This window comes from Ciconia boyciana, chromosome 3, assembly GCF_034638445.1.
Source record: "Ciconia boyciana chromosome 3, ASM3463844v1, whole genome shotgun sequence".
Lineage (NCBI taxonomy): Eukaryota > Metazoa > Chordata > Aves > Ciconiiformes > Ciconiidae > Ciconia > Ciconia boyciana.
In genome coordinates this window covers 37,393,097-37,681,454 of record NC_132936.1, presented here as the reverse complement: position 1 = coordinate 37,681,454, position 288,358 = coordinate 37,393,097, and the positions used below count along the sequence as shown (strand labels likewise).

General features: G+C 39.4%; 5 protein-coding genes and 2 long non-coding RNA genes across 18 annotated transcripts; 5 read left to right on the top strand and 2 right to left on the bottom strand.

Annotated features, from left to right (window-relative positions):
• The first annotated feature begins 1,368 nt into the window (after window positions 1–1,368).
• LCA5 (lebercilin LCA5) lies at window positions 1,369–29,051 on the top strand. Of its 3 annotated transcripts, XM_072855337.1 has the most exons (11): window positions 1,369–1,468; window positions 1,999–2,069; window positions 10,747–10,789; window positions 13,471–13,856; window positions 16,366–16,895; window positions 18,397–18,534; window positions 19,813–19,909; window positions 21,071–21,216; window positions 23,117–23,255; window positions 25,075–25,865; window positions 28,944–29,051. In XM_072855337.1, exons 4-11 carry the CDS (start codon window positions 13,658–13,660, stop codon window positions 28,968–28,970), a joined length of 2,067 nt encoding a protein of 688 aa, XP_072711438.1. In that variant the 5' UTR covers window positions 1,369–1,468; window positions 1,999–2,069; window positions 10,747–10,789; window positions 13,471–13,657; the 3' UTR covers window positions 28,971–29,051. The 3 variants fall into 3 exon arrangements, with proteins under 3 accessions (XP_072711438.1, XP_072711437.1, XP_072711439.1); XM_072855336.1 differs by lacking the exon at window positions 10,747–10,789; XM_072855338.1 differs by lacking the exons at window positions 10,747–10,789; window positions 28,944–29,051 and having other exon boundaries at window positions 25,075–27,163.
• A 10,644-nt stretch (window positions 29,052–39,695) lies between these two features.
• On the top strand, window positions 39,696–44,746 carry LOC140648892 (uncharacterized). Its single transcript, XR_012041374.1, has 6 exons — window positions 39,696–40,951; window positions 41,338–41,478; window positions 41,683–41,921; window positions 42,826–42,941; window positions 43,218–43,325; window positions 43,961–44,746. It is a non-coding gene; the product is annotated as an uncharacterized lncRNA (long non-coding RNA).
• A 6,110-nt stretch (window positions 44,747–50,856) lies between these two features.
• Window positions 50,857–85,948, bottom strand: LOC140648893 (uncharacterized). 3 transcript variants are annotated; one of them, XR_012041377.1, is made up of 5 exons: window positions 85,620–85,948; window positions 84,669–84,790; window positions 83,206–83,289; window positions 81,108–81,478; window positions 50,857–50,918 (listed from the first exon to the last, which is right to left on the bottom strand). It is a non-coding gene; the product is annotated as an uncharacterized lncRNA (long non-coding RNA). The 3 variants fall into 3 exon arrangements; XR_012041376.1 differs by lacking the exon at window positions 50,857–50,918 and adding an exon at window positions 73,162–75,657 and having other exon boundaries at window positions 83,206–83,319; XR_012041375.1 differs by lacking the exon at window positions 50,857–50,918 and adding an exon at window positions 73,162–75,657.
• On the top strand, window positions 84,849–110,680 carry HMGN3 (high mobility group nucleosomal binding domain 3). Of its 4 annotated transcripts, none has more exons than XM_072855343.1 (6): window positions 84,849–85,390; window positions 101,087–101,137; window positions 107,060–107,089; window positions 107,714–107,761; window positions 110,068–110,178; window positions 110,295–110,678. In XM_072855343.1, exons 1-6 carry the CDS (start codon window positions 85,376–85,378, stop codon window positions 110,424–110,426), a joined length of 387 nt encoding a protein of 128 aa, XP_072711444.1. In that variant the 5' UTR covers window positions 84,849–85,375; the 3' UTR covers window positions 110,427–110,678. The 4 variants fall into 4 exon arrangements, with proteins under 4 accessions (XP_072711444.1, XP_072711443.1, XP_072711441.1 ...); XM_072855342.1 differs by having other exon boundaries at window positions 84,868–85,390; window positions 110,065–110,178; window positions 110,295–110,668; XM_072855340.1 differs by lacking the exon at window positions 84,849–85,390 and adding an exon at window positions 85,644–85,894 and having other exon boundaries at window positions 110,065–110,178; window positions 110,295–110,680.
• An 18,140-nt stretch (window positions 110,681–128,820) lies between these two features.
• PHIP (PHIP subunit of CUL4-Ring ligase complex) lies at window positions 128,821–249,663 on the top strand. 3 transcript variants are annotated; one of them, XM_072855335.1, is made up of 40 exons: window positions 128,821–129,141; window positions 129,278–129,336; window positions 129,501–129,530; window positions 129,685–129,744; window positions 140,089–140,239; window positions 140,345–140,443; window positions 151,296–151,456; window positions 162,677–162,898; window positions 163,522–163,622; window positions 170,509–170,579; window positions 171,409–171,509; window positions 171,627–171,667; window positions 172,829–172,927; window positions 175,004–175,157; window positions 176,085–176,219; window positions 191,704–191,832; window positions 196,925–197,150; window positions 200,166–200,303; window positions 201,178–201,361; window positions 202,060–202,183; window positions 212,552–212,692; window positions 213,564–213,640; window positions 214,381–214,612; window positions 217,872–217,991; window positions 221,590–221,697; window positions 222,109–222,233; window positions 222,439–222,521; window positions 227,203–227,314; window positions 227,528–227,589; window positions 228,904–229,059; window positions 231,004–231,124; window positions 232,999–233,124; window positions 235,092–235,164; window positions 235,556–235,606; window positions 235,903–236,052; window positions 237,735–237,887; window positions 240,036–240,199; window positions 240,684–240,964; window positions 241,296–241,457; window positions 243,317–249,663. In XM_072855335.1, the coding sequence occupies exons 1-40, from the start codon at window positions 129,096–129,098 to the stop codon at window positions 243,958–243,960; spliced, it is 5,472 nt and encodes a 1,823-aa protein (XP_072711436.1). In that variant the 5' UTR covers window positions 128,821–129,095; the 3' UTR covers window positions 243,961–249,663. The 3 variants fall into 3 exon arrangements, with proteins under 3 accessions (XP_072711436.1, XP_072711435.1, XP_072711434.1); XM_072855334.1 differs by having other exon boundaries at window positions 235,885–236,052; window positions 243,320–249,663; XM_072855333.1 differs by having other exon boundaries at window positions 235,885–236,052.
• Window positions 249,664–260,820: 11,157 nt separating this feature from the next.
• On the top strand, window positions 260,821–270,214 carry LOC140649138 (uncharacterized). Its single transcript, XM_072855891.1, has 6 exons — window positions 260,821–260,900; window positions 261,662–261,832; window positions 265,111–265,181; window positions 265,961–266,124; window positions 268,014–268,124; window positions 270,119–270,214. Exons 1-6 carry the CDS (start codon window positions 260,821–260,823, stop codon window positions 270,212–270,214), a joined length of 693 nt encoding a protein of 230 aa, XP_072711992.1.
• Window positions 270,215–270,843: 629 nt separating this feature from the next.
• Window positions 270,844–283,700, bottom strand: IRAK1BP1 (interleukin 1 receptor associated kinase 1 binding protein 1). Of its 3 annotated transcripts, none has more exons than XM_072855331.1 (5): window positions 283,543–283,685; window positions 283,332–283,512; window positions 276,535–276,600; window positions 272,210–272,340; window positions 270,844–271,165 (listed from the first exon to the last, which is right to left on the bottom strand). In XM_072855331.1, the coding sequence occupies exons 1-5, from the start codon at window positions 283,623–283,625 to the stop codon at window positions 270,895–270,897; spliced, it is 732 nt and encodes a 243-aa protein (XP_072711432.1). In that variant the 5' UTR covers window positions 283,626–283,685; the 3' UTR covers window positions 270,844–270,894. The 3 variants fall into 3 exon arrangements, with proteins under 3 accessions (XP_072711432.1, XP_072711433.1, XP_072711431.1); XM_072855332.1 differs by having other exon boundaries at window positions 283,549–283,684; XM_072855330.1 differs by having other exon boundaries at window positions 283,332–283,700.
• Between the last annotated feature and the right edge of the window lie 4,658 nt (window positions 283,701–288,358).

Below are 288,358 nucleotides of genomic sequence, written 5' to 3'. Positions count from 1 at the left end.
ATTTAGTGGTTACCAGGTGTTAATTTTGAACATTCGGGACTGCAGAGAGACAGTTCTGTCAAGTGCAAATCTGTCTCCCTCTCCTGAATGTCCCATTTATGCCTTTCCGTGCAGGCAGGTTATAGTAACTTTCATATGAAATGTTCTGTTTTATTCTACTCCACCCAAATTCTTATGTCACTTTCACCACTGTACTATCATAATATATTCCATCAGTGAGGTAAGCAAGATCTGCTATTTGTTTTTTTCCCTTCCTCTCTCCAGAAAGAATTTTGCTTGACTATATGAGTTATTAAAGGTTAGCATCAGAAAAAAAATTAGCAGTAACACAGAGTAACAAAAACCAAGGTTTAGAAACCCCCTTACTTCTTGTGGAACAAAACACAACAGCCTTGTTAAATTGGGCCCAATTTAACCCTTGTTAAATTGAATTCAGCTTATTTGCTAGCTTTACGCAGTACTTTTATCCTTTTGTCAGTATAATCCATTTTGCTTTAAGTCCTGGGGTATTTTATAATTTTATACTATGCCTCTCTTTTTCTTTCCCCCTGGTTTAGCGGATTTTTGCCTTTAAATAACATCACACACACAGAGTGCACATGTATGTATGTATATGTATGTACATATGCATAAAACCTGTCATATAGTGATTATACATCTAGCTTCCCATTCTATTTAAATATTAAAGCAAAGAGTATTTTTATCCCCTTTGCTATCTCCTCTGATCAGTTATTACTCCCAGATGTTGCTCTGACCAAAAGCCTCACTTTCAAACCCCAGATGATGGTAAGTGCCCGAGGCCACCCAAGGTTTCCCTCAACCCCTCTCCTTGGAGGGGTTATGAGGGGGATGGCTCATTCCCAAGCGATGGGTGCTAGCTCAAAGATGCACTGCTGCCTTCATCCCCTGCGCTCCTGGGCACCTCTCTGATCTTGCACTTGACACCTCCTTCGATTACACACACACACCCCCGTACCTACAAAACCAAGATGGCGGCGTCAGGGCAGGGCCTCGCAGCCTGCCGGCCTCGGGGCAGGGCCTCAGGGTGGCCACCCCCACCGGAGGCTCCCCGCCGGGCGGGTCACACGGCGCAAGGCCCGGCCCGGCCCCTGTCGCCACCCTGAGCCGCGGCTGGAGCATCACGGGACGGAGGCAGCGCCCGGGCGTTGAGCCCCCCTCACGTCTCCCCTGCAGCGCCTCAACCAATCGGCAGCCGGACTGTAGCCTCCCACCAATGGGGAGAGCCGCTGCCCCTCGGCCGCCGCCATCCGTCCCTACCAATCAGCCGCCGGGAGCCGCCGCGCGCCGTGGAGCTGGCAGGGCGGGTAGCCAATGGCTGACGACGAGAGCCCGCCTCTTTCTCCGCCCCGTTGCTCGGGCAGCCGCTGTCAATAGCCCCCGCGCGCCGCGGCGGCCCCTTTAAGCGTAGCGTGGCAACCGCCGGCGCGTCCGCCGGGCGGGCGGGCAGGTACCGCCGGCGGCGGGGCCGCTCGGGGGGCGCCGCGGGGCCGGGCCGGGCCGGCAGGGGCGACGGGGGAATCGCGGGGCGGAGGGAGGAGCCGAGGGGGGCTGTTCCTGGGGGCTGTAGGGGTTGGGAGCGGGCCCGGGCCTAGGCCTAGGCCTAGGCTTAGCCTCCGGGGGGCGTGCTCGGATCCGCAGCTGCGGATCTTACGTCTCGACGTGCCGTGTGGGCCGGGCTGACCGGCTCGGTCCCGGGGCAGGCAGTGGGGACAGCGGCTGGGCCCCGGGGCTCCCAGCGGTGGACTTCGGGCGGGGAGGAGAGGCTTCGTCCAGGGCACCGGCGGGTTTCAGGCAGTAGGCCTTCCGAAAAGCGGTGTACGCGGGGCCGCGAATGTTCAGTCCCTTTCCTCAGAAGTCAGTTATTGTAGGGTTAAATGATTGCACTTAAAAATGTACTCTCATGTGTAGCCGTTAGTTGTTTTAAAAAGTGTTAATTAAAAGTAATGTTCGATATGTTCTTTAAAAACTTCTCCCCAGTGAAGGAAAATTGCTTTGCTTACACTTTGGGAACTGGAGAGCTGCTTTCAGGAATGGCTAAGTTGAACTAGGTAAGTCTACACACACCGGAGGTATAGGTGGAAATATGAACGATGGCATCAGCCTCCTTGTTAGAGCATTTAGAAAGATAATCTCTTTTCCTGGTTGTAGGACTGGCCTGCGTATTACCTGTTTGGACTACTGTTTCCTTATCTCTGACCTGGGACTTAGTGCAACTTTTTTATTTTGAGATCTGCTGGTGAAAGTAGCGCTAAGTATTACTGTCACAGAGTCAGATAAATTTAACATTGGCTTTTAAAACCATATAGCATTTTAATTCCCAGAAAGTTGGTAAACCTAGAAGAAGTGCGTACAGTTAAGTTAGCAGCTGCAGAAAGCTTCCCTAATAACATATTTGCTCCTCACTAAAGCCTCATCAGTGAATATGTTTTGATGTGATACAAGTTAATTCTTTTGCTCCTCTCTTTTCTGGAAAAACTACAGTATTTAAATGTGAAAAAGATGGGTGGAGGAAGAGGAGGGAGACAAATTTTTTTGAAGTTATTCTTTGCTGTTAAATTCAGCACTTTAATAATGTGGATTGATGCTTTTGTACTTGTCTGAAGCTGGCTCTGTCCCTAGAATAGGTGGAAAAACTGAGGGAACCGTTAGAGGTCAGCATTTGTACTCAGGAAGAGTACACACATGGTGACCAGTAAAAGCATCTAACTTTTTCTGGTCTTAGAAGGTTATTAAGATTGAAAAGGACTTAAAAAGTTCTATGAGTCTTGCATTACAGAACTAAGCTCTGGGAGTACTGGGACAGAAGAATTACTGAGTCATTTTCCTTTCCCTCTATTGCTTAATACCTGTAATCCAGTAGTTCAATTTCTGTTTCTGTGATTTACTTAGGAGTGATAGAGAGACAGTATTCTGGCACCATTGCCAGACCATTCCATTGGTTTGTGTTCTCTATTTTGTCTGTCATGTCCTTTGCAGTGACCTGGAGCTTGACTGTTTTTTGTAATAATGAGCATGTTTTCAATACAAAATATGTAAATAATAGCAATAGTAGAAGTTGCTGAAGTGAAGGAGTATGAAATTCTGGAAACAAAACTGTTTCTAAAATCTGTACAAGTCCCAGATTTACTTCAGCCATTCTATACTGATCTGATCTTGATGCATTAGGCTTCTAAAAGCATGCGTGGTGCTTTTGGGGGTAGGGGGTTGGGGTTTTGGTGGTGGTGGAGCGTAGTTGACCCACTGCTAACCCACAATGTTTCACTGCTCACAAACTTATTAAATGTACCAGGGGAAAATAGATATCTTTGTGGATCTTACTCACACGAGTTGAACTTACTTTATAATCAACTCAAACTAGTTGGTAACAATTGAAAAGTCAACGAACCAAAGCATTTCTTAATTAGATGGTCCTTAGGCTAACTGAAGTAAAACTCAAATATCCTAGTGATTCATTCGTTCTCAAGATAAACTGTGCATTCTTTATGTTAGTCAAATTACATTATAAACTGGTGGAAAACTGAGTTTGGCAAGACTTGACAGACTAAGGTTTCTTGTTTTGTATGGGAAATATGATAATATTACCAATTTATAAAACTGAAAACCATTTGAAGATTCAGAAAATGTTTTTGGTGATTCCTCAAGGGAGCTTTGATTGGTTCACCTTTTTCAACTTGTTTTCAGTCCACTGCTTTTCAAAGTACTTCCAGAATGCATCCAAAATTACTGTTCATTTATGTTGCTGTATGTCAAAATGATACTTAGCAAAACATTCTCAAAAGTGGTGAATATCCAGTGCAGAAGTGATGGATAATTCTAATCCTCCAGTTCTTACAATTTGTCTGTTTTAAATACACTGAGTTATGAAAAGCATTCTTCAGAAAGATTATTGCCTCTTCAGTGAACACTTGTGGGACTATAAAATAACTGATCAGCTTTAAGTCAGTAAGTGAAAGTGAGTGTTCTTGTTTTATATATATAATTAGACATCTTGATGATTGAACTGTAGGCATTTATGTTTTCCCTAAATGCAGTCCCATTTGTTTTCATTCATACTTGTTTTCTTCTCAAGAAAAAGTCTGTGCATGATGATTTCTTTCTGTCCTTCTGTGCCCTGAAGGCAGACAAATTTTGGCTGTATCTGGGCTATATCTACACTGTTGAAGGTATTTGTCCCGTAGAGTAATCCCTGCCTCCACACAGGGCTAGATTAACACCTCTACATGTGGCGGTGCCTCTAACACTGATGTGCCCACTCCAGGAGTCCTCTGGATGCCACATGTGGCCCTGTGGCCCTGAGACAGACTTGCATCCAAGTACCAGACTAGATTGCTTGAATTTCCACCAGTTTGTTTTATTCAGCATGTTGTCATGAGCAAAACAGGGAACACATCCTAGATGCAAAGCCAATTATTGATTGTTAGTCTAATTAAAATCTTAATGGCCTAATCAAAGACTTAGTATTAGTCCAGATACTAATACAGTTCAAGTTATATACGGTTACAGTGATATAGGCACAAACTCTAGTACCAAACCCTTGCTCTGGTGTTATCTTTACCCACCCACTCTCCCTCTGGGACTTGACTTGCTTCAGCTGGGAGGGGAAAGTCTTTACAGCAAGTCATCGGCATCCCAAATCCTTCCCTGGCAGGAGGAGGATGGTGATATTTTCTTCCTCCTTGCCTTGGGTCCATTTGGGATAATTTCTATATGCTTGTTAACACACTGTGCACCTTGCTCTTTATTCTGTTGTCCTGGTTTCGGCTGGGATAGAGTTCATATTCTTTCTAGTAGCTGGTAAGGTGCTGTGTTTTGGATTTAGGATGAGAATAATGTTGATAACACACTGATGTTTTAGTTACTGCTGAGCTATGCTTACACAGAGTCAAGGCCTCTTCCTGCTTCTCACACCACCCCACCAGCGAGTAGGCTGGGGGTGCACAAGAAGTTGGGAGGGGACACAGCTGGGACAGCTGACCCCAACTGACCAAAGGGCTATTCCATACCATATGACATCATGCTCAGCATATAAACTAGGGGAAAAGCTGGCTGGTAGTCTGCCGCTCGGCAACTGTCTGGGCATTGGTCAGCGGATGGTGAGCAATTGCATTGTGCATCACTTGTTTTGTGTATTATTTTATCATTATTATTATTATTTTCCCTTTCTTTTCTGTCCTATTAAATTGTCTTTATCTCAACCTGCAAGTTTTACCTTTTTTTTCTGATTCTCTCCCCCATCCCACTGAGGGGGGAGTGAGCTAATGGCTGTGCGGTGTTTAGCTGCCTGCCGGGTTAAACCACAACCGTCTTTTTGGCACCCAACACGGGGCTCGAAGGGTTGAGATAATGACAGATCTGACCAGAGTGTGTTAAAACGAATTTGTTATAACCATTCACTATTAGTCGCTGGTTGCAATGTTGATTTATTTGCTCTCAGAGTTGTGTTATGTAACACCTTGCTTGCTGTCTGTGTTCCCTGTTGTGCTGTTTATCACCTCTGGGGGCTGGATGAAGGTTATCATTTTGCTGTACTGTGTAACACTGGCTTACGTTATGATACATTTACTGGTCAAGAGACTAATCTGGCATTTGTACTCAGCATTGCCATCATCTCCATACTTCGGGAACCATCTCTCAGAAACTATTAATAATGATACTCTTTACCTTTTCTCCTCGGAGACCCAATCTATGCGGGAGACAAAGGGGGACACTTTCCCCCACTCCTTCACCTTCCCCTTCTCCTCCAGGCTAGTTACAACAGCTCTTGAGAATTTTTAATATCCTCGGGGTGTTCAAACTAGCATGTTCCTATTGCTATGTCTCCTGAATGTGTTTCAGGTCTTGTTTAAGGTTAAACAACTAAACAACTATTTAAGAATACCACCTAGAGATCTGCCCCGAGGCTGGGTAGTTATGAGTGGCAGGGTGTGTGGAATAGTATGGGCAAGTACCTAGGACAGTGGGCACCTCCAATGTTTTGTAACATCACCCCTGAACAAATGCAGAGTCCTGAAAAACTAGTAAAATATTTGGAAATGTATGCTGTCACCCTGCCAATTCCAGAGACACAAATCACTGCAATGTGCTGGGGCCTGGCCCATGCCTACCGAGCCCTGTTCAACACTATCCAGTGCCCTCAAGGGAAAGAGCAGGTCTCTGGATCTGACGACAAAGCGACAGGCACTGCGGCTACTCCAGCTCTCGAGACAGGCACTGCGGCTACTCCAACCCCCGCAACAGGCACTGCAGCTGAACCAGAGAACCAACCTGTGCCAGTATCAGTCGCCCCTGTACACAAGAAGGAATGTTGGAAGCAAAAGTCAGCTCGTTTAGTAAGGCAATAAACTCTTCCCCTACTAAGGGAAGAAGTGGATGAGGCAAACTACTCTGAAGCAGGGCCATCACGAGACCAGGAGGAGGAAGAGGCAGAACTCATAAACGAGGCAGTAACCACCCGATCCCTGTCCCTGAGTGAGCTGTGAGACATGCGAAAAGATTTCAGCTGTCATCCAGGCGAGCACATTGTCACCTGGCTGCTCTGATGCTGGGATAATGGGGCCAGTAGCCTGGAATTGGAGGCTAGGGAAGCCAAGCAGCTGAGATCCCTTTCTAGGGAAGGGAGCATTGACAAAGCGATTGGAAAAGGGGCACAAGTCCTCAGCCTCTGGAGGCAACTCCTGTCAGGTGTGAAGGAAAGGTATCCCTTCAAGGAAGAAGTTATATGTCACCCGGGCAAGTGGACTACCATGGAAAGAGGTATCCAGTAGGTGAGGGAATTATCCATACTGGAGGTGATTTATGATCACCTGAACAACAAGCAGTTATCCAAAGATCCGGATGAAGTCCGGTGCACACGACCCATGTGGTGGAAGTTTGTACGGAGCACACCAGTGTCGTATGCCAACTCATTAGTAGTAATGACCTGGAAAGACAGAGAAGGACAAACAGTAGATGAATTGGCTGGCCAACTCTGGCAGTACAAAGAAAGTCTCTCCTCCTCCCTGTGGGCCTCTGTCTCAGCTGTGGAGAAACTGTCCCAGGAGGTCCAGCAACTTAAAAAGGATATGTCTTACCCCCTACCTGTACGGACCAGTATCTCAGCTATTAGGAGTAAGCGTTCCTCTGCTCAAGAAATAGGATATAGTGGGTACACACCACGGGCCACCCTGTGGTTTTATCTGCATGACCACAGAGAGGACATGAGGAAGTGGGATGGAAAATCTACCTCGACCCTAGAGGCACAGGTACGTGAGTTGCAAGGAAAAAACAATCACAAAAGGGGGTTGTTTCAGGAAAATTGATGCTCCAGTTTCCAGGGAGCAGTTCCCCAGATAGAGTAGAAGGGCTGATCTTACTCCTGATTTTAATAAAGGGACTTCTGATTTGTATGTACAAGAAGTGAGTAACAAATACTATGACCAGGACTAGAGGGGCCCTGCCTCCAGCCACGTGGAGGAAAGGGGCAACTGGGTTTACTGGACTGTGTGTATTTGATGGCACAATCAGACCCCCAGGAGTATAAGGCTCTAGTGGACACCGGTGCACAGTGTACCCTAATGCCATCAAGCTATACAGAGACAGAATCCATCTGTATTTCTGGAGTGTCAGGGGGATCCCAACAGCCTACTATATTGGAGGCCGAAGTGAGCCTAACTGGGAAGGAATGGCAAAAGCACCCCATTGTGACTGGCCCAGAGGCTCCGTGCATCCTTGGCATAGACTACCTCAGGAGAGGGTATTTCAAGGACCCAAAAGGATACTGGTGGGCTTTTGGTATAGCTGCCTTGGAAATGGAGGAAATTAAACAGCTGTCTACCTTGCCCGGTCTCTTGGAGGACCCTTCTGTTGTGGGGTTGTTGAGGGTCGAAGAACAACAGGTCCTGATTGCTACCACAACAGTGCACCGACGGCAATACTGCACTAACCGAGACTCTCTGATTCCCATCCATAAACTGATTCGTCGACTGGAGACCCAAGGAGTGATCAGTAAGAATCATTCACCTTTTAACAGTCCCATATGGCCAGTGCAAAAGTCTAATGGAGAGTGGAGACTAACAGTAGACTATCATGGCCTGAATGAAGTCATGCCGCCGCTGAGTGCTGCCATGCCGGACATGCTAGAACTTCAATATGAACTGAAGTCAAAGGCAGCCAAGTGGTATGCCACAACTGATATCACTAATGCGTTTTTCTCAATCCCTTTGGTAGCAGAGTGCAGGCCACAGTTTTCTTTCACTTGGAGGGGCATCCAGTAGCCCTGGAATTGACTGCCCCAGGGGTGGAAACACAGCCCGACCATTTGCTGTGGGGTGATGCAGACTGCACTGGAACAGGGTGCAGCTCCAGAACATCTGCAATATATTGATGACATCATTGTGTGGGGCAATACAGCAGAAGAAGTTTTTGAGAAAGGGAAGAAAATAGTGCAAATCCTCCTGAAAGCCGGTTTTGCCATAAAACAAAGTAAGGTCAAGGGACCTGCACAGCATGTCCAGTTTTTAGGAATAAAATGGCAAGATGGACGTCGTCAGATCCCAGTGGATGTGATTAACAAAATAACAGCCATGTCTCCACCAGCTAGTAAAAAGGAAACAGCAGCTTTCTTAGGCATTGTGGGTTTTTGGAGAATGCCTATTCCAAATTACAGTCTGATCGTAAGCCCTCTCTGTCAAGTGACCCAGAAGAAGAACGATGTCAAATGGGGCCCTGAGCAACAACAAGCCTTTGAACAAATTAAACGGGAGATGGTTCATGCAGTAGCCCTTGGGCCAGTCTGGGCAGGGCAAGATGTAAAGAACGTGCTCTACACCGCAGCCGGGGAGAATGGCCCTACCTGGAGTCTCTGGCAGAAAGGACCAGGGGAGACTCAAGGTCGACCCTTAGGGTTTTGGAGTCGGGGATACAGAGGATCTGAGGCCCGCTATGTTCCAACTGAAAAAGAGATATTGGCAGCATATGAAGGGGTTCGAGCTGCTTCGGAAGTGGTTGGTACTGAAGCACAGCTCCTCCTGGCACCCCAGCTGGCGGTGCTGGGCTGGATGTTCAAAGGGAGGGTCCCCTCTACACATCATGCAACTGATGCTACACGGAGTAAGTGGGTTGCACTGATCACACAACCCACTTCTATATTTTCAAATAGGAAACCCCAGTCGCCCAGGAATCTTGGAATTAATTATGGACTGGCCAGAAGGCAAAGATTTCAGAATATCACCAGAGGAGGAGACGCCGCGTGCTGAGGAGGCCCCGCTGTATAATAAACTACCAGAAGATGAGAAGCAATATGCCCTGTTCACTGGTGGGTCCTGTCGTATTGTAGGAAAGCATTGGAGGTGGAAAGCTGCTGTATGGAGTCCTATACGACAAGTCGCAGAAACTGTGGAAGGAGAAGGTGAATTGAGTCAGTTTGCAGAGGTGAAAGCCATCCAGTTGGCTTTGGATATTGCTGAATGAATGAGAAAAGTGGCCAGTACTTTATGCTGACTCATGGATGGTGGCAAATGCCCTGTGGGGGTGGTTACAGCAATGGAAGCAGGGCAACTGGCAGCGCAGAGGTAAACTCATCTGGGCTGCCATGTTGTGGCAAGATATTGCTGCCCGGGTAGAGAACCTCTTTGTAAAAGTACGTCATGTAGATGCTCACGTTCCCAAGGGTCAGGCCAATGAAGAACATCAAAACAACCAGCAGGTGGATCAGGCTGCTAAGATTGAAGTGGCTCAGGTGGATCTGGACTGGCAACATAAGGGTCAATTATTTATAGCTCAGTGGGCCCATGACACCTCAGGCCATCAAGGAAGAGATGCAACATATAGATGGGCTCGTGATCAAGGGGTGGAGTTGACCATGGACACTTGCATAGGTTATTCATGAATGTGAAACATGCGCTGCAATCAAGCAATCCAAGCAGTTAAAGCCTCTGTGGTATGGAAGGCGATGGCTGAAATATAACTATGGGGAGGCCTGGCAGGTCGATTGCATCACACTCCCACAAACCCGCCAAGGCAAGTACCATGTGCTCACGGTGGTGGAAGCAACCACTGGATGGCTGGGGCACATATCCCGTGTCCCATGCCACTGCCTGAAACACTATCTTGGGCCTTGAAAAGCAAGTCCTATGGGGACATGGCACCCCAGAGAGAACTGAGTCAGGCAACAGGACTCATTTCTGAAACAACCTCATAGACACCTGGGCCAAAGAGCATGGCATTGAGTGGGTATATCACACCCCTTGTCATGCACCAGCCTCCGGGAAGATCAAACAGTGCAATGGACTGTTAAAGACTACACTGAGAGCAATGGGTGCTGGGACACTCAAACATTGGGATACACATTTAGGAACAGCCACCTGGTTAGTCGGTATTAGGGGATCTGCTGATTGAGCTGGCCCTGCCCAGTCAAAACTTTTATGTACTGTAGAAGGGGATAAAGTCCTTGTACTGCACATAAAAAACATGCTGGGGAAGACAGTCTGGGTTACTCCTGCTTTGGGCAAAGGCAAACCCATCCGTGGGATTGCTTTTGCTCAAGGACCTGGGTGCACTTGGTGGGTGATGCGGAAGGATGGAGAAGTCCGATGTCTACCTCAAGGGGATTTGATTTGTTTTATTCTATTCTATACATTGATTAATAATTCCACATTACATCTGAATTTGCTACATGTGGTGTGTTTTACATATGTTGAGTATTTGTTCTTTGTTTTATATGTTGCCTATAAAACTGGTTTTACCCAGCTCCCAAGACTGCATCCCGTTGATGACCAGTAATTGAGCACAGGTGAGCTGTTACAGCTTAGGGCCCCCGTATTGTCCTGTGGTTGTGCTTTCAGGCCCCTGCAGTCACCCCATGCCTGTACTACTCTATGCTGCATTTTTGCAAGGGTTGTAGAGAGTTCACTCTGCACAGAATAACTACTTGTTATTGCTGTCTGTTATTTATAAACAAAAATGTAACGGTGCTAGACAATTGTACAAAGCTAAGCAGAAAGCTAAAACAAATTAGATAAGTTCCCTGGTTGTTAACTAATTTTGTTGCAGCTAAATAAGCTACAGCAAAGCTCCAGGCACCTGAGATGAGTTCAGACAAAGTCTGACAAGTTTTGTGGCCCATGTTGTTAGCTGGAAATGAAGCCTTTGACTTCAATGACAACACGACGCTTTGTGTGGGTTACAAACGCAACTACTGTTTTTAGTGTTTTTTTTCAGTCAGGATGACTGTAATAATATGAGGTCTGTGTTACAGACCTCCAGAGTACTATTTTTATATTTTATATTATTTTAGTATTTTAATTTATTTATATTTTATTTTGTATTTTTTGCATTCCCTGAGTTTCTGTCCTGTGGAGACAGAACTGATGCAGTCTTGCCTGTGCACCCTCTAGAGAATAGGTTGTCCCCAAAATTCTGCCTGTGTTTCAGTTTGGGCTTGGTTTGCTCTTCAAGGAGCAAAATAACATACATTCTGCACACATGTTTGTGAGGCCAGGACTTAGGAGTGGAGCTGTTTGGGAGTAGGGATGCACCCTGATGTGTTCTAATATTCTTACATGAACTTAGTTTTGTACTCATGAACATATCTGAGGGTCTTCATTACACTTAAAGACAAACAAGATAATACAATTATGGTTAGGTATATACTTTTGAAATGTCTTTAATAACTGCATTATTTCAGAAGAAAAAAGAACAGTCATTACTGATCATTTGAATGTTCACAATAACTCATACCTTCCAGCATGTGTTTAGCAATCTCTAGGACAAGTGATCTCAAGCATAGCTTATCTTCTTTCTGGGCTTTGCAGTGCAATTTTAGTTTACATCAGAATCCTCTCTGACATAAGTCTTAGGCATGTAATTTATTTGGACCACTTTGAAAATATTTAGGTGCTTAAAAAACAGTATTTTGGAAGGTTACTTCCTAAGTAAAGAAAAACACCCTCTTCCAAATAATTCAGTATTAATTTCCGAGCAGCTTCCCAGTTAAGAAATCTGTTGGGATATTTATTCCTCTAATTCTTTCTGTAGAGATTATGAGGGCAAATGGATTCCAGACACTGGAGACAGAGTTGTGCTAACAGTGAATCGGGCCAGAAAGCTTGAATTTGTAATGAAACCTGTCTTGGCAGCTGACACTTCTGTTCTCCTTGGCTATGCAATTCTGCATGTATAGACAGTGGAATAGAAGGCCGAGAAGCATGCTAAGTTTATTTTATTGGTAAATAATACAGTGGAAAATTTACAGTTCCTATACAGGTATGTTGTATGCCCTGCAGTGTAGAAGAGTTTTGATTGCAAGCTGCTCGATTTTTTTGTGTGTAGTTTGCTTTACTATTTAGAAATGGGCTAGGAGCTTATGTCATTCAACAGGCGGAACTGATGGGCTCTGATGCAAGTCCTATTTATTCACCCATTAGAGGCTTGATGTCCTGAAGTTGGATTGAAGGGAGATAGATGGTGAAATAAGCTTGAGAGCTGTGAAGAGTGGTGAGAGAGACAAAAGACATGGGAGGCTGACTGTAGTCAGTAAAATACTTCCTAAACTGATGAGAAAATTATTTTGACTGAGAAAGTGAGGAAAATTTTGGATATATTTGCTCCATTATATAGTCTCAGGAATTGTCTCCAAAAACGCAAAATAAGGTGATTTTACCTTGAGATTAGGGGATTTTTCAGTTTACATCAGAAGACAGGCTTCAGGAGCAGCCCTTCTTGTTTTATACCTGCTGCAGATATAATGTTTACCATATACCAGCAGTGTGATCTCTCTTATCAGATATAAAAAACCCAAAAGACTATATTTGCATTTTCCTATAAAGTACATGACACAAATGTGTGTGCTCCTGCCAGTTCCTGAAGGCATGAAACACGAGATGTTGTAAGGTATGAGAGTACTTTCTGGGGCCAAGACTGTGATACATAGGTACAATCTCATTAGCGGTTAGGGACAGAATGTCCTCCAGACAAATGGGACAACTGATTTTCAAGCCCATTATTTAACATTACTGGAGTGTCAGAAATTGAGATATGGAAGATTTAGTCACGTTCTACAAATATCTCAATTCTAGTCACATGAATAAGTTGTTAATTTATTTGGTTAAAAAGTTTTAAAATATATTTTAATTATTTTCCTGAATAGCATCAAGCTTTCACTTGTCTTTTGTTTTGTTTTCCAAATGCTTCTTTTCCCCTCTCTCTAACCTAGGAGTAATTTCTTATTCTAGATTTAGCTGTGTTAATTTTCTCATTTCTGTTTTGGGGATGAAGTGCCTCAAATGACTGAGTGTAATACTAGTAGCATTCCTAGAGTGATGTCTGTCATATTTAATATAAATAATAAGGCTAATGTAGCACAGCACATAGCATAAGGTTATAGGAATCCTGAATAATTTTACATGTTTTTTTACCTTTCTTTCTTAACAGCAAAAACATTCTCATTTTTTTCCTCTCTCTAAATTGTTACAGGAAAAAAATGCATTCTGAATTATAACTATTGCTTGCTGAACTGAACTGCAAAGATCTCATGCTTTGGAGATGAAGATGATAAATCCAAGGAAATAATCCAGCTGCTGCCATTGTGACAACTGAAAGGTCCTTTGTGTCAAAATGAACAGTCTTTGAGAAAAATCTGGAAAGCAGTTAAATCTGAAAAATGGGAGAAAGAGTAAGGAGCCCAGATTCTGAACACGACAGGAAATCAGATGGGGATAAAAATAGTGACTCCTATTATTCAGATGAAGATAATGCATCTCATTCATCTGGCCAGTCACCAACACTAAGCTATCCATCTACAAACCAAGAAAAAAGAGATCACAAAACACAAACTTCAAACAGCCTTGTGCACTACCAAGGTAGGTAGATAGCAGAAATTGCTGCTTTGTAACTGCTCTAAAGAGTTAATTATCTTTGAAAGCTGAAATAAAAGTGGGAAACTACTGTTAAGAGAATCTACAAATACAGTTCATGTGAATTATGCTACAGATGGCAGGTAGACTGTAACTGTTCTGTTGAAAACTGAAATTAACCTGTTCCTGCATAAGGAGGATTTTTGGTGATTTTCAGAATTATTCATATTTTTCTGAACAAGTGAACATGGCTTTTATACTAGCCTTTTGTTGATTCATGCTGATGCTCTCTTTTTGTCTTTGACAAAAAGACTCGAGGCCAAGGACTCAAGGCAAGTCCTTACTATGCAGTCAGTAAGAGAGAGACAGTTGTTAAAATTTCTCTAACAAAATACCCCTAAAGGTAATTCTCTCATGGAAGTCTAGTTGACTAAGCTTTACAGTGTAATACTGGGTACTTTCAAAAAACAAGCAAATGAAAGACCGCTAATGTGGCAAGAGAGAGAAAATGCGTTTGGTGAAAGTTAGGTGCATGTGGAAATTCGAAATAAAGTTTTTCCTCATCCTTCCTTGAAGGTAAAATATCTCCAATTTGAGATGAAGTAGCTCCAATTTGAGCTCCCTCACACACACCTCATCTACATAAGTTGCTTTCTTGGTTGAGATTGTGGGGAAGTGAACATCCTTACAAAAAGGGAGAGAATGGTTATACAGATCCTGGCCTGAACTAGGAATGTGAAGCCTGTCTGCCACACTTTGACAGCTTGTTCTAAATAATTGCACACATTTTCTGGTGAAGTCAGAGCATATCCTGCCTTTCTCAAGCAAGTGCTCTATTTCATTCATAATTTGGTGAATCATTTGGTCAACATTATGATCTAGAGTGTGCCAGAAGATCTAACCGTAAATATTGAAGTTGGCCAGGGAATGTATCTTTTCAGATCCTTGACAGCGTTGGTGTCCTGGTGCAACTGGTGTTTTGCTGAGCTTCTCTGTGTTCAGAAGTGGCATCTTCTCCATAGCAGTCATGGGTTAGCTTTCTGGGAAACAAAAACTGCTGTTCCACTGTGCTATTTAATTTGGAAGGGGCAAATGAATGACTAGTTCTTTGATTACATAGCCAGAATTGAACATAATTATTACATGAAGGTTTTGTGAATGTCATGTTGTTCTTGAAAGACACTATTCCCCAATTTAACTATATGGTCAAAAGTGCAAACTTGGTATTGGAATTTTCTGTTCTGCCCTAAATGTGGAGAAATTCTTGAAGGGGCTGGAAGTCTAGGGTTAATGGGAATTATGGGAATTCCCTTAGTTGGTGGTAGGAGTGGCATCATTCCTGCAGTGCATGTATTAGATAATCTTTTCACACTTGAATGTGACATAAATGTTCTTTGTAAAGGGGAAAAAAACCCACCTTCTTTTGTTTGCCCAAGCTGTGGAAAAAATGAGCATCAAGCAGAAAATGGATGAGTATTTGTGCAAAATGTTTAGAGGAAATTATAAGAAAATATTTTAAAGCTGTTATTTTTGCTGTAAAATATTCTCTGTAGAATAGAAACATGGTGAGCGCCAAAGGGGAGGAAGAATTTGCTGTCACACACACTCACTGTCTATGTATAGGTAACTGCACTGTTGCTGTATCCCAGCTTTCAAGCCTGAATTATAAGCTGCTGCTCAGTATGTTGCTTCCGAACACTGATGTACCTTAATGAATTATCCACTCTCTATATATGCAGTTATTTTAAGAGATATTTTTGGTGGATTATATGCTTCATTCTTTGAGTGTGGCTTGAGAAGCAAATAAGATAGAAACAAAATGTTTAGCTTTTATCTATGGGGATGATAATAAAATAATAATATCAAATAGGAAGGTGAGTGATGCATACTAGTTAGTAATCAAATAAGAATACTATGTGGAAAATAACTTGTGATACAAGAATAAATTATTCAGGGGAGAACTGAATTTTCATGGGATTTATAATTTTGCTTTGGAGGCTTTTTGCATTGAGCATTTGAAATCTGCTGTTTTGTCTGTAAGCATGGCAGCTGGATTTGAAAATACTACTGCATTTGTCTGAGAGAATTACATCTTGCATAATACATAACTAGCTAGCGCTCAGCTAATTGTTGCCATTTTAAAAGCATTTGATAATATTGTATGCATAAGAGTATAGTATTTCTAAAACATTTTAATAAACATCATCAAATATTAACAAAATATGACTGTTACTTCTGATACAATTTGCAGATGATTACTTTACAATGGTCCTATATTGATGGCTGCAAATACTACCTCTTACAGTAGATCACAAACGTAAATCTCCATTTTTTTATCTATCGAAAGGAGCATAAGTCTATCATATACATGCCTTTTATTGTCTGGTTTGAAAGCTGCAATCTCTGCTAAGTGTTGTAAAATTGTTTCGGGCAGAGCTTTATTCCAAGAAGGAAGTCTGAATAGACAAATTGCATTGTCTTATAGTAAACATGCTTTTTATTTTTCCTCTCTTAGCCACAAAGAAATTGAGTTCCAAATATGCACCAGGCAAAAGAGGGACGCAGTGGGGTTTCCGTTCTCAGAGCCTCACTAGGGATTCTCCTGCAAAAGATATAGATCTTGTTACAAAAAGAGTTCTTTCTGCTAGGCTGCTGAAAATCAATGAGCTCCGAAATGAACTGACTGAACTCCACATCAAACTAGATGAGCTGCAGAAGGAAAACAGGGCACTGAAGAGGCTTCAGCACAGGCAGGAGAAAGCCTTGAATAAGTTTGAAGATACGGAAAACGAAATCTCTCAGCTCCTTGCTCGGCACAACAATGAGATTAGAATATTAAGGGAGCGCCTACGAAAATCTCAAGAGAGAGAACGTGCAACTGAGAGACGGCTGAAAGATTCGGAAGATGAACTGTACAGAACAAAAACTGTCTTGCAGAAACTGAAAAAGCTGTCTGCAGATAAGCACCTTGCCGAAAGAGATGACCTGGCAAAGAAACTAGCCTATGCAGAGAGCAGGCTAGAGGACAGTGAAAAAAGAATTAAGGTGAGATGACTTTCTTTTGTAAGAATTTCTGGTACAGAGATTTCTTACCATAATGAGCTTCACGAATTGTATTTTTTCACAGTTGTGGTGCAAATAGAAAATAATTCTTTTTTTTTTTAATGCTAAAGTAGCATCAAGTAAATTATTTCCAAGGTGATTATATAGTTACATAATTGGTAGCTGTGCATTCAAATTTCTGTTTACAAATTAAGTATATTTTGTCAGAATATATACTGTGGACTTGTGCTTTTAACTGTTTTTATAACTAGTAATAACGTTTCAGAAATGCATGCAGCTATAATACAACTTTATGCAGTATAATTCATCCTCTTGGAGGGGAAGCATTTGTTAAAAATTTTCTGGGTATTTAGGGAACTGTATTCTAAAATTCTAAAAAACATATATATGGTAATTCTTTTTCTATGTTGTGGACTGCATTCATGCAGTGTTTGATTGTCCACTATTCTGCACATCTGAGAGCTGAGCTGAATGAAATGACCGCAATTTTTTTAATACCAAAATGAACTTTAGAACATTTTATGAGTATCCATTTCAAGACTTTTGTGCAATATATTTTAATTTTGTTCAGCAAAAATGTTTACATTTTTGTAAACATGTCTAAACATGTGTACATTGTAAACGTGTCTAAAAAACTCATCTTATTTAAAAATAATTGTGTTAACACTATTAAACTGTTGGTAGTTGTATGCAATACTATTTTTAGTTGAAATTATGTTGGTCATTAAAATGGTGTTAAAGTTTGGTGTCTATATTAGTAATTAAAACTAAATTACATTACAGAGATAATAGATCTGGAAATCCAAAGGATTAAGCTGGAAACTAAGCTTCCATAAAATAAATCCCAAAATACCAAGATATAAACTGCTGAGTTACCCAAATCACCTCACCCTGTAGTGTTACCATCTGGCATCTGTAGTTTTATGATCAGGTATTTCAGCATTTGTAGTACCGGATAATGTTAAAATGAATCATGGTCTAAAAAGTAAGGGATTTTCTTCTACTTTTTTTCCTTCTCTCATCATCGCAGGTTCACTTGAAACAGCTATTTCAAGGCGAGGGTATGTAAATGAAATCACAGTCACAAATTTGTTTGTAGTAGAAAGGTTAAAAATTATTTCTTGTCTTCTTCCTTCTAATCCTGCACTTTCAGGGAGGTATTCTGTTTCTTAACCATCAGTTTGAGATTTGTCTTAAGAGATCTGGAGGTCCACTGTGTCAAGAGCCTTGCAGAAAGTAATGTGTGTTCCCATTATGTCCTCAAATCACCTCTCAATACTCCAGAAGGATGAGCTGCAGCATCTGCAGGTGCTTTGTCTGCCCCCTCAAAGTTAGGATTAAGGGTTTAAATGTATGCAGTGTTACAGCAATGGAGCTGATATCTGAATCCAAGATGCTGGTTTACTGTAATTTTACTTAAGTAATTTGACTGTAAAAAAAGTACTTCAGTTATTAAAAAAATATTATTTTGTTTTAATTGAAGGATCTGGAAAAAAATCTTGAATTAAGTGGTAGCAGTTTTCAACGAGAGTTACATTCAAAGAAAAAAAAGATGTATGAGGCTCAAGAAGAAAACAGAGTTCTCCAAGAAGAGCTTCATCAACTAAATCAGAAGCTGAAGGTAAAATGTGAAGCAATACAAGTTGCTAACCATGTTCTGGCATTTTATCTTTGGAAGCATCTGTAATCAGGTTTGAATAGTTTACCAGTGACTGCACTCTCTGATGTGTATTTAATTATATACCACATGTGAGTTCTTTTCCTGCTTTAAATTGAAATGTTCTGTGCTCTGACCCTACAGTGTTTATAACAGGAATGTCTCTACGTTAATCATTATTGTTAGCACTAGTTAAGAAAAGCAAGATCAAGTACATAGCCAAGCATTGCGATTAAACCACAAGTACTACTGGAAAATTAGGTTTTGAAGGCTTGATTTTTAAAATTAAATCTGCAGATATATACAGTACTTTATGTTACTAATGTACTTGCATTACAGTACATTTGTGTAAAAATTAATGTCATGTATTTGTGATATCCACATGTGTTGCTAAATTTGTGCAAAGGTTTATTTGCATTCCCCTACCCTGTCGTTGCCCAAATTCTAAATTCAAGGACTGAAAATATTGTTATGTTCTACCTAGTCAGTTTATCTTTAGAAAAAAAAAATGAAATAAGACTTGAGCTAAAGTACTTAGTTTCTAGGAGAATTTCCTTGAAACCCCAAGTCTCAAACATACTTTTATAATGGAGATGCACCAGTTTACCACCTTACTAGCTATCAAGCAAGTAGCAGTAGCGTTAGTAACTCAAAAACTTACTTGTTTAGAGCAAGTGTTTTAAGCCTGATTTGTTAGTGGAGAGTTTAATATTTTGAAAATATTTTCATTATCAGATGATTTCTGATAACTCACTGTTCATTTCTGTATTTTATTCAATAAATGTCATGAAAGAAGAATATGTCTCTACCTCTATGATGCAGTGGGCCTCTGCTCCATGGTACTGACATGCCCTGTGACAAGTAACGTTGCTAGCACTGAAATGTTTAACTCTTTACAATACTGAAAATTCAGTTGTGCAATCTATACATACATTGTAAGTCTTATTCAAGTTTATGGAAGCATTGGCATTTAGTTCAATTTTCACTGCAGAGATGCTTTTTTGGGGGGGGTTCAGAATATTTTGCTAATGAGTTTTTTTGGAGGAAAGTTCTATCTGCTTTCTTATAGCATAAGCAAAGTTAGAAATGTGGTTGTTCTCCTTAAAACATTGGATGTAACTATTGATTACTTTACTTTGTTTCTATTTACAACATGTATTTTAAATTTAATTTGCAGCTTTGCTAATAACTAGTAAATGAAACATTAGTAACTCATTTTATACCTACCTCTTTCATTCACAGGAAAAAGAAAGAGAACTTGAAGCAAAAAATATATATGCTAATCGTATGTTGAAGCTATCACCAAGAAAAGACATGGATATTATACAAAGAAAAAGAGGTAACATACAAAGCAATAAAGGCAGAAAAATTAATAGCGACACTTTTAAGTTACTATGCTAGGTTATATCATTCATGCCATTCAGTGCTGACCCTACCACTGCTTGTTCAAGAACGTTTACTTTTTCCACTGCTTTCAACACAGCACTGGTTACAAAGAAGGGCACACTGTTTGTTTGAATATTCTGTAACTACAGCAGAACCAAAACCCAGAACTTCATCAAACAGTGTTCTTAACTCCTTTTATACCAGGTGTTCCTGGGTGAAGGAGGAGGGAAAGATTATTTAGTAAATTCTCTGATAGATCATAGATAACGTCTACATGACGATTAATTACAGAGGCTTTAAAAATATATAAGTTCACTTCTATGAATATTTTGGTGATTTTTTTTTTTTATTTATTTTTTACTAATTCAAATTTACTGTCTGTCAGATGAGCTGCAGTCTTTTTTTTCCTCAAAGAATACGTATGTCCCAGACCATAATCTTTGAAAAGTGGTAGTGCAGTGGTTTCTTCTGGTGTGACAAGGCAGACTCAAGCCTTATACTACCCACATAAATATGTGTGTATATATGTGTGTCTGTGTATGCACTTAGACTATTTTCACTGGATCAGTAGAATCTACTTGTCAGAAGAAGCAGGAATTTATGGGACTGTTTTAAATATTTAATGCCAGCATTGCAAACAGTTTGTCTGCTGCTCATTTTATTGTAGATACTCTACTATTATTCCATTTTAGGTTCCAATTTTTAAAAATGTCATTCCATAGAGATAAGTGTATGTGTTTCAAAGATGCGAATAAGTGAATTTTATGAGTTTGCTTCTCTACATGTAGCTTCTGTGACAAGCAGTAAGATGAGTGAGATATTTTGTGGAGGTTTTTTAACAAATATTCAGTATAGTGTAATGACTTTATAAGTAGCTTTAAGGTGTTCGGGGGTTTTTTATTTTTTTCAGTAGAAGTTTTGCATGCAATTTTTTTTAATTAGCTTTTTTTACAGATACTGAAAACAACTATGTGAAATTTGTCAATACTTCCCACTTCCATTGGCTCTGATACAGTCTTTTATGTTTACTGCAAATCATTAAAAATGAGAGATAAGTATATAGTGGGATATTTGCAAGTGAAAAAGTGATTTAATTAGTTTGTCTTCTATACAGCCAACAACCAAAATATTAAAAAAGGAGTGCAGCTCACAAAAGGTGTACAGACCAGTGGATACTTCTCACCAGTAGAATTTCTTCCAGAATCAGAACTTGTCTGTGGTGACACAGTAAACAAGAAAGAAGGGATTCTTCCTAAAATAGTGAGTTCCATTAAAAATTTGAGACTCGCTCCAGGTAACTTGCCTATCAGCCTAAATGTTTAATGCAGAGCTTGTATTTTAGAAAATATGTGTAAATATACAAATACAAATATGTAGAAAATATAATTTAGAAAATATTTTGATCTTTAAGAGAAACTCCACCCTTCCAGAAATATCATACTCCATTTTTGTGACACTTAGTTAATCATATTCTATGTCTTACTGATAACTATTAGCTCAATCTGTTTCTTTTTCTGCCACTGTCATTTCTTTGAAGTTTTTAAGACTTCATTTTGGTTTTCTCCCCTTTTCTTTATTTCTAATGCTCATTTGAGCAATCTGTTGTAACAGTGCTGGCTGCCTTGTCTCTCTTTTTGCTTTGGTCTTAATTATGGTTTCTTTTACTTTCCAGATTTATTTCACAATGCATAAATCTAACACTTCCTCTTATTGTCATAATGCTGGTATTTCTGTCGTTCTTCCAGCTTTGTGAATATGGTTTGATTTTTTTTTTGTTTTTGTTTTTCCATTTCCCTTTTTATTATAAAATAGTGCCATTAGAAGTATTGCTAATACTTTTGTGACCTCAGGCTAAAATCAGAGAGATGTGTAAGGTATTACAAATCAGAATGACACAGATTCTGGTACAAATTTTACAAATTTTGATTACATAAGGCGAGGACTATTTGTCAGAAATAATGCTCTGATGATGGTCTTGACTGGCTTCCTGGTAGGACTGAAGCTTTTTCATGGCTGTCTCATTCATACGTTCTCTCTTCCAAAATCCTTTTGTAAGTATGGATGTAGTTTAATGTATGCATTTTTCAGCATATACTTTGGTGTGTGAGTTACAGAACCGCACAGCTGGTACAAGTGCAGCTCATGGAGTCCAAGTATATGTCATCTTATAAACCTCTCTAGTTTGTGTATGGCTATTGCCTTAAGTAACATAAATTAGATTTGGGTAGCCTGTGCTTTCATCAGTTTTCTAAGTCAAGCATTTTAAATACTTGGCTGCCATCTCTTTATGAAGTTTATTTTTTTTTTTTAATAGAATAATGATAATCTTGTACAGGAAGGGAAAATATTTGGAAGTTGTTTTGCCTAATAGTCATATTTTCTTTGTTCATTAAGTAGTAACTTTCTCTTATTTCTCTTAGAAGTGTATTTTAATCTAGAAGCTTATTTTACTCTAAAATAAGCAAAAGCTACAAAGTTAGCATCCACATGTTGGATTATGCTGGCTTTCTCTTCACTTCATTGCCCCTACTTTTCTGTGTTAGTGATTTTTACTGCTGACATGAATATCTTTTCTGCAGGTTCTTTCCTTTTAAATGTGTATGTATGCTCACTAGCTGAATTTTTCAGCCAAGATTAAACCTTTCTCTTTTACTGTTTGTAACTAAACACTCCATAACTTTAAGTACTGCTGCAAAATTGAATCTACAAGCCACTCACTTGAGTAAAAAGATCAGATTGTAGAAATAAAGGGTAACTAATTGCTTGCTTGTTAAAAGAATAAGGTGGTGGTGTCTGGCCTTCTATTAAAGTCCCTGAAAAAGACAACGTCTGACTTCAAAAGAGAACTACCCTAACATGGTGATAATTTTGCTTTACGACATTGCAGCTGCAACTTTCTAGAAATGTGTAATACAGAATAGAGTTGATTGTCTATTCATTTTGTTTCAGGCGCATAAAACTATGTTAGAGGTGATAAGATTTTAGGGCCAAACACCTGGGTTGTCAAAGCTGGTTTGGTTTAGATGACTTGCTCGTTTTTATGTTTAGCAGTAAGAATGTGATTTCAGAATGACATAGAAGTTCATATGATTTTGCTTGTTTGTTTGTTTTATTGATTATTTTTCCCCATCAGTTTCAGTTTTGTATTAATTTATTTCAGGAAAAAGAAACTCAAGACAAAGGATGGAAAGAGCAAGCAGACCTCCTAAGACAAGACCAAGACAGGGAAAAGGAAGAGAAACTGAAACGTTTTCAGGAGATACAGGCTTTAGAGGAGAGGGTTCAAAAACTACATGATGGTAAGGAAACGGGCAGCTGACGGCTGGAAAATACACCATAGAATACTAATCAAGTGAGGCTGTTAGTTTCTTGCTAGAAGAGCAAAATTATTTTGCAGAGATCACTACAGTGGAAAATTATTTTCAGTTATATTATGCAAAGAGAATCAGAAAGAAATACAGGATATAGAATAATCTGTGCCCTCTACTCAGCTCTGATTAAGTATGCAGCAGTAAAAAATGCTGTGCATGAGAAAGTATTAAAGCCTAGGAGATTTTGCTCTACAAAACAAGGATGACATAGCAGGTAAATGCTGATGTTATCTCTGACTTGCTAGATGTTATTGAGGTCGGCAGTAGATTTTTACTGTTGTAGAACAAATCTGCTTTCCTTAATATGGCCTATTTTTTCAGTACAAATCTACTTCACTTGTATCATTTGAAATTGTAGTTTCTCTTTTCACTTGTGGTTATCTGAATAATTTGGTGTGGCTATTTGAGAAATGACAGGTTCTATTGTTATATTTTAATATTGCTTTTTTATTCATTTGGTTTTCACATCATCTTCATTACTTACATTCATAAGTCTCTTAATCTAAAGTATTTTAGATGGACTGTATCCTGTCATGTTAAAATAGTCTTTCAGTGATTATAGTTAATGAACAGTAACACTTATTCTAGGCAACAAGGAAGAATTCTAAAAATCTATAGCTGCTTTCAGAGGTCAATTCTGTGTAAAATCTTCTACCTCCACTGGCATCAGTGCACAACTTACATAAGCCAAGAATCTGCTCTGTTATGTCTCTTGAGTAAGATGATTTGACCACCTTACCCATCTTACAGTATAAGCTGTTATTTTCCCCACCTTACATACAGAAAGGTAGCTCCTTACTTAACTTGGTATAATGATGCGCTATTGAAAAAATATATATATTAAATATATTAACTGAACTGTTGCAGCTTGACCTGAAGTACAATAGATAACATGGAACTTTGTGAAAACATCAGTCAGAAGTTTGAATAAAGTGTTCGAAGGGGAATGCCAGTATGTTGAAGGGGCCAAGTAGTTATATTCAACTTTTGGCCAAACACACGTCTGTTGTCTTGATAGAAAAGTATTTTGAAGAGAGAAATATTTGAGAAGCTTCCTTTTCCTTGTACACATAAGTATTTGCAGGTTCTATCTAGAAGTTTATTACTGTTTTGCACCTTTGGTGTCCCTTTATAGCTGTGCAAACTGACATTTAGTATTTGCACAGACACTCTCATTGAGTTCACGTGGTGGTGCACCGAACACTCGTGTAAGGGTGTTTTCTGTATGCAGCAGTTGCAGTATATTTTCAGTCATTCACTACTTGAAACCGGTAATGACTCCTATGACTTTGTGGTCTGATAGGTTCACAGGAGTAGTTCCCTTTATGGAAAAAAACCCCAAACATATATCCCAGAACCATCCTAATGTCAGTGGTGCTGACAAAGAAAAATAAAGTACTGTGCAAGTCAGAACTATTAAAATCAGTGATGTTGTATTCATTTTCATTCAAACCCAGGAAATGGGAAGGCAATTGGCAGAAATGAAATTCCTCTGAAAATTCTAAAACGTGGATAATGTCCTAATCCCATTGGAAGATGACAGTAAACTTTTATGTCTTAGCAGAGAACCTGGTGTGAATTTAGTTGTAACTTCTGAAGAATTTATTTTTGCAGTAGGAAAACCACGTTACGCATAGAAGAGCATATTAAAAACTCAATGGCTTTTGCTTGCATTATTTTCAAAATATTATTTTAAAGGCATTTTAAAACTAAACCATTTTAAATAATGTTTAAACATTTCCTGCAGAGTGGGAAAGGGAAGAATATGACAAAATGAAAAAAGAAAGCAGCTTTTTATTGGATAAAGAAGAGAAAGCAAAGATGGAGACAGAAATCCACAAACCTGAAGTAGAGAGAGAAAGCAGTGAAATGCTGGAAGAGCGGCGAAAAAGAGAGTTCCTGCTTGCTAAAATGCAAGAAATTGATAGAGAAACTCAAAATGTCACAAACATGAAACCTGCTTCCCAAGCACCACTCACAAATACAGCAAGAAAATCTGATTCCCTGGAGAAAAAAGAAAAAACTAATCAATTCTTTGAGATTCCCGGGAAGGTTACTAATGGATTTCCTGTAGATGACAGCCAGGATGATGCCACAAGAGCACAAGGTCAGAAGCAACGAAATCTAAGGACTGTAGATTTAAGTAGTGAGTTAGCATTTGGTAGTTATGTACCTTCCTTTGGAAAAACATCGGGGAGACCGAGTTGGCTTACTCAAAAAAGTGACAATTTAGAAGAAAATGTTAAGGAAAATGCAGATTTCAATAGTAACAAAGAAAAGAAGTCCAGTTTAATGGAACAACTCTTTGGAAGCAGTGCTAGTACCATCCTTCTTTCTAAAAATAATGATACAACACCTTTTGACATAGATTGGGACTCTAGTAATATTCTTCTTGTCGATAAAAACAGTAAAGTCAAAGTGAAAGAAGACAATGAGCTTTTTGGTGAAGGAAGAAACCTAAACAGACACCGTTTGCAACACACTACAAGCAAGCCAGGAGTTAAGACCCTTGGTTCTTTAGAAGATGAAATCGAAGAAGTAATCTTACAATGATCATATTTTTATATGTTTCATATATAAATACTGAAAAAATATTTTCATGTAATATTTATTAGATACAGATTTGAAACATTTCAGATATATTGTAAAGCCTTGTGAATGAATAATCCACATAAATGGGTATATGTATAGAGGAAAGATGCACTTTGATAGAACAGCCTAACCTATATGCAGGAAATTCCTTCTGAAATGTAATATCTAAATACAGACCTTGGATATCTGGCAGTGACTCTTGGCAGAAAGACAGGGAAGGTGTCCTGAGGGACTTTGACAGATGAGACAGGCGCTGGCTGGCCGCTTCAGTCAATCAGAGAAGACGCTTTTGCCCCAGCTTGGGCCCCAGACCGACTGTCACTGTTGCCATGTGCCACCATCTGACTTGTGCAGCTGTGGCTCGGGGTCCAAGAGGCTCCGTAGTGCAGAGCTGGTAGGGATGCCATAGGAATGGAAGGACTTGCAGAGGCTTACGCTCACTTGCGCCCTTTGCTCACACTCTCTCACACACCCTTTATGCTCCCTCTTGCGCGCTTGCTCTCTCCCCTCCTCATCCTTCTCTCTCTCTCAGTCTTTCCCTTTGCTTGCTCTCACCCTCTCTCTCTTGCCATCGGTCTCTAAATTTTTGAGACTTACTGATGTGTAATAGTATGTCGAGTGAAGTTATACTTCTCACAAGGGAGCATTATAATTTATTGCAGAATGAGTTGGCTAAGAAGGCAACAAGCTTTTATGTGGCAGCCCTGGCATTCAGTGCAGCTACTAGATGTGCATCCCTGGCTAGCCACCATAGGAAGTGTTGGGTTTTTTTTACCTGTAGGCTGCTCACAGTACACTGCTTTTCATTTGGACTATTTCTTTTAGGCCTCAGATATTTTCTTTCTCAGGCATTTGGAGAGCCTCTTAACTGTGTCAAGAGAAGGCATGTGTAACATCAGTGTCATGAAATGGATAGAAGAGATGTACCTAGCACAAAGGCTCAGGTAGAAAAAGAATATTCTACACTGCAATCATGTTATCTCAGAAGAAATCAACAGAAACACAATTAACTCAGGAACAGATGATCTTTCTTCTGCATAGGTATTCTGTAGACCTTACTACCAAATTTGTTTAACTCCTCGCATATATTCAGGTTATATTTATTATATAATGCCATTTTTTGTAATTTCTGAATTTTCTATGTAAAATTCCAATCACTACTAAGTTGTTTTTTAACAAAATGGTTTTGTCAAATGAATTGAGTAAAATTTTTGTGTGTAGATCATCTTTAACACAAAGTTCTGACTTCTTATATCATGTTATTGATACTGGTGGGGGGGGGAGGGTTGGTAGCAACATTGCTAGTGATGTTACTCACTGCATGGTGCCATGTACACAAATTAAAAAGGTAGGCAATAAGGATTTAGCAGAGGCATTCGAGAAAATAAGCTGAACGTCATTCCTTACTAGAACAACAGATTTTGAAATGCCTCTCTGATATGCTCCCTATGAGCCTGATTCAAAACCTACTAAAATACAGAGAAGAATTCTCATGATTTCAAGATGCTTTGAGTCAAGATTTCTCTGAACACAATGGCTCTTCTGAAAAGAAAGGCTGGTGCCTGCATCATGCAATAACTTTGTTTGCTCCCCCATTCAGAAAGAAAATTAATCACAGATCCAGACCCAGTGTGTGGGACCGTTCTCACTAGGCACCCTGTAGTGAAGAGCAACTCATGTTCACCTGCTTGCTTACAGTCCCAATTATGTTGATTATAGTATTACAGAATTTAGCTGGTTCACTTTGCTTGCAAATGGCCAGAATATCAGGACAATTCTGACCAGTAACAGTGACTTTAACTGTGTTACTCTTCCACAATGACTTCTTCGGGAGAATACTGTGTTGTAAGAGGTAGGAGAAGTCTGCAGGTAAACACTGTGGCTGTTTGTGAGTGGATGGTTATTTATCTTAACTTTCTTGTCCTAATTGTGGATGACAGCTGCCCTTCTAGAAGTCGGCCCTTTGCTCCTGAAGATACTGCTGGGGGAGTGGGTTGTTTATTTTTCTTTCCTGTGGTTGAGGATTCTAAGGCATAAAACAATGATGTAGCTGCTGCGGTTATTAAGGATCATGTAGTGTATGGAGGGTTGTTTTTTGTTTCTTTGCAAGTCAACCCATTAACGTCTGGCAAATTCTAACTGTCGTGCTGAACTGATGTGCCCTGCTGTTTGAATTACAAATTTATAGTTTCTAAGCTGTTTCATATTATCAGCCCCTTCTTAAGTTCACAAATGTCCACATCCTGTTACCAGACTCTTCTGGAAGCAAATACTGCGGTGACTGGCACAAAAAAAAGGTGTATCTGCATTAGGAAGTTGAAAATAAATTAATCTCCTGGTAACACTATCACAGGTATAGTTTCCCTTTTCCCCTGGTTGCTCTCTATCTCTACAGCTTATTCTCTTTGCTTGCTACACTTTGCAGTTTGAGTTACTTGTATGCAAATACCATTACAGTTAAAATGTATAAAGCCAGCGCTTTGACAGGGAGTCTTCTGTTTGTGGGGGGACAGCTTAAGGTCCTTCTAACGTCTGTAAGCAGTGTTTCTGCTGTTGAGTAACAGTTTTCTACTGACTGGAAGCAGTCTTTGCAAGGTCTTAAAAGGGTCTACGGACCTTACAGTTGGGCACATTGATCCCCTGTAGTCCTCTTGACCCCTGGTCTCAACTACTGTATCCAGATAGTCTGCATGTTGATTTTAGTGGTGGCAGTGTTTAATAGCACTTGATTGACTGCAAAAGAATCCATCTTTTGCAGTAAAAAGTAGGTCACAAATGCTTTGATGATAATTTGTGTATGATTTGTTGTTTATGTCCAGTTGTGGATTGTTTGTTAGGTGTTCAGATCATGTGGCTGTTACATCTGTTGTGTTTTGCTTTCCTTCTGAACCACCACAGGTGATGGGAGAAATTCCTCCATTCTGACAAGAAATTATCATTAATTCTTGAGTAACTGTTTTAGTGGAATATTCAGGGAGATGGTTAGTGCCCCAGTCAAACTGGTCTTCTCGTTCTGATCCCCAGGAGTGGTCATCAAACAAAAGTATTTGAGGAGCATCTGATGAAGTTGGTCAGGTGTCAGGGCTCACCTGGCAGAGAAAACAGGAAGTTTAAGAAGAATAAAGATTTTTCTCTTTGAGAGAAGAGATGAACGGGGGGGGAGGGGAGGAGCGCATAGTAGATCTTCTGTAATCGAGGAGAAGATATGTAAGCTGTAGGAGGAGAACTTGGGATGCCCTTCACAACTCTGAACTGAAGCGTGAAGAACACTACAGTGGTAAGAAAAGTAAACTGGGAAATACTTAAACGTATTGAATATTTTTCTCAGATCTGTGGGTATCTTTGGGCTAGCTAAAGAGTAAAAAAAAAAAAAAAGTTATTTTTCAGAACCCTAATAAATCCTGTATTTCTGATTTTGCTTCATCTACTGCATACACACCTAAAAAGGTGAATTGCAAATCTATAATGCTTTCAAAATGGGGACACCTGGAGAGGATGTGCTTAGGCTACTTGGTAGCCTCAGGTTCACTGTTGGTCCTGAGACAGAAGGTCTAATCCAGCTAGCCCAGAGCCTATTTGCACTGGAGATGTGAAAGAATATCTGATCTGGCATGTTAGGAGTAGGAATTTGTTCAGGGAAACATCTTGGGGCAAACGGCTGTAAGAGCATGAGCAGGACTTTTGCTGATACTTGTGCTCTAGAGAGTGCTTCGGGTGAGCCTTTGCTATTCAAGAAAATGGTAATAAATTCTGCATAGCGCTCTAAAGCGGAGACCAGCAAAAATCTACACGGCAGAAGCAAGCGCCTTCAGGAGAATCGTGCTGCCAATTGCAGGAAGGGAGGTTTTGTTCCCAGAGTTGCATGGCTTTGCTAAGCCTGACCTACTCTTGTTCTGAGATGACAACTTTAAGCATAAGAAATGCCCCGGGTGACATTGCTCATTTATAAAATTCCCTTTTGTTGGATCAAATTTAACGTGGTCTCCTATTTCGAATTATCTCTTTGATTAGCTGCAAAGTTTTGATGTCTGCAGGAGGAGAACAATTGCATCAGTGTGCACTGTCAGCCGGGACTTGCGGCTGCTGGGGAGTTGCTAGGATACCTCTCTAAAAGGTACGATTCACTTGATTAACCGCCAACCCGGTTTGCATGGGAAATATTTTTCCTATCTTTGTTTTGTGCTGGTATCAACTGTGCATCAGATGTGCATGTGTGTTTAGAGCAAGCTACAGGTTGATTGTCATGTGTGTCTTCTGCCTGCTTTTGATATGCAAAAAACCTCTGCTCAATAGCAAAGAATCCAGAGCAATTATAGTAGCAATTCCAGTAATCTGTAAAATGAGCATTGCTTTCAGAGGGGAACATCAACCATAGAGAACCAAGGGAAAGTTTGACTTTGGATATGCATTTCTGGCGTGTAGCTAAGGCTTCACTTTCTATCTGTGAAGATGCAAGGGAATTTTTCATCTCCTATGTGTTATTTTCTTTCCCTGCTCTGAGCAGGGGGTTGGACCAGATGACCCACCAAGGTCCCAACCGAAGCTATTCTATGATTCTGTCATCCTTGTCATGTCCCACTGGCATTAATGCTCCCTTCCAGCGGAAATCCTTTGCACAGAGCTCCTTCATGCTACTTGCACAAAGTTGTCTCAGACACCTCCTGTGTGTCCATCTGTTCTTGAATATGACAGCATTGTATTCAGGACACAAATCTTCACTCAGATCTCTCTCTCCACAATAGCTGCTTCGTGCGTGCACATCCTTCCAATACCCTTTTTTCTCCATCCTCCTGTTTCCTGAAACATTTTGTTCAAATTTTGTCTTCAGGACCTTTTGCTGTCATTTCTGTGAATCTTCCCTTGTCCCACAACCCTCTTTCTTCTCTTTCCCTCTAGCTTTCATAAACTCCTCTTACTGCTTCCACTGTGTCTTTCCTCTTGATGGACCATCATTCATTCATTCTGTCTGAACAGTCTTCTGCTTTTCATCACCTAAGGACCACAGTTATCTTCTCCCTAAGTTCCCTTTAGCTCCTTTCCTCTCCTCTCCCAGTTTCTTTCCTCACTCTGGAGCTCCTTACCAGCCATATTGTGCTATGTTTCTTCTCACCTTTGGGTGGAAGTAATGTTGCAAGAGGGTAGGAAAGGCCTCGCAGGAAGGGGAGGTGATCTTATTTTGAAACTGATTTTGCTTGTACTCACCCACCCACATATGAGCACTAAGATGCGTGTACTTAAGAGGTCTGTTCAGTGACCTGGCAGCAAGACACTTGTACCCAGTTGGCCTGGTCAAGAGTCCTTATGGTGACCCAGAGAACAAGGCTTGCCTGCTCTGAAGTCCTCCTCACGTCTCCTGGTCACTGCTTTGGCTAGAGAGGGTGGCTGGCTTGGGAAGTGCCCTTTGTGCCCTTTAGGAGCTGCCCATGATTTTTGTATCCATCCTGTCCCACCTCTGCGAGTCATTAGGATTTCCTCACTGTCCTTTCTCACCACCTCTGAGCTGCCAAGGGCTCCAGCCTGTTCTTTATCTTCCCATCATTGCCCCTCAATGGCTTAAGTCTTTATTTTAGTCTGGATATAGGCCACCCCTTCTATTCCAAGTAACCTGAAAAGCTGCACGGTTGCTGTGCTAGGATCTTGATGACCTGCTAATCTGGGTGCCTCTTACAGCCCTTCTGCCAATCCTCCTGCTGCTCCCACATCCCAGACCTTTCCAGTCATTCTCCCTTTATACCAGTCGTCTTGTTTCTATTGCTGTTCTCTACGCTACAGTGTATTGGGAGTGTGTGGGACTCAGGCTATGTGCTGCTGTGTTTTGCAAAGCTTCTAACGAGCTGTTAGCTTCACAGTTTGCTGCTTAATAATTCTCATGGTAGCAAGGATGGATAACCCAGGTGCTGTAATTCACTAGAGATCAGTTAATTACTAGTACTCAGCATGAAGAAATCATGTTTGGATTGGCAAAGGGCACAAACTGAACTCCCATACCTGACCTTCCTCTTGCTGTAAAGCTAACTCTGGCTTTGAATTTTCAGTCGAAACAAGCACAAAACTAAACCTTAAACTGCCTGTGTGAACCAAGCACCCAAGCCCTGGGGAATCATTCTTATTTAACTAGGAAGCATTCATTTGCTTGGTGCGTGGTTTTCCTTGTCTCATAACCCATCATATAGAATAACAGCAACAGCATTCCGGTTTCAGAGACATTTTTGTCTCAACGTGCTCTCTAAACCTATTGGCCTCATGCCACCTTTGTGGAAACGCTGAGGAAATGAGAGGTACAAAAGGCCTTCTCTAAGTCACGCAGGTCGGCGATGGAAGTTAGACTAGAAATTCCCACATTCTCACACATTATAAGGCACTGCCCCTATTTTCGTGTGTGTATAGACATCCTCTATCCAAATCTCAGGTATTCTAATGAAAAAGGCATTCAACCAATCTTCAGTCCTGGAATGAGCTGCAGTGTGTAATTTCTTCTATTGAAGAAATGCATAAATCTAGGATGAAAATGTTCCCAAGAATATTCTAATGTCTTCTAAAAATCACATCTCTCTGATTTTGTTTTTTTGTTTCTAGTGAATACACCACATATGCTGGCACATGGATGTAACTTTTGTAAGCAAAGGATGTAACTTTGCTTTAACTGATAAATCATAGTATCATCATGATACTATATGCAATCCAGACAAAGAAGCACAGTTAAAGCATGAGCAACATTTACAACATTCACTAGAAATATTTAATTCTAAGCAATATTAATATTTTTGTGTTCTTCTCAGTTATAAATTACACTCTGAGAACTAGAGTTCCTCCACAACCTAATCAAGTAAATCCTCATTTTAATGAGTGGCAATCACAAAACCTGGGAATAATTGTACTTACTTTCTGAGCAGCAAAGCATTGCAGTGCCTGTTGAATTCAAAGCAAGATTAGTCTTCCTGGGCAGCAGACTGTTGTCCTGAAATAATGTATACCCATGTATAAGATCTGCACATCAGTACATTGGAGATCAATAGCTCTTTTCCTGATTTGGCCAAATGATGTTCTTTGGCTGGTACAATCAGCCAGAGCTCAACTGGAAGTTTGAAACAAAGCATGTGTTATTGTTCAAGGTACTTCATAATTCTTGCAAGAGAATATGTTGAATTTTATAAGTGAACTGCAGAGTAATTGCAGACTCCTGTTGGCTAAGGCTGAGACAAAACTGCTTACAGAGCTCTAGTTCCTCTCCGGTGCTTGTTTATTCACACACTTCATTCCTGAGTAGCTCTTGTAATTGCTCTCTATGTACCTGCTGCTGTTTTGTGTTATTTAGCTCAGGATAAAAGTTTTATGCAATATATCATGGCCTACTTTCACTTGTGCCTACTGTCCCGCTAGTTCGATGTAGCTTTCTTTTCTGAGCCATGATCTGAGGTCTTGCTCCCAACAACATTTACATATGTTTTGGGACAAGGATGCCTTCTTACCCTAGACAATAAATGTTTGGAAAAAACCTGAACTTTGCGCAGGCTGTCTTTCCCAAATTCAGAAGGGATATTAAGGACTCCATATTTCGTCAACTTATTGATTATTTAAATTATTGCTCAGAAATAGTTCATGCATCATTCAGTGGCTACATGGGCAGCAGGTACAACAGCTGTCAAGAGCTCCTGTGTATCACATGAGTTCCCTTTAGAGGGCACCATTGACTTCCTTGAAGTCTACATAAATGTCTGTACTTGCTGTTAATGAGGCTTGTTATCCACATCTGGACACCTGAGGTCCATTTGAGTATTTTTTGCTCTAAATATTTGGGATGCTGTGGGCTAGTGCACATTATTTACTGTACACAAATATTTGACATAAAATACACCTTTCAAGAGACTTCTCAGGCCTTGGCTATGATGATTTTCTTAGTCACCAAGCAAAATGCTGGAAGGAACATACACTCCAGGATGCTGAACTGTGTCTTCTAATAAAGGGTTTAAGAGGACTGGAAGGCTCAGCTTCAAGCCATAGAGGCCAGCATACAAGTCAGCCTTCACTTCCACTGTGTGGTCTCAGAGATGCAGGTTCTCCCACCCTGTGTGACTAGTCACTGGATCTACAGAGATATTATGGTTTCTCCTTCCCTATGACTTTACCTGTTTTCCAGCAGAAGTGGTGTTTCTGCAGCCATGTGTATCACTCCATCTCTCTCTCTCTCTCTCTTACTCTCACTTTCTTTTTTTGTATGCTGTACCCAAGCTGGGCAGGATGCGGCTGTGTGGTCATCTTGCTTGATAAAGTGATGCCAAAAGGGTACAGCTTTACAAGGTTGATGGGTGACATGAGTTACTTTCTAGAATGAAGAAAGTTGCTTTTAGATTTCTTAATCTATTTTTCTGCTTCTTATTTTTTAATGAAGAAGCACAGAGATCAGGGAAGTATAGAAAGTGCCTAATAGTCTCCTAGCTTGAGGCAGTGCACAGTTCAAGGGAAGTCCACAGTGATGTAAGCAGGATAATTGTGTAAATAAATGTCTGCTCCACAACAAAAAATGAGCTTAATTTTAGAATTGAACCCTCAAAAGGATGTATCTCATTTGTCCAGGTAATTATTGTAATTTCATGGAGATGAAGGAACATCCAACAAAATGGTCATTCAGATGCTTACCTTCTCTCTCACTCCTTCTTATGATTGCTTATACACTCTTCTGTGCAATTGCATCAACATGGTCCTGATAATGTGGATTTATATTTTATACTTCTGCAGTTAATTAACTGCAGAGCTGCAGCAAGCCCATCTCTAACATTGCCGATGACTGGGGACTGTTCAGCGCATTTGCAGCCTCTGAACCAAATCTTTGATCATGCTCATAACGTTGTCTTCTTCATTGGCTTAAAAGGTACCTATAGCCTACGGCGGGAGCAGGCTGACTGACACAGGCAGAGTGTGAGGACTGGAAGGAAGAAGAAAAGCTCAGATGAGGGTGGAAAAGCCATCCTTTGATGGCTTGCAAAGGGTTTTTGCAAACACTATGAAGCACTCATAGGGCAGCAGCAATAGCTGGAAGGCAGCCCAGCAGACGTCCCTAGGTATGTAATCCTATGAATCTCACCAACCCATCACTTACCGCTTCTTCCATCCCTGCCACAGGTGATTTTCATAACACCCAGCAGATTAAACCTCCTGGATGGACCTGATATTCAGGAAACTCGACATAAACTTATCTTGTGTTAGTAGGTCTCACTGTTATGCCTCAATCCCCAAAAGCTTTGCAACCTCACTCTTGCAATACATTGAAAACATGTAATCTCTTCTAGGATGTTATAAAATGCCTTTTTTTTTCCTAGTTAAATCAGCAGAACCAAGTTGGAAGAAAATTTAGTTCTACCAACTTCTAGTTTATTTGGGTAGTCCTCTATGGCAGGCATGTTTACATCTCTGTGATCCTAAACCTCAGGGAACTGCATTTCATTTTAGGGCTGCTGAGTCTCTGCAAATCCCATGGGATTTTTAGCTTTGATTTTAAAAAAAGAGGGTGTGTTTTTCCTATGGTTGTGGAGAAAACCTTGAAAGATAGAAGCTAGAGTCCTCAAAGAAAAAGAAAGTACATCTAAGACATAAAAATACATGATAAAATAATAAAAGTTCCAAATGCATATTTCATCTTGCACTTTTTGTTTTTTAATATCTTCATTTTCATGACAGAATGCGACAATTCATGATTTTGGATTTCCTCGGAAAAACGGTTCTTCAAGTCTCCATTAAGATGACCATGAGTTTCAGGCTGGTTTGTGCTATTACACTGAATGCTGTATTCTTCCTAAATAAGAGAGGAATGATCCAATTAAATCCAATCCAATTAAATAAGTATATATTATCAGTGTCTCCACCTTACAGGAGGAGAACGAGTATACAGAACCTGACTCTTCCAGTGCTGAGAACGTCTGGCTCCCAGGTACCTTAAGGGACTCAGTAACTATACCTGCTTGGTCCAGTTTCAAACTTGGAGTGCTGTGGTTTAATTTCAGTTCATATGGGAGCGAGTGGGGCCAGTGACAATCTCTCTGTAATCACAAGTTCTTTGTACCTTTGTTCCTCCCTCTTCTAAAAGGTGAGAACAGTAATGTGTCTCAGAGGGGTACTAGTTAACTTACAAGTATTTGTAACCCTTTCTGAGATCTTCTTCCTCTTGTGGTTCAAGGGTCTGAGACACCTCAGAGCTGAGATAATTCCAGTGAAATACAACCCAAATTTGAAGGAAATCAGTTACCTGTTGATCTAAGATGTTTTCACCTCCTCTGTTTCAAAACCATTTATAAAACACTTCGCTCTTAAACCAAGTTCAAGAGCACTCAGGCACCTGATCTGCAGGGAAAGCAGTGGACAGTAGGTCCTGAAATACTTCTGAGCATCCAGGCCACAAGTCTGGAGTACCTCCGAGTGCGATGAGCCTGGCAGGCTGCAGCAGTGTATGGGTGGACCAGGGATGCTGTATGTGGTATCTCGAGTTTGTCTCACTAGCTTGCTGCTCGTAATGATTCTTCATGAGATGAGCGGGCTCCCAGCTGTCAAAAAGTAAAACTAGCAAAGGACAAGGTGGTCACAGACACAAACTAAACCTAAGCCTGGAGTCTGTTCTTGTGCTGACTCACTGCTCATGGCATAAGACATCTTCCCCTTTCAGTGCAGCTCCCTGCTGCAGGCTCAGCTATAGCGTAAAAAAGGGAAAGCACTTAGGACCCCAGATACCTCGTAGGCTCCAAATTCACCTTTCTACTGCAAAGCAGCATAGACAGTTCTAGTCCTGAAGAGAGGTCACATCACAGTTGTGAGAGAGGCTTTCAGCAGCAGAGGAGGTTACTTCTCTTCTTACAAGTACACTTGGCTCTCCTCTTTCTGGAGGCTTGTACCAAATACAGCAGCACTTCACCTGCTTCAGCCTAAGAGAGGTTTTCTCCAAAAGGCGTGCGCTCCTGATCTTCCTCTTTTGAAGACCAGTTCCTGTCAATTCTGCCACTGGATGGTCTGCAGTCATTGATGCAAAATTATGAAATTGTTCCTCTGTCACTATGTCCATAATGGGTTCTGCTTGAATTTTTAAGCTAGACTTGCCTTTCCAAAACGCTGTCAGTTTCCTCCCTGGAAAGTCAGAATTCAACTATATTTTCTTTATTTAAAGGGAGACTGTAGTTAATACAGCAATAGACTTGCATCTTATGTCAAAGACAATTTAATCCTTGTACTCTGAATGTTGAACCACAACTGCTCTGTTGGTCAGAAGCTCTCAGTGAAGAGACAGCAGCCAGTTGATGAGATTCTTCAGCATGGGGAAGAATAAAAACGTCTGGGATGGAGCGGGGGTACCACAGGAGTTATAAAACAATCAATGACGTGATGGGTGCTGACAGCATTACCAGAACTGAGACAATGACGTTAAAGCAACATATTTAAATCAAATGAAAGGAAGTGCTTTTTTTGTGCAATGCTTAATTAAATTCTAGAATTGTTGCTAAAGGATGTTGGGTAAGCCAGAGGTATAAATGTAGTTATAGCAGGACTAAATATATCCAAGGAGGATTGGTCCATGCGAGTTATCAGAAAGGCCCTCAAATGTAAAATGTTTGGCATGAGGTGCCATAGGAAAGATCATACCGTGGACACAAAGCTCATCCTGTTCCTCATAGCCTTTTCTGAAGGGTTTGGACAGTGATCAATCCTGGCTACTGCTCTCAGTCACTGCTGTCACTATGGTACTCGGTTTCAGCTCATGTTAGCACTTGTTTGGCTGGGCTCAGTACCAGGGCTTGCTGGGGTTTTTTGCATGCCCATAGTTTGTGTGGAGCCACCGGTGCGATTTTTTTTTTTAATATACATAATGTAAAATAATCTAATTTCTGAAAACTCAAGCTGACTTCTCATTTTCCTCTACACTACCAGTAAGATCCTGTGTACCTGATATATGGTTTCTTCCCCTCCCCCTGTTTCCAATGGCACGCCATCCATCAAACCCCCTGGTTGCTCAGACCACTAGCTATCCCAGTGATTGTCAAAGTGATGGTCAAGAGATTTCTGTTGCAGCCACCCCCAGTTACTCGGAAAGATTTAGCTATCGCCTGAATGGAAACATTGGACAATATTCTGTACACTGTTCTGAGGGTTCAACTTCCTTCAGACATTGTTGTATTGTTAGGGTGACTTCTGACTTTTATAATGGAAAATGAATGGCTGGTTGGTATGGCTGTGCCTTCAGGAATTCCATTGCTTTAAAGCAGTGCCAGTGTCGTATCTTTTTTTAATCTTTTCAAGCCTTCCGTTTCTCTCTCTTTCTCATTATAGATGTTCTCCAATTCACCTCGATCCTGACACCGTGCCCCACTGCAGCCATGCAAACGCCATAGCACTCCAACCTCCTAACTGCTTTCACTTTTTTCCAAAGATTTTATTTTTATTCCATTTTATGACCTTCATATAACTTTCCTACAAAGTTCGGATGCACCCACTTCTAGCCCATGGCCTCTATGTCAGTGTAACAGCAGAGAAGCAGAAGGGACCTCTTCATCATGAAACCCAGTCCTGCACTCAGACAGGAAAACATGTCATACAATCCTTGACTTAAGCTGATTTAGCTCAGTCTTAACATAAGTTGGCTTTTGTGCCCCATGCTTCCTTCTAGAAAGCTATTCTCACTGCTTTAGTGACAAGAAAGCCTCTGATTTTCAAAGTTACCCCGATGGTACTTTTCTGGTTCTCCACTGGCTCTAAGGTGTTTCTGAAAGGAGCTTTGGTTTGTGATGCTTTGTTGCTTTGGTTTGTGATGCTAAACAAGTCAGGCTCCCCTTATTTCCTCTGGAAACATAGGCTCTGTAGCCCCTTTACTGTCCTTATACCCTCCAAGTTTGTATGGAGCCCTCTCCTTGGGAGCTTGTCAGGCAGAGGTAAATTGGTGCAGGTGTCTGCTAGAATCATTATTAGATATTAAGTTGAAAATGATACATGGATGTCAGCAGCTTCAAAGCTAAGGGAGCTAGGACCCAGGCATATGAGCTGTGCCTCATCTCTTAATAATTAATAATTATTATTTATTATTGATTATAGTAGTTTGCTCAAAACACTAATGAAAATGTGGCTGCAGCTCCGAAAAGCTGATAGCTCGATTAGGAGCTATATTAAAATTTTATGCCAGTTACTCAAATATATCATAATGAAATTTGTCATCCAATGTATTGCTGATAACTGATGGGACCTATAGATAAAAGTATACATCCAACATACAGCCACAGTCCCTGATATTTTTCAGCTTCACAGGCTAACTGCCTTTCACGCTGAGCTAACATGAGGACAAAGGACTGATATGATGAGGGACGATTTCCCATTGTTTCTGTTGAGGCCAGAAATGTTATTTTTCAAGTAACCTATGTTAAATACAGAGCTCATAGAAGTCCCTGCCCTTACTTAAGTGTGCCATCCCTTACGCATTTAAAGACCATGTTAATCCTTTAAGCCATCACCTTGCACTGAAGCTTCATGATTAGCTCACCATCTACTGTGACTCCTCAACTTCTTTTCTTTTCCTCAGGCGTAATCTCTGCTCCCATAAGCACAAATGTTCTTTTTCCAAGTATGTATCTATTTGGCTTCACTGTAAATGAATTCTGTTTGCTTGTTTGTGCTCAGTTTATTGCATCTGCTGGAGGGAAGACCAGTCCTTTTTGTTAACAATCCTCCCATTTTTGCTTCATGTGGAAACTTTATCAGCAGTATTATATTTCCTTCCAGTTCACTGATAAAAGTTAAATAATGTGAAGAGACATGGCAACACACTAAAAATGCGCTTCCTTAGTGAGGATTCCCTAGGTATGCTTATGTTTGAGATTGGTCAGTTAACTGTTTTTATCATCCACTGTTTTAGTGATGACTCAGCAGAAATATAATCTATAATAATTGAAATTTCCTGTATATACGTATATTTCATATATTGGATTGGCATTTATGCATTTATCAACCAAACCTGTGACATGACCAAAAAGGCATTCCAAAGGCATGAGTTGCTTTGGAAAAAATCTGTTTTTCTTATTTTCTTATTGATACTGATTGTATGTCTCTGCTTCCATTTGTTTAATAATGAAGTCCTGTATCTGCTCTTTTGTTATATTTACTAGAGCTGATATTAGGTTGACAGAAGAATGATTAATTTTGTAATCCTTTTAATGCCTTTTACATTCTTGTACGTAGCTACGTTTTTGTTTCTTCCAGCTTCTCTTATTAAACACACTTTCAAATGCCAAAAAATGTATGTCAAAAGATAGTTGCCGTTAGCATAAACCAGAGTATTGCCTTCTTCTCAGTTTGTGACAGGATGAGACTACCAAAGTGTTTTTCTGTAATCAGACACAAAAATGTGAGAGGAGTCTCCAGAACAGAGAGAGTGATATATATTTGTATACTGAGTCCATCTATTTCCAGGGAGCATCCTTTAGTGATGAGAGAATTAATTCCCTTTGCTTCTCTTCATCTTGTGGGTATGGTCACTGCTGCTCTGCTTTCACACTGATGCTTCTCCACCTTGACATGCTCTTCTTTCTTCATTAATTTTAGGTGACTGCTGCTCTTGTCTCTGTTTTCGGCATCCTTTGTTGCTATTTACAGAGTAGGAAGGTCGGTTTGCTCTCTTGAGACTTACTTTGTTAATCCTGGCAAGACCTCATTTGTTTATCTGAGAAAACAGTTGGGATCTCATTACTTTTCTCATCAACCCATAGTGAGGTTTTCCTTTCACATATAAATGTCTCAGACACCTGTTAAGACTGGAGCTAGAGATGAGTAGGAAACAGTTTCCCCTTGCTGCAAAATTATTTCAGATTTCAAAAGCTCTCTTATCATACTCTGGGACAAACCCAAGACTTTTCCAGGTATTTTATCTTCACACACAGGGCGAGAGAGCTGGAGGTGGTTGAGCATATGGGACATGCATTGAGACTCTACAGCCCCCATCCAGGATGGAAATTTGGTCAGTCCTCTGCAATGCCCACGTGGCAGCTCTATGGAGAAGGAGCAGGAGACAGGTACAGATTAAGAAACCTGAATTTAGGTATCTGGCTGTAGGTTATAAAAGCACATCAGATGTCTGAGCTTCTTCAGTTGATGAGTATCAGTGGAGCCAGTTCAACTCACTCTGAAGTAGGCTCCTCATGCCAAGTCAGCTGAACTGTGTTATCAGGTGCTTGATACAGTCACCTACATACGGGGCTTTGAAATGCCATATGTTGCCTGCCTGGCTGCCCAGCTTTACAAGGGTGCACATCTCTCTTACCTCCTGTGTCATGTCTACTAGCCCTTTGTAACCCTTGCATTAAATAAACAGCCCCAAATGGCATTGGGCTGGGACTTTGACCTGAATTCATTACCTCCCAAGTCAAGTAAAGAACAGGTTTCTTTCTCTGGTTGCTAGATACGTCATTTATACAATGTGGAACAGCCTGGACAGCTGAGGAGAATTTGTTAGAGAGTGGCAGAAGAAGGATCAGAGTGAGCAACTCCTGCATCCCAGAAGCTGTTCAATATTGCCAGCGGAGGCATTGCTGATATTTTGGTAAGAGCTTAATGACAAAATTGTTATTAAAACTAGAATATTTCTGAAAAACAAACCACCAAATCTTTGGTAGCTGACACCTTCCAACAAAACCCATGGAACATTAATGACCCAAAATTCATAGCCCTAATGTTCTTAACACACTTGGAGCACAGTTCATGCTCAGAGCAGTGCTGAGAGTCTTGTTTCCTTGTTTCCTTTCAGCCACCCAGCTGTTTTCACGGCACATGAGGTTGATGAGTTGGGCTTACATTTATCCACCTCCCTGGGCTGCAGCTCTCCCTTTGGGGGAATTGCTGAGCCACGTCCCTTCCTGACTCTTGCCCCTGCAGCTGGCCCAGAGGCAGGGAGGTCTGAGCTCTACCACAGAGGTGTCCCACCGGGCAGGCAGCACTTAACCTCTCCAAGGAAAGAGCACGTACAGCCAGTGGAGCATAAATGAGGTGAGTCTGCCGCGGCACACAGGCATGCTGCCAAGGGGCTAAGGAAGACTCCCTTTGAAAGATGGCGTTGAACTGCTCACCCCGCGGCGCTTACAGACCCTTTGCAGAGGCCATCTGAAGCCTCTCTGTTTTCTGTCTCCACTTTACTACTTAAGATGGAGTTTTGGAGACAAGTCTGTACTTCCAAAATCCCGCTTTATGTATTATCATCCTTAGAACTGGTGGCTTTTTTTTCTGGCTTAATTCCACTATGAAATAAACAAAACCACTTCTCCTGACATCACTTCTTACCCAAGCCTTTTTTTTAATGGGCGAGGAGGGAATGCAAACCCTTTGTTTGGATTGACAGAGTGGTCAAGTGATCTCAGATTTCCTCCGTGGCAATGTCCTAACTTAGCTGTTGTGATTCTCTATTAATTAAGCAATGATTTCTGTGTGATTCCTCAAGTTCAGCATGATTCTTCATCCCCTATTGAAACTACTCTGCTTTTGAGGTTCCTGTGTCCAAAATGGCCTTGCTGCTGCCAGTTAGGATACACCTTTTTTCTTTTTTTTTTTTCCTTTTTTTTTTCTGTCCCCTTCCTTGGTGTCTGGGATGACAAGCTTTGGATAAAAATGTCTAAGAAGTTATCAGCCCAAATATACAGCTATTATATATCCACCTACCCCAGTGCAAGTCCTTCCAGTGTTACTACTTGGCTACAGTTCTCTGTTAACCATCAGGACAGCTTCGTTTTCCTGTTTTTGAGTGTTGAATAAACTCATCATCTTCCTACATCCATACCCCAGCAAATCTGGAGTTTCCACTTTCAGAAATACTTCTGAGAGGTCTCAGCTCAGAAAACTGCTTAATTTCTGATCCTATTAACAGGGAACATTTACAGAATTCCACATTTTTTCTGAGGTCCTTCATTCAGGTTCTTCTTCAGTATTGGGGCTTGGAAGATTGTGTGTGCTCCAGGTCACTCAGTGTTCAGAGTAATTGACATCCTTTGGAAATTAGAAATTTAGGAGTCGTTGGTGAGTGTTTCTAACAAAAGTATGAGCATCTTTTTGTGTACATACAGTGCTTGTTAAAATGACTCCAAGGAGGTATTCTCTTTCGGGTTGTGGGTGGCTGACAGCAAGGTACTATGGTTTTGGCAACTGTTTTCTGCACACCTTTTTTTTCTCTCATTTAAGAAGTGTGCTGTCTATATATAGCTTAAGGGCATAGCCTCTGTACTGAAATAAGTTGAATTTTTTCCCACTGTTTTGTTCTTCCCTGACCGCATTCCATATATGCTTTGTCCTAAGGGCAATTACCATCTGGAATGTGCTCTGCTGGCGGAAGCAGTCCATAAAGACAAAGACAAACCACCACCCCTCCAGATCCACCGAGAAAAGGGAGAGTCGGATACTCAGGTCAGGCACAAATACCTGGAAGCTGGTTTAGCAGCTGCAGCACCCAAATGAGACAACTCTCATTGCAGAACAAATACTTCCTTCTACAGAGAGATACCTTCTCCTTCTCCCCCAGCTTCCAGACCTCTTCCTTCCTCCTTCTCCTTCTATTTCTCAAAAACCTTAACATGATTTTCAGGCCATCCTCCTCACCCACTTCTCTTTCTGGGGTGCTCCAAAGGAGCTCCACTCTCTCTTCTTTTCTCTCCATGTGTAGCTGCTGGCTGATCCCATATACAGCAAATATCTCTATGCAGGTGATAGAGCTGGTTTAACTTTCTTCTGGACCTCTTTCCTCTGTTCAATCCAGGCCTGTCTTTCCTGACATTTTGGGTGTCAGGATAATTGGATAATTATCAGGTCCCAGAATGACTGACACAGATCTCAGCCAAGCCTTCTTCTGGCCTCCTTTCTTTGTGGGGGAAGATTGTGCTGGCCACCACATGCTGCCAGCAGTCAGGGCCCTAGAACTGGGGATATGCCTCAAGTCATGCCTCTCATCTTCAGACTCTTCCTGTAACTTGCATAAATATAGATATAGACATGTCAAACATCATATATATCAAATATATTTATTTGTGGCTTATCTCTTCTAGGAGATGCCGTTTCACTGTCCACCACTTATCCAGAACTGCTGCCCAGGCTCACACTGACCCCTGCAGCATCCTTTTATCTGGCCTCAAATTAGCTGTGCCCTAGCAATGCTACTTGGAGGGTGGCTTTTGCATTAATCTTGCCTCCTAGCATCCACTTCGGACCACAGAGGGCCAGTAGTGTCCTTTTGTCCCAGCAAAGCCACCTGATGCGAGTGGAAGGGCTCTCAGACCCTCCACGGCGAAGCCGGGAGAGAAGTCACAAACAGGTGCCAAATGCAACTGCCCTTTGTTCCTGAAGCCATTACATACAACAAGATATCCATCCTCTTCTTACCACTTAAAGAAAATCTTGGTACCAGTTCTGTGTGAGGAAGTGGCGTGGACCAGGCAGGGCTGGGAGATACTCATTGCTCTTCAGGACTGGGGAGGCTGTGGGAGTCTGGGCAGAGGAGCACCACGGGACTGACAGTGCTGTGAGTAACGGGATTGCCTCAGCCTGAGGATTTCCTTGGGGGTCAGCTGAGTGAGGAGGGCTGCTCGGACAGCACTGATTCCTAACAGATGTTGCGAGGGCAGTTGGAACACTTATCGGACAACCCAATTGACTTGTCAGATAGCATTGCCCAGGTTTTGGAAAGGTGAAAATTCAAATTCAGGCTCTTAAGCCAAGCAATGCCACTAACGACCTCAGATCTGTAACAATTAAGGAAGTAATGGCCTTTTTGTTCTGGCTTTGTGCATCATGCAATGAGGTCTTGATCCATGACTACAACTCCTAAGCAATAAAGTAACACAAATAATTAATAATAATAATGAGTTGGGTTTCATTACATGTATTGCACTGCATAAAATCCCCTGTGAGCAGTTACCGCCTGTGAGAATATTTAATGTCTTGCTGCAATTTGAAAACGTAGTGCAAATGACAGTGTAATAAACCGGAGAACTTCATCAACTTCTAATTGAAATTAATGAGAACTGAACTACTGCATTGTGCATAAAAGAAGAGACTTCTTCCCCAGCCTTAAAAGCGGTTGGCTCCAGGGGTGGCATGGCTCAGTTCAAATTATCTTCTTTTTCTACCTCAAACACTGTTTTTATTGCAGAAAACCAGTCTTATTTCAGACAGCCAGCAAATATCACATGGAGTAAAAAGTTAGGCTTTTCTCTCGATTCCTGCAGAAGTGTTTTCCCTATATATGTATCAGATCTGTAAGAAATGATGGCCATCTGTATTTTGGAAGACTAGGAGCTAAAAATACATTCCTTACCTACAAGACCATTTTCTATGATACTACTGCAGAAATCTATGCATAGACCAAATCTTAACAAAAAAGGCTCTGTTTCAAGGTCATTTTATACCTCTGCGACAGAGGTATGAAGGTTAGAAACAGCATCAGGCAAAAGCGCAGTGCACTGAGGCATGCCAGTGTGTTTGTCAAAATGGCTGTGGAAGCCCTTTTCCCATCCCCTGGCAGCAGAAGTGAATAACAGAGATGGTTGGTACTGGTCATTGCATTTTATTACCATGCCATAACACAGGCAAATATGATTCTCCATGCTAACATTTGGCACCAGTACAATTTCACGGACCCCCTAACGATTGCAGTGGGGCACAGCTCAAGCTACTCAGCTCCAGGTAACTGAAGTATTCCTTGTCTTCAGTTACATGTAATATTTACTTTTCTAATAACTTTTTGCTATAAAACCTGCTAAAATAAGAATTAATCTTTTTTTACTTTTTATTTACTAGTTTGCACAGCTTTGCAGAGCTTTAAGAATGTCTAACTTGCTGTAAGCTTTAGCACAGCCAGTTAGATCATTCCACATTACTATACTGCAGCTGTTGGCGTTACATCTTCTGGGTCACTTGTGAAAAGAAGAGTTGTTATGATGTATTGTACTTGCCGACAGCAGGCACAAATCAGGAGAACTGTACTTGGAGGCATATCATTAAATTTCAACAAACAGGTTTACTGGAGAAGTCATTCTTCCTATGAGATCACTAAAGCTGCCATTGTCCATAATCTATTTAAAAGGCCTGAATAAAGGGCTACTTAAGGTCTTCAGCTGATAAGGCTTAATGCTGTGTTTTCCTGTTCCTTTGTTTCTTATTCTCCTACTTAACAGTTATTTTTTTCTCAGTGTGGAAAAATTTCTGCTCATGGACACCTGCTTGCAGGAGTGTTGGAGAAACAGGGTATTTAAATACTAGCTCCATCTAATACCTACAGAGAGACCTAAAGGTCTCTTAAGTTTTTTGATGGCTGCAACATAAATGGATAGTTAGCTTGTGAGAAGAGCATGCCAGACGAGCCTCTAAGAAGCTGAGTTCAAGTGAGTGTCAGCCTTTACTTCAGATACTGTTGTTTTATTTCTTTTCATAGCAGTTATGTATACTGCTTCTAAAAATAATTCTTTTTTGTATACCATCAGCCTGCACCCTGGGTCTAATTCAAAGACTGTGAAGTCAATGGAGATTATTCTAAGCAAAGATAAAAAAGAATCTCTAGAAATAGGATAGAACTTGTGATATTTTGTTCTATTTTACTTTATCCAAATGCAAAGACATAAAAACTACAACTTCTGTTTTCTGAAAATGTGATTAGTCTTCACCTTCCAGAGACTTAGAAAGCAGTGCCCAGAGTCCGCATACTCTTCTCCAAAATGTTTACCTTCTTGGAACTAGAAACACCTTGTCAAAATCCCATCTTTCGTAATGGAATTTACTACTTCTTGGTGGAGAAGGATGCTTTCTGCAGCAGTATTATGCACTAACAAGGCATGAATCAATTTACATTTTAATCATAGGGGAGCCAATACCATCAATTGGTGAGAGTGCTTTTACTTTACCTGAACTCACAGTCATTGGACTGATCCCAGCAGATTTGCCTTTATGGCGACACTTGCTTTTACCATTACATCCCTTGAGTGCTCAGCCTCCGTAAAAATAAATAAATTCTTCTGAAATTGTGCTAAATTCATTACCAATGAATCTTCTTTCACTATATGAAATTCTAAATAAAAAAGACAGGTTTATTTTAAGCTTTTAACAGACTGTTGTAGTTAATCGTGTATATCAGGCAAGAGGCTTGGTTGCTAAGAAAATCTTTGGCATGTTTCCATGGGATTTGTGTGTTATTGACAGCAAAAGTACCAAATGATAGGAAGTGCATCTGTTAATTTGAATAGTGAAACAAAAAAAAGAATAGAAAAGTTTTCTGCCCAACTTTTGAATTAATGCAAGCCTAGGCCAAAAATAACATACTTCCCATCAATTTACAGAGTAGATGTTTAGCTTTAAAGACCTGATTAAGATTAAAAAAAAATAAATCCCCATTTCTGTGTGGATAGAACATATGGACCTCTGGTTGTCAATGGTTGCCCTTACTGCTTCACAGGAATTACTGCTTCACAGAAATTCCTAGGATGAGCTCAAAGCTAAAATACTTTAGTTATTTGCAGAAACACCCAGTGTGCTTGTTACTTCAGAAGAAATCTCAGTTGCATTTACATTTAATGTTCTCCAGTGTGCAGTTGTCTGCCATGTGATCAGGCAGAGCCTTCTCCATAGTTTTTCCAGCTGTCCCAATTGCCATGGTCCAGAAGAGGGGGAGAAAAGATGGCCTGAGATGGGGAGAGAAGACAGAGTGGGACCTCCTTTAAAAAGCCCTGATACTGCTTGCCTCAGGAACAGACACAGCAGTAGGCATCCAGGGCTTTAGCTCAATTAAGTCTGCCTAGAGGAACAGATGCCTAGTGCTGGGTCATAGCCTGGAGCTTGAAATGCTGCCAGGGAAGTTCTGCCAGGCACAAGGTGGATGTAGCCAGTGGCAGAGACAACCAGGATCCTGGCATGGACATACAGCCCTGCACAGGCCAAGGTTTACAGACTGGCTGACCGTGAAAACCATACTTAGTCCACTTGGAAACTTTTATTTTTTGTATTTAAATATAGACTGGAGTCACCTGGCAATCAAGAATCAAGCCATGGGATTAGATCCTATGATATGTTCTCAGAGAAATTTTAATTGCTCTCTATTTAGACCCTTGGCTACGCTCCATAATCAGTACATGATCCCATAACTTATGATTTTGGAAAAGGAATGAGTCCCACGCGTCTACAGGCCAAATAAAACAGTGGATATATTGTGGGACGACATATTATTTAGCAGGATAGCAGAGTTCAATAAAGTAGAGTGGTGGCCAAGGAGCCTATTCAGAGAATAAAGTTTCCAGGCACACTGAGAACATTGATCTACAGTGCAAGGTTCAGAAAATCCTGTGGAAAGTGAGTTATTCTGTGAGATTATAATTCTATTTTGACTTTTTAAATTAATGTTGGGTTTAGGTATCATTTTTTATGCCTGGACAAGGAAAATCAACCCTACAGCTGAAGCCTACAGCCATATATGGCACGTGTTGCTCAGTAATTGCCTCCTATAGTGTTTATTTTCCTGGTGAGAGAAATCTTGATTTTTGGTTCTCTCTCTCTCATTTAAATGATTCTTTCTTATTTCAATTTAAACAGGAGGATTTTATAGGCCAAGGAACACATTCCTGCCTCTGATTACCGTTGAGCTAATTAAGCAGCAAAACATTACTGGACAATAAGGGAATCCTATTGGAGGTAAGGAAATGGAGAATGTAAGACTCTCTGTTATAATTCAATAATAGCACTGGAGAGAATTATTCATTTGCTGTGGGAGATAAGCAGTCCGTTTTTCTCTGTTTTCTTGCTGCTTCTATTATTTTACCCACTTGGTGACTTTGGGCAAGTCCTCCTAACTTCTTGGTCCCTCAGTCTTCCCTTTCTGCAAAACAACAAATCAAACCACCTTGCTGGAATGCTGGAGGAATGGATGTAGTGCTTTATAAAAACGTAACGAGCTCTATTTTTTGCTAGGAGGCAGAGTAGACTAATATTTATATATTTATATATTTAACATTTGCCAGCGTTCTTGGTATTTTTTCAAGACATGGCAATAAGAGAATAAACTTAAACGCTACTATGACATATCTCATTGAGTGTCAGAGGTTTGTATCAAATATTTGATTCAGGGTTCTCTATGAGTCTGCTTTTAAAGCAACACTGAGGCAAGGCACGTTTGCTTAGCCTGCATATCCCTTGAAAGAAACCAGATATACATTTTTTAAAACATCTTCATTTACTTATGAGAAGAATATCTATCTGCAATGCTTCATGTATAAAATGTTTCGTGCCTGCATAACATATGCACAGAGCATATGTTTTAATTTTAGTTCAGTACAATATTTCAAATTTAAACAAATTAGCCCAAGGCATAAAGTACTATCAACCATTTTTTTCTGGTTTTTAATACATGCCAGATTGTAGAGAAGCATTACTAATGAAAAGGGCAATCACATATCTGAGCGTATTTTATTTACTCCTCATTAAGGACACAATATACCTGTCTTTTTTATTTACGATTTCATATAGTGAAAGAAAATTAATTGGTAAAGATCTCTCTTGTTATTTCTTCACAGATTTTTGTAATCATTGTTTTAAGGGCTTTTTGAGTTGAAGGTGCCATTCAAGCTTTGTTATTCAGGGCTATTCTCCTTAAACTTGTGCAGTTTCCATGCTCCGTAACCAGGGAACATGGACACCATGGTCTCTGAGCTGCAAAGATAGCTGCTAAAGATAACTAGAAAAAGCAAGTCAGAAGGCTTAAATTTACTGTTCAGAAGTCCACATTTTTAATCCTTTGAAATGGTATCTATTCTGTATATTGAATATGTACTCCAGTAAACCCTCTTTCTCCCACGGGAGGCTTAGCTTAACATGGGATGCTGTTTTCTCCAGTTATAAATATTCTATGGCAATGCAACCACCAAAGGTGATTGCATCGCTAGTTATATAAAATTTTATGATGAAGCCCCTTTAACTTAATTCAGAAGTCAGAAGTCTTCTCCTGAGAATCCTCTCACTGAAGGGAAATTCAACAGTTAATATTAGTCCATGTTATTGAATACTCAGCTATTGCAAACAATTGTGTAAGTCATTTGAATAGAAATAACGAACAGACTGCTTTTTTTTCTGTACAGCAAAATGACCATTGCTAGAAGAACATTAAAGATGAGCCCAGGTTTAATGCCCATGTGAAGCAATACCTTTAAGTTTCCTACCAAAATTTATTTGGATGTTCCTTCCTCTGTCCACAAGGACTCTTTCATCACCAGCAGGGCTGCCTACGGGGCCTTCATGCCTTAAATCTTCCGTCTATCTATCTGACCTGTTCATATGAACCCTCCTCAGTTTGTCTTAAGTGCAATTATCTGGGATGGATTGAGCAGAATTAATTTAGGTCTTTGCCAACTTGACTCCTGTTGTCAGGAATGGCTTATAAGCAGCTCAGCTGGGAGGCTAAGGAGGATGGAAAGCTCTGGTGCAAAGAAGTAGGGAAAGGGAGAGAAAGGGAGGTGTGTCTGTATTGAGAGGGCATGCAAAGGGGAGTGAGGGTGGAAGAAGCCAGCTGGGGAGTGAAACCTCTCCAGTTGGCTCAGCTGGAACTGGAGGCAGATGTGTCCATGGCAAGGTGGCTCAGAAAGGGATCCAAAGGATGAACTTGGTGGAACTTCCTCTCAGGCACTTACCTAAAGTTGTCACATCCAGTGCAGCACCAGGTAGCACTAACATATAGGAGATGATGAGTACAGCATGTGTGGCTGCAATCCCACCTTTTCTCTGGTTCCCATGCCTCATGCAGCGATGCAGGCACCCACAGCTCACCCTCTGCAGGCAGGCTCCTACACTCCTTTCACTCAAAAAACATCTCTCTCTCTCTCTCCCTGTTTCTGAACCGAAGAGGAGAAGGCCATGGGACTCACCTTTTACAATCGTCTAACAGTGAGAAACCTAAACCAAGTGCTAGTTCCAGATCTCTCTCCAGCTTGAGACAATTTCAACGCCAATCACTCCTCTCAGGAGCTTCCAGCCCTGTATGGATAAAGAAATATTTGAATTTGATGTACCGTTTTCTGGAAATCTTCTATTTCTTTCTCTATAGCAGCATCTGAGTACCCTCCTGCAGGGTTTCTGTTTCGATAGTGAGCACAGCGGGGTTCTGTAGGGAGCCCAGTCTTGTCAGCACGCCTTCAGTATGTGCTGACAATGCCTGCCAGACAAACCCCCACCTCAGGGACAAACGCTGCCTCTTCCCTGGACGGTCTTGTAGTTGGGCAGACACATACTGCTCAGCCTTGTTCAAAGTAGGGCCGCTTTCAAAATAAACAGGAGTGTGTCTTAGGCATATAAGGAACTGAACAGCATAACAGGATTGAGGCACTCCCAGGATTAGACAGAACAGATTTAGATCCTAAATTCTCTATGAATCTTGTTTTAATGTCCCTTTTTTCACTTTTTGAGATATGGTCCTAAAAGTCTTGCCTGGCATCACATAAAGATGCTGCAATGGAGCAAAGAACTGGAATTCTGTGTCCAGCTCTCAGACTACTGGACTGCCTAATTTCTGTTTCAGAACAACTGCAAGTCCTTATTTTTTTATTGAGAGATGCATCAGTACAGCAAAATAAACTTTTCATGTGGGCTCCCACAGACCTATTGTTGATTTATGGCGTTATACTAGAAGCTGAGTCAAGCTAATATTGTTCATCAGATATCTAGGGAACAAATGGTAAGTGCTCTGTTGAAGTGCTTTTCTATTTTGAATTTTATGTGAAAACCAACAGAGTCTATTTCTACTTTTTCCAGCGCAGATCAGAAGATAGTCTACTGCAACTATGGTAGATCAAAAGCAGCCTGCGTTTTAAACAGTCATTTGTTAACATGCTAGTCACTTCCTCATTGCTCGCTATTTCTGGCTTATAATTAATCTTAAAAAGAAGAATGGTTTAAAATGTAAATGAACTATAAAATCTATAAAAATATAAAACGAAGTCTCCAAAACCAGGCACTTGACAATTACATTTATTACTGCACACTGACTGAACAAGATGCTGCGTTAGATACAGAAGGACAATTGACATCAAACAGGCACTCTACATAAAGTGCAACAATACGTATTAGAGAGGAGAGACATTTGGGGAGCATTTGATTAATGTACTTTTAATTGGACTTTCCTGCCTCATTGGTTTTATTCTCTCAATTTAGCTCAAGCTGCTCAAATACGTAAATAGCCAAAGCACCTACTATAATTAACAAAATACACTGTTTGCAAATTACCAGATTTGTCAGATTGTGTATAAACAAATACTATATTATGCAAATGTTGTTGAACTCCTACAGAAATATAAACAGGCAAAGAAAGTCCAATATTCACTTAAAAAAACATGAAAAAACAACACCCTCCTCTTTGAAAGCTATTTGGGACACTTGATCTTTGTGGTTTGTTTTCAACTGCAATTTTACCTTTAGTTCTATATTTTATTAAAAATTTGTAGGATGCTCTGCCAATGCCATTCAAGCTGCAATTTGAATGTACTAAGTTATGTCCCCCCCATGTGATGCTCTCTGGTCATATAAAGAATGTGTTAGACCATATTTGTATCACAAAATTCAAGCAACTAAACTAAAAAACAAACATATATTGAATGAAGAATGCCTACAGCAAAGAAACCCAACAGAAAATGTTAGCTTCTATTGCTATTTATAACTTTGAAAAGATTCTAGGATTTTTAAGAATCCCATGGTATGTGCTATAACTCTAGGATGTAATTCAAAAAGAATATTTAAAGTGCACAATTGCTAATAAAACAGATTAAACACTTCACAACTGAGAAAACCATATAGGTAATTTGGATTTGATACTTATATTCTCAGCAAATGTGAATGACATCTGGGCAATAAAGCGCATGGACAGAAATTCCATAGTCAGGGTATAAGTTGAGTGAACAATTTGTTGCGTGAATATTTGGAAGAAAAAGAACAGACTGAAAAATGCACATCTTCCATGTTTGTTTGAGTGGTCATGTAGTTGCACAGATTTTAAAATCAGTTAGTATAATATCTAATATCTTTTTAGAGATTTCGCACTTCAAATACTCTTCAGTTACCATATTAAAAACCCCAAGGAGCTCTCCTTCCTCAGTAAACCCTCTTTAATTTGCATTTTAGACTATGTACATTTCTACCCTGGGAGCACCACCTACTGTTGAACATGTACAGTGTGCAGGGGGAACTCCTACCAAGTTGATGGTTCTTTCCAAATTTAGATTAGAAAAATACACAGCTTTTCATTTAAAACAAACATGGAAAATTAGAGACACATTCCACAAGTCACCTATGTATTATATGAGCCAAGAGGGAAAGATGTGATTCTTTTCCTCCCACAAATTCAGTAAACATTATTCAGGAGGAATCAAATATTGGATTTATTACACATTTACTACTCTCCACGCCATCTTCACTACACTTTACCACAGAAAAGTGTCAAATGATTACTTGATTTTTTTTTATAGTGCTTTTCCATTTCACCTGACAAATTCAGTCAAATAGGCTTGAATAATTATTAAAATGAATATAGTTTCCCTCACTCAGCACTCACAAATTCTTTTACAGACATTATTGGGGTCCTCGCGTTTTCTTTAGTTCACAGTTACACAAAGCTAACAGTATCTAAGATGTTACCATTTTCTCATTGGGAAGGAGGATTTTTGAACTGATACTCGGTTTGTGATGCTGATATTTCTGGGGAATACCTGGGTGACTTGCAGACTGACTGGGCACTGGGTGCTCATTATTGCCCCAAAGCAAAAGGTTCTATAACATACATGCTTAGCTAAAGAATTAATTGTATAGGGGAAGGAATTTAAATTGAATCTCCCTCGCTATCTTGCTGAGGAAAACAGTAGTAAAGCAAAGTAAATGTCCATTAGGAGGTAATAGCTGGAGTGTGCTCCACCACCACTGTTTCTGCACTGATTATGTAAAACAGCTGCCAGTCAGGAAATTCCTTTGGGAAAACTGCTCTTCCTTCTTTCCAAATTAATTACATTAAATGTGGTGAATTACAGTAAGGAATGGGAGCACGGAGGAATGGCTGTAGGAAGTTTACTTCCATGCTACCAAGAAGTTTCAGTCAGCTGTTTTCATGGAGGTGCACAGCATAACTGAATTTCCCACACTAGTTTCTTCTCCAGCTGGGATAAATATGGAAAAGACTTGGAGTTTTTATTTTAAATGCATGCAATGTTGCTTTATTTTGAAGAAAAAATCCTTACCTGCTTCCTTCTCATGAGCTATGAAGTGACACATACCCCCAAATGATTGCTGGCAATATGCTTTCAATACACATATGAGCATTGACGTTCCTCATATTTATATTTATAACCTCTTCAGACTCGCATTGCCTTTGTAAGTATAACATACATGTTACTCAATGGTCCAACATCCTTTAAGCTGAGCATAGGACCACAAACTGATACAACAATTTACAAAATATTTAAAAATGTAAATGCTGCTGCATGGCCTGTTATCTCTACATCTAGCTGTCTCCTTTAGCAGAAAAAAAACCCCAAAACCTGTTCTTTAGTATTCCCTGTCCTCTTCAGTTCCATGTCTTGTGTCCAAGGAAGATGGTATAGGCTAGTTTTACTTGTGCCTACAAAATTTTCCAAACAGATTCTGAAGGTCTTCTGAAAGACACATCATTCTGCTTGCTGAGATTTGGGGTTTTTTTCAGTGTACATGGGGTTTTTTTAATTCAGATTGCCATAGCTATTTCCTATTACCAATAATCACTTTTATCACTAAACCCTCCCATTAATTTACTCCCTGCTTCACTTTGTGGTACAAGTAGTTCAATACGCTGAATAACTCTGATTGTATATATTTTTTTAAGTTAGCCATTACTTTTCTGATCCCTGAATGGCAGGAGGCTGGACCTAAAGACATCATTGAAATGTATGTCACTGTAGTTATTTAACATGTAGCAATATCATTGTAGCATAGTCTCTACGTGGAGGCTGAATTAACTCAGTCAAATTGGAGGCCAAAATGAGTAGAACTTCACAATATTTATCACTATATGTATGTTAAGGTTTGCCATTTTACCAGCCAGTCATTCCAAGCAATGGATGTCCTAAAGTTATGGCATTAATCTTATGGTATGAATTTTTCTTCTGAAGTTAATGAATATTCAGGAGAAAGGAATGGAATTAAATATTTCAAATATCCTCTCAGTACATTTGGAACTGTCTGAAATAAGACTATTCCTGCTAAAAGAGTTTTAAAAGTGTTCTAACACAGTTTTATTGACAACCCTGAGCAAGCTCTATAAATATTCCCTTGTGAGAGATCTCCATTTTCTCTACACATAGGTGCCACCCTGCAAGTACAGGCAAGTATTACTACTGTGTTCTGTGTAATTATTCGAAGTTCATAAAACTCAGAAAGAGTAGAGAGAGGAGATGAAAATCCACCTTCACTGAAGATAATGTGTTGACTTCACTGAGACAGGATTTCACTCAAAGTGCAAGAAAGATTTTTTTTTACTATATGGTCTATGGATCTGCAATATACCTGAGGAAAAAGAATACTCTAACCATAGAGCTCATTTGTGTCATCCGAAATATTTAAAGAAAATTGCTGTTTCAGTTAGTGAATTGTAATAACTATACCCAGCTGTTAAAATCGCTTATGATGCACCAAAACCAAACTCACAAAGCATCTGTGATGGGAGATCAATCATTTCCTGGTATTTAACCAAGACGTAGTCACTTAGAACAATAAACAGATCGCACAGATCGCACAGATTTTCGCATTGTATCAGCAATTCATCTTTTACGATACATAGCTTTGATTATAACCAGCATTTGTTTCGCTGAATTCTGTCTAAAAGTTCTCTCAGCTTCTCAATTCAAAACACCTTTAATGCATTTCTAAAAATGTTCTAATTTACCTGTTTCTGCTGCTGAACTCACTCGAGCCCTTGAAAATAATTTGCAGCATATTAGCTTCTGTAACACATTATCTTTGCCCTTCATGTCATATGGCGGGTGCTTGTGGTACAAAGTATATTAATTTCAATATTGTAAGTTCTTTTGGTGTGAAGGATCATAGACAGCTCCAGGGAACACAGACAACCACTTCAAACCATTTTAACGAGTATTGTAATTTTATCTTGACTAGAAAGAAAGCTTAATCAACTTCAGTGCCAGATAGTCTGATCACCATTCACACTCAAAAGGCTTTGTGGTCTCTAAGTATGTCTAAAATTCCAGCTATCAGGCAGGATTAATTTTATTCAATTTTAGCTCTCTAAAACGAAGGGGCTTAGTCTAAGACAGTTTCTAGATTTCACCTTCTCTCAGTGAAGGGAGACGGGCTCCTCCAGAAGGCGTTTCATCCTGTCTGTCCTAGAAACTTGTGCTGTGTTTCTCCAGAAAGAGTCCAGCACTGATGAGGCTGCTAAGGGTAAAAGAGCTATACCCCTCAGAGAGTGAGCAGATGAGAGCACGTTATAGAAAAGCTATTTCTACAGAAGCGAAATAAAGAAATCAAGAAGGGGAGACTAAGCAGTGCAGCAATGCTACTCGAGCTTTCTCAGCAGCTTGCACCACGTGTTACGACCGGCCACAGTCAGACTTCATAGTCACATCTTTGCAACTCCGATCCACCACTTCGTTTCACAGTCACTGCCCAACAGGACAGATTCCCCCATTCTCAAGCGTTGCCTATATGTTTTGTCCCACAGATGTACAATTTCCCTCAGACTGTCCTGAAGCGCATGTTCAACACACTTGAAGAGCAATCCACGCTGCTGTCTGCCTTAGCCTCTTTGTTACTTATTGCTTTCACACCCTCTTGTGTGATCTTCAAACACCATTAGCATCAGAATTTTGTTGCAAGTCCGGGCCCCCCAGCTGAACCCTGTGGCACCTGTAAGAAGCACCAGGTCACTGGTGATTCCAAATTTATGACTACATTTGGACACTGTCAGTTAAACAGTTTATCCTTCTTCTATTACATATCATGTACCTATCAGTACACCTTAGATGTGTACGATTTCTCAAAGTGTTGCGACATACCAGGTCATGTATTTTTTATTTATTCTATTACCTTTATAGATTAAACATGAAATCTCATTTTTTTAAAAAATCAACATAGTAGGATTCAATCTATTTTCAGTAAACCCCTGTTAGCTGGTATTAATTATACTCCCCTCTTTTAATTCTTGAGGAATCAAGCCCTGTATCAGTCATTCCATTAATTTGCCCAGGATTGATATCAGGCTGTCAGAACTATAATTAGCTGGGTCATCCTGTTTGGCTTTAGTGTAAAAACTGGTCACACTCTTCTAAAGTTGTTATAACTAGATTATGCTCATTCTCTTCAATTAAAAAAAAAATTCATTAGCTGTGTTATTACTTGCTGTAAATCAGAATTGCTTCAAAGCAATCTTACAAAGCGGAGCTGTATAATATTAAAGTATCACATTAACTCACAGTTTTCTTGCGGCCAAGGGAAGCATTCAGGAAGGATGTTCTCCATGCTTAGACTGACAAGGACTTGGCTGTAGCTTCCCTTCACAGCCTTTGTAAACATAATCATTTGTGGCTGTTAAGGCAACCTCATCAAGCACAGAGACTTGTCTCCTCGGTCTAATGAGAGTAAGGCCAGTCCCCACAGGCACATTTCCAAACTGCAATCCAGCTGCTGCCACAGCTGTGCTTGGCTGCCGAGCAGAAATAAGAAGTTATCTCAGACTCCTGGTCTTGAATGGACAATGCTTACAATACCAAAGAATCACAGAATCGTTTAGGTTGGAAAAGACCTTTAAGATCATCAAGTCCAACCATTAACCTATCACTGCCAAGTCCACCACTAAATCATGTCCCTAAGCACCACATGTACAGGTCTTTTAAATACCTCCAGGGATGGTGACTCAACCACTTCCCTGGGCAGCCTGTTCCAATGCTTGGACAACCCTTTTGGTGAATAAATTTTCCCTATTATCCAATCTAAACCCCTCGCACAACTTGAGGCCATTTCCTCTTGTCCTATGGCTTGTTACTTGGGAGAAGAGACCAACACCCACCTCATTACAACCTCCTTTCAGGTAGCTGTAGAGAGCGGTAAGGTCACCCCTCAGCCTCCTTTTCTCCAGACTAAACAACCCCAGTTCCCTCAGCCGCTCCCCATAAGACCTGTGCTCCAGACCCTTCACCAGCTTCGTTGCCCTTCTCTGGACACGCTCCAGCACCTCAATGTCTTTCTTGTAGTGAGGGACCCAAAACTGAACACAGTAGTCGAGGTGCGGCCTCACCAGTGCCGAGTACAGGGGGATGATCACTTCCCTAGTCCTGCTGGCCACTCTATTTCTCATACAAGCCAGGACATTATTGGCCTTCTTGGCCACCTGGCCACACTGGCTGGCTCATATTCAGCTGGCTGTCGACCAAGACTCCCAGGTCCTTTTCTGCCTGGCAGCTTTCCAGGCACTCTTCCCCAAGCCTGTAGCGTTGCATGGGGTTGCTGTGACCCAAGTGCAGGCCTGGCACTTAGCCTTGTTGAATCTCAACAATATGGTGTGAGATGTTGTGCTGGTTTTGGCTGGGATAGAGTTAATTTTTTCCACACTAGCTAGTATGGGGCTATGTTTTGGATTGGTGCTGAAAACAGTGTTGATAATACAGAGATGTTTTCATTACTGCTGAGCTATGCTTACACAGAGTCAAGGCCTTTTCTGCTTCTCACCCCACCCCACCAGCAAGTAGGCTGGGGGTGCACAAGAAGCTGGGAGGGGACACAGCTGGGACAGCTGACCCCAACTGACCAAAGGGCTATTCCACACCATATGGCGTCATGCTCAGCATAGAAAGCTGCGGGAAGAAGGAAGGGGGGACATTTGGAGTGATGGCGTTTGTCTTCCCAAGTAACTGTTAGGCATGATGGAGCCCTGCTTTCCTGGAGATGGCTGAACACCTGCCTGCCCATGGGAAGGAGTGAATGAATTCCTTGCTTTGCTTTGCTTGCGTGCGCGGCTTTTGCTTTCCCTATTAAACTGTCTTTACCCCAACCCACGAGTTTTCTCACTTTTACCCTTCCGATTTTCTCCCCCATCCCACTGGGGGGGGAGCAAGTGAGAGGCTGTGTGGGGCTTAGTTGCCGGCTGGGGTTAAACCACGACAGATGGATTCTGAAAACTGTATCTCATACCAGTACTTTGCAAGCGTGGGACATGGCTTTCAGGTTCCTCCATTGCTAGTGTCCTCCTCAGTATGAACGTAAGAAATAGATCACACCAGTGGTCACCTAGCCCTGTACTCTGTCGCTGAGCGCAGCAGTAGGAGAGGCTGTTTAGAGAGTGCACGGGAGCCTTGCCACCTTCCGAGTTAATTCCCTCACACATCACCATAAGCCACAACTCATTGTATCACATGGTACATCCCTGCTCATTTTCTATAGTATCTGGCTATCAACCCATTGGCCATGAATTTGTCCAGCCCCTTTTGAAGCTGCTGATACCATCTGCCCCCACAGCCCCCTGTGGCAACAAATTACAGAAGCTCACTATCTACTGTGTAAAGATGTACTTTCCTATATGTGCTTTAAAATGCTCTATCACTCATTTCAGTGAATTTCCCTAGTTCCAGTATTGCAGGTTTCAGTGAGTAACAGTTCGGTTTGACTACGATCTACATGATTTTCTTAAATCCCCCTTAGCTTTCTCCTCTCCAGACTGAAGAGTCCTGTATTTTTGCCGTATCTCTAGCCTCTGGAAAGGGAAGAACCGAAGGTTTTAAGCCTGTCATCCTCTGTTTCATCCTGTTTCCCACTCCAGAATGGCCATCCTTTCCTCTCATTCCACGCGTGATGGAAACACAGATAGCGTGGATGCTACTGGAGGGGAGTGGGAGGCAAGGGTTGATAAAGAGGTTTGACTTTGCCTGTGGTTGTGGGACAGCCCTGTTGTTGATAAGTCTCTTGCATATATCCCAAGCTCTGTGCCTAAGCCCTGCAAACAGCTATCCCCACAGGACTGCTATTCTCACAGGATTTGTGACAAGACAGTTCATTAAACCCATAATGTTGACACACGTATGAGTGAAGGGCTCAGCGCACTTTTTCCCCATCCACACTGACTACTGCGGCTGGAAGCTACTCATGATGGTGCTGGTGTAAAGCAGTTTCTTCACGGGTGACACTGAGTGCTAGTGAGACTCCTCAGCAATAGATCATCTTTTGAAAGTCCATCGGTTGAAGATGGATGTGCCTCTTTGTCTTTACAATTTTTTAAACTGCTAGTGCTTAACACTGTCTAACATGTGCTTAGTAATATATATTTGGCCAATTTTCTGCTTGTCAGTCTGGAAAATCAGCGTAGAGTCATCTTTCAGTATTGAGCTTTGTAGACAGCTAAAGTTAAGGGAAAACACAGGACTGTTAACAAAGACAAAAAGCATGAGCTGATATTATTTCCTTCAAGCTTCATTCAGCAGGAATGCCCTGTCAAGTGGAGCACATTATTCCCAAAAGCATTTTGAAAATGAGTGGGTGAATATCCTTTATCATTCTGTAATACTTGTTAAATATCAACAATGCTGCTGGGAGGGATGTAAAGCATCGAGGGTGTGGCTAGAGGACTGACACTTGTGAGCAAAGGGCAATACACCACTTGTAATTTTTTAGTTAGTTCTTTGTAAAATAAATAAAGAACAGTTTAAGTGAGTGAAAAGCTGGATGGAGCCTGGCCCAAGTTTACAGCTGAAACGTAAGTACATGAAAAATAGAGGAAAGAGCCCTCTCCAAGCAAAATAATCTGCCTGTATTTGTCAATGGATCTGTAGTACATCATTTACAAAAGCAAGAGTCTTACAAATGTTTCCTTAATGGTTTCCTTAATTATTCTAATTAATGAGCGTCTAGTAGGTTGCTTCAGTCATTGGTGAATTCAAGTGCTGTGTTTCTATTCCTGCCTTGTCTTCAGGAATCCTGTAAGACAAGAAGTCAAGAATACAAAACAGTGATGAGGAAGCAGCCAGTGACTGGAACTTGAAGGAAAATAATGAATAAAAGAATTATCATGATTTAAAATGTAGGTACAGTGCTGGAAAAAGATGCTGCTCCCAAGAACAGAGGGAAGACAGTTTACTGTCTTACTGCCTGGCATGATTAGTTGTGTTGTGGATTTCTTCCTTTTTTTGCTGGTCCTAGTGACAAGAGAACATCCACTTGATAGAGCCTTTTCATTCAGTATATTTTGAGCTGTAACCTCACATTTTGAAAACAGCAGAGAATAATGTATTACTAGGCAATCTAATAACAAATTATGAGCAAACAAACAATTCAGGAATAAATTAAAGTCCCACTGAACCCAAATTGCTGCTTAAGCTGAACAAGCTATGAAAATATAATTATGTTTTGTGAGCTCATCTTGTCTTTCTGAATAACTCTAAATATTTATTTCACGAATCTGTTCATAGGTTGTTTTTTTTAAACTTTCCTAAGTCACTTAATGCAATATAACATGAGAGTATGCACAGTGTAACTGTGCCGTAACACTAGAGATGTAAGTTCATGTTTCTTTTGTTAATGCGGCTCTAGAAAGAATACTCTAGCATGTTATAGACTACTAGGGCATCACTGCTTTGCAATGAAATCCTAGTTGTCTGAATCAATTAGGCAACATCAAGGATTTGCAGCCAATTGCAAATCAGTACAAAAGTGGAGAATAATGGTGGAAGAAGTAGCTTGTTAGAGGGAGAAGTCTGGCTCACAGGTTTTCAAATACTGGGGTTCTATTGTGTCATTAATCTTTCTCTTCCCAATGTAAAGCAGGTATCTGCTGTCAAATAATACTATCAATTTTTTCTTTAGAAAGAAAAGTATTCATGGTGGGAGTCAAAAGAAGCAGAAAAGTCATTAGGAGATGCTAGCAAGGTGATTCAACGGGCTTTATTCAGAACATGCCAGCAGAGTTCTTTTTGCTTGAAAAGAGAAATGCTTTTTTCCTACTGGCAATGTCTGAGTCCCTAAAAATCATAGACCCTAACTGTACAATCTGATCCATATCAACAGAGTGTTATATGCATGAAAAATGCTCCTGAAATCCATGCTGCTGACAGGGGTCCCTTACATTGATCACCTTAGAGAACCTGCCCACCAAGGTTCATTTCTAGTCGATTAGCTTAGGCATGGAAGAGAGACATGATTGTATCTGCAGTCAGCCCAAAAACATTAGCAGCACTGATGCTGTTAGTTCAAAAAGAAATTATTTGTAAACAAAAGTAGAGTCTCTATGATCTGATCACTAATGTCAAGAGAACACAGTAAGCATAGTCGCAATTTTAGAGCAGGCAATAGCACTCTACAGCTCACTAGCTGAATTATTTTCCTTTTAATGTCAAACCGAATGTGCTGCTAGAGGATGTTCAGCACAGCAACACAGAGCATTGCATTAACTCTTTGCTTAGCAAAGGTTGAGCTTCCCAAGAAAGGAAGGTAGCAATAGCCAAGAGCTAGAAATCCATCCCACTGAACTCGTTCTGTCTGTATCTCTCCACTTCAGCAAGAGCTTTTGAATCTTAATCTCATGGTCTCCATTTCACATGCTTTTTTTCAGACTACAGAATTAATGCAGGAAAGGTAGTATTTTTTTCCTCATAGTCTGTCTAATGATGGGCTGCACGTGGTTCATTCTGGACCCCAAATATAATACATGGTCTTAGAGACCCATGTCAGTTTTCATTTCTCTCTTTTCCTTTCATAATTACCAGTGAAAATATAAAGCGATCCTAGGATTGAACAGAATAAACCAATTCATTTCTGCAAGAGGACAGGAGGAAACACTCAGCAATCTTTTCTCCTCTTCTCAGGTTTATGTGTACAGCATTGCCAAAGCTGGAGACTTTCTGTGAGGCATCAGCTTCTAGAACTGAACTGAGATGTCACAGTTGTCCTTTTTTCCTTTTTTGGTAAGGTACATTTCTTATACTCATGTTTGTACAAACAAGTTTTGAAAGCAAGACCTGAATGCATCCAGCAGTCTTAGAAGCCATAATTTTTTAAAAAAAAATTATCTCTGAATCCCACAACCATGGGGTCTAGTGTTAAAGCTCACTCCCTGGCCCTGTGTGTTTACCAGAGTAGAGGTACCCAGTGTGTCTATGAAACACTGACCATAGATGAGTGTAGAAAAGGAGAGAGATTTTTTTTTTTACATGTTGATCTTAGCACCAGCAGATTAAGCAGTTTCTTTTTGTTTCTATAAACTTTTGCAATTGTGACATCTGCTTTACATTTGGAATTAATATTTTATCTCTTTCTTTTGACTTAAGTATGATATCAAGGTAACTGGGTAAGAGGCATTGGTCCCACATCTCTCTTATTTAGCAAGATTCCTTAGATTGGCAAAGGGCCAACGAATCATTAAATTGGGATTTTAGCAACTGTCCAGCTTTCCTAGGATAGCCAAAGGAAAAAGGCTCCCCCATGTATCCCCATGGTAGCCGCAAGAGCTGTTTCTAGAGTTTGGATCAAAGATCAGGAAAGGAATTAGTGTGTTCCAGTGACAGCCAGAAAAGCTGTCTAGACTGTAGCAAGGTAGTAGATGCTGGTCCTGAATGTCCACAGGCAGTTTTGTGTCCATGCCGGTGTCTGCAGGCATCCTCCCAGATGACCTTCAGACGCAGTGGTGCACAGCATCCACACTGTCCAAAATGAAACCTCCACAAGCACAGACGGCTCATGTACACACTGCACAGTACTTGACTTGGCTCTCCCTGGGGACAGCGCAGGGACCCTGTGGGTCTAAAACATAATAATAATAACAACAACTCCTCTGTGTGTGTGTGTGTGTGTGTGTGTATGTGGCGGGATGAGGTTTCAGTTCAAAGTGAATGTAAGGACTGCGCTGGATGGAGCCCACCAGCGTGCTGGTTTTATAGCATGATGGTGAAAGTATGTATTGCTTACTCTGGGGCCTGGCATCACCCCAGTGGAATTTAAGGGTGTCTTAAGCCTTCTGGGCTAGCGTTGGAGGAATGTGAAGGCCCAAGGAAGCAAAACCTGGCAACTAGAAGCCATCTCTGTCTGCAGGGAGCAATCCCTGGGACAAATGATCACCAGAACTGCACCAGAGAATGGTGGTCCATCCAAAAGAGAGTCCAGGGACAGCTTTCCATATGGTACTGAGACTTCCTGACACGTCCTGGAATCACATTTGCCTCTTTCACGGTCACATCATCTTGGCACCACATAGTTCTCCTGTGGTCATCTGATGACAACCTATACAACAGCAGAGATTCCCATTCTTTGTTCCTAAGTCTATTGCTTTGCACTTGGCATTGTTAAATGCTATTCCATCCTAAAACTCTTCTCCAATCCTCTTTTATACCCTCTGATTCTGCTTTATACCCTCCATATTCAAGTCCTTTTCTATGTTAATGTTGCTTCTCAATTTTACATCATCATCAGATTTCATTAGGATACGCACATTTTCCCATGACAATATATACTACATGAAAATATTAAATTAGAGATCAAGACAGACCAAAACTGCTCCTGGAGGAATTTTGCTACATACTTCCCTCTAGTATTATGACTGTGTTTTCGGCACAAACTCCTGTCATCTGTGTTCTAACTATCCTCTTTTCAGTTCTTATATATATCCTCTTCTTCATAAACTGATGATTCTCTGTGTGGAATAGAAAGTGAGTAAGCAACATCCAAGCTGATTAAAGCTATTGCATTTCAAGGGAAAGATAACACAGAGAAAATATCTTTGTCTTAAAAAAAAATGGTGTTGTTATCATATAATCTACTTTTGGTGAACACAAAACAGATTTTGTTCCATTTATCCAAGACATACTGGCAAAAAAGCAAGTAAGTTCAGCTTTGCTACATAAGATGCCCCTTCTTCTTTTCTGGTTCTCTTTTTGTTTATACAGCTAAAATTAAAATCTACTATTTTAATTGCCTTTACAAGATCTAATTCATCTTAACTTTCAGCAATTCTTAATTTAGCTCTACACTTTTTGCACTCCAGGAAACTGTTTGGTCTCTTTTTGTATTTCACTAAGGGTGTCTACTTATTTCTAATATCCTTTTGAGGTGGTTAATTGTGTGGCTTGATTCTGAACCTTTTCATACCAGTTTCTGGATAAAAATTCCATACTATTTTTTGCAATTTTGACTTCAGAAGAATCCAGTTCAAGCATTAGCTTCCCTAAGCACTTCAGTCCAGTCTGCTTATAGTTTTCCCAGCTTATCAAAGTTTGCCCATTTAAAATCCTCACTGTAGGTACAGATCTCTTTTGTTAATCCTTCCATTTCATCACCATTCTTCACCAGAGAACAAGCAGCTCCTTGGTGAATTCTCTTAGTCTAAAAAATTATGAGCTCTGTTAGTTTTGGCTATAGTTTACATGTCCAGATGAATGAGTTTGAATGAAGTTGTTTTACCTGAGGCATCTCCCTTGCATTTGTTTGCAGAGAAGATGAATGCAGTGCCCCTGGCTTTCCCGTCCTACCTGCATGTATAAACATTTGAGTGTTTTAAAACATAAGGTCCTGTGGAGGGAGTCATGTAAATGTTTATGTCTGAGACAGTCACTGCAGGTTGCTCTTACAGTCCCTGAAGAGAAGCAGACATTTTAAGGTTGCAAATCAGAAATGAATAATTCTAGTCCTTCCAGTGACTAATTTTGGATAGGGAGGCTAGACAGTTAGCTCAGCTGTAGGCATCTACACTGCAGATAACTGCTGTTAAGGGAGATGAATCAAACTCCTGCTGCGCTTTAACCAGTTGTTTCTGATACAAACTATTGCACCCATTTCAGTGCTAAGGAGGTTGCGGATGCTCTCTGCTACCTATTACCACTGCTGGAGACAGGACACCGGGTTACTGGGACCTTTGATATGATAGTGTGACATGTTCTTATTGCAGACATTTTTGAGGATAATTATGTAATTTTGATTTTAGTTCACTGATAATTAATAGTAGTGAGATTCACTTGCTAGATAATAACTAGTATTATCCTTCAATAGTCTTGTGTATATTAAGTACAAAAGACAATGCTTGCTCAAAATGAAGTGCTGGTCTGAATATCTGCCTTAAATTATACATTAGGTTTTGTACAGAATACGATAGTTTCTGGAGACCTCTACATTAGGTAGTGCATATAAGCTGGTGTATGTTCATACAAGGTTATCTACTAGAGATAATTACTCATTTGTCACACACTGCAAAAATGATGTGCTAATAAACATACAGATATTTGCCTAAAACCATATAGTTCACTTAAATTTGCATGGCCATTAAAAAAAAGCACACAATTGCTTTCTTCACACTGAGTCATCCTGATTAACCTTGTCTTCCTATATTCTTAGTTAAGCAGTCAATAAAAGATTAGAAATTTAACACGTCTTCCTTCAAGCCAGGAATGCTTTTTCCTCTGATTGTCCATACAAAAATTTACGACTGAAAATATTATTCTAACAGCAAATAATGCAATTAGGTATTTGCTTTTGTTTGGTTATTTAATTGTTAGGTCCAACATACCTTTTCTGTAAGTGTATGTCCTGGTTTGTTATTATATTAATCAGATATGTAAATTAATAAATGATTTCTGAAGAAATTCGTCAACTTTTAGTGTAAGGCTAAGGAGAGCAGAGCAAACTGCACTGACTATTATATAATAATGAAATACCTTGACATCTAGACCACTTTATGATACTATTATATCTTCAGGCTGACATATAAAAGAACAATAATACCGATATTAAGCCGTATAAAAATATCTAGTACTACTGACATTTTGACATAAGAAAGCTTAAGGTGATATAGAGATACTCAGTGCCAAAAGATTACCTGATTTCCACAAGCTCAGCTGAGGCAATAGTCTGGTGAGGTGGAGGTGAATTTCCCCTAGAAGGTGGTGTGCAGTGATGGAAGGAAAGAGTACCACTTCCATTTCAGGAATAGCAAGTTCTGCATCAGGAAAGTTGCTCATGGACTATTGAGCTGTACAGTCATGGCATCTTCCAAGTAATCACATTTCACCAATTTAAGCCCTTCTTGTCCTTGTGAATATTTCAGCAACATTCATGACAGTATTTAGGTTTGTAATATTTGCAGAGGTTATTTATTTTAAAATGCTTACTGATTTTTTTTTGCATCAAAATTGTGTCTGGGTTTTTCCACAATATTATAAGCTCAGCTGTTCTCTGGTTTTCACTTGTGATGGGTAACTCTTCACATCTTTTCTACTTATTGATCAGACAGCAAGTTTTAAAAACAGTTAGGTATTAAACAGTGGATAGCAAACACTATTTGTGGAAAAACAGACTTCCTTTCTATAAACACACAGTTACATCAATGAGGAATAATCTAATGATTGTGGTGAGCATTTAAAACACATTACATAAAAAAGACAGTTGGGGTACAAGCATAGTTGTACAAGGCAGTTCTTTGGAATTTGAAAGATATATGCCCCTTACTGCAGTTTTTCATGTAAAACTGGCACAAATTTGAATATTACATGGGATGGAGGTGGTCAAAACAGATTAGATTTTATATTTGGTTATACCGAAAGAGTCTAGCCTGAATTACCTGGTATTAACAAGCAAAACCCAGAAGCTATTTAACATATACGTGCAGCAATTCTATTACAGACATTACATGTATTTGCCAGTAACTGATCTTTGAACATTAGCAGCTAGGGAACTTAACAATCAGATGCATTAAATTCAGCTGTCAAGTGATATAGTGACTCACAAGAACTTAGAAGGAATTTAGGAGGAAAAAACCCCAAGTAATTCCGGTTCAGTACTTGTGTGAGAAAGAGCAGAGTCCTGCCCATTGTGGCTATGATCTCAAGAACTAGTCTGAAAACCAAGTTAAAGTACTTCACAAAGCTCCTGGTTAGGAACACAGGAGGCTGAGAGGAAGGAAAAATAAATTATCTTATGATTTTTTTCCTCTTTCTTTGGTTTTCCTTTGGCTTAAAATATAGCAGAAGTGCTTCAGGGCTCTGAGCACCCTGTCAATTATCTTGAAACTTAACTAAACCAAACTTAGTACAATCAGTTCATGCTGTACTAGCAGGTAGCTGTATGCATGCTCCCCTATTCATCTGTCTGCGTGTTACTCCTCCAACCACTCTTCAAAGAGCAGCTAACACAAATAGGTGCTGGACAGGAGGAAGGAGGCAGCATCCCAGAGTCCTCATAGAGAATATATTCCCGACCCACCTCTTTCAATTCTGTTGCTCTGGATCTAGCAACAGCATGTCTGCAGATTGCAACCTAGGCTCTCTTAGATAGTGCATGTAAAGATATCCTAGGACATACGTGGCTCATGCTACTTTTAATTTATCTTACTATGCTAGTTCAGGAGAGCTTTACTGAAGCAGGCTCATGTGGATTTACCCCCAGCTGTTTGAGGATAGAAAATAATAATGGAATTCGTAATTAGACAAATGCCAGTTTCATTAATCCTGACCTCCATATCGCAGTTCAAGATAAAAGAACAACTGCTCCATAATCCTAGATGAAAAACCATTTAGATCAAGGCTCGGCAAGGAGCCTTGGACAAACCTGATATACCTATTTAGAGCCATAACAGAGAAGAGCAATTTATCAACATCAGTAAATCCTGATGAATGCCAAGACACACAAGCCTCCTAAATCAAGTAAAGGCCTCAACCAGGTTTTGTCTAATAACTGCTTGCTGAAAGCTGAATGCGAGCTAGGACATAATTAATTGGATTCTCCCTCCTCATAGCATAGCATAGCCCTAGAGTGCAGGCTGTGAAGGTTTAGGATGTCGAGCAGGAACAGGAAATTAACTTGCAGAAGATATAGGAATGGAATTCTCACCTTCTCCAGCAGGTAAGATCATGTGGGACTTGATGGTTTTTTTGACTGACCTCTCCAAGCCCCAAAACCTGTTTTGAAAGTGAGGAGCTCTGCACTCCATCTGCTATCCCTGACTGTCCCATTTAGTCCAAATACTGTGAAGTTTCTGTACATACTTGGCAGATATGAGAAATCTGTATTTGTTTTACGTACTATACGATGTTAATTCCACCATAACAAGGTACTGATCTAGAGATGAAAGGGTTAAGGCACTATTTTGGGCTTGTTAAACAAATTCATGCACTATTTTGGCTTGTGAAACAAATCAAGCCTTGCTCTGCCAGGGAACAAATGTGATTTTGCGTGACCATGGATATATGTAATGTTGGGCAAGCCATTTACACTTTCTTTCTCTGTTCCCTTTTTTTACATGTGTTAGTCTGCCTGCGATGGATTTATGGAAGATATACATGTTAAAGCTTATGACTATGCTGTAATAGTGGAGCTATGTAAGTATCTTCCAACTAGAACAGTGACGCCAATATTCCTCCCACATTTAACCAAGGTATAGAGCATGTGGATGAACCTGCAGGACCTGTGGCATCCAGCAGGTAGCAGGAATAAGTGACAGAGGGAGAGCCATATTTATCTAGCTTCCCGATGTTTCCTTGAGATGTAGATAATATGAGAAAAGAACATGCTAGGGTCTGCACCTGATGTGTTTGGGTTTTGCCACTGGGATAAAAATATCACACACAGACACACACACACATATACATAGAGGAAGAATTCACAGGAATAAGCGAGCTTCCTTTCTTTTATATCAGTTTCTCCTGTGCAGGGGGAAATAGGATCCTGAGAAACTCCATTTCCTTTAATTTGCCAGAAGACAGCTTTCCCTGAGAAACAAGCTTTCAAGCTAGAAGGCAGACCAGCTCTAATATTCACCCATCAGTAATCTCCTGTAAGGATTATACATTTTAAAAAGAAAAAGGGATGTGTTCTGTGATGATCCTTTTACTTCTCAGCATTTTTCATAGTTGTTCTGTCAAAAAGTACTGCTTCTTTGAGAACGCACTCCTCGTGCAAGTGTGTAGGTGACTAAGATTGTTAATGTTTTTCAAAACCTACTGGTAAAAATCCCCAAATCTGAGAAAAACTAAATCCCAGGCATCAAGGCAATGGTAGCCAAGATGCAACTTATGTAGCTTTGCTGTCCAACATGGAGGGCTTCCGGTTGTAAAATTAAGTTAAGTGTTAGTCTCATTCTTGTAAGTGATCATCTTAGGAAAAAATAAAAAAAGGACAGAGGAGATACACAGGAAATACAGCCTAACCTTAATGAATGTTGAATTTCCACTGACTTGTGCCAGCATGCTGCTTGTGCCAGAAAAATGGCAGATAATGTACAACATAATGAGCACCTAGCTGGTGGAAGAGAAGGTAGAATAAAAGCAAATATAGGGAAAGAGTAACCTATTTCTTATCCTGTGTATGAGAAAACCCCATGGAACCTGGATCTTGTAGCCACATGAGCAGTCACTCAAAATTCATGTCATCGGCTGCCACTGTCAACAACAAAGCAGGGCTGCTATTGACATTTCTGCAGCCAGAGTCTGTGCTGTGAGTTGCAGGGCACTGACATCCTGCCGTAGTGGATTTAGTGCAACTCATGGTGAGTCTGTCCCCTCTGAACAGGGAACTCCCCAAAAAGTGTTTGGAGCTCAGCGTAGTGGCTTCCCCCTGCCATGATCTATAGTAACCTTTTCTGGGTTCAGTGAGCTGTAGTAGGCAAAAATGAACTCTTCTAAGGTTGAGTAAAACCTTGTTGAAATAGATGACTCTAACAACTGCTCTTTGTTCAAGTTCATTGTAAGGAACTGTGCAAGGGGCCTCATACCAAAACACAGCCACTTGTTACCACTCTAAACAAATGTGTGCCCTGTGAGATCCCACTCAGGAATTTGAACTATCTGGGTGGAGGGCTTAGATAGGTGGAGTTTCTGTGAGTGCTCTTGTGGATGTGTGTGGGTGGGACAGAGAGAAAGAAAAAGGGAGAGGGAAAGAGAAAGGCAGGGGGAGGAAGCAGGAAAAGAACAGAGAAGATATGTTTACACTTTTTTTTTTTTTTTTAAAGCAGATGTGAGCTTGCTTTGGTTGTGCTCCAGGCAGACACAACTTGTGCCCACGCTATCAGCAACGGCTTAGTAGCTCAGGCTTACTAACCATGGCTACACTGTTTATGGTTTGGAGCTGACTCATGCCCAACCAGAGTAAAGGCTCACAACTGTGCAGTTAAAACCAGAAGAGACCAGAAAAACAATTCCAGGCACCGGCAGAATAAGCAAGTTGTGTCTCCTCTGAAAAGTATCTAGGTCTTAGACTTGCAGCAGGACACTGTCCATAAAAGTCTAAATTAATATTAGCACTGAGCCATGGAAATTCATCTTGCAGTTCTTGTTCCCCAATCTAGCAATTCAGCACTGGGCTACACATACTTTCCAGCAAACTTCTGTTCTTGGTTTTGAAACTGGAGGACATACTCAGTTACCTGCTCCGTAAGTGAGCTAATCTTCATTATTATTTTGCTGACGTCAGCTTTCAGCTGTGAGATTGTGTTTGTCTCATTTTTCTGTTCTCTGCCATCTCGTCCATATTGTGTGATGTTGGCAAAACGCAGTTGATATCCATCAAATCAAATACTGATATGCACATTAAAAAAAAAAAACAACAACAACAAAAAAAAACCAGCAATGATTTCAGGCTCCAAACCTGGAGCCTGAATGAGAGTTCAAAATGACAATCTGAAAACCTCGGCTCATTCTGAACATATCTCCACAAATCTCTCAGCTCTCTTCCGCAGGTGCATGTGAAGCATCTCAGCAACTATGTCGCACCTGCAGCAGCTGAGGTACCAAAACCAAGATGTTCCTCTATCTCCCCGAGAAGAAAGAGGAAATATAGTCAGGAAGACTGGTTGGCCTTAGAGAAACATCTGGGATCTGAGTTCTGCTTTGACAATTTCTGCATTTTATAAGAAACAGTCAGTGAAGAAAATTCATGAACAGTTCTTGGAGCAAAAACTAAAAAATTAGATCTCTCCCCTCCTGGGTAAAGGCCCTAAGGCTGAGAAGCCTAGGATCACATCCTCTTTTCCACTGGGTAGAACTCAAAGACTTTTTTCATTCTTCTGGTGCTGATAAATTATTGGCAGTTGCAGCTCCAACAGGCTGCAGATGTCCAGAAATCCTAGCCAAAAGACCACTGATTTCAAGTTTGTAGATCTGCTCCTATTCTTAAAAAGACATTGCTGCCACATGGCCTGAGGAGAGGAGAGATCCCTCTTATAATGTTGAATGCCTCAGTCCCAGAGCAGAGCTGGAACTACAGTCAGCATTGGCTAGGTATAGGCAAGCCAAAACCTTAGGAGTGTGCTGACCGTAAATGCTCTCTCAGTGCTACCTTCCTCTGACCATGCACAGTGTAGGGACCTGAGCTGACTCTGTACAGAAATTGCATAAATCCTGCATGGGATCAAAGGGATTACAACTTTCAACATTGTGATGTTAACTTTTAGACACAGATGCAAGCTCCCAAGAAAGACACTGATTTCTCAGCTATGGTGGTTGTATTGTGTTTATCTTCACATGTATCATTTCAAGGGCAACCACTCTAGGTCTTTTCATGTCTTGATATGTCCTATGAATGTGTCTGAACTCCACACTGCAACCGTCTTCTCCAAGGACAATAGGATGATAATTTCATATCTTGTGTTTTGAAATTTTGACCCTAAATAATTCAAGGAAAGGTTTTGGGTGTTTTTTCCCTTAGTTACAGTAAGGATAAGATTTCATTCTTCATACACATCTTTTCTGTGTCTCACAGTGTGATGGCCAAACCTGGAAATGTTTTCAGTCAGTGGTGGAAAGCATGTCCATAATACATAATGAAGGATGTTACAGAGGGCTACCAACCAGAGCTGACTGAAGCTGGTTGCTTCACGCTGAAGCATGAAGTACATGCTGTGTGTTACAGCACCATTCAGGCACACTGGTTCCACAGCAGAGATATTACATCTGCATTACAAGGTAACAGTAATTCTAGCAAATTTCTTTCTCATAATCTAGCTGCATACATAGTTCTAGATAAGGTATTTAAAGGGAAAGAAAGAAGCAGATGAACAGCAGATGTATGAAGCTGCAGAGGTGGGCTTGAGGCTGTGACCCCATTCATTTCCTCTCTAAGGACAAAGACAAACTTCCAGTGAAGAAGCCAGAGAAATCTTAAATCAACAAAGTAACTTTTTAATGTGTATCTTATTCTCTATATAAAGTATAACATGTCATATGTAACATATATTACAGTAATATATTACAATATATAATAGATGAGGAAATGTGTATTGCCTTATATTTTCTATGACATGTTATATTCCGTGCCTATTTATACATTTTATGTATGTGTGTGTGTATATAATTATACGTATAAATATAAAACTGAGTTTACTTCTTAATTTAAGGAAAGATTTTAACATAAATTGCACCCAATATAGCAGAATAACCACACTTCTCCTTCCCTTCAAAGACATGTCTCTCTATGTCTCTGGCATATAGAGATACTGTAGCAAAACACTGAGGCAGTTTAACTTCACGAACTACAACGTAGAAGTGCCTTCAGAGTACATTAGCATACTGTGTTTCAGCAGCTTTGATTTCTTCTCACAGGAGTTAAGAAGAAATTCACTTAATCAGTACATCTAGGCTCAGCTTACCAACTTCTTTTAATACTTTAATGTCTTTATTGGAGATAGTACTGTGAACCCTCAAAAAACAATCATCACAACTTCTGCTGGCAATTAGGATGAAGAAAATTAAACCCAGGAGACACACTAGTTGTATATACAAAGCTGATACCCATGGAGTGATTGCCTCACCTACTAGAGCATGCCAGAAACATCTCTTAAGGCTGTGACATCATCACCATACTGGAAAAAAAATTACTCTATAAAGTGGCAGTATGTTTGATATATGTTGTAGACCTCTGAAGTTTTCAGTTAGAATGGTCTGACTTCGGCATTGCTACATCAGTAAAGACCATACCAGGTACATAGCCTCAGCTATGGATACCTGTTTGTTAAACAAAAAACAAACAAAAAGCAATCTTCAGTCAACTTCAGCTAACCCTCTTCTCACTAAAGCTCTCCACTGTTTAAATTCCAAATGCCTAAATTAGCAACTATGGGATCCCTCCAGCTCCCCACTGAAAACACTTGTTACTGTATTTGCTCACTTCCACTGTTCACCCAGCTGAACAGGTTCCCCTAAGATAGCAATGCACACAATAGCTAATTGTTTATCATTTGGGGATTAGAAGCATCAATATGAATTTTCAGGAAGATTGGTTTGTTTTTAGCTCAGTTTGTGATAGGGCATTTACAGAGTTAGCCATACAGGCTTATAAACATTTTAAGTATAATACATATTTTCAAATGTTTTTTGTCTTTGCAGTTGACAGGGAAAGGATTTGTCAAAGCGCTCAGCTTTGGCCTAACTTTGCTTCTGTCAAAGACAATGGTTTCATTGTTTTCAGCGGCAGCAGATAGCTGACAGCAAACCTTTGGGAAATCCCACCAATGATCATGTCTCCTCGGTTTGAAGAGGATGCATGATGTAAAGTTTTGTGGGCTTGGGGGTGGTGGTACTTGTTTTACTTTTGTTTGGTTTTACTTATTTTAGGGTGTTAGGAGCCAACTTGTAGCAGAAATGGGTGGACTAGTCATATTCTCATATCTGTTTTTACTAGAGGGGATAATTATAAGATTAATTCAGGGGAAAAAATGGTCTGCATGTAATGAAAAAAATATGAATGGGTGCAAGTATGCTGTAAAGAAAAAAAGGGGTTTGTAAATACAGCCATATCTAACACACCAAAATTTTTAAAAAGGTATCTTATTAGAATATACCATAAACATCCTGCCTGCATGCATATACAGGTTTTGGAGTTTTTTTAAAATAGTGACAAAATTTCCCCAACAAATGCTTTTTCCGTACAATGACTATATACTGTTTACTGAACAGAACCAAGCACTCTTCCAATAACAGTTCTATCATGCATTCCTGAACTTTAAGCATTCTTTGAGCATTAATGCCTCTAAATCTCCCAAGTGGTTAGGTCTAATTGAGAACAAAACATATTTTTCAACGATGATTCTAAAGCAGCACTCTGGAAAGGTTTATTTAAAGAAGTGTTTAGAAGCCGTAATTTATAAAGTCCATAAAATTATATACTATCTTTATTTCCTGAGTTTCATTAACTGTTCCTCATGCCTTTGTTGACTGCTATGACTAGACTTTGATATATCAACAAACATAATTTATTACTTTGTGGCTGGTTAATATGTTTACTTGCTGATTAATATGTTTACTTACTACATTATCTAGCAGTTGATTTAGGATTTCCCATTTAAATGACACTGGCTATTTAAAGGCCTTATTTGACAAGGTTTCCATTGCATTGTCTTTTTCTTCCTGTCAGCTCAATCAATTATTTATTGACATATTTACCATGAAATATACACAAAAAGGGACAAGCACAGTTAGCCCAGGAAAACATATGCAAGGAAGATTGAAAAGACTTAATTAATATACATTTACAGTACTTCCTTGCTACAAAATAGCTAATAAACTAACCTCTACATCCCTAGTGCAAACTTACAGAAGACTGATTCATATTTAACATCTAACAGCAGACTCTTACCCAGTAGCGGATGCAGCCTCAGTGTAAAGGAGAGACGAGAGCAATCTCATTGCTGTAATCTCAGGAACTCTGTGCCAGACCACTGCAGCTACAGTTTGTGTTCTCTTGTATGCTTCCTACCTTTCCAGTTTGAGCAAGATTAACTGATTGCAGAGAAACTCTAAGCAAAGATTGAAAAGAGCTAGTAATAGGGGATGCAGAAGAAGTCCTTGTTTTGTTTAGCTGGTCCAGAATTTCAACAAAATATTAAGAGCATTGGCTTGAGCTGTTCAAAGTGTCATTAAATGACAAGCTCAGAAACATTATTGTTTCTGTGTTGTAGCAGCATTTTGTCATTAGTCAAGATGGACTCATCACATCTTCAACTAAGGTGAACTTTATACAGTGTCTACACCAAAAAACCCACTTACCTTTTACTGAAGTAAATAAATGTATACTCAGCACATTTAGAGAATTTTTTAAACAACTATTACATTTTAGCTGATCCAATTAGTCCCTTTATAATATTCCCTACAGATAAATTCTTACTGATTATTGACAGCAGGGCTTAATGCTGTGGAACAGAAATAAGTCAGTAGTTTTAGGTGTTTTTTCATATTTTTCTCACTGTATGTTAACAGAGGATCCGTCACTTACCTAAACTTGCCTTAAAATTAAACTTGATTTTAAAGTTTAGAAGAAACTCTTCCCTGTTTTTGTCAATCAGCTGTAGTATTTCAGAGAAAGGTGATAATGATGGAAACACTACTCTATATTATCAGGAAAATATTAATGTAGATTTATGAATCTCCTCCCAATATTTATGTGGTTTTTGCAATTTCAAAGGGTGATTCAGAATCTTAGCAGGATTAAGTACCTCTTATAGCTGCCCAGCTCTCTCCATCAATTAAAGAGGGTGCTCAGGGCAGTTGGTTTTCTGCGTTCACACAACTAGTTCTGGCTTCACTCAGCTATGCTGAGTGAAGAAGACTTGGGGCACCCCCAGCTGCTCATTAACACCCCCACCATAGATTTCCACGTCCCAGGTTCTGCCAGTGTAACTTGTCTGATTGCTCCCCAACCTGTGTTGAAATGAGCCAGGCCCACTCACTTTCAATGACAGGTCTTTGCAGGTCCATTTTGGTTTGCCCAAACTGAAATAGAGAGTGACTGTTTGAAACACTGGGCCAGCAGAATTGAGGGCAGCAGCTTTCAGAGGATTTTTATGGGCAAGGGGGTAGAGGGATCCTTTGACCTAGCAAAGCTGCAACTGAAATGGGGCATCACCACAGTTAACTGTCTGAAGGCTAGAAGGCAGGACAAATGCTGCAGTACAACTGCAGTCAGGCTGTTCCAGCAGCAGCTAAATAAAGTCTATTGCCGCCAGCTACAGATTACTGCCCTGCCTCATTAACTGGAGGTTAGCATTTGCCCAAACTGTATCTGTGAGTGCTCTCAGACTTGGGTCTATTAAATGGTTTGATTAATTAAATATGTCTAAATACTTGTGTTTCTAACCCAACCACTTTGATAAGCAGTGAACTACGGTGTGGCCACATAAGTTGGTATATCAATAGATCTGAGAGGAATCTCTAGCTTCACCTGGTTCAGTGGTAGGTGGAGCAACATGTAAGACCTTTGTTAAAGCCCTCTGAAAAGGAGTCAGGTCTACTTTTGCCTGCTTGATGTATACCACAATGTGGAAAGCACTTCAGGGTGTTTCTCTATTCTCATTTATTAGCTACTTCATTCTAGAAGGGCTTAGGTGTGCGAAGAATAAATGTGGAAATAAACAGTGGAAAGGAGTGTATTCAAGGTAAGTCTTCTGCATTCAGAAAACAAATATTAACATTGCACTAGAAGTATGAGTGTATATTTATAGGTATGTGTTTGTGGGTGCTTTTGGAAAAGGCTAGCATAGAATTAAAGACAGAGTTCTGAAGACAGGGCTACTGCAAGTACAATGACTCAGGAGAAGGTTTAAGGTGATAGAATCACTTATCTGGAATTCTTGTCTAATCGGGATCAGAAAGGCTCTTCCCCTGGCCATGCAGATTAATTTAAGATTTACTACTTTTAATACTACTTTATCTCAAAAGGTGGTAGCTTTCTTGGTCCAGCTTTTGTAAGCAAGGAGATTAGAAGGTAAGAAACTGAGACAAGGGAGAGAGAAAATATTGTAAGAATATTGTTAGCTATGGCAATTGTCTGTTAGTATTTAGAAGGTATCATGGCTGGAGGTGTTGCTGAACCTGAGACAGATAAAGGCCTTTGTTCTTGCTTCAGCAAGTCATGCAAAACAATGAGCTTGTACAAATAAGTCATAAGTTGCCTCATGGATTTATGTAATAGAGTAAGAAAGTTAGCATGGCAGGCAGTTGCCTTACTTTGACAATGGGCTGGATAACTGTGTGGCGTGCTTCTCATTTAACTACAACATGCAGTTGCCTCTCCCGGGTGAGTGTTTCTACTGCACTACTGCATCGAGGCTTAAAAGACGTTAGTCATGGAACCCTGATTGACCTCAGCTTTTTATAATTTATTTTCCTGCAGTCGTTTTTTTTTTTTTATAAGTCAGAGTGAATGTTGGAGATATCTAACCGATAAGACTTTTCTCACAGCAATCTCTGATATCTAAAAAGAGTTGTTTTACTTGCTCAACAAGCCCTCAAGAACTACCTTCTTAAAGGCTTCTTTTTTTTTCCTATTATTATTTCATTTGTTCTTGATTCTCTGGAACCAAAGTGGTTCCAGAAGATTCCAAAGAAGTTTCCAAACAGACTTGCTTTGCTTGGATATTTTGAGAACTCACAGGACTGGGGTGCTGCTGTGGATGGATACAGGCTGTTCAGGAGGGGCAGGCCAGGATGGCAAGGTGTGGGAGTTGCCCTTTATGTGAGGGAGTGGTGGAAACGTATGGAGCTCTGCCTGGGGACAGGTGATGAGACAGCTGAGAGCTCATGGGTGAGGGTTTAAGGGCACACCAACGTAGGTGGTGTTGGGGCAGGTGTCTGCTACAGGCTGCCTGTACTGGGTCTGTCTGGGATGGAGTTAACTTTCTTCATAGCAGCTCATATGCTGCTGTGTTTTAGATTTGTGACCAAAACAATGCTGATTGATAACACACTAATGTTTTAGCTATTGCTGAACAGCATTTGTAGAGAGTCAAGACCACCTGTTTCTCACTCTGCTTTTCCCCCCTGTCCCCCTCCCCCAATAGATTGGGAGGGGACGGAACCAGGCAGATGACCCAAACTAACCAAACAGCTATTCCATGCCATATAATGTCATGCTCAGCAATAAAAAGGGAGAGGCGTAGGTTTAGGGAGGTTAGCCATCTTTTGCTTGGGAACTGACTAGGCATCGGCCTGCCTGTGGGAAGTGGTAAATGATTGCCTCTGCATCACATATTTTGTTTTCTTTCTTTCTTCTTCCACTTCTCTTTTGCTTATTAAACAATTTGCATCTCAACCCACAAGCTTTCTTGCTTTCACTCTTCCTTTCCTCTTCCCCTGTCCCACTGGGGTTGAGGGGAGAGTGATCAAGCTGCTGTGTGACGCTTAGCTGCCTACTGGGGTTAACCCACAACACTTACAAACAGTGAAGAACTGTTTGTGGATGTGAAGGTCAGAGGCAGTCTTGACTGCAGTGACCATGAGGTGATGGAGCTCCTGGGAAGAAGGAACAAGGCAAGAAGCAGGATCACAACCCTGGACTTCAGAGGAGCAGACTTTGACCTGTCTGGGGGCCTGCTTGGAAGAATCTTGTGGCATATGGTCTGGGGGAGAGAGGAGGGGTCCAGGAGAGCTGGCTGGTTTTTAAGGATCACCTCTTCCAAACTGAACAACGGTCCATCCCAATGTGCAGGAAGGCAAGCAAAGGTGGCAGGAGGCCTGCACGGATGACCAAGGAGCTCCTGAGAAAACTCAAACACAAAAAGGAAGGGTGCGAGAGGTGGAAGCAGGGACAGATGACTTGGAAGAAATGGAGGGCAACTCTCTGAAAGTTCAGCGATGGGGTTAGGAAAGCTGAAGGCAGCCTAGAGTTGAATCTGGCAAGGGATGTGAAGAGCAACAGGAATGGCTTCTTCAAGTATATCAGCAGCAACGGGAAGACTGTGGAAAAGGTGGGCCTGCTGATGAATGGGGCAGGAGACCCAGTGACCGAGGACACAGAAAAAGCCGAGATACTCGGTGTCATCTTTACATCTTGCCTCAGTCTTTAGTGGCAAGACTTGTCTTGAGGAATTCCAAGTTCTTGAGACCAGAGGGAAAGTCTGGAGCAAGGAAGACTTCTCCTTGGTGGAGGAGGATCAGGGTAGGGAATGTTTAAATGAACTGGCCATACACAAATCCATGGGACCTGATGGGAGACACCGGCAAGTGCTGAGGGTGCTGGCCAATGTCATTGTGAGGCCATTCTTGATTATCTTTGAAAGGCCATGATGATCAGGAGAGGTTCCTGAGGACTGGAAGAGAGCAAATGGCACTTGTGTCTTCAAGAAGGAGGAATTACAGGCTGGTCAGCCTTGACTTGATCCCTGGGAATGTGATGGAGGAAATAATCCTGGAAATGTTTCCAAATGTATTAAGGATAAGAAGGTGATTTGGAATAGTCAGCATGAATTTATGAAAGGGAAATAATTCCTGTCCAACTTGATAGTCTTCTATGATGAGATAACTGGTGGGGAGAGTGGTGAATGTTGTTTATCCTGACTTTAGCAAGGCTTTTGATGCTCTCCCATGACAGCCTTATTGACAAACTGATGAAGTATAGGCCAGATCAGTCCATCTTACTGTCCACTTAAAACTGGCTGAACTGCCAGGCCAAAGCCTGGCAATGTGTGATCACAGGGATGTGATTAGTGGCATGAAGTCCTCTGGAGGTTAGTCACTACTGATGTACCCCAGGGGTCAATACTGGAGCAACTAATGTTTAACATCTTCATTTATGGCCTAGATGATATAAGGGAGTATTCTTTCAGAAGGTTTGCAGAAGATACAAAACTGGGATCAGTGGCTGATATACCAGATGGGTGCGCTGCCAGCTCTGAAGGATGATCTCGACAGCTGAAGAAATGAGCAGACAGAAATTCCACAAAGGGAAATGCCAAGTCCTGCCCCTGGGGAGGAATAACTCTGTGCACCAGTAGACACTGGGGGCTGATGGACTGGAAAGCAGCCTGGCAGAAAAAGTCCTTGGAGTCCTGTTGTTCAACTACACAAGCAGCATTGTGTCCTTGTGGCCAATGGTGTCCAGGGCTGCATTAGGAAGAGTGTTGCCAACAGGTCAAGGGAGGTGATTTCTCTACTCAGCCCTGGTGCCATGCCCAGTTCTGGGCTACCCAGTACAAGAGAGACACGGACATACCATAGAGTCCAGCAAAGGTCCTTGCAGATGATGAAGGGATTGGAGCACCTGATGTACAAGGCGAGGCCAAGGGAGCTGGGACTGTTCAGTCCAGAGAAGATATGGCTCAGGGGGATCTTATCCACATGTACAAATACCTGATGGGAGGCAGTAAAGAAGCTGGACCCACGGTCTTTACAGTGATATTCAGTAGCAGGACAAGAGACAATGGGCACAAACTGAACTACATGAAATTCCATCAGAATGTGAGAAAACACTTACTGTGAGGGTGGTCAGACACTGGAACAGGTTGCCCAGGGAGGTTGTGGAGTCTCCATCCTCAAAGATATCCAAAACCCAATCGGACGCAGCTCTAAGCAACCTGCTTGCTGTACCTAACCCTGCTTTGAGCAGAGGGTTGGACTAGATGATCTGCAGATGCCCCTTCCCACTTCAATCATTCTGTGATCTTAAATGTTCTGTGATTCTGTGATCTTAAATGTTAACAACTCATAGGCTGATCATAGGACGGGAGTGTCCAAAATAGTCCAAGTTCTCTGGGGTATATGGTGTTAGCCAAATTCTGCTCCAAACTTCATTGGAGTGGTTCCTGTTGACTTCTGTGGAAACTGTGTATACCAGCTGCTCTATTTCTGCAAATAATCAGGAGAAATTTATGGCAAAAAAATGAGAATTATTAGACTTCCAAATTCAACTGCTTTTCTAATATGTGTGTGAAACTGATTGCACTTTTATCGATTAGTATGGTAGAAAAGTTGTCATTGCTTTCTGTTTTGTAGTAGCTAGCTAGTAAATGTCTCTGTTTTCTGCTATTCCTCACGGTATTTGTGCACATCACTTTTGAACAGAAGTTGCCTTCCTTATAGTACAGGAGAGGTTTAGTGTGGTTGTAGTGGTTCAAGGTGGTAGAGATGTCCCTGAATCAATGGTAGAAGGAGCTTTGCTGAGAACTGTGACATGTTCCAAAAGCTTGATAGCTTGGAAACTATCATCATAGTAGTGTGGTGAATGCGGAGTGCTTGAACTTTTTTTCTTATTCAGAGATAAACCATAAGGGTGTTCTGAAACTAATTTTAAATGCTTTATGGGAATTCCTTCATAACAATTGAACTGCTTGACAGGTTTCTTTTCAAAGGTAACTGTCATAGATTATTTTTGCTTATAAGTAACAATTGTGAAGTAACAGAAATGTCTAAATAGCACCAGATATTAATAATTATAATAAAAGAAAATAATTACCAGACTTCAGAGTGCCTACATTTGAAAGAGTGGAACTAAATAGAAGTGTGTTGATTGATTGCTTAGTTTATATATCCCTAACCCCTTACCTCCACCATTTTGAATAATTGGCCTACAGCCACATATTCATTTATAAGGAACTGATCACAATAAAGTCTCTTTTGACAGTTCCAAGGCTATCTGTCTGGGTGGCTCCGTATTGCAAGTGTCATCCCTTGGACACGAAAGGTGATGTAGGGCTACATTACTTTGACCTGTGTAATTCCTAAATATTAGTATAGAAAAGTGGTACTGTGTTACAGTTGCATTCCCTGTTTACTTATAAATAGAAACAGTTGTGAAGTTAAACTAAGCTATAAACTAATTTCTGTGACAACCAAAAATATGGTCAAAATATGGCTTTTCTGGCATGGCTTACATCTGTGGTACAGAAGTTTTCATCACATATTGGAAGAGAGCATTTTTGCATTTTCCCTACAGATCAGCATTTTTCTTGTTGTTAGTTGCAGGGGTTTTCAAATAAGGCATCTTTTAACACTAGCAGGTCAGGTACACTCAAAAAAGACAACAGCTGCAGAAAGAAGAAACTACTAGACAATTCCCATGCCTTTTAACTGAAGGCTGCAGCAGCAGGCCAGCCAGTCTGAACATAAATTCTGTCACAGAGGGAGTGTAACACAGACACAAGAGGGCTTAGTATATGGGTAGTAGAAGAACAGCTTGCTGCTGTTCTCATGTCTCAGCGCATTTCCCCTACAACCTGCCACTGTCCAGAGACCTGATAGGACTTGCAGTGACAGAAAGGGACTAGAAACAATTCTGTACTGACCCAGAAAATACTGAGGGAGTGAAGCAAGAGACTAACTGGACTGTTCTACAGAGCAGCAACTTTCCTGAGTGATTTCATCCTGAGGTGCAATGTTTCCATTGACCCTGAATTTGGTTCAATGGAGGAAAAAAAGCATCTGCAAGTAACTTATCAGCTCCACCAGTTCTTTCTCTCACTATCTTGCTGCTCAAATTTTGCTTTTCCTTCACACAGCTCATTAGTTTTAGCTAATTATAAATGAAATTTCAACAGGATTGCTTCTCCCCGTCCCATAAAGCCAGGAAAAATTACCTCTTCGAGTCTACTGGACTTTCTCTCTGCCTGTTCCCAGGCTCCTGCTGCTCTCATAGAACTGTTGTTGTCATCTTCTTGTAGCTGAAAGTTTAAAGAAACTGGACTAAGCGACTGTGGAAAGAAGTTGAGGACAGTTTTAGAATTGAACTTATGTATCAGCAGGGAAAGAACTGAACAGTTAGCACAGGGTGCCCAGAGAGATCATGGAATCTCTGTTTGTGGAGATATTCTGAACTTGACAAGGCCCTCAGCTGCCTGCTCTGAGCAGAGGGTTGTATTTGGTCACCTCCTGAGGTCCCTCTCAACCTGAATTATCCTACGAGTCTAAAAGTAAAGTGACAAGATGAAATGGGAATATAATAGAATGAGGAGAAAGGTAGTCATAGAGCTAATTAGAACTTTTAATATGTCCCCCCCCAAGTTATTTTGGTTTGGAATTAGATGTGGGCTTAATCCAAATTTTTGGGTGGCATAGGAAGAAATACTATGGTTATGCTCATCACTGTGGTTGTGTGCAGTTCCCCTCTCAATAGTATTCATCTGTATTAATGGAGGCCTAGCTCCGGTTTCTCTTTCTGAACGCACAGTCTGCAGTGAAGCTGTAGGGGTTGCTCCCATCATCTGTACATAATTAAGGACACATGGGAAAAATGCTGGAGAACAGGTAAAAAAAGGAATAGGGAAAGGTTAAGCTATAGAGTCATTCCAACTTGTTTCTTTCCTGTGTTAATCAATATCTAGGCATTACACTATGTAAGGCAAGACTAAATCTTCGATTAGCACAGGCCTCTCCTGCTGAAGTGTGTGTTTCTCAGTCTTTCCGTGTGGAACTATACCACTTTGTATAAACTACTTAAATGTACAGAACTAGCATGCAAACAAGTGGGTGTTACTCCCTAGTTTGGTAGTTTACATACTTAATTGGGAGCAAACCCAGCTGGGGTTCCTGCCCTGGTGAATTTTTAGTACAAATGAATTAATATAAATTCAACAAAGCTGTTGAAACAGTATCAACAGGAGAATCTAAGCTCTCCTACTCCAGAGATGTTGTAGTTTGTTGTCAAAATAATGTTATGGGAGAACAAGAGGTAGGAGTTCAAATCCCCTCAGGTAAAGAGGAAAATCAGGCCTGTGGCTGCCACATCCTTGTGTGCAGGAGCCAACTGCTTAGCTCTTGGCCAAAAGGCAGGTGGCCAACCCCCTGGCAAACCTCTGTTTTCAGTCCTGCTTCTTCTGCAGGTGCTTGAGAGGGATCATTCAGTTTCAAGCTGATAGCAAGGCAATGACTTTTATTTTTCTCATTAAAATTTTTTAAAAAGCTATTTGCTGGCATTTGTACTTAATTGAAGAATTGATTACACCACCTTATAAGGGAGCATTTCTCTCAGCAGCACTGTTTTGTCTTGCTAGTGATTTAACGGGGCACGTTAAGAGGAGACTTGAAAAAACAGCTTCCTTACATTTGAAGGACCGGAGGATGAATGGATTTACACGGCAAAATGAACCCCCGGGTTTAAGAAGGGAGAACGGCCACGATGGGGAAAGACTGCAGCAGATTTCAGTCGAGGAGGAGAAACCGGAACTAGTGGGAGGAGAAAGTGAAGGGAAATTTAAACAGGTTGAAGTAATTCAGCCGTACAACGAGCACTGCAGGGGTTTTGAGCGGATGCCGTTCGCTGCTCGCAACTTGCCCGATGCGCCCAGACCCCCGCTTCGCCTTCCCAGCCGCTAATGACGAACCGCGGCACCGGGCGTGCCGCCTCCAGGCCGCAGGCGGGCTCCCCCCGAGGCGCTCGGCGGCCGGCCCTGCTGCGCTCCCCACCGGGCCCGGGGCCGCGGCCGGCCCCAACGGTCCCCGCGCGGCCGGCCTCTGACCCGCGCGGGCTGCCCCTGATTAGCCCGCTCCCGCCGGCGAGGGGGGCGCGACGCAATTGGGGAGCCAATCAGAAGCCGGGGCTGCCCCGCTCTGCCCGCCCCGTCGGCGAGGCGGGCGCTGGCGGTGGGGGCTGCCGGGGGCGCCGGGGGCGGCGCGGCGGGCACCGGGCGCGGGCAGAGCTGCCGGTACCAGCGACGCCGGTGTCGCCGCCGCCGCCACCGCCGGGCGGATCCGCGCTTCTGCCGGAGCTTCTTTCGTCGCTTTACTTTCGCGGCCCGGAGCAGGGACATTATGCCGAAGAGAAAGGTAAGGCGCCCCGGGCGTGCGGCGGGTCCTGCCTCCGCGCCTTCCCCGGGCAGGGGTGGGGGGGCTGAGCGGGGGCCGGTGGGTGAAACGCGCGATAGGGGTGGCGGGCGCCTGCTGCTCTCCCGCCGCCGTTCCGTTCCGGAGCCCGCGGATTGCTCCCGAGCCCAGGTATTTTGCTGCCTGTTGCAAGCCCCCTCCACCCCTCCCCGCGCCGCCGCCCCCTGTTTACTTTCCCGGTGCCGCGCGGGGCGGCGTCGCCCTCGTCCCCGGGGGGTGAAGTCGCTATCACAACTCCGGCCCCCCCCGCCCCCCTCCGCCGCCGCCGGGGAGAAGCGCTGCAGCAGCTGCGGCTTCGCCCCTGGCCCCCGGCGGGAGGAGTTTCCTGCTTGCAAACTCCGGCGCCGCCGCCGCGGGGGGAGCGGCGGGGAGGGGTCAGCCCCCACCCGGGGCGGCCGGATGGGATCCCGCCGCCACCTCCCGCCGTGCCCGGGTGATGGCTCCGAGGTAAAAGGAGGAGGGGAGAGGCAAGCCATGTTTAAAACAAACTACACCCTTCTCCTCGCCTCCCGCGGCAGACCCGTATGTACCAACTCCGGCGCCCATCCGGGCAGGGCCCCCGGGGGCGGGGGGCGGCCGCCGCCGGGGCGGGGAGGGGAGGCGCCTGGCCTCCTGAGGGAGCGCGCGGCCCCCGCCGGGCCGGGGCAGCCATGGCGGGGGCGGGGGGCACGGCCGGCCCCCGCCGCGGTCCGTTTTTTGCTCTCGGGAGGGAGCCGCCGGCGGGGGCCGCTTGTGAGACCGCGTTCCCCAAGGGAGGGAAACTCAGGCGGCCCTTCAGCCGCCGGGCTCGGTGTTGTGGGGTTTTTTCTGTCCCTCTCCTGCCTGCTTGAACGCGGAGCCTTCGCTGCGCGGCGTCCTGGTCGCGGGGAGCTCTTGCGGTGCTGGCAGAAGGCAGGCTGAGTGCGGACGGGGGCAGCCGGCCCCCTCCCCTGCAAGGTGCGGGGCGGAGGAGGCGCCCGCCCGGCCCCCGGGGGTGGGCGACCGAGGGAGGGCCTGCTGGAGGAGATCCTCGTCGAGAACTTACTGCCTGCCTTCTGCCCGTGCTGACTGGGTGTAGTAAGAGACTTGACACTAATACACACGATGACAAAAAAATAATAGCTGCAGTCCCTTAATTTTAACTAGGTCAACCAAGGCAAAGCAATTTTGTGGTTTTGGGGATTTCCCAAATGTCACCTGTGGCCTCCTAATACACCGTATCTGGGCTGGGGCTCAAATCTGTTTTAATGAAGTTACAGGTAAATGATGACTTCCAGGTTGCTCAGTGTTCGGTTCTTGTCCTTTCCCTATTCCTTATGGGAGGTAGCAAAATGTCAAATTGTCAAGTACGCTACTGAACTATTTAATTCATAGTTAAGAACCTGATTCCAGTTCTGAAAATGGATACAACCGTGGGGTTGTATCCCCTGCCTTTATTGGGATAACTGGGCTTGAAGTTACTGAATGTCGGCCGGTTTTTCCTCTTGCTCTTCTGTCGTTGCACCCTCGCGTAGGCCTCACATGCTTCTGCTCTTTTAGTGCCGTTGCTTGTCATCAGGAAAAAGTTTAAAATTAGCCTGTGCCCATAGGACTCTCCACAACTTTGGAAACCTTGCAAACTTCCTACCCTGTTTCCTTTGCCCTTCTGTGTTCTTATGTTATGGATAGTGTTTCAGGCTGTCCTTCCTAAGAGGGGATAGAGTCAAAGTCACTCATGTAGGTTTTTGTGGTCTGTTGTGAAATGTTTATTAAGAGTAACTGTCTTTGAGTAGTAAGTCCATGAGAACATGTCTTCTTTCTAGAAGATTATAAAAAAGGTAATAAAAACATTGCATATGGGATCAGAGCAATGGAGATGAATTTTAATGGCGCAGTATATTTTGATTTACTTAGTATTGTATGGGTAAACATTTAAATGTTAAGATTATATATGAAGTATGGGTTTTGGGAAGCACTGCTTCCAGGAAAAGTGTATGATTAATAGCTTTGCGTTTTGAGAAAAGTGGAATTGCCATAAGTGTTCTACAATAGTCAATTTTATTCCAGAATAACATCTATAGAGTGAGAAGTTAGTGATACAGCAGTAGCTGAATAATTACACCAGTCAGCTTCTACACGGAGACAAAACCATCACGTGCAGCTAGTAGTCAATTCTTCTGTTAAAATTTCCAACTTATAAAAAGGCTGCTAACACTGAAAGTTTTATAGGGAAATAAACATCAAAAGTCAAAATGAGAAATTTTCACAGTTATGGGCGTAAGTAAATAAATAATACTGCAGAAAGGGTATGAATCCACCTGTACCTGTTTTTGTATATGCCTTAGTTATCTTAACTGTCTGGTCCTTTTTGTTTGCTTTTCTTTTCATCTCTGATTTTTTTCATCTCTATGTAAACTGAAGTCAGTTGCTGAGTCCCTGGCCTTATGTTTATTAAGAATATTATGAACAAAAACACGTAGGCTGTCTCCCCTTCGTTAAGGGGCTGCGGCCTAAGGTATTGTGGTATCGTTAGTCATCGGTTGAGCATCACGGGGAAAAGCAAAAACTTACTGTGTGTTGAGATGGTGTTAAATACTGCGCTAAAACAAAAAGAGGTTGAACTCTGGACTCCTTCTGTCAGATTTCTGTGCCCTTTGTCTGTTGTAATAACATGTTGTGGTGTGAACATGGCCTTTCACAAGAAGAATGGCATGCCAGTGTGGGATAAACCAGAATGCTTGTTGTGGTATTGATAGCAATGAACGCCTTGAAATGGATTGAGATGTTCTGTTTTGTTGCTTGTCTTGCTGGAATTAGCTCTTGGGTCATATTGGAAAACTCCTTGACCTTGAACAGCCCCAGTAAAACGCAATGTTAGCCATAAAAGGATGAAGAACCATTCTGTACCTGATGACAAGGAGAATCCTGGTATGGTTACGTACACCCATGTGCATAAGCGTACATATGTCAGCTTTAATGTGATCATCATCAAGATGAATGCTACTTGCACCTTTATGTAGAATGTGCACCGTCTCTGAGGGATATTAATAGGTCAAGGGGTGACTTGTCCAGTATTGAATGGGTGGGGAGCCTCTGTCAGATAGCTGGGGTTGCACTCTAAAATCATGCAATTTGTTCTTTAATCTGACTCTATGCAATGCGACCTGCACCTCACATGTTGTTTTGAAAACAATTGCAGAATCAGATGTGAGGACTACTTTTTCTTAAGTCTTTTTTTTAATATAACATATTTGAATATTGCTGTTGTTTCAGAGCAAATAAAAATATCATGGTCTATTAGTAGACTCTTTGCTGCCTTCTTGTAGTCAGGAGTGTTGGTTTCTCCAGTATAGTCAATGCTGTGAAAATGTAGTAGAGAACATCTGTGGCAGGTTCCTATTCAGTTATGCAAACTCACTTTCTTTAAAGTCAGAGAGACTAGTTGGTTATATTTACTACAGAAAAACAAACCCTCTGGATGTTTTGCTTGGAATGCTGCTTCTTTAGTGGAAGTTAGAAGGTGCCATATTCCAGGGTTGTCCTATTGTAGTGCATTTAGTTACATGATCACATGATAGGGGTTTTTTGTGGGACTCCTACCTTACTAGTTGTTTTGCCAACCAGGTATCTAATCAATCTATTTTCTAATCCTTGTGGTTAAGTGCATGTTCTTACATGTACTAACCTAGAGCTGTTAAATTCTACTTAAGCTTTTTTGTCTGGACCTAAACTCACTGCTCTTTTGAAATCCTTCTGCATGTTTGAGTTTGCATTTCTGAAGTGTTGTGAATATTCAGAGAGAAATGTTGTTCCTCATCTACTGATAGGGAAATGGGGCACAGAAGTAAATGGTCAAGTTGTTGGAATGGTCCCTTCATCTTGGATTCTCAGGTTAAGATGTCTGTCCTGATTTTTTTATTCCCCCTAATAAGCACCTCCTGCACTCTGAGTGGTGCATTTGTTGTTACTTCTCCAAATTTGTTGTCTTGCTTCATGGTGTGAAACTGAGGAACTCGCAGTAGTAACCAGTTTTCTAAAATTTTGTCAGAGCAACTTGTATGTGGTCAAACACCAATTAACTAGTGAAGCTGAGGGTCCTGCAGATGACAGCTGTTTGCTGTGGCTCTGAATGATCCTGCTGTCACTGTTTGTCTGTGGAATGAGGTGTAGATCTTGTGCAAAGAGTAGCAGGTGAGTTTGTGTTCATAATGCAGCAATATGAAGCACACTCAAGTGCTGTTGAGCTCCACTTCATGTCCCTTCCCATGTTTTGATACTTCAGCTGTGTATCAGCCCATGTCAATTCAACATACCAGCATCAATGTAACATAGTGTTTTTTTCTGCTAAGGTTATCTTCATTTTGAAGCTACTTGGTAGGAAAGAAGCTGCAGTGATGTTGTGGGGACTCACACCTTGCCAACAACTTGTTTCGTCACTGGGGTTGGAAGCTCTTGGTCTGTAGCAGAGGCACTCTTCAGTTTATCCTAGAACACAACTAACAGGACACACTCTGTTAGCAGCAGGATGCAGAAATGGGGGAGGTTCTGTATTTTATTTTGTGCTCTGTAGGTGATTATAGATTAGAAGGGAAGAGGGGATCAGTACCAGATCCAAATGTCTTGGCTGCTGTCCTCTCCCCACTCCCATTCTGTCCCACTTCTCTCTCCAGAGTTTAGCTCGAAATCCCCCTGCATTTCATGCTGACTGCTTCCTCCTTTCTTCTTGTGCTACATGAGGACTAAGAGCAGAAGTCAGAGCTCTGAAAAGGTAGTTTCTCTTCCCACTTTTCCGTTAGATCAATCCTAGACCATTCAGTAACTACTGGAAAACAGGCTAGGCAACAGCAGAAGACAACCTTCTTTGCATCTGTGTCACTGAGGTACCCCTGACTTTGACAAACTCCTACCTAACATGCTAGCAGAGCCCTCAGGTGGGCTTTTACCTTGGGCATCCTTTTCAGGGACAGGTAAACCGATTGTTATGCAGAGATGCACTTAACATTCAACCAAGCCAAATGGAATAGAGGTGCCAGAGCATCTTAAAAGATTTTAGGAGTCTTCTAATACAAGGCAAAAGGATGTTTTGTCACTTACCAATTTTAGAAATTGTACCATTTGTACTAAACTTGTAACTACTGAGAATTTTAAACCTTGATGTATTTAAAGCAATTGAAAACTGCTTAGTTGGCCTATTCCACCTATCTGTTGACCAGACTGACTCAAAGGATCTCATCTTTCATAGAAAAATTAAGCAGAAAAGATTACAAATTTTTATCTGCGTATGGTACACTTAGATGTAATCCAGTGTAGCATTGTTGAGTGGCACTGAAGAAAAAACATGCTTGAGTAATGCAGCTGTGCCATGTTGCAATAAATTATGTTTACAGGGCTATTAAATACATGCAACAAATATTTGTCCACATTTTATGTTAAAGATACACTTATTAATAGCTTAGGAAGAGCTAATTATATAATTTTAGCTATGACTGTTTTTTAGAGTTATGGAGATTAAAAACTCATTGACCAAGGATTTATAGATCTAAGATGTTTCTGATCGTTTTATACAAGTCTGTAAAAATCTAATCCATTTATCAGCAATTGATAACAGTGTATATAAATTTTCTTCTTAGACCACACTGAAATACAATTGGACTTAATGAATGGGCAACCTAAAAATTCTTAGGTTTTCACTGAATTGTCAATTAAAAATCATTCTTAATGCTCCTTGGGCGCATTAAAGCGTGATTATCTGTTGAGGTGCAGCCAGTAGTGCAACCTACTTTGTAAGTCATCGCCTCTGAGTTCAAAATTAAGCAGGTGAAGGTAATCTTTTTATATACAGTAGTTCAACACACCAATGGGGGTAACATTATTTTGTATTCTAGACTATCAGTATTGTTAAGTTTAAAAAATAAGTCTTGTGTGTAAATGGAATGTAGCAGGTATATGCTATTTAGTTTAAGGCTGCTTTTCTTCTGTCTTACTTGAAAAACTTCACTTTCTCTGCTATTTTATACCCAAGCAGTAGCTGTGTATAGGCCTGGTATGTTCCAAGGTGTATCCTTGTTGTTTCAGAGAAATTGTATGTAGTTGAATTTTTCTTGACATGACTGTAATATTGTCTTTTGTGTAGAGTGTAAGTAAACCAGATCCAGAGATTTCTCTTGGAAATTAGCACTTCGTAGAATCATAATGGCCACCATCTGTTTTCTGTTCTTTAACTGCACTAAGCTAGCACAGTGATTTATCCCATGGTCCAGTAGCCAAAAAGGTGTTTTCAGGTGCTAGACTTACATTTCAGGCCATGATCCTCTTAATGCTTGTTTACTTAACAGGTTTGAACGTGCTTTGGAAAATTTTTTTTATCGTGGATCATTTTACTGGTCCAATTTAGAGATGCTGCAGAGTGGCACAATGAATGTTTGGTAACCTGTTAGAAGGGAGTAGGGCTGGGAATGAGCAATGGGCTGCATGCAGAAGTAAGATGCTCTTATACCAGTTTTATTGTTGGCAAAATTGGCAGCGTGGGACTTTACAGTTTGGACTGTAGTTCAATAGATATTTCAAGCTGGTGTGGACAGGCCAGAAGAAGCAATTCCAGATACTTATTCCTGTCCTTACTGTGGTTTAACCTGTGGTATATCAGATGTGTTTGAGAGAGTTTTTGGCCAGACCTGTCTGCTGATCAGGTTTCCCATACCTTGGCACAAAGAGTTGAGCTGGCTTATTGGCAGGAATTATTAGGTGGGGAAGGGCAGAACTCTTCTTAGCAGCAGCCAGGCCTTAATCAGACGGCAGCCTTAGACAGCTTTTCTTTGTTGTCCCTAACTTAGAGTGCATAGAGGAGTATTCTTTAATTCATTAGAATAATCAGAACAACTCAGTGGTAAAGTTGTGTCCTTGCACAATTGGGTGGGGAGCACGAGGCTTGTGTTTTGGTTTAGTTTTTTTCCCCCTTGGTATCTTTGGAAATTACCAATTTTCAATTAATTATTCCTGTAACTTGGAGATAGAGCTCCTGTCTTCCTGTAGTAAAGAGTGGGTGTACTTGGTAACAGTGAAAGCTGCAAACATAAAATGCATTGTTCCCTAAGAATGTTGGGATCTGTCTGCACAAAAAAATTGCATATGCTCCCATCAACATTGGCTTTACTGGGACTGTTGCGTATGTTTGCTCTTCCCACTTAGCTTTCTCTGTTGTCCTAATGCTGCCCAAGTTAGTAGTAGCAGACAGTGTTTCCATAGTTGGAAATCAAGTGTCTAACAATGTTTTTACTTCTGCAGTGTTTTGTTCCTCTCAAGCCGAGTTGAAGAGAGGTGTTGGTGCTCTATTTGTAGTAGGAAAACATCCTTTATCTCTGTTGCATCCTTTCTTCCTTATCCCACCTGCACCCTCTTGGAGACATTTTACTTTTTTCTTCTCTTGAAACTGCATTTAGGTTGTCTATGAAGCTCTCCATTCGGGCTGTTGTAGCAGAGCAATACTCCTGTTAACCCCAGATGGAATTATTACCGGGATATAAGAGGTCAGTGTATCTAACGCGTTATACCAGTTGTGTCTCTGGTACCTACCTCTTACTCATGGACCTGCTATCATCATCTCAGAGGTTTGGTGTTCTGTGGCACCAGTTGGTTGAAACAACAACAAAAAAGGTTCTTTCCTAGATTATTGTGGTTTTATCACAATTATGTCCTCTGGGAGGGGAGGAATTCCTCCCCTTTTTTCAGTCAGAGTACTTTTCTTTGTCAGAGGTCACTATTTTCAGGAACCGGTTGTTATTGAAAGTAGTTGTCTAAATTTAATCTCTAAGTAGATAAAATAAATTTTAATCTTTTTTCAGAAGTATTTTGTGCTAGTTTTGCTTTGTAGATCTAATCAGTTCTATTTAGATACAGATTTTGGAACCTAATCTTCAAGGATTCAAAAACTTTGGCTCTGTATGTAGACTTGCATGAGTCGATCAGCTTCATGTCACTTGCAGAACTGGCATCAGCTTTGAAAGGTCAGAAATAATATTGTTAGGGATTGGATTTCATCCATCATATTCTTTGAATCTGCCTTTTTATTTTATGGTGGCAGTAAAATGGTTAAGCAAATACTGAGACAAGAATTTACTTACTACCTAGCTGAATTCTCACGTTTGGTGTTCAAGAGAAACTGAACAATTTCAAATGCACTGTGCTCACTGCTCCCATGGCTGATCTGTATTTTTCAAAATGCAGCTGATTACTTCACTGTCTGAAAAAGGAACTGTCTGGCTAATTTTAAATTACAATGCTGTTTTTTTAAATCTGAGCCTCTAGAAACTGCTCTTCCTTCTTCACTCTGCTATAGGTAGAAGATGTCATATTCAAAAAACTGACTACAGGGAAGACAAACTTGGAAGGAAAAATAAAAGCCAAACCAGTTGGGAGACTTTTAAAATGTCCCATCAAATTTAAATGTGTTTTAAATTATATTGGTCAATCTTTGACCTCTTTGCAGTGGGAATAGCAAAACCTCAATCTACAATGAAGGAATTTCCTCTTTTGGAAAAGCATTTATTCTTACTAGTTTTAGATATCTAGAAATACCCCAGGCCTAACTTGGTTTCTGTCTCTTCTGCCTATTCTGGAAGAGCGTAATGCTCACAGAAGTTACCTGTTAAGAATTAAGGAATTTAATAAAATGCATTTTCTGAACCTACTGATTTTGTTTATAACTGGACTGTTTGTATTGTTATTTTCTCATATATTCTTTAAAAATGCAATGCATGTTAATTAGTCACTCTGTTTGGCTTGAATCTCTAAGCAAGAATGGAGACTTTGATCAGGAAATGTTTTCCCTGATTTTTTTTTCTCTAATTGCTTATTAATACCGGGGGATATTAATGGTGGTCTTTATATTTAAACTTTTAAGTACCATTTGTCTTTTCAGAACTTTATGATCTTGACATTCTTCCCCAAAGAAGTAGAAAATTAAATATTCTGCTTTTAATAGATGTAAGATGGAGGGATTTAAATTCTAAAAATGACATATTGTATAATATTTTATTGTAATACTTCTTAACAGAAAAGATTAAAATATTATGTACTTAATAAATATTTAAGCAGGTTTTTTTGTTGTGGTAGTTCTTTTTATGGTGAAGAATATCTGTACATATATACAGTACATTAAAAAAAAAACACCAAACCCTTGGATTTTTTGGCATGCCTTTTTTTTTTTTCCCCTTTCCAGGATCAGGCTCTTGGTAGAAAAAAGAAATGAAGGGGTGTAGTAGGAAGAACCTAATTTCTTAAAGCACTTATTAGGAAGAATTAATTTTACTTGCAAAGTTCATTCACATTGGCTTGGCAGTAAGCACTGTTCTATCCGCTGAAAACATCAAAGAACTAGCTATAAACAAAGGTTAATGATAAGATGCTGGAGGAGCTAAATGAGGAAACAGTGGTTAGAAGGGTGTTGCAGGAGTTGGTTGGTGTTAAATTAGTTGACACATCGTCTTCATTAATCTAAAACAAGAAATAAACAGCATTTTAATTACATTATGAACTGGCACAAAATTCAGAGCTGCTCTGAAGACAAATAATTAGATGATGTAGCATGTATGGGGAAACAATTCATTGAATTAGATTTAGTCTAATGCAGAGTTCTACTCACACGGAAATAAGAGGAGGAAAAATTTTAGGAAAACCCTCAAAAAGGCTTAGGACTCGATACGTCTTCTTTTCTTGCACTGTGGTTTTGTTGCAAGCTTTTATCATGTTTTGGTTGGTGAAAAAAGTTGTTGGAGGAATGACCAAAGCATTACATCATGGAAATTGCAGCTAGAACAACGAGCCAGGAAAGTGTCTACAGGCAAATCCCATTGCAGGCAGTGTATTGAGATGTGGCTGAACAAAACAGCTTGCAAAGAAGGGAGGAAACGCTATAGAGAATACTCAAGTGCTAGGATGGTTAAGGCTTTCCACCTTTCTAACTTCTTAATGTGGTAGTTTGAATGAAATTGGCATCTGCTTTTTCGTGGTGTGTTGGTTTTTTGTGGGTTTTTGGTTTGGGTTTTTTTTTAACATGGGTATGAAAGGACTCATTTCTGTCCCATCAGAGCCAAGGTGTTGAGTTTCAGCTAGTAATAAGATCCTTCAGAGAATGAACTATCTATTTCATTTTATAAGCAACCTTCTGTACTGACTGTTACTTCTCACATACTTGTATTCTCATTCTTTATGCTTTTTAATGTACTCCTTTAAAATAGTACAATCTATTCATTTAAGTACAAACAAAATATTTATCCAGAAGCTGGTCACTGCAAGTTCAAACATGTACCTTTGGCTATCTCAAACAGACATCAATAACTTCACTACTTTGTGTTACTTACTTTACTCTCATTACATCCTGCTTATATTACAGGGTTTTGATTAGAAAAATTGAAGCTTTTTGTTTCTTTTGTGGTGCATCTCTCCCAGGTAACCCAGCTTAAGAACAATAAAAAAAAAGGAAAATTGCCTGTATGTTCTATTAAATGTTTCTTTAAAACAGTTATCTAGTTTTCTGTTTTCAACTTAACAGTTCTGTAATGGTGTTGGCATTGCAGATACCGCAGTATTGTCCTGGTGTGTGGAAACACTGGTTCTTAGGTATACTTCACAGCTGGTGAAATGCAAAAACAGTGTATACAAACAAGCTCAATTTTAATATTCCTTTGATTTTTTTAATGTTCTCTATAATCTATTAATATTCCTTTGTTTTGTCCAATCCTCTCAAAATAATTTTCTAGGTTGTCCTTAAAAAGCGGTGGGGGGAAAAGCAAATTAAAAAAAAAAAGCAGATTGCTGATAGATACAGGGGATCTTCCATGCAGCCTTCCAGGTTAATCTTGTGGTATAAAAGTTGTGCAGCTCTGACAGATCTTACAAAGCTTAGCTACAGCTTAATTTATAATTTTAGTGCTAATATGTAGTGCTAACTGAGGTACGACACAATGTGTGGTCATCTGAACCTAAAACTTGCTATTGGTTCAAATGTCAAATGCATATTTAGAATTAGCCAGTCAGCTTCTTTCCTTCTGTGTACCTCTGATTGGAAAAAAAAAAAATCACTATTATCCATGTCCTTATTTGCTTTTTTATTTTATGTGTCTTGTCTCTCATAGGCATCCATACAGTATCAGGCACAGCAGGCCTATAGGGACTACTTTATGAGTATAACGCAGGCATATGACGGAGTACAGCTGAAGAATTACTGAGGTTGGAGTACTGCCCTTGTCAAGTGATTCAGTGCTCGCATTGGTCTTTGATTTTGCTGCACAAAACTTGCAGTGTGGACAGTCCCGCTGCTGACTAGTTTACGATGTAGGGCACAGTATCCAGGGTGCATTTTAATGTGACTGGGGTGTCAAATGAAATACGGTGAGCCATAGCATTACGTTATGTGGAAAAACGTGCCAAGGGGATGGGTTACTTAGTACGTTTGGTTGCTTTGAAACCAGAGTTCCTTCAGTAGTTTGTCACTAGGACAAAGGATGGAGGAAGGGGTCCTGTGGAAGAGTTAGGGGCAAGGACTTAAAGATTTTGGTGGTATCTACATAAAAGTCCTGTGACTTCCAGATACTAGTGCAGAGACAGTCACTGTGTGTGGCATGCCAAGTTGTTTGGGAACTATGCTTGGCTCAAATCCATTAGTGTACAAATCTCTCTGGTCCCTAGGGAGAAGAGAAAGTACTGCAAAAACTAGCATGAAGATCCACATCAGCTGGGACTCACGGGAATGTCTAAGCGGGACTCACAGAGGGAAAAATAAGTTTCTGTTCCTCTTTTAGCAAATATACTGTAGCCATATCTGACATACATATTTTTTTGGTGTGTCTATCAGCTTAAAGCATCCCAGGCTGCTTGCAACTGCCCCATGCCACTTCATTCTTGTCTGTTGTACTGGCTCAATTGTTTGTGCAGCTGTGCAGTAAAATGGTTCTGCTGGAGCAGGGAAGACTATATATTTATAATTTGTATATATATTTATAATATTTATACACTTGTTTAAGCAGCATGCTGTTTTTCAGCTGGATCAATTACCTTGTTCATGACATGGCCTCCCACACAGCTCTGCCAGCATACTGGGGAGCCAAGGCCCTGGGAGGATGAGCACAGCCTCCAAACGCCTGGACTTGTAGTGACTGCAGAGAGGAGGGAGCAGGTCTGAAATGGAAATGAGAATGTGTCAGAACCCCTTGCTGCTTATTCACACCTCTGAGATTATTACTGTGCATGACCCTCCATGGAGGAAGTTATGTGGCCTTCAGAATTGCTGTTGGATTTTTTCTAACTTGAGGGAAGCTGGGCTAATTATCTAACTTAATTGAAGTTATGTTGTGTGATATATCATAGTAATATACGGTGGTTGTGGTTGCATTAAGAGTATTTTAATATATCCCATCCCCCCCCCCCCCCCCCCGCGGTTAGCTCCATGAGCAGTTTTAAAAATCTGCTGTGAAGCAATAATATTGGCATCTAAAATCAGGCTTCCCTGTCTATCAGAGATGTAGGAGACTTGTCTTTCATTAGTGCTAAAGAGAATGGGGTAAATTACTGTATGTTAACCGTGCAGTACTGCAGGGTGAGAGTTTGCTCCTGGGCAATTGCTGCAAGGCTATTGGCATATGGCAGTGCCATCTTGTGATGATTTAGCCCTGTTTCAAAGCTCTGTGGTTCCTAAAAGCGAAGCAGGGTAAAACAGCCTGATTGTGGAGTGTCAGTCAGTTTCATTTAGTTTATGGTGAGTTTTTTAGCCTGGCTTCTGAAGGAAATGAATCATGCCATCTTTCTGTCCCTACCCTTGTAAATCTTGAGCCTCTTGGCCGCTATGAGGAAAAGGTTATAAAATCTGAGAGAACTTTCATATCAATAGGTGCCCAGGACAGGAAGGATGCTCTTCGAGTTCCCTCCCAGGGAAAGGGTGCGGTGCAAGTTTGTTAGACTTGAGAAAATTCATATAGGAGAAACAGATGTTACAAATTCATGGGCTACAGAAAAGCTATACCCAGGGCTTGTACCCTATCATGAGCTGAAGAGGGAAGTTGTAGGAAACAAGACGTTGTTACTGACAGTGATCACGGAACTACTTATTTTTGTTTTCCTTATGGCTTTTGATGCTCCCAGCATCACACCATCAAGCTGTAGCAACTCTTTAGTAACCAAACTGAAAGGCTTTTAGGAATGCAAACCTGAAACAATCCTGCAGGCGGCTGGTGAGGCTGCAGTAGCGTAAGGAGCAGTCAGGCTCCATTTTGGATGTCTGACTGTTGCTATTCTGAGTTGCTCTATGCTGCGCAGTGCTGCTTAACTTCCTGCTGTTTTCTAGCTACTTAGATGATCAGTCCTCGGCTTTTTTTAAACCAGCTGCTTTTGTGGCATGCTTCCTTTCTGTCAGGACAGTGCACAGTAACAAAGCCACATTTTATTCTCTGGTGGGGGGTGTCTTTCTGTAAGTGTGTTAGAGCCCAGTGCCAGGAGAAGGCAGTGGTCAACTTCTGCAAACTAGCCCGTCTTTTTCTTTGCTCCAAGCCATAACTGTATAACTCCGAGACATTCTGTGTCAAAATCTAGGGGAAGGTTTGGGTTAGGATTGAAATGGAAAGGCAAAGGAAAAGATAACTAGCCTGCTCCTTTACTGACTGAAAAACAAAACAGCAACAAAATTGCCTTCTCTGCTGCCTGTTAAATGTCTTTTTGAAACACATGCCATTCTTATAGTTCTCCTCTAACTGCTGCTGCTCACTGTTTTTCCATTAATTGCTTGCTCCTAGGTGGAAACCCAGTCATTTGCAAAATGTGAAGTAAAACGTCTTGAGTTGTAAACAAAAGACAGAAGCTTGATTTTTTTTTCCACCTCCCCCCTACCCTCCTGCAGTTTAACTAATGTTTCTCTAGTACCTCTGGAAGACCAGCGTTAGAACGGTCAGGTTGATACTTTCTTCTTGTGAAGAAACATGTTTGTCCCTAATTTTCCTGTCAATGTCTTGGTGTTTTACTGATTTTTACTGTTCTGATGGAGGAGATGAGATGAGGGAAAGATACTGCTAAAGCTTCCAGCTGAGTGAGTGTTGTGGTTTAGCCCCAGCTGGCAACTAAGCACCATGCAGCCGCTCCCTCACTCCCCCCCAGTGGGATGGGGGAGAGAATCAGAAGAGCAAAAGTAAGAAAACTCGAGGGTTAAGATAAAGACAGTTTAAGTAAAGCAAAAGCCGTGCACGCAAGCAAAGCAAAGCAAGGAATTCCTTCACTGCTTCCCATGGGCAGGCAGGTGTTCAGCCATCTCCAGGAAAGCAGGGCTCCATCACGCGTAATGGTTACTTGGGAAGACAAACGCCATCACTCCAAACATCCCCCCTTCCTTCTTCTTCCCCAGCTTTATATACTGAGCATGACGTCATGTGGTATGGAATAGCCCTTTGGTCAGTTTGGATCAACTATCCTGGCTGTGTCCCCTCCCAGCTTCTTGTGCACCTGGCAGAGCATGGGAAGCTGAAAAGTCCTTGACTAGTGCAGCAACAACTAAAACATCTCTGTATTATCAACACTGTTTTCAGCACAAATCCAAAACATAGCCCCATACCAGCCACTATAAAGAAAATTAACTCTATCTCAGCTGAAACCAGGACAGTGAGCCTGAGGCACAAAAGGAGTAAATGAGGTAAAGAAATCACTCATTTCAGTAATGCTGTGCTTTTTTGGTTCATCTTATCACATCTCATTACTAGTTAAGTTCATGTTTGGGAAGAAATGTGTTAAATTTCTCAGGGATTTCAAAAGCCCTAGTGGAGCAAACCTCAGATTTCCAGTTCATACTGTTGTGCTACCAACTGCTGATTAGATGGAGCTCCCACTGGAACCTGTGGATGCTTTAGTTAATTGGCTAGAGGGACCACTGAGGGATGCTGTGTGATATGATATGTATTTACCTGGTGATGATCAGTCCTTGTGTTCTTGCTTGGAAAATCTAGAATAGCTTTGGTACAATGCTGCTTGTAAGTACTAATGTAAATTTGCCAGGCTTCTTTAAGGTGCTGCAAAGTACAGAAAGAAGAATCTTCACTGTAATCTTTGTCTTGCTGTTGCCTGGATGCTTCTAAGTCTGTAATAGAATAGAATCACAGAATAGTTTGGGTTGGAAGGGACCTTTTAAAGGTCATCTAGTCCAACCCCCCTGCAAGAGCAGGGACATCTTCAACTAGATCAGGTTGCTCAGAGTCCCATCCAACCTGACCTTGAATGTTTCCAGGGACGGGGCATCTACCACCTCTCTGGGCAACCTGTTCTGGTGCCTCACCACCCTCATTGTAAAAAATTTCTTCCTTGTATCTAGTCTAAATCTACCCTCTTCTAGTTTGAAACCATTACCCTTTGTCCTATCGCAACAGGCCCTGCTAAAAAGTTTGTCCCCATCTTTCTTATAAGCCCCCTTTAAGTACTGAAAGGCTGCAATAAGGTCTCCCCAGAGCCTTCTCTTCTCCAGGCTGAACAACCCCAACTCTCTCAGCCTGTCTTCATAGAGGAGCAGAATCACCTCCGTCGACCTGCTGGCCACACTGCTTTTGATGCAGCCCAGGATATGGTTGGCCTTCTGGGCTGCAAGTGCACATTGTTGGCTCATGTCCAGCTTTTCATCTGCCAATATAAAAACACTGACTTAATATTTTCTTTCAGTCTCCAGAGGGTGCTGAAGGCAAGGATGCAGCAAAAGTAACTAAACAAGAGGCAAGTATTTTTCTTTTCTTTTCTTTTTTTTTTTAATTTATTTTGGCATGTAATTATTTAACTGGAGATCCGCAGTCTTGCATATCAAGACTATGCATTGCTCTGGCACTTCTAGTGAGGTGTTGTCAGTGGGCATAATGACAGTAAACCACACTTGTAGCTTATCTGGCATAATTTGGTTTTGGTGCACTGAGGATTCATACAACTTATTAGTACACAAAATAAATTTCAGAAACACTTAGGGCTTTGATAGACAAACTGGTGGATTTTGTGGCAGCAGAGTAGGATGTTACTGCCTGGAACTGTTGCTCTGTCTCTAGCAGGTTGGCAGAAGAGGGTTAATGCACACACCTCAGCCAGTCTACTTCAAAACTATTCTTAGCTTAAGTGACTGATGGAAGGGTGTCTTGAATTAAGATACCAGGCTCTAAACTGGAGCAGCTGACGCATTTGTGTCTTTTCTTTGTCTGAATTTGTTTTAAAGGCACAGTAACTTCTGCCAGAGAAGGCAAGGAGACAGCTGGTGATACCTTGACCTCTACAGAAAAGTTTGCTAGTTTGTTTGTCACAGCCCTTAATGTGAATTTAAAAAACAGGTAGAGAATTGTGAGGATTCATTTTCTTAGGTTGTCATCTTTTGTGGCAGACAAAGTTAAATCAGGACCTTGAAAAGAATGGGTGAATACTCAAATGAATTAACAATTAATTGCTCTTCTTGTGAATCTTTGAGCATATTTGAATAGGAAAAATAGTCTAATGAAGTTTTACACTTTCTGAATTGAGAAGTTGGTTGTTGCTCAGTCTGGCAGAAAAGGATGGTACAGTAGAAATGTCAAAATATTTCAAACAATAGTAAAGTTTACAATAAGCTCCTGAAAAAAACAGGTAGAGTAAAAAAGAGGTCTGAGAGGAATAGATTTTGATACCTCAGTATCTTCCTATGGAATTTTCTAGAAGACAAATTAGTTTCTTTTTCATAAAGTATGAAAAGGCTGACTAAATCATAGTAAAAAATATAATCTCCTTTGCTCTGAATGAATGTTTTTCTCTGTCCATATTATTAAATATTATTTATTCAAAAGCCAGAAAAGTAAAAGTTCCTTCCCCTAAAAATTTGAGACCTGATTGCTAGAATAAAGAAGAAAGACCAAAAAGCTTACAGAAATACACAGGCTCTCTGGAGAGAGCCTGCCGACTCTGAAATATGAGAGCTCTTAGAGTAGTCTTCAGTCAAGGTGAGATAATAGTGGCTGTTGATGCTCCAGGTTAAAAACAAACAAACAAACAAAGATACTCTCAGTAGATACACCTGTAACTCTTAGTGTGTGAATGAGGAGAATAGTTGTAGGATTAGGTTAGAAACTGTGAGAGCTCTTGGAATAGGTAGAATTTATGTAGGAAAGGTGGCTTCAGTCTGAACCAAAACAGACCTATGTGGATGGCACTGAGGAGATCTTCTGAACTATTTTAAACATCTGAGGGGAGACTGGCAAGTTCTTGAGACCAGCTAGGGCGAAGGCAGAGCTCCCTATCAGGTGGAGAGCAGGGGCTAGCACAGAAGCCCACAAGATGCAAACAGAAGTTTGCATGTGAAAAGGTAAAGAGCAGTCTTAAGAAATAAAGCCCTGTTTAATTCATGCCAATGAAAACAGGCAGTCAAGCCAAAATGCAAAAGCTGCAAATCTAAATCTGGGCAACTTGGACCATCTGGCTTAAAATGAGGACATTGATATAATGGGCAACTCAGAAACTTGCTGGGACACTGTGACACCACGGCACAAATTATACAGGCTTGAGAGCTAAGTTGCATTAGAGTTAGAATGGCTTTCTGTTACGTGTCTTTAATATTTCTCTCGATTAATTGTATCAATAACTACAGCAGAATCCTTTATGGATTGCCAAGCCATGTGTAAATGGGGACTATATAGTGTAGAAATTGTGCCAGGTATCATCTGACCACAATAATAAAAGTGGCAATGGGATGTTAAGGGAGATCAGAGAGGCTCTGAGGACAGAAATAGTGTTGATGGAGATTTCAGTTACCCTTCAGAGATTTGGTAAAAGGCTTGGGATGGCATTACGAAGACAAAGTTAAAACTATAAATGCTTGCTTCCTGGAGGAACAAATCAAAGGACCAATAAAAGGATAATTAGCTCTTTATTTGGTCCTCAGTAGAATCTAGGAGCTAGTTAAAAAGACAGTTGTCGGAGAACTATTCTGTAATTGTGACCATAATATATTCAGGTTCATAATTCTTGCAGGAATGTAAGTGCAAATAAACTCTGCTATGGTAAGATTTGATATTGAGAAAGTGAATTTTATTAAAAATGAGAGCCTGTTAAAAGGTGCTGCTAAAAAGTTTAATGGTTTCAGGTGGCAGAGAGGCATTGTGGTATGTCATGCTAGAGGCTTGCAGAAGTGCATATTATTTTTCAAAAGCCCCACTGCCCTCCCAAAAAAACCCCCCAGAATGGCTTACTAGCAAAATAAAGGAAACTTATTATTTTTGAAAGGGTTTTTTTTTTGTATTGATGGAAAATGACGAGGAAAGGAGCAAACCCTCCAGCATGGCAAATGTGAAGCTGAAAGACGGTAATGAAACTTCTACTATGGAGAATTCTTACAGAGGTTCTCACAGTGGAGCCTTTTCTCATGGGTATAGGGTTGGAGGACATTCTTTAATTGAGTGTGAGTGAGAACTAGACAGTATTCACCAGTGATTGCCAAACTGTTACGTGCAGTATGTAATTTACTGCTTGCATTGGCCTCAGTACCAGAGTAACTGAAGGTGATGAAATGCTCCCAGGACTTTAGATAAGGGATTCTGGAAAATAAAGCCTGTGAGTCTAACTTGCAAAAGAAGTTTAAAAAAAAAAAGTATATGTGGACAAATGTATAACGGGAGAATTGACACGGATTTTGCAGAGGAAAGTCATGCTTCAGGCACTTGAGTTCTTTGTAGAAGTCAAGAGGTATAAGGTTGATAACATGCCGATTGATATAGTTTACTTGCATGTAAAGAACACTTTTTGCTAAGGCTTCCCAAGCAGGTTCTTAAAGAAGCTAAGCTAGCATGGATTAAAGGGAAGATCTTCCTAAGAGTTGGTAATAGATAAAGATATGAGAAGAGAGTAGGGAAGAAGTAGTTAATTGTCATAATGGAGGAGAATTATCAGTGGGGTATTGGAAGGATTTGTGTTTGAGCTTGTGCTGCTGAATATATTCATTTAATGATCTAGGATAAGAGGTACTGGAGAAATGACAAAGTTTGCTGAAGTTTACAAAAAATGATCAGGGTAGTCAGGAGTGAGAGAGACTGAGAAGGCTGTTACGTCACTGATAACTAGGTGATAAAATGTCAGTAGAAATTCAATATGGAGAAAATCAAATTAATACATGGGGGAGGGGAAGACACAGTGAAGGTCACCAAATCAGCTGTTAATCGGGAGAGATTGTGAAGTCCCAGTGAATAGTTACTAGAAAATGTCAGTTCTTCTAAACAAAAGGTAACTAGAATATAGGAAAAAATACTAGAGGACAGAGTGTGAAACATCAGTGTATCACAATATTAATTTGTTGTGCTCCCAGATGTGGGACTAGTAAATGAAGTTCTCTTGACTCTTCCTCAAAAAGGCCATGATAGAATGAAAAGGATACCAAGTATGGTGGGACAAACAGAGGATGCAAAGCAGCTTTAAAAAAAAAAACAACAACAAAAAAACCCCAAAAACAAACACAACCTAGAATTTCTAGGATTCTTGACTTTATATATAACAGAGGTGTGATAAAATCATCAGTAACACAGAGAAAGGCAGTTAGGGAATTATTACTCATGTAACCGGAAAACAAGAGTAATCTAGTAAAAGTAAGAGGCAAGAAGTTTAAAGGAAAGACAACAGAGGGGGAAGGTTTTGCTTTTTCTTCTCCACACAGTGCATAATCCTGTTATGGAACTCACAGGATGTTATGGAAACTGGTGTAAATGGGTTCACTAGGTTATTAGACAAATTTATGGAGAAAATGACCCTTGGGGGCTTTTAAACACATGATGTGGATATAATATCCAGGTTGGAAAGTTCGCAACTGTAGATTGCCAGAAGCTGGCACAGTAGGAAAGCGCAAAGTGTTGTTCTGTGTCTGCTCTGTTTCATAGACGCTTTCCGTAGGTGTTTGCTAGTGGGCCAGTGTCAAACAGACTATTGGGCGAGCTGCTAGTCCCTGGCTTAGTACAGCTGTTTGGAGGGGGACAAGGGTTCCAAAAGCACATTAAAATGTGACCTTTGCTGAGTTGATTGCAGTTCCCGCCTTATAATCAGATAACACAAAATAAATACAAAATCTGAATGAGAACTAAAATGACTTACCCATCAGGCATTTTTAAAGGACAGAGGGTTTACACTGACTTTCTTATGGCAATACAGGCCTTCTATGAAACCCATCATGGAACAGGAACAGTTGAGGAATATGGGAAAGAATTATAATTTCTCTAAAATGACATATTATCATTTAAAAAGTAGATGCTAACATAACATTCCAATGCCCAAATGCTGAGGGATAGAAATCATCAGTTATGAAAACAGACTTGTAAAAGAAGATGCCTTGAGCTAGGAATTCTTTGATTACCTGACCAAGTGAAATGCTTTATTTAACCTGTTGTAAAATAGTGCTAGGCTGCTTAACAAGCAGTTGATTGCCAAATTGCCAAGAAAAGAAAGGTTTACTTTTTTTGTTGTTAATGATGCATAAATATTTGATAGCTGAAAATATCTTTAGGTGGTTTTTGACAAGACTTCTATTTTGCTGGACACAGATCTGAACTATTCTCTACTGCTTTCCATTAAGAATACTTAAATGGCTCCAATGAATACAAATTACTGCATTCTTCAGATATTAACAACAGCTTTTTCCTGCTGCAAGATGTGTGGAGCCATGTTTTTTGAGCTCAACTTAAATGCTTAGTATGTAATTAAGAGGATATTTTTATTTGCTTTTTAAGCTGTGTTACATTGGATATTTGTTGCAGTTGAGTTGTCCCTTTATTTTGGCTACAAGTGTGATTCCAGTTTTATGACATAGACCAGACTTTAACTCTGATAACTGTGCTGTGTAACTGGATCATGGGTTCATCTGTTTTAATGAATACAAAAATATTATGGACAAACTAATGAGCTTACAACTGTTTCTAAGACTTAACTCATCTTCAGTAATAAATTTATGACAAAGAACAGAGTGAAATAAAATTTAATAAGGAAGGTGTGTTGAAGTGATGAAGAAAGGTGGAGGAAAGCAGAATATCTGACTTTCTTCTTCCCTTTTGAGAATTATGTTTAAATAGAAGAAATAATGTCTCCTCTCATCCTGCAGCTGTCTTTGTGCACCTGGACTCTCGGATTGAGTGTGTGGGGAACTGAGGAAGTGGAAGGACTTAGTTTCATGTTTTGAAATTTTAGCACTCTGATATCCTCTAGGGAAGGATGTTAACTTTATTCTGCTGTTAATCAGATGGTATTTTTACCCACTATTACAAGTAGCATCTGCTAGATTATAGAAACATCATTCCAAATATTTATGAGAAAGGTTCAGTGTCCTGTGCAAGTGTCAAGCTTGCTGTATTTGCAAACCTTTCATAGAGCAGCAAGGGACTTGGAAGTACTTGTAAAAGAGGGGCGTGGGGAGTATTTAACCGTATGGAGATTTAGATGTTATAATTCCTGAACAATTTTTATTACTAATTTTCACATCACTTTGTCCCTTTAAAATTTTGATCGTCCAAGATGAGGAAGATGTGAATTGTGTTCAGCAATAGAGACGTATTTTGGTAGGGGCATATTTTATGCTGTCACCATGAAATGACTGATATTACGTTGCTTTGGATACTGTTTGCTGTAAGCCTATAAAAGTTTTCTCCTTTTTTTCTGTAGCCCACAAGACGATCAGCAAGATTGTCAGCTGTAAGTATGTATAACACCTCTTGGTATATACTTTTCTAGGCACATATGGTTTCTCAGACCAAACAGGTTTGTTATATTTTGCTTGATTCAGTTTTTATTCTTGCTGAGGGATATTTAAGAACTCTAGAGCTAAAGTTATCTGTGTTTTCTTGGTTTCAGGTTTCAGGTTGTTCTGACAAAAGATGTATTTCCCCACCTCAGTGCAACACTGTCTGTTACGTGCAGTATTGACTTCGTACCGTTTTGCAGGCTGATGTTAGTTGTGGAAATGCAACTACTTCTCTGGGAAGGAGAAAGAGCTGTCCTTCAAGGACTTCATTTGATGCCACTACTAGTATTTGGTTTTAGTTCCTCTTCTCTGTTAGAATGTATCTGACTTATTTTTTTGATAGTTACTACTAATCTCCATGTTTTACTCTTAGAATGACCCTCAAATTGCTTTGACTCCTAGATGAGTGAGCTAATGAAAATGTGTGTGTACAGTGATGAGGTGCATTAAGGTTTTTCAGTCTTTTTCTAGATGCATACTAATGAGCAGAAAGTAAGGGAAGGTGTGGGGTGGAGGTGGCTGGCTGGCTTCTGGTAATATGTCTAACACATTGTGCAACTAAAAATGTTTTATAGAAACCTGCTCCACCAAAACCTGAACCCAAACCAAGGAAAACCACGAAGGTAAATACTCTTCTTTTTAGTTGCCATAATTGTAGCCAATAGTAAGCAAGTATACTCCTCCTTTGCCTTGCAAACAGGTCAATTCACAGCGTTTTTGTGAGGCATTTGCTCCCCTGCTCTCCCCGCAGCTTCTTCCCCCCCCACCCCCGGAAAAAAAACAAATTAGATCATTCTTTTCTTTCTGTTCCACCCCTTCCTGGCCTCATTACTGGCCCAAACAAAATGTCTTGCCTGTTTGATATGCAGACCATGTTAGTTTGTAGTGAATTCCTAGTTTAAGAAGAATCTTTACCTTTCCTACACCTTTCCTGAAATATACAGGTTTGGTTGAGTAACCTCTACCTGAAACCTAGCAATTTCTACAGTAGGATTTGAGATTACTCTGTGCCATCCTGTTTCCTTGTCTAGAGGGGCAGTACTTCATAGTGAAAAACTCTTATCTGTTCTTGAAGCCTGACTGTTGCTGAGAATGCACAATTAAAGGTGAAATTAAATATATTTAAATTGAATGGTTTGCATTTTCTAGGCCAGTTACAGTCAAATTAAAATCTTATTAGTGTCTGAAACACCTTTTCAGGATTTCTGCATGTAAATCATGTACTTCAGAAACTGTGGATTTATTTCTGCCCAAGGGGAACGTTAAATAAGAGCAATTGCTTTATCAGAAAAAAAACATGCTGGAAACTGAGTCTAGCACTCCTCACACTTACATTTTTCAAGTCCTTTTATTGGTATCTCAGTTGAGCAAGTATCGGTATACCAAGCCCATGTGTGAAAGTAAAATTCTATGACTTTGAATACTTCATGATTCATCTAATGAAATTGCCAGTAAAGTCTTGCTGAGTCCATCCTGCTCCCCTCTTAAAAGAAGTATTAATAAAGAAGGGAATATGGTAGCTTCTATAGCATCATGTACACATTGTGAAATGAGCTCGGTGTTACGGAGTCAGGGTAAGCTGCGTGAGAGACATTTGAAGCTCATTTCAGGTGACTCGAATCCTTTATGATGTTATGCTAAGCAACTTTTTAATACAGTAATCTGCTTTTTTCCAAAGTCTAACTGGATCACATTTTAAGGAGTATATTAATCTTGGTCTCCTAAACAGAAAACAGCAAGTGTGCTCTCTGAGCCTGCTAGTAAACAACCAAAGATGGTACAGATTTGAGATAATTTTTAGTGTTAAAAGCTTGCAAATTACAGATTTACTAAGTCAAGTCCTTAGCTCATTCTTTTGTAGGTAAAGGGTTAGGACTATACTCACAGCACCAATAAGCTTCTCAGTGTGTAACATTGAAGCTGAAGGGTGAAAGGAGTAGTTCAGGCTGCCCTGGAACTAGGATTACTGGTACTCCCTCCTTACCACCCTGCTCCTGTATGGGGATTGCTGGGGAAAGGTAGCTAATGAAGGGAGACTGACTTTAATATCCCTGTTCACAGCTACTGTTGCCATTTTGCATGGAGAATCTGGAGCAAATGATCACATGGATGATCTCCACAGTGTTTATCAGAACTACTTTAAATACTTATGTAAAATATTCAATGAAATACCATTTAAATTTTTATCCCATTGCACTTAAAATCCTTAACCTATGTCTCTACTAGCCTTAGATCACCAATATAAATATGTACATAGAGTAAGGATTAAAAAAAGTAGACTTCAACATACGAATTGTTTGTTTAAGAGCAAATCTCCAAATGAAACTGTAGCTGTTACAATAGTTCCTTTTGATAAATTCTCTGCTTTGTGTTGCTGCAGATAGAATTCTATCAGTGTTTGCCTCCCTAGTATGTTGGTTGGTTCTTTCATTGACATGGAATGAACTTCACAGATGTTACCAAACTAACAAAAGGACAGCCAACAAAAATGCTTAATTTTTAAAATCTAATTTAATATTTCATGTTAATCAAAAGTGTAGTGCTGTTACACAAGCAGTGTTGTTTGTGCTTGGCTGAATAAGCTTTCAATATACTATAATTGGATTTGTTCATACAGATATCTTGTATATACCTCTGTATATACAGCTCAGCTCTACCAAAATAATTTGAGGGGTTTTTGTATCCCTGTAAATTAGCAGAAACAATAAAGAAGCAGACATTAGGATTTTCTAGAAATTTTGAGAGTCTCAATATAACTTTTGTGGATATAAATTTTCCAGGTTGTCTTTAGCTGGTTTTCTGTTTCAGTCCAGCACATGCAGCTTGCCAAGGTTAGCTTTTTAGTTCACATGAAGGTTTTTTGACAAAGATGTAGGGTGCTGGCTACTCATACAATGTCTGTGCCCATGTTTTAATCTTCTGTCAGAAGGAACCTGGAACAAAGGCCAACAAAGGTGCTAAAGGGAAGAAGGATGAAAAGCAAGAAGCTGCAAAGGAAGGTACTACACCATCTGAAAATGGTGAAAATAAAGCTGAAGAGGTACTTTCCACACATACCTCCTGCTGATTGAATCAGTGTTTTTTAATTATTCGGCCTTTCAGACATTGATAGCATGTTCATAATGTTTCTTTTTATTGCCCATAATGTTATTGCAGATTCGCATCTCTCGCTCAACTGTTAGTGTTTCAACATCCAGAGGTGCCCCACCCAGCACACTGTCAGTAAAAGGGCAGATTGAAACAGTGAAAGTTAAGGGTACGGTAGAGCATTCAGCATGTGTGCAGTGAATAGAAACAGATAGTAGTGTGGTGCTTTTCAGTATGAACAATGGAAGCTGACAGGTAAGGCTTGTATTGCTTTTGAAAAGCTGGGACCAGTAATTTAAGAAAAGTGTGTGAGTGTACCTGTTTTGTTTGTGTAAATGTAATATGGACATAGGTTTGAAACTGAGCTGTTGCAAATAAAAAATCGAAGGAGTAAGGGTAGTTTGGGTATTTAGGTCTGTAATGGCAATTTCCTACAGTAATTAATGTCTGTCTTTCTTCTCCACAGGCTCAGAAAACTGAATCTGTAGGTGACAAGAATGAATGAAATATCATGAAAATTTTGGGTTGATTTTATGTACCTCTTGGACAACTTTTAAAAGATATTTTTATCAAGTATTTTGTAAATGCTAATTTTTTTAGGACTACGATAGTTGACATATTAAACTGTATATGAACATTTCCCTTCTCATAACAGTGCTTTTAGAAATTCCCATTGTTGCAAAGTAATATAAATATCAACTTAATATTGCAAGGTATGTGTAAAATTAGATCAGCATTCCATACACTTGCTTTAAGAAATTAAGTCTTGTGCATATGGTGATGTTTTTACTGTGCGTATTTGAATTTTTCATGCAGTTTTTCTAGAGCAATAATCAGTGGTGCTTTTGTACTTAGGGTTTATGTGATTTTAATGAAACATGGATAGATGTGGCCACCTGCTGACTATTTTGGGTTCTTTTAATGGATTAAAATAAAAGGTCTCCTTGCCTGCAAAACTACAGCCTCCTAATGTTTTCTCTAAATCTGAGGAATGCCTTAGTCATATTTTCAACTGTTACAAGGAAGACTAAATGATTTAGCAACAATTGTTTTGCATGCAGTCTGTTTGCTTTTTTGCTGATGTCTGATTAAAAAAATACCCACACAGGAGTAGCAGGCTGGGATTTTCAGTGGCCCACAACTTAAGGGACTTATAGATACATTCTTCATAGATACGTTCTTCAGATATACTGTCACAGGGTGAGTAGAGCTTCCATACTCTATCAGGATATTGTGTCTGTAATGAGCTATCAATACAGAATGAATTGCTTGATTGATAGAGACATACAGTAACTTAAAAGTAGCTTTGTTTCTCCCCCACTCTCTTTTTGTTAACTTGCATTGTACTCTGTGGAAACCTTTCTTTCTATCTGCAGCCTCAAATTTAATATAAATAGTAATTGCTGTTCTGCTTCAGCTGAGGACAGTTGTTAATACATTGAAATCGCTGTTAAACAGCGCTATATATTTGGTACCTGGTAGAAATGGAACAATGAAAGTTATTTTTGAGGTGATTGTGGTGATATGGTGGATTAGCTAATGGTTTTTTATTAGTGTCCATGTTTCAACTCTGCAGCTCATTCTTAAGCACCTTTTATAATTTTTCTCCTTCTCTTTTCTCTAGGGGCCCTGGTATTTCTATTGTTACTTCTGGGATGGGAGGGGTGAGAGAAAAGATGTTCCCTGTTCTTCAGTAGCATTGATCTGTATTGCTCAAGTGGTGGCCGTTATGTCTGAGGATACCTTTTGCTTGCTTAAGTCAATAAATAAATGACTGTTGCCTGACCTAGCGTTCTATTTATTCTTTGGGAAGAAATCTCCAGTTGCCTTTTTTTAATTAAAGGAAAAAAGAAGCCAAGCCCCTCTACACTTAAAAATTGAAGATTGATTACAAAACCCCTATATGCTAACTAGAATAGTAGTTAAGACCTGCATTGAGATAAATGCTACTGCTGCTCTAGTGATAGGCTTGCTACAGCCAAGTAAGAGGAGGCTGTTCTCTGCATCATGAACTTAGCTTTGGAAGAAAATTTAAACTTAGTCCCTGCTTTTGGTGATGGAAGGCAGAGGGCTGTAACAAAACTTGTAGCCTTTGAGAAGGAAAGTCCGTATTGTTACTCAGTGGTATGTACTTGGTAGTCCTGCACAATACTTTGCTTTCTGATGGACCCTGTTAAAAGTCTATTAATTCAGACACTACAGTCATGGGAAGTTTAACTGTCTGAACTTTTTCACTGAATCATCAAAGTGCTGTTTCTAAGCATTTGTCAATTTATGGGTTTATCATTCCTATGAGGGAGGGGGTTTGTATAGTCTGATAGTTTTGTGTGGATAACTGAGAGATTAGTTGCCTAATCCTATCTAGACAGTTGGAGTTCTTGAAATGACCCTTTTAGTTTAGGTTTAACTTGGGCATGAGCATCACAAGACACTGACACATCTCTGGACAGGCTTATTTTAGGAGAGCTCATTTTACTAAATGCCTAAAAGGTAGGCAGAAGTTGGGTCCTTAAACTAATCACACAATATCCTAACCTAGTAATTTTAGCCCAAAATTCTTCTGTCAGCTTGACCAGATTAGGAGATTCACCTCAGTGCCAGAGTTCTGTTAGAAGCATTTAATGACAGAAAATCCGCTTGGGTGAAGTTTGAAACACACTGTCCTGCTCATTCACTTAACATTTATGTTTTTTTCAAAAGTGCTTTGTAAATGTGATGCTTTCCTATCTTTTTCCTCTATGTGTCAAGTTTTTCAGATAAATTTTCAAAGCCCTGTATCAAGTTCTAGAACACATTTTTTAAAATTAGAATGATCGCACATTCAAGCATACGTAGCTAGAGTCTTTGTAGGCAGCTGGTGATCTGCAGAGCACCTTCAGGAATTATGTAAGTATTTTAGTTCTGAAGTGGCACTTGAAAGTGCCAGGTGCTGCATCTCAGCCACGAAGAAACTTGCATCATCAGTATTTAATGACTGGCTGCTTCACACTTGAACACAAGGTTTGGAGGGATCCCTGAAAGTGGTATTTGTCCTTTATGGGATGTAACAGATGGGTAGTTCAAAGTACATTAAAAAAAATTTTTTTAAATCTGGAAGGATGGACTGTTTTTAAGTTTAAAGAAGGAAGGTACATCAGAAACAAGACTTAATGAACGATGAAAAAAAAGTCACCCTTGAGTAGTTAAAGGTCCACCTTCCCTTAGCTTTATATAATTTCTCTGGGTCGTTACTTTCTGCTGCTTCTGTATCCTTGACTGACCTTGGACTAATTGCGTATGTCGGCACAAGGTTACGCTTGGTATTTTGTCTCTTCAAATGGCAAAGGCAGCTTTTTCTGAATGGAGAACTGTGCAGATGAGACACAAGCATTTAAGGGGAGTGCTAATGGAAAACTAATCCTTATGCTAAACAGCAGTGAAAATTAATGTGTTTTGCTACATTTTGCTCAACTCTCAGAAGTTTGAGAGTTATTTGGTCTGTTCATAGCTGCAAAAAGAAAAAAAAGTAGGGAAAGGGAGAAGGAATAGCAAGAAAATAAAGATCCTTTATTAGAATAAATAACATGAGTTAAATTTCTAGTGGAATGGGAAAAGTTTTGGGGTTGGTTTTTTTTGTATGCTCAGTTCTGTGATATTTTTTTTAATGTAGTCTTAGAAGGGAAAAATAAGATCACTTAAATGTTCAAGGGAGAACATGGTTTAAAATCAAACCAGCTCTACAATCCTGAGGTATACATCATGATACCAAGCCTCAACAGCCACAGTGTTGATTACATTTCTACTGAAATTATACAAAATTGATATAACCCGAAAGAGATTATACAACTGAGAAACAAGTCGCCATTCTGTATTCTATAAAGGTAAGGTGTCATCAAACGGCAAAATAATCTGAAATGTGAAGGAGTCTGTCTCTTCTGAAGAAATTGCTTTTGACCTGGCTTCCTTATTGGACCTGTACTTTTACTGGCATCATTGTATCTGGATACTGCTGGGCAGCTGACTGGTACCTGATCTAAAGCAACAATTTAGCCCACTATGTTAATTTATATTAAATAAGTTGGTAAACTTCTATATTTGAATCAAAGTGCAAAGAGATGTAGGAGACCGTCTATAAACAAGTTCAGTGGCAAGAACTCTCATCCTCCTAGCTTAAGGTTTATTATCATTCTTTTATTTGTAGGAAAACTTGAAGAACTTTTACTGCTGGCTAAATTGCTGCATACCTAATGGTCAGGAGAAGCACTAGAATGTTCAGTGCCATTATTTTTTGTAAAGGCAAGAATTTTCTACTGCTGTTCTCCATAATAAACATACTTTTTGCTTTATTCAGAAACTTTAAACTTACTGTAATGCTGTTATTTGGTTAGATATAGCCAAATTGCCTTGCCAAATTGCCACTAATTGCCTTCTATGATGTCAAATTCTGCATTTATAATAAATCAGGATGAAATAACGATGGCTTTCCTGTAGAAAATGAACAAGATGAGAAGTAAACTATTTTGATACATTACTCCCTTTGTGATGAACCATAGCATTAGCAACAAAGTAGTTCATATGTACCAAGCAGAGACTAACAAGTGTTTGACGTGTTTGGCAAAATACTCTTCTTGTAAGCACCTTCAAAGTGGCTATAAATGAGTTCTGGTGAAAAATTACTTAACTAATAGTACATTTCAGATTTGTCTATTGATGCTAATTAGTCTCTTTTTTTTTTCCAAATGTGAATGGAAAAGCATATTTGCATACCTGCTAAGATAAGGGTAAAGCTAGTAATTTAAATTCATGCTCAAAAAAAGAAACTTGAGTGCAAGAGGCCATGGTGCTTAATTTTACTACTACATTTAAGTTACAGTAATATAACTCATAGAGATTGTTTTATCGCTGTTTTGATTCTCATTCAGAAACAAATTTCAGAGTTGGAGCCTGTAAAAATTGAATTTGTATTGGATGATTTCAGGTACTAAGCTGTCTGATATGAATCTTCTAATAATGAACAATTTAATGGAAAGCAATATAATTTAAGATGACAATACAGAGACTGGAAGTAGTGATCTTGTCGAAGTCCTCAGTCCATTTCTGAAATGAATGTAAAATGTTACTGTAGTTTCTCACAAAATAAAGGTTGTAGAACAAGAACTTTTGCTTTATCCTGGGACTTCAGCTGGAAAGCCATTCTAAGCTTCCTTTAGACCAATCAGAATAAAATATCTTAAGGATCTAATTTCTTCAAACCAAACCTCTTCTGATTTCTGGTAATATTCTGTAAGGAAAGAAGGTGGAAGATGACGTGAGCTCTTAAAATTACACCAACCCTTAGACATTAAGAAACTCATGTAAATATGTCAGTTGCATCTAGAATAATTGAGAATAAGAAAGGAGGAGCAGGTCTGGAGAATTTTTGTGATGCTGTTCACAGTCATTTTAAAGATGGCTGCGTATTATTCCCAAGAGGGAGGAGTGCTTCTACTGTGGCAGCTGTGGGTTGTCCCAGGATGAGGTTGGAAGAAAGTTCTCTCGTGGCTGGATGTGGGAGAGGAGATGTGTGAATGCTCTGCAGTGATTGCAAAGCAATGTTGTTCTGTGGAAGACAAGTCAGGGTGGAATGGCAAGAGGGGAAGAAGTCTGACTCTGTAATCTGGGTGGGTGGGTGTGGAGGAAGAGATCTCGCACAACACAGAGAAACTGATTTTTCTAGGAATAGGTGCAAGTGAGAAACATAGCAAAATTCTTTGCATGTGTAAGCAAGCCTTGAGTGGCACTAGATTTCTGCCCCCCCCCCCCCCCCCCCCCCCGAGGTCTTTCATCAACAATCCAGTTACTGAGTGTACTTGATTTTTTTGTTGCCTCTGGGATACAGTTCCGGTAAATCTTGTAACTTTTTTTTTTTCTACTTCATTGAGGGCATTTTTGCACTGAAGTATCACTTTTGTGTATCAGTGCCAAATTCACACCTGTAGGATAACTATTAGTTGTGTTGGTGAACTTCTGCAGTCTTTCAGGAAGCTTTGCCTGCTTCACCTGCCAAGGGAACAAGGTATGTGAAAGTTTTAACTATAAGGTAATTGTGAGAGCATCCAGAACCTGATTATTAAAGTTTACCACATCATATTACCCAGATTTATAAATGCGTTCCACTCAATTTGAAAACAATTTTTGTGAGTCTCCAGGCCAGGTTTCAGCAAGCTCAGACCCCCTTCCAAAGCCAGCAGGACAACACCCTCCATGATATGAATGAAAGTCTACATCAGTATTTCAGCTCATCTTAAAATGAGTGTAGATGATAAAAATGTTGATGCCCTTATTTGGCATGGAGGTGGTCATACGGGATAAGCAGCCTGCCTGGCATCAAGATGCTACTGAAAAGTCTGCTATCTACGTCAGCGGCAATAGATACCAGCCTTTGAGGTGAGATGGAAGATTGCAAATGAAGAGAGAAAGCCAGGGGAAGGCCTTGTGAACTTAGCACCTCTACTACTACTTTGAGGCTCCTTTATAGAATGGCCATGCACCAGATGAGGGTTGGGTGGCCTCGGCAGCCAGAGGCGAGGTGTGGGCTGTGAATTCACAATGTGCATGTAGTGGTGGTTCAACTAAGGGAACGATGCGACTGCTGCAGATTATTCTGATACCGAGTAGCAGAGAAAGGGCACGCTTCCAAGAGGTTGCATAAGGATAGATTTGTCGTGACTTTTTTGGCGGCTGGTTCTGTTAAATGATCACAGTGAGTCAGAAAGCTGGCAATAATTATTCAAAGATAAGAGGATGTGGATAATGTTAATAGGAATTAACTACAAGAGATGGTTAGCTCTCTGGTAGTAGAGATGCCATTAGGACTATGGGAAGTGTATGAAACTGATTTTAAATGTTGAGTTGCAAATGCCAATTGCAGCAGCAGTTGAATATAGTTGCAAAGGTATCCCAAAGGCCAGTAAAAAATGAAATCGTATTTCCAAGTAGATGTCACCCTCAGTGATGAAACTGCAAGAGGGATCACTGCCACACAAGTTTTAAGTAACTGACGTTAGGACACTTTTCTTTTGGCCTTGTCAAGCCACTGTCTGATTCACACCTGCATGATCACAGGGGTGTCTAAATTTATCTTTGAAATGCTGGATCTTATAAAGTGAAAACAACAATAACGCTCCTCATCTGATGAATGCTTCAGTACTAGCATTCGGTTCACTCTTTCATGGTGGGGTGGTGCTTTAGGTCTGTAGATCCTAAAGTACATGGAGTAATTTGCAGAAAGCAGCCTGCAGCACAAATACTGTGTTCTTAGAAAATTCAATGACTGATTCAATTTATCACTAATAACAATAGCCTTGTTTTATATCAGCAAGCACAGAAGATACTGACGGTCTCCTTTATTTTATGAAGCAATTAGACGATGCATTTGGAATCATACATATCTTCACAACAATGCATCTGTCATGTTTAGCAGATTGATACCTTTTATGTTGTTGGACCATGAATGAAGGGATCTGTTACATACATATTACTTTTTTCCAAAGCTGGGTGTTCCCCCTTCCCCCTAGTAGTCCTGTTTTCACCAGAGAAGAACAAGATAGCAAGAAGCTTTATGTCCAAATCCCATTTAAGAATTCTTTTCAGTGCTTCTTATGCACTAGCATTCCTGTAAGGCATTCCTGTAAGCAACCTAGTAAGGTCTGACAAAGTCTTTGATCACCATCACATCTCCTTTGCAATATCCCTCAAACACTCTTAGATTCATTGCAAACAACTGCAACCAGCTCTTGACTACCTCTAACTATAGGTAGTTACCGGTTCAGAACACTGTAAATGTTTGAGACATACTGTAAATCTCCCTGACAGTTGTTAATTTATGTTTACCTCCATTTAATGTTACATTGTTTTCTCTCTCAACTTCTCGGTAGCTTTATACTTTCTGTTTTCCAGGTTTGTTTTCCACATCAGCTCTTCCTTCAGTGATCTTTAGTGTGTCCCTGAGAAGCTTTAAGATCATTTTAAACATTTCAGAGTTTTCTCATTATTTCCTGGACAGAATGAAGAATCAAATAATTTGGAGGCTGAGCAAAATAGACTAAGATGTATTAGGGTTTTACAAACTAGCTAGGATTTAGCTCAGCCTCTAGAACTTCCTAACAAAGGACACCCGCGTTGGACGTATTCTGTATTTTATATACTATACCTCACTAAAAAGACATCTGATTTTTTAGAAGTAAAGCACAATGGCAGTCTGTGGTTTTGTTTGGCACAAAGGCTGTGACTATGCTAGCAAATTAGAAGGTGCCAGGGTGCAGAGCTAGAGACTTGAAGCCCGTGGCTTACACTGTTAAATTGTTGTCAGCAGAGACCCTGCACTTGGTCCAGGCTAAGCAGCATTCTCCCAAGCAGCCCTTGGCATGGTTCAGGGGTTAGCTCAGCCCCAGCTGACAATGCAGATGCAGCCATCCTGTTTTGGTGGTTAAGGGACTTTAATAATATGGACATGGTCACTGGCCTCAGAAATAGCGTGGGCGCTAGTACTCTTCAGTTTACTAGTATGGGTAAAATTCAAAATTGAGGAATACACCAACAAGTACTCCTTACCTTCTGCATACTGGAATTCAAAATGTTATTGTCTGTAAATAGGCCATGACCTGCCCCCCTACAGAGAGCCCTACACTATTCGGAGCATCCAACAGTGAATGAACTGAGAGGCACACACACTGCGCTGCTGGGAGGAGGAGAAAAATCCAAGGATGCTGGCTGCTGAAAATTTTCAAATTGAAAATCAGGGTTGGGAGTATACATGAACAACACATTTCAGAGTTACACTTTATCTGATGAAATCTTGGATGCACTGAGAGTGGTGGACCATAAATCAAAAAGTCAATTTCAGTTGAGGGGTTTTCCAATTTTACTTGGATGTTAATTATTTAGTTTAGATTAAAAGACCCAAAGAGAGGGGATTTAGGGCTTCTAATTCGGGCTGGTTTTGTTAGGACTTCAAAAGAAAAGGACTTTGACTGGAAAAAGCAGAGCAGAGGTGCTACTATGTTGTTAGAATCTAAGAAGCGTGTAGTGTTTGTCTTTAAATGGGATTAGGTAGGTAAATACCTCTTCCTAATTTTTTTTTTTTTAAGAACATTTGCTACTTTGAAAATAAGTTTTAATAATAACTTAAACAGCACTGGGGCTCGGGTCTGGGCATTAGAAATCAGCTGCCTATGTTAACATCGTCAGCAACTGCTATGCAGGGTCTGAGGAAAAGGAATGTCCTGCTGGGGTTTGAGAACCTCCTGTAACGTTTTAACTCTCAGTAACCAGAAAAGTCGATACTAGAGCTTCAGTGGAAACCTCTGTGATTTTAAGTTACTGACTCTGAACTCTGGCATAAATCAATTCTTCCTTAACTTGGGCATTTACCTGAAGGATGGAAAGCTGATGTAACTTTTTTAAAAGGGACTGTCCAATTTTTTTATTTTTTCCAATTTTTAAATTGCTTTCCATCTTGTTTGGGAGTTTGCTGCAGCACAGGTGACTTACCCCTGACTTCTGCTGGTTCATCTGCTATTTTCTCACATTCCGTTTACACTCCTTGTTCATCCCTTAAAAACAGCAAAACCAAAACTAGAAAAACCTGACAACTAGCAGGCTCTGCAAGAAATATTTTTGGTAATTTATTAAGCAACTCTCTTTTCTGTTTGTACAAAACAAATTTTCCAGAATTCCCTGAAACTTAAATCTGTCTTGAAATTTAAGCTTTAATTTGAGACACAAAGATTAAGTTCTGATGAAATTGTGATCAACAGGATCCATGTGATCCTTTCTTTAAAAAGTCAGTATATTACTTTCAGTGTTACCTAGATTTCATGTGGGCAGTTCCTCTTGCAGATCAATAGAACACCCCCCTTGATTTTTATTAATTGTGTTAGACTACAAACCCTATGATTTTTATTAATTGTGTTAGACTACATGGGAGAAATTGTTTTCTATTTTTATTTCTCAAATTGTGGGAATTTGATATTTTACTTTATTGCTCAGATCTGGAAGAAAGTAAACTGTGAAAACCTCAGCTTTCATTTCTAATAAAAGTCTAACAGAGAAAACTTAAACCATTGGGCCATGTTTTAAGAACAAAAATACCTTGCATGCAAACAAAAAGAACCTTGGTATTTTTAGATAAGAATTTTGGAGGGTCTCAACTCCTCAAATGCTGACATGCAGGTTTGGCATGACATATTTTAACTAGGTGATTCTAACTTTAGTTGTATTTAGGTGGAAAGGTCAATGAATCCTACACAATAATTTCTCTTTTAAAGCACTTTCAAACATATATACAAAAAACCTGATACATGGACTAAATAACCAAAGCCTTATTATAACCAGAATAACCAACTCCAAAATCAGAACTATGTTAAAAATAAATACCTGTGTATTTCTTTAAATGCTCAGTCTAGTCTTTGTAAGACATCGTGTTTCTTTACATTAGTTGATTGAGTTTTAGTGTTATTCAGTGCTTTACTGATAAGGGCCTGCCAAGAGGCAATTAGTAGTAGTCAAACTTGACACTGAAAGATCAAGTTCAATTCCTTTTTCATTTGATCTTGGAAGTCTGAGCCTTAATAAAATGCACACGTGCCGAAACTAGCAGCGTGCTAATGCTCCAGAGCTTGCTGCAGGAACACCCATCAGTGACGAGCTGACCCAAAGATGCGTGAGAATGTGTATAACAGTCTAACTATAAAATAATCTCTAGATACCCCTATTCAAAATGTAGATACTTAATTTTCCAACAGCAAAAGCTTCTGGGTGTCTAAAAGACTTCTGAGTGTGCCCAAAGCTGCCTGTTCTGACCAGCTCAGGATCCACAAATCTTCTGCTTGTCTCGCTTGTGCACCCCATTCATGGAGCATTTCCAGAGTATGCTTACCAAACTAGGTCCCAACCAAAGTGGCAGTTGTGCCTTTCATTCAACAACTTCTTTGTTTTCATCCACTGAGGTGTGCAGGGGGATCCAACTTCTTCAAGTTCAAATTCTTCCACAGGGAAGAGGAAACAGTATTTTGTACCTCCGAAAAGAATGAGCTAGCCACCTGGGTAGATGTCCTTGAAAGAGGATTCTTCTTAGTTTCTGTTAAATAAGCTGCTCCACTTCGCATGGGAAAACTACAGATTAGTTGAGCTAGAGCGAGCACAATCTTTTATCTTGTGGTAGGTCCTCACCTGGGAAAAGGGAGGCACGTGTGCCAATCTCCATCTTATATTAGTATTAGGTTAAAAACAAGGAAGGAAACAAAAAACTTAACCAGCATCACGCATATGCAAGGGTCATTTGTGGTCTAATCACAATTCCTGTGTACTCTAAAACCTGTAAAATCAAGAGATTGATTCAATGATTTTAAATCAGTGGTTACCTCACACAATTTACATGTCAATTAGGACACTATGCCTACTTCGCACACCAGAACTCTTCTACAGTTTACCTGGGCAAAATGAAAAAATTAAAACCAATCCTTTCAAGATACCAAGTAGATGCTATAGAGGAATACAAAATACTGAGAAAGCTGGATCAGCAGCCCCATATTTTCTTAAAAGACTGAACGATAAACAGAGATCAGAATCTCAGTGATGTGTAGTTCATGGATGATTGACAAATGACGTGCTACACAAAGTAAGCACTGTCAGCCAAATGGTTCAACACGCAACAGCACTAAAATCTTTACTGTAAGTGCAAATACTGGTACTACTCACACCACATCACTGCTGTTTTGGGGAAAGCAGATATTTCAACTACAGAGAAATAAAAATACTTTGCAGCTCTAAATGAAATCAACACTAGAAGGAAACACTCAGGAAAAACTAAGGATTGTCTTAAAGCTAGCAACACAGCAAAGCTGTGTTGGATCAGACTAATGATCCTTCTAATCGTGTGTATACTGTCACTGGATGTTTCTTACCTATAGAAGTGTCAGTTCTTCTGAAGACTGCCAAAATCCTTGCTTTAGCAATTTCTGCGGCACAAGTAAAGCCAGGATGGCTATATTTTGTGATGGGGAAAAACATCATTTTTAATTTGAAATATTTCAACTATTTCAGTTCTTGAACTATGTCCTAGAGTTTACAGAAGATCCTGCTTTATCTTCTCTGAAACAGAGACATTTTGTATGCCATACTTAAATGTTACCTCCTCCAAATATTTTATTCCATTTCCTTGGTCTTTAATGTTTTTTATTGATCCTAGCTGTTTTCCTCATATATCTGTGAACTCCAGTTCTTTGGAGATAAGGTGAAAGACTCAAATGCAGTATTCCAACAGAAGATGTGTCATTGTTTTGTTTCACACTGGAGTTCTAGAAAAAAATTACCATATTCTCAATGTTGAGTATGTAATAAATAGAATGGTCTTTTTACAAGATTTACTACCAGCTATTGAATAGAGCTTTTTCTCTTATATTGGTTTAGGAACCCACAAGGAGCGTGACTGACTCATACTATTTATTCCAACAGATTATTTTGAATGTAACCATGAAATTTTACCTATGTTGTTCTGCTCATCTCTTCTCTGGGTAGATCCCTTTGATATTTCTTATGGCCTCCTCTGGTTTTAACTAAATTGCACAATAAGTATCTGTAAACACTGAAATATTTTCCCTTCGGCCTTTCCTGTAATTACATATTAACAAGTATATCAGACTATATCTCTGATAACTACGTGACAGAATCTCTCAAGTTGTTACATAGATGTAAATCTTTAATAGTCCACTGTATGAACTTCAGGGAAATTCCAGGTCTATACAAAAGCTACTTATAACCAGCCCCATTCTGAAAAGTCAGACAAGTAACCCCTCATCTGTATTTTAAAAAGTTGTATTTCTAACAGGCTACTACTGTAATTAAAAAAATCAAATCCAAACCCCTAATCACAAATGGCCCTCAAACTTGGTTAAACAGAAATCTAGATTTTCATTTAGAGAAACAGAAAGATAAATAGTCACTGAAGGACACTATTAAATTGTGTCTTAATAAACTTTATAATTTATCAATATAAATAAAATTTGTCACTTAAGACTTAAAATAAGTCTTCTTATACTTAGAACTCTAATATGAAACCAATGAAACAAATCAATGATACATTTTATGTTGAGAACCTTCTGCTCAACAAAAATTGCCTTAGCATATTGGAATACCTTACTAGAAAGTATAGTAACAGCAAACATTTTCAAACGTTTTCTAGAAGTAATAATGTAAGAAAATAATTGTCAATACACAAAGCAACATAGTAAACATTCTTTTTTTCTGTTCCTATAGTCATTATGGAGTAGCTCTCCTCTAAAATACACCCTGTATATTAATTTTTTGAAAGCTCCACTGAAAAAAACCCACATAATCCTTAGAATTCTCAGAAAACTTTGGAGACATCAAATGGGCGTGAAACTGAACATGGCAAATATCCAAGATTCTCTGTGAAGAACAGCCCAATAGCGAACAATTAAGTACAGCAGTTTAATCATTTTCTCAAAATTCTCTGGATAATTAGGGGATGTATTCAGCACAGAAAGTTGTACTGTCAAACTGATCCAGTAACTTTAATCGAAGGTCTTTTACAAAATACAGGAGCACAAATTAAACTGCTTTAAAACAAAACAAAAAAACCCAAACAAAACCCCACCATAAAACAGTGGAATTCCTTTATTCAGTAGGAATGACATAGGTGTAATTTTTAGTTTCTCTTTAGAAGGGATTTTTTTTGTATTCAAAGATGTAATAGTGAAACCGAAAGAATGTCATGGCTGGGGCAATCCATATTTATTTAGGTAACAACAGACTAAAGAGGTTTTTAGGGTCATTGCATGAATTCCAACCAGATGCATTTACTGCTCAGAATATAAATAACATCTAGATCTAGCTTCAGAAGCTCGGTAGTAGATTCACGGTTTATTATTTATTTTTACACAAAAATGAATTATGTTTTCAGAAGTGACTTGATTTTGCTTTACTCTTCTAGCTGCACATGAGAAGAACACCTAGAAAGACACTTGTCAGAGGTTAACCTATTTGCGTGCTTTTTATAAAATGTTAATTTGTCAACACTGATGGTGGTTTGAGTATTGCAGGTATCTAATTCTACGCTAATTTTCACCAACAGGGAGAAGCGAGCGAAAGGTGAAATGATGTGTTTTGGTTGGCATGGGAAGACATCTGCATTCTATGGTAATGGGTGCACTGAAAAAGGAAATAAAGGTAAAGGATACAAGCATACAGTTCACCATTTAATATCCGATACGGGCAGAATACACAGTGGTTAAGCATTCTGTAGGGAACTCCATAGCTGAAAGCTCAGGTAGGTTACCGATGCAGGGTGCAGAAGGGATATATTCCTGGCATGAAGCATGAACAAGTGAGTATTTAAAAGATTTTTTGATGTGAAACTACTTAGTTAAATTGTAGGTTATTGCTTAAAACTGCAGAAGGAATTTATTCATAGCAGTACTGTATTTTGGCACACTTCATTCCTTCTGCAGATATTTAATATACACGACAATAATAAAAAAAGTTGGCTGGCCTCATAAGTACCATCACTCACTTCTTGCCCTTGTAAGATTAATGGTTGGGTTCAAGAGTAAGAAGCAACAGTCACAAAAAGGCAAGTAACTGGTAGTGATAATTCTCATTTGAAGTGCAAAAAACCCCCACCAAAAAAAAAACCCCAAACAAAAACAACCAACCAACAAAACCTGAGGACAGCTTAGTCAATGCTTTATGTTGCTCTCAACCAACCTCCCCCCCTCCAATATCGTGCTTCAAACATTTAGCTATGTTGTTCAGCTTGACAATTTACAAACCCTAAATACTTTCCTTTGTCTATAAAGAAAAGAGCAAATTTAACAAGAAAAAGAAAGGATTTTCGTATCAAGAACTGCCACCATTAAGTTTCAAGTAATGCACTTTCTGTTTGCAAGCGATTAAACCATACTGATAACTGCTATAAACAATTGTAGGGGGAAAATATCAGTAACCCCTCCCCCCCAAACTATCAAGATACAGAAAAATCAAGAAGAAACTAAACATACTACATTCTTATCTGTCAGAAGTATCCAGTAATTCAAGAGAATTCTATTTGGATACAAATACACAAATTGTATTTGGATACTTAATAGTGCTTTAGCATGGGGGGGGGGGAGGGAAATAAGGCCAAGGTGGGGGAAATAAAAAAAACCCACAACAAACCCTTGGGATCAGTCCATAACTAAGTTTTAGGTGTCAACTTTATTAACAGCAAAATCTAATAAACTTTATTCTTGCTTTTTTGTAAAATTATTTTAGTGAACATGTGTGAATATTCACATTTGAAAGTCACGCAATAACAGGCCATAACACTTGCAAAAAGAATATGTAAAGCTATCAGATGTTAAAACAATCCAATTTCTAGATTAAAATAATCTGAGATTTTCTTTTTAACTGTAACAATCGTTATAGCTGAAAAAGGAAAATAATTCCATTACTACTACTTTTTTTTGTTTTCATGCAGACCTTTCAGAGTAGAAATATGTCCTAAAAAATATTAAATCTCACTGACAAAGCAGAACTGGTGTATTGTTACTTAAGGTTAATGGAAGGTGACAAGATCACATGAAAGAAAAGGAATTGTTTGAAAGCAAAACAATCAAGATAGTAAAAATTCAGAGATGAGGATGATTTTTCTCCACTTGCGTACATAACAAAAACATCCTCAATTTAACTGTAGCAAGGAAAAAAACCCCACTTTTAAAATATCTCTGAAAAATTAATGGAATATTTATTACTGCCACAGGAATTCTTAAAATTCATTCTAATCTAACATGGATCACCAAACAATAATAATTCCACATCTTCTCTTGTGGCCTGTGTGACTTCCCTGTTAAGCCACAAATAGACAAAAAACCTCATCAGATTTCATCTGTAAAAAGAAGTGGAATGTATGTTTGTAAAAGCTATTTATTAAATATTATTTGTAGTACTGTGGTGCTCAGGCTCAAGTCAGGGACTGGGATTCCATTTTGCTTGGTGCTCTACAAAAATGAAATAAAAGACACAATCCTTATTTTACTGTGAAAACACCAAGAACATTTTGATTCTGTGGGCTGTATTTTAAACTGCATCAGGAAAAGTTACAAGTTGCCAAAAGAACAGGGAAGTTCAAGATATTCAGGATAGTTTTCCTCTACTTTCAGACTCTTTAACTGTGAAAATTTCTCTATTCCTTGGTTTATAGTTTTAGTGATGTCATATCTAAGTATACTTTCTTTTATGTAAACATCAAGGGAAATTAAAATGTTAATCACATTATTCACGTAGCTCTTTGTTGTGAGAACCACCTATGAGAGATATTACAATACATATTTTACATTGCTAAGAAAAGACTCAAGTCACTTTATTTTTTAAATCTTTATTAGATGGTAAATACGATTTCATTGCCATTTCAATTATTTGAAGTGTGGATTTAAAATAAAGCTGAAACACAGAGTGGTTATTGTTATAAAAACTGGGAAAAGGGAGACACCCGTACATTTTTAAATATATAAAGTGAGCGTCGCTACAGTTAAAGTGATCAAATCTAGTCTGCACGATTCTACTTCTTAAAAAAAAATCTATACTACAAAATACATTTACCCTAATGATTACAGACCACATGCTAGATTACGATTGTAATGATTTTCAGGACATTTGATAATTGTGTGTCAAAATACATAGCAACTAGGCATCTGCTATATAAATCTAATTTTTATCCCTTTCTATAACATGACTTTATGGAAATATGTGACATTTTAGCTTCCTTTCTCTAACCTTTCACGGTTACGTTTGTGCAATAAAGCAGAAGGGTGGCCGCAGCAAGCTTTCTCACCGTGCCAAGCACAAAGCTCAAGCAGCAGGCTCACACACCGAGCTCGCGGGCCTTGGAAACATGCGTATAAAAATGCTCAACTCAACCTTCCCTCAGCTGCACAGAAATATGGTTTAAATTGAATTTTGTTAAAAGTTACATAGTTGAGAGCTTCAGGGTCTTTACGCACAAAATATGTCTAGTTTCTATACCATTTCAAACATACTTTTGGCTTTGCTTCAGAAGTTACATTAGTTAATAATTGGGGCAAAATAAATAGTAAAAAGGACAGCTTCCCCTGTTTACATCGATCCCTGCTAAATTAATTCTTATTGTCCACAAACACATTCGTTCTTGCAAGGCCCCAACTCGATCCGAAAAAGCATAGATGCATTTTAAACCATAAAGACTATGCTCCTTTAAACCCCTTCCTCATCGGATACGGATTTTTTTTTAAAGGTAATTATCAGTGGACGTTTGCTTTGTTTCTATTTTCTCTTCCTTTTTGACTGTAAGCAGCAAATAAACAGTTGCAGCACAAACCAGAACGTTTATTCGGTACCATCAAGCTAGCAAAGCATTAAATAAATAAATGATTTAATCGCTAATCAGGCTCCGTACAATGTTGCAGCCTTTCAGGAACCTTCGGTAGCTTATTGATCCGCTAGTGAATTACCTCCAGTTCAGCCATAGGTTGCAGGCATCACCATCCCTCGCTTGTCCTCGCGTTGACAACACTCCTCCTCTTGCATCGCTCCTAGAAGCCAGAAGATTCGTCAGTCCCGCGTGTCTGATTTGGTTGGCGGCAAGGACAATGAATAAAATCGTTATTAGCTGTTTGGTTGGTTTTTTGTTTGTTTTTTTTTTTTAAGTAAAGTTCTCAAACCGAGCACCCTGCGAGCCCTTCACCCTCCGCCCCCGTGGCGACGGCCACAAGCCGGCTCCCAGACCCAAGCAGAACAGCCTCGGCAGCCGTGCGGAACAACGAAGAAAAGTGCGTTTCTCGTTGTTTGGGGTTTGTTGAGGTCCCCCCGCCCCAAACCCAAGGCACGAACCCGGCCCCGGGCACAATGTTGCAAGAATAAGAAACAACAACGCGTGACACTGGCACTTACGCGCAGATGCCAAAGCCGCATCGCCCCGAGGCCCCTGACGGGCTCTGAGGAAGCCCGGCGCCGCCGAAGCCCCGCGCCCGGGAGGGGCCTGGCTACGGGGGATGGGGGAGCCGCGGCGAGCGGGGCGGGGGGGGGAGGGCCGGGCTTCCTCAGCCCGCCTCCCCAGCGGGGCCGCGCTCCCCGGGGGCATTTTGGCTTCGCTCGCTTCCCATTTCTGCGACACTGAAACTCGGTAACTTCCAGCCTCCCCGCCGCCGCGAATAGCCGCTGCCCCGCCGCGGCCCCTCCTCCCCGTGCGTCGTATCCCTCCGCGCTCCGGCCGTCCGCACCTCGCAGAGAAAGCGCCTTTCAGCCGCCAGCCTGCCGCCTTCCCGCCCACCCCGCCTCTGCCGCTCCGACATCTTCTGCCTGAGCCCGCCCGCCCGCTAATAAACACGTACCGCTCGCCCTCGCCCCTTCTCCCCTCAGCCGGGCAGGGCCGGGGGCCGCCGCGGGGGCGGCGGGGCGGGAGAGGGGGCAGGAGAAGCCAGCTCCCCCCTTCCCCGCCTGGCCGCCCCCGCCGCCGGGCGCCGGGGACTGAGGGGCGCGGGGGGGAGGGGCGGCGCGCGCGGCGCGGCGCGAGGGGCCGGGAGGGCTGAGGAGGGGGGCGCGGAGGGGGAGGAGGGGACTCTTTCTCCGAGCGGAGGGATCGCGCTCGCTCGCGCTGGCTGGCGACGGCGGCGGCGGCGGCGGCGTTGGCGGCGGGTTGCTGTGAGTTGTTGTTTCCTCCTCCTGCCCGTGGGTTGAATGGTGGAGCCGAGACTCTTCCTGGTGAACGAACAGTGACAGCTACCGGGCGGGCGGACGCGTTTCGCTGGGCCCCGACGCTGCCGCGGGAGCACGGCCCGACCCCCCCCCCCCCCTCCCCTCCCCGGTTTTCGCCTCGCCATGTCCGGGGACGGCGGCAGCAGGCACACGGCGGAGCTGCGAGCGGGTGAGTGCCGGGGGAGCCGCCGTGCGGGGCGGCGGGAACCGAGCGGGAGCCAGAGAGGGGCGGCGGGGAGGGGGAAGAAAGAAGCCCGCGGGGAAGGGGCGAGCTCCAGCCCTCACCGCCTCCTCTCTCCCCTCAGAGCTCTACTTCCTCATCGCTCGCTTTTTGGAGGACGGACCCTGCCAGCAAGCGGCTCAGGTAGGGGATGGATGGATGGCGGCGCCGGGCCTGGCGGGGAGGGGGCGGCCGGGCAGGGCGGCGGATCGGGCGGCGCGCTCGCAGCCTCGTCCTCTTTCTCCCTTTTTTCTTTTTTTTAAACCGGCCCCCTTTTCTTACCCCCCCCCCTTTTGTTGTTGCTGCAGGTCCTGATCCGAGAAGTGGCGGAGAAAGAGGTAAGCGGCGCCGCGCACCCGGCGCTCGCCCCGCCTGCGGCCTCCCCCCCCTTCCCTCGCTCTCTCCCGCTTCCCCCGCCCCATCCCGGGCGCTGCTGGGGGGCTCCTCGGGGAGGGGAGCCGCTCACGGGGTGTCCTCTCTGCCCTCCCCTAGCTGCTGCCCAAGCGTACGGACTGGACGGGCAAGGAGCATCCCCGGAGCTACGAGAACCTGGTAAGAGGAGCGGCCGGGGCCGACCGCGGTGCGGCGGGCAAAGTTTTTTTTTTTTCCCCTCGCTCTCCCTGAGCAGCCCAATAAAAAAATTGAATTTCCCGCAAAAAAAAAAAACAACTTAAAAAAAAAAAAACTTTGGAGATTTTTTTTTTTCCTAAACAAAACCAACAACCTCGGCCCCCTCCTCCTCCTCCTCCTCCCTCTCGGCCCTGAGGGCAGACGCGGGGCGGCGCGGGGGTCCCGCCGGGGCCGGCGGCGCGGGGTAAATAACAACAAGCGCCCTGAAGCGAGAGCCCCGGCCTCGCCGGGCTGGAAATAGAGGTACGTCATGGACGTGCTGCGGGCAGGCGGGAGCAGCGCGGGGCGGGGCCAGCGCGGGCGGGCGGCAGCGGCAGGCGGGTGCCGGAGCCGGAGCCGGCCGGGCCGCCGGCAGGCGGGGGCGCTCTCCGCCGCGCCGCCCGCGCACACAATGGCTCCGCGCCTCCGGAGCGCACCGGCCCCCGGCGGGTCCCTCCGCCCGGCCGGCCACGGTGGCCGGCTGTAGGGCAGCGGGCCAGGGTTGAGCGGGAGCTGGGGTCCCAGGTCGCCGTGCTGAGGCGGTGGTTTTCCTCGCTGGTCTGTTAACTTGGGTTGGGATCTACGTCGGGGGTGGGTTTGCTTGAGGTGTGTGCCCTCACCTGGTTCGGTGTGTGCCCGCGTATGCTGGTAAGGCGCGTTATATGGCTTTGCGTTCTTTATATACAACGTATTTGTTGCGTAGGAATAACTGGATTTGCCAGTTTCATATCACAAATTTGATTTATGTGGCTTTTTGTTTTGTGATGGTTTTTTTTAAATCTCCCAGTGTGTGCTTTGCATCTGAGGTGTAGATCAGTGATTTAAAAAAAAAAAAGTACTATTTGCAGTGCTGTAGTTCTTGCTAGCAGAGAGGGGCCTGGATGTTTGCTTCGCTAAAGATGTTGTGAACTACAGTAGTTGGGAAAACAGCAATTAAGATGTCTGAATTGTGTCTGTTAGCAACTTGTTGTTAGTATTGTTTTCATTACAGGTGCACCGTTATATAATTTGGTCTCTGAATTTCTGACTAGGATTTCAGAGGAAGGCTGAGCCCTGCTTGTAATGTTCATCAAAGTGAGATTTCCTTTCAGGCTTTCTGGTTGGTTTTAGTAGTTCTGCACTCCAGTACTTCTGAGATGTAGACACGTGGAGAACTTTTGAGCTCATGCAAAAGGAGACAGAACAGTTCGCATCTGTAATGCGTCCGATAAAGACTGCTGGCATATTAGTTACTTTGGTTATATTACAAATGTTATAGTATGAATCATAGGTGTTCATTGTAGTTGGAACCGGTTTCCTTACTGGATTGATTTTTCTCTGGAGCAAGAGGTGGATTTGCCCAGGCATTTTAATACACGTGGTGTGGAAGAATTGATAGCAGTTGACTTGTTGAAAACCTATTCATACATACCAATACTTTTCAGTTTTCCTGAAATCAAAGGTCGTAAAGAAATTAAACTGGGAATTTCAAAGTGCTGATACTTTTGCGTGATATATTATGCTATTTTTATTTATTTATTCATTTGTAGGACCATAAGGCCGTATTATCCATTTCAAGCAATGGTCAGAAGTTGGTTGGTAAAACTAACCATGAATCTTTGTCTTTTGTCCTATAAATCACACAGAATTGGAGGTGCAGTCTTAGCGTAGAATGGATTTGGGTTTCTTCTGTAGTCAGAATATAAAAGGATGTGAAAAAAGAGAAAGTGAGAAAAAAGACATTTTAAAGGTTGAAGTAAGAAGACTTGATGAGAAGTAAGTTCATTCAGACCCTTCTTTCCAAGAAACGTCTTTTGTTTGTTGGAATGCAGGTAAATACTAATTTAGTCAGAATAGGTGTGTAATGACATAAGATGGACTTCCTCAAAATTTGGACTTGATCCTGGATCCCTATATTTGGAGATGTGATGCAGACTAGGTCCATCCTCTTTTTCTAGTCTTCTGTTCCTAACAAAGTTTTCTTATATTTCCTGATAGACATTTATATGCCCTTTTCCACCTTGTCCCTACCTAGACATTGGGAGGGGGGGGGAAGTAGCTTGACTACTTTGTTCTTGATGCTTTTCTCCATCCTCTCTGTCTGCTTGTGCTTCAGCTGTCAAAGATGTGTGAACTTTGTATGACTTGACATTTTAGGCTTGTGAAAGCTGGCACGGAAGTGTGTTTGCAGGGTGACAGTTCCATTTGATACAAAAGAAGTGTTTTTCACAATGTCTTGTTTCATTAAACAAAAACTTGTTTATCTGAAACCGAAGGATCTTTAGCTTTTAAGTTAGAGGCTGATGATGAGTTAACCTTCTGTTTCTTCTTTTCTTCCCCCCCCCCCCCTCCATTTTTCTAGCTTTAAGATGCTGACTCTTATTCTGAAGAAGGCATGTTTTGTCATGTTTTGGTACCACTTCTCAGACTTGAATGCCTTGAGCTTTCACTAAACTTTGTAGAAGGGGCTGAAGGGAGAAAAGCTAAGAAATAAAAATAGCAGTAAATGTAGTGTTAGGTGTCTGACTCTTACTCTAGGAGGGAATAAAGGGTCTGTGTAACAGGGAATGCAGTTTAATCCCAGGGTTTTGTTTTGTTGTTTGCAAAATCATGCCGTTTATTACACATCTATTTAAGTAGATGTCTTTTCAAGAGATGATGATGTTCCTGGTTTTGTCCTCGTTTTGGAAGCATTTAGGAATTCTTATTAGAGTTAACTTTCTGTTATTAGACTGAAATTCACAGCCTTAGATATTTTATTTCTGTAACTTAATTTGTGCAAATAATGTTAAATCCAATGCAACTTTCATCTTGTAAATTACTTTCCTTTTTCTGTTTGGTCAGTGAAAGTAAATGTTTCATTTTCTTACAAGCTAACATCACTCTGTGCAGGCTTGTAATGCCACAGGAAAATACATGAGTTCAGAAATGCCATTATACTATGTTTTATATTCTTAAGTGATTTTTCTTGAATTCAAATGTATGTTTCTATATTATATTTTTCTACAGTCTCCATTTGTGGTATAAACCACTTGAATCTTGCTTTGAGAGTGTAGTCTCTTATTTCAGAGTGCCAATCTCGTTTTTATATCGTCAGTATTAAGATTTCTGTTTGTGCTATAACCATAGACTTTCTGAGAATTGAGTCCCTGGTAGGCCACTTTCAACCTAGGTGTACCAAGGATGGTGGGACTCTTCAGTAATAGATCTCAGGATGTTTTGTATTCTCTTGCATTAGTTGTGAAAACTTATTAATTGTAAGCCAACTATTTTTCTCTTCTTTTTGCAAGACTGAGGATTTCTCATGATGGGGGACAGAAATTCAGGAGTTTTAAGAGTGAACAGCTCACTTGAGCAGAGCAAGGCAGCCTTGTGAATTGTTTATAGATCATAGTTAAATGTGTTGTTTAAGTGTTGTGTAGTTAGGCTTTAAAACACCTTTGTTAGGGCCTTGACACATGAGCAAGCTATGGTGCATCATTTGACTCCAGGATAATTGTTTTTTTCATGTTACAGTTTCACTATGGGTGTAGCTGCTCTGATTGTACACTGTGGATGAAAGCTATGCATTTCTGCTGCATCCTTTGTGTAGGCACGAACGCTCATCCAAATGTGCGGTCAGTTGGATAAGGGAGCTGAACTGTCTGAAAAATGAACAGTACAAAAATCACTTTCAGATGGTTCAGCTCTCCTTTTGTGTTCATCTCTCACCATGAGAGAGATGATAGGAGTGCGCGTGGAGGGCTTGGGGAATGTGTTGGGCTTGCTCCTTTTGGGAGCAAAGTGGACTTCAGCTGGATGAAGCCAACTGTTAAGATTCACCACAGCTACTGTAGAGGGTGGTTGGGTTTTTGTTCTTTGGTTGGTTTTGGGGGGTGGTGGGTTTTTTGTTTGTTTGGTTTGGTTTTTTTAAGCTCTTCTAGGGTACAGACATCATCATGTACGTGATCAGAACCATTGTGTTAACTTTCTTTTTCTTATCTAAAGTATTCACGTAACTGTCATTTTCTCTGTTGAATTAGAATTTTATTCGTGGTGGTTGAGAAGGGAGAAGGCAGGGAATTCACATCAGACAGGGAGACGGTGTGATGGGTGTAGCAGGCAGCATGCCTTGTTGTTTTCAGGAACTGTTTATTACTATTTTGCTAACATTTGTCCCTTCCTCTTCCCCTGCCCACAATTATTAAATGAGATTTAAAGTGAAAAGGACAAAACTATTTTCAGGCCATCCACTGTTCGTTCTTTTTGGTTATCAAAGGCATGTGAAGTTACAAAGCGTATCTGTGGGACGGGGGACACTAAGTGCATTGACACTGTATTTCATTGTTTGTATAATACCTAACATAGTAAAGTCTTTTAGGCAGCGTTGTGGTTACTGTTTAGTAATTCTGTTTCTTAATAAGTAACCAGATAATAAGTGGTTTGTTTCTTCAGGAAATCTTGTGCTGCAAAGGTATTCAAAGAAATAGGGAGCAAAAATAAAACTTGCATTGAATCAGAGAGCTGCTGCATCATCTAGTTCGTTATTAACAGTATTTTGGGGAAAGTCTATACAGTGTTTTGGAAGGTAGTCTGAAAGACTTGGCACTGGAGGTAAGAAAACCTGTGAAATGATTGTGAGCTTTAGCAATGATTTTGGTCTCATTATCAGTGCTTCAGCTGAACATACATCAACTTAAATGATTTCCTTTTAGTTCTAAGAGACAAGCACTTCCATTCTACAGATTATTCCCATAGCTGGGAATTTAGTTATGGTGACGTTAAAGACTCTCTGTTCAAACTATTATATTTTGATGAGGAGGAACTCGTTCATTGTGCGAAGTACCACATGTTTGTTCCACAGATAATCAAGGATTGGCTAAGTCAGCTGTTTTGTGCTAGTTCTTTCAAACTGCAACTAAGAAACATTGATGAGAGATGGGCTAAAGAGGAATATCAAGTTTCTAAGGTGTACCTTTTATTTAAAAAAACAAACAAACAAAAAACCCCAAAACCAACACAAAACATTATGAATGAGTTTAAGATGGGCAAATAGGTACAGGTAATCTAACAGTAATAGATATAGTTGAACATCTTAGTCCATAAGACTGAAAATGCTACTACTGTTTGTACCTTCTCATGTGGTAAGTAGCAAGCTTGCAGCAGCCTGTTTATACTAAGGTTTGAGTTTTTTGTCTGCTCTGGCCTCATACCTATTAAAAGCATTGAATAGTTGAAAAACTAGTATGTTCTTGAGATGGCTGGTTTCATATAGGTCTATTCCATTAGAGAAAAAGTAGTCTCACATTAAAATCATAGGCATTCCTATAGGAAATAGTGGCTAAGTATCCATACGCTTTTAGCTCAAGCATAATTAGAAAGTACATGAGAAATAAACATGCTTTGGGGAAAAAAGTTAATTCTCCAATTCTCCCCTCCCTGTTGTCAGCCCCCCCCCCCCCCCCCCCGCCAAAAAAAAAAAAAAAAATTTGGAATGCTTCAGGGAAAAGTAATTGCACTTTATTGCAGTTCCTAATTTTAAAGTGATAAGGCAGTGGCTGGTGATAGAGGGTACTCAGTTAGATTGATGGTCTGATATAGTACAACAATTACTGTAATTCAATTTGGAACTTGTTTTGGGTAATATGTTACATAGCAGAATAGTTAAAGCTGAGATAGCTGCTGGTATTAGCAAGATTGAGCTCTTGCATCTTGAAATATAGGTAGCTGGCTGACTTAGATTTTGTTGTTAGATGTCCTCATGTGGAAATGTGTTTTTCTGAAAGATACTTACAGTCAAACTTGTTGTTAAGCATGTTAAGTGTTAGCATGGTGGGAGGGAAACCAAACAAATACTTTGCAGAACGTTTCAGTATGAGTAGTGCTTAAAGCAGAATGCAGAATAGGGTCATATTTTACTTCATGTCTAAAACACTGGCAGCGAATAACTGCATTATGTATTACAAATTTAACTAAAGAGTCTAGGTCAAATAATGATTCTGTTGATGCATTCATTGTGATTCTGATGCTGAATTATTCTGCAGAGTCATGCAGAATGAAAATATAAGCACTTAGGTCTATTTCAAAGGTAATAAAAGATCTGAATGTTAGTCCAAATAGCTGTGTAGCTGTATTTCGTGTGTTCCCATGCTGTTTGTTTGGAATAAGTGAAGTTGGGGGTAGTAGGTAAAGGGTGAAGTTGAGGGTAATGCTGCTTCTTATTTTCTAGAAAGTATTATTTGTGCTTAAGATCTGAAAATTTTGTACTTGCTAACAGAGTTCTGATTTTTATTACAGTAATGTTTAAGAAATGTTATTAACTTGTCTTATGTGAAAAGTCTATTCCAACAAAAAGAGAGTTCATTATTATAGTTATAAAAGCATATCTTCTGTGCATTTCTGTTGGAAGAAAAGAGCAGAATTAGATGTTGCAGAAAGCCTAATAGGAGGAGGAAAGAAACCAGCTAGAATTTCAGCTAGGTGGGACTGGCAGAGAAAAAAAAATCTGTGCTGTTTATATACTGTTTGACATCACAATTTTGACATAAAAATTTAAAATTCCTGTTTGTAGAGTCCAGTTTTCACTTTTCATTTAGAGGGGTATGAATTTTAAATACTTGTATATTTGTTATTTTTTTTCCTTTTGCTTTTACTTTCTCCTCTTGGAATCAGAGATCGATATCAAGACAAATTTCCGTAAGTTGTCATAAGCTTTTCTGTTTCTGACAAAGCTTGTAAAGTGTCCTTTTAAAAGATAATTTTATTTATTTTGTCACTTAAATCGGACTTGAAAGTACTCTTGACAGGGGTTTTTTTTGTTGTTATTTAAGAGGAGGACACAGGGTGGTAGGTATATTTTATGTTGGTTCTGGCTTCTTTTTACAGTTTGTCAGTGCAAGAATTGTATCCTGGTAGGCAGCACCTTAGAACAATTTTAGCTTTCAAGCCTCTCTGTTGTTTAATGTATTAAATAAACTTCCTTACCTTGTCCTTTCTTGAGTTGTTGCTATCACATTGTGGTTCTCTTTTCTGCCCCCTTTTTTTTTTTTCCCCCCTCCTTTTTCAAAAGGGAGGAATCAGGACTAAGGTGAATTTCTGTTACATACATTTTCATTTGTGACTTCTACTGTAATGCTAATAGTCACACATACAAATTGGTGCTGGACCAGGCTTCCTAGAGAGGTGGTCGATGCCCCAAACCTGTCAGCGTTTGAGGCATTTCGACAGTGCCCTTAATAACATGCTTTAACCTGCGGTCAGGCAGTTGGACTAGATGATCGTTGTAGGTCCCTTTCAACTGAACTATTCTGTCAATATTGTTAGAACAAGATTATTATTTTCTGATGGAGAAGAAAGTACTTCACCTGGAGAAAACTTACTTTATAGTCTGTTTTAATAGATTATTTAAGTTGCACCATTTCCTTCTTTATAGGAGAAAAAGGGAAAGAAATAAGTCCAAATAAAACCTCTAATAAAATAAGAGGGTTTTTCCCTATCAGGTTTTGCAGTAAAATGAAGCTTGCTTTTTTATTTTTAGAAGTTTATTGTGTGTGCTTTAGTCTTGTATAGGAAAATGAGAGCCAAATGTTGACTGTGTATGGTGCATGAAGTAGTTTTATAAACTTTCTGGAACTGAGAAGTGTTTAGATGGCCAGTGTCACTTTTTTTTAAGCATACAGCTCACTTAGTATTGTTGAATCAGTTTGTTAATGAGCTGGTTGCGAATGCTGTTTAGTAGCGAACAATGATTACTCAGACAAATGCTGGGCAGAAGCATCACGAAACATAAATAGCTGTTTTCACACAAATGGACTTGAGGAGAGACTGTAGTGTGGGTGTAAGGTAAGATCTTTAATAAGTATGATCAAGAATAATACAAATAGATACCCCATTTGCTTTAAAAACTGCACAGGAAATTGAGCCTACCTAGTTTCTGCTAAAATAAAAAAGTGAACACATGGCTTATGACAAATCATGAGAAGTATGACTCAAGATGTCAGCTAGCTGTAGTTTTGGAATGCGTCAAAGCCGATTTGCTTCATTTACTTTAGATTTTGTGCATTTGTGAGCATGTGTAAAACTGAAGGGTCTTCAGCAGGATAAAATGACAACAGTGTTGCATATGTAGTTCTAATATTTGTGGTTAAACCAAAAAATGAGTGATTATTAATCTTTGAGAGACAAGTTCAGATTCTGCAGACACCAAGTCTGGTTTCAGATAGAATTATACAAAGGGCAGTATTTGTTAAGTTTTTGCGCTTCTTTTCATAGCAGCAAAGGAGAACAAAAGCTAAGGAAATGGATCAGGGGTGTTGATGGCAGAAACTGTTCTTAGCTTTGTCGCTACTTGCAGCTATTCTGGTATTTTAGGGCTCTCAAGCATGTATTTTGACTGATTCCTCCTTTAGGTAGAGGAAAGCAAGTTTTATTTGCATGTTACTGATAAGAAGAATGAACCAGAATAGTAAGTTCTGAATTCAGTGGATTATTTTTTGCCACTCTTCTAACAGGGTGCCTGTCTGATGACATTAAATTTAGTAATTTTAAATTAATTGATCTGTACAATCAACTGTAACTTTATAAAAAAAAATTCTAATATTTTTTAAAGAAAAACCTTTTTTTAACTCGTGTGAATTTTGTAGGTCATTTAACTTTTAGGCAGTCAAATTCAGACAGCTTGCAAGGCCTTCTACAAATGTAATATAATTCACAGAAGGAAAGCCCCACTTTCCTGGAAACAGCTAAACATTTGCCCGCCAATGGGAAGTAGCAAATTAATTCCTTATTTTGCTTTGCTTGCCCTGCAGCTTTTGCTTTACCTATTAAACTGCCGTTATTTCGACCCACGAGTTTTTGCTCTTTCATCCTTCTGATTTTCTTCCCCATCCCACTGGGGGCGAGTGGGTGAACAGCTGTGTGGGGCTGAGCTGCTGGCCAGGGTTAAACCACGACAGGAGCAAAAGAGAAAACTTCCTCCTTCACTAGAAGGCTGCTGTGTTGTTGGTGGGAATTACTGGTGTAAGCAAGGCTTTTCCAGAGCCTCGGTTTCAGATATCAGCACTCTTTATGTTAACAAACTGCTAGAATACATGAAGCAATTACAGTGTGTCAGCAAGATAGGAGCACATTTGATGAAAATGAGGTATATTCCTGTTAATTGGGTGTAATACAGAAGCATCATTCTGCCTAAAATGTCAGTCATGGCTGTCTAGTTGCAGAATAACAAAACATCACAAGCTTTTACTGCAGTACTTTTTTTTTCTTCTGCAAAGTAAAACTGTGAAGACTTATTTCACACTGTACAAAGGATAAAACTACTACACGCCAAATCCTGTACAAGAACTGAAGAAAACTGAGTTTCTATCCTCCCTCTTAATTTTATTATTTTAAATTTTCTTTTGTTATACTCTAAGCTGACAATAGCTTACGTATTTTAAAAATGCTATTTCTTAACTGAAAGCTTTGTGTTAATAGGATTTTACTGTTGTCACACACACATTTCAAAGCTTTTTTTCCATGTTATATAAGATGATCTTCTGATCCAGAATTATAGTAGTTCAAAAGAATGAACTGGTTTTAGTCTGGGCAGTCATTAATACTGGTTCAACATTGTTATAATCAAGTGGTGAGAAGATCCGTTGCTGATAATAGGAGCTTGTTTTGGTACTGTGCAGTTGAAACCTATGAGCAGTTACAAAAACTGATCATGTTTGTAGCCTAATAGAATACCACATATACCAATTTTAAAGTTGAATTACTTAAGCCAACATTTTTGTTTAAAAGCTTTAGATGTTAAAAAAAAAAAAAATCCAGTTGTGGAGCTTCGACAAGGTCTTGTAACTTAGGTGACTTAAGGCAGAATGTTTTTGCATTGTCTTCTACAAAGCTATGTTATTTATTTGGTGTATTTGAATCTTCCAAGAATTCTGTAAATGTTGATGTCCTTACAATCTTTGTCTTTTCTTTATCTTACAGTAACTTAAATTGACCAAGACACTATTTAAATATAATATTGAATATATACTTTACATTTTTAACTTTGATTATAAAGGACCTTATTAGTCTATGACCAACTGTGCCTTAAAGTCAGAAAGCAGTAAATACCAACAGTTCTCTGTACAAAGTGACATGTGCTGAATAGAAGAATTAATTAGGACCAGCTGGAAGGAATTATTGTACTTAAAGGCCATTATTTGTTTTTATCCTTAATATACTATAATTTTCTTATGAATTTGTGTAACAATCTGGAAGAAAAAAAGATGAACGCAGTAATTCTTCAAAAATATTATGTTCTTCATCAAATGTTTTGTTTGCTCTTTCATATAATAGGTGAAATACTACAGACACTTGGCACCTGATCACTTGCTTCAAATATGCCATCGACTCGGACCGCTTCTAGAGCAAGAAATTCCCCAAAGTGTCCCTGGGGTGCAGACGTTATTAGGAGCTGGCAGACAGTCTTTGCTTCGTACAAACAAAAGTATGAGGATTTTATGAGAATTTTGAGTTCTTGATATTTCATGCCTTTTCTGCATTTTCACATGAAAAAAACGCCTACATTTTTTGTGTAATTCTTTGAAAACAGGTTGCAAACATGTTGTATGGAAGGGATCTGCTCTTGCTGCACTACATTGTGGGAGGCCTCCAGAGTCCCCTGTAAATTATGGCAGTCCACCTAGTATAGGTAAGTCAGTTTTATTATGGCGTTGCCATTGTAATACCTACCTGCCAGGGTGATTAATTATTGTGATGATGAGAGCTAAGTAGTAGTTCTGTTTATATTTGTCCTTGTTTGTGTCATATACCTTACCTTTAGTATTATTTTTATTGAGATGTTGTGTTGTCATATTTACCAGTTTGTATGTGGGGAAAAAATGGGTATTGTAAATTCATATACTGGTTCTGCTCTGAAGCTAATTTTGTCTTTGAAGTATGAAATGGAACAAAATACATTTCAATAGTGAATACATACAAATAAAACTTTTTGTTAAAGATATAATAAAGCTGTAAGTAGATAAATAATTAATACTATATAACAACTTAAAACCAGGACAGCATGGCCTGCACCCATTGTTGGGGAGAATAAGTCACGTAGATTGTGGTAATGGTTTTCTTTGGAAAGATTTGAGTGTCGTGTAGAAGTTATTCTTTCTGCTCTCTGGTCCATTCAGTAATTTTGTAGCTGTGCTTTAGTTTGCTATGCTATATCATGAAGCATGCATGTGCTGTCTGTACTGTTGAAAAACTGAGAAGCTGGAGGTCAGGGGTATTCTTCTTTTTCTTTTTTTCTTTTTTAGTTATTTTTAAGCTCTCATATGGTCACTAAAACATGTTTGTTAGCTTTCAACCTTTAACAAGATACATGGTTTTTTAATTACTAGAAGAATCAACATCTGTGATATTTTAGGAGATTATTTAAGGAGCATCCTTTTTCTTTTGTCATGGATAGGAAAATGTGCAAAATCACTTGTGTCTTTCCATCTTTCTCTGCTGATGTCCAGGGAAGGGGTAGTGGTTAAGACCAAATTATCAGTGTGGTTTATAGCAAAACAGTAGTGGTTTATACCAAAACAGTAGTTGCAGATAGACGTGCAGTGTTGGATGAGAGTAGGCAGAGAATATCCAATTGATTGGCTCCTGATCAGGTGCAGTTGCTGCAAAGACAAAGGTTTCTGCCTTGGCAAAAAGAGGAGACTGAAGATATATTGGGGGAACTAATGAGTAACAATGTACAAATACATATATAGCCAGGTGCTTTTCGGGACAGAGACATTTTTACTGTGGTAGCTTGCTATTACAATTTTTCAATCTCTAAACCCCTTTTGGAGGCTATTGGTAGCTTTTAAGTTTTCCATGAATGGGGGGGGAATGATAGATAGAGATATAATTGAGAGAGCTTAATTTGGGCTATTTATATTATTTCTAATGTTGAAAAAAATCTCAAAATCAAATCTCAAAATGCATACCATTACACTTTACCCAGAGAATTACAGTTATCTCTTAACAGCTGAAGCAGGAGCATGCTATAGCTGAGAAGCTCTTAGGTTGAGCACAGCCAGTTTTGACTTGGTCAGATGGCAAAGTATTTGATGTCCTAGTAGCTCTTCCATTTTAAAGCACAAGTTGCATGCCTTCCATGATGTTTCTGTAGATGCTTGGAATATAGGAAGAGAACATGGTTTTGCTGAGTGTTTAGTGCTAAATTTTCAGAGCCTCCTCAGCTAGTGTGTGTGTTGGTCAGAGGTGGTTCACTTAAACCCTTGTGTAGCACCTGCATCCATTCAGTAGGGTTTTGTTTAGAGCTACTATTTTGGTATTCATGTAGAGAGTTGTTTCTATGTTGTGCTCTAGATGCGGGGGAGAAAATGCTTGTGGCTGAGTAGAATAATTCCCCTCTTGAGTGGCTGTGCATTGTCTTGAAGATTGTAAACCTGGAAAATCTTGGGCTAGATTAGCAGCTATTTCTGCAAGGTGGCTGGAGGACTGAGCTTCCTAATAGCTAAGATTGCTTTAGTGATTGCCTTACCTCTTCCTTTACTTGGGAATACATTTTAAAAGGCATTGGAGAAATCTGAGTGGAAGAGGGCTGTTTTGCATTGTACTGCAGCTTGCTCCATGGTATGTAGTTTTTAAAGGGAGAAAGACCATTGTATGAAGTCCATGGCAGCTGGAGTTCAAAGAAAGTTACAGAGTTTCTGTGGTAGTGGAATTAAATGTTAAGAAAAATAACTTTCAGGCTCTTTTTAGGGAAGAACAAGTGAGGCTCTCTAAATAAATGTTATTTTTATTGAACCTTTTGCAAAGCACTGAATATTTGCAAAATTGTAGTTACTTCAACATACCACTTTTTTCATGACCAATAATTTCCTTTTCTAAACATTGAGATAAGTGCTGGTAACTGAAGTATTTTCAACTGTGGAGTGCATTTGGATTTTTTTGGATGTCTGGTTCAGAGCTGTGTGTGAAAGCATTTGTTTTTGATTTATCCTATTCTGGTCTGAGCCTCTCAATTAAATAATGAACTGGAATGACTTTTCTTTTTATAAATTGAACTAGAAATTTTATTCTGTTTCCTTAAGTAAATTCTCAATTTTCACCTAGGAAGGCTGTATTTTATGTATTTGCCCAACAAAAAAAAATTGGAACCCATAATTCTTCAGGCTGTATGTATTTCAGGTGGAGAACCCACTAATGGTTGAGAAACAGAAAAGATACTGAAGTCTTTCTATCTTGTGCAGGAAAACTTAATTTACATTTCACTGAACATATAGAAATATTCATTCCTTTCCTAGCCTGATGAACCAATGCAATTATGACGCTGATGGGATATTCTTTAGAATTGCATTTTTGTGTACGTTGTACCAGCTGCCTTGCAGGTAGCTGGTTTATATGCAATTAAATTACATCTGTACAAATATGTACTTCTCCAGAAAACTACAGGATATCTGTAGAACATAATAAAGAGAAACAAAACTTGAATATGGAATAATCTTTGCCCAGTTGCTCTCACTTGTGCAACATATCCTATAAAAAGTTGCTGAAGTGCTTAATTAAGAACAAAAAGAGCCATATCATATGTTAGTTTGTTTTGTTAAAGGTCCTGTTTTCTTCAATGCAGAAACAGAACTCCTTTTTTCAGTGATTTTCAGGAACTGCTGAAAAAGCATAGAATCAAAGCATAAAGCTTTGAGCTCAAAGCTCTTGGGGATGCTGGTCACTCAGGTGTGAAGACCTGAATGAGACTGGCTGTTCGCCCCAGACAAAGAATGTTTTTCCTGATCAATGAATATATCTGCCTTTCAAAAATAGTATTTCATGGTCTTGCTGAATAGTCCACTTCAATAAAAGTTCTGAGGCATTTTGCACTTTTCTCACAGTTTCTTTATTAAATGATGCTGCTGTTTTGGCTGTAAACAGAATGTGAGGTTCTGAAAGTGTTGTAGATGTCTGTTTTCAGAAATACAGTAAATACTTCAGGCCTAAAAGCTAATCTAAGAGTATTTTGTGTAACTATATTATTCTGTTAATTATAGTAAAAAAACTAAAAGAAAAGACCTTGTGTTAAAGGGTCTAAGTAAAAGTAACATCTTGTTACACATGTTTATTCAAGTCTAAAGTGAATTATACTGAAGTAAGTGACTTCTTGTTAAGCAAGAAGAAGTGAGCTATAGAAGTCTTATGGTACTTATACTTTGAGTAAAATACAAACTGAATAAATATATAGTGAAAGTGAGTGGGATTGCATTGAAGTCAGGGAACTGTTTGGAAATGCCTGAGATTGTATAGCTTTCATTTGTTTTTACCTTCTGCCTTTCCAAACATCTCACCTCCCACCTCTCTGAATTAGTAAGGGTTGGCAGTTACTTTCATTGAGCAAACTAGTATTATGTGTAAAGTTAGATGTATATAGAACTTTTATATTTTCAGAAATGCTCCAGTGAGGAGTCAGTATACTTCTACCTTCAGGAAATGCCCAGAGACAAGTTCTGGCTTGATCAAATTGCTAGCTTAACCACTTTACTTAGTTGACAATCGTCTGTAAGCCAGGAGACTTGGAGTACTGCATGGAGTTTAGAAGCTGAACAGAAGAATGGTAGGAAGGTCAATTCAAGCTGCTTTTTTGATCTTGGACATCTTTACAGAAGGGGGAAAAAAACCCAACAACCCAAAACTGCGTGCTTGATACATTTAGTCTTACTAGCTTGGAGAGTGAAAGGAGTCTAGCAGTCTCTTCTTTATTATTATTTTTAACAACTCTGAATGCCTTAGTATTCATTAGAGGTGTGTCTAGCCTCTCAAGTTATGAAACTTGATTCAATATGGGTAAGAGTTGTAACTGAAGTATATTCTTCAGGTGTCCTTCTGGGTTTCTTCTGAATCTGCTTCTATTTTTGTGCAAATAAAAGGGGAACGAAGGTGGATTCTGTTCTTCAGAATAGAACTTTCATTAGTTAAATACAACTCCAGAAAATGAAAGATAAGCCATAAAGTTTTTTCTGTGTATTTTTTTAAAATGTAACATACTTGGTACAAAATTAAATTGGGTTTATCACTGACTAGTGGGTAAGGCAGGTTACTATCCCCCATCTTTAAGGCATATTCACATTCCAGGATAAGGCCATGTAAATAAGGTGGTGGAATTGGTCACTTTGATAACTAAAATAAGAAAGCCAAGCAGGGGAAAAAAAAATCAGTACAGCTAATACTGCCATGTCTTTCAGAGCCCCAAATTTATCTTCATTTTACAGAGTGCTGTTTTTCTCTGAGCTGCTTGTTCTATTTTGGGCAGGGAGGAAGAGACATTCTAAAACTTTCAAGACATTCAGTTGATGCCTGTTGCATGCCTTTTGAGTGGGAGAAAAATTTATACTCTTTCTTAAGTTCCACTGAAAACTCCCACCACTTTACCTTCATCAGCTTTATATTTATGTTTGATTTTTAAATTTTTCTGAGGGAAACCAAACAAATAAGGTGATCTTGACTCTGAGATGTGTGGTTTTCAGATTAAGGGTGTTGGCAGCAATGAATTGTAACAGTAGAAGTGAGATTTTAAAAAACAAAGTTCCATATTACTAACTTGTTTTAAGAGCCCAACTCTCCATTCACAGTTTAGGTTCCTGAGTGGCCCTTATAGAAAAGGAATTTCAACTCTTACCTTTAGAGCTTAAGGTTAGAGCCTTTGGGTAAAGAATCCCATGTTTCTAACCCTACCCCACTTTCTTTTTTCTCTTTTTTTTAACTCCTAGTAAAAGCTAGTAAAAGTGAGCAACTTGTTGTATTTGACCCTGCTTTCAAAGGAGGATCAGACTAGCTGATTTTTAGAGGTCCCTTCCAATTTCAACCATACTGTGATTCTGCAGTAACAAAAGTCAAAGTTCTTCCAGCATTAAATCTGGTGAGGGACATGAAGGAACACAAGAAGGGCTTTTACAGGTCTATCAGCAGCAGAAGGAACAGTAAGGCCTGCTGCTGAATGGAGCAGAGGACCTGGTGACAAAAGACCTCCAAAACCTGGGGTATTCAATGCCCTCTTGGCCTGGGTCTTCACTGGTAATACCAGCCTTCAAAAATTTCAGGCCCTGGAGACCAGAGGGAAGGTCTGGAGCAAGGAAGACTTTCCCTTGGTGGAACAGGATCAGATTAGGGACTGTTTGAACAAACTACATAGGTAAGTCCATGGGACCTGATGGGATGCACCCCTGGGTGCTGAGGGTGCTGGCTGATGTCACTGCAAGGCCACTCTTGATTATCTTTGAAATGTTCGTGGTGGTCAGGGGAGCTTCCTGAGGACTGCAAGAGAACAAATGTCACTCATGTCTTGAAGTAGGATGAGAAGGAGACTCTGCAGAATTAAAGGTGGGTCCTCCTCACCTCAGTCCTTGGGCAAGTGATGCAGCAAATATTCCTGGAAGCAAGCCAAAGTACTAAGGACAAGAATGTGGTTGAGAGTAGTTGGCATTGATCTATGAAGGAAAAGTCATGCCTGACTAGCCTGATAGCCTTTTAAATGAGATGAGTGGCTTGGAGGATGATGGGACAGTAGTGAACGTTGTTTATCCTGACTTCAGCAGGGCTTTCCAAACTGGCTCCCATAACGTTCTCACTGACAAACTGGCAAGATATGGGCAGAAGTGCTGGGCTCAAAGGGCTGTGATCAGCAGAATGAATTCCAGTGACTGGCATGAGGGCCAGTCACTAGTGGTGTACTACAGGGGTTGATACTAGAGCCAGTATAGTTCAACATCTTCATTTATAACTTGGATGATGAAGCACCAAGTTTTGCAGATGATACAAAACTAGGAGGAGTGATTGATGGATCAAATGGTCTGTGCTGCCATTCAAGGGGACAGGCTAGAGAAATGGGTCAACAGGAATCTAATGAAGTTCCACAGAGAGAAGTGCAAAAGTCCTGCCCATGAGGAGGAGTAACCTTGTGTACCAGTGGACAATGGGAGCCGACTGGCTGGAAAGCAGCTTTGCAGAAAATGAGCTGGCTGTCCTGGTGTTGAACATGTCAGAGGTCGAGCGTGTGTGCCCTGGCACAAAAAACCCAAGTGGCATCCTGGGCTGCTGGAGGCGGTGCATTGCCATTAGTTTAAGGGTGTTCCTTCCCCTCTACCTCAGCACAGCTGAGATCACACCTGGAGTGCTGTGTCCAGCTCTGGGCTCCTCAGAACAAGAAAGACATGGACAGACTGGAGCTAGTCTAGCAAAGGACCTGGAAGGTGATGAAGGGATTGAGGTATCTGTCATACAAGGAGAAGCCAAGAGAGCTGGGATTGTTTAGCCTTGAGAAGGAAAGCATGGTGGGGTGTTATCAGTGGGTATGAATACCTGAATGGGAGGGTGTGCTGAAGATGGCGCCAGACTCTTCTCATTGATGCCTCCTGACAGGACAGAGGCAATGGACACAAACTGAAATAGAGGAAGTTCAACTTAAACATAAGAAAACACCTTTTGGGGATGATCAGAGCTGTGGCACAGGTTGCCCAGAGAGATTGTGAAGTCTCCATCGTTAGAGATACTCAAAACCTGACTGGACACAGCCCTGGGCAGCCTGCTCTAGCTGATCCTGCTTAAGCAGGGAGTTGGACTAGAAGATGTCTAGAGGTTCCTTCCTGCCTCAACCGTTCTGTGGTTCTGTGGTAGCAGACCATTTCAGTCTCTGAGGCTGGTCATGTTGTGTGAAGCTGAGCCCAGTACCTAAAAACTAGAAGCCAGTTAATTTTGTTTGGAACCAATTGGTAAACAATGGATAGCAACTTAAATGATAAAATTTGTGGCAAAGTGGTTTTTACATGTTCAAAATGTCAACAAAATACGTGGCTTTCTTGGGCATTGGTTTCTACTGATCAGTTAGCTTCATTATTAAATATGAAGAATCCTGATTTTGAAAGCAAAATGTCATTTGGAACTAAGTGGTGGATTGTCATCCTGCATTGCACAACCACTTAGTAACATCTGCTTTTTTGGTTGGTTTGTTTTAAATTTTATTTATTTATTTATTTATTTTTAAAGCAGGATCTTAGTCTGAGTAGTAGACAGGCATGTAAAGCTAAGTTAGACTTAATTTCCTTAGCTGGCCAGGTGTTGTTATGGGAGTTCTTTCTGTGCAATGTCCATAGTGCCCTTGCAGCAAGAAGCAGGCAATCTCTGTTCTGTTGTTTTCTTCTTTCTGCCTTCCAACCCTTCTTACTTCTCTTCATGTTGGTTGACTCACTGTAAGGCCCAACCAGTGCTCTCTAACCCTTCCTGGGATAAAGTCTCATCCTCTTTCCCTCCCTTATTATGTATGGTTTGTGGCTCTCACTGCAGCTGTTTAACTGCTTATACCTTATCACACTTCCTGTGATTAATACCTTCGTTCATACTGACTCGTTTGTGTGAGGCCAAGCAAAATTTAAGCAAAGACAGAAAACTGCTAATATGGCTACAACAAGAGAGATACTAGACTTGCTGTCACAGGGGTTTCTAAAATAACTTTTTTCCAAATGCAGTTAAAATCAAGCTAAAATAGATTAGAGATCACATAAGGCCTGACAAGCATTGATGGTAGACATGGATAACAATAGTTATAAAACCAAAGGCCTATAATTAGTACAAAGACATTATTATAATTAACAGTTGGTAGCCATTCTCACCTTGGCTTGCACCAGAAAAATCAATTTTAGTGTTTGGCTGCAGGAATTTATTTTTGAGACACAGCTATTTAATTTTTACCTGTACTGTGGAAGAAAAAAATAAATGCTATTGTGCTAGCAAAGTGTGCAGGTGACAGATTGGAGTCGTCAGTGTTTGGAATAAAGGGTGGGAATAGGTCAGAGAAATCAAGCTGGATCACGTGGCAAAGTCAATGAGAGTAAATATAAATGTAGTTAAATGGAAGGCCATATTGAAGAACAATGGTGGATGTGAGAATTTCATTTAAAACAACAACCAAACAAAAAAGTTTGAGAAGTCTTTTAAAAATTATGTGTTTATGGACAATGTTCAAACCTGCAGGAGATTGATTGTCCCCCTTCCCCCCACCATTTGCATGATTTTGGTAAAAAATTTTATTCCCATAGAAAGTAAGTTCATAATATTGGTTTTTTTTCATGTCAAATCACTTTTCAATTCCCTTAATTTTATTTTTAACCAGTTTTGGGATTTTTGTATGTTTTAAGTTCAGATCAAGGCCAAAGAGTGAGGTAGATCTCAGTTTTCTTGTTTCCAGTATCACAGCATTGCCTCTTATTTTTTCCAGTAGGTTGACTGTTACTGAACAAGGGGTGTTTCACCTGTTGAGTTTCCTAGGGATATGTGAACGAGTAGCAAGTTGCCCATTACCACTTCACATCAGCAAGAATATAATCAGAAATACTGGCTTGGGTTCTGTTAAACTTAATCTTCTTCAGTGTTTTTTTTAAAAAAAAAAAAAAAAAAACCACACAAACAAAAAAAAAACCCAAAACCAAAACTTGAAATTTATCTCAAGTACTTTAAAAAGTTTGTCATAAATTTAGATGTATATTAAAAATTACATGCTTAAATGAAGTCATTGGTTGTTTTATCCTAAAGAGTCTGCTTATGCTTCCAATTTATTGACAGAGCATCTCTGCAAGTTAAACTTCTAGTTAAGCTTTTTTCCCTTTTTGTGAGCTATGGTTTCATTTGAAGGCATTGCTAGAAGCTGATTTCCAACAACCATCTCCATCTTGCATTAAGAGCAAACAAAAGGTAACTTCGGAGTAGGTTGAGATTATTGTGTAAGCTCACTTTATTGTTGTGACAAAGACCTTCCTTATTTGGTTTGAGTGTGTGTGTGTTTTGTTTGGGGCTTTTCTGGGGCTTTTCTGAGTGTGTGGTTTGTGGGGTTTTTTTTTAATTATTATTTTCCTTTTTTTTTTTCTTTTTTCCTCCCCCCCCCCCCCCCCCCAGCCCCTCCCAGACTGTAGGATGATTTGTCAGAAACCAAAAGTAGATTTGTCTTGTGACTGAACTAATCTTGGTTTCCTGCTGTTCTAAAGTAGACTGTTGGCAAGGAGAAGCTTTGTCATAAAGCAAATGCAACTACATCTCTTTCTTGTATAAGGGGAGGGTGAAGAGGACATAGTAGAGCCTTAAGGCAGTAGTGGTGCATTGACTAAAAGTGCCTCGCTCCACAGCTAATGATCCTGCTTCTTCACAAAGCATCTTGAACTAGGAGAACTTCCTTGAATCCTTGGGCTACCTAGGCAGTTAACTGAAATGTTTCAGGGCTGTCTTATGGCCTGAGGCCAATGGGCTTGGCAATTGTTCATACCACTAAGTACTTTTGCTTCTTATAGAGTACCTGCAATCCAGTTTGCATATTTAATGTAGTTTGACCTGTGCTGACTCATGAACCAGTGTCTGGTTGGTCTGGGCCAAAACCGAGCAATGTGAGAGGTTTGTAGCTGTTTTCACAGTTGACGCTAGGGAGCGAATGTGATGAAGTGCCCTGACCCGTGCCCTGGTCCTGCTGCGTTCACTAGTACAGACATAGCCTTGGTCACATTTAAAAATAATGGCTAAGCAGAGTAGTAATGAAAGTATTGGCTACCTTTCTTGGCACTGAAAGATCTTGTTTTTCATGTGTGTGTAGTGCTGTGGACATTGTTGGGCATTTGTTTTTACTTTTCATGTATTCAGAAGCTGGAGATCTGTGATACCTGCTTTATCACAACACTGTGGAATATAAAATGTATCGCCATTGCCATTCTTCGGTCTAATGATCATATGGGGAGCTGTTCAACTAATGTCTATGTATCCATGCATAATAAGCATTATACTCTGTTGCTTTATCATTGCATGAATAGCAGTTTAAAATTAGTAACACTGAGCTTTATTTTCTTTGTTGAAGTCCTTGATTGAAGATTTCCATTTTGTTAAAACGAAGTAGATTCCTGCTCCTGGACCTTCTTAGCTTTTAAACTTGAAAAAAAAATCCCAAACTCTTTGAACAAGGTTCTATTAGTCAAAATCAGAATTTTCTGTAAGGTTTTTGTAAATGTGTATGTAAATTTTGGGGTTTTTTGTTAGCTGTAGTGGGTAGCAATATTAAGTTGATTGTCTTACAAGTGGTGGATAAATGTTTGATTGTGTAGACCTCAGAAAAGAGGTTGCCTTGGAGAAGAATTGAATGTTTGCTGATCTTCAGTTAATAGCTATATGGAAGCTCTTATGCTTGTTAAATTTGAGGTAGTTTACTCCTCCATGGAAGCTGCCTCAGTCCTCCTGAATTTCTCTCACTAGGTATAAAGTGAGAAGCATATATTTGGGCACTGAAAGTTGAAAGTTGTGTTGCATCTTTACATTCTGCCTTGCAGTTTGGTACTTTTTGGCACGTTTGTATCATAGGCTACTTTTGTATGTATTTTTCCCTAAGTATGGCAAAACGAGAGAATTACTGTAGTAAGCTGTTCATATGGCAGGTGGTCCAGTGTTGAGATAAACTTTCCATCCTGGAGAAGTATTTTAGTTTAGGAACCCAATATAAATGCTGTCTCTTCTTTTTTTCTTTCCCCATTTGGTAGTGGATACCCTGTTTTCAAGAAAACTAAATGGAAAATACAGACTTGAACGTCTTGTTCCAACTGCAGTCTATCAACATATGAAGATGCACAAACGAATTTTAGGACACTTATCTTCTGTATACTGTGTAACTTTTGATCGGACTGGCAGGCGAATATTTACTGTAAGTACAAAATCTTTATTTTTGTAGGGTTTTTTTTTTAAGTACAGATAGCGTGTCACCTAATTGTTTCCAAAAACGAAATGTACTGATGTTGTGTATCAAGAGCAGATAAATGCTTTATTACTGTTACTTTCATATATGCTTTTTAATAACTATGCCAGTTTGCATGTTAAGATAGTTTGGCATATGTGTCTTAAAACTAGATGTAATGGTGACTGCTGATCTGTGCAGTTCAGTCAGAAAACTTGGGTTATTTTCAGTGGAGAGGAATTCCCCTACGTAGATTCTTTCCTCTGAACTTGTTATCTCTAGCAAAAACATAAGCAAGAGAATGGACCACCACCACAGAATTTGATTTGGAAGTCAGAGAGGACAATCAATATGTAATTAAGATTATTTTGACTCTTTTCTATAACTTCTGTTAAATTTAAACCATGACTATTAAGTTTAACAGTCTGGTGACACACTTAGCTTTGGTACAGCATGTTGATGGAAACGAGAAAGCTGAAAATTCACATGGTGTGTTGTAACAAATGTTGGTTCACAAGGAATTGTCTTTATGAGATCCCAGGAACTTTTTTTTGTACCAGTGTTCTTAGTATTTTTAACTATTTTCATTTTCATTGTTGTTGGGTTTTTTTATAAAAAACATTGGACACATGTCTGAAATGAGTACTGAAATTGCAAGTTTCCCAAGGAATGGGAATTATAAAAACAGATAGGTGTGAGTGTAATTTGGATTTCTTGGTAAGTAGTCAATTTTAGGAGAGTCAAAGATCTTGTAAATACACACCTCATGCCAGTCTGGGACACTTTGGCTGCATTTATTGCCTTCCTGCAAACACTGGATGTAATTGATAACTTTGTGGATCCAGGAGCTTGATTGTGTGCCTTCTAACCTCACGGCAGACAACTCGGACAATGCAGGTGGAAGTACAGTTCAGTTCTACTGTATGTATTGCAGTCCTGACTTCTAAAATTCTTTCAAGGCAGTTGTAAATATGATTTGCCCTTTCACCCACGTACATTTTGCTTTGTTGTGTGGAGGAATGTGTGGTTGCAGGGATGGGATGCGTACAGTGTTTTGAACAGACTTCTGTTTATTTGTTCACTTGTTACTTCAGGCATAGCAGAAACTTTTTTCATATTTCTTTAGCTTTCATCGGCAAGCTAAGTCCCTCACCAGTCATAGCCATTAAATTCATATGTCCTGGAGTTTATGCGTGATTAACCTATCAGGAAAAGGGCTCTCTGTGGGTTTATTTTATATGTGACACGGCAGAATGGATTAGAGATTCTTATGAAAAATTGCCTATGCTCACCCTGTTCACCTCTAAATAAAAACTTCTGTTTGTGCTTCCTAGATGAAGTGCGTAAAAGTCCTTGTTAAGGTCTTCTGATTCTTCATTTTCCTGAAACTTTCCCATGTTCCTAAAATCTTTCCTCTTCCAGAGATATACTAAACTTCCTCTTGGCTGCATCTGCAATGATCATTCCTTGTTGCACATTCCCTTGCTTTTTGTAGTCTGATTTAAAAGTAGTTAGAATTCTCTTGACTGTAACAGCAATTTGGTTCCAAAAGAAAAGTAGAACCACCTGAAATAAAATGGGGGGAGCAATATTGCTTCTGCAACCCCAGAGCTTTGGTGGCAGTCCTTTGCTGACAGATACACTGGCGTCATGGTTTGACTGCTTGAAAAAGGTCCCAGTTTAGATCATCATTACTTCAATCTAGTGTTAAATAAAGTGTCCATAGAAATTAATTGTGGCTGGTGAATTTTCATTTTGGAGGGCCTGGGACAGAACTTCTTACCTCAGCGTTCTCAGGTAAATCCAGTGGTTTTTGTGTAGATGTTTAAGTGGTTGTTGGCAAATGGAAAACCAGTGGGTTGTATTCCACATTCCAGTAAAATCCAAGTTGCTGTAGCTGGCGTGATGTAGTCAGTGGATAAACAGTCATGAACTCTCTTGTTGTAATTGCATCTGCATAATGAAACGGTGCCAATTCTTTTCAATCTAGACGACTACAATTTCTAAAGTCCTTAGTGTAGTAAGTAGAAATAGGAATTTATAATCAAAAGTAAGGCAAACTTCATTCCAGACATGTCTGTCGCCGGCGTGTAAATTTGCATGCATCAATAGGGAATTGTTCTTGCTTTACATTTTTACTCTACAACCTCCAGCATTCATTGTGACATTAGGTAGATAAGAGGTTGTTTTAGACTTATAATTGGTTCTAGAAGGTGCATCATAATTGTTTTCTTTTCCTCCTGACCTCTGAAGTATTGAAAGCCTCTAAATTCAAGTTCTGTTTATGTTCCGCTTCAAATTAAAAGGAAAAGAAAGTGATCTCAGCACATTTTTGAGTCATACTCTTCTGGGAGATGTTATCTTTGCTAGGAAGAAGGTGCTCTTGGTTTGCCTAAAGGCAATGAAAACAGGACATGATGCAGTTTTCCTAGTAGCTAGTAGGTCATCCAGTGACTGTTTCTATTTATATTCTTTTACAGATTTCACAAGAGTTTTCTGAATATCAACCTCTTACCTGTTTTTTTTCTGAATATACAGAAGTATTCTTAATATACAGACTGTGTTGTCTTGGTAATTTAGGTTTTTTTAATTAACTGCAATTAAGGCATCCTCTTTACTGGGAAAGACACAACTAAAAGACCTATCAGCCATCAGTGAAGAAAACCTCATTATTTCTGAGACTGTGTATTCTGGATCTCTTGAAAAGCGTGACTTGCAGAACCCACGCAGGGTAATAGAAACAGGCATTGTCTTTTCTGGTTCCTGCACTACTTAACTTTCTAACTGCAAAGAAGGATGGCCATGTCCTTTTTCCCCACCTTTATCTTCGTGTCTCTTCTGAGATTATTCTTTCTAGGGAATAATAAAGAGCGTTGTATAATAGTCTGTGTAAGGTTTCCAACCCAAGATTAATTTGTATGTTTTCTTGGCAGTTTCACTTCAGCCCACAAATCTGTGTAGTGGTAGGAAAGTGAATCAGTTTCACTCCATACCTTGGCAATGCTGTCATCAGTTCTCTCTTGGTGCTGAACTTGTTCTAGGATTCACTTTTGACAAATGCATTTTAATAGGCACATAATTCGACCAGTTGTAGATATAACCTTGGAAACATGAGCTGTGGTGTAAGCCAATGCCCTTGCTAGCAGAACTGCAACTGTATTTTAAGAGTTGTGAAGTGTCCCATTCAGTTCAGGCAGAATCTCATTAATTTATTTGAACTCTAATATTGTTATCTTGCCAAAATGCTACAGAATGTACAGTTTTACCTTAGTCTTTTTTTTCTTTTTTTTCCCCTTTCCTTTTGTTTTCCTTTTTTCTTGTTGAGACTTGCTAACAGTCATTTAATTTTTCTCTGCAATGGAGATGTACAACACATGCCTCTACAGCTGTACTATAGCCAGCTGGTAGGGAGAAGGCTGGTTTTATGCTGATCTTCTTTCCTTGGTTTGCTTTTATTAAACAGACCTCTGAGGACCCTCCAGGTAGCATTAGGTCCCAGAGTTAGCTTTTATTTTTGTGCTGACCATTTTGTATCTTTAAGTTGTCTATGTGCAGGTTGCTCTCCCTTAGTTACATTCTGCAAGCAGCATTTTAGGGGTCTCATAATGCAGGGTTTGGTTTATTGGTTGTCTTTTTCTTTTTTCTTTTTTTTTTCTTTCCTGTGCTTTGAACAATCTGTTCATCCAGTAAAATTACTGCAGGTGGTAAGCGTACTGTAGAGTCAGTAGCTTATTCATAGTATTGATCTGTACAATGTGAGAATTGCAGAAGCGTGTTTTATGTAATATGTGTAGTCCTGTAGACAGAGGGGGTTTTTTGTTTTGTTTGGTGTGGGCTTGTTTTTTTTTAATTTGTGCAGCTCCAAGAAAAATGAGACCAGTAGTTTGAGATTTCTAGACTATGATGCAGTTAATATTGATGGCTTGTTTCTCTTATCATGCATGTACTGCTTTGAAAAAGAGATTAATCCATATGTGAGTGATTTCCACCCCCTATAGTGTTTTGAAAGCTTTGGGTTCCCTATTCCCTTCTTCTGCTTTCAGGTCTCTCTTTTGAGCGGTGAGGCTATTATTTGTAAGCATCAGTTTTACACACATGCATACCCTTTTTGTCTCCTATGCTTCTTGGGGCTTTTTTGGTGGTGACTGCACTTTTGAGAAGAATGGACAAGCTTCTTCATATTCTTAAGTCTCACATCATGATAACAGTAGAACAGAATGAGCTGATACTATTTTTCAGATAATCGTTGCATCAAGTAAGTGTAGAGTTTGAAACTTTTTGAAGCTTTAGATACAGATGTGCAAATTTGAATCTAGAAACACAGGAACAGTTATGGAAACTTAGTAATTGAGTAGCATGAGGGGGGGAAAAACCCCAAATCTGAGTGTTTAAGAGTGCTTGTGTGTTTGTTTTAAGGAAGCAAATGGATTAAAACTGAATCTGCTTGCAGCCTTATAAGCAGAGTTTAGAGAGAAAAAAGGGCTCCTTTTTTCTCTAAACTGCTTATAAAGCTCTAAACAGCAAGTTTGCTAGTTCTGTTGTAAACCTGTGTTAACTTGTTCGTTGGAATTGGTTTGGAAGTGTGCATTACTGAGCTTGTTTACCAACTTTTTTTTAACAAATAACACTGTCTCTTTCAAGGTATTCGATATGAGTAAGATGGAGCCTTTTCAAAAGCATTAAATGCTAACAACTACATTTAAATGCAGTTAAAAAACTAAATTTAAGAGATCCTTGAATCTTCTTTCTTCTTGTAGTTCTGGGTAGGTGAGCATCTTACTGGGAGGACCCAAGTTCTACCTATTAATTAAAACCTATTCCTGAAGGTGGTTTACTTTCTTTCTGTACAAGTATTTGAGCTGAGCTAAATGTAGCAATAGAGTAAGATGCATAGTACGGTAATTTATTAAGTCTTAGTTCAGTGGGTCTGAATAAAAAAAAATGTCAGATCTAGAAGGAAATGGTCATTTCAAGGGTTTGATACAGATTTTGAGACAAAAAGAGAAATAACAGAATTTAGAGTATTGAGAACTTAGTTTTCATATTCATACAGTCTAACATGATGGGGCAAAGAGCAAAGACTGCAAACGCTTGTTACGGTTTGTAAGGATACAATTTGAAGAAGTTCTCAGATAATTCAGAAGGACTTTTGAGGTTCATGCCAAATAATTGGATTAATATATACTTATGTTACTGTGTTGTGGTTAAAATGACTACCAAAGTCCTAGCTTAGATGAAATTAAGAGAAATTACAGAATGTGTTTTGTACATGCTGCTAGACTGCCCTGATTTTTTTTTTATGATAACGCCCTAAGGATATTGGAAAAATTAAAGATTAAGGCTCAGAAAAGAGTTGTGGCACTGTCCAAACTTTTGGAAAATGATGCCTATTAATAAGGTGCTCTAGCATGCTTGAGGTATAGAACTTCTAGTGTAAAAGCAAAGGGGTGGTTTGATAATTGTGCAGTTTTTTCTATGGGGTACTTTTTTTCTCTGGATCCTATTACAACTGCATTAACAGGGTAACTTCTCATTGGAACAACTTTATCAAGGGCTTTGGTAATTTCTAACTTGTGGAGGAGCTGAAAGTGTGCCGGGTTGAGGAAGCTTTTTGTTATGGATACTGAGGGATGTGAAAAGGAGAATAAGAAGCAAATATGGGGAAAAGCATCTTTCTCAACAGGGTGGCCAGCCTGGTGAGGAGAGTGTTAGAGTAGGAAAGATGTGGGAGGGAGACGACAAACCATAACCGTGTGAGGAGGTGGTAGACCAGGTGGTCTACCACCTGGTCTACAAGCAAAGAATGTGGGGTGATGTAGGCAGGAGAAACCCTGAAAACAACAAAAAGGGCTGAAGGGGCCCACCCCAAGTATATGCACACAGATCAAGAAGTGCATTATGGGGAAAGCTTTCACTCTTCGAGAAATGAGCCTGACTAGGTGCCCATCTGAAGTTCCTGTACACTAATGTGTGCACTGTGGAGAAAAGCAGGAGGAATTGGAATTCTGTGTGTAGTTGCTGGGCTATGATCTTGTCAGGACCAAAGAGTTGGGGTGGGGTTGGGTAGCTCACAGGACTAGGGTGCTGCTGTGGATGGAGACAGGCTGTTCAGGAGGGGCAAGCCAGGATGACAAGGTGTGGGAGTTGCCCTTTATGTGAGGGAGCAGCGGGAATGCATGGAGTTCTGCCTGGGGACAGGTGATGAGCAAGCTGAGAGCTCATGGGTGAGGGTTAAAGGGCATGCCAACATAGGTGATGTTGGGGTGGGTGTCTGCTACAGGCTGCCTGATCAGGAAGAATTAGATGAGGCCTTCTTCAGGCAACTAGAAGAAGCCTTACCTGGCTGGTCCTCCTGGCAGACTTGAACCACCCTGATATCTGCTAGAAGAGGAACACAACAGCTTGCAAGCAATCCAGGAAGTTTCTGTAGTAGTGCACTGATGACACTTTCCTGGTGCAGGTCATTGGGGAGCTGACAACAAAAGACTCTGCTGGATCTGATGGTTACGAACAGTGAAGAACTGTTTGTGAATGTGAAGGTCAGGGGCAGTCTTGACTGCAGTGACCATGAGGTGATGGAGCTCCTGGGAAGAAGGAACAAGGCAAGAAGCAGGATCACAACCCTGGACTTCAGAGGAGCAGACTTTGACCTGTCTGGGGGCCTGCTTGGAAGAATCTTGTGGCATATGGTCTGGGGGAGAGAGGAGGGGTCCAGGAGAGCTGGCTGGTTTTTAAGGATCACCTCTTCCAAACTGAACAACGGTCCATCCCAATGTGCAGGAAGGCAAGCAAAGGTGGCAGGAGGCCTGCACGGATGACCAAGGAGCTCCTGAGAAAACTCAAACACAAAAAGGAAGGGTGCGAGAGGTGGAAGCAGGGACAGATGACTTGGAAGAAATGGAGGGCAACTCTCTGAAAGTTCAGCGATGGGGTTAGGAAAGCTGAAGGCAGCCTAGAGTTGAATCTGGCAAGGGATGTGAAGAGCAACAGGAATGGCTTCTTCAAGTATATCAGCAGCAACGGGAAGACTGTGGAAAAGGTGGGCCTGCTGATGAATGGGGCAGGAGACCCAGTGACCGAGGACACAGAAAAAGCCGAGATACTCGGTGTCATCTTTACATCTTGCCTCAGTCTTTAGTGGCAAGACTTGTCTTGAGGAATTCCAAGTTCTTGAGACCAGAGGGAAAGTCTGGAGCAAGGAAGACTTCTCCTTGGTGGAGGAGGATCAGGGTAGGGAATGTTTAAATGAACTGGCCATACACAAATCCATGGGACCTGATGGGAGACACCGGCAAGTGCTGAGGGTGCTGGCCAATGTCATTGTGAGGCCATTCTTGATTATCTTTGAAAGGCCATGATGATCAGGAGAGGTTCCTGAGGACTGGAAGAGAGCAAATAGCACTTCCGTCTTCAAGAAGGTTGTTGCAGGGAACTACAGAGGGATGGAGCAAATCCTCCTGAAAGCCATTTCCAAACATATTAAAGACAAGAATGTGATGAGCATAGATCTGTGAAGGGGAAATCATTCCTGTCCAACTTGACAGCCTTCTACGCTGAAATTACTAAGCTGGATGAGGGACAGTAGTGGATATTTTTTCCTGAGTTAGTGAGGCTTTCAGTGCTGTCTCCCATAGCATCCTTACTGATAAACTGGTGAAGTACAGGCTAGATAAGTGGACAGTGAGATGGCAAATGGCCTGAACTACCAGGTTTGAAGTGTTGTGATTTGTGGCACGAAGTCCAGCTGGAGGCCAGTTACTAGGGGTGTACCACAGGGTTTGGTACTGAGGCCGGTACTTTTTAACGTTTTCTTTAAGGACCTGGGTGATGGGACAGAGAGTACCTTCAGTAAATGTGCAGAAGATAAGAAAACAGGAATGGTTGATACATCATCCTGGGCGACCTGCTCTAGCTAACCCTACTTGAGCAGGGGGTTGGACTAGACAATCTCTAGAGGTCCCTTCCCACATGAGTGATTCTGTGATTCTGTCTGTCCATTGCTGTTCAACTCTACAGGCTCTGGTTGTTTTTCCTGGGCTGGCACTGTAACTGTGTAGCAGTTACATAAGGCAAATGTGTACCACAGAATCTCAGCATGGAAGTTTTATGCATAAGTAGAAATAGTATAGGCTGTACCATTGCTCTCCTTACCCAAGAGGCAGAAAATGTAATTATTAACAAGCTTCCCTTATTATCTCCTTTGTCAAATAGACACATCCCTGCAACAATCCCTCTTGTGACAAAGTTTTTAGAAGTAGAAACTGGCTGTTGCTTGCAGTAACTAACCAAGACTGCACAAGGAAGCAGTCCTTGGTTGCGTGTTGAGGTTAAATGTTCAGAGCGCTGCTGTCCTGTAATGCTGATTGCTGCTCAGCTTCCCTGTCCTCGGAGGACCAAAGAGAAATCTGAAAGCTCAAATTGTACTTTTCCGTTTGAGGGAAGAGGGACCTTCTCTTAATAGAAGTACTTGTTTAAAATGAGTATGCAGTGACACAGAATTTGTTTGACGACCTTAATTGGAGGCTCAGAAGTTTATGCCAAAAATGACTAGGGCAGAGGTATGGGAGAAGTTTTTGCCCACATCACTGCATTCATGTGTGCACCTGTTGAAGAGTTGGGAAAAAAGAAAAGTCATGCTCACCTGAGGAAAAGTAGAAGCATGGCAGCTGGTAAATCAAAATTACCTACCAAGGCAGTTCAGAAATCAAATACACAATAAAGTTTTAAATTATCTTGATTTTTGCATGTCTAGAGTCCCCTTGCAAAACATTCTGCTGGGTTAAAATGTCACTAATGCTCCAAAGTAGCCTTTTTGCTGATGTTAAAGACCTTCTGTAGAGAAGCAACCTGTATTTGTGATCTGTAGTAAAATGTGCTCTCTCTCAATGTACCCAAGTACAATCAGCTTTCTTTTTACTGTTTCAAAAACTGGGGCTATAGTTGTCTCTTTGTGTTAAGAGATATGTGTCTTGTCTGAATTGATACAAATAAAACAGGAAGAGAGAAACTGCTGTGGATAACTGCCCGTAAGCCAGAAACAACTTCTTGTTCACTAAACAAAAAGTAAGCTTGAGGAAGTTGCCTGGTTTGCAGGGTATTGCTACAAATGAGAATGGGTGTATAATTGTTAGGTAACTGCAGGTATGCTGTTCTCTCCTTCTCCCAGGTACTAGTTTTGAATCCAACTAATGTAATGAGTAAAATTTAGCTACCTTTTCAAGTAGATAACTGAATTTTTTTAATAGTAATTACATTTAAAAAGTTAAGAAATAAGGAAATAAATTGTCTGTTCATCAGCATTAACGTAATGTAAACAGGCTAGTCAGTATTTATTAAAAAAAGGGGGGAAAAAAAGCTTTCCAGATCTTTTTATGCATTCCAATAACTGCAGGATGTATCTGGGTTCCTTTTGAAAGCGTTTCCTGGAGCATTTGCCTGGCTCTCCGGTGGGACAGCTCTACTTCACGCATAGTGGCTGTGTCGGTGAGAACTTCCCAAGTTTGGTGTTGGTGTCTTGGGATTGGGCTGTCCAGAAGAGTAGCTAAATTGAGCCATGGCAGTGTGGGATTTCTATAGTTATGTGAATGTAGACTAAAGAGTGTACTAAATAAGGAAAATATATCATTTAGCTGTTTACAAAAGCTGTAATGTTGAAAATAGTATCAGTAGCCTCTAAATATTTTTTGCAACTTTTGGTCATTAGATGCTTATGTTCACTGAATGCTTACCAGTCTTTCAAAAATCATAGAATCATTTAGGTTGGAAAAGACCTTTAAGATCATCAGGTCCAACCGTTAACCTAACACTGCCAAGTCCACCACTAAACCCTAAGTGCCATGTCTTAACGTCTTTTAATTACTTCCAGGGATGGTGACTCAAGCACTTCCCTGGGCAGCCTGTTCCAATGCTTGACAACCCTTTTGGTGAAGAAATTTTTCCCAATACCCAATCTAAACCTCCCCTGGTGCAACTTGAAGCTGTTTCCTCTTGTCCTGTTGCTTGTTACTTGGGAGAAGAGACTGACACCCACCTCTCTAGAACCTCCTTTCAGGTAGTTGTAGAGAGCGATAAGGTCTCCCGTGAGCCTCCTTTTTTCCAGGCTAAATAACCCCAGTTCCCTCAGCTGTTGGTCCCTGTACTTTGGATACCTTTTTTATAAAAGGTGGATGGTAGTATTGTCCAGCCTTCTGACTTCTTTACAAGAATAAATACTAGAGGCACTGTAAGTAAATGGAAGAGGAAAAACCCAGGTGAAATTTTATAATGATGGTGTCACATTGTAACTTGCTGCTGTACCTGTGTGTGTCCAGTAGCAGATCAGTGCTCCAGATGTTAAAACCCAACGCCCAGCTTTGTATTGCTTCTGAACCTAAGCAAATGAATGAAATGTATACAGCAAATCTCCGTCAGTGTCCCTGTGCAATGTTCAAATGTCATTGTGTTGAGCGAGGTGCAGAGATATTCAGACTTTCAAGGAGGTGCAGGAATGCAGTGAAAAGTGAAGGGCTGAGTTCTGAAATTTTTGGTAGGGCATTGAATTTGTTGTATACAGGCAAGCAGCCATTACAGTGATGTGGGAAGCCCAGCAAATTATAAGTTAAGTATGGATAAGTAGGTGAAGCCTCTGAAGTTTGTTGAGAAAGAGTGGTCATTTCAGTGTTTGTTAATGTGAATATCAAAGCAGATTTATAATACTTCAACTTAATAACGGAATAGCTGTTCATGCAGGCTCTTTACCCCACTTTTACTGTGGTAAGTATACTACTAACACTGGTAGGGCATGAAGATTAAAGTAGTAACATAAGAAACATAAGTGGGTATAATGCTAAATGACAAACATGGTACCAATTAATGATTCATTTTCACATTTAATGTAAATTTTCATTTTAATGTATTGCAACAGCTTCAGTTTGTGCTGGAGTTTTGAAAAAAGTGTCTTGCTGAAGAGTGTAAACCCAACTTGCTGTAGGATTTGCAATCTGTATTATAAATGCATCATGCTTTGTATATACTGTTGAGAATTAATGTAATCCGATGTTGTGTTTTGAATGCAGTGTGGCAAACTTAAAAGGGGGGGGGGATATTTATCTGTGTATGCCTCTAGTTCTGTTGTTCAGTTCATTGTGTTAGTTAACTGTAATGTCAAAACAGCTAATGGTATGGTTGAAACGATTTCTACCTTACTTCTAGGGATCAGATGATTGCCTTGTAAAAATCTGGGCAACAGATGATGGAAGGTTGTTGGCTACCCTGAGAGGGCATGCAGCTGAAATATCTGATATGGCAGTGAACTATGAAAACACCATGATAGCTGCTGGAAGCTGTGATAAAATGATCAGAGTTTGGTGCCTTCGAACTTGTGCACCCTTAGCAGTTCTGCAGGGCCACAGTGCATCTATAACATCATTGCAGGTAGGTTTTTGCTTTGTGAATTCACCTGAGCAATAAAAAGCATCATTTGACTGAAAAAGGAACCACCAAAGAATGTTCCATGTAATAAAAAGGCGTGCCTGGCAACTAAGCTGTGAAGTGAGAAGGAATTTCCACGGTACACATTGTGAAATAACATGTTTGTTGTCGAAATGCCTGACCCTTGAGAAATGCCAGGCATAATCTTCGTTGAAAAAAAAAAATTGCATAACGCATGGGGGCAGTGCTGTTTTGAAGTAACATTCCTTTGCAGGCTGTGATTCTGAGTGCAGGTACACTGAGTAAGAACTGCAGTCACTGCTGAATAGTTTGGTTTGTTTCTGTTTAGGCTTGCATGCTGTTGCACAGTTTGGGTTGTGGGGAGGGATAACCCAGGGTGCTTTGGCAAGTAACCCAGAAGGGTTGTTCTGAAGGAAGAGAGTGACGCTGAGAAGCATTGTGTTACTTTGGTGTTCATTGCAATTTATTGGGGTGTTTTTTTCTGTAAGTATGGTTTGATACATGAAAATTTTTTTGTGAGAAGTCAATGACTCGAGGAACTTACTAGCACATCTGGAACAGATTAACAGGAGACCTTTTCTTTTTTCTTCCCTCACTTCCCCCAGTTCTCTCCCCTGTGCAGTGGCTCAAAGAGATACTTATCTTCAACCGGGGCAGATGGAACGATATGCTTTTGGCTGTGGGATGCTGGCACCCTTAAAATAAAGTTAGTTGCTATTTTATTTGTTGCTATTTCTTTCTTTGTAATTAAGAATGTTGTACAAATGTTGGAGAAAAACTTGACTAAAACAAAACTTGTCACTGGCTGGTTCACTGTATGATTGTTGGGTGCGATCTATTTCTAGTGTAGCTATAGCTTGCTTGCTTATCTTTTAAGGACTAAGTTGATAATATTACTAACCATTGAGGATTTTGTGGAGTGAAGCAAGTAACTGTATACCCAGTTTTGCTGTATCTCTGTTAATTTAGTAAAAAATGTCTAATGATTTTTTTAATGTGATGTCAAAGTTAGCACTTTTTGGTTCCGTTCTCATAGCTTAATCCCAGATGAAATGAAAATTATGTTGATAAAATGATTGCAATTTAGACTTGAAAGTCCAAATTTATTTACGAGAAGGTAATGTCCTAGTGATAAATTAGGATGCAGTATTTTTGATGTTTGTTCTTTCCTTATTTCTATTACCTTTTCATGGTTGCTCTTTACGGTAGCATGGCAGGAGGCAGCATTGTTGGGCAGCTGTGTGGTGGTGGCTGAAGTAGAGTCTGAAGTTTCTACCTTCAAAGTGTAAAATATTAAAAATGTGTTAGGACCCTCAAATAGAAATAGGTTTTTTAAAATTAACTTGTTCAGTGGCTTTCAAATGCTTTTTGCTCCTTCTTTTCCTTTATCACAAAACACCTGTAGCTCAAAATTGGAAATAATTGTTTTAGTAGTCATTGGTAATTTAGCTTTGGGGATGGAATGTGTTCATATGGATATGTTCTCCTGATAGGTTGGTTCCATTTTCTTGCAGTTTTGGTATTTGCTGTTAGAATCTCTTGCAGCATGCCAAGGTTATGCAGAGCTTGTAGGTAGGTTTGCCACTTCTCTATTTGTCTGGACTTTAACTATTTTGATGTTCTCTGGGCATTTTGGCTCTTTTCTTGATATTGTAGATGAAGCTGCTTCTCAGACTGTTAAACCTCTGCCGCCTGGTGCATGCTGTAGTCAAAGTAACGCTCTCCTTACTGAGGAGATGGCTTACATGCTTATTTTAATATGTGAAGGGGATGAGTTGCCACCACATTGTTTTTCTTAAGGTCTCTTAAGTCTGAGCTCTTGTTGACAAGATGAAATCTTAATCTGCCTGATTTTTAAACCTTTTGAGCTCATATGCATCTCTCTTACTTTTTTCCTTTTTTTTTTTTTTTGTCCTTTTCCAAAATAAAGTTTGACTCTATGGAATTTAATTTTGAAACAAATTCTGTAATTAGAGAATAGGGGAATTCTTGAGACTTAAGTGGGTTGTACTATATGAACTGGAAGGTGAATGTTTAGAAATCATGAATATTTGGATGAATCAAGAAGTTGGATGGGATTTGTCCTGAAGTAAAACTTAGGGAGTGAGAAAGCTGGCATCAGTTATGGTAGGGGATTCTCAACTAATTCCTATCCATGGTGATATGTAAATGTAGAATATAAATTTTCAGTGAGATGCACTTGGCAAATATTAAAGAAATGAAAGATTTTTGAGTGATGCTTTCATGTGTAAGTAGTTGCAGCAGATGTGATCAGACAGCAGCATAGAGAAAACAGATTAGTTCAGCTGTCTTGTGAAGCACAGCAAGAAAGTGGTCTGGTAACCCAAGTCATGCCCGTGATTCATGTTGCTTAATGCCAGAGTGCAGAGTAAATTTTGAGACTGGAATTTGTACCAGCCTTACCTTCTGTTCTGGAAGTATTTTATACATTGTGTTTGAGAAGACGGAGGGACCCTTTAAGCTGTGTTTCTTCAGTCTGGGAAAAGATGGGTGCATGAAGATGAGACATGTACAGTCAGGAGTGTCTTGAGGAGGGCATACAATGAGTAATTGCTTGTTGGCCTTTATTGTACTAGAGGTTATCAAGTGAAGGTAGCCAATTCCAAACTGGAAGGAGGTGGTTCTTTACAAAATGTGCAGTTAATTTGCAAAACTCCTTGCCACAGGATATTACTATGCATTATATGAAGATATTAAAACCATCACTGTATGGTTTTTCTGCTGTTACGCAGTTTTGACTACTTTGGAGGCAGGATACTGGTCTTAGATCTTTGTTTGAACTTAGTAGAGCTGTTATGTATTTGAAGTAATTGATGCTTTTTGATCAAAGCTAAAACTTGATTAAAATATAGTAAAGTCTAAATAAGAAACAGGCATGTGTTTCGGGCCTGGAACATAACTGTGCGTCACTTAGGATAACAAAATAGTTGGACACCCTGAAAAGTCTTAATGTAGCTTTTTGTGAATTGAACAGTATGCTAGTTCAGGAGAATTTCTTAGTTACAGGAAGTTTTACCTAATTCACTAAACTGTAAACTTTTCTAACTGTGATTGTGTTTATTCCAGTAAATCATATTAAATGATACTGGGAAGCGAAGAATGCAGTGTAATTTTTCACAAGGAGGCTGCATTGTATGGACAGTGTGTCTCAGTAATGGGTGTAGGTTGTCATACAGTTTTTGATGAGGTGTTTGCACTTCCTTACACCTTTAGATCTGGATCGGCTTCCAGAATTGCAGAGACATGGCAGGTCCCCTCCACGTCCATTCAGTAATGTGCTGGGGGAAAATGAGTGCCAACGGTATAAGACCATCAAAGGAAAGAGAGATTCCTGTTAATTTTTTTCATAAGGCCCTTCGTGGGGTTGTTTTTTAACAAACGTGATGTGGAGGCCATCTGGAAGAGAGAATAACTGGTGGGGTGGGAATTTTGTCCTTCCTTTCGTCCCTATAGTAAAAATACAGGCTTGCTTCTGTTCAGTATCTCTAAAAAGGAGGAAAGCTGGCAGAGAAAATAAGATCTCTTACTTAGGTTCTGAGCTTGCAGCCCTGTATCTGTTCCAGTGGCCCTCCCACCCCAGGCAAGAGAAATGGGAGCTTTTGGGCAAGACCAAAAGATTCGAGTAGTACAGGTGAAGGGTGCTGTCACATGCTTAAGTCAGAACTTGGTTTCATGCTTGCCCTGAGCTTCACTGCAGCCTATCTTTCAAGAATACAATTGCTATCAGTGAAGAAAGTGTGTTACTAAATTGTCCAATACTTTAAATTGGGACTGGTGGTGAAGTCTTGAAACTTCTGCTGCTCAAAAAAAAAAAAAAAAAACCACAGCCCACCCCCTGCTTTTTATACTCAGCACTACTTGAATCATCTGGCAGTGAGTTAAGATTATGAGCTGTTGGGCAGCCTCATGATGATCATGTAGTTGATCATAGTTTCAAGATGATTTCCAGTGCCAGCAGTACTTTGCTGAACTTTTTCGTAAAATATGGGAAAGGCAGCATTTGGATACACTACTGTGTTCAGTGTGCTCTGAAATTAAAAATAATCAGTTTTGTTCTTAACTACGCTGAAAACTTTCAGTGGAACCCAGCTTGGATGGTTAAGTCTACTGGATCAACTCCCTGTCTTTAACTGAAAATTGAATGTAGTCCCTCCTGGGAAGAATTCCCCCTGAGGGCAATCTTTCTCTGTCAGCTTCTTCAGGAGATGAGGAAACTCAAAATTGTTCTTCATTCTCCACTTCTAAAATTAGATCAAAATATTATGGAGCAATTATTTTATTTCAACAGGTCATGAAGAATTGGAAAACTCACTACCTTGAAAACTGTAGTATTTGCCTTTAAAAGGGACTTTGATATCCTTTCGGCCTTCTAATGTACCCTATCCCAGTTCTGTTTTCTGTTTTGTTTTGTCTTTTTAATCTCTGCAGATGTTTGCTTCATTCTTAAATTGCAAAAATCTTTGTATTCAGCGTTGCCAGTAGCTCTGCTGCAGTATTGATAGTATCCCTGAAATTGGAGGCTTCCCATGTAGGTCTCCCAATTTTTTGATAACCTCGTTAACTGAGGCATGTTCAGTATCTAGGTCACACATATGGCCCAGACAGGAGATGCTTGGTGACAGAGCTCTGTTTTGATAAACTGCAAAAGGACACGTTACAGTAGATTTGGTGCCATAGGATGAAACACAGACATTGGCATGGCTACCACAAAATTCTCATGTTGTTCAGAGGAGAGTGATCAGCCTTGTTCACGTGCGTCTGTGACTAGTGTGGATGGGTGTTCTTCAGTATTACAGAACCTCCTCTTCTGTGCTCCTTTCAGTGAAGAGATTTCTGACCAGGCAGTTACCATGTGTGCCTAAATGCAGTAACATTCCAGGTAGATTAATTTGATTTCCAAATAGAGGAATGGTAAGGTTGATTGTTGCTGCAGGTAAGGAAGTCAAGGAATGTGGCCCAAATGGGAAAACAATTTAAAAATTATGCAATCAAGGCTTTCCCTATATTTAGTCTCCTGTTACTATTCTGGATGGTGATAGAAAACGTGAGAGTTGGATCCTGTATCAGTTGGCAGTAGGGAGAAGAGAGAAAATCAGCCTTGGGTCATCAGAAATTGAAGAATAATCTGTGTCGAGTGTAAGGGAGAATTATTAAACTGGTCAGTGCATCAAAGTTAAATTAGTTGCACTGCAAAATATTTGCATATGTATCTTCTCTGAGAAAGATGCTGAGTTTTCTTGTTACTCTTCTGCCACCTGTTTGGATCACAAGTTTCCAGTGTTAGTCTGTTACTGGCAGACCATATGAAAAAGGCAGCAGAACAGTCTCACAGATTTTGGTAGAGGAACTTACTATACTGCTTTTCTTCTTTGATATTTCCCCCCCCCGTGATTTTAAAAAGAGGAAAAAAACTTAGGAAAAACACATGTTGATGATTTTGACATTCCTGTTTTGGACAAGACGTTGATTTCTCAATTGACATCAGTGTGGTGTGGTACTTCCCATTTGCTTTCTTAAGCAGAAGGCACTTGGTGTTAAAGGGGCTGGTCTTACATCAGAATTGAGATGTGCTGAACCTTGTTTGTTAGCTTGTGAACAAAGACTTGATTTGGAGAGGTTTTATCACCTGGTTTTCTCAGAAGAAGTCTTACTGGAGCCACTACATGTCCAGAGTGAGGGTAGTCTGTGGGGCTTGGATGAGTTAACCATTCCTGCACTGTTGCTGCATTTTGAAGAAGATGAACTTGTGAGATGTTTATGTGGGTGAGTGTGTCTCTTAGTTGAGGCACATAGACCAAATTGCTTCTTTGTCTGCTGCTCTGAGTGCAGGTTATTTTTTGACTGCAGCCCCTCTTGTTTCTGGATCTGTGTTGAACTTAATACAGGTCTCGTCCAGGAGGAAAATGGTTTACCAGGGCTTTTCTGGACCTCTCTATGAAATGTTTATGAAGGTATCCTAGTGCTGTCCAGCCACTTAATAATTGGATTGAGAGTGTAAGCAAAACAATTAGCTTGGTTTCTGTATGTTGCAAGAAATTATACTTTTGTCCACTTTCCTTGCTTCCCAAAAATACTGATTGCCCAGCTCATTTTGCAAAGACCACAGTCTGCTCTAGCGTAAAATAATGCGCATTAGAGAGATGTAAGTTGGAGAATTTAACTTGGTTATCCAAACTAGAACATAAGTGCATACTTGCTCTATTTTGCAGCTGTCCTAACTCCAAAGGCAGAGTTCACAAACCACAGTGGAAGAAAACAGCAGCCTATTTATCTATTTACACTTGCTCCATATTATGTAAGCTGCATATTGAATCATCTGGTAGTTCTTTTTATGTTAGTATCTCAGTTAAGAAGGGTTTCAACTGTTTTGTAGAGTGGATCTTTGTCTTGCTTAGTGTATCTTGTCGTGAGGTTTCTTTGTCATGAGTCTGCAGGGAGTTACCTTAAAACTCCTAGAGGAAAGTTCACAGGAACAGCCTATACTGAACAGACAATTCGTAGAAAGATTTCTTAACTGGTATTCCTGGTGTTTATTACTTTGCTTTATGCATAGGCACCACTAAGGTTTAATGCTTACTACTTTCTTTGAGATAGCAATAGCTGATTAGTGGAGAAAGATCTCTTATGCACCTGCCTTCAGCTGAAATGAATTATATGGACCATTTTGCTTTTAAAAGAGAAAATTTTGGATAAGTTATGAATATGCATTTTTTTAATGTTAAAAGAAATCTTTAGTGATGACACTTGTGGGTGTAATGCTTCTGTTCTCTAGTAAGTTTATTCTTTGAGTGAAGATTGCAGATGGCATACTATGCAAGACCACCTACTGATTTGAGGTTGCTGCAGTGCATGAGCAGAATTGAAGTAATGATTGAAGAACCAGATCTGATTTGTTTTGTTTTTATACACTCTTAAAGTGCTATATCCATTGAAGCTTTAGTTCTGCTTGCACATCAAATTCTGAAATGCCTAAAAGGAAGCACAGGCCATAAAGTGAAATTCCTTACAAACTTCTAGCCGTTGTCCTGACATTCTTTGGGCACTATTTGAAACTAGCTGACAAAGAATATATGTCCTCTGAAGAAACTGGTATATTCTAACACTGTGAAGAACTCTGAATATATTTAAATTTCTTTTGTATCCTTTTCTATAAAGAGCGCCAAGCTCTCTTTCTCTCTTGTAAAAGCAGCTGTGTGCTGCAGGAGAAAACCAGAGTTCCAGTACACCCAGTGGTTTAAAACTGAACATGATGGGCAACTGGCTCAGTGTCTTCTGTTCTGCTTTGCCGGTGACTTAAGGAGAGTGTTTTGTATAGCAATATTAGAGGGGAGAGGGGAATGGGACTTAAGTTGTGATACAGTGCTCCTTGATATATGGATTACTTAGTCCATCTGGATGTCTTAGTTTCCTAAAGATCAGATCATGAAGCATAGTCACACGAGATTGTTTATAGATGGGCAGCCATCTGTTCCTTCATATTTAATTTTGTCCTTCTGTGCTTTATTTCTAAGATACTGACTTATTTTTTGAAGCCCTATTAGGAAATTATTTAACTGTTTCTTTATTTGTAGTCCAAGGCCAACAAAGTTTACAGAACGCCCTCGGCCCGGAGTCCAAATGATCTGTTCTTCTTTCAGTGCTGGTAAAAGACTTCCTTCCCCCCCCCCCCCGCTTTTTTTCTTCCCTTCCCCCCCCCCCCCCTCCATATCAATAGAAGAAGTCATTTGCAGAGTAAAATGAAGTATAATACAGTTACTGTAGCATATTTCTTGTTAATAAGATGGAATTGAGTTAAAGTAGCTGTTAAAAAAGCCCCAAATATTTAAAATAGAAATTCAGAATCTATGCATTAACTCTTGGTAATACGGAAGTTCTTGAAAACGGTTAAATATAAAATGTTGAAAGTAAGTCTTTTGTGACTGCAAGTCTTTTAAAACATGATGTATACCTTTTTCTCAGAGTGATTCTGAGAGTTGGCTTTATTATCTGAGATGGAATTTATAGGGACTGGGACAAGGTGTTGATTACCAGGTTCTCACAGTCTGAATTTCATTGATTTCAGAGTTGGAAATTGAAGAATGCAACATAAATAATTGGATAAAATATCGAAATGACAGAAACTTGTTTTCACAAAGCATATGGGAGCTCTAGTTCCATTCAGTTTTTGTTAAGATTGAGGCTTCTAAGGGCTTAGTCGCAAACAAATTACTGTAGTTAGTTAATCTTTCAGATGTGTCTGCAGATGCATATTTATCTGACAGCAAATGTGAGGTAATTCAACTCCATTTAAACTTTTGAGTTTCTAAATCTTGTTTTTACTTAAAGGTCAGTTACAGGCATAGTTGAAATGAGATACAGCTATAAATTTAAGGGACTAAATTTAGGTATTTGATGTTACAACCATTTGAAAATACTGTAATAACATTAGATTGCCCTTTTTTTCTTAAAACTTATCTGTTTGTTTTTCTCAGGTGGAATGTTTTTGGCCACTGGGAGTACAGATCACATCATTAGGGTTTATTTCTTTGGATCAGGTCAGCCAGAGAAGATATCAGAGTTGGAGTTTCATACTGTAAATACTTTTTTAAAATTACATATGTATTTGATTAAAATAATAATTTGGATAAATTAGGAATCATATTTGATTTTCTTTTTTTTTTCCCCTTCTTTTACTGTTTTTTTAATCTAGGATAAAGTTGACAGCATTCAGTTTTCTAATAGTAGTAGCAGGTAAGCACACAATTTCTTTATTCAGAGCTAGTTTTTTGACCTTGTGGACATTTTTAAATATCAGTTTCTGGAAGTAGTTATTAAAAAAAAAAAAAAGCTTTCTTTTTTTTGAGGTTCATCCAGTAAAATAATCTATAATTATTGGATTCTCACTGTTTCATTTTAATAGTACTCATTCTTCAGTTTTACAGTTGTTTTCATTGTAATGAATGATTAAAGTATTTTGAATTTGCCAAAATTAAGGAGTATAAAAATACTTGAAATATATTCTTAAGAAATGTATGTGTGTATATATTGACATACAAAATACATGCATTTTTAGATATATTTAAATATTTAAACCTTTTCTTAATTGACTGCTGGATACAGGAAAACTATCAAACTAGATCTAACAATACCTTATTTAGCTAGCCTAATGTTTTTTAATGTTTCACTTTTAAGTTCTGGATGTTGGATGTGAAAGGTACTGAAGAAGACAGTTCAGTTTATTATGAAGATTCTGACGCTTCATTTAACTGATGTTCTAACGCACACTTTTATTATGATACAAATATTTGCAAACCAAGCTTCATTGTGCTCCACCCACCTCTTTCTCTGTCTTCTACCCCTGCACCCCAAAAAGGGAGAAGAAAGGTGGGGGAGAAACTCAAGCTGGGAAACACTTACTTATATAAGTATCATAATACTTACTCAACATACAGTGCTAGCTTATTGGGAGTAGGCTTTGTTTTGTTTTAAAATCATGTCTGTACTTCTGCTTGCAGGGCTCTCCTGGCCCTTCAGCTGTTTTTACCCCTTAAATTTCTTCCTTAGCTTTACCTGGCACAACAGGGTAATTTCTTAGAATGTTCATTGGGTTATGGTGTCTCTGTGCCAGAGCAGTGTCATAACTCAGCAAGGTGCACCAAAGGTCAAAGTACAGTTAGTTTGGAAGGCGCTCAGGATAGGGAAGCAGGTTCCACTTTTTGCAGGCCTTCAATTTTTTTACCGGTACAGAAGTGTTTTTCACCTCAAACCAGTTGTACAGCATTCTGACGCTGTTTGGACTTCTTACTTATAGCTTCATTTTTTGAGTTCTAAATTCTGGAACTTCAGTTTTCAAGCGTCTTTTCTGTACAGATCTGCCTTTGATCTCTGAGTAACTTTTTTCCCCTTTGTTAGATTCGTGAGTGGAAGCCGTGATGGAACAGCACGAATCTGGCAATTTAAGCGAAGGGAATGGAAAAGCATTTTGTTAGATATGGCTACTCGCCCAGCAGGGTAAGTGATGTAAAATGTTCTGCTATCAGATAGGTACTTGAAGGCCATTGATATCATTTGCTGACTTATTTAAAAAAAAAAAAAAATATGGGGGGAGGGGAGAGAAAGGAGAAAAGGGGGGGTGAGAGAAGACCATCTTAAATTATTATTGCTTAAACGCACAGTGTGCTTGTCTAGCTCTTGAAGTCCAATGAAGACAAATATTTGACTACATATTCAGCTGTGGAAACCAGCTTGTCCTGATAATAGCTCCACTAGTATTTTGATTAGATTAAAAGAATTAAAGATACTCAAAACCCACTAAAGGTCAAATTTATATGGCTTTTTACATAGGTATTTATTTCTGGAACAAGAAAACTAGGTCAGATCTGTTATTGAGACTGCTTGCATTTTAGTAATACTTAAACATACTGTGGAAACTGCATGCCCAGAAAAGCAGTATCGGGTTCTTTCATACCACATGCCAGAGCAAACAAATCACTTGCTCTGTAACAGGTTCTTATTTGTTAAAACAATCTAAGAATTTAGAAGGCTTTGTAGGTATTGGAGACTTCTGTACACTAGAACAAGCAACAAGAGGCTTGAAGATGGGAGAATGACTTAGTAGGAATTGTGGCTTGCACCTTTTTATTTTAGCATGGAGGAGATGTTTTTCAACTGACGTACATTAGAAAGATTTATAATGGGTTTAAGGGGTAAACCTTTTTCCCCTTACCGATCGTACTGAGTGGTTTGAAGGATGATATTTAATAGAAAAAAAATTAAAATGGTTTCAGGAGTAATCCTGTGGAAAGATGTCTGAAAGACCAAGAGAGTGATGAAAGAGAAGGCTAAGTAAGCTACAGTTTAGTTAGATGTTTAGATCAGAGAGTATCTTGTCAGTTATGGGCAGATGAAACAAAACATGAACAGAAAACTGTTGGACAAGAGTGTATAAAACGCTGGTACTTTGAGAATAGACTGAGTTACTCTCTCTTGAAAATGCAGCCTGTAAAAATTCTTAGTTATAACTGATCCTGGGAAAAATAGGAATGGATTCTTCTTCATTGTGGTCACAAATGCTGAACTTCTTTGAGAAACTGAACTGCTCATTTCAGTGAAGTATGTTTAGCTGAATTCTGTTTTGTCCTTTTGACTAGAGGGATAAGTGCAGTTCCAAATTTGATCTTTTCTGCACAAGCACAATTTTATCAAAGAAAATGAAATTGCTGCACTGAAAGGAAAGAGTGAATTCAGCTTATAAAGCCTCCTGGGTTCTCCGTTGAATGTAGAGAGGAATCTGGCTATAACTACATTTTCTGTTATTGAGTTGTACAATATATACTATTGTGTAATGTATTGTAGTGCTTACTATATGGAAGATTCTATATTTTGTCTGCCTACTTGGTGGTAACATGCTATTGTTGCATTAGGTTGATGTTTTCCCAGAAATTAATGTGCTAGAGAATTCAGTGGTGGTTCATCTTTAAACCACCCTGACAAAAATGTAATTTTGGAGTATTCTGATAGATTATATTACAGATGGCTAGTGTTTGGTTTTCATAGGGATAAAAACAAAATACATGCAAGGTTAAGCGCCATTATTACTTATAGTAAAGTGATGTAAGTGTGATGGTGTAGTACTAAATACAGCCTGAGAATTTAACTCATTTAAAGGTATCAGAATACTTCTCTCCATGTTTATAACTACTTATTACAAATATTCTCCAGGAAAAATTACTGTTCACTGGTTGACTAGTCTGGATTTTCTCTCTTCAAATGTCACAACAAACACTGTAGTTATCAAATTTAATTGGGTTAGGTCATGTATCAGAGGGCACTTTCTGGAAAAACAGATCAACGTATTCTTTAAGATATTAAGAGGACCCTATAGTCATTGTTGAAGCATCTACAATTCTTTTGTAGTTGTACGTGCTACATAATGGAAAACATCTTTCATTTCTCCAGTTTCTTGAAGAAGTAATGCTTCTATTCGTAATAATAAAGCAAAATACAGAAGTATTTTCTCTTGGTAGGGACATAAAAATGTTTTGGCAAACTAAGATTGCTTTGAAACTTTTTTCTCTTTTGTTTTAGACAAAGTTTACAAGGAGTTGAAGATAAAATCACAAAGCTGAAAGTGACCATGGTGGCATGGGACCGCCATGACAACTCTGTTATAACTGCAGTAAATAACATGACTCTGAAAGTTTGGAATTCTTTCACTGGCCAACTCATTCATATTCTCATGGTAAGGTGTTCCATCTTGATTTATCAATCCTGAATGCAAGATTTATGTATACATCATCAAAATTCTTCCTTATGCATTTTTTTCTGTCTGAAAACTGTCTTAAGAAAAATGTTTTCAGATAATTGAAGTGTAATAGAGGTGTCTGTCAGCTGCTTATTAGAAAATAAAGCTTTAAAGTCTCATAACCATCGCTGTTCAAGATGTCTGAAACTAATTTGGGACTTTTTCTTCCTGAAGTGCTATCTTGAAGGAGAGAAGGAAATAGTTGTTTCTTTTGACCTTTATTTAATGTAACAAATGTTTTAAAATACCGTTAATGGATAAATTTGCCCTGTTTAAACAGAGACGCTTTTGCAACTTAATCATTCCATGAGTACAAAAAATAGTCTTCTAGTTAGGATAAATCAAACGACATTTTTATTTGTCTGATTTTTTTTTTTTTTTTAACTGAGAAAATAGGTCACTCTAGGTAACTAGTGCTCCACTAGAGATGGAAATATTTAATGCAAAGCTTTAAAATTTAGTATTAATTTTGGAGATGCTGTTCTCTAACTTTTAGATATATATTTGATTCTTTATGGTTCTAAATTAAGTTTCTAACTGCTACTCTGCCTAAACAAATTGAAATCTGTGGAGCATTAAGACCAAAAATACTGAACGTTGTGGACTCTAATCTTTTAAAATCATGATGAAAGTACTGGGACATACTTGTTGTGAAGGTGATATACTTGACATACTTCTTAGGAAGCTAAGATTACAACTGGAAGAAGAGCATAATACACTGCTACAAAAAAAATGTGTGGTCAAAGTTGTTCTTTGCTGGACGCTTTCATAGAATAATGTTGCAGTTGCTAGTTACCATATTGAATGCCTGGGTAAGTATTTGAGACAATCCTCTTGTTCAACTTGCTGTATCTTTAATTTCAGGGACATGAAGATGAAGTGTTTGTACTTGAACCTCATCCATTTGATCCAAGAGTTCTCTTCTCTGCTGGCCATGATGGAAATGTCATAGTTTGGGATTTGGCAAGAGGGGTCAAAATCCGGTCTTACTTCAACATGGTAATTATTGTGCTTTATGCAGATATGCCAAAGCAACCTTTCTAAACTTTTTGCTTTTAGTACATTCTTATGTAGGCCATCTTGAAGCATGCATTTGTGTATAGGGCAAGATCCTGCATCCAGTGAAGTCAAGAGAAATTCCTGTTCAGTTTAGCGGGGCAAAGATTAAATCCGTAAAATGTAAAAAGTTGTTTCTTTGGCTGTATTTCATAGTGTCATGTTTCTGTGTGCTTCATTCACATGAAATTGGAGTCTTATTTTACATTGTCAGAGATCATGCGTAAGAGGCAGGGTGACAGAGACCCTCCTTTAGTGCTCTGTTTCCTGCCTGGGGAACCAAGCTGGAACTTGGTTTGTTTTTGCATTACTAATTGTTAATCGAACCAAGCTGGAACTTGGTTTGTTTTTTTGCATTACTAATTGTTAATCTGGCTAAAGCTCTTCAGGAGTCACCTGATCTCATACAATGTTGTTGTATGCTGCCTTGGCCCATTGGACTGAATACTGTCAGCCTTTCTGTGTAGAGCTCCTCCACATGCAGGTTTCAAATTTGGTCTGTTCCACACTAAACTAATTCTTCTGGAAGATGGATGCAACAGGTATTTCCATCTGTTTCTTGATATCAAGTGGGTCTTTGTACATATCTTTTTCCTCAAAAAGGTAATGATGTGTTGTGCAATTCAGACTTCGTCTCCTGGAGGAAATTACAAAAGTCTTTGTACAATATGAAGAATCATTGAGAATGCTAAGAGTAGGCAATTGGGCTTCATCCAGCCTTCAGTCATGGTGGAATGGCAGTCTTGGAGACCAGCATAAAGAAGATCATCTGAAGAAGAGACCTGCCATAGATGTACTCATGAAAAAAAGGGCATTTAGAAATGAAGTCAGGCCAGGAAGGTCACTCTGAACCTAAAGAAAGATTTTGAGTTGTACAGTGTACAGTAAAGTTCATAAAATCTCTGAGGAAATTCTGCCAAGTTTAATGGGAGAGAGAGCAGCCTAAACTCCTTCAGCACTGACCTAGGTTCAGTATTGTTCCCTCTGCATTGATTTCTGTAACTGAGCTTATGAATGGTCTGAGACAGTCATCTTGGAGCTATGAGTACAGATCTTTGTTACTCAGTGCTATTCACTGTTACCAGTTGAGGTGTATGTTCTCATTGCATGGTTAGGTTGCCTTTCCACTACTACTTACAATGGATGTATGATAGTTCTCATGGAATTTAAGGTCACAAGAGGCTGAGCTCATCTGCTCTTTATAAGACAAGTCCATTTAAGAGCTATCAGAATCTAAATTACAAATGCCTGTGACGTTAGGCAATCCCCTGAAAGACCGAAATAGTTATTTCAAGGGTGCAATGCAACACAAACACCTAAAAAGGGTAAAAATCACATACATTTTAAGATCTTTGGAGTCAGAGAAATGTGTAGACAATCAGAAGATCTCAGCAGCTAGTAATCTGTGCTTCATGCTGGAAATGAATGTGAGAAAGTCTGCCTGCTGTGCGAAGTGAGGGGAATAGTAAATCTGGCAATCGGTTTGTCTCAAACCAATGAATAAGTCATATGAACCAGGTATGCAAGAGAGGCATCTCTCTACAGTCTGAATATTTCACCAGCCAGTCTTCCATGTCTGATGCTTCAAAAGACATGGGTGGAAATTAGAGGTTTTCTTAGATGATTGCAGGGGGGGAGATGCTTCTAGACCATGAGACTTGATTGCATAGTCACCTCTGCAGAGCTGCAAATGTTAAGTGTTCTGGTTTACTAAGGGAGGGCATGAACACATACAGATCTGCCAGTCGTCTTCCAGTTTCCTAACTGGCATATCAGCTGGGAACATCATCAGATTAGCCACTATTAAATTATTCCGATAACCACTGTGACCTTCATTGATGTGCTCAATATGTCATCTCATACTTCTGAAAAATAGTGTTTGTATTTGTATTCAGGGGATGGGAAATTTTTACAGATTGGGTTCTTTTGGATCAGACAGGAACATCATCTGGAGGAACCAAACCTGAGAGTTGAATGACGTGAGATCTGCTTTACCATTCAAGAACCTCTTATTATCATTGCCTGACAAACAGTGTCTGTGGTACCAGAACCAGCACTGGATGACTGTCATAACAAAAGTTCCTTAAAAAAAATTGCAGACCTTGGGGGTGTTGGTTGAAGTAGCAAAATCTTAGATGACTGTTAGCTTAATGATAGTCCAGTCAAGCATTCCCATCCTAGATAGATGACTAGGTACATCTAAAGCCTTGTGGCAAATCCCTAAACTAGAGTCAGGTATTTTTAAGTGATTCCCCTCCCTGCCCTGCCCTGAATTCCTTCATAGTCAGCATTAAAAAAAAAAAAAAAAAATCAGAATCCAACGGATGCAAGCGTTATCAATCAATTTGAAACTTAATTCCTTTTATCCAGTCAGTGAATGTGAAATTGCAAAGCCGTAGTAACCAAATACACTTTTTGTTTTGTATTTAACTTAAATGGGGGAATCAAAGTTTATTTGTGCCTCACTGGTTACAGCTAGGTGCCACTAGGAGACTCTGGTAGACCTGCAGAACATTCTCTCCCAGGTTTTTAAACTTAAGATTTGCTATTAAATCAATTTGCACAGTCACAGTTAATTTGAAGCATCTTTGGTCTGTTTGCCAGATTTTGGTCTTTATAATTAATAGTAAACTCAGTCCCATAAGTGACTGTCTACACACATGGGTTTACTCTCAGTAAGTATGTATATATTTTATATATTCCATGTTATCACCTGTAGTCTTCACTTCACTTGATCTAGTTCTGTAAGTATCGCATAACTCTGTGTCAGAGTTCATGGGCATTCAGAACTGGCTTAATTCAGTGACTTGAGTCAGCTGGACTCAGGGAATGTATTCACTACCCCAAAGAGCGAAATTTCCCCTAGAAATATCAAGAATGTGAGAGGGCTAAAGCTTTTTAGGCAATTTGGAGATACAGCAAATAAGTCCTGGGATGGTTTTAAATTGCATGTGCAAATACAGGTACTTGTTTTGTGGCCTGTGTAATATCCCTGCCAGTCCTGACTTAATACAGCTGCTAATGAAAAACGTGTTCTCAGTGTATTTTTGTCATTCATTTTTCTAAGGAATCAATGAGGTCCTGGGTTTGGTGTTGTAATATTAGGGCAGTTTCACTTGCTGTATTTCCCAGGTACAAATAAGCATTTAGCAGACTTCTGAAGAAAACAGGGTAATAAATGTTAAGTGGTTGCTGTAGCCAACTGTTTCAGAGCTTATATATTTCACAAAAATAGTGTTTTTGCTACAGAAGGACAGCACAAACCCTTGTAAATGTTTAAATTGTGGCTTATTACCCAGGGCCTAGATTCACTGAAGAACTTGACTGTTCTGGCACCTAAGTTATTGGGGACTAAGGTCCTTAGTCTCCAAGGTGGAATGCAGTATCCTACCAACTGCTCAGTTTACTGAGCAGTATGTGAGATTAGGTGTCTTAATAGATGATCCAGAACAAAAAATAGACTTTAATGGTGGGCTGTCTAGCGAGAGCCACTGCGTGATAATGTACATAGAGATAGATTTGAAATGCAGTTTCTTACTCAAAGCTTCAATGAGGCGTCTGGATCCGTTGTGTGGTAAGGCACCTTTCCAAGAACTGAGAGGGGTCCCTGCCCTCCTAAAAGGAGGGCACGGGAGCAGGCAGCACTCATCTTTTGGGATTGCCTTAACTAATGTTAAACTCTTGAACTGGGAAATGGAAGACCTAGAGTCTATTCTCTCCTCAGTGGCAAGGTGTTCAATTCAACATCTGCCACTTACCCGGGAGGGCATCTCAGCGATAAGTGTCTAGACAGGACTTTTTCCCAACTTTCTCTTGAAGTTGTGCCACTGTAGAGAGGCATGAATCTTTAGCCTGTGGGTTTAGGCACTTCTAGGCTTGTTTTCTTGAATATGGGAATCATGTTCTACGTAAATTAGAAAGTGGTAGAAATGGCCTTTGGCTTCAAGCTTCAGGCCAGCTCTTGAACTTGCAGGATTAGTGCTCTGTTAGGTCATAAATAAAAGCTGTACACCACTCAGTTGTTGTCACAGGATCTGTTTTGTTTCAGGTGTTCTCACTAAGTTACTAAACAGATCTGCCACTGTTGGTTTGTTAGGAATGCCAGGGTTGGCACTTGGATGGTATGTGCTTAGCCTTATGCTTGTAGTTCCTGTAGGCTTTAAGCAGAAGTTTCTCAATTCTGAGAATGTTATGAGGGAAAAAGAAAACTACAGGGTCTTAAGAATCTTCCAGATCAAAAAGGAGGTGTCTAGTTATGTTAGGTGGATACACGGTTTTTGTTGGGTTTGGTGATTGGGTTTTTGTTGGTGTTGCAATTTGGACATTAAGTACTGGTGTTCCTCGAGTCTGACCCCAGATAGGTTTGTGGTGTTATGGTGCTGCCCTTCATTTTTATTTTTTTTGGACTTGCGTAGTTTCCTTTAAGCAGTACCTCTCAGGGCTGAGCTCTGCTGATTCAGACTGCTTGCAAAAGGTGTTCTGTTTGGAGCCTTAGAGCGTAGGTTTCTTCTGCGGTAAAGCTGATAGTTCTTGTCCCGTGAGTGGGCTGCCCTGTAGAAGAATGTGAAAAAAGGTTTCCTAAAAGATTTCAGGATACGTACAGGCCTGTAGCTCTGTTCTTTTTCTCTTTTTCTCTCTCTCGCGCTCTTTTTTTTTTTTTTTAATTATTTGGTTTACAGCATAGCTTTATGAACAGTTGCAGGAACATATGGTGACTGCAGTTACTTAAAACTGTGTCGTTGAAAGTATGAAAACTATACTACAGTAGCAAGAATGAAAGACTAGGGGAGAGCAAGCATTTTTACAATCATTGACACTGTAGAATATTGGATTCTTGTACCGTATCTTTGAATGTAATTGCTTTGCCTGAATCTGATACCTTACTCGGCAGATTTTGTAGGTAGTCATTGCAATTATTGCACTGGGGAGCTTGTGTATTAGTTGATAAAGACTAGCCTTGCGGCGTTTAAGAAATCCTTGTGTAATGTAGAAATTAATCAAGTGGGAATACTGATGCCTTTAAATAAAAAATGGTTCTGGTCAACAGATTTTTTTAAAAAAAAACAAACCCCAAACAAAACCAAAAACCTAAAGATCTTTCATGAATAGGTGTTGCTTTTCTGTCTTGCTGGATTGACTCTCATTGCGAGTTGAATCTTTGAGAAGTCAGGCTTTGCTGTAGCCAGTAGTAGGATTTCTTACATCTGAGATGATTCGCATACCTTTGGGGGCCTCCTGTGTGCCTGAATGCCTGTTAAGGTCAGACTTTTGCTTACTTGTAATCTTAATGTGTTCCTCCTAGTGGTTGTGAAGAGTTCATTTGGACTGATTCTTGTTACATTACCTCAGTGCTAAGACGTTCTTTCTGAGTACTACCATGTATTGCAGTGTTCTTTGCAACACACTCTGGGTGGGTGGTAGTTCTGGAACCCACTTTGAACTCAGTGCAAAGGTGGCTTTAGTCCTTTCATCGTGTTCTGAAGAATGCTTTGAAATACTGATACAAAAAGAATGTTTTTACGATCTTGTATTAAATTCACAGATCCGAATCCTTCAAAATCCTCCTACCTTTGCGACTTTATCTGATTTGCTGAAAGGCTAAGCCACCTTAGCCTTTGACACTTAAAGGTCACACGATATATCTCCAGCTGTTGCAAATTTGATGATGAGTCTCTTTCTAAATGCCAAAGCACATTTCATCAGAGCATATAGAATACTGTGAGTGTATTTCAGAAATGCATTACAACTTGAGCTCTGTAAACTAGTGATTTGAAGCAACCTTCTGATTCTTTTTGAGGAGGAGGAAGGGGAAAAAAAAAAGCCTCCTGGAACCTGTTCTCCCCCTCTCCCACCTTCACGTTCCTTTGAAATGACAGCTAACTGTTACATTTGTGAAAGGAAAGCTTTAATCTCTCCCAGAAACACCATTGTTCTCCTGGGTGTTACTGAGTAAATGTTGCTTGCCCTGGAAACTAAATTGGTACTTCAAGAATAGTGGATGATTTCTTATGGCAGTGTAACTGTTACTGCTTGAATTGGTGTTTGTTGTTCTTATGCCCTCTGTCCTGCTTTTATGGAAACCATCAGAAAAAAAAGAAAAGAAAAAAAAACCACAAAAAACAAAACCACCCCTTTAGAATTGCAAAGCCTGAGGGAGGAGGCTGACCTGCCTGTTGCATCAGCGTTGGAGAAGATAATAGGGTGCAGTTGCATTTCTTGGCTGTTTTTTAAAAAGTGATCCTAGGGCTAAGACATGCTTTTTCATTGAGACCTGGAAGGACAACGACCTCTTTGATAGCGGTAGTTGCTGTAAGGTAGGATGAGGCTTCTTACAGGTTTTCAGGTGTCCTAGAAAAAAAAAAGGTTTTTGTTTTTTAAAAACTGGGGCATATTTTCATTTAGATCTCTGTACCAGAATCCTAGCTGTTTGCTTTCATTCTAGGCACTTTTCTGTTAGAAGCTCATGATGAATAGTCCCACACTTCCATGTAAAATACATTACTTACATTTTATGTAAATTGGCATTGTATCCAGAACTAGGAAGCTTGTGACTTGCATGTATTCTTTCTAATATGCTTATTAATTAGCAACACATGATGAAACTTAGACCTTAAATATGAACATTTTTTAAACAAAATAAGGACTTAAACACTTTTGCATTTATTTCACAAAATGTTAAATAGCTTATTCAAAGATTTGGCTAGTGTGATGAGCATGGCTTCTTCCATCTGTATTAAAAACCATACATTAAAACAGGTACAATGTAAGCAGCTGAACTGAAAAGTGTCAATTTCCTAAAAAGTTAGTTTTTTGCAGTTGCAATTTTAATATCAATTTAGTAAGACATTATTTTGTCCAACTTCATTTAAAATTGTCAACCCAGAAACTAATTACTTGAGATTTTAGGATAAAGGCTTTATTTAACTGCATAAACAAAGTTATATTTCCTTTTTGGTTCTTTTTTGTTCTAAAGAAAATTTGTGACAGCTAAAAGAAAAATGGGGACAAAACTTTTCGTTCTTGGAGATCAGAGATTAAAGGACATCTTACTGGAACCTTACATAAATAGTTATGGATCCTTTCAGCAAGATAAAGTTATTTTGACTTTGCATTATATCGCCACATCAAAACTTAAATGTAATCATTCCCCTTAACAGGTACATTAATGGGGAACAGCAACTCTAAAGTTCTTGGTACTGAAAGACTTCTCAAAGTACTTAAATATAAACTGTTATTGAACATATAGTATAAACAGGCATAAGCTACTTTATCAGTGGAGCTAACAAACCTGTAGGCTGATCTTTTACTTATGTTCTTTGTTGGAGTTAGGAAAGTACTGCAGAAGTTAATAATCTTTGAAAGGAAAAAAAAAAAACAACCCACCCAAAAAAGCTTGTAGCCTTGCAGCAGGGTAAAAACATTAATGAAACTGCAAACTTTCTCGCTATAGAATTGTTTGAGTTATGACTTCTTTTGCACAGCATTGGAAGACCTATACTATCTTACCAAGTTGACCAGAAGCTTGGGTTGGCTTCTCTTAATGACGTGTCAGATTTGATGGGACAGTGCTTGTTATCTGAAATACAAAAATGCAGAGCTATACTTGAGAAAGCTGGTCAAGATTTCTTAGCAAGACTTAAGACCAGCTACTTAGCATGACCAACTTAACGTTTGTTTTTTTTTAACCACAAATTACAGACAGAATATCTGAAAAGGGAAAAAAAAAACCACAGCTTGTTTATGTAGTTTTCAGGCAAACATGCATAATACCTTTCTCAGCGTTACTTATTTTTAGAGAAAGGGCTATATATTGTTACTTTAAAATTCATTATCAATTAATTTTAAATTTCAATTTAAAATTTTAATTTTCAATCTCTCTGCATCTATGTCAGGTAGATGAAGTGAGGCAATCATGTAAATAAAGCTTGACAGACTTTTTTTAAAAGCTGTGGTGGTTATCTCTGGGTATTCCTGAAGTAATAGCTGTGAAGAACAAAGTTTTACTTCACTAGAAGATCTCTGTGTCTGTACTTGAGAAGATAAGACTCCAGTATCTGTTTTTCACACTTAGAGGATTACAACATGACCATATTTCTAACAGTTACCACTAGAAAAGTTAGGTAGAAGAAAAGGTGTGTTGGAAGGATCTTGTGATGATGCAGGACTGCTCGTTAAAACCTTATTTACTTGCTGCTCTGCTGCAGTAGCTTTCATTTAGACTATGTTCTAACTTTTTATGCAGTGAAGTATGTAATGCTTTCATATGATCAAAAGAATAGAACTTGTTTGTGGATACTCACAAAGTTATTTTTAGGTCCCTTGATTTCCTGAGCAGTCTTAAAGTTTAGACCCAAGCTCTTGACGACTGTACTATAGTAAAGAAAAACAATGTGATTCTTTTTGGTCCTTAGTTTTTTCTTTTTCAGGTTGCTTCTTTCTTGAGAAGCCTTGGGCTGAGAAAACAAAAAATGGATTTGATATGCTTGTTTTGAAAGTGATCTTTGAAATTCATTTATTTAATTTGATTGTCTTTGAAAACAAATGGAGTAGTAGAATCAGCAGGCAGATACTAACCTACCTTGTAAGGCCACCCTCTTTTGGTTACGTGATGATTGTAGTGGTAGAGCTCTAAAGTGCTGCTGCTATTTCAAATGGTGTTTTAATGAAACAGGTTATGCTGCTTAGAAATGCTGGCACAAAATCAGGAAATGTAGTGATACATATTATAACAAAGAAATAGTTGCATTTAAAACGTTAAGCTTGTTTTTGAAATTGAAAATGTGTACTGTCGCATATCCAGTGAGAAAGCTTGAAGCAAGTGGATACATTTGTACTAGTTTTGCTTTACATTCACTATGTGAAGTTACCATGGTGAATATATGCCTTTTCATAGCCAGATACTAGTTAATCTGCGTAAAACTGTTAATGCAGATAAATGTTTTACATTAAAAAAAAAAACCAAAACAACCAACATGTTGGTGCTAAGGTTGAACATTCTGGCCACGTAGACATTAAGAAATAAGGACAAGACTGCTGAAACTAATGTCTGATTTTTTTGTCCCCAAGTCTGTAGCTAGCTGGTTGTCTAATTAATGTAAAGTTGTCTGGTACTATTCCTGGTTCCATGCGTTTCTTTCCAGGTGGGTCCTTAATTACTTTTATAGGATGTATGGTAGTTGCATTGCACAGTTCTTTTTCAAGCTTATACATTTTCCCAACTTTCTGACACTTAATGTATCTTTTGAAAATTTTTAATAGAAACACTTTCTTAGCTTTGTGAGCTTTTGATATATTGTAGATTCATTTGAAGCTATTAGCATAAGCAGTGACTGAAATTGTCATAGACAAAACTTGACCATAAAAAGGTCAAGTTCAAGCAGCCCATAAGAATTTTCCTGATTTCTACAATGGAAATTGTAGAGGGTGTAATTTTGACCCTACTTGAAGTTAATGGAGAGTCTGCACTATAGTTGAAGAATTAGACCATCTGGATGCAGTGATGTGTTGCTTGTCGTTCCCACCCCACCCGAAAGTCTCTCTGCCCTCTTCCCACATCTTATGTTTTTATATAAAACAGTGAGAAAAATTGGGAACCCCCATGGAGGTGATAGTAGTAATGTATTTCATAATGGCAATGATGTCTAGTTTTTGTGAATTTGGACACACACATCCCCTGTTAATGACTGTTTGAATGTTTTAGTACAGTTTAATCCTTGTTTTGCTTAGAATTTACTGTCAGTGTTACGGCATTAACTGATTCAGGTCAAAAGGGTTTATTCCTGCAAATTGTCAATCAAGCAGAGGCTACTAAGTTGCAATCAGATTTTTCTGCGTGCTCCTGCTCCTTCAGAGAGCTGATTGTTGACTCTGTCCTTTGTTTTTAGCTTTGAGTGGACACTTCATTACAGGCAATTCCTATGCTGTGCCTCCTTATGTCTGTGTATCTTAATGTTTTTCCTATCCCATCTTCTGAGGTCTGATCTTTCACTGATCTGTGTGATGCAGTTCCTTACTTTCTAATGCTACTTCTACTTTCAATGCAACCTGATAAACTCTGAAGCCCTAACAGCATTATCATATCAGTTACTACATTGTTTCCTTTTTGTTAATCAGTAAACCTGCATGGCCTACCTAGGTCTTTGTTGACAACTACTTGATTAGTTTTAGCCTAAATGGCATACCAAAAAACGGGAGTCCCTGTCAGAAGAATAACATGGAAGATCAGATTCCATCTAGGACAGCTCAGCAGAATGCTCTGTACATGGATTTGCTGCCACATGAGGTGATTTTTTTTTGGCCTAATGTCTGAAAAGGCGTACTGCTTGCTCATGTAGTATGTCCTACAATACATTGTATTGTAATGTATTGTAATCTCCTACAATGTATTGTAATCTCCAGTGTTAACTAGAGATTTAAAAATGGTTATTTCTTATGTTGTGGCCTTCATAAAGTATGAAGAGACTTCCTGTTTTGCTGGGATTATATGGAATTGTACTTTTAGATCAGGTTTTGTAGTCATCTGAAATACAGAATGACTTAGAATAAGATTATAGATGCATTATTTTTGAATCAGTCAGTGTGTAGTCCTACTGAAATGTTTTTGAAATTTTTGAGAGGTTCTACCTTTGAATAGTACGTAAGAGCACATCCTGAAGAGCAAAGTCAGCTCTCCTGGTTTTGAGCATATTGCTCTAGTAGTCCGAGTAGAAGCCAGTACTGAGTTTGCAGGATGTTTATTAAGAAAAATTTCCTTTTTTTTTTAAAAAAAAAAAGGCAGCTGTAAATACTTCTTATATAGCCTTTATATAACTTCAGGCATCCATAGGGTGGGTGATCTCTCAGATCTCTTCATTGATATGTTTATCTTTCAAGACAAATACAGCATTCCTGAATGGATAACTGACTTGGATGGTAGGAAGATAGAAACATTTTTAATAAACATTTTACTCTTAATGTAATTACGTATTGTCCTCTTCCTACCATCGTTTGTTACTCTTCTGGAAGCAGTGCAGAAGCCCTATTGATTTTGATTTTTTTTTTTTTTTTTTTAAATAGCTTAATAAAAATTAAGTGTTCTTTTCCACTCCTCCAAATCTGCAGCAACCTCTCCTAACTTTGCAGAAAGTCCGTAGATATTTTTCGGCTTATCATGGAAGCATGCTGTGGTCAGAGATTGTTCCTTAAAGCAAAGGAGAACATAACCCTGCAAAGGAACTTCAGAATACTCAGAGAGTGATTTGACTTGAGCAGCTATGATGTAGTTTCATCACTTATGAAAGAGGTTATATGTTTTAATAACAATTAGTTAACTTTGCTTTTTTGCTAGTTTTAGAAAGTTGTTCTAGCATACCATTGTTGTGATCGTTAGAATCTAACTTTCAGTTTTCAAGTTTGAATGTTGCTTGTAACTAATTTTCATTTGTTCCTGTGCATTTAAGTAGAGTAGGTCTCTTCCTGCTAAAGGTCTTTTTGTATATGCATACAAAACAGTCCTCTTTCCTTAGTGTCCTTGTGAAGAAGCTGAGCTCCTAGGTTTTCCATTATCATGACGACTGGAAACATTTCTCTGTAGCTGTTCCACTTAGAATTTACTTTTCTTGAACATGGGAAGCAAGAATTAATGTGTATTGCTTTGGAAGAGTTTGTTCTTATCGTTGTCTGCTTGTCTAGAATGTGTGCTTTTTCTCTTCTGGATATACTTCTGGTATATTTTAGGATTATATTTCTTTTTGTTGTTGCATTACATGTGATGCATTGCAATGAATACACAGTAATCTTTCTCCCTGTGTTTCGAACTAATTGCGTCAGTCTCTTAATGTTAAGGACAGGAGAGAATGTTATCTACCGCAGGCTAGTAGAGGCTTAGTTCGCTGACTTTCTAAACAGTGCTGATGACTTGGGTTGGAAGGCGTGATAGAAATACGTAGAGTTATTGTGTGTGAACTTGAGTTCCGTTATTTTTTCCAGCAGTAAGTGTGTTAGTAAGTTATTTCTAATAATCTTACTAGGTTCATGGCCTATTGCATTTTGTCCTGTTGGCTTTTAATTGCTTCAGTCTATATCATTTGTGCTGTGTCCCAAATCTCTTCTCAGTGGATGATTTCCTAATGTTCATTTCATCCACAGGCTCTTATTTTTTCTGTAGGCACTAACAGAAAAGCCTGGCCTGAGGAACTTCACTGATAACATCCTTTTAGTTCTGTATGTCTTTCCAAAACCAATAATTGTTATCCTTTTCTTAGCAAGTTTACTTACTCTGCATTTCTCCTACTAATCACAATCTGTTCCATTTGAACTAAGTTTTCAGTGCCATATTATGGCTGTGAAATCTAGCTAGGTTGAATGAATTATATTTGCTTGGTATAAAAAAAACAGTTATTTTACTGAAGAAATTTACTGCTAAGTTTGTCTGGTACTCTCTATTCTTGATAAATTTTCACTTTACTTGTTTTTGTTTTTTTTTTTTTTTTCTTTTTTTTTCTCCCATGTCTTTTACTTTTCTTAAAAACTAGGTTTTAAGTCTTTCATACTGTTGATAACAGGTCAGAAAGGCTTATTATTGAGGTGGTACTATGTTTTCATACAACAAACTATGGACCTAAGACACGTTACTTTGTACTAGTTTCACAACTCTATTCTCGCTGGTTTGGGGGAGAACAATAAGCTCTCTTCAAAACTGAGAGGAAAAGAACAACTTCCATTTTTCATTCTCTTACTTCATCAACATTCCTCCCTTTGTGACGTACCTATGTCCATCTGTTTCCTTGCTAGTGAAAATGTGGGCAAATAGCGTAATTCTTGGGGTTGAGACTAAAAGTAATCTTATCTTAGTCCTCATTCTGTAGCATCACTGGTTCTTCCCTGTTTGTGGCTGAAGAATCCTTGCTACTTGCTTTGCTACTAGCAGTATCTTAACATGTTCACTCTTGGCAACCCTTTGTTGGGACAGCTCTTAATTGACCAGTGCTTTTTCTGTTCTCATGGGCAGTCTCTTCCCTTCACCATTTATATCCTTTCATTCAGTAGGGAAAGGTTCCAAACAGAATAAACCGTTTATCTTCTTTGGAATACGGTCTTCATATAGTTCTTGCATCTTTGATTTAAAAGGCATGGAGTGGGGAAAGCAGCTTCCTTCTTGCTCAAGTCCCTTATCTAGCTTGCTGAAGTTACAGCTTCACTGGTTCCCCACAGCTTACCTTTTGCAACTTAACATCTAGTTTCTGTTCCAAGTGACTGAATCCTCTGTGTTAGCTTTATTATTGAAGAAATTCCATTGTAAAGTATCATTTATTAATACCCAAATATTTTTGTTTAAAAAAATTCTACTGAGTAGCACACTCTGGCAGGCTTTGCCCTTAATTTGTAATAGTAATTATATCTCGGAAGCTTATCCCCAACAGTAATTTTTGTTCTTATAATATTAAAGGATCTTTATTTCCAAGTAATTGTACATTAGACTTGAGGGGTTGTACTAAAAGGTCTTACTGCTGTCTTTTCCAAAAGCACTTCTTAAACCAGATTCTGGGCACGTATAGAGTAAAACTATTTGCACTGTACTAATCACTGAATAGTAGATCAGTATTCCTTTGCTTTACGTAAGAAGGGCATGTCTTCTAAGTAACACTCTAATTCCCAGGGGTCTCTGGAAAATGGTCCATCCAAACCATTTATTTCTGCGAAAGATTTAAAAAACCCATCGTCTTAATAGTTTGGTATTTTTCCTTCTATTTCTTATTTTTCCCCTCACCTTAATGAGCAAATAGTTCTTCCCATAGCATGCCTTGTTTTCCTTGTAAAACAAAACGTCTTCAAATCTTAGGCTCCAGGAGAAACCTGAAATTCTATTTCTGAAGGACTTGAATGTTAGGAGGCTTGATACTTTCATGTTTCCTTTGCTGGAGGAAGGGGAAGGGAACAGAAATCTCTATGTAAGTACTCCTTTCCCAGGTTTTTACCATACATCTGCAAAGCTTATTCTCGGTCTGAAGTTCCTTCCCCTTTCTACCTGCCTCCCCAAACTGTCTCCCTTTAATACAGTAAGCTTTCTACATACAAAAAGCAGCAAAAAGTTGTAACTTTGCCTTGGTTGTTGGATCTTGTTTAGCCTAAATTCATTCTGCATTCTTAGCTGTTGTGATGTTAGTGTCACTCGCTTGAAACACTGTTTTTATTTTCCATCTCTTTCTGTAAGATACTTCTGTTAAGAATTCGTTTCTTCTGGAATAATGGGCAAAATAGAACATAAAACTTGCATTGGTTTATCTTCCTCTTTCGCTAATCCAGAAACTCATTTGACCTTTATGGAAAGTACCTGTAGTAAGAAAGACCTTTATCAAACACCTGAAAGCATGGGTAATAGGTGTAGCAGCCTCTGCTATTGGGGGGGTGTGCAGGGCTGTGGGTGTGGATGTGTTGTAAGACCCTGGGCAAAAGACTTAGACTTCTTGCCTTTGTCTCAGCCTGTAAGATAGTGAGAACAGTACCTACCTCACAGGTTTTTTGAGGCTTGGTTTGTTAACTTTTTAAAATAATACTGATGGCCTCTGGAAGGTACTACAGAAGTGCATAGTGTTACTTCCTGCAGGCTGAATACCATTGCTTTTTCTGGCAGTATATAGGCCTGCCACAGTTAGGGAAATAATTTTGTTTGGTGTCTCTTTAAAGAAAATGCAAAAGTGCTTTGCTGGGGAGAATAGAAAGGGGCTTTCTGAAGAGGTGCTGAAGACATGAAAATTCAGAGTGGTGATTGGTCACCTCTGCTTGATTGACAGGTTGCAGGGAAAAACAAAAACCCATTTGTTCTGGCTTAATGGAACTGGAAAACAGAAAATGAGTATCAGGTAAAAATTCCTTTTTTAAAATCTTTGCAGTTCTCCTTTAAAAAGTGGAGTTTTTACACAAATCTACACCTCCCCCGCTCCAATAAATTAGGAGTAGGAATTACAGAAGCAGGCAGTTGCTAAGTTGTGTAATGTGGGTTGTCTATGTCAGTGCGTTTTCTAGCAGGCAGGTGTTCTGAAACACCGCAGCAGCCAATGTTACTGGGCTAGCTTAGCAAAAAGGCAGAGGATTGAAAGGGTGTAGTGACTAAGCCCTGAACTGGACCCAGCTCTCTGGTTAGGCTCATTAGCAGGACGTTCAAGGGGAAGCTTTTATTTTCACTTCCTATACTGTGCCTGCTTTGTGGATAAAGTCTGTCAGTTTCTACTACTATCAATTTGGCATCTTTCATGAGCATTATTACAAAATTCACTGAAAAGTGAATAGCTAAAAAGTAAACTATGCTTTAAAGTAACTTCTATCTAGCAGTATACTGTCTTACAGATTTTATAATAAATTTCAACATCAGCACCACAGTTTTGAGAATCATAATTGAAAATTATTTATTTCTGGTAACTTAATTATTTTGTATGTTGATGTATTTCAGATTGAAGGACAAGGACATGGTGCAGTTTTTGACTGCAAGTGCTCTCCTGATGGACAGCATTTTGCATGTACTGATTCTCACGGTCACCTTCTGATTTTTGGCTTTGGTTCCAGTAGCAAATATGACAAGGTACAGTGCAAGATGAAAATCAAAATGTTTTCTGTGTTGAATGCATTTGTACAAACTTTCCTTCAGAGCTTCATTTCAAGAGGGTGTATCTTAACACAATTTTGAGCCATTAGCATGGGGTGTTTCAGATTCCTGTTGTTGACATTGACCTTTCTTTCACTGTCTTTTTTTAAACTATGGAAACATGCTATTAAGCTACTGTTTACATGGGAATTTAAAAATAATTAAAAATATTTTAAAAATTACCCAGTCACTGTCTGGTCTCTTAGGTGACAAGGTTACAAGTGCCTACTAATGGATCCACATGGATAATGTGAATAAACTGCAGTGGAATTGATAATAGTTAAACATTTTGCTTTAAATATTTTTCTGGTTCCTAACTAAGACCAAAAAGGGGCGGGGGGGGAGGTCTTCTAATAGAACTAATTCCTGCTATCTGTATTTAAAAATTGCATAACCTGGGAGACAATTATTTACAATAAACGTACTATATGTTCTAGTGATACAATTTTATGTCTGCCAATGAAGTTCTGCTGTTGTGGATGCCTTGGTGCTTACACAGCAATGTTCCACTGTTACTGTGTAATTAAAATATTATATCTTTATTCTAATGTCATAGCCTACATTGTGTATCCTAAGTGTGGGTGTCTTGCCACAGACCCTCATAACTGTGAAGATATGGGGTGGTGGTTTGTTGTGGTGTGTTTTGGTGGTTTGTTTTTTTTTTTTTTTCTCTGTGGATGAACATGCGCTATGAACCATACAGGTTAGCTAGTTTGGAGTGCCCACAAAGCCCTAATTCTTCTTCTACCCAGGGGGGAGGTGAGGTGTGTCTCTTCTCCCTCTTTCTAATACTTAAGGAGTCATTTCTGCTTCTGGTAGCTGATATTTGAAGGTTGTTGGTGAAGTGCTGGCTTCTGGATCTTGTCTTCTGCTTTGGATCTTTGGGTTCAGGCTGGCCTTTTGGCAAACAGCAACGCAGAGGGGCCTGAAGGAGGAATAGCAAAAGGAATTTTAATCTTTGTCTTGTGAGCCACTGCATTTCTTTTTGTAGTCTTCCAGTAGTCTTCCAGCTCTTATTTTGATGCTAGTTGCATATTGGGGATTTCCCCCCCACACTATAATTTGAACTACTTGATACTTGGCTGCTGTTGCTATCCCTCAGCTATTACTAGCTGTGCATTTTCCCTTCCATTCCAAAGAAAACCAACAAGCAGAGACATCACAAGCAAGGAAAACCAGGATTATCAGATCATTTTCAAGGTCTTTATTCTTCAGAGTTCTTATTCTTCAGAGTTCTTATTCTTCCAAACTTCAAAGCCTAAGGTAATAGAAACATTTTTCTCGCCATGTCCATGGGTTGTTCCAGGTTTATTTTTCTTTCCAATAATTTTGGAAGCATATAGTCCACTGCTACTCAGAAATGTTGGAAATGAAATTGAAACCGTGAGCCTTTTTGTCTTTGCTGTGATGGACCAGGAGTTTACTTTACACTGCCATTTGAGAATTTACCTTGTGAGGGATTAGATCTGTTTGAAGAATGAAAACAATTGCTTTTCACTTCTTGAATTCTACAGACTCTTTGTTCTCTTGGTGTTTTCACTGCAGCCTCTGAGAAAAGATTATGTTTAAAATTTTTCACTTACTGGGTGATTTAAAATTATCCTCTCCAGCTGTTACTGTGCCAGTGGTAATCTCGGCATTCTTGACCATAGAAGAAATAGGAGCAAATAGGACTCACATCTGTTACGTCTTTAATCTCAGCCTTCACCTCTCTGAAAACTCAACTTGGAAGTTTCTGATCTCTTTCTTGTCTGGTTCCATCTCCTCTTTCATTTTTGTTTGACCTGCTTTATGCAAAAATGTAACTACAGATAGGTGTGTGCTGGAGATTAGGTGTTCTTTTTTCTGTCGTCCTACCGTCAGATACTTTTTGTGTTTTTTTCAGACATCATCTTAGAATATGCTCTGGTAGGACCTGCAGTTTTTTGGCTTTAAAGTGGTTTCCATCTGTCTTGGGGAATTAGTTTTACAAAAGGAAGGAGTGTGGTAACCTGTCCTGTATTCCTGCATTCACGAGTTGTGCTCAGAACAATGATTATAGCTGAGATAGTGTTAGCTCTGCCGAGAGAGCAAGCTCTTGGTTTTCTGCATGTATGGTTTTTCATGTTATCTTCAGATAGTATCTGTGTTTCCTAGTTGACTACAACCCCTGCCCAGGCTTTTTTTTCCCTGGTGTTATCTTGGCCATTATGAAGGCGATGCAGTGGTTTTGGTTTGTTTTCTTTTTTCTTTTTTTTCTTTTTTGATGATACATGTTTTTGTGGAGTAATTCTTTGGGGGGGGAGAATACATTTGCTGCTTGTTTGGGGCTCTTTTGTTATTTGACCCAATTAAGGGAACCTTGAGCCAATCTCAGCTGAGATTTATGAGTGTGTGAAGATCATCAGAGATGAGCTGAGTTCACTGTCAAAAGGGCCTGTGCACTTCAGAAGTTCTTGCTTAGGTGGAAACTTGTCCAGGAATGCCTAACTGTCCTAAAGCATAAGGTACCTTTCTGTTGATTTTAAATCTTAGAATGGACTAGATCTCTGACCTTTCTAAGGCTTTAGTTCCTACAGACTGCCCAAACCACGGTTCTTTTGTTGCAAGTTCACAGCTCCTGTGCAGTGGATTGGTGCAGTAGTGGGTAAAATCTCTTTGCATTTGTGTAGGTGTGCCCATTTGGAGAAGCTGAGTGTTCTGAATGTGTAGTGTAGTTATTGAAGGAGAGTCTATTTGTAGAGCTCAGACCTTGTGGAAAGCTTTCCTGCTGGGTTTGGACACCCAAGCCGGGTTTGTGAAGTCATATGTACAGAGAACTCATATGTCCTAATGATGGTGTGGTATCTTCTTTTTGTCATGAATTTGATCTCTAACGGTACATCAAGAAATAGGTCTGATTGTTAGTACTTTTAACTGGTTGCCTGCTGAACATAGACATTTAAGGTTCTCTAAAATGTCTAATTATTTTGATTTTTCTCAAATAGCTCAAATAGCTTTTCTCAAAAGACTTGGAATAGCCTGAGGATAAGATTGTTGTCCTAGGTCCCAGTAGGGACATTCCAGTATTCTACCTGAGAGTTGGTCTGAGCCTGGGTTCACTGTGAAATGCCGTTCTTATCTCGTGGAGTAAAAAATTGTTGTTTACTCTCTCTACCATACTTGATTATGGTACAGAATACACAGAATGGTAATTGCAAAGTCGTCCCTCATGATCTTGCACCAGAGGCTATTCTGGTAGAGGTCACTGAATCTAAGGAAAGATTTTCAGATCTTTCCTTTGCTTACAAAGCCTGGGGTGCAGACAACACAGCACATTAAAACTCAGTCTGTGTGATCATGCCATTGGAATCTCTTCTTTCTCAGTGTGGGAAGTACTGAATAGGAAAAAATTTACACTAGGTGAAAGTACTGGATACGCTACTATTATAATTCTAGGGAAAATTGTACGTCAGGACGAGTATCTTTATCATATTGAGCTATTTGAGCTGAAGGAACAAAGTTGTTAAGCAGGCCTTGATTCTGTCAGTCAAACACATGAAAGTACTATCTTTCTCATTCAGCTTCTGTTAACAGAGAATCTGGCAACAAGACTTCATCCAGTCAGGGCTTCTTACTGCAGTGGGATGTCACCTTGTACATACGCACTTTGTAAGGGTAACCTTTTGAATCCCTGAAGTAAATTCTTTGCCACTGCATCTTTCCATGCATCTTTCCAATTTTATTCTTGTTGTTACTTTTCTGAATTTTTCTGGGGTCTAGATCCCATGATTCCTATGATATTTTTAATTTTTTTTATCCACCTCATGTGGATGCATGTAGGCACTTTGTGATGTTGTAATTGTCAGATGTTTGTCATTATCTTTCTTTCTTGGTCTTCTCACATCCAGGACAGGAGAACTTTGCCATTGAGAGACCAGGCCTCTGAGTAGACGCTATAATCTCTGCCTTACTGATTTCTACATAACAAGTTACTGGAAACTATGTTATGGATTGGTCAAGAAAGAGCATGCTCTTCAGAAATCAGAGTATATTCTACACCAACTCAGGCATTCCTCTGTCTGTGCTCAAATACCTGTCTTTAACACCTAAGACAAGATTTTTTTGGAGATCTCTGTGCCTTGAGTCAATTGTTTAATCATTTTTTATGCTCCACTGGAAATCCAATTTGTATGAATGATGATTTTATTATTTTATTTTTACTTGTTCAAAGTTAAACTGAGTACATGAGCTTCCAAGGTCATGCTTGCCAGTAGGTAGTGTTGGGATGTGTAGTATGCACGTCAGCTTGTCTTGTGTTCTCTTTCTCTTTTCTCCTTGCGATTCAATATCTCTCTGATTGCACGATATTGAGGTGCATGTGCCAGCAAGGGATGGAGCATAAACCTTTTTACATAGTATTTGGACAAAAGAATTCCTCAGTCTTGAGTGTCTGTGGAAAGTAATCTAAAATAAATTATGAGCAGGTGGACTGAGATAATAAAGAAAACTTTGAGCCTGAAGAGTTCAACTTTAGATCAGCTTTACTTTATCTACTGAAACTTTTTCACATATCTAGCATTATAATAAGAATATATATGTTTGGCTGCTGGTGTTAAAATATTTGGCAATGACATGATGTGATAAATATCCTTTTCCTCCTCTTTCTACATCATAGCTTATAAGTCTGTAACACAGTTTTCATTATCAGAATATAAATTCAGAGTATAGAAGAAAATTTGTAACTTATTTAATATGTCCATGCTGTGTTCTGTCAAATGTCTTCAAGTAGTTAAATATTGCCCCATTCCCCTGTTCTTTAAATGCTCCCTACCCTCAAACATGTGTATTAGTCTCCTTGCACTATAATACAGAAAAGGAGTACTGGGGAAAAAAAATCATGGAGGCATTAAATTTTGCCCTTTAAACTCAGATAAACAGATCAGATTATAACCTTGTTTTTGCAAAAGTGACCATGAGTAACACTGTTAAAAATACTTTTGGCAGTTATCTTCTGTATGTTTTTTTTAATAGGTTCTTTAAAAAAATTACAAAATGACTTTGTTTACAGATAGCAGATCAGATGTTCTTTCATAGTGATTATCGGCCCCTTATCCGTGATGCCAACAACTTTGTCCTGGATGAACAGACACAGCAGGCTCCACACCTTATGCCTCCCCCATTTTTGGTTGATGTGGATGGCAACCCTCATCCTGCAAGGTATCAAAGGCTAGTTCCTGGTCGTGAGAACTGCAGAGAGGAACAGCTTATTCCTCAGATGGGAGTGACATCTTCAGGTATGGAAAATTTCACTTCAGTACACAGTAGCCTATCTAGTTACCTCCAGGTGTTCTATGCTTCCCCTTTTACTTCGTCCTTTTTCTTCATTTCTGGGCATAGTAGTTCACATAGTGCGGAAGGAAGAATTGCAATGTCCATGGCACTGATTGATTGTGAGAATTTCACTTACAGTATTGTCATCAATCAAGTCAGTACTAGTTGTTGCTACAACGCCAGTTAGCTTGGAGCTCATTTCATTATCGGAACAGTGTATGATGCTGAGTGGGCTTTCAGTTGATCTCTTTGGGGTAAGATTTCCTACTTCAGAAAACCTAGGAAATAGACTGATCTTCCAAAGATCAGTTGGAACAAGTAACGCCTACAAGAAGAGAAAAATGAGAGGACACATGAAACATGCAAAATCCTCCTCTTTAGATGAAGGCAGTCTTGAGCTTTGTTGATTTGGTTAGAGAACTCTGAAGACTTGATGGGGATACAAAATCTAGGAAGTTCCTCAAAAGTTGTATTCTCTGTGCGTACAACATGGGAGGAACATGCATATTTTGGGCCAATGGCTGGCTGTTGGAAACTGTCTAAATGTGGTCCACATGGGTGGGGATGTAAAAATGATGCCTACTTGGTATGTGTCACTCATTCGATATTAGTATGAATGAGCAAACAGTGACTGGTGAAAGTAGCTTTAAATGTTTTCAAGATGGGCATTGTTAAGTATTTGGATATTCTTGAAAATAGGGGAAAACTGTGCCTGTAAGTAGTGGCTTATATGTATACCATACTTAAGCCTGTGGTATGTCAGACGTTTCAGGAAGGTTAACTGACAATGCTGTTACCTAAAGATCTCTTTATCCTCATTTGTAGACTTGAGGATTACAAGCCACTGAATACTTAAATAATAATTTTTAAGGAGCATTTCCATATATTCTCCAAAATTATAGGAAGAAATGCTACCTGAGAAGCAGCTGTAAGAAGGAAAAAATCCTTTCTGGTGAATATTTGCCATGTTTCATCTCTAACTTTTTAGCTAGTGACTTTGAAGCTAAATTCGATTTCCAAGGACGAATGTGATTTTACTTCATTGTTACAGTAACAGCATGGATCCATGACATTCTGAAATTCTCCAAATTTGAAAATGTCCCGGGCACGTTCTCCAATATAATATCTTGAAACAAGTCAGACTCTGCACCCAACAACATTAAGTTGAATGGCATGGCTGCATGACACATGAATGCCTGTAGGAAGATTATGTCCATAGCATTTTGTTTAATAGCAGAAGCCATTAACTAGGCTGACAGAGAGCCAGAGAGATTCTGCAGAGACAGAAGACATTTTTCTACCTCTTTACAGTTTAGCAACAGTATATGCAGTCTTATGCAGAGCTAAACTGTATTCATGTATTTTATATGTCCCTTCCACTAAGGAAGCTCCATTTCTTTCTGAAACTTTATTGTGGGATTTTATGGATCTCCCTCAGAGCACTGACAATGTATTTCTTGTCAAGTTTTCTGTAGGGGCTTATAAGAGTAGAGGGAATTCAGACAGTCATGCTTGATTTACTGCTTAGATGTATGTGGAGCTCCTTTAAACCAGATGTTTCGAAAAAATCAAATATATACCAGTGTCTTTATTATTTCTTTTTTTAAAAAAACTTGCTGTTACTTGCAAAGGCAAAATCTCACAAGCTAGATACATAAAAAACATTAATTTTGTTCAGGTAGCAGTTCCCTTATTTAAGACCATTCTTGGGTTATTAGTAGTATTTCCCATTGTTTTCAGCAGACAGTATGTCTGCTCATGAGATCACCAAAGAAATCTAACTGTCTCACTACATGAGTCAGAAAACATCCAGCTGTGGTTATACCAGAGCTCATTCCATGATTACAAGCTTCTGCTGCTTTAGGGAAGTTGGCTTCCCTACCACAGCCTTGAAACCCTGAGAGCACTGTCTTAAATATTTATGTTCTTCCTGCGTGCCATCGTCTGTTAAGAGATGGCTGCTTCTGTCTAGCCACATAATCAAAGCTCTTCATTTCATAGCACAATGACTGTAATATCTTGTATTTGATCTTGCAAAGTGCAGTTTATACTATGATATCTCTTTGGAATCATGCTGGGAAAATAATTTCTGTAGCTTGTTTCTTTGAACATTGTCATCCCTCATTACAAAGTTTTGCAAGTTCTGCTTCTCTTGACCAGAGCTTCCCACCACTCCACTCCACTCCACCATCTAACTGTTCCATGTGGAGGTATCTTACTTCCTTTTCAAGTCAGTACTTTAACCCTTGCCTTTTTCTCCATACTGCTCTAATTTTTTTGTGTCCATTGTGACTATGAAAAGAGGTTTTGTGTTGTTTATGCTTAACATGCTGTAGTTTTTGCTTGCTGCACAGAAAGAGTATTATCACCTTGTAATCACTTCTGTGAGAACAATTTCCTGCCTTTCATTCAAGAGACCTACCCAAAAGGAGGTTTCCTGGCTATTCTACATACCAAAGAAAATTAGCATTACTTAACCTGTGCCATCATTATGTCTATGTGGAGCTCAATCAAGCATTTTTACTGCTTGCTGTTCTCTAGTATAGATAATTCTTTTCTAAATCAGTTAGACCTTCTTGAAGTAGTTCTTTCGTTGAAGTTTATACTGAAGTGTTTTATAATGCATTTGGGGCAGGCTAAGCACACATTTGAACAATTTACGTTGACTAAGTGGGCAAGTAAGAATTGTATCAAGCTTCTGTGACTTGCTGGCACTTGATCAAATTTAAACTTTTATTAGGAGTGGCATGTGATCATCTTGACTCTGCTTCAGAAAATATAATGCTCTCAATATTAAGAAAAAAGTTGTCCTGTTTAAAAAAAATGACTGTTACAAAAATATGCATTAGCCCATACTTACAAGTACAGTATATAATCATGTGTAAGTTTCAAAGCTAAAACTTAGATGAGCTGTTTGTAACATTTGGTTCTTCAAATCAACATTTGTGTGTTGTTGTTTTGTATATTTTACTTCACAGGATTGAATCAAGTTCTTAGTCAACAAGCAAATCAAGAAGTTAGTCCATTGGATAGCATGATTCAAAGACTTCAGCAAGAGCAGGACCAGAGACGTTCTGGGGAGGCAGGAACCAGTAGTACCAGCCGGATAAGCAGAGGTCGATTACTGGGGGATGGGTGTTGTGGCTTTTCTATTGAAACAGCTGAGAGTTAGAAAATGTAAATCATATTATTGTGCATGATTTGTGCATTTTGTTGAACTACTAGAAAGGAGGTATTGAGCCATAGAAAATAATACAGCTTTCCCATCTTTTTTTACCTTTCTGCAGAATCTCAGCATTCTTAACATTACAAATTTGTCTTTGTTAAAGTTACTCTCTACTCACTCGGGGAACTTGCAGCACCTGCATTTCCTTAGAAGTAACTACCGTACTGTTTACTCTGGAATTGGCCATCTACTTGATTGGAATCTGAATTGTCTCAAATAAGGAAATAGGGAGAAAAGAGGAAGGAGCTACTTGTTTCTCAGTACAGCTGTTCCATGTTTTAGTGTCTTGCACTAGATTACACGGTAGTTTTCAACTATTAAAAATCATGGTTGGCAATCCACCTGAGTAAGCGAGAATAACTTATGTGTGGAATGATGTGGGAAAACTTTGAAATTTTGCTGCAATGTAGGTGATTGAAGGATCTTGCATGTGTGTGTGTTTTGGTGGGGGTTTGCATAAATGTTTTCAAAAGCATTTTTAAAGAAAAGCAAACCACTGAAACATTTGCTTCACTTCAGATTGTTCATACATCTGCTCCTTTTAAATGTGAATTTTTAAACAGCACTGCAGCCTAGTAGCTGTTGAAGTGTGTGTGTTGTGGTGACCATAGAAAATGCTGAAATAATTATAGTCAGTTAATATTTGATTTCTGAAGTGATGGATTAAGTGAAATTATTTTTTTCCTTTCATTTTGAATTTTTCTTTTTAAATGCTTTCTTTAGAATTTCAGATCAGGTACAACTATCACTTTTTGACTTTTTAGGATCTGTAAGTTCTACCTCAGAAGTACATTCACCACCAAATATAGGATTAAGACGTAGTGGACAAATTGAAGGTGTTCGTCAGATGCATAGCAATGCACCAAGAAGTGAAATAGCCACTGAGCGGGACCTTGTGGCTTGGAGTCGAAGGGTTGTAGTGCCTGAACTGTCTTCTGGTGTGGCCAGGTAAACATAGGCCAAGTTTGCAGTGAATTTTAGTTTGGTGAACTTAATTAAATTGAACAGTTTTGGAATTCATGTTGTCATAGAACTATTTGTGTGGTATTTATATATTTTATGGTCTCATATTTCTTATAAAATCAGTTTCTGTTTGAAGTCAATTGTTGTTTGCATATCACTTGAAAAATCTTGGAATTATAGAAGAATTGTGAATAAAAATTGACCATTTAATAAATGACAGAGTAATTTAACTTGTATATGCAATGGGATCTAGATGCCTTGATGTTTTCTGATTTGTACCATAAGATTACAGTATGTTTTAACTCCATTTGTTTCTGCCATTATATGGCATTTTGCGGCTGGGACACTGACCTAATCCATTAGGTGCCTGAGGTGAATTTCAATTTCCAAACTGGAAATTTATTTCATTCGGTAATTAACTCTTGTGATGAATACTTATATCAGTAAGTCAAAAAGCCCTACTAAGTCACAATCAAACATAAACTGTTCTAGCTTTTTGAAATAAGATTGAAATCTTACTTTGTTCAGAAAGGATAGTTTTGAAGCCACATTCTGACTGTAAAGAGAAGAACAAGAACTACTGTTCAAAGAACGTTATAAATGTTGAACATTTATTCCTTGATTTGGAATAGATTCTCTTAGTATTTTGCTTTAAAGTTAACATCTCAATTTTCTTTTTTCAGTAGGCAGGAAGAATGGAGAACAGGAAAGGGAGAAGAAGAAGTAAGGGTGTATCGATCGGAAGAGAAAAGAAAACACGTAATGAGTCACATTCAAAGAGAAAACAAAATACCTACTTTCTCTAAGGTAAATAGTCACCTGTACCTTATCACAGTAAGAAGCATAAAATTTAACTGAACATATTAGGCCACATAAATTTACATTCCTCTTCTCAGTTTTAAATTTAAAAACCAGGGGTACAGGAATTTGTTTACCTCCCCAGAATGAGGAAGCATATGTCTACTGATATTTTGCTATGTTCTGAATAAACAATGGGGATTGCTTGTAGAACCCCCTAAGTGAGAAGCCCTGTGAATCTGGTATTAGGGACATAATTTGCTGTAGGGATTCTGTCGCTATTAATCAATACATCCCACTACTGTTGTCTACTGTTTGACATACTGTTCTGTGGAAAGGTTCGATTAAAACTGAAGTCATACTTCTTAACCTTAACACATTTAAATACATCTTCAAATACAGAACTGGGTGTTTTCTCTCATGGTACCCTAATAATCATATTGCAGTTTTGTATGGGATATTTCTAAGTCATGCTTTTTGGTAGAGCTGGAGTGCATTTTTCAGAAAAGAGGAAAACAGGATAGATGAAATAGAAGGGAATGGGTTTTTTTAATGGAATACATTAAAAATGAAATTGTCATAACTGACTTGATGTTTCATATAGCTTGCAAAAAAATTTAATCTTACGCCTTTATGTTGGTAAGAAAATGTGAAGGAGGTATAGTCTATATTTACAAAAACCATTTTATATCTTGTTTGTTAGAAATTAGTTTTATCTATGCATCTTAGAAGAGCCAAAGCCCAGCTACAACTTAATCTGGCTACTGCCGTAAAAGACAATAAAAAATGTTTCTATAAATACATTAGCAACAAAAGGAGGGCTAAGCAGACTCGGCATCCTTTACTGGATGAGGGGGGAAACAGTGACAAAGGATGAGGAAAAGGCTGATGTACTTAATGTTTCTTTGCCTCAGTCTTTAATGGTAAGGCCAGTTGTTCTCTGGGTACCCCGCTCCCTGAGCTGGAAGACAGGGATGGGGAGCAGAATGAAGTCCCCATAATCCAAGGGGAAATGGTTAGCGACCTGCTACACTACTTAGACACACACAAGTCTATGGGACCGGATGGGATCCACACAAGGGTACTGAGGGAGCTGGCGGAAGTGCTCATCAAGCCACTTTCAATCCTTTTATCAGCAGTCCTGGCTAACTGGGGAGGTCCCGGTTGACTGGAGGTTAGAGAATGTGACACCCATCTACAGGAAGGGCCAGAAGGAGGACCCGGAGAACTACAGGCTTGTCAGTCTGACCTTGGTGCTGGGGAAGGTTATGGAGCAGATCACCTTGAGTGCCATCAATGTGGCACGTACAGGACAAGCAGGTGACTGGGCCCAGTCAGCATGGGTTTATGAAAGGCAGGTCGTGCTCGACTAACCTGATCTCCTTCTATGACAAAGTGACCTGCTTAGTGGATGAGGGAAAGGCTGTGGATGTTGTCTACCAAGACTTTAGTAAAGCCTTTGACATTGTCTCCCACAGCATTCTCCTGGAGAAACTGGCTGCTCATGGCTTGGACGGGCATACTCTTTGCTGGGTGAAAAACTGGCTGGATGGCCAGGCCCAAAGAGTGGTGGTGAATGGAGTTAAATACAGTTGGTGGCTGGTCACAAGTGGTGTTCCCCAGGGCTCAGTATTGGGGCCAGTTCTGTTTACTATTTTCATCAATGATCTGGACAAGGGGATGGAGTGCACCCTCAGTAAGTTTGCAGACAACATCAAGTTGGGCAGGAGTGTTGATCTGCTTGAGGGTGGGAAGGCTCTGCAGAGGGATCTGGACAGGCTGGATCGATGGGCCAAGGACAACTGTATGAGGTTCAACAAGGCTAACTGCTAGATCCTGCACTTGGGTCACAACAACCCCATGCAGTGCTACAGGCTTGGGGAAGAGTGGCTGGAAAGCTGCCTGGTGGAAAAGGACCTGGGGGTGTTGGTCAACAGCCGGCTGAATATGAGCCGGCAGTGTGGCCAGGTGGCCAAGAAGGCCAATGGCATCCTGGCTTGTATCAGGAATAGTGTGGCCAGCAGGACTCAGGAAGTGATCATCCCCCTGTACTCAGCACTGGTAAGGCTGCACCTTGAATACTGTGTTCAGTTTTGGGACCCTCACTACAAGAAAGACATTGAGGTGCTGGAGCGTGTCCAGAGAAGGGCAATGAAGCTGGTGAAGGGTCTAGAGCACAAGTTTTGTGAGGAGCAGCTGAGGGAACTGGTGGTGTTTAGCCTGGAGAAGCAGAGGCTGAGGGGAGACCTTATCGCTCTCTACAAGTACCTGAAAGGAGGTTGTAGAGAGGTGGGAGTCGGTCTCTTCCCCCAGGTAACAAGCGATAGGACAAGAGGAAATGGCCTCAAGTTGCGCCGGGGGAGGTTTAGATTGGATATTAGGAAAAATGTCTTCACCAAAAGGGTTGTCAAGCATTGGAACAGGCTACGGAGGGAAGTGGTTGAGTCACCATCCCTAGAGGTAATTAAAAGATGTGCAGATGTGGCACTTAGGATTTAGTGGTGGACTTGGCAGTGTTAGGTTAATTGTTGGACTTGATGATCTTAAAGGTCTTTTCCAACCTAAATGATTCTGCGATCTCACATGTTTATCTGTGCTTTTCTAGCTAAATAACCAACTATATTTTGCAATAAAGGAAGTAAATTTTAAGGAACCATGAAGAAGAACCCATGCTTTGGGTTTTGTAGTACATTTATTCTAGATGAGACTGTTTCACCCTTAATCAAAAGCGTAGTAAAACAGAGGCCTTCAAGAATGCCTGCAAATTGTTCACAGAAGAGTGAAAATCACTTATGGGGTTCAAGGTGGAAAAATGAAGAAATGAAGTATTAAGAACAAGTATACAAAAGACTGTGCAGCTCTTAACTTTATCAGAGTACCATACTTAATGCCTGTGGTGGTTGTTATTAACTTTCTTGGGGGGAAAGGGACAGAGATTGAAAGCAATCTGAAAATAAGTAAATTTCAGATGCTTAGTGGTGCTTCTGTATTTTTTGATAAAGATGAATTAATTTTATGTGCAGTAGAAAGTAAATTTGAAATGGGCAAGTTTCTACTTGATGCTAAATTTGAGTGTTCAGTTTTGCTTCTTTTTTCATACTCAATCCAAGTAAAGCTTTCAAAAGAAGTGAGATGAACACTCCCTCACCCCCAAACAGTCCCCTAATAATTTTTAATTTCTTCATTAAATTTCTTACATTTTTCTTCAGTTTCTTTCTTGTATGAAAATTGTGTGCGTTGCTGTCCTATGAAATGGTACCGACGTGCTAATTTCAGCGCTGCAGTCACCAACATTAGGTGTGTTTGCCCAAGATAAAGCGAACAAATATTTTTTTTTTCAGTGTATCTCCAGGTTTTTGTACATAGAGGGAAGAAGCTCTTTGCCACTTTACAGTTTTGGAGGTGGCCATGGCAGGGCTCATTAATGAAATACCAGGACATCAGAAATCTTTGTAACTCCTATTTTTTCTCTCGGGATTAATAGAAAATGAGCCTCACAAATTCAGATTTTAACGAAGTTATTTCTTGTCTTGAGGGGATGTATTTTAGTGCTGAGTTATAGACTTTCTTTTAGTTTAATTAAACGATTGCACTGCCTATGGGTTTCTTTTTTTTTTTTTTTCCTTTTCTTCAGCTACAGCCTAGTCAAAAGATCCTTCCTGATGATGTGAATTCCTACCAACTTACCCTTAAATTTCTAATCGGGTTACAGTTTTCCTAAAATATCACTAGGACATAAAAATAGCAGAGTAGGCTAGTTGGTCCAGCATTTTGGTTTCAGCAATTACTTTTATTACATCTTTGAAACAAAAAAACCTAATATGGATGTTTTTGAAAATCTTTTCTCAGAGGAGAAATTTTTTAGGTACGAAACTCCAAACTTTAAAGGCAGCACTGGATCCTTTTGAGCCCCATATTTTTGTTGTGGATATTTATGCCCTTAAAATCCTTCAGAGCAAAAGCTAGCTTAGGAAAACCTTTCTTCAGTTTCATATGTTTACCCAGAGAAGAATGTGTCCTTCATTTATCTCGGTCCCTGAAGGGTCTGTGATCTGGATTCTGATGGCCGGAATGTGAGGGAGAGATAACTTGGTAAATCCTTCAGTCAGTTCCCACCTTCGTTCTGAGGCAATACAGCAAAAAGCAGACAGTCATGGTCTCTGCACTCGAGTATGTCAGTAAATTTCCCATATAGAAATTATTGCTGAATTCAGTAACACTTTCAGAACATATAAATAAATCCTTCTTAAACCCTACAGGACACTTTTTTATGGTATCCTAGGACAAAAACCTCATATTCTTCCATAGTTTGTTCTTCATTAAATGTGTCTCTCTCTGCAGGACTTGGGTTGTTGAGAAGTACATTAATTCAAATACCTTGAGATAAATCTCAGAGGGATTCAGAAATGAGTAGGTATCAAATGGGTTTTAAATAAGCAAATTTGCAAGAAGAAAAAGGTGCTTGGTCCCAAGTGATTGAGTCTCCCAATTAAACAAACTGCTCAAGAGTTTAGTGATTTTTGTTGTTGCTTATGATTAGCCTGAACAACACTTCTGCTCAGTAGTGACTGAGCAAGAGGAATGGTGAATTGGAATTGTCATCTTCTGTAGCGTCCATAATAAAATCAAATAAACACCTGGGAAGAGAAGCAAGACTGACTGCACTCCAGAAACTATTGTGTGATATTTTTAGGGTTTTTTTTAAAATAGAAATTAGTAACTTAAGTATAGCAGCTCTTCTGTTGCTGTTCTTTACAGTGACTGTGTGGCTTTAAATACAAGCTATGTTTAGGTTAAAAATAGAACTGGAAAGTACTGTGTAAATCTTCCTTTTCCTTGAGTGCATGCAGTAGGTTTTGATACCGATACCTTGTAATTTGTATTACAGTAGTGTTGCAAGGCTACAGTCCTTTTGTGTTGCATAGTGAATTCTTCAGGGTTTAATGAGAGAAGTTATGATCTAGAGGAGATGGTGGAACACCTCAAACAAAATACAGGGGAAAACATTATCTTCTAGTAACCTATAGACCCAAGAATTACAGTGCCAAGAATTCTAGAAAGTGTGTCATTCTACAGTACTGTCAGCTGTTCTGGGAACAGAGTAAACAGGGCTTGTATTAAAACATTGTCCTCATATGCAGATTCAGCTGTATTCATACCAGTAGGAAATACTAATTTTTATACCAGCTTTTGAAATTTATCAGTTCTGTTCATATAATAATGATAAAATAGTATTTTCTTCTGTTCCATTCTAACTGAAAGGAGTCAAAAATACAGAAGTAAAATGAAAAGGAGGGCAGGAACAAATGTTAGCATGTCGGATTACAAGCTAAAGTGCAGGTCAGTAAGGAAGAACACAGAGCAGCTGTAATTACTTTTTGAGGAGATTCTGAAGTCCTATTACTAATTTTTAGTCCAGGGTCATTATAGGGTGTGTTTAAAAGTAGTACAGAATTATGACTCAGTCTTTCTTCTTTAACAATATCTGCAACTTAGATGGAAGTTACATAAGCATTGTGATATTTGAGGTTAGAAAACCCACATTTCTTTGACACAGGTCATACTGAGAAGTGTTTGTATGTGATTGCTTGAGGGACTAATGGAGTTGTGTGGGAGAACCTAAAAGCTTGGGTATTTTGACCTGAATAGTATTTAGTATCATTGATCTGCATGTCGAATGAAGAACTCAGTTTGAGTTTCAAAGTCGTTAGTGAGGAATAGGGTTTTATCTGATTATTATTAAACAAAACCAATTTAAGGTTTTTTGGCTGTTTTTTTTTAATGACAGAGGATAGAACATGGCATTGGAATTTTTGCATTTTCAAAGTGGAACTATATTTCAAATTATTTTTTTTTTCAGGAGCATGCCAAAGATAAGAAGTAAGATAAATAACATGCTTAGATAAATGTTCCCAGTTCATGTAATTAGCATATTAGTTTATTAAACTACTGGGATTACAGAGCATTTTAATAAATATTAAAGAGCATGAAATTTCTGTATGCTACAAGGTTGATGTGGTGTGTGTCCTAGTAAAAAAAAAGACAGAAATGGAAATATTTCTAATTACCATTAAGTGGAAATTATAAGCAGAAATTTCAAAGAATTAAGATTGGAGATTGTTATGGATGGACAAAAGTAAGCATAGGCCTCCGTTGTGACAGATGCAAATGACTGTATTGTAAACTAACAGAAACCAGTGAGGAGAAATGTGTGCATTGTTTTGCTAAAGGCAGCTTAGTTGTTTTCCTCAAAAGTAGTGATTTTTCCACTTATATGTTATTTAAACACTACTTCCAGGTAAATCAGCAAGATGTTAAGAGGAAAATAATCTAAAACCCGAGAGACTAGCACTTAGTGCTTAATGTCTGTTATCTTCACTACTTTTGGAACAGTTCTCACTAATTCCTTACACATATGTGAGGTGGTAAGAGTAAAAACTAAGTAATTACAAGCACCAATCCAGACTTGAGGATAGTATGGAAGGATGCTCTTTAGCCAAAGAGAAAATGGCAGGACAAGAGGCAGTGGGCACAAACTGCTGAAACAAAGGAGGGTTTGCCTGCACGTAAGGAAGCACTTCACTGTGAGAGTGACTCAGAGAGGCTGTGGAGTCTCTAACCTTGGAGATACTCAGAAGTTGTCTGGACATGGTCCTGGGCAACTGGCTCCAGGTAGCCCTGCTTGAGCAGTGGGCTTGGACAAGTTGACTGCCAGAGGTCCATTCCAGCCTCAACCATCGTGTGAAATAAAAACTGCTTTATGCACTAACAGCTTGGGGGATTTGTTGTATTTATCATCTGGGGAGGACTCATGGTCATTGAAGAATGTTAAACTTGGACAAAGGTATATATTAATGACCTTGGTAATGCAAAAGTATCCCTCTCCAGAAAAAAAATAACTGAAATTTAATAAGGACAAATTTAAGTTCAGAGATAAATGTTGGGTTGAAGAATTTAAATAGCTTATCTAGTCAAGAATGAAAACAGTTATGTAGGCTACTTGACAAATTGATTTTTTTCAGCATAACATTTCAAATGTAACGTTGTGAAAAGCATATGCAGACAAAAAAGCCAAAGTTTCCTCTCTTTGTCTTAAAGAGGCTGTGAGCATCTGTTTAATGTTGGCGTTCTGATACTGGACATACGCTTGTGCCCTGTCCCTGTTTAACTTTCTAGTAGGGGCTAATTCCTGTTGTCTTAAAAAAGGAGGAACCATTTTCAGATAAAGAATAGATACTGCTGGGTGAAGAAATACTATGAAATTGCTACAGCCAAAGCTTTCCAAAATTGCTGCAGCCCTGTGTGAAAGCACAGCAAAGCTGCACTTCCTGGTGGAGTCAGGGTCGTAAGGACAGTAGAATGCAGTGGTGTCTGAGTTGTCAGGACACCACTGAGTTTCCACTGTATCTTTCACAAGCGGTGTTACAAAGACCCTCAGCAGTGTCCAGATGACATGTTTATATCTATCCCTCTCAAGTACAGGAAATGCCATCATTTGTATTTCGCAGAAAAACTGTTCTGACAGCAGCTGTAATTTCTAATGCATCTATAGATGTACTCTGATATTGACTGGAAGTCTTGGATACGACACAAGGTACTTGTCAGCATATATGACTGTTCATCAAAGGAGAGAGAGAGAGAAAGTGATGATTGAACCTCAAATCATAGGTTATCTTGGCTTTATTCCCAAGCTTTCCGTTAGAGTTGAGAGTCCAATTTCAAGCTCTTTCTTTAGGATGTATATGGGGGGGGGGGGGGGAGACCATCAGCTGTGTTTCTGCAGTCATTGTTGAAAATGTTGGTGATAGATTCTATTTTGTCAGAAAAAGCTTGTAATACTTTATCTCTCTAGCCAAACCCTCACACTTGACCCCACTCCTCCCCAAAATAAATAAAGATCTGCCTGACCTGCAGCTTCTCATCAGATTTTGGCAAAGCTGTGTTGAATAGGAGTGACGTTAAAAGACATTTTTTGGCAAGATGTGGAAGATGTATACCTTGTGGTCCTTTTTCTGGTCTCTGCTTGAGCGGTGGGGTTGGACAAGATGACATCCAGAGGTCCCTTCCAACTTAAATCCTTCTGTCATTCTGTGACTTACGGATAACTACTTGTGGTTTTGTTTTTAGGGTTTTTTCTCCATTCTTGTTTTGGCATTGCATCTTTCCGAAAGCAGTTTGTTACCCTTTGGCATCACCATGACCCAATATTTATACAGTGAGATTACTTGCTTCCATGAAGAAATTATTGGGGGGGGGGCAGGATGTTTTTTTTCCTTAAGCTTTGAACTGCCAAAAGAGAATAACTGTTTCCAAAACCAAAGAGTAATGCAAAGCGCTTCAGTTTTCCAAGGATCCATAGTTCTAGTATAAGTAGGGGAAAGCTATGTTTATAATAACCATTTGAGAAATCTCATCTCTGAATAGAAATGGGGACTTTTGCTTCTAGAGAGAAGATGTGATCTTTACAATCGGGCTGTAATGTAGCTTCTGCAAATATGTCCTTGTTATTGTAAAGGATACTTGACTAATTTGTTTCATTGGGCTTACATGATTCCATTTCTGTTGTCCATGCTTCCTCATACTGTGTTTCATGATGCTAAGAGCCAGGTGGACTTTATAAAATAGTTGCAGTTCAGTAGCAGCAGCAAGTTGCTGTAACGTTGGCTTTTGTGACCTCCCTGCTTCGGCAATGAATCTTGAGAGCTTGATGAGAACTGAGCAGGGACAGAAGGCTGAGGGACGGACTCAGCCACTAGTCTTAGGGCTGCCTCAGAGCTGTTATGGGTCAGGTCAGAGCAGCTTGAGGAGAATCTGGTATGTGCTGCCAGTTTGAATCCAGAAGAAGGAATGCACCAGGTCTCAAAAGTCTTGGGCAGTGTTAAAATGCTGATTGTTGAGCAATCCCATTAGAAGTGTCTCTGGTAGATGTGCTGTCTATGGTAGCTTCCCCAACTTGAATTCACTGGACAGAACAACAGAATGTTGTTCTCTAGTACTCACAGAATAAAGCATAGAGCAGTTTCGTGTTGGTTCTATGTGCTTTGGTGAATACTGTAACACAGATCAGCTTGCTGGCCTACCCTGCTGAACTGTTGCAGTCACGCCTGAAAAAGGCATGTATCTTCTAACATGGAGGGTAGGAGAAAAGCTCTAGCTACCAGAATTCTGTATTTTAAGGAAAATTGTTGTGGCTAAGGAAAACCAAATCTTCACTACTGCTGCTTAGCCAAGTTTTAGTATAGTTTTCACCAGAAAGTGTTGTTTTTTTCCTCAACAAAAAAATTTAACCTCGTGAACCAACTTTCGTCATACATGACAAGAAAGATCATCTCTTTCCTACAAAAGAAAAAACCTAAGAGGAATAGGTACAAGCAGTCTGCCCTACTAGAAGGCTCTGATATTAGTACCTTTCTGTGGTTTGCTCCAGTTCTGCTTGCTTCATCTCTGGGACCTTTTACAACCATATCGGCACCTAATAGATTAGATACCTGAGGTTTCCTTTATGGAAGAAAGAGAGCACTGGGGAAGTGCACCTCCTTTTGTGGCATCTAGGAATGTGTCCAGAAACTATTTCATTGGGTCTGAGCTGGGCTAAAGTTCAAATATGCATTTCAAAAAAATTAGCACAAAACTCTTGAAATGAGATAGTAGCTCTTGATTTTTTGCCAGGGGTTGGGGACTAATACAAGATTACACACTTCATGTAAAAGCAAGTGTTTGCATAATGTATATTCTACAGGAGGAACAAAATCTCTTTCTGCTGAAGTGTGAAGGGTTTCTTCATTACAGCCTTATTTCATTCTTCTGAGCTTCATAAGAACTCTGATTCTTTCCAACTGACTCATTCATTTGAACTCTTCCATGCATCATCTTACCATTTAAAGGCCTTTACTTGGTAACAGTCATGTCTGTATGCTAAGGGATGTATTACTGTATGAGTGTCTCTTCTAATAGATCTGAGTCCTCATTTGCAAAATAACACTCTGTACGAGTCCCCTTCCCTCTGGCCATTCTTAGTGTAATTTTGAGCTGTTACAAGCTCTTAGCTGCCTATCAGTGGTTAACTGATATGTACCTTGTAGAGGATGAAGAGTTTTAATAATTCCAGATAAGAATTTTCTGTTATATCTGGGAAGAAATTTTAATTATTTCCAGAATATACTGAACTGCTTGGTGCTTATATTCAACTATGCATGTGGAGTGTTTTCTTCAGCAGCTCTTTAGTTTTGGACTTGTGGCCTGTTTTGAATTTTGTGATGTTGAAACTTGTAGCTTTTTGCTACTACAACAGTTGCTTCCTGGAATACTATTATTAAAGAAAATGCTATGTATTAATAAAATGTGCACTCAAAAGTGATGTGTTTTGTGTCTTCACAGAACCATTCTCATGATCATTTACTAGACACTAGCGACTCAAGAAAACAGCAAGCTAATCAGCACAACTACCGTACAAGATACGCAGTAGAAGAAACTGCAAGGCCTGCTGAAGAGTTAGAAAATGGACACAGTTCCTCAGATGTAAGAACCTTATTCATGAGGCAATCTTACATATTCCATTTCTATTTGTTAAGCTCCTGCTTCAGCAGTGAATAAAACATTGTTTCTAGTGCAAACTCAGGTTATGTTTTTCATTGTGTGTTTTCTTTCACCTCTTTTAAAAATTGATGTTGAATTAGGTTTTCACATGCTGTTGCATGTGTTTATTTTTTACTAAAAAGTAATTGACAAAAGGGAGAAATGCTCATTTGTAAGGGCATTTCGTAAAATATATGTGTGCAACGTTAAATCTTCCCTATATTTGTGAGCCTAATCAGTATGGCCCATATGGCCTATCAGTATGGTCACTGGCTCTAGGTGGCCCTGCTTGAACAGGGAGATTGGACAATGTGACCTCCAGAGGTCCCTTCCAGCCTCAACCATTCTGTGCTTCTGTAGCTACAGTGGAGAAATGAGTAATAAGAGTATATAACGTTCGTACTGGGTTTTTGTTTGATATTAATTGAAAAGATGTGGAAATACTACATTAAAAAGGGCGGGAAATAATTTTCAAAAGGGTAAACTAGCCTTTTTAAATGGAGATTGAGAAGCACTCAGGTCTCCACTGGCTATATGTTAAAAAAAATGTTGCTCTACACTGTGTATGTGCCCAAGCATGGATATTTTCTTACTTCTTTTCATTTAATTAAGTTCATTAAAATAAAGTAAGTATCTGCAAGCTAAAATGCCTTTTTAAAAACATTAAGCTTTTATAATGCTATAAGTTTATAATACATACAAAGCCTAGAATAGTCTTAAGTCATATTGTTATGTATTATAACTTTTTTGAGTTCCAAAGAAAATGCTTTCTTTTTCCCTGGCCCCACCCCACCCCACCCCCTCACCTTGTTAGGAAGGAGAAGTAGCTGTTGCCAGTGGTGGAACATCAGAAGATGATGAAAGAGCATGGCACAGTGATGGCAGTTCTAGGTAAGTGACAGTATACCTTACAGGGAAAAGTCCTGCTGATAAATTTTAAATAATCTTCTCTGTAAACAGTTAATTAGTTGTAACTAAAACTTGTGCACATTTAGAAGAAAAGATGAAAAAGAATTTAAAACTTTCAGGATTTCATTTTCAGCTATATTACTAAATAAAATTTAGGGAAGGTTTCGTCCTTGTTTGCCAGAAGCAGAATTGTTTCCAATTGGTTTTGCAGGAGGGTTATTCTTTGCAGGCACACACATGCTTCAGGCAGTTTCCTGTGACTGTCAGTCTGAGCTGTGTGACTGCCTCTGCTGACCCTTGGTTTGAAATTAGAGAGCAAAGATTGAGGTAGCCTCAACCTATCCTTTGTTTATTCTTTAGCAGATTTCTTTTTTGTTAACTTTTGTTCAAAGCTATTCAAAAGCAGAGGTCCTGAGAACAATATCCAGACTTTAACATGTGTCATCTTGAGTTGACCAAGTGAACAGTGCATTTACTTCTAGTGATCCTAGAAGTTAAGCTTCTTACAAGACTGATTGATCCCAAGGCTTTTGGTTTACTACCATTGAAATTGTAGATAGAATAGGGTTTTAGGCACTGGTTTTAACTATTAAAATATTGTGATTATCTAGACTGTTAACTATACTCTTGTTTTGGGTTGTATGCTATAATCCAATGCACTCTGAATTGCTTTTTAGCTTTTTTTTTTTAATTTCTTTTTATCTTTGGCATATCATACATAGTGACTACTCTAGTGATTATTCTGACTGGACAGCAGATGCAGGAATCAATCTGCAACCACCAAAGAAAATTCCTAAAATTAAAACAAAGAAAGGAGGAAGTAGTTCAGAGGATGAAGAAGGACCTGAAAAACAAAAGAAGCAAATTAAAAAGGAAAGGAAAAAAGGGATTGAGGAGAAAGATGGACCATCAACATCACCAAAGAAGAGGAAACCCAAAGAGAGAAAACAAAAGGTTAGATGTTCTTTGTATATTACAGGATGCTTGCTCCTACTGTCTCAGAAAGAATTAGATGAATGATTGTTATGTATACAACTTAATATTGTCTAATTTGAAAACACATCATAACTTCTACTTAGTAATAAATTATAATTACTGATTCTTGTAAGTCAAATGATAGATTGCTGTAATGATACGCTTTCTAAATATGATGCATTTCACTTAAGGAACACTTCTAATGTCCTTAACAGCATCTTTTCTCAGACCAGAAACTTCCTTTCTATGGATGTATTGAGTATTGGTGTAACATGTGCCTGTATTTTTTCAGCTGTACTGTCTGTCTCCCCACTTAATTGCAATTTCTTTTAGGTCTGCACAATCATGTCATTTTTTTCTGTCAGTTCCACAATGTATGATATTTGCATTATGCTTGCCACTATACTTCCATCAAGGGGAATTTCACTTGATCAGGGTTTTGTTGTTGTCTGTTTGTGTTTTTGTTTTCTTTCTAATATAACCATGCCATTCCAGTTTAGATCAGTACAGGGAAATTTTTAGTGACTTTTGTTATTTTCAGTATGTTGTGGTTTTTTGAGAGTTTATTTTGGTTTTAATTAAGTGTTAGATCACAAAACTTGGGTGGTTCATTCTTTCTTTACAGAGACTGGAAGTGATGTATCTGGTAGATGCTAATTGCTTTCATAAGCTCATAGCTTCTATTTTTGCAATACCCAAGGAAACCAACTGTATCATCTAAGTAACTAAAGAACTGTATTTTGTTTATTTATAAGATCAGGAGTCCTCAGCGTTCCTTAAGATCATTATTTCAGCATTTCGGCCCTCATTAGAAGGCAGACTGACAAACAGCTGTGTTAATATGCAGGTTGGCATATTATCAGCTTCACTGTGAATCTTTGGTAAGACACGCAGGATGTTAGGTGGTAGTCTTTACTCTTTGATTAGGCTACTTTTTGTTTATTGTATGCAGTTGTTGGTTGTAGTGTCAATACTAATATTATCTTGGTATTTACACAGTATGAGATCAGGAGAATAAATGGTGGTTTGTTTTTTTTTTTTTATGGTTGAAAGCTCTAGTTTTAGCTTTTTATTATAAAATGCAAGACTGGCTGACAGCCTAGTATTTCCACTTGGATTAAATCTGAACTGAGTGTTTTGGGAATCTTGCATCCATTTTGGTCCCAGTTATCGAGATGCAGGAGGTCTTTGATTCCAGAAATATCAGACTTAGATATTCCAGATTTTTAAAGATGGTTTCCTCCGTTCTTGAATCACAAGAAAATATTGGGCTGGAAGGAATATCAGAAAATCATCCCCCCTCCCTCTCCCCTTAGGTAGGATCAATTATACCTGTCATTCCTGACAGATGTTTGTCTTCGAAGTTCCTTGTGGTGGAGATTCTACCTCCTTACTGGGCAGAGAGCTCACAGTCCTTACTGGTAGAGAGTTCTTCCTGTTTCCTGAACCCGAATCAAAATTAGGGATTTCCATTGAGGAAAGAAGTTTTGACCATCTTTGTAGCCATACACAGAATCTTAGGAATTAAGAAAGGAGTCAAGAAAGAATGTCATTCTTCTCTATTAATGCATGGGCTGTTGAGATCTTGAATGGTGCTTACATTTTTAACCCCCCTCCACCAGAAGTCAATCTAAAAAGTGATACAGCAGTGAAGAAGGGCAAGAAAGGAGCACGCACGAAGATCAAAGGGTACAGAATATTTTTTCTTTGGGGCAGACACAAAGAGGTTGACTCTTAGAAGGGAGAGAGTTTGGAGGAGATATGATAAAAAAGCTTTTATAAAACTATGAATGGTTTAGAAATGAATAAATGCAGAATGATTTCCTTCCTTATTTTGTTACGGTGAGATGTAACACCCAATGATGCAAACATGAAGCTCAAAAGAGAGCCCTTTCCCCATTCAACCCCCACCCCCTGAAAGCAAACAAAAACCTGAAACCACCTGAGCATGTAATCAGGTTGTGGAACTAATTACTAAAGGATTTAGTAGAGTTTCAGAAATGATTAGACACATTCACTGGGCCTAGTCTCTTCCTGGTGATTAACTGTGATGGCCTGAGTTCAGGCTTGGCTTCCAGGGCGTCTTAAAGTGATTATTAATGTGTAAAGTTACAACAAGGGAAGATTTTGTGTGTAAAGGCTATTCCTTACTACCTTCCTATAATTCACCAATGAGCTAGACAGACTTTGCTCTGATGCAGTGCATCAGTTTTTCACAAGATAGACCTGCTTGAACCTAAAAGTCCACGAGGTACTTCTGTGTCAGTGGTTTACTGCAATGGAAAGGTTCTGTTCTGATTTTGTTTGTTTGTTTGTTTTTAACTGTGTGTATGCTTTTTCCTGTGGTACACACTGACACTCCAGTGATGCACTCGAAGCATTTCCCGTCCTGATGAAACCACATTTGAATTTGTGCAATGGAGTTACACTTGGGAGTATCTCATTTGCAGTCCAGGGATGCATGGTCTTCCATCAGTGGCTATATGGAGTAGATTTCTGTACAGCAGTCCAAGGTTGCTTTCTATATGTGCACAAGATGCTGTTTGAAAATTTGAACCTTGCTTGGATGGTTGTACAAAAACCTGCTTTATCTGGCCTGTTAGGTATAGACATGCAGTGTGCACCAGCAGCTGCGGTGAGCTTTCTTACTTACAGATAAATGATCTGGGCATACAATCTGAAAGTGCAGTTCCACAGCACATTGTAGTGGATATGCTAGTAGGTAATGTGGATGTGCCCAATCCGGGTCATTTCCACAGGCTTTACCTCTGTTTATGTTTGTTAATATCTTCCTCCTCATTTTTCGGGGTTCCTTAATTGGAGGCAGCTGTGTAGTTGTAGTGTCTTATGGGCCAAGGCAACTGTGTGAATTTGCTTAAAGAGAATAGCATATTTCAGTTTTATCTTTTTGGGCATGAGACATAGTTACTGGAATGTTAATAAATTCAGTCTTTGTTAGAAAAGCCCCACCATCCCAAAACGAACAAACTTAAAACAAACAACAACAACAACAACAACAAAAAAAAACCCAAACCACTTAGTTTTTCAGATTATTAACGTTTTTGGTCTTGGTGTTACTGTAAGCAGTTAAGTAAGATTTATCTTCACACTGGCAATAATTTCTTTTTTACATATACTTAAGAAATGGCAGTTGACTTTAATAAAACACTTCCCACAATACAAGGCTTCCCCAAATGTTAGTTTATTCTTATTGATCTTCTGTGTGCATTTTCTTCAGAGGCTGGCTGTAGGAGTTCTGACAGAAAATGGTTTGACACTGGAAGAATGGCTGCCTTCAGCATGGATTACAGACACTGTTCCTCGTCGGTGCCCATTTGTGCCACAGATGGGGGATGAGGTATTGTAGTTTTTCCCTCTGTGTTCTTGCTTCTTTCAGCTTGTTTTTGCCTTTTTTTATTTTCATCTGTGTATTTTTTCCAGAGATTTAATACCATTTATTATCAGAATATTTTGGATTTTCTTCAAAACATTATTTGATCTGGCTAAAATTTGCTTTCACTTCCTTTAGTCTTTCCCATACTTAAATATTCTGCACAGTGTTGCTTTGACTTTATTCCATGCTGTTGCAGTAACATTCCTTCTTGTACTGTGTTCAGTGTGTTATATGACACGTGTATACAAGCTGTGTGAGATGCTGTATCTAGTGAAACTAGTCCTTAGTTGTAGAGCATCTTGTACGCTGAAAAGTAGGTAAGAAATGAAGTACGAATTTCAGTAGTTTGCAAAACTGCAGTTTGGGACTTGAAGTAAAAACCAGGAATTAAATGAGGGTAGGGGTTTATTTGTATTTCTTTTTAAAATTAATTTATTCTGAAGAAAATCTGTAATATTGTCCTTTTCACTTGTGTTTCTGATGTCAGAAAACTTCTGCTGGTCTCTTACAACAGAAAACTACAAGAGAAGTTTTGTATATATGTATTTTATACAAACTAGACTGTAAACACTTTGTAAACATGGCCCAGATGTCTCAAAATACAGTAGCAAGGGGACACCCACCGGTTTTATACTTTAAAATATATAGCATGTGAACATTACAGTGAATTGTATGAGTAAGTGGTATGCGATAGAAGGCAGTCTTGAAAATGAGAGTCTGTACATGTTTCCTAAAATCTCCTCAGGTTAAATCAGAGGAAATAGCTGGCTTATGCTGTAATGTATAGTCTGTTGGCTCTTCAGGGAGCAGCGCGTTTCTGAAGTACTAAACAGTTCTTGTATAGTTCACACCTTCAGAATGCAGTTGGAGAAATACTTGACATGGTGGCCAAGCTGATTAACTTTGGTCTAGAGCTGTTTGTAGGTACCACCTTAGAAACTGAATCAGGAGCAGAGGTTGCATGTGCAAGCAGGTTTGTTTTTACTGGATCACTTCACTGATGCAGTTCACAGCACAGCTATGCAAAAATTACATCGGCATTGCTAGTGAGTGAAGGAAGGAGCACTTTTAAGTCAAGAGTTGCAACTGGAGAAAATGCTTATGTATTTATACCCTCCAGCAAGCATGTTTTTGGAGACTGTGCCATTCAAAAGATCAGGTCCAAATAAATATACTTGATGCCTGATACAAACTGGATACAGTGAAGCAGCCAAGGATTTATCTGGACCTTATGACCTAGGAGACTTTAACATCGTATCAGTTTAGTAAGATAAACTGGTGTATTTGGTTTGGCACCTGCTGAACAGCTTGTGCAGTGTGTACGGGGAATATCTAAGTAGGCTGCATGCTTTTGCTGAAAAATATTTTATATTGGTGAACAGGAAATTTCCTGTCCTGTGCCTAGAAAGTAGGAGTAGTTGCACTGATAGAGAGTATGTTTGTAATCAAGCTGCTCTGTCAAAAATTCCATCTCTGATACTTGCCCTCCTCAGATATGCTTAAGATGTGAAAATAAGCTATTCATCTAGAAAGTTACTTTTGAGATCCACAGAAATAAAAGATCGGTTTAGTTAGAGAAATGTGATGAGAAGAGGTCTCGTGTGGCCTTTGAACATTGTGGTGAATGGTTGGTATGTTTTATAAGATTTGGGAGGAGAGAGATTTCAAATTTGTTCTCTTACAGCTGTACAAACAAGTAAGAAAAAACAGTAGTGCTATATTTAGTTATACTCAGTGCATAAGAATAGCACATACCATCCCTTTTCCCTTTCTGAATACTGCCATTTACAGACCTTTGTCATGTGTCTTGAGGAACAGTGGAAACGCACCAGAGAGATGGGACTGCAATTTCCCTGTCTGATTATCGAAATACAGTGCATGTTTGTTGGAGTATTCTGCCATTAACACGACAAGGAACAGTTTTGTCTGGGTACTACAACAAACACGCAATAATTTATCAAGATTAAAAATATAATTTCTTGGGAAAAGGCATAAATTATTTTTTCCACAGATATCTTTCTAATTTGTTCTTCTGACAGAAGATGCAGTGCTTAGTCATTTGCAAAATAAAAATGTTTCACTTCTGTAAACAGTGGATTGAAATTATGTAGAAGTTTAGCAGAAACAGTAAGTGTAGGAGGAATTGTTTGTAGCCTGTGCCACTAAGTGGATTTTTTTGTTTGTTTTGATTCACCGGAAGGTATGGGAACAATTGTCACAACATTGAAAGTGTAATTTAAATTGGCATTATTTTAGATCTGTCTCTCAGTAGCCTCTGTTCCTTTTCCTGACAGTTAGGTTCTGATAGTGCACAGGAGATTCTCAATGCTTGCGTGCCTTCTGTAACTACTGTGCATTTTTTTCCCTATGAGGATATTGTACATGTTGAATACTCTGAAAAACAAGAGTTTAAAAAAAAACAATGTGGTGCTGAGTCCTTCTCCATTAAAAAAAAAAAAATTGCCATGTGACATGAAAAAAGTTCAGTAACTGTTAATGTAGAAACTGGACAGACATGTGTTTATAATGTTTTATGATACAACAGTTTTGGAAAGTATGTGGAAATACAAATAGTAGTGTGTTTATTTGTATAAATGTATTGTAAAACTTACTGAGGGCTTTTCACTCTGCTTTTTCTGTTGTGTTAGACCTTTACATTTAAGCTATTGTTCCCTCATTCTACTTGATGGAAATCCCATGTTTATGGCTTGAGGCACTTTCAGAGGATTTTTTTTATTTGGAATGCATCATACCTGGAATACAGCTGTTTATCAGATATTTGTTCTAATTAGTTTGAGGAACCTCTGTTTCGCATTTCAGATACATTCCTTGAATATATGTTTAGGGTTTTCAGCTTACTAATTCATTACAGTGATGGTTTATAACAAAAACATTCATCCACATGGTATCATATACAGCAGGATCAAAGTAAAACTAATACAACTCTGGATGTCTGAACCATGGAAATTTATAGTGGATGGATTTGAAAATTTTTATTAAGCACTTGAAATGTCTATTTTCAGTTTGTTCCTGTCTTTTGTTAGGCTGCTTGTTTGATGGTATGGAAGTGAACACCAAAATCTTACCAGAACAATAATAACAAACAGCTGAATTTTCCTTCTAGAATATATTTCTTGTTCAAAACAGATAAAATTACCCAGAATTTAGTGATACTTGATTGTCATCTTACGGCTGTCCTACAGTGATGAATAACTGGCTGGATTAGTGGAATTCATGTTACTGTCATTGAATTGTTCTATAGTGCAATGATAAATAGATGTTTTTGTTACTGATTTCATTTTGGTCTCACATGTGTAATTTAGGATATCTTGCTCATAGGGAAAATGGTGTTCTAAGTCTTTCCTGCTTTTTCTGTAAATGTTTCTATATCTGCTTTAATTGCCCACCACTTAATTTTTTTGAGAACCTGTGATTTTGCAGGAAAACAGAGTGGAAAAAAGCTGATGGTAAAATAGAAGGTACACACATTGTATGGCAGTGATATGCTAGCATTTCAACTCCTCAAAGTCTTTCTTAGATAACTGTCACATTTCACTTTTAGGTCTACTATTTCCGACAAGGTCATGAAGCATACGTTGTAATGGCTAAGAAGAACAAAATATATAGTATTAATCCCAAGAAACAACCATGGCATAAAATGGAATTACGGGTATCACTTCTTTTTCATTTTTGTTTGGTATCTTAATATTAAAAAAAGTTTGGAAACTAACTGAAAGAAGCTTCTTGATACAGATGTTTGTAATGTTGGGCTCTTAAAATGTTAAGATAAGGGGGAAAAGTTGACTTAATAAATAGTCAAATGAAATCAGACCTTAAACTGTACTTCTTTTTGCATCTGCTTGAGCAAGATGAGCTGGTTAGACTTCATAGCACAATATTTTTCAGACAAGTTACATTGTGAAATAATAGCTTGTTTTAAAAGACTAAATTTCAGATACTTGATTTTGACATGTTCTGGCAGAAATCTGGTCTCTTCAGTATATCCGTATTTTCATGTTTCAGAAAGTTGTTATAGTCATCTTAACTTCAGTGATGGTACATAACATTTTGTTTATTCCAGGAGCAAGAGCTGATGAAAATAGTTGGGATTAAGTATGAAGTGGGATTGCCTACTCTTTGCTGTCTTAAACTAGCTTTTCTTGACCCTGATACGGGTAAACTAACTGGAGGATCATTCACCATGAAGTAAGGAAAGCAATATTATATTCAAATTGGGGGCTTTCATGGGATGGGGGGGTGAGGTTGAAAGTTAAGAGATACCATTAATGTTGTGACTTGAGCTTTTGCTTTTGAAGCGTTGAATTCAAAGTGTTGATTTTTTTATGTAAGTGCTTTACTTTATGCTTTTGCTGTTTTATCACTTAATAGTTGTGTGTTCTGTTGTAATTAGGTACCATGATATGCCAGATGTCATAGATTTCCTGGTTTTGAGGCAGCAGTTTGATGATGCGAAACACAGGCGATGGAATATAGGTGAGTTGTGTGGGGAGTTTTGTTTGTTTGTTTTTCTAAGTGTCTATCTATTTTCATGATAACTTATGAAAAAGTAGGTTATGGTAAATAAAGCCTAATACTGTGCTGTGGAATAATTTGTGAAATCTGTGAAATACTGTGAAATCGGAGAATAAGCTCTGTCCATATTTGGATGTGGAGTCCTACTTTGTCCTTAACTGAAGCTACAGCAAGCAAACAGAATATTGAAGGCTATCTGTAAAAGAAAGTGCAAAGAAAATCTCAGTCATGTGTTTGCAGAGAGGACTGAAGAATACTTTTTAGAAATGTGATGTTTATTGGTAACTGATAACTTATTGTAGCCTATATAGTGCCTGTGTGTCTTTTTTTTGTGTGGAAGGCCCTCTTACAACTGCATTGCTACTAGAATCTCCACCCCACCCCCAATTTCTGGAATTTCTTCTGGAAATACGGAAACATCTTCTCCATCATTTGAAATTTATGATGTCTAGATTGTACAGAGAGAATGTGCTTCCCCTCTCTTTATACTTGTTTGAATTCTGTTCTAAACCCTGTATGGTTTAGCTTCACTGAAATCTATGTAATTATAATTCACTACTGTGTGATGTGGGGATGTTTTTTATTCATTTTACTTTGCCTGTGGTCAGTTATTTCAAAGTGTTGGATACTGGAGAATGTACATGACAGGTATGTCCTCCAGTCAGACCTATTTCCTAGTCATCTTTTCCATATGATAACAAAGATCACCTTTCAACAATGAAATCTAACTAGGGGGAGAGAAAGGTGCATTATGACAAAATGATCCTCTAAGGTGTTGGGTTTTTTTTCAGGAGGTCAGGAAATACATATGTGCTCATTCATAAGAACAGCTTTAAGATTGTCCCTGAAACTTAAAAGATTAAGAAAGTACTACTGATTCTTCAGAGTTCAGGATGAACTCTGTTCCCCTAAGAGAGAAATTTGTATGTGATACCATGTTTACAGAATTATAGGCACCATTAAGTCCTTTCCAGTATCTCAGTATATTCTGTGAAGTGACATGCTCCCAAAAGTGAAACACTGATACCCTGCCTTTTTTTTTTTTTTTTTTTTTTTTTTTTTTAAAGCAGGTCTCAATGTTAAACACATTTTCTGTAAAGTAGCAGTGATTACTGTACCAACTCAATTCCTGCAGTTGTTCTATTCAGGAGCTATGGCTAGCATGTACACAGCTGACTTGGCAGCATTTCTTGCCACTTCAGGCAAAACATCATATAGGAGAATGGAGGATTTTAATGCAAGAACATGATGGTGTATCTGATTGCCTGTGTAGAAACAACTGATATGACAGGTTTCTGCAAATATGCTGCTTCCTTAGTCTGTATTTGCTGTTTTCAAAATGCTGTCCTCTCCTAAGTTCATTGTAGCTAAGTAACCTGAAGAAGTGACACAGCTGGATGTTAAAAGCACTTTTTTTTTTATTGTTTCTTACCTAACTTTTCTGCCAGGAAAGATGAATTGATCTCCTGTCCTTTGATGTACATCATGATATCCTTGCTTAGGATATGTGCCTTAGCAATACATGTATAAATTACACGGTGCCATATTAGTAAGTTCCATATCATCTCATACTTTACATTATGTTGTCCAAAAAGACAGCTAGTCTTCAATTCTGTAGGGAATTTGGTAAACACCCTAGACTTGTGACTCAATAGGAGATGTAAACCTCAATTTCTTCTTTAAAGATCATTTCAGTTAAAAGATCCCTTAAGAGGCAAGATTGGACAACATCTACTAATCTGTCACCAAGCTTTGCTCTTTCCTGGTGGTTATGGATCTGTGGTACTGTCCTCCTCTGCCATGCCATAGTGTTTTCCCACAAGATGACGGCAGGAGTAGAACAACTGCCATACCTTGTATGTGAACCATGTAGCCAGAAGTCATCTGTCAGCGGTCATGATAGAAATCCAGGAGTAGAGGAGGGACTTTGAAACGTTACCCTTGCTGCTCTCAAGACTGAGCACAGGTAGCATCTCCTTCCTGGGCTGGCAACTCTTTCTGTAAACATGTGGTGTGGAATGAATCAGAGCTACACAAAAAGTCTTGAAAGTGCCAGAACCTTTTATCAGGCCTTCAATGTAAATAATGTTGAGTTTCGGGCCAGTAGTGTCTAATACCAGCTTGTAACTCGGACAAGTGTGTGTTAGAGTTCATTCTTCAGTTCTGCTTTCGGGTGGTAAAAATAGTCTCCTTCTTTGAGACCATATGAAATGCTAAAGCGGAGATAGCAAATACACTGCTGTTAAAACTGTTACAGCTCTTCCAGGAGCCTTGCAGAGCGTTACCCTGCTTTCTATGTTGGCACTTTGGCTATTTTACTAGTGTATGCTTATGTACTTGGAACAAACCATGCACTGTTTTGTTGCAGTGTGGAACACAATGTAAAAATGTTCCTTGAAAGTAGATCGTATTTTCTACCAGGATAAGGAGAAATGCCTTAGAACTGTACATGAAACTGTTCCTGAGTATTTAACCATGTGAATCTGAAATCCCCAAGATTTACCTGATATGTTCAAGTCTTCTGAACTTTCACCATAGCTCTTCATCAACAAACTGATATTTTTTTCATGTCATGCAGTTGCTGGTTTGTCTTCTCAGGACTACTGTTACTATCTTTCCTTGTTCCTCTATGATGTTTGGCACTTAGCCTACAAATCAATATTTTTATAACTACTATTTGGAGAGTCACTGGATATGAAATTTTCTGACTCCACTTTAAGTCATTAAAACATTGATCTTTTAACCAATAACAATCTTTGGTGTTTTGGTGGGTTGTTTTTTTTTTTTGTGGTGGGGTGGTGGTTTTTTTGTGGTGGGGTTTTTTTGTGGTGGGTTTTGTTTGTTTTAGGGAAGAATATTTGCTTATCTATGATACTTATGTTTTGTAATATAAAATGTATATTAATATATTGAATCCTTTCAGAAAGAACAAACTTTAAAAGTTCGAGAAGTGACAGGTTCTTATTTCTACTCAGATTCTATTTATTGCACATCTATGTCTTATTATAGTTTAATTACAAAATTAATACTTGGGCTAAAAGCTATTCCAGTAGGATTCCTGCAGCTTTAGCTGTATGTCTCAGACAGGTGTGCATACCTGTCTCTTACATAGCAGCCACTTGAAGTTCAACATACGTTTTGTATTTTCATCAAGGTAATGTTATCTGGTGATACACAGTTCTGGAAAATTATGCTAAATCCTTCTTCCAATCAGAATTTTTGGTCTGCTGTCTGCATAGATGAGGTGACACAGAGGACACTGGAAAAATAGTGATTCAAGAGATTGTTCTGTGGACTTTTTCAGTCATGTTGTTTTCCGCTTTAGTACTCTGTCCATAGGAATGCTGTGGCTCTTGAGAAATCAGAAGCAGCTGCCAGTATACACTCCTTTAAGTGGTTTTGATCTGCCTAACGTTCAGCCCCATGAAAGCACTCACAGTTGTACCTACACACATTTCTTTGTAAAACTGATCACTAGGAATGCCATACTGGGAGACTGTACTTTAAGAGCTCTTCAGAATAATGTATTCCTTTAAAAGAAAGCATCAGCTCTTATTTACATTTTTTATCTTGCATTTCAGATATTTCTGGTATACTTGGTTCTATTACATTCAGCACAAGTAGGACTATTAGTGGAAGCTTTGTAATTGTCCTAGAATTACTTGCAATTCATTAAATAAAAAAAAAGTGCCGTAAAGAAAGCGGAACATTTTTGAGAATATATTTACTTCCTATTAATTCAGACAACTGCAGCAAGCATTTGGGCAGAGTGAATGTATTGAAATAGAAGAAACATTGCAGCAGTTGAGAAAGTGTGCATATATTCAAATCCATGAAAACCAAAATTTGCAGTTCTTGGAATCTTCAGGCTTAAATTACATTTGTTCTTGTATTGAGTGAACTGAATACTTCACTAAACATTGTTTCTAAATTCTGTGGCATGTGTTATAGAAAATGTTAGAATTTATGATGGCGTGTAATTACATGTATACTCACATGTAATTTTTTTTAATAACGCTTCTGACCTTTTTTCTCAGCTAGGCGAATGCTTTGCAGTAGTGAAACCATATCAAGTCATAGTAAATTACTTTGCTAACCTTTTGAAGAAGCTTTCATAAATTTTATTCTTTTATCAGTCAGATTGCCTGCATAGTAAAGGAAATGAACCTCTGAGTTACGTTTGGGTAGCTGAAAAAGCACTTCAAAAACTGAGGAGGAAGAGCTCAGCAGCATGTAAAATATTCCCTGTATGAAAGTGTCACAGTGCTCAGTTATTTTAAGATAGCATGTAGTGTTTAATGCAAGTAGACTTGAGTCTTAAAGTTATAGCATTGAAATCTTACCTTTTATATGAAATAAAGAAATAAATTCATATATACAGAATATGTAGATAGATTTGCAAATCATTAATTGGGTTTTTTTAATGCCGTATTAACTTTCTTTTTGGTTTAAAAGCAGCCTTCAGAAATAATTTAATAATATTTTTTTTAAAACTTAGTATAACTCATGTTTCCCTGTTCATGCTGCAAGTGTTCAAAAGGATTTCTGTATTTGAGATCAAGCCAAAGGTATCTAAAAACTGCTTTTCTTGGGAGGAGTAGGGTGCCTTGTATTGATGAAATTATTTTGTGTTCTTACCTAGGTGATCGTTTCAGGTCAGTGATAGATGATGCTTGGTGGTTTGGAACAATTGAAAGCCAGGAACCTCTTCAGCCTGATTATCCTGATAGCTTATTTCAGTGCTACAATGTCTGGTTAGCAAATTTATTTTCAATCTTGTATTTTAATTAGTTATTTCATTTGAAGTACTGACTGAGCAACTTGCTTTCATTAAATTCAGTCCTGAATCTCACTGTACCAGTTTATTATAATACTCTGTGGTATATAAATAAGTTATGTTACAAACATTAAATAATTACATTGTTGAAGCAATATTAGTAGATAATTTAAATGTGGTTATTTTTAAGCTGGGACAATGGTGATACTGAGAAGATGAGCCCTTGGGACATGGAGCTGATACCAAGTAATGGTACGGTACATTAATAATATAACTTGCTTTAAGAGTGTATTTAAAGAAGAAAAAAATATTATATGGTTTTACTTAAATAATCCTGTTTCTCTTGGGGAGTGGGGGGAAGGCCCACAAACCAGTTGCATTTGAAGAACATTCTTAAATCAATTATTAAAATAAAGCGGATCAAGATAAATGAACTGCAAAAAAAGAAAACATACAGCCATACTTAGACAAACTAAGTGTACGTTGGAAATAGAAATTTTACAAAAACTTGTAACAGATGATGTACAGTTAAAGTTAACTTTTTGTACAGTTAGGGAGGATTGAAGATAAACCTGTGCCCTATGTCAGCTTTGAGGAAACCGGCTGCTCTGAGACCTGTCAGCATGCCTGCAGACATTCAGTGCATTGAAGATGCAACATGCACCTGTGACGTAGTTTGGTAATAGTAGGATTTGCACCCTGTCTGGCCCAGCGCGTGTGGCAGATAGACATGCTGCAGTGTGGACAGCATAGCGTGGGCACTGTTCACAGACAAGAATGTAGTATTTCTTCTTTCCTCACTTAAGTTTTTTTTTTTTTAAGATTTCTTAAAAGTCTGGTTAAAAAACAAAGTAGAATCAGCATTTTTTCCTTGTGTTTTCTAGGAAACATTTTATAATATTGTAACCAAAGCTGAACCTGATTTTTTTGCTGTATCCACAAATACTGACTTGTTACACCTTCCTTTAAAAAAAAATTGATAAAGAGGAGCACTTGGCATCACACTCTGAAAATCTGCTGTTACATTATGAATTGTCAAAGTTGGTAGGTCCTCAAGAATGCTAGGGTGATGGCACTTTTAATTTGCTTGCTCAGGAGCTCTGGTTTTAGACTTCACAAAACTGGGACAAGGTGGAACCTGGAGAATGTTTTAGCGTCAACATCAAAGTCATTATCTTAAACTCCATCTGAAAATCATCGACCATTCATTACCAAAATCATTTATTACCAAGAATTTTGGTTTAAAAAAAAAAATAAACCAAAACACAAACTTTAACTGTGATAAAGGTTGTTTTTAAAATAAATTCTACAATTAGCCATTCAGAAGAGGATAAGTCTTGTTTCATGGAGGACTTGTACACCAAACTGCATTGTAAGGATTTAAATTTAACATACAACAATACACAGAAAGGATACTGGATGCATCCAAAATGTCTTTGAGCAGATCAAGAACTATGCATTTGTTTTGGTTAGTAAAATGATGTTACATATCTTTGAATTACAGGTATATGTATTACACAAGATACAAAGATTTATGTTTTACTTAGTTTTCATGTTACATTCTAGCTGTATTTCCAGAAGAACTGGGAACTAGTGTTCCTTTAACAGATGATGAACGTACAACGCTGCTCTACAAACCTCTGGATGGAGAATGGGGTTCCAGGACGCGAGATGAGGAGTGCGACAGAATTATTGCAGGGATAAACCAACTCATGACTCTGGGTAAATCCTGAATAATATGGGAAACGTTTTTGTGTTGTACTTTTCAGACTATGCTCATGTGTACTTCTGAAATTACCAAAATGAATGTGATAAAATACACCTTTTACCTCTTGATTAACTGGAACAAAACTTTCTCATTGCACATTTTTACATTTTTCCTATAGTGAGTACATATAAAACCTAAATTTTCTCCTCTTGTCAAAGGTAACTATTGCTTTTCAGTAGATAGTTTGATACATGCTAGGGGTTTGGGTTTTACATGCTAAAAACAAGTACTTGACTTTTTTACTTTAGCTACCAGAATCTTTTGTTGGGGCTAAAATTGCAAACTTTATGATTAACCAACTATTAACTATAATACAGGCAGATAGGGGAAAAAAAAAATCTTAGATACTTAGAGAATGGATACCTATGAGCAGATTTCCCCTGTATTAGCCATTTCTAATTCCTGTTTTCTCCCCCACGTTGCCTTAGTTGTGCAAAATGTTGAAGAAAAAGTAATTTATTAACTTACAAAAAGCCGCTTGCTACTTGGTTGTAGAGCAATTACTCTTTACAGGCAGCTTCTGAAAAAATAAGTGTTAAAAAGTTTAACACGTCACTGCAACATTTACATGATCAAAGATGGGTGTCTGAGATGGAGATCCATCAGTGAAATACAGGCTGAAACATAAGTCTTTTGTATGTTTTGTGATGAGCAAACTGTTAAGTCAGCAATCTTAGGTTTTGGGGTAACAATGGTCATAAGTTAAATACTTAAGTTGTCACAGATAATTTTTTTTTTAACTGATTTTTGAAGTACTTGAAGCAAGGCAAGACACATAACTCTCAATACTTCTGATACCTGAATGTCCCACGTTATGGCTTCTTTGGTGACGTACTGCATAAGAAGCTTCCCTTTGCTTTCAAAAGAAAGGAAATATCTATACAGTGTAGTAATCCATATTACAGAATTAAATTTAAAAAACTTGAGAGGAAATGAAATTTTAGTTGTTCTCACTGTGTCGTCTAAGAGTAATGGCTTTACATTTTGCATTACGTTGTATGGCATACTGCTTAGTGTGGGATTTAACTATAGCATTTGTGGTGCATATCAGTACAAAGTAGCAGTTGCGAGAACATTCGTTAGAGTAAGTAAACAGCTTTTAGAAGACGAGCAGTCTGTTTAGCAACAATATATTTTCTGTTTTTAAAGACTTTGAGAGAGTCTTTAAAGATTGTTTTATGTTTTTGTATTATGGTATTTTCCCTTGAGGTATAAAATGTTAGAATGATGTGTCTAAGCACTTGTGATGCTTCTAAGCACAGGAGGAAAAAACCAAGTTTGTGTAGGTGCACAAATGTAAATTGCTCAGCAGTCTTCTAGCATTATGGTGGATTGGTTTTAGAAGGCTTCTTTGCTGTTAGGTAGGGACAGGAGATTGTGTTTCTATTTTGAGTGTGGATTTTCCCCGTATCTTAATGAGATTGAAATAGTACTATAACTTTTACGGTAAGAATTGCTTTGTTTGAAGTTGGGAGAGTGGCAATATAAAACCAAATTAAATGTTCCTGTGTTGTAAATAACAATACTGAATTGCATGTCTTCATATATGTATAATTTATACATTTAAATCTACTTTTCAAATGTGTGTCTCTTGCATGTGCTTGCCATGTCTCTGAGGAGTGTGGTGCTTCATGCACAACAGAATAGGTAGTCACTGCCGTGATCGTACTCGCAGCATACACCTCAGCAAGCACTTTTATATGTAGAATATCACAAATTGTTCAGAATATCTAGAGTGGCTATTGTTGTTATTTTTGGGAAAGTGCTGTGCATTTCAAACATGAAGTAGCAGCATATGTTGTGGAGGGTTGAATCTTGAAACTACTAAGGGACTTCTGTAGTATCTAACTTTGGTTTTTTGGGTTTTTTTTTTTCTTTTCTCCTTTCATTCTGTCTAGATATTGCTTCTGCATTTGTGGCACCTGTGGATCTTCAAGCTTACCCAATGTATTGCACTGTTGTGGCATATCCCACAGACCTCAGTACCATTAAACAAAGACTGGAAAGTAGATTTTACAGGTAAGATCCAAGTTTCAGTTCCTGCTGTAAAATACTGCCAACCGTATTTATGGTAGCTCTTTGTCTTGTAAACCCAGCTAGGAGATGGGTACAGGTGTGCGCTTTCCGTTTCTCCCATCTTCTATCCTTGATCTAAGTTTCATTTTATAAAACTTTAAAATGATTGAACCAACTCTTCTCTAAAATGTATTTTAGAATTACATGGCATTCATATTCCTGCTTATGCAAAGGACTTGTTCCATGTGAGAGTCAAATTGCAGGACCAGAGACTAGGTCAGTAAAATGACTTTTAGTCAAAAGGATTAAGTTTCCACTTTATAACTTATTAAAAACCAGATTTTTCTTTTTTTTTTTTTAAGAGAAACCTTAGAAATATGTCAAGTGTTTTTGTCCTAATGCACTTTAAAAAAAAAAATAATCTTGCCTTATCACTTAAGAAGCTACACAAAAAGTAGCTTCTTAAATTATTTGCCTTGAAATTCTAAATTGTCGGACAGCAACAAAAATAAGTTTTAACTTTTTGATGCTGTTTTGACATTTTCCTAAACGATGATTCCAATTGCTGTATTTTTTTTTGCAGTAAATATTATCTATGTAGGAGTATGCTCCTTTAAATTACTTCTCTTTCCTTTAGTTCTTGGGATATTTCTAGATTATAATGCAATCATGCACATTTATTGTTCCATCTTTATTGTGTGAGATAATGTAATCCAGCTTTCACTTCTATAATATACTGCGTTGCAGTCAGAGGTGGCGAGGACTTTTTGCTGGTTTTTGTTTCTCTTGTCAAAAGAGTAAGCAGTTATTTTTGGTAATCAGCATACCTTCTTCAGTAAATCTGGTTTTATTAGTTTGTAGTATTGCGAAAGCCTGGTTAGGTAATGAGCAACCGCCTTGTGTTGTGCTTTCCAGTGAAATTTTTTTCTTTACCTTCTGCAGGAGAGATTGTTCAGATCATTTGTGATTTTGGTAGCTTTTCATGAGGCTTACCTTAAAACATATTTTTTCTCTTCTGAACCAGGAGTCTTAGCATGCCTGTATGTTTTTTAAAAATGCAAAACAAAACAGAAGACCTATGATCTTTCGCAGTCACTACTGGCATTGTATAGAATTAAATGCTAGACCTATAAACGTGATTAAATTGCATCTAAACGCTTATGCTACACTAAACATGTTAAATGATCCCCCACTTCACTCTGCAAAACACTTGGGCAGCATTTCTTTTCATCGTGTTTTGCTAGTATGAAAACAGAAGATTGTATAGATTTGTAACTTCTGTGCTGTCAGAGTTTTTATTTGAAATAGTATGTATTCTCTTTTTTATTGCATCTTTTTTTAGATTTGGATTCCCCCCCCTCCCCCCCCCAGTTATTTTTGCTTTTGTGCATCATTTTTCATAATGTGGATATTCTATAGTTAGGTCATTAAATCAGAGCTATGTGAGGAATTCTGATCGTTGTCTGTCAGAAAAAAAAGTATACTTTTAATAATTTTTTATTACTATTTTGTTAATCCTCAGCTGTGACTTAAGAGGTGATATAGGGTGGGTTATGTATGTCATAAAGGAATAATAACAGCTGAAGCATCACAGATGAATTTTCCTGAGGAGCATCAGCTGTATATTCTTAAAGCCGTTTGTATAAATTACCACCGGACATAACATGAGAGCAGGAAGCCTGAGGAAGCTGCCTTCTGCTGGTCACATAGGGCAACATATTGAAGTGTGCATCTTTTCTGATTTAATGTAAAAAAATGATGAATGGGATAATACATTGGCAGAAGGATGTAAGGCTTTTTCTCCTGTTTCACATACATTGCTAGAAATGAAGTCTGTCTTCCCCCCTCCCTCCCCTCTTCCCTCCTTTCATATACAGGCGCCTTTCTTCATTAATGTGGGAAGTCCGGTACATAGAACATAATACTCGCACATTTAATGAACCTGGAAGTCCTATTGTCAAATCTGCCAAATTTGTCACAGATCTTCTGCTACACTTCATAAAGTGAGTTGCTTAGTAGGTCTGTTGTTATTCCTGTCTCTTACCAAGGTATTTAGCCTTTTCAGATCTGAATTTTAAAGTGAGATAGTTCTACAGCTTGAATAAGCCTGTTGTCTGCTGTTGGGGCAGAAAAGAATAAAGCTTGTCTTGACAAAGAATACCTACGTTTGCAAAACAAGGTGAAGTTTTATAATACGTTGATTGGCATGGCATTTGATTTCAAGATACTTTCTGCTAAATGATAAAAATGAGTCTGAGTATCTTCATAGAGTGATAGATATATTTATAGATAAGTTAGGAGTTTTAATTTTGAGTTTGAATACTGCCTATGTTAACATAACTGTGGGCATTTAATTCTGAAGTCTTTACAATTTATAATGTGATTGAAAATGGTGTTTGATATGCAAAATAAAAATTGGAGGCTTTGTAGTCGACAGAAATAGTAGTTGTCTTTCAAATGTTCTTTTTCATTATTGTCTATAGAAAAACTCCATGAGAAATGTTTCACGTTTCTCACAGTCAGTTGACATATCTGCAGACCTAGAGTTTGTAAGAAGAGCTTACTGTGTGTGTCCACTGCCTTGATATGCTTGTACACAGTGAATGCTGCTGTTCCCACCTTGTAGAACGGGCAAGATACTTCATTAGTTTAACAAAAATCACGACATTTTTAGTGATTTAGTTTCTCAGTGTGAAATTTAATCTTGTTCTCTTTTATTTTGTGTGTTCTTAAAAACATTAGAATTGCATTATGTATTTGGAAATCCAGGACTTCAACTCCATACATAAATCTTTTATATCTTCAGTGCCTGTGATTTCTGATATTGGCTGGAGAGTGAAAAATACTTAACAGCTGCAGGTGTTAAAAGTTTTAGTGAAATACGCCTTTAGGAACAGATATGTATCTAAAGGGTTTCTCTATTACTAATTTTGTTCTTTAACATCTTTGTCCTACCTGGGTTTTTTCTGATTAATTAAGCAGCTCAGGGCTTTTCAAAGTATGTGTTTTTAATTGGCTTAGCTAAATTAGTGCAACACATGAATATTCTTATTTAATAATGGCCTATAGCTTGTGTCTATTAATATACTCAAGTGAACTAGCAATGCATATAAAACACAGACTTTTTTTTTTAGGGTTCTAACTGTAGGGCAGAAGGCCTAGACCATGGAAGGCAAATCTCGTGGTTCTAACGAGAGTGAAATATCTAGACGCCTCTGAGAATCTAAGGCTTAGTCTCTTAAGTTACACAAGTCTTTTAAAAAGCAGAAAAGGGGGCCGGGGGTGTTGCTTGGATTTTTTTTTTTTACGTCTCCCCCAGCTGTTCTAGTGATAATCACATTAGCCTGTATTATGGCTTATGATTCCAGTGTAGAGTTGCTGAGCATTTACTCCTTTTTTCTGGTGCTATGTATTGCTACATAGCAGAACACCTTTGGGCTTGCTTTTGTGTAGGAGTTTGCTGTTATACAAGAATTGAAAATCAGTGTTTGTTTTGCTGATTTAATTATGCAGGTTTATACAATAATAGTGTTAGTCCTGATACAAATAAATATTACATTTGAAATTACTTACATTGTGGGTGCTAATGTACTAAATTGCACTTTTGTACACTAAATCCACTGTAGTGTTTCTTACAAAGCTAGATGGGCCCCAAAGCCCTTTATGTGGTATAGTATTAGATTTTTCTAATGCTAATAAATTCAAGGTAAAGGATATGATTTTTAACTTTAAAACACTGACACTGTTAAGTGGTCTGTATTTTACAGAGTGCAGATAATATTTTACAGCTTTTTGAGCAGATTAGCTTTTCTCATTACCACAGTCCTCTTAGTATTCATATAGCACTAAACACTTTATTGCTCTATTTGGGAATGGTTTCATAAACATTTTCCTTATCCTAGGCAAAATACAATTGATTCCATAGGTGAAGATGGAAAATAAATGTTAGTGTACGTTTCTTTTTACACAGAGACCAGAGTTGCTATGACATAATTCCATTATATAATACAATGAAGAAGAAAGTGTTGTCTGATTCTGATGAGGTAAGTGATTGTGTCTTGGACATTGGTGTTGATAGACTGGAGAAACGGGACCACTGTCTCTGTCCTACTGGAAACAAAAGTACTGTTTTCAGTCACTGAAGGGAGTGGGGTATATTTTTCTGTCAATTAAATGTTTCTTTTTGTCAGCTGGGAAACTGGGTAAAAATCCAGCCTCTTCTCCTCCTTTGGTGCAGAGAGCTTTAATGGTTTACTGGAGAATTTAGACTTCTGAGGTGTTCTCAAAACTGACAGTCACATGAAATGCTTTCCAGAGGGACAGGGATAGAACTGCAAAGACTCAAATTATAAGTTGAAGTATAAAAGAACTCACCTACTCATATATGCTTATATTTTTTTAACCTTTTTATGCGACTCATTATCTTGCTCAAAGGAAGAAGAGAAAGATACAAATGTGCCAGGAACTTCCACTAGAAAAAGAAAGGTAAAATTTTTTATTATTATTATTAATGCCATAAATAATTAGAAATGCCTTTGTAAACAAAGGAATGTAAAACTGAAAATGTTTTTATTATCGTGTAATGTCAGCTTTTGGAAAGTTGTGAACTCAGTGATGTGTTGTTCTACTGAGCTGTTCAGTGTAAAAGCATTTTTGTCTGTGCTGCTGCATGTTATGAATTCATTAATTGGCATTTATATCCTGCAGGGTACCTTTTCCATTAGATTTTTGTAAAAACAGCTAGTTTATTTAATAGATAGCAGACAATATTGTCATTTCAGGATCATCAGCCAAAGCGGCGGCTACGTAATAGGGCTCAGTCATATGACATTCAATCATGGAAGAAGCAATGCCAGGAGCTGCTGAATCTCATTTTTCAGTGTGAAGACTCTGAACCGTTTCGACAACCAGTGGATCTCCTTGAATATCCAGTGAGTATTTTAGAACAGGAAGGCTGGTTATAATCCAGTTGTTAGGTGGTGGGGTTTGTTGTGGTTGCGGGTTGTGGTTTTTTGTTGGGTTTTTTGTGTGTTGGTTTTTTTTCCTGTGACCATTTTTCCAACTCTTTTAATTGAAACTTCAGGCAGCTCTATTGACAGAAATTTTTTCAGTGCTTGGTTGTCACCTGATAATAATGTTTATTGTCTTTTTAAAGTAATTTCAAAATAAATTGTAGTTCTCTGCTCTCTTAAATACTTTAGTTGTGCAATGTTAAGTAAATGACAGCTTTTGCAATTAATATGCGTCTTTCCTTTTCTGAGTGAAAAATGGTCATAAATGAAGTACATATGTTTGGTTGTTGCATGTGACAAATGTTGTCATGGATCATTTTTTGTTTTCATTTCAGAAGTATAAAAACTAAAAGTAATTTTCATATCACAGTCATCTGGGCTTGATGCAGAAAAAGTACCCACTGAAGAACTGTAGTGAACCATTAATTGTAGTAACAATGACTTTCACAAATTTCGCACTTTTGCCTGAGTGATTGCACTGGAGTTCAGATAGCCGTGAGCAGCCATTTGTAACTACAGAATATTTTAACACAAAAATCTTGTTGCCTTGGCTCTCTTCTAGCCTTTTAGGCTAGTTTAAGTAACAAAGCAAAGGCTTTGCATGCTTTCCATCTAGCATATCTTAAGTTTTTCTTTAAAATATCACTCTAAGGTGATTAACTTGGGGGAAATTAATCATCCCAATTAGAGCACAGAAATGCTGCTCTTTCGGAAGTCGCTAGCAGGTCTGTCTTGACACTTCTACAGCCATTGGGCCCCATGATTTTTGAAGTAACCTAAACTTTATGCTGTGGCCAACTACAAGTGGCCCTTTGTGTTTGAGATCCTCAAATGAGCTGATGCGGAGCACCTTACTAGGCTTGGGCATGAAACATTCTGCTCTATGGTGTCACAAACCTCTGTAATGTTCAGAGGCATTCACACAGGTTCTATTTGCTCTGATTAAGTTAACTTTTTGGTTAATATTGGTGCTTAAGCTTTTTGTCGTAGGAGTATTGCTCTGTTTCTTCCATAGCCTAGGAAAAAAGTTCTGTCATTGGCTTGAAACAGGGTCCTATTTAAGCCTGTGGAGTTTTCATTATTTTAATATTACTTTCCTAAATTGACAGGTCTCCCTTTGGGAAACTGCTCAGGTTTCAGCAGGGATGTGCTAAGCCTCTGATCAGGTTCAAATATTCAAACTTTGTATTTTAAAGCTAATACCTAAAAACAGTATTAGGCATAGTACCAAGTTTGAGCTGTTAAGCCACCCAGAAAGCTTATAGTCACACTTACATATCACAATTATCTTCATGACAGTATGTCAGTAATATAACCCTTAGGACACAAAATTTTGAGCTCTGTATGTCAGTAAATGTGTTTACAAAATGAAGTAAATCTTGTATCGGTTAACCTCTAGCCTCGATCCTGTCGAGTAAGTCTGTGAGGAGTTACGTAGTGTATGAGTAGAAAGGAGTAAACTGTCTTTAGCAGTCTTCCATACCTATATAAAGAGGACATTTGGTTTAAACAGATTTATCAAATGCATCCTCATTAAAATGATACATTAAGACTTGGGGAAAAGAATTGTAATACATTGCTGTGCTATTTCTTAATTTTAGGATTATAGAGATATTATTGACACTCCTATGGATTTTGCTACTGTTAGAGAAACACTGGAAGCTGGCAACTATGAGTCACCAATGGAGTTATGTAAAGATGTGAGACTTATTTTCAGCAATTCCAAGGCCTATACACCAAGTAAAAGATCAAGGGTAAGACTTTTTATTTTCTTTTTTTTTTGTTTGAAAGAATACTTGTGTCTGAAAAATACAGGACAGAAAAACAGAGCGACAGTGTAATTGATTACTTCAAAAATAAGTTTAATTATTTCTGATCTTCAAATATGAATATTTCTGAGAAAGTAGTATAGCTTTGTATTTTAAAGGAAAGGAATGTATGCTGTCTAAATGCCTGAAGTTCTCATGTTCTGCAAGTGTGTTTCAAAAGTAAATATTTGAAAGTGGATCTAAAGGGAGAGCCGCACTGAAGGAAAGATCTGTAGAAACATGATTGTGGATACAATAGTGGAATTTAACTGATATTTTGGGGAAGAAACTAGATTTTCAAAACACACACAGAGCCCCGAACTCCTCCACTTTGGAGGTTTCCCCAAACTGAAATATCCAGGTATAGAGAGTAGATGATAATGACATTCTGTGCTGTTCACCAGTATGAACTGAGATTGTAATGAAGCACTTAGGATTTTTGGGAAAGAGAACTGTTTACATAAAGCATGAGCCTATGAAACTGTTCTTACTGAGCTGATACTGAAAAGCCCTGTCAGTGGCAGAGTTAGTAATATTTTCTCTCAAATTGACTTGTAAGTGCAGTATCTGTTAGCAGTGAAAGTTATAAATGTATACTTTGAGGCTTCTGTGTACCTTTTCTTCTACTAATATGCATTAGGTGTTAGACTAGAATTATTAATAGCTTTTATGTTTGGCTGTTCTAAATAGCAAATTAATCATCAGGACTTCATTGTCTTAAAATGCAGGGACAAATTCCTTAGTAGGTGACTAGCAAGAAGGACTGATCAGTGATTGATCTCTCTTCAGTCAGTAGTAGACAATCCCACTCACTGTTCGGGCTGCCTAAGAATCAGTCTCTTGCCTTTAGGTTGCATCAGAGGGCAGGGCTTTTTGGGCAGGTCTGGATTCTTTTGTGGTTTTTCTCTTCTCAGTCTCGTCAAACCAAGATAGGAGAACGCTTGGCATTATCTTAGCTCCGTGTGGTTTCACAGATTCTTCTGACATTCTCATATTTTTTCATGTTTCTTCCAAACAGACTGGTATAGTAGTAAACTTGTAACTCTCTTTTATTTTACTTAGAAGTAGAAGTGGAAGATTCTGATGTCAAGAATTTTAATATTCCAGAACCTGTGTAGTTTCAATGCATGCAACACATAGTTGTCAACTGGTGATGTTTTTACTCTGATTTGTCATTCAGTGATATTTTTAGCATCTTACATCCCTGATGCTTACTTGAAGAGTAAACCTAAACCTGTCAGCTTTTTTTTTTTCCTTGGCACATTAGAGATAAATTTTTATATAGTTTTTTATATATTTGCTTAACGAAATTTCTTTGGATGTCCTCTCCAGTAATGCATGCAGAATCTGTCACACTTACTGTTTAGTCTGGCACTCAGATAGTTTGTCTAGTGTGTCATTAGGTAGGCAACTGTTTAATATTGTCTGTGTTTCGTATTCTAAGAAGGTGTCCCCTCTTAAAGTATCTAGACAGCTCACTTCTGTGCTTTTTGTTTCCAGAATTAATAGCAACTGTGCTAATAATTAGTTGTGCTCTAAACTGAGTTTGCTTGGGTCTCTCTGTAAATCATCCAAGGCTAGAGGGGGAAAAAAAAAAAGAAAAATGTGCACCTGCATAATTCTAATACATTTATTGTACCTGTTGCAACCAACTCACTGGTATTATCAATTCATCCTTAAGAGGAATAGACTGATGTTCAAATATAGGCTATAAGGATGCAACTTAATACAGAAGAAAATTAAGTTTCTTGACCCTAGGTATGATACAGTAAAATTCCATTAAGGATCTCTCTTTGTGGTTTCCGCTGAAGCTAGGAAGGGATACATTCTGGAAAGGCAGTTGAAAAGGTGGCTTTTCTAATTTTTCCTTTTGTGTATGATCTTCAGTTGTAATACACTTTTCAAAACTGTGAAAATAGTTACAGCAAACCTACACATGCGTTAGTGTAAATTTGTTGAGACAGACTGTAAATTTCCTTCAAACATTTCCATATTAATCAGTTTACTTTTCTAGCCATTGTTCAATGATAAATAAGTTAAATGATGCTTTGGAAAAGTATAAAACTTGCTTGTTTACTGGCTTTTCTTTTTTAGATCTACAGCATGAGTTTGCGCCTTTCTGCTTTCTTTGAAGAACACATAAGTTCTATTTTATCAGATTATAAATCTGCCCTACGCTTTCATAAAAGAAATACAATAAAGAAACGAAGGAAAAAAAGAAGTAGAAGCAGTTCAGTTTCCAGTAGTGTTGCATCCAGGTACATTAATTCCTTTACAGTATTCATGAAATGCTGCTCAAGGTTGACATACCTAAACAGTAGAACTTAGTGTGTTGGGTTTTTTTTTTTCCTTAATAATTCCTTTACTATTCCCTATATTGCAGAATGATAGCTTTGACATGCAAGTCCCTATGATGTGGAAGAGTTTTAAACTTTACTTAGAGCTATCCTAGTGTAAGTGCTTAGAATTCAAATAACTGCTAAACATGTACAGTAAAAGAGCATTGTTAGGACAGTGATGGCATCATGCTTTGTCATATAACTATAGCATTTATTGTAAAGATTCACTTTTCGGTGGCTCACAACTACATGAATTTCCACAGTAAATGTCATATTTTTAACATACTTCATACAGAGATGAGTGGTTTACTCCCATGATCTCAGACAGTAGCATTTAATTTTATTTATTCCTGTAAAATAAAAAAATGGTCATCCAGGATACAAATTGTTACTCCTTTTGCAGCCCTGAAAGGAAGAGAAGATTAATAAAACCTCAGCTGAAAGCAGAAACTTCTGCCACTTCTTCATCTTCTGTACCTGCACGGTCAACAGCACTGAGACATGCTCCACCTCAGATGAATGGAAAAGCGGCTGAAACCTCCTCCCTTGTGCGGACTAGAAGCAATAGGGGGATAACAGATGTGGCTGTTACAGAGCAACCATCTACTTCTTCAGGAGCAAAGCCTTTAACAATAAAGCCTTTAATTACAAAGCCTAATACTACTACAGGGTCAGGAAAGTCAGGCAAGTGGGGTTTTTTGGATTTTATTTTTATTTTTTTCTAAAGCTGTGAATGTTTTTAAACCTAAAACTTGCTTTTTGGAAATCTAATGTATTTGTCTCAGTTAAGACTGGTTCTGTTTTCAAGCTGCTGGGCCTTTGAGATTCTTCAGAGGAAAACTGAACAAGTTAGGCTATGTTGTTTTATCCAGAAGCTTTCTCATTTCTAGATCACTGATTGAAATTGTTTGTTTGTTTGTAGTAGAACATGACTTCCTTTTTAGCCAGGTAAGATTGAATGTGGTATAAACTACTTAACTTGAATGATTATTTTTTTTTCTTTTTGTCCTTCTAGTACTGGAGAATTCAACCAAACATTCCAAGAACCAGAATATTGTACCAATCCCTAGTCAATCTGATTACAGTCATAACACTAGGAATAACTCCACAAGAGAAAATCCTGAGAAAGAGAAGCAAATCAAGCGCAAAGTAAAATCTTCCACTGTTAATCAACAAGGTATGGAGTTTCTTTGGAATTCCCCCTCCCTAGTTATTGATATAGTGGCTGTAGTGTTGTACTTTAGTTGTGATAATTTGGTTGTGGGGAAATTAGTATGCATTATGATTGAGCAGAATAGGGAAGTTAATGGAACAACTGAGTCACAGTTTCCTTCTTGATAAGTTAGCACGATTTTGACTACTCTTCACACCATTTCCATGCTGTGATAACTGTGTTGTCTAGCCAATTTTGATATGTTAACATATCTGTACCTTCATTTAAATTATTACAAGGGTCATGTTCTGAGTTCAAGATTCCAAAGCAGACTTCTGCAGCGTCACACTTTAAACCCTGTGGGTTTTACCTAATAAAACTCATGTGGGTTATATTTGGGTCAGTAATGCTGAGTGTGATGACACTCTCCACAACCATGAGCATAAAGATCAGAGCATTCCAGCTGCAACTTTGTTCTTTCATTTTTTGCCACAGCAAAATAGAACTATGCAGTGTTTACCACTTCTGTTTAGTACATTTGTATGGATTGATCGGACCTAGTTTCATGTAATCTTTCTGACTGAACCTGTTTGGTCTTTTGATGTCTGGATACCTTAAAACTCAAAGCTTCTGTGGAGACTGAAATAAAACCTCCTAGTCATAAAGGCTTTCCTGTTTATGAAGGAGCTTTGAACTGTTCCAAAGCTGCTGTGAAGCAGCTAGATCCACTAAGCATCTTTTCTCTGAACATGGAGAAACAGCAGTCTGCAAATTGGGCCTCACCTAATTAATCTCGTTATTCCTTGTAGTCCTCCTCTCCTTGAGGATTATCTGTTCTTTCTTACTCTTCCATGCTTCTGAAAAAGCAGCTTGTGGTCTGAGAAGTTAAATCATCTGTCCATTCCTTGCCAGCTTTCTTACAAAGGCCTCAGCTGTTACCACACTGCATGGCTAAATATGTACCCATTATACGACTGGATGTTTGGTCATGTCAGAGGTAACTGTTGTAGATGTGATCCTTTCTCTCCAGCACATCCACTCACATGACAGTGGAGGCCTGTGGTTTTAGTGCATGATGGGGCACATTTGAACACAGCAGGAGCCTGTGCATAGGTGTTCCATCAAAGGACTGGATGAACTATCATGCTGGCTATGAGTCTGTTCCTGGTCATGTTTTAGGCAAGGGCTGTGGTATCAGAACATCTCCATAAGAGGTCTGGTGACATGCCCCACTGAGGAAATTGAGTACCACTCAGGACCTAAGAAAAACTCATAGCACATAAGTCTCCATGCAAATACCTTCTGCTGTGTGTCTGTTAATGTGAGAAATTTGTGCAAATTACATAATGGGGTTTTTTTTGTTTTGTTTTTTGTTTTGTTAGTCTCCCATGTTTCTACCCTTTTCCTTGCTTATTGTTGAAATAACCCTGGTCTAATGAACTGGCTATAAAGGATGCTACCTCAGGATGAAAGAAACTTTTAATTTCTCCAGAGATGACCTTCTGTGAAGCATTCCCGATCCTTGCAGCAATGCTTCTTGAGCAACTTTTTGCTGTTGCAGATACCAAATAGGAGTTTTTGTCCACTGGTGTTGCATCAGCCAAGAAAAACCACTTGAGCTGTTCCTTTTTTATTTTGTTCTGTTTTTTCCTTTTTTTTTCTTTTTTCTTCAAGCTACCTTGAGCTAAACCCAAGTAGAAGTTAGTCCTTATTGCATACTGGCATGAAGCTCTTTGAGCTCTACTTTGGGTTTCTTAGATTTTGACAGATTGGCAATCACTGTGAATCCATTCAGATATTTTAGTAAGAGTTTTATTAAGGCAGTGTGAAAATGAATGTAAATGTAAATCTGTTATGTGATAAGTACTCTCATTTCTTTGCAGCAGATTGCAAGAATAATGCTTTGGCATCAGGAAGCATTCAGGTAAATGGACATGGAGGACAGCCTTCGAAACCTCCAGTTAAAAGAGGTCCCGGACGGAAACCGAAGGTGGAGACTAATAACAGTAGCTGTGAAGTGGTGCACAAGAAAAGAGGCAGAAAACCAAAAAAGCTACAAATTGTTGAACAGCAAAAGGTTGCAGAGCAGAATACAATCCAGACTGCAAGGGATATACCAGAAGAAGCCTCTGCTTCTACTGCATGCAATTCTCTTTCTGAAAATAATATGAAGGAAGACTTGTTACAAAAAAAAGGCCGTGGGGGTAGAAAGCCAAAAAGGAAGATGAAGACCCATCAGCCAGGCTCGGACCTCTTAGTTCCTGTGAATGTTAAAATGCAAACAAGAAGCAGGAGGAAAAAGATAGATGAGCCTATGGAGGAGGGGTCTGAAGAGCTTAAAGATTCTGAACCTCACATGAGAACTAGAAACCAGGGTAGGAGGACAGCCTTTTACAATGAAGATGACTCTGAGGAAGAGCAAAGGCAGCTATTGTTTGAAGACACCTCCTTAACTTTTGGAACATCTAGCCGAGGCAGAGTCCGAAAGTTGACTGAAAAAGCAAAAGCTAATTTAATTGGTTGGTAATTTTTACCAAGGGTTTTACTTCAGAATGCTATGAAGCAGGTACAGTTAAGGAACAGCAGAACAGACTTCTGCTTCCCTGCTGCTATTATGGGTTAGAAGAATATGTTCTGATTTGGGGAGAAAAATTTAGCAAAAAATAAACTGAAAGAACATTCTTTGAAAGAAATATATATTTTAAACTTTTGCTATTTATTGCCCTCCAAATAGGTTATGCATTTCAACAGTCATTTTGTTCACAATTGAGAATAATTGAAGCAATTTCTGACTGATGTACAGAGTTGAGAACTACTCTGCTCGAGTAGTGCGTAGTATCTCTACACAATTAAAAAAAGGTGATAGAACTTTTAATGCCACAAACTGAAAACAGAAGTCTATTTTTGACCAAGCAAGGTACACTTTGATTGTAAAGTCAAGTTGCCTAGGAAGGCAGATTTTGGCAAAAAGTGGCAGTAAATTCACTTACATTTCTATTAAATATAAAAATACCAAACTTTGCTAATCTGAAAATGCTTAATTTTAGTAGTGATGGAACGTTCAACTGCAAAAGAAGCCTAGCACCGGCTGTTGGTTTATCTAAGTTCTGCCAAACATAGCAAAAATGTAACCACAAATATATATATATATATCCACATTGGAAAAAGTTTGACTAATGTCTAATTTTTCAGACCTTGATTCTTGTATCAATCACTAAATCTCTGTTTATTGTGCCAAAGACTGAGAATCAGTGCAGTGGAAAGCCTTTTTTTCTTTTTGAGTGTCAGTACAGCATACCATTTGCAGTGATAAAAGCTGTGTATTGTTTTAAATAGTAAATTGTTAACATTGTTCTGAAATGTATCCTTTTTGGTACTTTTGGTAGAAAATAATGCACTGGTGGGGTCCTTTGACAGAGATGTTTTAAACAAAATGTATAATTGGTTAAAGGATTCAAGGAAATTACAGGACAGGTATGGAATTACGATGTTTACTTTCTGATCCAGATTGATTGTTGTTTCTACAACTTTAGACATGCTTAAGAGGCTAAAATTACCTACAAAGAACAGTGTATGTGTATATATTAATATATACATAAACACATACATATAAAATATTACCCAGGTATAAATTTTTTTCAGGATTTTTTAGATAGCACTAGAATTGAAAATAAATTTTAAAATGTCATACTTTATAGTTTAATTTTAAGGGGAAGATTGGTTATTTTCAATTATTAAGGTTAAAAGGCCAAATCACTTTTTATGCAATCATGTTTTATACAGTGGTCTCATTGCACATTGTGTTTTTCTGCACTTTTTATGGTATATCACGCTGACATAAGTCAATATACACCCTAAAGAAAAATTCCATTTAATGATTGTGCCTTGTATTCTATTATTTCTTTCATCCTTAGTAAAATTAAGTTGTCTATTGTAAATGATAACTATATGACTTAGGGGAATGTATTGTTATATGTACTGCTCTGGAAAAGAAAAGCAGTTATTTATTTGTTTATGGTACATTTAGTTATTTTATACCTTTACAAACAAACTTTAATACCATTTTCTATCACTTAAAAAAGTATTGTCCAGTTTTAAGGAAACAAATACAGAAGCAGTCATATTTTCTGAGATCTGGTATGGTACAAAAATGTAACCAAAATTTGCTGGTTATACGTTACTTTGGAAGTTTGGTTAGTGTGAAAGGGGGTTTTTGTGTGTGTGTGTGTGTGTGACCCTAACTTAGTTGAAAAAATAAACCTGAAATAAAACCTCAATTCTGTACACCCTTACTTTATAATAATTCTTTTTTTTTTTTTTTTTTTTTACAAACATCATCTGCAATATCTGGAAGGGAGGGCATACAGAATTAAGACCTTAAATTTTCACAGATCCTGTATACTTATTTGAGGCCTAATTCTTCACTCTTTATTTTCTATTACAAAAAAAGCTTAAATAGTTGAACAAAGAACATTGGTATCTGGGACCAAGAGGAATAGAAATATGCTACTGTGGATAGCAAGTTGGTATCCACCATACCTAGTTTTCTGTAGTTCATTATGCATTTTGCTACAAAAAAATGACTAAAATATTTTCCAGATCCTCTTTGAATTGTTATGGATATGAATTTGGGGAGCAGGGATTAGTTTGCATTTCATTTTTTGTATATTTATTTTTTTCTAACAAGTGTTTATCATTCAATTAAAATGGAGTCACTGAACACGTGGTAAGATAACAAGCTATGGTCTTACAGTTGCAATACAGCTTCACAATTCAAAGCAAATTGATTCTACTTGTTAATTTTGTCAGATCTCACTGATGAAGGCAATCATTTGAAAATGTGTAATTTCCTGATGTTATCTGCATTGTAATATATGAAATAGATTATATCTAAAATTCAACTTCTGTATTTACTCCATTTGTAATAATGTTTTATATGGCATGTTTATGTATATATTTATATATCGAAAATACCTTGTATGTGAGTTTTGGAGACGGAAATAATATGCGTTCCCTTAACAGTAGGTAGAAAATTGTACATCTTAATTTTACGAGAATAGAAGGCCTTACCTGCAGAACATGGGTACTGCTTCCCACCCAGTAATATCGGTGACTTTAGCCAGTAATTTTTTAATTCATATTAGACACATTAATGTTTTTCCTTTTAAAAGGTGGATAATTTGGGTCAAATTTTTTATAGAAGCAACACTAAAAATTTATTAGAAATTAATACCAGATTTATTTAAAAGTTATATTTTTATAATTTAATTTCACTAGGTTGCAAACTTTATTTATGAGACTTTAGTCACCATCAGACTGTGCGTTTTGGTGGGGGGAAAATGTATTATTTGAGGTTGTTGTGACATACTGTATCAACACAGAAAAAGAGCTTTTGATTACAAAGTCTTAAGTTTTTAAATGTGAGCAATAAACTATTGGTCAGTGTTCTGAAATAATTTAAGAACTATAGTTATATGCATGTTTTATAATGCCATCTCAAGTACCTAACAACTGGTTCAGAAAATGGAGTACCAAATCTCATGTGCTTGTTTCACATTTGCATTGTAAATAACATAGGTTCATATTCATATACACGCAAGCGATCTTACAGACCTGGCAGCAATTAACGCAGTTTTATTCATTGAATTCATTTATATTGACATGGATATGAGGATACTGTTCTGGTATTTCTGCTCTATACTGGGAAACATTAAATTTGGTATTTACCGCTGAGTGGTATCTTAATAACAGTGTGTTCTCTAACTACCGATGAGGAAGTTTCTGTTTCTGTGATACCAGTGTGGTCTAAATGTTTAACAGACATCATTGTACCTGTGCCTGCATACTTAACAACTCTTTAGCCATTTTGTTTCTGTTAGTGTGTTCTCTGGGAACTGAACTTAAATTTTACCACTATAGTGTTCATTATTGTCAATATTGAACGAGAGCTCTTTGTCACTTGGCAATGGCCAGTGATACAACTTTACAGAAAAATGTCTTCCTCCAGTGATTGGACTGCTGTGATATATATTTGCATATGTTTATTTGTACAGTGTCCGGTTTGTACATGTGATCAGTTTGTTGATAGACTTGTAAGATTGAGTTGGTTGAGTTAAATATTACTATGGCTTAATATTTGTAAAACTATTAATTGATAAAGGACCCTGATGCAGCACGTAGGATATTAATATCTATAAAAAAATAAATTGTAGTGTAGAGACAACTTATTCACTGTATTGCTGTACAAATATTTTTCAAGTACTAATTCTGATTCTGTGCCAGAGGCTTTTGTCTTACCAAAAAAAAAAGACTGCATACAACACAAAAAATAGTCTGTCCATTCAGTAACTTCAAGCTTGTTACAATTTTTACACCACACTGTTAAATCTTTTGCTCACATTTGTTGGATCAAGGACTACAAGTAAATGCTTTAGTGTGTAATTTGAATTTAGGCACATGTTGACTGGTTCTATAAAAGCAATAGGCTTAACTGGATTGGGACCCTTTCACCCCATACTTACATAGTAGATAGGAGGTCAGAGGTTTTTAGCTCACTTTCATCAATGTCCACATTTAATTTGAAGGATGCGAATCTTGCTGAGGTTAATTTTAACATAATGCTGGTCAATCGAGATACAGCCATACCACAACAATTACATTGTGTCCTGAGTCCTTACCTTACTCTAAAGTAGCATATTTTATCCACAGTAGTTTTTAAAAGGGGTGGGTTTTTTGCCTTTTTTTAACACAGTTGAGTGTTTAACAAGAATTTAAATACAACTCTGTAGCAGTGCTGTGATACAGAAGGTAAAGGGCTTTAAAACCTCACCTAGAAACAGCAAAAGCTCATTTTCTGTTTACTACCTAATGAAGACAAATTAACTGTAGAATTACTATATAATATATTTTCTTTTATCCCTGAAGTTCTTGTAACAGATTGGTTTCCAAGGGGACCTAGATATTCAGCTGATAAAAGGGCTGTTAGTTTTCTGCTGTAAATTATTGTATATACATGCTTGTTCACATGCAGAGGAAAGTGTATTAAATTTCATAAAATTGGCCAAGGCTTGACAATGTGTTTCCAATAACAAATCTGGTACTGACAGCTTACATAGTTTCCTGTTTTTGAATCGGGAATACAGCTTGTACACTTTCTACTATGTCTGGGGGAGGTAACAGGTAGCTTTTAAACTAGAGCTAACCTCTAGGTGCTGTTGCATTTGTGCTAATTTTAATGTGGGAATTCGCCATGACATTTTACAGTGTGTTAGAGGAGGAAACACGCCAGGAAAGCTAGATTAAAAGACATCTTAAATTGCAGGAAAAGGCGATTAGTGTGTCCCCCCTACACACACACTTTTCCCAAGGGTTTAACAGCCTCAAGGCACTATAGAGAGAAACCTTATATGCTGCAATAAAATAAAGGTGAATAAATTTAGCTTTTAAGGGGTTGGTAGCGAGACAAGTAGTCATTTGGATCCTTTTTAATGCAGATAAATACATCAGGAAATTCACTTCAAATAATGCAAACAATACATTTTAGGGAGGGAAGGTAGTACTGTACTATGAATTTCTACCCTGAGAGAACAAAGAATGAGATCATACAAATTAGGGCTAGAAAGAAATATAAATACCTAGCATGTACACATGCCTGTATGATGTACATGCACTATTTGTGCTTACAACTGCGTGTGCTGGTTTGCTAATACATTGAGACCATACAGAAGTTACATTTTTGGACCATACTAAAACTGCAGAAGTGTGGCGGACAACTGGATAATGATCTTGCGTGAATTAAATTCTGTCATAATGTTTAAATATGTATACAATGGAGCTCAACTTTGAGGAAATGACCTAGAAAGGTTAATTTTGAAACTGACACATTTTCAGATCAAAAATTATGCTTATTTTGTACAGGATTATGTAAAACACAAATCTGTTGTATGTAATGAGTAACAGTTTTGAAAACTATAATTCTTTAGCTTTATCAAGGTTTTTTTCCTTCCAGAAATCTGGATTATCATGTTATAACCTGAAGTATCTCACCAGGATAACAGTGCCCTTTCTTTTTGTACATATGGATTGGAAATTTCTTTACTGTTACGTGGACACTTTCTATGTTAGTTTTGATGCATAATACTTTGAATCCTTTTATACAAACTAGAATGTATGTGTAAGAATTACTGTCACTGCAATGTAGTAACTACAAACTTATTTTTAAATAAATAGAAAACATGTTTTTCTAAGCTGTCCAACAGTGTTTGTTTCTATCTAGTGATTTACTGTGTTATGGGACAATTGCTTACGTGTTCTTCAGAACAGCCTAAAATAAGCTTGTTTTGATCCCTCGTGGAATATGGTATAGTGGTATATGGTAGTATGGTATAGCGTATCATGGGAACAGAAAAAATTGCAACCAAAGCACTGACAGAGATCAAAATTTGCTATTTTGTAGGGTTTTTCACTAAAACCCGCAGTTCTGGAGGCAATGTAAAGGCACTAGCATGTGGCACTGCAGGCGCCATGTTGCCAGTCCTCTTAGCTCACTTTCAATGGGCAGCAGGGTACCCCTCATCCTCCAAGAAGCCATCCCTGTTCAGGTGATGGCTGTTTGTACCAGAGCTACGTCCAATCTATGGAAATACCTGCTTCCCAACAACTCTAGAAGAAGCTAACTAAGCAGAGAGCAGTCCCCTGCCTCCCTGCATGTAGAGTACTGGTCTCCAGTCTAGTAGCCCTGAACGGGTGATGCAAAGAAAAGTCAATACAGGTTGTGTTTTCACACTGCTGTCGGTTTTGTTTGTTTATATCGACATGTTTCTGCTCAATAGATGTAAGACAAAAGAAATGTTTGGTATTTCAAGTACTGCACCACCTGGATTCCGTTTAATTTCACGAGTTACTTGCTTTATCAGATTATCTTTTCCTCCTTATGTACCTTACCTGAAATCACAAGGAAGCGAGTGATAGAAGAAACCCTTACTTTCCTTAGATGCAGATATGCGTGCTGCTGAGCAACGGGATCGCGGAATGGTCAGAGCAGAACGAATTGAGCTCCCTGTAGCTTTCCAGACATGTCCACCATGGAGTCTGTGGCAAAAGCAAGACTGGTTTTAGCATATAAGGAAAAACCTCTGGCATCTGAAGTATCTGTGTGAGTTTTAGTAATTGGTGTGTTCTGCTTGGAGAGAATTTTAGAATACTGAAAATGCAACACACTTCCTTCCATGCTTCTGTTAAGTACTGGAGGTGGTAGTTCTATCACATATGCATCTCCAGTATTACAGTATTATAATAGTAGTGGTGTCCTTTTCCAAAAACAAGCCACCCCAGGTCCAGGGTTTTAGTTTTAGGCCTGGTTTTAGTTTTGTTACTGTGAATAGTCTTAAGCAGTTCATGATTTTTTGTTTGTTTGTTTCTTCTAAGGGAGATTTTATAAGAAGTCTACAGTCTTTTTCTTTTTAGAAGATCTTTTTCTGTGTAACTTTGTACAGAATCCTGAAAATACAATCATATCCCAGTTCTCTCCTCACCTGTGTGGCAGGTGTCTTCTTGAAACCTACTGTGGTTATCCTACTTTCAGTAGGAATCAAGACTTTGCTTAGGATTAACAGATCCTGTGAAATGTTGGTATCTGACAGCTAGATGCTGACTGTGCTAGTACTAACACTTCATTACCTTGTTAATGCCATTTACTCCTGTTAGATCATAATGTTCATTAAATGAAGGAAATCATGTATGATCGTTGAAGCTGACCATTTTGTTTTCAAATTGAAAAGTTCTTGTACCAAAACCTGTGTCCTTTCCTGCTCTGGCAATCAATATGAACTTTGGAAAAGAGTGTATGTTATTTTTCCCAAAGACAAATGAGTAAAGTGTAATGGCTTTGAAAATTAATCAATGTTTCTATTTGACCTATACATGAAAATAAAGCAAGTGCCGGAAAACTAAAACCAGCAAGCAATGTAGAAGGTGACTAGAATTTAAATAGCATATAATTGAGTTATTGTACACAAAATTAGCATGCAAAATGTAGTTTTTGTGGATTTTACTAACGTGGACAGGAAACTCAAAGCCCAAACTGTCAGGTTGTTTTGCTAGCTCAGAGAAATCTTGTATGTTAGATATCTGCACAACAGGCTTAACTGACCCTTTTACAAGAGTGTAGTAGGGATTTATGAATCCTCTCTCATACTTCGAAATCTGTGTGTGCACTGAAGGGAGGACAGGGTAGAGAACTCTGGAATGCTGCCTCTAATCTGGTAACAGCCATACAAATTTCCTTCGTGCTTCCTTTTCTTGTCTCAGAAATGGGGAGGTTTAACCTAAATTTGGTCCCGTCTGCCCCTCATTTTACTTTAGCCTGTAGGCACATCAGTGAAAAAACAAGAGAAAGAGGAAACAAAAGCAGAGGCAGGTCATCAATTCATTCAGCATCAAATTTCTGCAGGGGCATATTCCTGAAGATATTGAGGTCAAACTAAATGTTAGTACTCGAGGGCCTGACAGCCTTGTCTGTTCATTTGTGCTTTGTCTCAGAACTCTGAATTTGACTTTGAACAAGGATATTCAAAATAATAAAGACTGTAACTTAAAAGGCAAAGCTAGTTAGAATATGACTAAAACATTAGAAAGAATTATTTCTTTACATTCTATAGTAGAGAAATCTAGTGGGGATATTTTTCTCATATTCAAGCACCCTAATTCAGAATTCGAATTCTCTTTATTATTAAGGAGGGTGGTGTAAGCTTCCATGAACTGCTAAGAAAGGGAATACAGCTGTCAAAAACTTCACATTCACCAAGGTATTATGTTGAGGACATTTACAGAACAAAATTACTTAAAACAGTCGAACTCTTTAATTAGTGATCATGCCAGCATCTTTCAATAAACTGCATATTTTTACCCAACTAGAATCTCAACATGAAGAGCCGGGTGTATGTGCACTCCGTAGTATTGCTGTCTTTCCGGTTAATCTGAATGCAGAAGTACACTGGGAAGGATTAAAAATCTAGTCCCTGAAACTTTTATTCTGTTTAATGGTTGTAAAGGGTTTGAGGTTGTAAAATGTGTGTTAATACTAAACTCTTCTGATAGATAAAATTATGAGGGAAATAAGAGGTTAAATTATTTAGGAAAATGATTAGAAAATTCATATAAGCTTTGTCTTAAGAAAGGTAGATCATCTGAAATTGTCTCATGGACAGGGTTTTTTTTTCTTACATGCTAATTTATCAAGTTATAATTTTCCTCTGGCTTTGGAAATGTTCCAAGAAAATGCTTCAGTCTGTGTAGCATTGTCTCTAGCCTTTTAACAAAACTTACCTTCTTATTAAAACTTCTTGTGAGCTTTGGACCTTGTTTTTGCACTTGTCTTGGTGCCCTTCACTCCCTGTTAAGCCTCCTCTCTTCTCCTTAGGGGATTGTTATGTCAGGGAAAACTCCCAGCAGAAATGCAGTTTGCCGAGTAACAGTTCCCTACCCAGGTTTCACAGACCTGTTGGGAATTCCAGTTTCCCTCTGTGCATGTGATTTGATTCTGTTGGGTTTATGGAGAAGTCTTGTCTTCACAAAGGAGGCTGTTTTGAATTTTTACAGGACAGAAAACAGTTTTCCTAGTTTTCTACAGCTTGATAATCACTGTTGTTTCACAGCTCTGTGAAAATATGCCTCTCTTATCAAGGAACAGAAATTTGGTTCTTTTGTACATCTGGAAGTTGTTGCTTCTGCATGGAGCAGAATCATGGTGGAAACTATGAGAATTTTATGCATGCAAGAAAATGTATGCAACTATTTAAGAAATAGTTTCCTAAACTTGGGATCTTCCCCCAACTCAGAGCTCCCCAAATGGATGGTAGCTCTTGACATGTGTCATTCCCCCCCCCCCCCCCCAGCTTTTCAAAGCATCCAAAAAACATCTGCTTTCTGAGCATTTGGTCTGAGGTTCCCTTTACACATCAGGAAAACTCTTCTGATTTATTTTTTTTCCGCTGGATTTCTACTAAATCAAAACCTTTAGGAACTAAAAGTCCTTTAAGGAATTTTACTTCCTTAAAGAGATCCCAGTACAGCAGTGTTGCAGCTGGTCCCATTCAAGTCCAGAACTCTGGGAGCCAAAATGTCAGTAGGCGATGGGGCACAATCGCTTTATAATCGTTTCTTACGCCCCTGACATAGCCTGCTTTGGCAGAGACTGAAGCTGCCCTCACTAAAAGTGCGCCTAAAGAAGCCGCCCTTACAGCCCTGCGTTTGTGGTCTTCTGTGGAAGACTGAGAGCTCAGTTTAAGTCTGCTCAAACCAGAAGCAGCTCTGAGCACTGATGCCTTCCTCTCCTTGCAGGGGGTGTGTGTTGTGTGTGCCTCTCATTTTGGGGGAGAGAAGCGTCCATTTAAGTAATGACAAAATGTCGGGCGCTGGTATGTGCTGTCATATGCAAATGTATCTGGTTAAACTTGCATGAAATTCTGCTGCACAGAACTTTAAAGTTCTTCACGGACATGGTGAGATAGTGAAAACCCTGGGCTTGAAAAACGTCCGGCATTTATCTTGGGGAAGATCTAATACAGACTGTACTGCACAGGCTTCTCCACCTTGAATTTGTAAGAAAGAACATTCTCAGAGACAAGAGACATTTAATATTTAACCATTGCAGCCCTCAGAGGTGTTTGAGTTACCAGTTAGCGACAGGTAGAGCTGGTGCTCAAAACTTCCTTTAAGCATTTTGTGTTGGCTTTACTGGGATGACACAGAAGTGGTTCAGGAAGAGGTCTCTCCCCTCCCAAACGGCTGCACTAATCACAGGGTTGCGGCTGGGCTGCCTCTTTGCCTGTGCTTGCTCTGCCTGGGGCCCTTGCACGCCTGGCTGCACGGTGGCCCAGCTGCGGTACAAAAGCTGGGGAGCACTCCTGCTGTGGTAGCCGCTGCCTGGTAGGAAGGGCAACCACTGTGATCTCGTGCAGAATCCCAGTGCAAGCAGCCCATGAAGATCCTTTTAGTCAGACCACTACCAAGGCCTCACGCTTCTCCAGTGAATGAGGAGGAGCTTGGCCTCTTCTCTGCCCATCTCCGAGTCACCACAGAGCACACAGGGTTGATTTCTGTCTGGCTCTTGCACCACAAACCTCTGCTCAAGCACGTGGGGAGCAACCTGCTTTGTAACAGAAGCATTTTGCAATTTGATTTACTTTGTATTTCCGGAAGGTGTCTTAATGTTTGGGAGTAAGTTGCTTGAGTCACACTTTGAGACCTTCAGCCTCCCTGAAGTGGGATCAGGAATTTATGTGGCTTCTGAGGTTTTGCCCAAGGGAGCGGTTAGGTCCCTCTATTTACCACAGCCTGAGCTGGCGAGATGCAAACACAGCCACGATGGCCCCAAAGAATCTGTTCTCCTTGGGGTGGGCTGTGTGCGGCAAATATGAAATTGCTGTGGATCACAAGGCATCTAGAAAGGTTCCTTACTTTGCATACCTTCGGCTAACAGAGATCCAGCTCCAGTCTGAAAGCTCTCTGGTGCTGAGGCTCCTTTTTCTAAGTGGTCACAATTCCTCATACCCACTCGGGTGCCACAGAAATCCAGGTGTCTCATTGTGGCTTTGAGTTATATCTGAGTTTTAAATCTGAGCTAACAATTTTTGAGATGCAAACCGTAGAAGTGGGGAAGACACAGGATGCAGGAATATTTTTATCTTAAGGTTGATAGATGACCATGTGATGACCAAATTACAGCATCGACTGCATCTCAGAACGGTCACAAGTCGCTTCAGTAGACAAGCACTTCAGAAAGCCCCGATCTGCTACTGGGGCAAAAAAGGGAAAATGACAGATGTAGGGACAGGGCTGGCTGAAGAAAAGGTGAAGAGCAAGCACATCAGGCTTGCTTGTTACTGTAATGACAATCTAGTAAACTGCCAACATCTTGGGACACAGCTGAGGTCTGGTTTTTTTTGCCAGGCCCACTAGCAATTACATTACCCAGACATTCTGGCACATGTAATTTCCATTCTACTAATGCAAAGAGCACCCTTAAGCCTCTGCTCCTTTATCACCTGGTTTGTATCTTCTTATGGGTGCAAATTATATGAAGTAATGCTGAAAGGAGGTACTCGAGGTCAGACAGCAGCCAAGCCTAATGGCTCATCTATTGCAACCACAGCTCTGTCCATCCGCTCCAATTTAGCTTCTCTATGTGCTGCAGCTGGAGCGTTTGCAGACAACTGTTTTTCTACTGGGGCTAAGCCTGTGTGGAATATGTACTTTAAATATCTCTTCCTACTTTTGGAACTTGATCTTCCATCAGAAAAGCTTTAGCTCTGCATTAATGAAAATTGTTTTGCTGCTCAGTCGTTATCGTGCTTAAATCTGTAAAACTTGGCCAGCAATTACAACTGTGAACTGCAGTAAGCAGAGAATCGAGACGGGAGGGATGGTAAATGCAATACTGGCTCAGCTTCTGGTGCCTCTGAAATGATAAGGCTGGAATTGCTGTCACTGAGTCACAAGTTTGGGTTTGGTGATTTGGGTTTTTTTTTACTTGATTGACTTCTATTATAACAAATTATTCTCATTTTGTTTTCCTCAGTCTTTCTACTTTCTGTGTACAAGAACCCTGCAAAACAGCATCTGATCTTTACGACAGTACAGGATATGTTTTCTTCGCATGCTGGGAAAGAAAAAAGGAAGAAAATGTTTTCTAATTTTTGAAAAGGTACCTATTCAGTCCAGGACAATAAAAAGGTTGACTTTAGCAATCTTAACGTGAAATCATACCATTGCCAAGAACAGATAAAGACTTGATGCTGCGAGAGAAAAAACCTAGTTCAGCACCTCTTCACCACTGTATGTATCATTCACAAAAAAGTGTGTGGATTTAGATTGCTTTCCAACCACCTGACACCCCACTGATGCTGTTCAAGTCACAGCTGTTTTTTCACCAGAAGCCAGTTAAACATAATTCAGCCCATTACATGAGGTGATGTGCCTGTTCCTTAAAGGAAAAAGCGTATAAGCATATATATAGTGTAATACAGTTATAGTGGAAGCCTTGCTCCTTCCCTGCTGGACAGACCCTCATTGCCTGGAAGATGACTGCAGAGAACTCTAACGTGAGCCAGAGGCGTGCAAAAGGATTGTAAATGCTCCTTTTTGAGGAACTTCCTCACCAGCTCACTGAGAACTTTAATTTTTTTCATGTCATGAATGTATGGAGAGCCTTTCCCACTGCACAGATAACCCTTCTATCACTAGGCAAGAATATGCCGTCTCGCAGGAAATTGTCTCTATTCAAGTAATAGCAGAAGTATCACCTCAACCTCTATCACTTCTTCCTCAAAGAGCTGTTACCTTCAAATCTTGCCAGCCCATCTAAATGCTAGAAACATTATTCACAGCAGTCTGAGCACCAAGCATCCACTTGGAGAAAGGCTTCCCAGACACCAAGTGTGCTTTTCTGTCCCTGTTTCTCTTCCTTCCTATTATTCAAAGTTGTTTTGCCTTTTGATGCTGACTGGGCTGGAAGGAAAGTGGGGCTCCTAGAAGAAAAAAGTTCTTTCAATTTTTCCTATTTAGGTCCTAAATTCATTCTTCTGTTCCTGCAATGGCAATATAGGAGATAAACAGGCATCTTCTCTTGTGTTGATGTGGCCATGGTCTGTGACACCTTTGTGATAAGCTATTCCTTCAGAAAACTTAACCTGTTATGTTCCCCCTATAATGAAATTTTAATTGGGTTGAAGAATAATGGTTAAATTATCCAACTGAAGCTATTTCCACTATATTTTATCTATAGAGAAACAACTTGATTGGTTATGTTTTAAAAACATTTTTCTTCAGTTAAATTTGTATTTCTAGTCCAGGTCAGTATTTATGTGAGTTTTTAACTGAGCATACCTGCCATGTTGCACAGGTTTAAATCCATCAACAAACAAAACCCTAAGACTGGCTACTTAGTTCCCACATGATGTATTTTCCACCAATGCTGTCTTGAAATCACTATTGTAATTTTTGCCAATGCCTCGTCATCTTTGTACAACCTTACAACTGACAATCGCAGGCAGTCCCCTAATCAAGGAGGGTCTCTGGGGAGACCCTGAGACAGTGGGAGAAAGGAACAACATCAAGTGGCAACACAAGCAATGGAGAAGGGAAAGCAGCAGTGCCAAATCCTGATGCTTTTTTTCCTCAACTTCCTGCCTAGCCAAGGTGCAGGAATTCAACGCACCTTATGCACTAGAAAGATGGATTATCCTTGTTTGACCACATGCCCCAGGATGCTGCATGTAAGCCTCCTGATATTATGATTGCTTTTCTTATTTATCTTTCATGGGCCCCAGGCTCAAAAGCATTGCCCAAGACAACTCAGTTCAAGCAACAAGTCAAGCTGTTCCAGCCGACAATGTGCTCTACTTAAAAGCTAACGCCACTCCTCTGCTGTATCTGACATAGTGTAGGAGAAGCTACATGGTTTTCCCCATCTATAGAATCACAGAGTAGTTGGAAGGGACCTTTACAGGTCATCTAGTCCAACCCCCCTGCAGTCAGCAGGGACATCTTCAACTAGATCGGGTTGCTCAGAGTCCCGTCCAACCTGACCTTGAATGTTTCCAGGGATAGGGCCTCCACTGCCTCTCTGGGCAAACCTGTTCCAGTGTTTCACCACACTCATTGTAAAAAATTTCTTCCTTATATCTAGTCTAAATCTACCCTCTTTTTGTTTAAAACCATTATCCCTTCTTTTACCGCTACAGGCCCTATTAATGAAGAAGAGATATAATGACTTCTTAGGTGCCTATAATATTGTGTATTGGGCCACTATTTGTACTACACATTGTTGATTTTATCCACAACATAAAGCAGGAGGTATTTCAGTCTGTATCATCACATAGTGTAGTTCCTGCATTTTTCGAATTATTTCTGAGACCATTTTTGCTTTTAGCATGTGCCTACAGGAAAAAGTGCTTTCTGAAGTTTTTAATTTGAAAAGTGTAACTATCGCTATGGTACTGAAGAAACCATGAAAAGTAAGCTACATTATTGAACTAGGTACGGCTCGATAACATTTTCCCTTTTTTTCACGGTACTGCCCTTTACAGAGATGTGCTCAGTAAGCAAGAAGAGACGGCTAGAACATTTCCTCTCCCTTGGTAAAACTCAACATTTACTAGTGCTGAATTTCCCCTGTTGTCTGTAATGTTCCCGTTGCTCCAATCTCTCTGGGTCATTTGCAGTTTGCTCCCACCTCTGATTTGTGTGTCATCAACAAATTTGATTGCTGTTGAATTTACACCCAAGAAATCCCTGACAAAGAGGAGACTCATTAACAGGCTTTGACCCCTGTGCAGCAGTCACAGGCCCAGAGGGAGGCTCTGCTTGACAGCTGACACATGCACTATCGAAACCACGCAGCAGACTTTCGTTTCAGCTACGCCTTCATCCATCTGTGACAAAACCAGGCCCAGGGACCACCACCAAGTGCTCTCGGAAATACCAACGGGGTGGTTAGAGGCACACTGTGAGGCTGGGTTAAAAGTTTGTTAAAACATGACGCCTTCTGCATAAACTTCACACTAGAGAACTTCCTCCTGACAGGGGGAATTCATAGCAGGTTAAAGGTGCTTGTCCACCTTCACAGAAAAAAATGACTTAAGGGAGTTGCAAATATCATTTGCTTAAAATTGACCTACAAAAATAAATAAAAAACTTTTTCTTTCTTTCTTTCTTTCTTTCTCATCTCCTTAAAAATGGTAAGGGTGTAAAGTCCACCCAGGTGTTTGTTTCGTTGCGTTTTGGGAATGAGGAATCCTGATCCGATCCACCGCGGGAGCCTTTCCATGCAGGGGGAAGACGACCGCCAGTCTGGGAGAAGGGGAATAACCCCCGGGCCTGAAAACCCGACCCGGGCGCCGGGCGTCAGGCACAGGGTTCACCACTCTGGGTTCATTTTGGGCGTTAAAATGTTTATGCCGGGGAGGGTGCGAAGCCGAGAGCGCCCCGGTCCCGCCGCTCCCCTCAGCCGCACAAGATGTCCGCCGGCCCCCAACGCCCGCTACCGGCCGCTACCTGCCGCCAGGCGCCGCCGGCAGCTCGCGCCCCACCCCGCCCCGCCCCCACCTGGGAGCTCAGCCCCCTCGCCCCCCCGCGGAGCCGAGCGGGGCCGGCACCGGCCTCCCGGAGCTGCGGGGGAGCGGGGTGCGCTGCGCTGCGGCCACCGCCGGCTTGAGGGTGAGGCTGAGGGCGAGGGGCTGCCTGCGGCGGAGCGCCCTGCGCAGGCGGCTGTGCGGGGGGCCGGGAGGGAAGGGAGGGTCGCGGGGTGGCGCCGCCACCTGCCGCTGCCGCCGCCGCCACCCGCCGTGCAGCCCCGGGCCGGCTCCCCTCAGCCGCCGCGGCGAGGGCTGAGGGTCGGCGGTCCGGGGGAGGAGGGCTGCGGGGCTGTCCCGGGCCGCGGCAATCCGTCGGAGCGGGGAGCCCGCCCCGCCGCCTCACCTGCCGGCTCGGCTTCGTGCCGTCGATCCCCGGGCTTGTGGCAGATATACCGGCCGGGGCTCGGCGGCTTCCCCCGGCTGCGGTGGGCGCTGCCGGCACGGGGCTGCTGCGGCTCGGCCGTGCGCTCGGCTCCCAGCGGCAGTTGTCAGCTGGGGGGATGGCACGGCTCGTTTCTGACAGGTGTCCAGGCACTTCAGAATATGCGCAAAAGTATTTTGATTCTGTGGGGTTCCAGCTTTGGTCCCGGCTGTCTCTCTGTCTGCCACCGCATCCTTTCTGTCTGGTGGATCCAGCTGCTCAAAAGGCTGCTTTTAGAAATAGCAGAAAGACCTGCAGCGACAGAAGTTGTATGGTCGTGTGGTGTAAACGCTATGGGCAAACTGGTAGCGTTCGGTGGGGGGGTCCTGTCCAGCTCTCCAGCCTAGCAGGCTGCTGATGGTTATTTTGTTGAACTGATATGTGACTCTTCCTCTCCCCTCCCCTCCCCTCCCCCCCCGATATATGTGGGTAAACAAGTACTCTAGATGTACAACTACTGATAATGTCTAAAATTAGGAGATGTGTTTTTTTTGCTGTTGGCTCTAAAGCAGGTAATGCAGAAGTGAAAAATGCAGTGTCTGGTAACCGCTCATCACACGTGCAGATGTTTTCATATTCCTTACAATATGCTTTGGGCCTCCTTCAGCATTATTTTGTGATCTTGACTACCTTTGCTAGGCGGTTTTCATAAATCTAACTTCCCACGTACACATGTACTGGATATATTACAGTAACCCAAATTATTGTGTAAATGACATAAATTAGGATAGCAGGAACTAGAAGCTACCGAGAAACAACTGAAACAACTTGCTTGTGCTTGCAAGCTGAGTACTCTACTAGAGAGTAGTAGCTGTAACAGCCACTACTGGAGATGAATGAGACAGAACAGAGAGTGGATGCAGATGACTCTTTGAAGGTTGCAGTAAACCTGTGCGCTCTGAGAGCGCTTGTGTAAAAGATACAAATCTCAAATTTCAGCAAGTCCTACTTCTGATTTGAAAAATCCTCACAGATGTAAAAAGACAGTAAACGTGCTCCTCATGTGAAGGTGAGTGTCTTAATTTGAAGAGTCAGGAATATGCATTGGTAAGGTGTGGCAGGTGCCTGTGGAGTGAATGGTGATGTCAAATCCTTTTCTAGTCTAATGATCGGACTGTGGCACACATTGATATCATCTTGGTATGATGCTGTGCATGCTTTGGATCTGAAAGAAAAATCTCTTAGTTCTGTCATATGTGCAATAATCACTGCATCTAAACAGATTTTTCTTGAGGCCATCAGTCTGATATGTCAGACATGTTTAATACACTTAATTAGATGATAAAGCAGCGCAAATGAATTTTTTCATGGAGAGCAGCTTTTTATTGCAAATTGGACAACTGTACAACTTCCCGGTTCCTTTTTTTTTCTTTTTTTCTATTTCTGGATGAAAGAGATGTTTGTATAACTCTTAACTAGGTTTTCCTTTTCTTTGTCTTGTGAAGCTGTCTACTTTAGTCTTTTATTGGTTTTTATAAGTACTCTCAAATTCAATGCAGTTTGACCTAATTTAGGTGTGCTCTGGCTGTAACTGAAATGCATGTGTACAGATTGTATATTATCTTGTGAACCAACAAAACAATCTGAAGGAAACTTTTAAGTACTATACAGCTAGCAAAGCTGATGGCTACATTTTTTCTTTCTCCTTTTTTTTTTTTAATTCCTCTTTTTAGATTAGAGAGCAGGGAAGTGTCTTTGAAGAAACTTCCTGTTGGAATGCCTCACATCAATGCAGCTGCAGCTCTGCAGATTTGCGTGCTGCTGTCTGCGCTTCCTGCACAATATTTCATATCCCAATGGTACGGAACAGACTCTGCTCAGCGCATCGAAATAACAGAAAGGTTGTAAGTCTCTCTTTCCCTACTGTATTTATTTATAAGAGAGTTCTCTTTCTCATCCCCAATGACACTTTGTCCTGGAAAGTTGGAGTGTGGGTGGAATACACTGGCCATTCCTACATGAAAACAACATTCAAATCGTACCTCAGACATTTTTGTGGCTTAATGTGACTGTATTTAGTTGTTTAAAGATGTCCTTCAAAATTTGAATAACAACCATTGTTTTCTTCGCGTGAAAATCTGTGTATAATCTGTGTGAGTGCACGACTGTGCCTTAATCTCATTCTGCTTTTGGACATTCCAATATATGTTACTATGGGTTATGTCCCTTTAAAAAGAGGGAAATGAAGTGTTTGATTGGTAAGACTATTTCTAACTTTCCATTACCTCTGACACTTACTGTTAAAATAGATTTTCTTCCATGTTATGACTCAGTACAGAGTCTTAACCAACAAAAATTAATTCATCGTAAATTATTTAAGGCAGTCATAATGATAGAGTTAAGTAAGTAGTGCCATTTTGTATATTAATTAAGAAGTTATGTATTGACAGGGTCGCGTGCATCTCTCTCCAAATGTAAAGTGGAGAATACTACATCAGGTCCAAATCTTTGATGGTGGTAACCATTGGCAAATGTTGGTATCTTGAAGATGAACCATGCAAAGAGAGACTTCTATGACTTTGTTTTAACAGTGCAGGCTGTGTAGTGCATTGGTTGTGTGGTTCATCTGTAGAACTCAAATACTGAAGTAATGAGAGCAAAAGATTGGCCTGATGAAAAAAGAACTAAGTCTGCCTTTATGCGTAAAGACCCAGATTTAGATAATTTTCAGGTTTCACGGCATGAGTCAACTACTGACCATTTAGATTTATGCAAAAACTTTTAGGCTGTTTTTCAGTAGCATTTTGATTACATGCACCATTTTTGAAACGCCTCATGCTCACTCATCTCAAGTAAGAGTTGAAACTGCAGAATCTGATGCAATTTAGCAATTCCTATGGTCTGAGTACAGAAAGAAGTAACCTGGTCATGAAAAATGACAGTTTCCAAAATCTACATATGGTTTACTGGTACAAGTGACCATTGAAAGAATATTCATTTGCAGTCTAGATATTAATCTTGAGGAGAACTTGTTCCTGGTCACTGACTTTTTTTTCCCTGTTTGCTACAGAAGCGAAGCCTTAAAGTTTAAATATTAAAAAAAGTTATATACAAATACTAGAGAAGGATTTTAAAACAATGTGATGATCATTTTTACTACTAAAGGATAATTGCCTCTTGGAGCAGCTTTACAAGATCCTACTTGAATCTGGATGCGTGGGCAGATCGTTTAAAGCTGTGGCTATCAAAGACAAGGTAGGATGTTACATACTGTCTGCACTTAATAATTTCAAGCATGGCCTCTTCTTAACAGGAAGGTATGCTGTAGGGGTGACATAAGTAACAAGGGGGAAAGGTCTCTTATTTTCTTGTTGAGACTGATTTGGGACTTTCTACCAGTTTTAAGAAAACCTTTTGCCTATATTCTACACAAACGTGCAATTTGAACTCCATGCGAAACTAAATATAAATCATGGCAGTAATTCTATACATGTTATCCTCTATTTTAAATTTATCTGATTGTGAAGTCAGGAGGATTAATCATATTAATGATTGTAAGCAGCTACATGTTTGTAGGATCAGATCCTACAACATGGGATGGACATCTTATGCTGCATATGGTAGTTCAAGAAAACTTGAAATTGAATTAGAAAATGCAGATGGGAAATCTGTGGGTGTAGGAAGAAGGGGAAACTTGATTATTGGACATGTGACAGTGAGTTGGTCTAGAAAAAGTAAGATTATATCCATTTATATATACGCCATTTTAATTTAAGAAAACGGTTGCTTAGATATGTTTGTTGGGGAAGTTAAGAGGCTTGTTTGTGAGATTTAATTCTTGTATAGTGGAAATACTCCAAAGGTTTTACCTTGTCTGGACCTTCAAAGCTCCTTTATTACTGAGCCATGTACAATAATCAAGGATGTCAAGTCATCTGAACTGTGGAAGATTCAGACTCCGCTTTGTCCCCAGGAAAGCCTAGGGGCACAGTATATGGATGGAAACAGAAACTGTGCTTTTCTTAGGTTCACCATTTTTGCAACTTTGTGGAAAGCTCCAGGCATCTCTAAAGATAAAGCCTTCAAAGAGCAAATGATCCTTTGGAGCTGCTTGTGTCTTCTGAATATCTTTATTTATAAAGAATTGGTTATCCTAAAAATATGTTGACACTTGAGACCTTCCAAACCTACTATATTAGCTGCTGTTTTCAACAATGCGGTCTGACAAGTCAGAATATTTGCCCATTCCTGTAAAAAAGGTATTTGTTAACTTGAAGTCTTCCTACAGATTTGAGCTAAACCAAGACTTTTTAAAAAAAGTATTGTTTGCACAGTTGTGGAACCTGCTCTTACTTTCTTCCAGGTAGGGTGAAGGGAGTAAGACTGAAAGAGGGAAGGTGGTGAACACCATAAAAGAGGAAGGAGAGTAGGACAGCCTATAGTTATTTGGCACCAACAGGTTGCTGACTGGTATGGATGGAGAGTCTTAACGCAAATACATCTGTTCATAGACTGCTCCTGTTCCATTGCCAGCAGAAGGAATATTTGAAAGCTCCCCCCCACTAAATGTTGAGTTTGCTCATTGTTTCTTTACGCTTTCTCTTTTTCACAATGGCAATGTAAACCATAAGCCATTTCACCTTTTTAAAGATGTCCCTCCCCTAGCCCCGACCCTTTAAATTCACATGAAATTCAGCCTAGTGCAGAAGAAGTTACACTTACTGTAGCCTTAAGCTGGGACTCATTGCCAGATACCTCGTCCATACCAGTGTTAACCAATCTTTAAAGATTTCACAATAGAATTTACAAAACATACTGAAGAATCACTCTGTTTGTTAGAGTTCAAAATAGTATTTGCTCACCTGTAGAAAATAAATGGGTTTCCTGTGATATAAAAGTTACAATGCAGCTGTAGAGTTGCATATCCAAAGAAATTAGATTCATACTCTTTTCTCCTGTTGGAACAAATTCCTTTGTCTTGTGTATTCCTTAAAAGCAATTTTAATGTGAAACTCTCATTCTGCTTGGGCTTCAAATTGTGAAGAATTTTGTATCAAAGCCTTTGCAGTATCCCTCTATTCAGACAAATGCTTAAGATAGTAATAATCAGAAGGATGATTATCCTAACACTCAGTTTCTAAAGAACTTGTTTGAATGTTGGGTTATTAATTTTACATTTTAGGAATTGGTACTATGGAGAAAAGAAAACTAAAATTGGCGACAATGAAGCAGAAACTCATTCTTATTTTGCAGGTATTGGAGTCTTTGCAATCCTTTTGGATTTTGCTTGTGATATTGTCTTCTATAAGGTCTTCTATAGTGGATTTGTATACTTGCTTTGTAAATGGTAGTCTTTTTTTTTTTTTATTCTCTCTAAACGTTATTGATAATGTTCAGTAAGCAAAACGGAAAATGTAAAATCTGAGGCCTTTTCACCCTGTGTTGTGCAACAGTATCAGTATGATATACTATATGTATGTATCTGTTTTGTTGAATAGATCGGAGCGTGCCTATTTTGTGTTGATGTATGAAACAGTGGTATAGCTTTCACTTGATTCAAATGAACTGATTTAGATCAGCTTCATAAAAGGAAAAAGAAACAGTTGATCAGTCTGCTCCTGGGAAGAAATTCCCTGCAGTCAAACTGAATAGAAGAATTCTGTGACCTAAACTGGGAAAAACTAATGGCAAAATCAGTTAGCATGTGTAAGCACTGTAAAATATCATATGTCAGGCTTAAGTAATTGTCAATACATACATGAGTTTATGCTTTCCAAAACTCTGTTAAGACCCCTATGTAGTATCAAAGGCATACAAATAGAAAAATGCGTTCCTTGGTGGATGCTGCTTTGTCAAATATCATAATAAAATTCTGGGGGGGGGAAACCAAAGTACCTGTTCCCTTTTTTACTTTGCCTGTTAATCTAACTATCACTTCTCTTCTGGTAGAAGTCAGGAGAATGTCTGTTTAAATGTTTAATATACTTGATCAACCACTTATCCTTGCTAAGTCTCTTTCTTTGTAAAATTAGAATCAACTCATGTTCGCAGTCCAAAGCCTGAATATATTCAGTTCAGTGTGGGACAGGTAATAGTTCACAAAAGATTTGGCTATTCAGGAGTCATTGTTGGATGGGATGTAAAAGCTAATGCTCCAGAAGAATGGCTACAACACCAATATCCTCCAGCGAAACAGGTTTGAATGTATTAAACTCTTTATTAATACATACACAGAATAACTCAGGTTAAAAAAAAATATCTCAGAAACACTGTTACAGACAGACTTCCTGCTAACCTAATGGAAAATACTTAAGAGTCCCATATCACCTGTGCAGCTGAGCGATACCTCCGCTTCCTCTGCGCTGTTGTCCCAGTAGAGCTTTGCTTTTGCACCACTGATTGGTTAAGCTTCGCTGGTCAGGGTTGTACTGGACATGTCTCGAATTAAAATTACTCACTTTTAATACACAGTGTTGTATTTAAAGTAGCAATGTCAACCTGTAATGTTTGAACAGATTTCTCATGGTGTGCTACTAAAGTTGAGAGGCTGTTAAATCTTTTATTGCGTCCTCCAGTGTAGGTATAATTGGTAACATCTTCATTGCACTTAAGAAATGCAAGTAATCCTTTGTGTTTAATCAATTTCGGTGAGCAAGCAATGTTTTTGGGGATCTGGACACTTGGAATGTAAATCTATTTAACAACGTATTTTTGTTAGAATTCCTGAAACTTTTGAAATTCTCTAGTCTAAGTCCTTGTATTTGAAAATCAGATGCTACATCTTTGTTGACAGTGCTGCTCTGGTAATACAGTGCTGCATACTCCGTGGGTTGGCCACTGACATGCTGCTTAAGCGTCAGCAAGGCACGAATCATTAAGTCAAAGAGGACTAAAAATGAGAAACTCTGCCTGTAGCAGAGAATTCATGTTCAGCTGGGAGCAGACATTCAGTCCTGCTTTGTGCGTTTTGTTCCTTCCCCACTGTAATTTTATCCACCTGCCACTCATTTTTGGCTTCTAAAACACCTGCATCCTTGCTTTTTTTTCTCCTCTCCTTTTCTCCTCTCAGTATTGTTGTCACCAACGGAACACCCGTGAATTTCCCATCAGGCGTTCTGATTCTTTTTAGGTACCTTATATTGTTCTGTTCTCCCAGTGACCTTGTGTTCATCTTTATTGTTTTAATTCCAGTAGTGATGACATGTGGTTTAACTGTGTGTCTTTTTTTTTTTTTTTTAACTTGCCTCTGCCTTTTCATGTTACGTGCATCAGCTGTGCAAAATGCCTTCTGACCTTTACGAGGCAACTACTAAGCTTGGTCCTTGTAAATCCCGTCCAAACATTAGCCAGGCTTTCAGCCCAACTTTTCCTTGCCTTTCTCTGACTTTCAGTTCTTCAGTACATCATTGAGCAGAGGTCACTGCCATGACATTGATCGATACTAACTGCTTCATAAATGCCAGTTATCTGTCTGTATTCATCCATCACTTTTTTGTGTTTAGATGGTGGGTTGCTTTGGGCAGGAATGTTTATGGATAGTAGTAAGCACAGTGGGACCCTGGCCCATGATTTGGGTTGATAGGCACTGTAAAAATAATAGTAAGCCACACTTCTTTCTTGGCTGGAAGATTTTAATATATACATGGAAGTTGCCTTAGCTCTGTCCAGGACTGGGACCAAGATTGTCAGAGGTGGTATTATGCTCTGAATGTGCCTCTTTCTCTCTGGTGTTCTCTGTTGCCACTGGTGAAGGAAGAAGGGTGACTAACAAATCGTTACAGGACCTATATACAAAAAGCAGGGATATTCTAAGTCATGTTTCTTGCAAGATCTATGGGAGAAAAGGTTAATTAAAATCTTGACTCTTAAAAATTGTTTCAGATATGCAAGAACATAATGTATTAGTTTTGATGGCTTTATATATTTAATTTTCCAAACTGACGTAGGTAAGATCATAAAAATGAACTTGCTGTATATTGAGTGGGTTTAGGTTCTGTAAGCCTAGTGCGAGCTAACTGATTGTATAATGTAATCTTTAGTCATCATCTCCCCTTGAGGCTATTTATTTTCCTTCTATTTTTACAGGATCTAAAAGATACTCCGCACTATCGAATTCTAATTAACAAAGCAAATGGGTTTGGCAAATCTACAGCTTACATTCCTGAGGAAGAGATAACAATTATTATGGGATTAGAGGTAGTATTTAATCTTTGTTCAGTTGCAACTTGTTTGTTATCCAGTACATTTAAAAGTTGGCTGACTTTTTGGCTTAATAGATACTATCTATTTTGCAAAGTTAGTGAAAACTAATAGAGAAAGCAGATAAACAAATTACTGCTGTACTTGCAAGCATGTGTCTTTGAAAGGTGATAAATGACCAAACCCAGGTATTGCCTACTTCAGAATATCCAACTGCCTAGTTTTGTAAGTGTTTTAGCAACTTGACTTCTGTTATGTACAGGCTGTTGCAGACATGGACTTTTGTTTTGGGATTTCACTGACCTGTCAGAGTTGGACGAGTCATTTCATCACTTTCTGCTGCATCTAGCAAAGTATATTGGTTTCTCAATTCCACTCTGAAAAATCTGCATTTCAAACAGCTTCTGCTCAGCTGCTGCCCAGACTGAATAATATCTCCCTTCTTAACTGCAAAACTCTCTGGGAGCCAAAAATTCTGTTTTGTATATCACGGTCTTGGTAGCTTTTGATTTCTAGCTTATGCAAGGTGCACCTGATTCTTAAACTAGTCAGAGACTCTGATCCAGGAAACGGCCTTCAGGCATGCATGCCACATACAAATGGCTTTTTGCAAGGGATCCAGTGCTATTGTGGATGCCTTCTTTTAAATTGTGGATAGTGGCAGTATCTGTATTTAAAATAAGAGCAAGTAGCTGAACCATTCCTCTAATAGGAGGTTCTTGGTCTAGTCAAACAGAGGGGATTCAAATGGGCATCTTTTGCCTTTCAGGAGAACCCCCCAAAGGAATTGTCTAAGTTAGGCTGGCCTGAAGACTCTCCATGCTCTCTCTTGACACTCTGCCACTGCACATAAAGGGCCCTCAGTCAGTGGGGCCTCAGAACAGTGTGATGCCATTACCTCTCTTATTTGGGAGAAGCCTTAGTTCCAGTCCTTGTTTCTGTTTTAGCCACTGATTGTAATATAAAATGTGCTAACATGCCTGAACTTAGGAGCAGAAGCTATGCTATCCCAGATAAGTGTCAGAAGTATTTAAAATTGGGTTCTGACCACTCTAACTTACGTGTCTAAAAAATGCACCTTGTCAGTCAGCTGGCTACCTTCCGTTACCGTTATAGTCCATGGGGAGAAACAGATACTTCACCTTAAACACTTACCTTAAAGGCTACGTTACACAAGGTATCAGATTGCTTTATTCACCTGCATGACAGGCTAATTCTTCCCAGAGATTATTATGGGAACTGATGGTAACAAGCTCACAAAATGAGATATTTGAAAGTTGTCTAGTTGAGATTCATTACAAATGATGAGTCATGCCTATACCTCAAGTTCAAAAGAAGGTCTGTGGATTGCCTTCACTCAGCCTTTCCTACAGCCTAATAGGCAGAGTAATTTCCTGAAGAGTTGAGACTGATGAGAACGTGCTTAGACTTGTCCTAACCCTTTCCCAGTTGACAGTTCTAACCCACTCGCTGTAGGCTTTCTGCATCATGACAAGGCATGTAACTTGGATTGCCCTTTGTGGATTTGCATCTTCAAGTTGGACATTGGGGTGCCTAAGGCCATCAACTTGGTGTGTCTTCACCATTTCCTTGACTGCTTCTTTACTGTTCCTGCTGCCTAATTGGATTAGATAACTGATCCAGCTGAAAAAAATGACAAATAGCTCTACCAGCAACAAATGAGTGGCAACTACTTCAATAAGAAACAGTGCTGATTTTAAAATATCAATGCCGATGTAGGTCCAGCATGTAATATCTCATATGTTCAACATTTGTAGAGTACTTTGCCAGTTTGAGAAAGCCACTGTTCTGATGACATAAATTAGGTTAAGGTACACGGAAAATCCCACTGAAAGTATCTTTATGTGTTTAAAAACTAATCAGGAGCTTTCAAAAAGTTAACTGTAGTAACTTTAATGATTCTTTTAAGTATCAGTTTGTATTTATTGCTAATTCTGATGCTTATTTAACTTGAAATATTCTTTTCTCAGGTACAACACCCTGATATGAAAGCCTATTTCAGTGGATATGATGGATCAAAATACATTATGCAGCCATGGTTGAAAAAAATCTATCCTCATGACTGAAGTACTTCAGTGTTTGTACATGTAATGTACATCCAGACAACAAATTTCCTTTTTAAACTTGAGCAAACAGACACCAGGATAAAACCAATGTATATTTTTTCCTATGATGAAATAAACCATTCCTAAGCATGTTTTATGTTGAACAATCTATTTCATTAGAAGTGAACACAGCACATGTTCAGTTTATCGTGACTCAGGACTGGGATTAATTTCCTTCCAAATCCGAGAGGAGAGGTTTAAAGAGAGCTGAGTTTCAGCTAGGAGTACCAAAGGGTTTGCACATCAAATATCTTGCCCTTTTACAGGGGGCAGAGGAAGAAACTGAACAGTTAAGAACTGTACTTTCAGAATTAATTGTAGCCTTAATTTTAGGGGATAGAGCTAAATAAAGGCCAACAGGAACTGAAATATTTCTGGGGAGAGCTGTAATAAGTAAATTACTCTCTTTACAAAAGCATGCATTGTGCTGCTTTCAAATGATACATGCAAAGGAAGAGTTAAATCTTTTTTGCACCTGGACAGATGTTAAGAAACCTTCTATGTTGGCTCACTACACAACCTGCATTCTTAAATCTCCTCTCTTAACTCTACATGCTACTGTAAGAATAAATTAAAAAACAACAAAAAACTCAAGAAAGCATAAAAATTTTATTAAGAAAATGTGTAGGATTTGAGAGTTTCTAGAGCAACTTGTTTCTTCTGTTTTCTTTTCCCGTTATCTCAAACACAGCAAACACTCTACAAGAAGCATAAGCAGTAGCGTTCTGGATTCTTTCCTGCAGAGTCAGTGAATCTGGGGAGTTCAATAGATGACTGTCTGTGTGGCCTCCCCATTCTTTTGTTTCTTCTTCTCTTATTAATAAAGGTTTTCCCAATGACTGGCCAAACAGTCGACAGACTTCTTGAGCTTTCTGCCGTGTGTTTCCAACAGCAGCAACGCATACTTGACGGCTGAGAGGTAGAAAAAGCAGCACGTAACAACCAGGGCCAAGTGATGTACAGGTATTCTGCCAAGCATTTTTTTTTAATGCCTCAGCTTTTGTAACTGCATAGATGTAAGGCACATCACCTTCCCCCAGGTTTTGGGTGATAGTTTAGGAGTTTGAGGGGGGAGCGTGTGGAGAAAATGTCAGCATCCTCATCAGCCATGATCAAGCATTTGTAACACCTATATGCTGCAGGGCATCCGTGTGTGGCTTGTGGTGCAGAGCAAGAGTTCAGCCCTTGCTCCAGGCATTTGGGTGGCCCAGCTGTAAGGCATACTAGCACCCATTTAACCTCACTGGCCTGATTTCCAGACTCCTGTGTAGATACCTTTGAGATACACTTCTGATACACTTCTGACTTCTCCAGAACTGTTAGCAGCAGCTAGTTGAGCTTGCTTCTTGGACCAGGCATAATTCTTTTCTTTAAAGAGGCAAAACCCAAACGAAGATTAAGCTGCTCTCTGCCCCCACAATGTCAATGGGAGAAGCAGGACTTTGAATAGTTAATGCCTAAAGTATCAAGACCGTGAGCTTGAAAGGAGCATGTTTCAATGCTGAGCAAGCACCATACATGGTTCTTTTCAGATCATGTCAGCAGCTAAAAGTAATGGGAATTGGCAAGGGTACTTAGAATTATCAACATCCGGTAACACACTTGTACCTTCATGAATAAATACAAATTAAATCTACATGTGCTGATGTAACCAAAGTCAAATTCTGTTGACCTAATATTCACGGTAGATTATACTTCCAATGGAAATCAGTGGGAAAATATTTTTTATTACATTCTGCTTTTGCACAGGGACACTGTAAAAAGAACAAGCTGTATCTTCTAGCCTGAACAGCATTAATTTATAAGTTATATTTAAAACAAATACTGAAATATTTGAACATAAATTTTAATAGGTATGAAGGAAACTATTTGCTCCCATTACAAAGAGTATAAATTATGTATTCATATTAACTGTTAGCTGAGGCTGTAAAATTTGTGGTGTGAGAGAGAACTTACCGAAGGGTGTCTATGGCTTCTGGTGTATGGTAGAAATGAGGTGGACTGATGGTAACAGAGGTTCCTAACTTTTCAATGAGTAGATTGCAAACATTCTGCATTTTTCCAAAATCGCTGAATATAATACAGACCTGGGAGTGAACACAGACATCACACAAGTAATCTTTTTCATTCTTCCCCTGTGATTCAACACTTGTATTTAAATCGATATAAAGCCAGATAGGTACAAGCTAACTAAACGTGCTAGTCCTGGATATAACTCCAATATTCATTTACTTAGAACACTTTTATATAGCCTTAGAGACTATCATGAGGTTTGCAACAGAAAGAAGTTCATAAAATGGTTTAAAATTGAGGATTAAGAAATGCTCTTTTGTGAGGAAGTATGGCATTCTTGGTATGTAGACAATTTGAAGAATGAACATGCTCTTTGGGACACATGACTAGATGCATCCTGGTTCTTCCCTTTTTAGATTACTATATGTTAGTTATGCAGAAACCCAAGCAAAATGATGTGGAAAACATTGTGCAGGAAAGAAAATTACGTTTTAATTCCAAGCATTAGGTTCAAGAAACCTAAACTATGAGATTAAACTAAGCTTAGCCCGGTCCAGCTTGCAGTGGGCTCAAAGCCCTGTGTTGGCTGAACAAACTCACTCCAGTGCCTAAAAAGAACTGGGCACTTCAGACTTGGATTAAAAACAATTTAAACATCTATCTGTCTGTGGCTTTGGCAGTAAGAAGGTTTAATACAGATGCATCAGGAATTCAGGTGCTTTCCCAAGTGCTACAAAGCAGGCATCACTATCAGCCCTGGATCCAGAGACCTACAGCCTTCCTTGCGGGGAAGCACCAGCCAGGTGGCGACTTTCTAGGCAGGAGCCAGCCTTCTTCTGTGGCACAGCACAGTCACCAGGAGTGAAGCAACGATGCCGAGCTGCTACTGCATTCAGGAATCAGAAATCCTGGGTCCCAAACTCTTTTTTAGAAGAACTAAACCCTCATCTTCACTTCCCAGTACAGCGGTCTCACCACCAACTCAGGCCCACCTTCTCTCTTATCCCTGACGGTTTCCTTTCTTTTTGCACAGTAATACAGCTTCAACAGGAGGGGAAGAAAAAAGCTGTGGAAAAGAAAATTCCCCTGCCAACCCCTGTGACGTACAGTCACCCCATGGACTGCAGCAGTCTGTCCCAGTGAAGGTGTATGGTACTGAAATCCAAGCTATGGCATGTCAGCTGCACTGCAGTAGCTTCCTGGGTGCATACCATAGATTTACCTTGTGGAAAATGAGATAATTCAAGGAAGTTGAATCTCTCAGTGAGAGAGGAGGGGGCTACTTCATATACAGGGTAAGGTAAAAAATGGATATTGACAATTATCACAAAGTAATGCACCCGTCTCATTACCCTTGGTAGCCTGTCAGTGCAGTACATGTACCTCATCCTGGCTTGAATCCTTGCACTGGCTCAGTAGCTCTTCACATGACTGAGCCAAAGCTGGGCTTAGGACCTTAAAAACTGACCAAGATGGAGTGGCAGGGCAATTCCATCTCCTACAAGGACAAAGGGTCACACATGTTGTGCAAAACTGCACCAAGCCTGCATCTTAATCTCAGCTGCTTTATCTGTAACTTGGGGGTTGGATCGCTTTCTGGAAGGTGCAGTACCAATTTGAACAAAGACTGAAGATGAGACTAAACCTAGATTTCTTTCTATAGTGGGAGTTCTTGCCATGTATAAAAAGCATACATCCTCTTGTGCTGTTTTGCCAAAAAACTGTCATAGTCATATTTTGTGGAAAGTTGAAAGTCTCACTATGAGGACTGTCACTGCCAGATTGCTATCAGTGTTTACAAGATTAGCTCCCTCAAGGGGATGAAAAAAAAGAATGATCAAACAAAAGAACTGTGGGTCTTAAGCAAGAGATAAGTTGTTCAGACTGGGGCAGTTCTGGGCACTCAGGAACTTCGTTGTTAAAAAAGCAGCATGTAATCAGGTACCCTCAGGGGCAGAAAAAACTGAGCATAGCTGTGAATTTTGTTGATTTTTCCCCCCTAAAAGTCACAGTTTTCATTTAGAGCTAGATGCAATAAATTTAACTTACATTTACAGAGGATGCCCGAGCATTAAAATGCCAAGCAGTGTTTCAATTTCTTCAATAAAATTATGACTGAGGTTAAAAAGTGTGAAAAAGTAGTATGAGGGTATGCAAAACCATTATGGACATTATAAGGTTTGGGTAAGGCTGTAAAGGACAAGAAGTTATGGTTTATAAGGAGGCAAGTATATTAAGAAATGCACAAAACCAACATAATCTTCATCCCATGAGATCATCATGCAATAAATGAACTATTATAATTAAGATACTATAGAGCTTTGTGATCTCATACACAACTTCATTCTTCTGCATATTTTCCTTTGTTATAGCATGAATTAAAATTTATCTCCTTACAGTTGAAAGCGTATCTCGAATTCTTAATTGTACCTTAAAATAGCTATTTGACTGGGAATTTCTTCAGTCTTCTAAAATCTCTTACAGTAGACAAATGGTAAAAAGAGTTTATAGAATGAAATAATGCACAACATCCATGATTTTATGTATAACACAAATATAATGACAAACTCTTTAGTAAAGAAGTGAGTGCAAGTTAATTTTAAATTCATTTATATTGCTAAAGCATGCAAACACGCTGGTCAATGGAACTTCATTGGTTTATGAAGCTGCACTAATGAAACAAGTACATACATAAAGGGGCAAGCAAGGAGAAACTAATCTCTGCATAAAGAGCGACCATACTTCTACTTAAGTGTACAGGGCAGCCAAAACAGCAGTACTATGGATAGATTTTTCAAGTTCTGACACCCAGGTCCTAGGCAACCATACAACTTTTGAACAGCAATTACAGCTGGTCTAAGCTGCCTACAAATGAACACTAAATGCATGTAATTCACTTTCCACCTAAAATCTTTGTTCTATAAAAATTAATAGCAGAAGGGAGATGATTGGTTGAGTTACCACTTAAGACTGAAGTTGTAAGCCTAAGCTTGTCTGTAGCCTAAATAATAATTCAATATAGTTTTATTTATTTTTAAGTAGAGCTTATCTAAAAAACATGGTGATTTAAGCTCTCATGATAGTAGGTGTCTACTTTATGAAGTTAAAGTCATTCAGAACATGACAGTGATGCATACCATTTAAGTATCTAACGACTCATTTTAAAATCCAAATTTTGTTCTCCAAATTCTCAATTATTTCTGTATTTAGTGCTGTTATTTAGATGAGTGTATGCCTTAAAGCAAGCAAGCAAACTAAAGAGGCTGAACCCTGTTTTAGGGGGTCGTAAACAACAGCTCTATAAAACAGCTATCACTTTATTGCAGGCTTCCAGGTTTACTTCATAAGGATCTGTAAATTTGCTGGGTAGTGATTAAAGTTTGATGCTCTAAGAAGATCCATTGACTGAAAACACATCATTTCCCTCAGTGAACGTTTCCAGCACAGCATTTATTTCTTACTATAGCATGAACGTGCAAAAATATACTCCCCTGAGCTGCTTCTGAAGTAAATGGGATTACTCCCATAATATTTAGCTTTCACACAGCACTTTTTACCTACAGAATTCCAAGTCAATTACCTAGGAAACAATTAGCTTTGCTTTACTTGCAGCAAGCTGACGGCAGAGTCGTGTAGAATAGACCAAAGTCCCGGTGCTGTTCAACTGTGGCTTAAACAGATCTAGATTAGGGCTGCCACACCACTGTTGTCCCCCATCCACTCTTGTCCTCTGCCTTGCATTGCCTCCAGTTCAGGGAGCTAAAATAATGGAAAAAATATAAGCTAACCTGGAAAAAAAAAAAGTTATTAACTGGAGCAGCTTTCTGAACTGACCTATCACCTGATCACTTAAGTACAACTCCTTGCAAGAAGTAAAGTGCAGGAAGGGCTACGGGTGAAGGAAAGTGCAGAACCGTGAGTTTGTTTACACTGCCACAGAACAACAACCTTAGAGCCCCAGAACCAAATATTCCTTTCTGTAGTATTGTGTAGTATTTAAAAAGCACACATTCATCTGAAAAGAAAATAATTGTTTCTATATTGCAGTAGCAGAAAACAAGTTTTGCATACAACAGAAGACCGCAGCTGAACTCTGCTTTAAACTGCAGTCCTTCAATAGTTTCTTTGGACTACGCTGCCTTTAGAGAACATGTGTAGAGAACATCTACTCCTCGGTATGAGGAAAGACATTCTGAAAATTTTCATTGGTCCTTGCTACATTTCTTACTGGTTTTTTATTATTATTTTTGGCTAGGTTGAATACGTACCTCTGCTTCCATTTGGTAAGTATTTTCTACTCTACTGAAATCCTCTGTTACAGTCATATTTTCTTCCTAGAACAAAGTACAAGAATATAATCTTAAAAGACAGAAATTAAGCATCTGTTGGAAATGTATGTACATTTTGTCCTGTAAAAGTTGAACTGTTTTGGCATATTACTTATGACTTAGCAAGAGAAATTTGGAATTTTTCCATGCAAATCTCTTAAGTTAAAAACTAGCTGGATGCTAAAGACTTCTTGATATTATATAAAGTAAATTACATTGTAGCTCTATAATGTAATTTTGCTGCTATTCACTTGAAGAGAACAATTAGGCCTTAAAAGTGACTGCTAGCTTGAAGCTGTGTGTATCAGTGTGTAACTGTAAATTCACCTGGTTCAAAAAACTAGAAGCTTCAATTGTTTTCAGAAAGTTAGTATGTGAAAAATGCTTTTCAGGCCCCTATTTTAAGATATTTAACAGTAGTGGCTTGTAGGAAGGTGATGTGAACAATGACTGAGCACTGGTTATTCTGGCAGAATGGTAACCCTTAAAAGAGGCTATTCCACCAGTGACACTTTTGCATTAACAGGAGCTACGTTATTCAACATAATGGCTGCACAGAGCACTAGCAAATCCTGTAAGACTTATAAATAAGATACTGAACTAACCAAGACACAGAATAACTCCAGTTACATCTGAATATTTGACCAGCTTGCTAGCAGTCTAACAATCACATTTCTTTTACCCACTTCCCTCTTTGGTAAACAGTTAAGATGAACAATTTATTGTAAAATTACTATAACACAATGAAAAGCACAGTTTACAATTTAATTGTAAATATAACTTTGCATTTAATACCCAGGAACTGTAGGGAAGCAGATACTAAGCCTTCCAATTACTGAAAAAGTTCTACTTACTAAATTTATTTGCATAGGAAACCAATATTTGCCTTCAGTGTTGACACACTTCAAAAGATTCTTTGTGTCAGAGTATTTCCTATTCAAGTTTATCATGTAGCATGCATGCATAAGTTTATATAAATGACATTAATCATGAGAAGCATTTTCCTTGTAAAATATCATATGGAAATTAGATCCATAATTACCATTGCACAGCAGCCTACAAGAAACAAATTTTGAAATTTCAGTCTTATGATTGATTGGCAGTGCTCAAATTCAAGCACAAGAGTCCTATTTTTGGATAATCTCTTCTAGTGAGGGCAAGGACCAGGGCCAGTTAGTCCCTAAAAGACGTATTTCCCCTTTTGCAGTCATAGGTTTGAAGTACTTTGGCAGCGTGGCTGGCTGTGGTTTGCTAAAGAGTGCTCAAGTCAGTCCAGCACCAACAACTCATTTAATTTACAAAATGGAGCAAATCTTACTATTTATGATAGAATCCAATTACAATTGACAAGAAAGTTTTTTTTCTAGAGCTCTCGTATCTTACAGAAATAGCCACACAGAAAAGCTCTCTTCTACAACTCATATTTTACAGAAATAACTATACTGTAATAAAACTTTAGAGTAAGCATAGAAAAAGTGCATTTGTTTTTCCTTGTCTCCGCTCCTTTATCCTTTTTAAAAAAAAGTTATCTTCCCTGCTGAACGGATTCAAGTCTAATTTGGTTTTGCCCTCCGCAAGGCTCCTGTGTATTTAAGGACAGTGCCATCCAGTGGCACCAGGCACTATTGCAAGATAAATGCAATCGGAGTGAAAAGATCATTTTGTGCCATCTACTATAAAATTTCCCTCACAGCTAAGTTTTATCCCACCAGATTTGACAGTAGCTGTATGTGTTATTGAAGATAAATGGACGAAATAACTGCTGAAGTCATAACAAGGTGGCCTCCTGTGATACATCTTCTGTTAGATACTTTGTTCCTGTTTGGGAGTGTGTTCGGACAAAGATATGGAAAAGACAGGTAGGCGACGGTAGAATTTTAAATTGAAATCAGGACTTCGACTACATCAAAAGCAAAAGGCTTGTCTTCCTACTGCTTATGCCTACTGTTCATATTTTGGCTGAGAAACTATCCATTTGATTGCAATAGCCACAGGAAAAAAAGTTTTCCCTTGTGACTTGGGGAAAGCTACACTTCTCATGTGTCAGGTATTCTGGACTTCTGGAATAACTTTCTCCATTTTCTAAATCTGTGGGCCAAGAATCACAGTAGAAAAATTAAATGAATATAACATTATTGTTATGTGATAACACAATTACCTCAGAAGCCATTGAACAATTCTTAACAGAATTGCACTTGCATTCTGCTTATATAGCCTATTTTTTTAAGCCAGCAGTGACATAAATCATCACTGTTGCAAGTACTGGAAACACAAAAATGAAAAAGACAGTCAACATCCCATTGAGCTTACAATATCAAGTCTAGAACTGTGTTTTGTCTTATATTTTCCTTCTTTTCAACATAAAAAAAAAAATCTTATATAGCCCTTCCTCCTACCTATCTGCTACTTCTGAACAATTTCTTCTTCACAGGACCATCGTGTCCACCCTCACGACACCATCGCTGTTTACAGGAATGACTGCTCCTTTCCCCGGAAGAGAACAGGGAAAAAACTAAATAGATAATCAGTGAAAGCACACTTCAAGGAAACAGCTATATAACAATACGGTATGAGAAAAGCCTACCTGCAGATAAAGTTATGTGTTCTGCTCCTGGTTACTGAGTTAACAAAACTGTAAGACCATTTTATGAAATATAAGACCAGTCTCAGTAAGGGAAAATGTTTATAGTTTGGAAATGTACGCTAATGCACTGTTGTGGTAAGCTATGCTGATATGTGTAGTTATAAATAAAAAAATCTGGAGACACCGGGAAATGTCTCTTAAAATTTACTTGTACATTTGCACTGATATATCCAATATAACTTTACACTATGAAAAATAAAGTTATTTAAACAACCAAAAGAGTTAGCTTCTTCCACCCAAACATGGCATTTTTGTTCTTAGTACTAAAGAAATGGTTAATAAGAGTCTTCTTGTATGCTCGTATCTCCTAAGAGTCTATCCATCATAGTGTCCCTGGACAGTTAAGGATGATAAGCACCTACAGTCAGCGCATACCCCAGGCATACCAGGCATCTGGTACTTGTGATCCAGCCTCTCATCCCCTCACTCTGTCTGTTCTGTTTGGCATTAGACAGACAGAACGACAACCTAAAAATCTACAGTGAAGATGTTTCTGCTGCTTAATGTCCATTCAAGAAATAACAGAAGTATATGTAACAGTTATTTTAAGAAAGGTAAAAAGCAGATTTGTACTCAGCAAATGTAAGGCTACTTTGGGGGTATTTCTTAAAATACATGGTAGTCTAAAAAAGGTGATGCCTTATACAGGTTTCTACCTTTCTTATTCAAGCATATATTGAAACTGGAAGATTTTGTAACTGAGTGAGCAAAATTTCAAAATCTTTCTTTTTAACTGACTGTATGGATTTGCATCCACAACTGTGATCCCTAAATAACAGTTTTGAAATATGGAGAATATTGCACATATATCCAAGGATATATCCCAGTACAGACAAACTCTAAGCCAGAACCCACTGGATATACTTTGTGAGCTGGTTTGTTTGTTTTGTTAAATAACACTCTGACTGGTACAACAAATACGATCAATGTTATTTTTAAACAAGATGGCCAATGCCAATTGTTAGATACAGTGATTAAAGAAAACAAGTGTCATCTCCACACCACTCCCCAAATAAATCATAGGTGGTAAATAGAAAACCAGTTTGCTTCTAGAGAAAGAGAAAAAAGCGTTACTTTTGAGCAGCTGGGCTGAGTAAGAAAGATTGGTTTCCCCATTGATTTTACTTTCCCTGCAGCCTTCAAAGCAGATTCTGTGCTCTGAAGTGCTGCATATACTTACAGCACTCTATAAATAAATGCTACTATGTGCATCTATTTCTGATTAAAATCCTGTGTAAATATATATGGAAATTAGGTGCTGTCCCCAGGCATCCTGACAAGCTGCTAATGCAAGCTCCTGCTGCTGCAAAGGTTATGCACTTCTGATCTCACAGACTTCCTACAACAGCAACCGCAAGAGTTAAGGAAACTGTTCTATGGATTAATTAAAAAATAAATATATAGAATAGCCAGCTGATTTCTAAAGAGGCCTTAGATAAGCTTGCAACAACTAGAACCATATAGAGATTGTGAAGAGATATTAATTTTACAGTGGTCTAGAATGGTATTAGCTACAAGTGATGTTAGCAAATGCAGTTAAGAACAAATTGCCAGCAGTGAGAGTTGTTAGTAGAAAAGCTACAAGGCAAATAAAAGCTCCAGCAGTGGAGTGATTTAAAATTGGATGGAACAAAGCACTAAAAATTATACTGCAGGGAACTACTCTGAAAAAAAAAATAACTTCATGTTGTTTTTCTCAGCATTCCCTAGAGCTAACACTGCTAACACTGAGAAACCCACAACTTAAGCAGCATTTCACAGTCCCTCAAGTACGTAGGAAGAACTAACATTTCCATTCTCCAACACATGGCATCTCTGAAACAGCAAAAGATTACTGTTAAATTATTATAACTATAAGAAGACACTAAATGCTCTCACATGGCAAAACAGTCCACTCTCCATCTAGGTTACACCACCACTGCTTACCTGCTCCCGTTATGTTTCCGAATCTGACTGCATATAGCCAAATATAACCATTTGTTTGTCCAGGTCATACTTCATTCTGCAATTATTTTTTCTAGCCTGGAGTAGTGTGCACAGCCCATCTAAAGCACACTCACTTATTTAACATCCTGCCTACTCCTTTTGTGTGCCATCCAGCATGTGTCGAATGCTCCACGCTATCCTAATTCAATCAGGTTCATGTCAAAACTGGAAGTCAGTTATTCAGATTCACTGAATGGTAAATATCTGCAACTATCTTTTCTAATCTATCCACACTGTGAAGAGCTATTTAATTGCAGCCAGGATGAAAATACCCCATGATCTGATAGCTCACCATGGTGGTGGGTACAAAGCTTATTGTTTATTAATAAAAATGAATGCATGATGAGTTGCCCTGTCTTCTCCCATTCCTCTTAAAATCTGCCAGACTTTAAACTCCTATTAACTCATTTAATAGAAACTGAAGGCATTCAACCTGTAATCCCATACAAAAAATGCAGCGTTTTTGATTGAACAAGTCATTCTGATGGCAATGGAATTGTGCTCCCTGTGACAGACACGCACCCAGCTATGCATTTGGGAAAAACGTAGGGAGCAGGATCATATATCTAGCCCACAGCAGCCTCCATGTCTCCTTGCCATCTAGTCCCATAGCTCCAATATGAACTTCTTCTAAATCGGCGGTTAAGGGGTCTTTTTTATTGCTGCCTTTATTCCTGAACAGATGCTTTATTTAGCTACTACAGAAACAGACAGGATCACTATCAGTTTTAAAAGAAAACAGTAAATCCTATTTTGTTAGGGGGGAAAAAAAAGGTTGGAGTCAGCACTTATCTTCAAATGCATGCAGCATTTGAGGTGTGGGCATGCAGTTTCACTGTAAGCACATCACTGTTTAGGCTGAGTAACTTACTCTCTTTGCAGTTACTAATTGCACTGTAATGAATTCATGTAATGTAATGAATTGCACTGTAACATCATGCAGTATCATGAAACCCTTCTGCAATTCTTTCTTGTTTACTATACTGAATAATTTGGTGTTGATAGCAAACTCCATCATCTCCCTTTTCCCCAGCTCATTTGTGAATACACCAAAAAGGCACAAGCTTCCTGGGGAACTTCAATAGTAAGTAACTTTAAAAAGCAACCACTTATTCCATCAAAGATCAGCTTTGTTCTGTTTTTAAGAGTCCTAGGTGTGGAATACCATCCAAAACTGTTTTATAAAATCGAAAAACATCAGGAGCACAACTGCTAGGACAGGTATCACCCTTACAGAGCATTTACAGCATGGACAAAGCTTTAAAGGCAAAACTATGCTTTTCTCCTTGTCAGAAAATGACTTCCTGAGGCCAAAAAACTTACTATGGTAAAGAAACTTTTTGAGTCCACAAGGGGCTTCTGTTACTTCAGCTATCTTGATCATGTCTCACGTCTTTTCATACCTCTCTACTTAAGCAGAACAAGAAGAAGAGAGAGGAAAAAGCTCTGCAGGCACTTGTCACTAAGCTATGGTAATCACATAGTTATACTGACACTTACACACATGTATAGGTTAAGTTATGTTGCTGTGTACTCCTTTATCAGTTTCATCCGTATGCACGTGAGGATGCTGTATTACACGAACAGATGAAACAGTCGAAGCAGGATGGTTTCCACATGCAAAACAAGCAACCTGTTGGAGAGCCCGAGTAGCGACCTTCCACCTTTTCTGCTGAGGCTGGCAAAGCTGCAACCTCCCAAAGACAGGCAGGCTTTCACAGCAGCGCCCCAGCAGCCGGTGCGTTCCGAGAGCTCCAAACCCCCTTACTCCTCTGCTTCCCGCCGGCCAGGCCGATGCACGCAGCGCCCACGCACGGGTCCCCGGGCCCCTCAGCGGGCGCCTTTCCCCTCGGAGCTGCCCCAGCCCGGCCGCCCCCGCTCCCGTCGCCGGCAGGAAGACCTTACCCCGCAGGCTACCGAGCGGGCTCGGGGAGGCCCAGGGGCCGGAAGTGCCGGTTGGACCCCGCAGCTGAGGGAACTGCCCCGCCCGCTCCTCCCCTCGCCTTCCCCCGGGGGAACCGCCCGCCCCTCAGAGCCCGGCGCCACAGAAGACCCCCCGCTCCGCCCCCGGCGCTGCAGGAGGCGGAGGCCGGGCGGCGGCTCTCACCGGGACGCCGCGCTGGCGGGCGCTCTGGGCGATGTACTCCAGCCGGCGGGCCACGCTGCTCCGCGCCGCCCCGGCCGCCCCCTTCCGGCTGCCCAGCCGCAGCGACACCCGCGCGCGGTCCGGGCCGGCGCTCAGCTCCGCGCTGCCGCTCACGTGCACCTCCCGCCCGGACGGCGCCGGGACCGGGACCGGGACCGGGACCGGGGCCGGGGCCGGGGCCGGGGCCGGGGCCGGGGCCGGGGCCGGGACGAGCTCGGCGAAGACGCGGGCGGGCGGCGGCGCGGGCAGCGCCATCGCGGCGGACCCCTCACGGCACCATGGCAACCAACGCCAGCGCCCCCGCTGCACCCTGGGAGGCGCCCACGTGACACCCTCCCTTCCGCTCCCGATCGCCATCCCCCAGCCGCGGCGCGGCTGTCACGCGGGCGCCAGAGCGAAGTTGGCGGAAGTTCCGCCGCCTCCCGCCGAGGGCGGTCCGCCATAGCAGTTACCGGGGCAGGGTGCCTCCGGCGGTTGCGGAAGGGCGTTGAGGCGGGCGGCTGGGCTGTAGCCGTTAGGAGGGCTGTGGCAGGGGAGGTGTAGGTGCACGTCCTCTGAGGAAAAGCTGTCCTGTTTCTGCCATTTTTGACTTATTATATTTTTCCAGCATGTTAAGGTCTGGAGCAGCCTGAGAGTGCGAGGAGGAGCGCTGGAGAAAGGGCCGTAGTTGCTCTCTGTGGAGGGAAGGTTTTGTTGTGCTACAGCGTGTCCTCTGCTGGTGGCAGGGCCTAGGCAGGGGTGATTAAAAACCATTCTAGTGTCAGTGCTGCTGGTTCTCCGTGGAGGGGTCTTGCAGCACACACGTTGGTTTTGCTAATGTCTGCTGGCCGAGTCCTGCTAATGCTGCCCTCTCCTTAGGAAAGGCAGAGGGGTGCAGTTTGGCTTCTCAGAGAATCACAGAATGCTTGAGGTTGGGAGACGAGCTCTGGGGAGGGGGTCCAGCCCCTGGTCCAAGCAGAGTCAGCCAGAGCAGGTTCCCCAGCACCATGTCCAGTTCGGTTTTGAATGTTTCAAAGAATGGAGACTCCAGAACCTCTCTGGGCAACCCATGCCAGTGTTTGACTACGCTCACAGTAAAAATAAAGTGTTTTCTTGCGTTCACATGGAGTTTCGTGTGTTTTAATCTGTGTCCATTGCATCCTGTCCTGTCACTGGACACCGCTGCGAAGAGCCTGGCTCCCTTGTCTTCCTTCTCTCCCATCAGGCATTTATATACATCGATAAGATCCCCCTGAGCCTTCTCCAGGCTATACAGTCCCAGCTCTTTCAGCCCTTCCTCACAGGAGCCATGCTCCAGTCCCTTCATCATCTTCATGGCCCTTTGTTGGACTCTGTCCAGTCTGTCCATCTCTCCCTTGTACTGGGGAGCCCAGAACAGGACACAGCACTCCAGGTGTGTCTTGCCAGTGCTGAGCAAAGGGGAAGGATCACCTCCCTTGACCTGCTGGCAACACTTCTCCTAGTCCAGCCCAGGATGCTGTTGGCCTGCTTTGCTACATGGGTGCATGATCTGCTTGTTGTCCACCAGGTCCCCCAAGTCCTTTTCTGCTTTCCAGCCAGTCAGGCCCCAGTGTGCACTGGTGCATGGGGTTGTTCCTCCCCAGATGCGGGATTTGGTATTTCCCCTTGCTGAACTTCATGAGATGCCTCTCAGCTCAGTTCTCCAGCTAGTCTGAGTGACTATGAAATGACTAGCTCTGTATGTCTGGTCTCATTTGTATGAGGATTTTTTGGAAGGACTCTGGATATGTCATTACTGTTTACATTTGTGGTACATTGTGTTTTGATTACCTGAAATCTGGAATCTGGCACAGAGGCTGGAAGCTGATGATACTGTATGTTTATACAAGGTCTTGCAGCCTTCAGAATTCACGTTGCAAATGCTGGAAAGTCTGTGTGACATGATACAGATACATATTGCTATACTCTCCTTCTAAATAAAAACATGACATGTAAAGACATCAAGACCTGATTTTACAAGTCAGATGCAGGTTCCTTGGAGGTGGCAAGAAAGAGAAATATTAAGGGAATGGAAGCCCTGTCTTTTTTGCCCTCATTAATCTGCTTGGTGCGATGTGTGCTTCATGTCTCATCATCAGGGAGATTCTGTACAAACTTCCTTTCCCATCATTAATATCACATCTGCCTTAAGAGATATCAGTGACTTCTGTGTGCCTCATGACTTTTTGTCTTCTGCCTTTGAATCTGGTTTTCTTTCCAGGTTTGCTGAACACTTAAAGCTTCAAATGAAATGGGTTGAACCTGTTAGGTATTCATTACCTCTGGAGATGACACTCCATGTTTCTCAGCATGAATAACCAAAAGTAGAGACACCTAAATTTTTAAGTGTAACTAATCAAAGTTATATGAGAAGACAAGGAAGAAGCTTGTAACAGGATCCAGAAATATTGGTGCCTAGTCACTTAACATAAATCAATTCGAGAGCTTACATGGATAAATTCTGGGCACTGCTGACTTTAAGAAATAAATATAAAAGGAAAATGAGTACAGAGGAAATGATAAATGTATATTCCTCAAAAATAAATTCTTTCATTAAACAGGGAGTTAAAAATGCTTTTGAAAGTAGTCTGTCACAGCAGTACTTTCTTTTTTTTTTGTTTAGCCAAGATGTTTGTAGAGGATTTACTTAAATATATAACAGTATCAATAGACACAGTCTAAGTATTGAATGCTGCTTATCAAGAAATCATCAATAAAGCTTTTAAAGAAGTGTTGGATAATGTAATGAAGCTGAACTGTGTACTCTCCAAGTTATTTTTGTGTGTTCAAGACTATTCTGATTTAACCATTGATTAAAAGTGATTTGCCTTTTTATGAAAGACAGCCTGTATCAGACAATATCTGTTGGAGTCGTTACACGCATACATGTAGATGTGCAATGAAATCTCATACGTGTTACGCACTTCGTAATTAAATGCTGTATGATCTTGAACTTTCTGGGAACACAGTGTGTCTGGTAGAAATATTACAAAAAGGTATCATAATTAAGAGCTTAATTGGATGGATCCTAGAAGACCTTTTCTAAGACCAGTTATAAAATTACCTTAGATGCAAATTAATCTATGGAAAAATACTTTTCTGTGAAACAAGGTAAAGCGCTATTGAGTAGTTAGCATGCACTATAAGAACACTATACACTAAGGATAATTTAATAACTATAGCCACATTTTTACTTTGCACTCTTTAAGGGTACTTTGCAAAGCTCCAGTTTAAGTATATTGAGAGTCTGTCACTCAGAATTTGAATATAAAGCCAAATCTATGGATAATAAGCTTTTTCTGACTTACAGTTTGAGTAGGAAGCATTTTTGAAAATGATGGATTAAACTGTTGTTTCAGAGTTGGAAAAGCTAATTGTGAATATCATTCTGCTAACTTATAGTCGAATTAAAAAATTGAAAACTTAACTACAGACTATGAAGAAATGGAGAAGGTGCTAAATTGTGTGTGGGATTTGTTTTTTTTCCTTAGGAAACAGATGGTTTTATGTTTGGATCTATTTCTGTATGGTAGCAGTGAAGTGCTACATTGCTTATGACTTTTAGCAATGGAGCTGGATTTATTTAGTGAGGTAAGATTTTTGAGGTTTGGAACATGTGTGACAAGGAAATCTCTGTTAAAACTCCTGCCAAATGCTTTTTTGTGAAAGGACAATTTGCAGTAGCCATCTTGACTGATGTCTTTCTGTCATGTGTCTCGGATGCTGACTTACTGTACTGTAAAACATTTAATGAATGGAGGCCCTATGTCATATCTATGTATTACTCGGTTTTTCCTTACAATGTTTTTTATGCAAAGTCGGTCGGTCACCCACTTCTTACATGGTGTTGACAATCACTCTGTACAGCAAATAAATGTCCACTGTAATCCCGGTTTGTTACCTTTTCAAAACTATATGAGACTCAAAATTGAGAAGGTTAGAGCTGAGAAAATAGAAAATTCTTCTTCAAAATTTAAAATTAATTTGTGAGAGTTCTAAATTACTGAATTCTTAATAACAATCACCAAAGAATTCCAAACTTTTACGTGAGCGTTTTTTATGTTTTAAGAAGAAACATGCATGGAAGAAAGAGAGACCAAAATTAATAGCCCTGCCCCTGCTGGTGTTTTATTTCCAAGATCAAAATGTACTGGATAAGCTGTAGCCAATGTAGAACTTAGATGATTTCTGTGAAATCTTCTATTTTAAGGAAATGTGTGTGCTCAGGAGGCTTTTTCCCCGTCATGGACTAGTGAGAATAACTGAGACTTGCTGAGGCTTGAGAGGAACATGCTAGGGCTCACAGGAGGTGAGGCTGGTGAGAATTTCAAAGCAAAACAAAGGTTTCCCTTTAACAAAATACAGAGGTGTATAGAGAAAGAGAAATGCCTCCAGTCTTCTCACTCTGACCTTGCCTACAGAATTTCCAAGGGCTGTTAACAATTTCTGTAGCTCAGGAAGTTGGTGAGTGAGTCTGCTCTAGATGTCGCTTGCTGGAAGGCACACTCCTATGAGTAGAATTTGCAGCCCAAGTACGGGAAGTGGCAGTATTGCTGGAAAATGTGAATGGATTCGTCACATTTTTACTTTCCTTTAAACAGCTCAGCATCTCACAGATTCAGAAATGACATCTGTGATTTCTTTTCCTCCCAGGCTTCCTACTAAGTAGTGATTTGACAAGATAAAGTGATTTTAGAGGTAACTCTATACCAAACCACTGACTCAGGCTGGGCTCAGATGTGGTCTGCTTTTTTCTAGTTTTAAATTGGTCCTGTTAAAAAAAGTGGAGATTTCTTTACTCTATTTTTCTAAGTCAACTTTAATGTATTTTGTGAGCAATGAAATTGTTCTCTGACTGTAGCTAGCTGTTGGTGAAGTGAGCTGATAGATTTAGTCTACTGGTCGAAAGCCCGCAGTATAAAAAAACATCAGAACATCATTATTGACCATTTCTGTAAAACTGTAAAGAACTTAATACTGTTGCTTCT

What these genes read in the sequence shown, in the direction of transcription:
- PHIP (XM_072855333.1), top strand. Translation starts at nt 129,096, where the DNA reads ATGTCCGGGGACGGCGGCAGCAGGCACACGGCGGAGCTGCGAGCGG. An exon ending in TCCGGTCTTACTTCAACATG is followed by an intron (nt 176,220 to 191,703) that starts GTAATTATTGTG and finishes GATGTATTTCAG; the next exon opens with ATTGAAGGACAAGGACATGG. An exon ending in TTCCACTGTTAATCAACAAG is followed by an intron (nt 241,458 to 243,316) that starts GTATGGAGTTTC and finishes ATTTCTTTGCAG; the next exon opens with CAGATTGCAAGAATAATGCT.
- IRAK1BP1 (XM_072855330.1), bottom strand. Translation starts at nt 283,625, where the DNA reads ATGGCGCTGCCCGCGCCGCCGCCCGCCCGCGTCTTCGCCGAGCTCGTC. An exon ending in CCCGCCAGCGCGGCGTCCCG is followed by an intron (nt 276,601 to 283,331) that starts GTGAGAGCCGCC and finishes ACTTTGTTCTAG; the next exon opens with GAAGAAAATATGACTGTAAC. An exon ending in CTTACCAAATGGAAGCAGAG is followed by an intron (nt 272,341 to 276,534) that starts GTACGTATTCAA and finishes GTTCACTCCCAG; the next exon opens with GTCTGTATTATATTCAGCGA.
- HMGN3 (XM_072855339.1), top strand. Translation starts at nt 85,847, where the DNA reads ATGGGATCCCGCCGCCACCTCCCGCCGTGCCCGGGTGATGGCTCCGAG. An exon ending in CAAAAGTAACTAAACAAGAG is followed by an intron (nt 101,138 to 107,059) that starts GCAAGTATTTTT and finishes TTTTTTCTGTAG; the next exon opens with CCCACAAGACGATCAGCAAG. An exon ending in GATCAGCAAGATTGTCAGCT is followed by an intron (nt 107,090 to 107,713) that starts GTAAGTATGTAT and finishes AATGTTTTATAG; the next exon opens with AAACCTGCTCCACCAAAACC.
- LCA5 (XM_072855336.1), top strand. Translation starts at nt 13,658, where the DNA reads ATGGGAGAAAGAGTAAGGAGCCCAGATTCTGAACACGACAGGAAATCA. An exon ending in ACAGTGAAAAAAGAATTAAG is followed by an intron (nt 16,896 to 18,396) that starts GTGAGATGACTT and finishes TTTTAATTGAAG; the next exon opens with GATCTGGAAAAAAATCTTGA. An exon ending in TAGAAGATGAAATCGAAGAA is followed by an intron (nt 25,866 to 28,943) that starts GTAATCTTACAA and finishes TCTGATCCCCAG; the next exon opens with GAGTGGTCATCAAACAAAAG.
- LOC140649138 (XM_072855891.1), top strand. Translation starts at nt 260,821, where the DNA reads ATGAATGAGACAGAACAGAGAGTGGATGCAGATGACTCTTTGAAGGTT. An exon ending in AATATCCTCCAGCGAAACAG is followed by an intron (nt 266,125 to 268,013) that starts GTTTGAATGTAT and finishes CTATTTTTACAG; the next exon opens with GATCTAAAAGATACTCCGCA. An exon ending in CAATTATTATGGGATTAGAG is followed by an intron (nt 268,125 to 270,118) that starts GTAGTATTTAAT and finishes TTCTTTTCTCAG; the next exon opens with GTACAACACCCTGATATGAA.